The sequence below is a fragment of the Heterocephalus glaber genome, unplaced genomic scaffold (assembly GCF_053883595.1).
Source record: "Heterocephalus glaber isolate CG9 unplaced genomic scaffold, H.glaber_assembly_v1.0 deba00000621, whole genome shotgun sequence".
In the NCBI taxonomy this organism is placed as follows: Eukaryota; Metazoa; Chordata; class Mammalia; order Rodentia; family Bathyergidae; genus Heterocephalus; species Heterocephalus glaber.
Window position 1 is genome coordinate 31,691,219 of NW_028258153.1, and position 288,358 is coordinate 31,979,576.

Genomic DNA, 288,358 nt, shown 5'->3' on the forward strand with positions numbered 1-288,358 from the left:
GAGTCTGGCCCTTGGTCTGTGGACTCAGAGCTCTGTTGGCTTGTGAGACACAACTTCTTCTATACATCCAGGCAACAGTCCCTCATCATCCAAGTTTGGGTAACAGCAGGAAACAGACATCTCTTAGATTCCAATCTCACCTGTCCAGTGCATGCTTCATCTTACTTCCTAACACTGTAACCTAGCTGCTGTTGTTTGGATCTTAAGTGTTCTTCAAAGACTTGGTGTTGAAGGTTTGGTTCCAAGGTGGTGCTGTTGGGAGATGGTGGCATCTTTAAGAGGTAGGGCCTAGTGGGAAGTCCTATAACACTGGCGGCATGCCCTCAATGCCCTTTGAGGGAGAAGTGAGACCTAGATCCCCTCCTCCACCTCTCTCTTTTGCTTCCTGGCCATGAGGTGAGCAATTTTGTCATGCCCTCCCATCCTGATGTCTCTTTCTCTCTCTCTCTCTCTTCTTTTAAAGTCATCAGGATTAAATTGTAGAGCCTCCACCCAAATGACCTTATCTACTCCTCCTCACCTCCTAAAGGCCCCTCCTCTAAACACCACTGTCAAATTAAATTTTCACCCTTTCCACATCTCATGATGGGAATTAAATTTCACACATAAACCCTTGGGGGACACATTTATATTATATCCCAAATCAGTGTGGGGTAAGGTAAGGGTCCAACTTCACTCTTTTGCATGTGGATATGATGCCCATTTTTTAAAAACACCATCTTTTGTTCTTCACTGAATAGAAATATTTCTGAGCTCCCTATTCTATTTCGTGTGCCTGTGTTTATACCAGGCAACACCATTCTGATTACTGCAGCTTTGAAACGTATTTTGAAATTATATAGTTTGAGATCTACAACTTTCTTTTTTTTTTTTTATCAAGATCATTTTGGCTACTGGGTCCCTTGATATTCCATATGAGTTAAAGAATGGAGTTTTCCATTTGGACCAAACCTAAACCCAAACCAAAACAAAATACTCTCCCAAACCAAAAATAAAATAGGGAATTGAAGGTTTTGATTAATACTGTGCTAAATTTGTAGATCACAGTGGAGAGGATTAAAATCTTAATAGTAAGTCTTCCAGTCAATGCACACAGATGTTTTTCCATTTATTTGTCTTTGTTTCTTTGAGTAACATCTTATACTTTTCAATGTACAATTCTCTTACCTCCTTGGCTAAATGTTTTATTCTTTATGATGCTGTTGTAAATGGAATTGTTTTCTCATTTCTTTTTTGAATTGTTCATTGTTAGTGTACACAGATGCAATAAATTTTTGTATGATTTGGTAACCTGAAACTTCATTGAACTTACTTTGTAAGTTTATCAGGGTGTGTGCATTATTAAAGTTTTCTACATAAAAGACTACGTCATCAGCCAGTAGAGATAATTTACTGTCTTTTCCTATATGTTTGCCTTTTTTTTCTTTTTCTTGCTCAGTTACTCTAGGTAGGACTTCTACTGCTATGTGGAATACAAATGGTGAAAGCGAGCATTCTTGTTTTGTTCCTAATCTTTTTTTAAAATTTTATTTTATTGGTACATTTTAGGTATACAATATAATGACATTCATCAGTGGAAATTTGCACCTTTACATAATCTCTCTTGGTTCTTATTTTTCCCCTTTCCCCTGCCCTCCTTCAACCCCTCCAACTCTCCCTGTCTTCAAAGTATGTTTCCATTTTCTATTTTCTCATATTAATTCCATTCCCTTCTTTCTTTTCCCTTACCCCTCCCACTTCCCCTTCCCCTTTGCCTCTTTTCTTCCTATTTCACATTATCTGTTATACCTTTTAGTCCTTATTTACACTTTCAGTTTATCACACTAGAGAAACTGTTCAGTATTTACACGTGTCCTATTTATTTCACTTAAGAGTACTGCCTCAATGTGCATCCATTTAGCTATATATGTCTCTAATTTCTCATTTTTATGGCTGAGTAGTACTCCATTTTATTAAAAAACTACATTATTTTTATCCAGTCTCCAGTTGATGGGCATTTGGGCTGCTTGCAAGTTTTCACTATTAGAAACTGTGCTGTTATGAACATTGGTGCACATATATGACTGTAGTATGATTCTTTTAATTGATTGGGAAAGATACCCAGCAGGGGAATAGCTGGGTCACATGGGGCTTCCAATCCTATTTCTTTGAGGTATCTCCATACTGATTTCCACAGGGGTTGCACCAGTCTACACTCCCACCAGCAGTGGAGCAGGGTTCCTCTTTCCCCACAGCCCTGCCAGCATTTGATATTGGTTGATTTCATGATAGCAGCCATTCTTTCTGGAATGAGGTGGAATCTCAGCATTGTTTTCATTTGGATCTTTTGAATGACGAGTGATGTTGAACATTTTTTCATATGCTTATTTGCTATTTTTACTTCTTTGTCTGAGACATGTCTGTTCATTTCAGATGCCCATTTTTGGATTGGGTGTTTAAATTTGGGAGGTCTGATTTTTTTTCAGTTCTTTATAGATTTTAGATAGTAGACCTTTGTCTGAGGAAGAGCAGGTGAAGATTTTTTCCCACATTGTGGGTTGCCTCTTCACATTGCTGGTGGTTTCTCTTGCTGTGCAGAAGCTTTTTAATAAGAAGAGATCCCACTTGTTGATTGTTTGTGCTAGTTCACAGGCAAATGAGGTTTGGTACATAAAATCTTTTCCTACACCAATGTCTTTAAGAGTTCTACCTAACCTATCTTCCAGGTGGTTTAGTGTTTCTGTTTTAATATTTAGATTTTTAATCCATTTTGATTTTAGTTTAGTGCATGGTGAGAGATATAGGTCTAGTTTTAATCTTTGACAAGTTGAAACCCAATTTTTCCAGCACCATTTATTAGAGGTTATCTTTCCTCCAGTGAGGGTGTTTGGCTCCTTTATCAAAGATAAAGATGATCTGTTCCACTGGTCCTCAGGTTTGTTTCTTTGCCAGTGTCATGCTTTTCATCGCAGTAAATCATGTTTTTATCACAGTAGCTTTGTAGGAGAGTTTCAAGTTGGGGATTGTGATACCCCATGCCATGTCTCTGTTACCTAGAATTGCTTTTGCTATTCTGGGTCTCTTCTTGTTCCAAATGAATTTTTGGATTGTTTTCTCAGGTCTGAGAAGTATGCTGCTGGGATTTCAATTGGGATTGCATTGTATCTATATAGCAGTTTTGGAAGTATGGCCATTTTCACTATGTTGATTCTTCCTACCCAGGAGTAAGGGATGTCTTTCCATTTTCTGATGTCATCTTCAATATCTCTGTTTTTAGAGTGTTACACGTTTCAGAGAAGAGGTCTTTGATTTCTTTTGTTAGGTTGATTCCTAGGTATTTCAGTTTTTTGGATGCTATTGTGAAAGGACTTTTTTTACCTATTTCTCTCTCAGTGAGTCTGTTGTTCCTGTAGAGGAAAGCTATTGATTTTGTGTATTGACTTTGTATCCAGGTACTCTACTGAATTTTGTTATTAAGTCTAGAAGACTTTTGGTGGAGTTCTTGGTTCTTCTATATAGAGTATCATGTCATCTGCAAATAATGACAATTTGACTTCCTCATTTCCTACTTTTATTCCTTTTATTTCTTTCTCTTTTCTAATTGCCATGGCTAATGTTTCCAAGGCTATATTGAACAGGAGTGGTGATAGTGGACACCCTTGTCTTGTTCCTGATTTTAGTGTGAAGGATTTCAGTTTTTGACCATTTAGTATGATAATGGCTGCTTGTTTTTCATAGATGGTTTTTATCAGATTGAGGTAGAGACCACCTATTCCATTTTTTGTAGTGTTTTTAATCATAAATACATGTTGGATTTTGTTGAATGCTTTTTCTGCATCTATTGAGATGATCATATGGTTTTTTGTCCTTGGCTCTATTGATATAGTGTACTACATTGATTGATTTGCACATGTTGAAACATCCCTGCATCCCTGGGGTGAATCCCACTTGATCAGGGTGTATGATCTTCTTGATGATCTTCTGCATTCTATTTGCCACTATCATAGTAAGGATTTTTACATGTATGTTCTTTGGTGAGATTGGCCTATAGTTCTCTTTTTCAGTTGGGTCTTTCTCTGCTTGGGGATCAAGGTAATGCTTGTTTCCAGGAATGAATTCAGGAGTATTGCTTCCCTTTCAATTTCATTGTAGAGTTTAAACAGCAATGGCCATAGTTCCTCTCTAAATGTCTTGTAGTATTCAGCAGTGAAGCCATCAGGAACTGGGCTTTTCTTAGTTGGTAAGTTTTTAATAATGTTTTCAATTTCATTGATTGATATTGCGTTGTATAGAATTTTTAGGTCTTCTTTGTTCAACTTTGGTAATTCATACTTATCTAGGAATCTAGTCAATTTCTTCTGTGTTTTCCATCGTATTGGCGTATAGATTCTGGAAGTAGGTATTGATGATATTCTGGATTTCTGCTGGGTCCATTGTAATTTCACCCTTTTCATTCCTAATTGCATTGATTTGGACCTTTTCGTTCCTTGTTCTGGTAAGGTTGGCTAAAGGTTTGTCAATTTTGTTTATTCTCTCAAAGAACCAACTCCTGTCTTCATTGATTTTTTGTATTTTTCTCTTAGTCTCCATTGAATTCATTTCTGCTCTGATCTTTATAATTTCCTCCCTTGCATGAGCTGTGGGTTTGTCCTACTCTTCTTTTTCTTGAAGCTTGAGGTTCAGCATCAGGCTGTTTCATCGGGCTCATTCTGTTTTCCTAATATGTGTATTCATTGTTATGTATTTCCTTCATAAGACTGCTTTCATTGTGTCTCATAGATTCTGATATGTTGTATTGCATCATTTAATTGAAAGGACTTTCTGATTTCTTCTTTAATTTCCTCTGTGACCCATTAGTTATTCAGAAGTCTATTGTTCAATTTCCATGTGTTTATGAAATTCTTGCAGTTTATTTTGCTATTGATCTCCAATTTCATCTCACTATGGTCTGATAATACACAGGGGATAACTTCAATTCCTTTGCACTTACTTAAACATGTTCTATGTGTGAGTATGTGGTCTATTTTGGAGAACAACCCATATGGAGCTGAACAGTATGTATATTCTCTTTTTGTGGGGTGGAACATTCTGTAAACATCTGTTAAGTTCCTTCATTCAAGAGTTCGATTGAGTTCTGATATTTCATTACTTATCTTTTGTCTAGTTTATCTATGTATTTGTGACAGTGGGGTATTGAGGCCCCCCACTACTATTGTATTAATGCATATATGACTTTTCATGTCTGCTAGTATTTGTTTTATATAGTTGGGTGGATTAGTGTTTGGTGCATATATATTTATGGTTGTCATCTCTTCCTGTTGGATTGTTCCCTTTACAAGGATGTAGTGCTCTTCTTTGTCTCTCTTAATCAGTGTTGGTTTGAAATCCACTTGATCTGCCAAGAGGATAGCTACTCCTGCTTTTCTTCAGGTTCCCGTTGCGTGGAGTTTTTTTTTCCACCCTTTAACTTTCAGTCTGCGAGTTTCTTTTTGAATTAAGTGTGTTTCTTGTATGCAGTATACCATTGGATTTTGCTTCTTGACCCATTCTGCCAGTCTATTTCTTTTGATTGATGAATTGAGACCATTAACATTGATGGTTATACCTGATATGTATTGAATTATCATTGTCATGACTTTTTCTTTTTGTTGGATTCTCCCCCTTTACATTTAATTTCTTGTTGCACCCGATCACTTCATTCTGCTGTGCTTCCTGGATTGGTGAGACTTATTGTCTGTTCCTAGGATATTATCTAAAATTTTTTTGAGTGCTAGTTTGGTATTCATGAATTTCTTAAGGTGCCCTTTGTCATGAAAGTACCTTATTTCTCCATCAATTTTGAAATATAGTTTTGCAGGGTACATCAATCTGGGTTGGAGGCTGTTTTCCTTTAGGGCTTGAAATACGTCCCTCCAAGCTCTTCTTGCCTTGAGGGTTTGTATTGAGAAGTCTGCTGTGATTCTGATGGGTTTTACTTTGTGTGTGATTTGTTTCTTTTCTCCAACTGCTTGTAGAACTTTGTTTTTCTGTTGCATTTCTGGAATGTTAACAATTATATGCAAATGTGTAGATTTTTTTTTGATCACGGCTAGTTGGAGTCCTATGTGCCTCACTTATCTGTATGTCAAGTTCTTTTCCCCTGCTTGGGAAGTTTTCTGCCATTAATTCTGTGAACAGTTTTTTTTTTTTAATGTTGTCTGCACTCTCTCCTGTTTCTTCCTTGACTCCAATCAGTCTTATGCTATTCTTCTTTGCATCATCTAGCAGCTACTGGATTGATTTCTCGTGGTGCCTTACAATTTTGAAGCAATTTTTCTTTTCCTGGTCACTAATTGCAATCTTATCTTCTATATCTGAGATTCTGTCCTCACATTGGCTCATTCTGCTGTGTAGACTTTCAATGGAGTTTTTAATCTCCTGGAAATCTGTTTGCATCTCTTTTATGGATTCCATTTGTTTCCTCTGTTGGGATTTCATCATTTTTTCTCAACTCCTCTCTAGATTTATTTATCATGTCTTGCACTACTAACATAATCTCTGCTGTTATGTGAAAAATTATTTCTGATTTCATTTTTTCCAGATCCCCTTTTGGTGCCAGTTCAGGGAGTCCAGGTAGTTGACTATCAGAATGCTACATCTCATTTCCCTTTGGGGATGCTGTAGGTGATCTGGAAGTCTGGTTTTGGGACTTGTTTATGTGGCTTCTCATTTCAACGGTGGTAGTGGGGTGCAGTTGGCACCTGCCTGGCTCACCTTCTCTGAACTGGGAGCAGTGGAATGGTGGCTCAGAAGCCCCTACTTCTGCTTTGGGAGCAGTGGAATGGTGGCCTGGAAGCCCATTCCTCTGTGCTGGGAGTGGTGGATCGGTGGCCCAGAAGCTCCTTGTTCTGTGTGGGGAGTGGTGGAATGGTGGCCCTGAAGCCCCTACTTCTGGGCTGGGAGTGGTGGATGGGTGATCCGGAAGCCCCTTCCTCTGTGCTTGGAGCGGTGGAACGGTGGCCCACAAGTCACTTCCTCTGGGCTGGGAGTGGTGGAATGGTGGCCCGGAATCCCCTTCCTCTGCACTGGGAGTGGTGGAATGGCCTTGTTCCTAATCTTAGAAGAGAAGCTTTCAATCATTTATTATTGTATAGGATGCTAGCTGTGGATTATTCATATATGGTCTTTATTATGTTGAGATAATTTCCTCCTATTTCTAATTGACTGGTATTTTTAATTGCAAAAGGGTGTTGAGCTTTGTTAAATGCTTTATTTGCAGCAATTGAGATGACTGTGTGGGCTTATTTTTTCTACATCCTGTCTATATAGTATATCAAGGTGATTTATTTCCATATGTTTAACTATCATTACATTTGAGGAATGAATCCCACTTGCTTACATTCTATGATCCTTTAATGTGCTGCTGAATTGTGTTTGTTAGTATTTTATTGAGGAATTTTGCATCAGTATTCATCAGACATATTTACCTTTTCTTGTAGTGTCTTTAGTTTTGGCCACAGAAAATGAGTTTGTGAGCATTCCCTCCACCTCAACTGCTTGGAAAGAGTTTTAGGATGGTTAGTGCTAATTCTTCTTTAGATGTTTTTCAGAATTCATCAGTGAAACCATCTGGTCCTTGACTTTTTCTGGTTGGCAGGATTTTTTAGTACTGATTCAATCTCCTTCCTAGTTATGGTTCTGCTCAGATTTTTCTATTTATTTATGATTCAGTGTAGGTAGGTTGTGTGTTTCTAGGAATTTACCAGATTCATTTAACTTCTTCAATTTGTTAGTGTATAACTGTACATAGTATTTTCTTATAATCTATTTTATTTCCGTAACATTGATTAAAATGTCTTTTCATTTCTGATTTTAGGTCTTTTAGTCTTCTTTCTCTCTTTTTCAGTATATGTGGCTAAAAGTTTGTCTGATTTTTTGATTAAAAAAACCTTTTGAGCCAGGCATGCCTGTAAATTCAGCCTATTATCCTGTAATCCCAACTACTTTGGAGATTGAAGCAAGAGGATCACAAATATGAGGACAACCGAATGAGACCCTGTCTCAAAAAATGAAGTAAAAAGGGTTGTGGGTACAGCTCAGTAGTAGAGTGCTTGTCTGGAATATGTGAGGGCCAGAGTTCAATCCCCAGTACTCCAAAAACAAAACCAAACAAAAACAAACATAAAACAAAACCTCCACCTCTTGTTTAAAATATTTTCTATTATTTTTCCAGTATCTATTTTGTTTAATCTCTGTTCTAATATTTATTGTTCCCTCCTTCTTGCTAGTTTTAGGTATAGTTTCTTCTGTTTCTCATGCCTTACAGTTTAAATTTAGTTTGCTGGTTTGTGGTCTTTCTTCTTTTGTAATGTAACTTTAACCAGCACTGCAAAATGGAGCTTTAAAAGTTAAGGTTTTTTTCTTTACAGGCAAGTGGCTTCTCCAAACTTCTTCAGCCCTAGGGGAATAATGGTTCCCCCATTTCTCCTCAGCCCAAATGAATGGACAGAATATGCAGATGTTGGCCCCAGAAGTCAGGAGCCTACTTTCCTCTCCACAAGAAAGAAGACAATGAGTTGTAGATGACTGGAAGTGATAAACCAAGTGTGGAGGCCTGCATTATCTCTCTGTGCTCTCCTTACCCTCTGTTCTTCATTGCAGAAGACCCTTGTCCATCTGTACATAGTGAGATGGTGATTTGAGGCAAATGGATCCCTCCATCTCCTTGGAGGTAGCTTTGAATCAATCCTTTATCCTTTTTACTAAAATAAATAGTCTCTCTTGATATGATCAATAAGTGAGCAAAAGAACCTGGGCATATGAACCTAAGTGGCCAGTAACATAATCTTTTACAATTATGTATTTTCCTCTTAGTACTGTTCTTGCCATATCCTATAAATCTTGGTATATTGTGTTTTCATTTTAATTTGTTTCAAAGAGCTTTCTTATTTCCCTTATGAATTTTTCCTTGATCCATTGGTTGATCAACACTGCCTTGTTTAATTTGTGGAAACTACATATTTGTGGATTTTCCAGTTTTCTTTCTGTGATTGATTTCTACTTTCATCTTATTATAATTGGAAAAATATTTTAAATTATTCCAGGCTTGTAAAATTCATTTAGGCTTGTTTTGTGGCCTTATGTAATGTCCATCCTGGAGCATGTTCCACGTATACTTGAGAAAAGTGTGCATTTTCCTGTTTATGGGTGGGATGTTCTGTTAGATCCAGTTTGTCTATAGTGTTGTTCAAATCTCTCTTTCCTTTTGGATCCTCTACCTGGTTCAATCCATTGCTGAAATGGGGTACTGACATTTCCTTCTCTTACTGTAGAGCTGTCCATTTCTCTCTTCAAGTCTGTCAACATGTGCTGCATTATTTAGGAGGCCTTATGTTTGGTGTATATATGTTTATAATTTTTGTACTTTTCTGGTGAATGGACTCTTTTATCACTGTATGTTTTTCTTTGTCTCATATCAGGTTTTTAACTTAAGGTGCATTTTGTCTGACAATAGTATAACCTTTCTTTTATTTTCTATTGGGATGAAATATCTTTTTCTTCGTTTCACTTTCTTTTCCATTTATTTATTTAATTTTTCCCTTTCTTTCACTTTCAACCTATCCCTGCCCTTACACTGAAAGTGAATCTCTTTAAACAGGATATATTTGAACATCATAATGTTTTTAAATGCATAAAATAAAACTCTCAGAATAACAAAGGCAACTAATTATATCAAAACGCACCATGTCCTAATATTGATACTTGTTCATTAATTCACAAAATATCTACATGTAATGGTGATGGCTATTACTACTGTAATTTTTTTTTTTTGTACCGGGGATCGAACTCGGGTCCTTGTGCTTGGACAGCAGACAGCAAAACCACTGAACTAAATCCCCGGCCCACTACTGTAATTTTGAGGTAGTGAGAAGTATTAATGATTTTTAAACTGTACTGTGATAATTAACTTTGTGGCTGTTGTTTGTATTCATAATTTAGTGAAGTGCTTATGCAAGTCAACAAGGACCCATTTCACCCCATTGGAGTTATCTGGGCTCTGGGGTATGAATTCTATTTTGTTAGAAGAATATCCATTGATAAGAAGAGTTGATTGCAATATCATTAAGTAAAAGAATTAGGAGATGAAGCAACATAATTTTATTTATGTGGAAAATATAGACTGAGAAAAAAAGGATGGTAATAGTGGTTTAGTTTTCTTTATGCAAGTCTGAATTTTAAATATCTATTTGAATGACTCTGGGAACTCCATCCTTCCTTATGATTACTTCTTTACATTTACCTTCTCAGTAACTCAGAGGGCCATGTGTGCAGGTTCTTTCTTTTCAGTGTAGTAGATGGTGCTCCTTTATAATGAAATCTTTGTGCCTTTCTCTAGTCAGTCCCAGCTATGTGACTTTAGTGTTAAGACCCAAACTGAGCCACCATGGGTGTATGGAGAGGCCAGGAAATGAGCCATACTGATGCTGTAGTCTTTTTTTATTACATACTTTAACCTAGTCTATCTTGACAATACCAAGTCAGTCAAGTGGACCTAGGAGGTGTGATCAAAATATATGGTGAATGTTTAAATAAAAAATGTATTACAGTAAAGGACACATTCCTATTAATCCCACTCAAAACACTCACCCTTGCATCAAATACACTTATCCCATCATTTATGCCTCTTTCTGAAGCAGTTCTGGAAGTCGTCTTTGTAAGTATCATTGTGAGGTGATGAAAATGAGGTGAATGTTGTTGCCAAGTGCCATCCAATGGAAAAGCAGGCTCATAAAAATATCATGATGTGTCCTCATTCACATTATTCATCAGATCTACACTCTGCAACTTCTGGATCTTCCCCAAAGTGAAAATGACCACAAAAGGTAAACATTTTATTCAGGACACTGAGGCAGCCATTAAATTCACTTCATTATAGTTTTTGATCACACTGCATATATATTCTATTCTTTATCAGTTAGTATCACTGGTAGTGTGAAAGCTAGGTAGTGTCAAGTAATGATTGTTTCCTCCCAAACCACAACTCTAGAACAAGTGTCTGATTTAGTAAGGGAAATACAGCAAACAGCTAACCTGTAATCAAGACTAAATATTATTTAATGGCAGCCTGTGGGCTGTGGGTAGGGAAATGTTCATGCAGAGCATTACAGATTATTTATACATTATGTACTTATAGTATTGCAGATTATTTCATATTAGTCATGTATTATTCACATATAAAATTACAGATTTTTATCATTCAGTCTTCTGATAACCTTTGTGCTTGAAAAGGAGACTGTGGGTGAAGTTAAGGGGAACCATACTCCTCCTAAATCTATTCTAGGTCTTCGAACATGCCATTCATTGATGGTTTGATAAAATCTGCTAGTAAAGTCCTACCAACCCAGCGAAACCTGTAATTCTGAGAAGGTCGTACAAAAAGCATTCAACTTTTTGAACAAAAAATTTAAAATAACTTTTTAATAGATAATAGATTATTATTTGGTACTAGTTTTTATTATTTACTGTGTAAATTAGTTTTCTCAACTTTGCACTCATCATTCCGTGTGTGTAGACTAATACTCTCCCCAGGTGGGAGCTAGTGAGCCCACCTTTGACTAAGAGATGGAGAGGTACCCTAAACCAGCGTCTTTCACTGCAAAATTTAATGTCATGGACATAGCTCCTTCAGAGAGACTGCAAACACATAGAACACTTTAGTTTTAAAGCTGAAAATAATTTTCTCTCATTTTCTAAAACTGTAGATTTTTAATTTTACTAAATCTTTTCCACCCTATCTCACCCCATCCAACCTCAAACAGCTGGGCTGTGAGCAGGGTCCAGGGATCTGGCTAGTGGGAACATCTTGTATGAGGAATGAATGATTTCAAGGGCAAACCCATAACAGTGCTGGGAATGTAAGAATGCAAATGACTTTATACAAAGGGGTGTCTTTCTATTTTCTATTAAAATAGGATTTCCAAGTACTGTTTCTTAAAACACATTTTAAAAGCATGATTTACATCCGATTCAATAATTTCTAGGGCAACCCAGGCCTAAAATGTTTCTACCACCTCCAAGTTCCCAATCAGTCTTTTCTTTGATTCCCTAGGCATCACACCCGAGCATATACTGATATGCTTTCTGTTTCCATAGATTTCTTTCATGAACATCTCAAATAGATAGAATCATGCTGTTGTGTCTGGCTTTATTTCAGCATAATGGTTTTGGGGGTTCATCTGTGTTGTAGCTAGTACCAATGGCTGGTTCCTTTTAATTGCAAAGCAGTATCCCATCAATGGAATTTGAATAGTTCTCACTTTTAAGTAGTTCCCACTTTTGGGATATTATGAATAATGATACTATGAACATTTGGGCACAGATTTTATGGGTATAATTTTCATTTATGTGAGCAAAATCCCAGGAATGGAGTTGTTGGGTGGGTAAGCAATTTTATGCATAACTTTTTAAAAATTTGTTTTGTCATGCTAGAGATCAAACCCAGACCCTCCCACATTCTAGGCAAGCTTTCTACTGCTGAGCTATATCCGCCAGCCTTGTGTTTAACCTGTTAAGAAGCAACCAGACTGTTTTCCAAAGTCTCTGCATTCCAAAATCTTTTTGATTCCCACTGGTTTAAGTTTTCCAATGGGTAAGCAGCATGCTCTGTTGCTCTAGTGTGACTGAGGGGATGGGGGCTGCCAGCAGAAGTGCCCCAAATATCCAATCACCATCAGCAGAGCTACAAGTATGCACTCCTACTGAACCGCCCATCAGTGTTTTATCCAAGAGTTCAATTCACTTAGATATCTGGAAATCTGGTTTGTGACCAGATCCTGCTGGTTGGATCACAAAATACAGAACTGTCAAAATCAGAGCCTTAAGGAAGAATTTATTTTTCCCTGGTGGGATTCCTCTAACAACACCTGATCTACAAACATCCAGGCTAGCGTTATGTGTGCACATGGTCTAAAAAGTTGGTCGGCTCTATGAGGAGCCCTGGTACTTTCCTTTCTTTACCTATTTATGTCAAAGATTGACTTTTTTTGAATTTTTGCATGAAATTCATATATATTATCTAGAAAAAGTTAAGGAACAAGAATTTGAAGAGAACACATTTCGTTATGTTCCATTGTTATAAGTGCTCCAAAATGGAACACCAGGCACTGAAGGGTTAATGCTCATGACACAGCTGCAGTGAGTTCAGTTATTCCTTGGAATCAGCTGATTCCTTGGAATTTACAATATATTGTCACCACACCTGCACCCCTCAACTCCCTGTTCTCCCCATATATTACAGTTATCTTTTGCTATCCAAGGAAGATTGGTTCCAGGACCCCCTTGGATACCAACACCCATGGGTGCTCAAATCCCCTATATAAAAGGTTTGTGGTATTGGGATATAACACAGACATATAGTGCCATATACTTTGAATCCTCTCTGGATTACTTATGACATCAAATAGAAAACCTACATATCACTTCTTTCATGGAGACTCAATGTAGGCACGAAGCAAATTCAAGTTTTTCTTTTTAGAACTTCATGAAATTGTTTTAGAAAAATAATTTCATTCCAATTGTTCAATCTGTGGATGCAAAAAATCCATGGACAGGGAGGGTCACCTGTAGGCTATGTTTTGGCTAGATTAACATTCAGTGTTTATGTTATTCTGATCATGCAAATGTTACTTAGAACTCTGCAGACTAAGATTATTTTCCCTTTCTTGCCCAATTCTGCATATTCCTTCTAGTTTAAAGGTTGCTTTCCTTTATTTGGTGAGTATTCTTTGTACCTATCATTATTATAACCCCAGACCCTTGCCAGGAGTCTACACCTCTCACCATGGTCAGGTTCACACTTCTGAGAAAAGCACTGTGGTCATTGGCCTGCCTGCAGCAGCCAGCTCAGCACCCCTTGGACCATCACCCACTGAACACGTCCCTCCCCTGTCTTAGGTGGCACGGTAGCTAGGATCCCATGCCTTTCTCTTTTGGGAATATGTCCTGTAGGATGTGGGGGAGCACATTCTACAGTAGCTGTCTGAAAAGGGGGCACACTTTCCTGAGACTTTGAATGTCTAAAACTGTCTTTATCCTTCATCCTACATTGACTCTGGCTGGATATGATGTGAGGGTCAGAGCTCACCTCCCTCCTGATCCTGAGAGTATGGTCCCTGAGGCTGTAGATTCTAGCTAGCTTGAGTTTCTTCCTCCCTTCCTCCCTTCCTTCCTCCCTTCCTCCCTTCCTTCCTTCCTTCTCCTCTTCCTTCTCTTCCCCCTCTTCCTTCTCCTCCTCTTACTTCCTCCTCCTCCTCCTCCTTCTTCTTACCCCCGCCCCTCCTCATTTTTTTTCTTGAAACAGAATCTATCTCACTAAGTTGCCCAGGCTGGGCTCGAATTTATTAACCTCCTGCTTCAGCCTCAGAAGTTTCCAGCCATTCTGATTCCTACTCCTTTATCAGTTAGCTGCTTCTCATTGCCTCTCTGTGTTCTGCCACCTGCTTCCCCCACACAGAATGTTCTTGTTGTCCACAGGTCCTTAAGCCCTTGGCATTATGTGTGGTGGCCATGAGATGAGCACTGCAGGGTGAACATGAAAGCATTTCTGCTCAGGAAAATCCTCCTGTTATTTCACTGATTATTTCCTCTTCTTCCTTTCTACTTTCTTTTTTCTACTGCAACTCCTGTACTTTGAATGATGGCCCATTTTGTCTGTCATCTAATTTCTTACCCCTTTTCTCTAATTTCCTACCAATTTATATATTTACTTTGCTTTTTCCTCAAATTTTCCCTCCAAGCCCTGTATGAAATTAATTTTTTATTTTGGTTAATTTTAATTTTGCAAAGGTTTCTTTTTGTCTTTTTACTGCTCTTTTCTTTTTTTGCCCTACCATTTCCATCTCTTCCTTTATAAGCAGGCTTGCCTTATTTCACAGGTGTAGACTTTACCTCTGAGAATGTTTTTTTCAAACAGGTCTCACTGTGTTGCCAAGGCTGATCTCAAACTCCTGGGTTCACATCCTCCTCTTGCCTCTGCTGCCTGAGTAGTTGGATCTACAGCATGTGCCATCTCACCCGGCTTCAAGTAGCTTTTTCCTTTTTCCTTTGGTCCCTGGTTTCATCTTGGAAGTTTCCCTAGACAGCTCCCTCTCCTGCTGGGGGCACTACTTGGGGTAGTGGGTGGGGGACACTTGCCAGTGACTGGTTCCTTACATGGTGACCTGTTAGGTCTTGCCAGCTCCCTAGACAAGCACAACACTGCCCTGCCCCAGCAATGTGGCCTGGGAGGGAGCAGGACATCTCCACTACGTGCTCATTGTAAATACTTTTGCTGAGTCTGATCTCCTTATCTATAGCTGGTCTCTGGGTACAGACGCCGCATCCTCCCATCTCCAGGGTGAGAGCATCTTGCCTCCTCTTCATCCACTTTTTCCAGGTATCTGGCATGGCTAAGCCATAAAGCTGTGAAAGTCACAGCTCATCCTGGAACCAGAGCAGCCAAAGCTGAGTCCTGGCTCTCCTTCTCCTTCCAACTGGCCCGTGACCTTGGGTGAGTTACTTAATCTCATCAGGCCTTGGTTTCCCAGCCTGAAACACAGAAGTGTGGATAGCACCTGTACCCTGAGGATGACAACATATTTAAAGTACTTATGAGAGCACTTGGCACATATTTTTAGCCATTGTTACTTTGGGAATTTGGGGTTAAAGTGCTACTTCCTTGATTAGAAAGCTCTCAGGATGGCTCTGACAGGCAGCTAGAGCTGGGAAGTCCATGCAGATTTACATTGGAGGACCCTCCTGTCCTCCAGGATGACACCACATCACAGCTTTGCCTAGGTCTTGTCTTGCTAAGCCTCTTCTGACCACCCCAGATTCTGGGAAGGCAGATCATGTGCAGGGTGTTTTATGCTTTTGAGATGACAGTGTTCTTGGAAAGTGTCAGAAATTTAGTTTTCTGTTTGGGATTGCAGCTTGCATCATGGCTGAATGGTCAGTGGGCATTGTTTTTATGGGCATCAGCTGAGTCAAAAACCTTGGAGAGGCTGGGTGTGGTGGCACACACCTGTAATCTCAGGACTCTGGGAGGCTGAAGCAGGAGGATTTGAGCCCAAACTAGGCAACAACTCAACAACTTAGTGAGACCCTGTGTCAAAATAAAAATTTAAAAAGAGGGTGGAGATGTGGCTCTGTATGAAGGTACTGGGTTCAGTCTCTAGTAAAACACACACACACACACACACACACACACACACACACACACAAATAAAACCCAAGAGACCCTGGAATGAGGCAGCAGCCTGTGTTACAAGGTCACATGGGACTTGGAAGCTCACTTGGGTTTGAGAATCATGTGACATGGAATGGCTGCTAGTGGCAAGAGGTGGGACATGCACAGGCATGACAGTGTCAACCTTTCCATGCCCCTTGGAGACAGTAAAGGCCTTTCAGGGGGTCAGCTGTCTGCTGACTGATGACCCTGTGTGGCTGTCACCAACTTTCCATCTGAAGGGCAGATAACATTGCATATAGGTACTGCGTCGACAGGGGTCTTACATGAATACATGTTATATATAAATCACAACACATAATATATCCACATGAAAGAGAAATAATACATATAATTAATATAATAAATACATATAAATAAAACATAGTTAATGTAGTACAAATATAGGTTGAATAAATATACTGGTTTATAAAATTGTCTATAAATAACACATTATATAATATACAGTGAAAGTTCCAAAAATTTGTTACAGTAAAAGATATATTGCCATTAATCCCTCTCAAAATCCTCCCCCTCACTTTGAACATGTTTATCCCATCATTCTTGCCACTTTCTGAAGCACTCTGGAATTCCTCTTTTGTGAGTGTCTTTATGAGGTGTGATGAAAAAATATGGTGAACACTGCTGCCAAATGCCATCCAACAGAAAGGCAGGCTTGTTAAAATATTACAGTGTGTCCTCACCCACCTTATTCACCTGGTCTGGCATTATGTGACTTCTGGCTCTTCCCTGAAGTCAAAATGACTGTGAAAGGTAAAAATTTCAAATCAATTCAGGACCTTGAGGCAGCCATAATAGCACAAATAAAGACATTCATGAAAGAGAACTTCCAGAACTGCTTCAGAAAGTGGCAAGAAAAATGGGATAAGTGTGTTTAAAGAGAAGGGGAATATTTTGAGAGGACTAATGACAATGTGTCTTTTACTGCAGTAACTTAAAAAAATTTCAACGTTCACCATATATTTTTGATTATACCACAAGCATCCTTATGAAAGAAAAACCATATATATAATTTATGTAAGTAGTATACAAATGTAGTCTATGTGAACATATTAATATCCATAATTATCAGAGACTGATCTATCCTCTGATCTGCCTAGAAAGGGGGGCTGCAAGAACCAAAGAAGGAAAGACAATAAAAACATAATTTCATAATACATGGGGGCTTGGGAAGTCAGTGGCTCAGAGAGGAGAAAGACAAAGACGCTCTGAGCCGGCCACTATTTATTGGGTGCACACAATAATTGGAGGGACTATCAGGTGACTCAGAGGGCTGCAGTCATCTTATATTGATGAGGGTCTTAGGTCAATGAGGATCTTACGTTGATGAGGATGGTGAGATGGGTGAAGCGTTGTTACAATGGTAGGAGGAAGGAGAGAGCAGGCCTGTAAGGAATCTGTCCTTCCCCCAGGTGAAACCTTTCTCATTTTTTATTACTATTCAAAGAACCAAGATGTTTTTAGCTGATGCACTCTTTTTTTTTTCTTTTTTTTTTTGGTACCGGGGATCGAACTTGGGACCTTGTGCTTGCAAGGCAGGCCCCGGAACCACTGAGCTAAATCCCTGGCCCAGCTGATGCACTCTTGCCCTTCAGCATCACAATATTATGGGACCACTGAGGCCTCAACTTGTGACTGGAGGCAAAACAGAGTTGTTTCTGCATGTCATAGCCAACTCAGGGCCAAGGAAACATTGGGCTTTAGACAGCCCTAATCATAATTTAATTATGAAATGATTTTTCCCCAGAATTATGTAGAATGGCTCTTGACATATAATTATATATAAGTCATAACATGTGCATTTGAAAGAGAAGCAGTACATATAATATATAAATATCATACCAGCATTGGTTTAAGACATATAATAGTATATGTAACTGTTATCAATCATAACACATAAGTTATCCATATGAAAGAGAAATGAAACATATATTTAATATATGTATTATACCTAAATATAATTATGTGCAAATTATAATGCATAATATATTTTTAATGTATAAACACTTATATAACAATGTAATACTATACATAATTATATATGCCAAAACTTTTATCCAAAATTAAAATAATAAACATTTGACAGTTATATGGAAGACTCACATGGAATCTGGCAGAAACAATAATCTGATTAGAAGTAAGTAAGGCTTTATACTTGAAGCCAGACCTGTATGTCTGGGGTTCAAAGTGGGCCTTGTCTTGATGGGAAGGTTTATTTGTAGGTTTGCAAGGTCAAGTCCACAGTCAGCCATTCCCACTGGAGTCTGAGAAACCTCCACTCTGGGTTTGGAGCTCTGAGTGTGCAAGGAGAAGTCTGACATTCTCTTCAATGATCAGAATAATAACCATCTTACAACTACTCCATAGGAGGTAGCACTGATGGTTAGGAAGGCAACAAAAATAACAAAAGCCAATCACTGAGGTTGCAGACAAACGAAGAGGCTGCTAATGATTATTGTCCACAGTGAAAACTGATAAAACATTTGGTGACCACTCTAGTTTGGATACTGAACGTCCTCCAAGGGCCCATGTGTTGAGGATTCAGCCCACTAGAGGGGTCATTGGGAGGTGGAGGTGCCTTGTCTGAGTCCTTAGGTCACTGGGCCCTCACCTCCAAATGGGACTGTGAGACCCCATCCAACCTGTTCCTCTTTGCTTTTTGCTTCCTGTCCCTGAGCTGAACAGTTTGCTCTCAGCCATTGCCACATGGCACATCCACCAGAGGCCCAAGCCAAAGATTCACTCAATCTTGAACTGGAATCTTCAAAACTTTGAGCCTAAATAAACCTTTTTTTATAAATTAGTTTTCACAGATATTTTGCTGTAGTGATGGAAAGCTGACTAATGCAGCAACATCAGTAAAGAGTTACAGCTATTTGCATGCCATCGTGATGGTGTTGAGAAATCACTCAGTGGACACAGAAAGAGCTCTATATGTAGAGGCTCTCACTGGGCCAAGTTTTGTGATATGGATGAATTAGACACAACTAAGTGACCTGTGGAGGAAGAGGGCCTCAGGGAATAGAAGTGTCTCAACCCCATGGAATATTGTTCAGTTGAGAAATGTATTTGTGGAGATTGTGTTATAAAATCAGAAACTTCTAAAAATAGATCTTTTAGGGGAAAACTGAGGAACATGAAATTGTTTCTATGTAAACTGCAGTCAAAAGATTATACAGTATGGGGAATACATAATCTCATTAAAATTGTTTTGAATGAATTAATTCTTCAGGAAAAGCTCTAACTTGTAATTTTACAAATGAAGTAAGGCTCTTACATATTTTAATCAAACAACTGTTTTAAGCACATAGTATCTTTGTAGCTATCCTGCAGAATGCAAATTTTAGTTCTCTTTGTTCTAGAAGATTCTTCTAATTGAAACAAGAATTATTTTCTTGGTATTGTTTACTTTACAACATCTCTTTTTCTAAAGTGTATTAAAGCTTCTTCCACTTCCTTATCTTACCTAGCTGGGCCAGCATTTCCGTGGCTCCTCCCCAGAACTTACTTTGTCCCTTTTATCTGTGTAGTAGGCAGTGACCCATTCATCTCTCCCAGGTAATAATAAAATTGTCTTATACTGAGCCCACACACTCTTAGGCTTTGCCTGGTCTCCTTGGCAACGGTATGGGGTGGTGGTAGAATGTGTTCTTATTCTCTCTCCGTGGAAGTGGGAACTGAGCGGTGGCAGACCTGCAATGAAGACCCCTTACCCTTTGTAGGACTATTTTTGTGGGGGTGTGGAGTTGGACTGGCTTTGGTGGGAATCCCTATTTGGCCACCTGATAGCTTCATCACCTTGGGAAATCATTTAGTTACTCCTGGCATCAGTGCCTTCATCCGTAAAGCAGGGCAATAACCAGACCAGCATGATACAGTGGTGAAGGTCAGATGGGCTGACATGAAGGGCTCTGAAAAAGGAGCCCTCACCCTATTTCTTAGTGGGTTGCTTAGAACTGGAGCTGTTTGGGAAGAGTAACAATAGTTTGAATCTGGGAAATAAAGAAACGAAGAACTTGTGGAGAGGCTCTGAGCTGGGCTGAGGCATTCCCTCTGACCCTCCCTGGGAGCTGGCCAAGGTTCAAGGCCTGCCTCAAAAGACAAGTCCGAGGGAACTCTCCTTGGTGCTGAACTGTTGGCAGCCTATCCCAGAGTATTCTTACACCACATCAAGCACCTCCTCCACAAAGTGAGGGGCTCGCCATCACCCATCGGTCCCTGAAGAGAGCAGATCTGCCACATAGGCTTTGGGACCTGCTACAGTTCATACATGGTTGGTGTCCTCCCAGAGGCTCCGGGCTGGTTAAAAACTTGGTCCATGTGATGCTAATTTTGGAAGACAATGGAACCTTTATTAGGTGGGGCATAGGAGGAAGCCCTTAGGTCATGTGGACACTGCTGTCAGAAGGGACTGTGAGACTCCAGTACTTTGCTTTTGGCTTGAATGTATTCACTTGCTTCCTCTTTGCATCCTCCACCAGTTTCCATTCATCATGGGACCTCACCAAAACAGAGCTTAGGCAGGTGCCATGCCCTTGAACCTCCCAAACAGTGAGCTAATACCACCCCCTTCTTTGTGAAGAGTCTGTATGCAAAGCTGATTAATAGAGGGCCCTTTCCTTCACCATCGACTCCAGGTGTGGCTCTTATTTCTTCCCCCTCTAATAACTTCTGCTCTCATTTGCTGTTTCCCCTTCCCACCACTTCCCATAATGCCGTGGGGGAAAGAGGTCCTTTCTGTTACCAGCCTCCTTCCTGATGACCCCATCTTGGCTTTAATGAAACTAGGGTTCCTTATTTACTCAAAAAACTTTCCTGTGAAGTTGTTCCCTCTCTCACCTAAGCCTCAGTAGGCACCATTAGCAACCTTCTGCTCCTGTGTGTCCAACTCTCTGATGTGCATCCCTCAGGACTCAGGCTGCAGCCTCCTGATGCTTCCAGAGATATTGACCTGAGTCCAGTCCTTCAGTCACCATGTCCACTTCTGGCCCCTTCCCTCCTACCCCTCTCCTGACTCCTGCCAGCCTATGTTTTCATAACCTTCTTCCTCTGCCTTCATCCATGATGAACCCTCTATAACAACTCGCCATCTTCCAGCTCATCAATAGGCCAATGAACACTTAGAGAAAACCACATCTCTGCCCTGGGACACATCAAGATCACAGCTGATCCTTGGTGCTAGATAGAGTCCCTTCCTTATCTCAACCTATGGTAGTAACATCCTTCTCCCCCCCCCACCACCAGATTCTAAACATTCAAGTCCTGTACTAAACGGACCTTCTTCATTTTATAGTACAGCTTCCCTTTAATTCACAGAGAAAATCAGGTGTAACATCCAATTCATGCATAAAATCTGAGTTCCTACCATTGGCCACAAATGTATCTACAAACATATTCACTAACAGTGCTGGCTCTACTCTACTTCTCTCAGCCCTTCCCAGCCAGCTCGTGCCAGGGCTGCTTCCCTCCCATGGCCCCCTTGCCAGCTCCCTGGACTCCCGGCATCTTGTAGGTTTGGCCAGTGGGGGCACCTACAGGAGGCCAGAGAGTGAGAAAAGAGAGGCAGAGGGTTTCTTCCCTGTTCCCTTCTCTGTCAGTCACCTTAGGCCTCCATGGCAGCTTCTCTTCCAGAATTCCAGCTGAAATTCCACCAGCTCTAGCATGACTCAGTTTCCTTCCTGTTCTTTTTTTTTTTTAAACAACACTGTATTTTATTTTATTTTATTTATTTATTTATTTACTTACTTACTTATTTTTGGTACCAGGGATTGAACTCAGGTCCTTCCAATTGTGCAGCAGGCAGCGAAACCACTGAGCTAAATCCCCAGCCCTCCTTCCTATTCTTTCAGCCATGATAGTAGTGATGGCTTCTGGCACTTACAAATCCTTAGTGTGTTCCCTTTCCTTTGGATCACCTTAACCCCATCTTTAAAGTGTCTTTTTCATGAAAGTGTCTGCATCTGGAAGGGGAAACTCCTGTCTCCTACCTAGACTCTGAGGATCTGCTTATCAATTCCTCCTCCCTCCCAAGGTCCAGAAGTTCTACCTTCTGCACAAGGGCAATAGCTCCGTCCATGTTCCTCAGTCTCTCTCTTCCCTCTACCTTAATCTCTCTCATTCTTTTGGCTTTCTTCCTCTAAACACTCTCGTACTCTTCCATCGCCTGTTTTGTATTCTCTGTTGTATTCCTATTACATATTATCTTATCTTTTATTTCATTTGATCTTCTGAAAAATACGATCTCATTCATTTTTTTCTCTCAAATTCAGTGTGACCATGCTCCTTGCTAAGGTTATCCAATGATGGATCATCACCAGGTACACAGAAAGGGTCTCTTAGGTATCTTATGCAATCTCTCTGAATTGGGGTGATTCATGGTGGTGAATGTGGCTTTGGAGTCAGATCACTCTGCCAGTTCCTAACCCAGTGTGATCCTGGCATAGTTTGAAACCCCTCTGATGCTTGGCCTCTTTGTGCAAAATGACATGTAAAGTATCTGTTTAAAATAGGCATTGCTGGCACACAGAGGCCTCCATCAAAGTGGTTACAGTGATCATCATTGCTTTTCTCTTGAAACTCATTCTTCCACAGTATCAATCAAACTATCCTCCAAATTCCAACCATTTTTTCCTAGTGCCCATCTAGAAAGTCCGGCAGAGCGTCACCTCCTACCCTGAATGCTCATCAGGATTGGATCTCTCCCTATGGAGGACCCCACTGCTCACATGCATTCCACACCTCACCTTTCCCTCTGATGGATAGGACTCAACTCAGCCTTGTCATCTAGGTCAGAAGTGTGGGCTGTGCTTTGTGCTCCTCTCAGTAGGAGATGCTTGGCTTCAAGTTGCCAGGGGGCAAGAAGCCACCATTATTAGCTCCCTCAGGGGGCTTGGAGGCAGGGTGCTTTCCTTTCTGTTGTCAAACTTAGTTCATTTTCTGTTGTAACACAATCCCCCAGAGTGAGTTATAAAGAAAAGAGGTTTATTTTTAGCTCACAGTTCTGGTCCAAAGTCAGGGGCCTACAGTTGGTGGTAGCCTTGTTAGCAGAGTCCTAAAGTGGTGCAAGGTGGCAAGGTGTGTGTGTGTGTGTGTGTGTGTGTGTGTGTGTGTGTGTGTGTCCTGTGGTCTCTTTCATGCTTATAAATCTACCAGGATTCAATCATAGGGGCTCCACCCTGATGATCCTATCTAATCCAAAGATCCTACCTCTAGACACACAGCTAGATTAACTTTCCATCTTCTTAATACCTTACCTTGAGGATTAGATTCCAACTTATTTTTTCAGGGAGGATAAACCATACTCAAACCATAGCACAGACTGAACATTTCATTTAAGTTTATCATTACCCAACCTAGTGGTCTCCTCTTGCCTGCATCTCTAGGTTATCCAAGGTTGATAAACTAGATACTTGGGTTTTGAAGTTTGGGCCTAAAATAAGCATCCACACTCCCCAGTGCAATCAAAGGATTCTCCCGTGAGGGATTCTGAGTGCCTCTGGAGGGCTTGGGGGCTGCTGTAAATGTGGGCAGCCTTTGGGCTTCTTTGCTTTTCTCCTGTGTTCTGAAATGACCATATTCTAGCTAAGTGGCTTTATTGTATACTGTTGTGTTCTTGGAACTTTAATCACCTTCTTTGAGTATATATCTTTTCACACAAAGTAACTTATTCTGTTATTCATATTTTTAAATGTCCTATTTCCTTGCATTGACCCAATCATAATAAAAGAACTCAAAATCTCCTGTTGGCTAAAGGGTTAACTAATGGATCTTTGAGGTTTTTTTCCACCTTCCTTGGAGACTAATAATGTGCACAAGTGCCCTCTGCTTCTTTATCAAAAAGAATGAAGGGCAAAGAGGGAAAGGGAGGAGGTTCTGAATGTGTGTTCAATGTACATTCATAATAAAAGCCGAGCCGAATGGCACATTCATGGCTGCTCTTTGATGTAACTGAACATGTGAATGAAAGTTTGGGGCATAGCTCACCTCCAAGGGAGTGGTCCTGTTCACACTTAGACCTGACCCGTGGATCATGAATATCCCTGTAAAACTCTTTTTTCCTCTCTCCATAACAGCTGTCCTCTTCCTCCCAGCATCTTTGTAATCTAGCTGGGTGGATATCCCCCCCTTTTTCCCACACTGCCGTTGGAGATCAGATCCCGCCCTTGATTGAAATGGAATCTTCCACTATTGAGCGAGCCTTTGTTGAATGAGTCATCGGCGCGGCCGCTGATTGGCAGAGGCCGCTGGAGCCCAGGGGATTGCCTGGCACCGGCTGCAAGGCCCAGCTTCATTCACAGAAACACTGGCTCGCTCGCTAGCCCTTTCATTCACACAAACAGCATTTCATTCACATTTTGCAGTTTTTGTCTGCTTCTAATGATGATCAGGGTTTGGGAATGACAGGGCTATTTTGCTTCAGATTTGAGGGGCACTCTGATAGCCATCAAAGCCCTCCGTGGGGCCTGCATTTGCTGTTGCTATGCAAGAGAGGGGCAGAAAAAAAAATTGAGTGCCGGGTGGTTTTCTGCTAGGGTTGCGGCGCAGTAGGAGAGCCGAGAAGACGCGTTTTCTGCGCGGGGACAGCGCTGCCCTCTCGCTCCTGACCCTCTCCTGTGTCCTAGCAGCCGGCTCATCCGAGGGCCGCCACGGGCGGCGCTTCTTAAACCCTGCTGCACAGTGCTCCGTGCCAGACCCGGGACCTCAGATGCCACGCGTGTTCAGGCCTGGGCATGAGAAGACTCAGGGCGGCCTGGTAGTGTGTTAGAGGTGAATTCACTCCCTTGCATACAATTTGCCGGGGAAACTTTGGGAGTGTTGCACAGTGGGACAGGTTGTCTTTAACGAAAGAGGCCAAGTGGCAGAACCCATGGGGGAGGAGTGTCCCTGGATCTCAGCCTCGGACAGATCTTCCGGGGCCTGCCCATGGCCTGCTTTCCTGTCGGAGAGGAAGGCGGCCTGTGCAGTTCATTCCAAGCCCGCGCTTGACTCCCCAAGCAGGGCTCCCCCCCCACCCCGATTTGATGTGCTCCCAGAGCAGCTGCGATCTCCCCTCCCTGACCAGGGCTGAAGGCAGCAACTGAAGGGGCTTTGAAATGTACTGGTAGCCTTTTTTAGGCATTTTTCCAGAGCTTAAACACATTCAGTTAGAATAAAGCCCCAAATGCAGCTTTGGAATGGATTTCTGGAGCCTGTTGCCGCTTGTCAAAGAAGCACTCTTCCTTTTTGGAAATAGATTGTCTTCAGTTTAACCCTGGCTGAGAAAGACCGCAGCAGATTAGCAGGAAAGAGCCCACTGATCGGCCCTGTGCAGAAGTTCATACGCAGATTTTTTTTTTTTTTTGAGGAACTGCATTGCCACAAAGACACTTGTCATGGCTGCTGTGTCAATTTGAAAAGAAAAAAGAAAAACCCAAAGAATTGGCATTTTATGTTCACCTCGGGGTAGTGGTGGTGGTAAATAGTCCTTTTTTTTTTTCTGTTTAAAAATTCTTGCTGCTTTCCAAATCAGAATTCAGGAAGACTCGCTGAAGACTTATTCTTAAAAAGCCTTCGTCACATTTTAATGCCTCGCTGTCAGACACTTTTGGGGCTCACACAGATGAGCTGAGCAGGAAAGAGGAAAAATCTAACAGGGAGTCCTGGGGTCTCCGAAAGTTCATTTGATCATTGGAAGGAACTGGATTTACCTTTGGAACCAATGCAGAAGGGGGGGGTGGGTGGGAAAATGAAAAATCAAAGGTTGGAAGGAAAAAAATCTGGGAAGGTAAAAAAAGGAAATTTGAGAATTGATTGGCTCCAGTTGCTGTCAGCGGGTGGATGCCGTTTTTTTCCCCCTTTTTTTCCTTTTTTTTTTTTCCTACAGGAAGTGATTTGCAGTGCTCACCGAGCCTTTGTTGAGAGGGGCTCCTCGCAGAGTGAGTCATGCTTTCGCTGTGAGCAGCCCCGAGCAGCTGGGCTCTCTCTCCACCAGAGGCAACTATGACTTTTGCAAAGCAAACGCTCCACCCCAAGCAGCGGGCTCTGAGGCCGGGGCTGCGGGGCCGCTGCGGGGCTGGCTTTTGATAGTGGAGGGCCGGGTACTCAGACCCCGCTGTCCCTCTGCAGAAGGCTGTCCTGGGACCTCGGCTCTCGGTCTCACTCCGGGGCCCGTGGCTCGCCTGCTATGCGCGGCAGCCCGCGCCGGGGCCGGCACCAGCGGCGCCCCGGCGGATGCGGCGAGCCCACGGAGGGGCATGCTTCCACGCACCAAGTACAACCGCTTCAGGAATGACTCGGTGACCTCGGTCGATGACCTCCTGCACAGCTTGTCTGTGAGCGGCGGCGGCGGCGGCAAGGTCTCGGCGGCGCGCGCGACCCCCGCGGCGGCCCCCTACCTGGTGTCGGGAGAGGTGCTGCGCAAGGCCCCCGACGATGGGCCCGGCAGCCTGGGGCACCTGCTCCACAAGGTGTCCCACCTGAAACTCTCCAGCTCCGGCCTCCGCGGCCTGTCGTCCGCAGCCCGGGAGCGGGCGGGCGCGCGGCTCTCCGGCAGCTGCAGCGCGCCCAGCCTGGCTGCCCCAGACGGCAGCGCGCCCCCCGCGCCCCGCGCCCCGGCCAGCATGAGCGCGGTCAGGAAGGGCCGGCCAGGAGACGAGCCCCTGCCCAGGCCGCCCCGGGGGGCACCGCACGCCAGCGACCAGGTGCTGGGAGCTGGAGTCACCTATGTGGTCAAGGTGGGTACTAGCGCAGGCCGCCCCGGCGGGGGTCCTGAGTCCTGGGGCTGGGCCGGGGGACGGTGGTGCAGGTAGACCCTTCCCTGAAGTCCTGGGGCAAGGGTACCCGCGGCTGTCACGTTGGAGGCAAGGAGATGCGCACTCCTTAGCAATCAGCTGGCTTGGTAGTGGGTGAGCAGTGAACTACAAATGTGCCTTTCCGCATCCATGGGGAATAGGTTGAACAATCGCGCGACCTCGCTCTGTCCTGCTTTTCCCGGTCGCCACCCTTTTGGCATGCCTTTGCCACCTGGCTTCGCCAGATCTCCAGCCAGTGACCCTTCCGCCACCAGCGCCCAGCTGTGGGAGCTGGGGTCCAGCCTACCTTGTGTTTATGAAACACACTTGTTAGATTGGGCAGCCCCCTCCAGTGATGAGCTTGTCACTGCTACTACCCTGTCCTCCCCTGCCAGGGTGGGCTGGCCATTTCTTGGCCCCACAGCAAGAATCCCTAGCTCCTGGTAGGATAGGCCAAAGGATGTCTTGCTTTCTAAAAGATGAGTTCTACTTTTTCCTCACCCAGCAAGCTTTTCTTTGGCGTTTCTTCCATTTCCCACCAGATGCTATTGGTAACAGCAGAGAAAGGAGTATTTGGGACTATTTTCCCAGTGACTGCAGTCTTCCACTTAAATGGGCTCCAAGGACAAGAGAGTGCTGTGTCTGGAGCCTCAGGCTGGAGAGGAATTTTTCTTCTAACACAAAGAGTTTTAAAGTCACGATGTGGTTAATAAAATTCCTCCTTTATGCAAGAGTGTTATGATATTTAAGGAGGAAATACTCAACACAATTCAGTTAACCTGCCAAATACTTAGTTCCTCCTGGCTGTCAGGCTGCAGTCAGTTATAGCTTTTGCAGCTGGACAGACTTCCCCTAGTCAAGGTGGGGGGACCCAAGTGGCATTATCTCAGTCCTGCCACTCCAAGGCATGACTTTTTATGGAAAAAAAAAGGAGACACAAACACTACCCTTCCTGTGTTAATAACATTGAGAAACCTGCAGGGTGTCTGGTCCTGTAAATGCTGGCTGCAGATCCAGTTTGAAAATCCAGCAGAACACATCTTCAGGTAAAATGTAGTGTCTCTGCAATTTTGGAACCAGATTTTGAAAACAAAAACAAAAACAGATAACTTTGTGGGTTATCTTTAACTATATAAAAATACTTATAAATAATGTGAACATTGGTGTTAAAATAAGGCCTTTCCCCCTTCTGAGTCTGCATTTTAAGTTGACCCGTTTCTTACCTTCTGAATATGGATTATTATATTTTAACAAAAGGGACATAAGATACACAAGAAGCTTGAGTTTTATCTTAAAGGAAAATGGATAGTCTCACATTGCTTATTTTTCTTAATTATCTATCTAGGGGCGAAAATCAAAAAATAAAACCAAACAAAAGCCCCAACAACTTTGAGGTTCAATTGTGACACTAAACTATATTAATTATTTCTAGAGTGTTAGTATAATTGCTTTTTTTAAAAGCCTCCTTTAAAATACACAAATCGATCTTGGCAAAATTTTTTTTATGTATGTCACATGAAACACAGAGGGTAGTTTTCAAATTGAGGGACATTTCTCAAACTTATACCTTCAAAGTTTTCCTTAAAACTCAGGGCTTTGCTAAGGGCTTTGCTTTTCCTTCAGCATGAAGGCAGACATCCAATTCTAAAGGTCAAATGTGGCAAAATAATGATGATCATACTAAAACAAGTCTGTTCTGCTCGGCCGTTCTGTGGATACAAGGCTTTGTGAGTTACCCGGTGCTGGCAGAGGTATTCCAGGAGCCAGAGGGCTGGCTGATATGCATGGAGCCTGAGTCCTGGGGGCTGCAGAGACCCAGGGGCCATGGAGCAGGGCTGATTAGTGCATGTACTGGGGTTAGTTTTATCCCGTTCGTGGGCAGCTGTGAACAGTGGTGTCTGTGTACATAAACTCACGCACTGTCCCTGCTTTCCTGGGAATCATGCAGAAGGGAAATCAGATGCTAAATACAATTTCATTTCTCATGTGCACATTTGATTCAAATAATCACATGGCCTTATTTTATTTATTTATTTATTTATTTATTTATTTATTTTGGTACCAGGGATTGAACTCGGGTCCTTGCTCTTGCGCAGCAGACGGCGAAACCACTGAGCCAAATCCCCGGCCCCACATGGCCTTATTTTGTAGAAATATTATGAAGCTATAAAAACCTCCTTTACTTTGGCAATATTTACCAATGCTTGCATAGTTTTCCCTGTATCTTTGAAAGATACCAAGACAGAAATGGGCAATTTTAATCATATGACTCAACATCAATTATAAAACATAAAGGTTTAGAGTTTGGGAAAGGACTAATTATTCTCTTTGATGTAATGTTTTAAAATTAAAGTGCGCCAAGGGCTGGGGATTTAGCTCAGTGGTTCTGGCACCTGCCTCGCAAGTGCAAGGACCCCAGTTTGATCCCTGGTACCAAAAAAAAAAAAAAAAAAAAAAAAAAAAATTAAAGAAGGCCCCAGATGGTTTCCAGTTTTCTGGAAAATTCATGTACTGAATCATTATAGACTTTTCCCCTCTCATAGAAATACCCATGGACAGGTGGTATGAGGCTATTGCACCTATGAATGATAATTCACAAATATTTCAATTTAATCTACTTACATTAGAGGGGGAGTATAAAATGCAAAATCTGGTGGGGTTTGATCATCTAGGAAACATCAAACCATTTCAGCAGCAGCTAGTAACATTCATTAATGAAGGATTGAGAATTTAAAACTGGAAAAAGTTCCCAAGCAACACTAGAATTCAAAGCTCATGGTAGGTTTAAGTGGCCCTTCCTGCCACCACTGGGCTTGCTATTAAATAACAGGAGGTATTTATGCACCCTAAAAGGGCTCACAGTTTATATTTTTGTCATGCAGACCTTGATGATGACACCTTCTTACCCCTCTTAGTACACCTGACACTTGTTGGTAACACAAAAGACAAAGGACAAGAAAATATGCCCTTGATAGAAAAAGAAAAACCCTACAGCAGAGAACAAAGGCTATTTTCATTCAATTTCTGTTGAAATGATATTTTATATTTGGACCTAAAGGATGATAATAATACAAATGGATATTAATTTTAGTACTGTCCATCTTTAAATTCTGTTGTCCTACAGACAAAGCCAGCTGTGACCTGATGGTCTGCAGCTGTTGTTGGTCCTTAGCAAGTTCAAAGGAAACTTGCTGGTCTTCCAACTTCTCCTTCCTCAAGTCTGCCTAGGAGAAATTTCAGGAAAAAAATGTAGATGGCTACTTTAGGGCAGCGAGAGGGCATCTTTGGTTCTCAAAGAGCCACTGGGCTGAAGCATTAAAGATGCCTGGAGACAAACAAGTCTTTGCAGTTCAGCTTTGCAACTGCTGATGGGGGCTGAGGCTAGAGCTGGGGAGATGATACTGTGTACAGTATATGGGCTGCACGGATCAGCCTTTAGCCCCCAGGTGGTCCCCCCCAAAAGGGCTCCTCTTTACCAAACATCACAGACTTAAAATAGGGTAAGAGGGCATGAGCATGAGCTTAGCATGTTCAAGGTCTCGGGTTCCAATCCCAGCACCTAAAAATAAATAAATAAATAAATAAATAAATAAATAAATAAATAAATAAAAAGCAATTACATCTAGGACTGAACCAGGTGCCAATGGTAAAGACCAGGAGACCTAATTAAAAAGCAAGGGTTTAGCCAAGCAAGGTGGTGCACACTTCTAATGGTGGCTTGGGAGGCTGAGGCAGGAGGGTCACTGCGAGTTTGAGTCCAGCTTGGGCCACATAGTGAGTTCAAGGCCAGCCTGAACTACATAATGAAACCCTGTCTCAAGAAAAAGCAATGATTTAAGGGCTGTCTGCTCAGAGGTGTTAATAGAGTGACCAGCACTTAATGCAAGTAGACTATACCATTTATACATTTCGGTGACAGCTCCATCAAACTTGTATAGATTTCAGTTTAGGGCCAGGGATTTAGCTCAGTGGTGCCTCTACCTGTCTCGCAAGCACAAGGTCCTGAGTTCAATCCCTGGTACCAAAAAAAAAAAAAAATCTTTAAACAGATTTCAGTTTGTGGAATATTATCCCTTCACTGATGATGAAAATGACAAGATATTTCTGATTCTGAAAATCAGAAAGGAGTGAATTATTTCCTAGTACGCTGGACTATTTTTCTTTCAGAACAAAGCCTTGGTTTTACAAGAATTCATTAAAAGTTATCTTTCTTGGGCAGGGGATTTAGCTCAGTGGTTTCGCCACCTGCTGTGCAAGCGCAAGGACCTGAGTTCAATCCCTGGTACAAAAAAAAAAAAAAGTTATCATTCTCATTTATGAATCTGATGCTATTTGAGAAGGTATAAATCACTTGTTTTACTTATAAATGTTCTATTGTCCTTTATTAATTGCATTTATTCTAAAATTTATTATTTTTTATTTGATTATAAACATGTTTTATAAATTGTGTTTTTCTTAGAGTTGTATTCTTTCTGTAACTGTGAACAAAGATAGTCTATGATCTCACTATGTAGTGGCTTTGAACTCACTATGTAGCCCAGGTTGGCCTTAAACTCATGGTGGTCCTCCTGCCTCATCCTTCCAAACCCTGAGATTACAGGTGTGCACCACCTTGCCTGCCTAAACCTTTACTTTTTAATTAGCCCTCCTGGTCTTTACCATTGGTACCTGGTTCAGCCATCAGCAAAGTTATTTTAAGAATATCCATGATATATTACTGTAGGAGAATTGATTAAATTTTGTTTTAGTTCTAGTCTAAAAAATTGTTACTTGATGTAAAGTTGAATTTTAAATGTTGACTTTCTTCCAAAGTAGTTTCGAAAATCTAATAAATAATCTAATAAGTGTAACTATTGTCCAAATGGATTGAAAAAATAGTTTAAGAAGCTCTTTTGATGTTAATGATAAAATCACTAATTTGATCTGGAGAGTATGTCATCTCTTTTCATGTGACACAAGCATAGGTGTATTCAATACACATGCACACACTCCATAATATACACATATTTCCCCTGCACACACCATACGTACACACACACACACCACACACATACCACACACACTGCATATACACACACAACATATATATATATATCCCACAAACACAGAACACACCACAACACATATATATGAGATATATACACATAACATACTACACACAGCATACATATGAACACACATACACTTTCTCCTCCCACAAGCTAAAGATAGACAACTTGTGATGGTTTTGGAAGGGGACTGCTTTCTTTCTCATTAGAAAATAGCAAATGTCATGTTTCCAGAAATACTCAATGACCTCATCCAGTTCTTTTATATTCATGTTTAAGAACGAAGTCATTCTGAAAGACGTTATTAGTAAAACTTTGGTCCTATTAATTTCAGACTTGTCTTCCTCTGCCTCCCCATGAAGTTTTACCTTTGAATAGAGGTTGTATTTCTAAAGAATGTCTGACAATACCATTTGAGCCAAGTCCTGGTCACAGGAAGTCTAGGCTGCCAGCATGCAAACCCAGTGGAGAGACGAGCTTTCCAGCCAACAGGCTGGTCATGCAGGTTGTGCCCAGCTTGTGGCCCTGGCTCGGGTGACTGTGCATCAGCACCCTGCTGAGAGGCAGGACACCCAAGCTCCAGTGCAGCCTAGGGCTTGAATGGTCAGCCCACTTCTCTGATTCTTGCTGTCCCCAACCAGCAGGTTTTGGTGGGGGTTGGTCTCTAAGGCTCAAGAACCTTGCCTTGGCAGAAATGTGGTATCCTGACTAGGATAGTTCCTTGCCCCAACACTTAATGTAGCTGGAGTGGATGCAGCATGGACATGCCCTACTAAATCGGAAGTGTGTCTACCTGGGTGGGTGCCTGCTGGACCACTGCAGCCAGCACCAGACCCCACAGTGCCACCTGGCCCAGAGAATGTGGGAGGGCCCAGAGAGAAGCCCAAGGAGGAGCCAGTAAGTTTGTGAAAATACCCAAGGGAAAATGTAGTAGAATCTTTTAACTCAGAAATACGATTGTTACAGATAAAATAGAAATAAATAGCTGGTTGTGCGTAAGAAAACATTCTACATTTTACCATGTAATGTTTACAATGAGAACTGATAAAGAACATCTTTATGGAGGGAGGAATTAAACAAAGGGATAGCCTACTGAGTGAGTGGGTGTTGACCATTCTCTGCATGTGTGTGTATATGTGTGTTTGTGCGTGTGTTTGTGTGTGTGTGTAATTGCACGCTAGGAGGGATGTTGACCATACAGTGTGTGTTATGGAATTGCACACTAGAATGGATGGAGTATGGATATATGTGAGCAGCTGTACAAGAAGATTTACACTGCACTTTTGGTCCGTAAGAACATAATGACTGATTTCCAGTTGAGGTTTAAAAAGAAGGGGAATCATTTTGTTCCCATTGTGATCTCACATCCTCATCTGGCCGCCAACCATGGTCCACTGATGCCTCTGTCCTTCTGTCCTCCAGTACTAGGTAGGACTGGGTACCCTTGCCCTGAATGATCCTTTCAGCATGTCAGAATGGTTGTGAATGGCACTAAACTGGAGTGGGAGGTTAGGCACCTCCATTTGGACTACTTGATCCCCAACAAGACATCAGGGGCCAAAGCAGAGCCATGCTCTGCTTCTTTGTGAGGAGACTCAGTGAAAAGGTGCCGATGCACGTCAATCCTCCTGGCTACCTCACATGTCCTGAAGGAGAGGACGACCTGCTCATGGCAAGTCAGCATCTTCTCAGCTTCTGGATGACGAATCTGGCTGGGATCATTTTGCCAGGGCAGGTGGTGAAAGTGTAGCTAACCATTGGTGCTTTGATCAATGGATTTTGGGCTCCAGAGCTTATCTAGCAAGTCTCACCACTGTTCAGTGAAGATTTGGGTTTCTGGCCATGGCTCCAGGCTGCTAGGTAGGAGCTGCAGCAAATCCTGCCAGCTGGAGAGAAGGAATTTTGAGAGGATAGCTGGAGTGGGTGCCTCCCCTAGTCCCTTAGAACTCACAGTTCCTGATGCCCTGGAAACTATCTGAACACATCTGTAGCCCCTCACAGTCAGGGCTTTCTGAGAAGAAAATGTTCAAAGAACTCATTGTTATAATGCTGCTGACTTTAGATGTGAGGCCACATTAGGGTGTCATCAGAAACATGACGTTTTTCCAAAGTGAAAACCCCTTTCCTCCCTTCCATCTATTGAACAAGAGGAAAAAGAAGCAAAGATTGCATTCCAAATCTTAAGGATTTTAACTTGTACCAACTCTTCATACTCCAGGGAACTTGGCCTCCATCCAGCCTCTATAGGTAGAGCTCTCTGCTGAGGTCATTCTGACAAACTTCATCTGATCTGAGCCCATTAAATTTGATTGTTTGGCAGTGCCAAGGGAGCTACTGAAAACATGTTTAATACGATTGCTTCTTACTTTGCAAATATTAAAAGTCTCTACTGCCAAGAGCCCGAATAGCAGCCTTCTGCTTAAAGAACAAAAATTAAAAATCAAAACTTGGTTCTAGTTCTGTTGGTAAAGAATTAGGCCCTTTGGTGGTTGTAAGCACAGGTGGTAAATAATTTGGGTCTCTTATGACCTCCACAGAAGGAGTAACAGGAAGCTTTTACTTATCTGCATAAAGTGGAAAAACACGATTGTTTTTAGCATTCTTTGCCTGGAAGATCCAGCCCCTCACAATGATTCACTGTCCCTCCTAGAGGGCCAAAGTGTACATTAGTTATGGGGGCCCTGTGCAGACCGTCATTTGCACAATGCTCTCTTTTTTTAGTGACTACAGCAGATAATAGGCGCATCTCCTGGCCTGTAGGGATCTCTCACATTGCCCCATTGCATTGGCCCCTGGCTAGCAAGCACAAAGTATAACTCCTGCTTGGGGCACTGCATCCTACCACATTGGATCCTAAAGGTCCCCTTTGCTGCCCAGGATTTGGAACATCCCTTTTTGCTTCCTCGGTCTAGGAGACTCTGGTCTTTCCCAGCTGAAGCCCCCACAGCCCACCCAGCAAGAGAGGTGCCGAAGAGCTGGTGAGAGCCCTTGACTTTATTGTCCTACTGTCCCTGACCCAGGGGCAGGTGGTGTGAGTGTGTGTGTGTGTGTGTTTGGAGAGGAATAAACATTTGTCATGGAACTCCGAATTATTCCTCTGAGGAGAGGATTTCATATCTGGTATGATGAGGGGACTGGGCAGGAGAAATGTCAACTTCAGGGCACTGGGACCCAGCATCAGATAACCCCGCCTCCAGAGAGGCTGCCTGGGTCCTAAACTCTGTCTTAAACCAGTCCTCACTTTCTCTGGCTCCACCCTGTGAGCCTTGTGAGATCACTTGTAAACCTTGTGACTTACCTTATAAAATATTTTTATGAAATTGAAACATCTATTAGGGGATTTGAAAATACACATGGAATATACAAAACAAATAAATATAACAAATTCAATGGCTTACAGTAGCTCCCCTAATTGTGATTTTGTTTTTTATGTTTTTTGTTACTCAGGATGAACCTTGGTTTGAAAATCTGAATACTTGTCTAGACTCTTTCAAGGCAGAGAAAGACTACATCCACATAACTTTTATTATGGTTTAGTGTTATAATTATTTTATTTTGGTGTTATTGTTGTTAGCGCCTTACTGTGCCTAATTTATAAGTTAAATATTATAGGTTTGTATGTACAAGAAAAAAATATAGTGCACATAAGGTTTAGAGCTACCCTTGGTTTTAGGTGTCCAGAGGGTTCTTGAACATCTCCCTCAGGGGTTCAAGGGGGATGACCACAGTAAGACCCCCGCTACCCATCACCACCACCCAGCTTCAACAGGCAGGGCTCATGACCATCTGTATACCCACTTCCCTCAGTTGTTTGCGAGACTGAGTTGTTTAGGAGCCATTTCCAGATGCCTAGGTTTCACCCGTGGTCCTTATGCTGGCCTGTGTGCACTTATCTTTGCCCTGGAATGGGTTCAGTTGTGGTCTGGGTGCTCCAAGACCTAGAAGGGAGGGGCTTATCCTGTAACCAGGTGACAGCCTCCCACTGGCACGTGGCCGCCTTCTTTTAGAAATGAATGTACAAGCCGTGTTTGTGGCATTTCAAAGTAAGCTGGTCTGGGTGGACCTTTGAATTGGTGCTCAGGAATACTTCAAGTTCTTGACAATCAAGTCGCAACCTTGGACCTAAAAGTGATCTCAAGTATGGCCAAGCATGTTCGGTGTTGCAAGTCTTTAGACATCCCTTCGAGTAAAGGGGCAGGGTGTGAGCCTCCCGGTGACTGAGGTGGGAGTTGTACCACCCACCCTTCTCTGCCCAGTGTCAGGAGGGACCTCATCGAGGAATCAGACAATCCTTCCAGATGGAGATGGGCACTCTCCCAAATTGTTCCTAACAGGATTATATCAGCAAGAGTTCTTCAGAGAAACATAACCAGTAGGTTCTTATAATAACAGGGATTGATTTAAGAAATTGTATCACGTGATTTTGGAGGCAGCTACTCCTGAGGTCTGCAGGGTGATCAGCAAGCTGGAGATTCATGAGAGCTGATGGTGTATGCCCAAGTCCCAGCAGGCTCAGGATGCATGAAGAGCCAATGGTTCAGTTTGAGTCCTAAGGCAGGAAATTGATGTCCTACCTCAGGGAAGCCAGGCAGGAGGAGTTCCCTCCTATTCAGTATAAGTTCAGAGTTTCTGTTCTGTTTTGGCCTTCAACTGATTGGCTGACCCACACTGGGGAGAGTCATGCATTCACTGTGTCTACAGATTCAAGTCTTAGTCTTACCCAAACACACCTCCACAGACACTTAGAATAATGTGTAAGCAATATTGGGGCACCCTGTGGCCCTGTCAAGTTGAAACACACATCCCATGCATTTACATAAATTTTTGGAGTCTTATCTAAGAGTGGCCACTTGCTGATCTAGAGCACCCAGAGGGTTTCATGCTCTCTGACAGGATAGAAATGTAGGGTGGGAAATGACAGCATAAACTCAGTTGGGAGGGTCTCAGATCTTGTTATTTCTTCTGTGGGCATAAACCGAGAAACAGTAAAAAAATTCCTCAGATATTTGTTGAGGATTTACTATGGATGGACACTGGACTGAAAGACTATGATATAAGATACATAAACTAGTTCCTGTGCTCACAAGGTAGTAGACCCTGGATCTTGAATGACCCCCAAAGGCCATGTACAGAAGGCTTGGTGGCAGCCTGGGGTCCTACTGGGAGGAAGTGAAGTCATGAGAGGTGTGCCCTTGAAGAAGATGTGGGGACTTAGCCCCTGCCCTGTCTCTTTTCACTTCCTGGATGCCATGAGGTGAGAAGCTTTGCTCCACCACATGCTCTCCACCATGACCTCCTACCTCACCATAGGCCTAAAACAGTGGGGCCAAGAAACCACGGACTGAAACCTATGAAACCACGAGCCACAGCAAACCTTTTCTCCTTGTAAGATGATTATCTCAGGTATTCTGTCACAGTGATGGAAAATTAGCACATGTAGGAAGTGGTGAATAGATCCCTACAGTACCAATAGTACCAATGGTCACCAGTGCCTGGAGGAAACCGTATGTCCCACTGAGTGCCACCATGGACGAGGAGCAAGCCTAGCAGCAGGAACATGTGGTCATCATATATGTTGATGGGACAGAATCACCCAGAGGTACCCAAGAGGGGAGGCATATTTCTGCATATAGGTGCTTGACTACTAAAATAGAAACATTGTGGTTGTTAAAAAGCTAATTTACAAATAATTATAATGATAATACTTTTTAGATGTGATTTTCTTCATTTAAGATTTTCTCTTTTGGAGTTTTTAAATGTTTAAATATAAATTTATTACAGTACAACATATATTGCCTCTGCGAAACAGTCCTCCTTTCTTTGAACTCACTTCTCTCATCCTTCTTGCCACTTTCTGAGACAGCTCTGGAAGTCTTCTTTTGAATTTTTTAAAAGGTATTTTGATGCTTCAGATGCTAAAATAGTATTTGATGTCTCCAATTGGTCTGGACCAAATTAGAGAGCAAGTATTACCTCAGCACTAGGAGGACATGGGACTAGTCGGGGTGGACCTCTCAGCACACTCAGCTGAGTGTGGGAGGCGGTTGTCAGGTGGGCATGGAGATGGGTGCCCTTGAGCCCTGAATCCTTTCTGCTCCTCTCTGCTGAGAAATTTCAACCTGTCCTCTGACCATCTGTGTCCATAGACTGATGGAAGCTGGCAGCCACTGGCATGTTTTGCCTACCTCACACCTTCCTCAGGGCAAGTGCTTGAGGCGCTCCTCTGGTCCTCATCATGGAGAAACTGCTTTTCAGAGGACTGCTGTTTCTGAGATGGTTCTGGCTGCACTATCTAAAGAACTGAGCCTTGAATTTTTCTACTGGAAGTCACAACACCTTAATAGATAATAACTTTGTTTGCAGAGTGACTTATTAACTGAGATAGGAGAAGAAAATAATCATCAACAAGTGCTTGGAGAATTCTGAAGTCCCTTTGTAGATCACAGATAGCTACTCTCCTTCTCTTTCTGGCTGCTTCTGCTTACTGTCTTGATTAGGAGCCCAGGGCAGGGCTGTGCTGCACAGTGGTTAGCTGCAGGCTCTCTGAACCAAGCAAGCATGCTTTGTACTGTTTCCTGATGTTGGTGGTATGAACAGCTCTGACCCCACAGCCCTGGGAGGTGGGAGGAGATTTACAGTATTTCACACCACACAGACACAGTGGACTCACAAAGAACATCCAGTGTAGAAAATAGTAAAATGTACAATAATCAGGATACACTGAGTGTTGAATCTTTACTATCATTGTTTTTTATAGTATTATATATGTCTATATATGACATCCCCCTCAGATCTCTTCCACCTTAATCAGGCTTTGCTCCTTTTTGGCTCCCTTTTAAGCCTCCATCCTTCCTTTTGATCCTTTCTTCCCCATTGGATTTCTGTTATTCACATACACATGCAGCAGTGGCCTTTCCTGACCTGTGACCAGTGTTCTGAAGGAGGCTCTTTGGGGTCCTCACTGTGGAAGTTGAAGACCCTTTCAGCCCTTTGCCAGCCCCTCTCTCCCTACATCCCTGAGGCTGCTGACTTCCAACCTCCTCTCAGAGACTCCCAGCTTCTCCCTTGAAGTTCCTTCCTTGGTCCTTGGGAAGCCTTCTTTTCTCTTGGTTTTGTTTCTGGATTGTTTTGGAACAGTCTTTTCCCCTCTCCATCTACTCATCACTACATTTCCCCATCAGTTCTTTAAATCAGTGGGTATTTATTGAGCTCCTATTCTGGGGGAGGCTGAGCTAAGTGGTGGATTAGTTATGCTTCCTGCCCTTTTAATGCTAAGGGGAAGACTGAGGAGAGGCAATGTCAGGGACCCTGTGGGCTGTAGTGCTGTGGAAATCAAGGATAGCTCTCCCAGGAAATGATGCTGAAGTGGAGCCCTAAATGTTGGGTGGGACACCATGGAGAGTGAGTGAGGCCCATGTGTGTATGGGGGGGGGGCATTCTAAAGGACAAGACAGAAGCAGAGTGGGCTTGTGACTGGAGTGTAGGGAGCTGGGGAGGGCAGAGAGGGATGGGCCAGGCCTGTAGCTCTCTGGACCTTGGCACGAACAGTGGGAAGCCCCTGGAGGCTTTCCAAAAGCTTATCCCATCTTCTGTGCAGAGAAGGAATTGGAAAGGTTAGAATGAAAGCAGAGGCAATTAGGAGATAAGCAGGAGAGATGCCGGAGTTTGTACCCCCATCATGGGCTGTCTTAGTTACCTTTCTAATTGCTGAAACAAAACACTAAACACTCCCAAGTTAAGGGAGGAAGGTTTATTTAGCTCAGAGTTTGTAGAGGTTTCAGTCCATAATTGACTGGCTCCAAGGCAGGGTGGTGTGGCAGTCAAGCATCCCAGAGGAGAAACAGCTCATGGTGGACAGAAGGTAGCAAAGCAACAAGGGACAAAACAAGCCTCTTTCTGTCCCTTATATTGTATACAGGATACCAGGATTAGGGTGGTGCCAAACCAATCAGTGGATTAATTTAGTAATCACACACTCTTAATCCTAGCATCCTTAATCTTAGGATTGTGGCATGAATCAATCACATACTCTAGATTCAGCCACCCCTGAAAAAGCCCCACCTATGACCACATGAGGCTTTAGGGAGGACATCTAGATACAAGCCATAATGATAAGAACTAGCCTGCAAGTTTATCTCCATCTGAAGAACCAACAAAGACTAAAGACAAAAGACACAAAGATAATCTGGAAGAGGAAGACCAGGGGACTCTTGCTTCTAGTGAACAAAGAGTCACGATTTGACATTGCTCCTCAGTTTTATGAGACTCACACAAACCAGGAGTGAGCAAGCATGTGACCCAGGGTGCAGGGAAAGTTTATCAAGTTCTCATAATTTGTAGACTGCACCCAAATGTATATTTTCTTTTAATCAGACCTCAGCTATAGTTGGTTCTTTCCTTGAAACTGGCTGGTGCCAGCATGCTAACAAACAGACCTGGGGGAGGGACAGCTTGCTATTCCCACCCCTGTGCTTCAAGGAGAGTTCAACCTGGTTTCCTACACATAACAGGCTAAGGGTGAGTGTATGGCCCCAATCTGTGCTGATTGTTGTAGGTGGAGCACACTCAGCCACTGTCCCATGGATCTCTTGAGTGAAACATGACTCAAATTGAACTCGCAGCCTTTCTCTTCTGCCTCTGTTCTCTTTTAATATGTCCCTGTATCTCTGCCCCTCCCCCAAGTCAGAGACCTCTGAGTTATCCTTGACTATCTCTTTTCCCCCAAACCTGTCACATCTATTCAGTCAGGAAATGTTCATCTCTACCTCAAAAGCATTCAGATCTTTCTTCTTTTGTTTCCCTTTGTCCTGATTCATGCCCTCACCAGTCCTTGCCTTGCATATCGCAACAAGGTCTTGCTGGACAATAGGTCTGGGAAAGATTCTTCTTATTAAATTAGAGAAAAACATATGGTAGTGTCCCTGAAATGTCTCAAGCAGTAGAAAAATACTCAGAGTGAAAAGTGAAAGTTTCCAATACTTCCAATTTTATTCCTCTCAGAAACGACCCACAACATCTATTTGCTGATTGTATTTCCAGGGTACATGTACACACATACACACTTTTCCCTCCCTTCCCTTCCCTTCCCTTCCCTCCCTTCTTCCTTCCTTCCTCTCTCCCTCCTTCCCTCCCTCCCACCCTTCTTCCAGCTTTTCTGCTTTTTTTCTGTTACTCAAAGCAAAACATTCTTCATATATTGTTCTGTTACTTATCTTTTCACTTAATATGTGTTAGAGAAATTTCAATATTGGTATCTATAATTCTACTCCATTCTTTTTGGTATTCACTTAATATTCAAATTGTGATTAGATTAAAATTTATTCCAACAGTTCCCTATTGGACATACAGGTAGTTTATAATTTCTGACAATAATAAAGCTGCATATTATTTCATAATCATCTCTCCACTTAGGGCAATGTTTGCCTTGTGTGTGTATAATAGGTTTTAGCCAATACCAGTTCTTTCTGTTCTATCATGGCCTTGGCTGGGCCTCAGGTACAGAGGAATGCTATTGGTGAAAGTTATTTCTTCCTCCTGCCTAAAAAGTGTGTCTTTCTGTGTTCAACCCTAAATGAGGACATTTACTATTATATATACCTTTATAAGTTAGAAACATTTACCTATGACCCATAATTTTTAAAAATTTCTGAAATGGTTGCTGTTTTCTGACGTTTCCACCAATATCCAGTAAGATAAATATGTACTTTTTTACCTTTTTCTGTTAATGTAGTGAATCATTTATTTTTCTAAAGTTCATATCTTCTCATCCTTCCAATTAAAATAAAAGCTTTCTGGTTCTTTTCCTTGCTTGGAGAGTTCAGTCCAAATTCCTTATGCGTAGCATAAAAGCTTAGATTGGGCTCAGTCCCTCAGCTAACCGCTTGTCTCTGCCCCCCAGTACTCTCACGATACCAAGCAGCGTGTTTTTCTCCTAACCAGCTGCACTTCTAGGCTTATCCCACACCCATTCCCTCTGGGACCCCATCTCTCCATCCCATCTTGACCTACAGTAATGCTCTTTAGCCTTCAAGATTCACCCAGATAGGCCCTCTTATGCAGCAGCTGCCGGCTCACTGCTTGGGTCTCCAGAGTTTTGAGTGTGTGTCTTTGTGGTCACCATTTCAACCCATATTGAGAATCTACCAGATGCCTAGTGCCAGGATCCCTAAGAACTTGTGATGGATTAAATGGTCCCTTCTCAGGGAAATGATAATCTAAATGGATTTACACCTACATGAGATACATTGTGATATGTGATATCTTATGCCCTATGTCTGTGTCCCTCACATTTCATGTTAAAACCCCAGCCCTCCAGGTAATGGTGTTAGGAATTGGTATTAGGAGGCATTGGTGTACTATTTCAGAGGCAATCAGGTCACAAGAGCATGTAGGGGATTAGCTCCCTGGCTCTTTCTGTCATATGAGGACACTTCAAAGACAGCCCTCACCAGACATAGGATCTAATGGCATGTTGGCCCAGGACTTCCAGCCTCCACAACTATGAACAAATGTTGTGCAAGACATCAGTCTACAGTATATTGTTATAGCATCCAAAGCTGACTGAGATGGGATATAAGGCCATGGATTGAGGGAAAGGTGGTCAGCCAGTTCTCTTAGTCCATTAGATACCTAAGAATATCTAATTTATAGAAACGTTAGTTTATTTTGGCTCAAGGGTCGGGAGGGTGGAAGATTCAAACTCAGCAGGCACACAGCCAGTGAGGGCCTCTCTCCTTCATCCCACCTTAATTTGAGGTGGCTAATCTAGTCCTGTGACAGAGACAGTTCAGCCACTCTTGCTCAGTGTAATCAATCCAGTCCTAAGAGCTATGTCCCTCTGATCCGCCCACTTCCACCAGTGCAGCACTGGTAATCAAACTCCAACATGAGTTCAGAGGGGACAAAACAAGGCTTCCCTGGGGGAGGGAGCCTGCAACAAACATGTAATATGTTCAAATATGGGATACAGGTGGCTGCAGGTATGGAAAAAATGTGACAGATCAAAGCAATTGGTCAAGAAGTTGATCTAAGGGCTTAATTAGGGACTAATAGTCTTATTTAGGGTTATTAAGAAACTTACTTGAAAGAGCACATTTTGAACTCTCTTCTACTCGCAAATCCTTCGGCTGTTGCTCCTTGTATAGGGAGGCGGCATGTGTGCATGCCACAGCCCGCCCAAAGTCTTTGCAGGCTGTTCCAAAGCTGGAAAGCATTATTAGCAGACCCATAAACTCTGATTCTTTGTTTTTGTTTTTCCTGCCCTTCCTCTTTGCAGCTAACACCAAGAGCATTTCAGTAAGAGATTCAACTTTAATGGGAGCCATGAGAGATTATTATTAAGTTAGAATGCTGTACAGCCACAATGTTTCCAAATGAAAAGCCAAACTCCTCGGTACTTCCATGTGCCCCTACCTCTAATTAAAGCCCATGGATTTATGAAAAAGAAGGGAGGAAATGAATAGATCAACAATGGTTTTTTTTAGGGCTCAATTATGCACCGTGTCCTGCAGAAGGAACTGTAGATGGTAAAAAAGGTACAGGGTGACTTTCTAAAAGGAACTTGTGACCTAGTTGAACAGGAAAGACTGCTCCATTTTAACAAGGAAACAAATCATGTTCCAGAAGGTACTAATTATATGGTAAGAGGTCGGTATTGGGTTGAAGTTATCACAAAAGGCCACCCAGAGAAAGGAAGGAGAAACGATTTAGTATGGGTCTTGAAGGACTATCGAGATCTGATGGCAGGACAGAGGGTGTTGGATAGGAGAATCAAAGTGAGAAGATGTTTGCAGGTGGGAGTGAGTGAAGTGTTTGTCAAGGGAATGGGAAAGATGTTGCGCTGCAGACTTGTGGTCAGAGGGAAGTTTGACACGAAATATCAGTTACCATTTGCCTGTGGCACGGGTGTTAACCTCTTAGAATTGGAACATATCCAGCCAGGGCCAGAATCCTTTGGAAGCTTGGTGCATTGTGCCAGCACTTGATGAACCCCCTCCACCTGGCCTACCAGGCCAAGCTCCTTCCTCCCCAGATGACAGTCCTTGAGGTAGCTGAAGCGCTGCTTTCTCTCACTCCTTCAGCAGTCCTCAATCCCACAAGTTCTGGGATTCTCCTGTGTGTTTACAATCTAGACTATGAATTAAATTTAAGACAGCCTGGTCTCTTAAAATGAAATGTGAAATGTGGTGAAATTGCAGTTTGGGCCAAGGTTCTTATAGCTTTGTCCTATCTTAAGAATGACTCTGTCCTTTGATTGATTATGTCTGCGTGGCTGAGAGATTACTTCATCTATATCTAAGATACTGCTACTCTTTCTTCAAGAAGGGAAGGTAGAGCATTCTTGATGGATTATGATCTGCAGTAAGAGCTATTGGTGATTTCCAAGCTCTTGGTCATTTCTACTTTCTTTTATGAAAAGCTCACTATAGATTCACTTCTGTCACTGCTTCTCACCCCTGAGTGCCTACCATGGGCTACTGCACTACTGTGAGTTTCCAACTTTCAGCCTCTGTCAGCTGCTGAAAAATCCAGTGGAATTTTCTATGGGAATTACATCCCCTATCAAACAAAGCAAGTGACCTCTGTAGCATAATAGAATAAATTCTGGAATATTGACACCATGGAATAATATGGCAACCATTTAACAAGATAATTAAAATGCTGATTAGGAAAGATTGCCACAAGGCAACATTGGCTGGTGCAACAAAGCCTGTATAATATGAACCCATTCTGGTATCACAATGACAAAAAAAATGTATGTATATATTTAGGACTAGGGTTGGAGACTGCAAAGGCCGCTCACAGTAATTGGTGGACAGAAAATCATCAAATATATATACAAACTGAACAACAGAATCAACCAACGGGATCTAATAGACATACATAGAGCATTCCATGAAACTACAGTGCAACAGACATTATTTTTAACTGCCCACAAGACACACCATAAAACAAATCTAACCAAACTTAAAAGAACTGGAATCATATAGCATATGTGTCTAGAGTACACACTGGTCCTATTCTTTTATGACTACAGTGAAATTCAACTTAAAATGATTAAACTAGAAATCAATAATAGACAAGACAAAAATATCTAAACACTTGAGAATTAAGCACCATGTTTGTAAATAATTTATGGGAAAAAGGAGAAATTTCCAAGGAAATAAAAAATGGATAGAATTGAATGAAAACAAAATTACAACATATCAAAATCTATGGGGCCCAGCAAAGACAGTGCTGAGAGGGAAACTGATCATTCCAAGCGCCTCCATCACAAGAGAGCAAAGTTCTCCAACTGGAATCCATCTGTTATCTTTAGAAACTAAAGAAGAACAAGAGCAAGCAGAAGGAAGTAACAAAGATAAAAGCAGAAGAGAATCAATGGGAAAAATTAATGAAATAAAAATCTAGATCTTTAAAGCATCATTAGAATCAATAAACCTAACAAAATTGACAAAGATAAAATGAGACAAGGCACAAATCACCAATAGCAGGGATGAAATAGGGCACATCTCATCCAATCCTTCAGCTATTAAAAAAATACTAAGGAATACTAAAGAGGCTCATAACTCAATAACTTAGATAAAGTGGAACAATTCCTCCAAAATCACAAATTATCCAAATCAACAAAGATGAAAGAGACAACCTTAATGTTTTATAACCAATAAAGACTTTGAATTTGCAGTTAAAAAGCTCTCCAAAAAGAAGTCTCTAGGCCCCGATGGCTTCACTGGAGAATTTTACTAAACATTTAAAAAATTAACATCCATTTAATCTCTTCCAGCAAGTAGAAGAGGAAACACTTCCAGTTTATTTTATGAAAATAATATTACCCTGATACTCAAACCAGACAAACTAGTACCAAGAAGGGTGGTGGGATGGGGTGAAGAAAGAAGAAAACCACAGAGCAATCAATATCTCTTATAAACATAATAGAAAGAATTTCAACAAAGTATTAGCAGGTAAATCTGTATACCTAAAAACAATTCTATACCATGACTAGGCAGGACTTATTCCAGGTATTCAAGATTTGTTCAACATTTGAAAATCATTCGATATAATCAAGTGACTTGAGAAGAAAAATCACACAATTGTATTAATGCAGAAAAAACATTTGCTAAATTCAGTACCCATTCATTGTAGGAGATCCTAGCAAAAAAATAATAGGGAGAACTTGCTCAACTTAAGAACTCACATTTACAAAAAACATACAGCTAACATCATACTCAATAGTGGAAGGTGAATGCTTTCCTCTAAGATTGGGAGGAAGGCAAGCTGTCTGCTCTCACTATTCTTATTTAACGCAGCATGACATTTTAGCCATTACATTAAAGCATGAAAAAGAAATAAAAAATACACAAATTGGACAATAAAGGCATAAATGACATGGTTTTCCAGTAGAAAATTTTAATAATCTATAAAAAATCTTAAGAGCTAATAAATAAATTCAGCGAGGTTATGGGATCAAAGATGCTAATATAGACACTAATCTCATTCTTGAAGACTGAAAATGAATACCCGGAGACTGAAATTAAAATACAACATTGAAAATTACATCAGAAAAGATTTAAAATTAATGAAGCATGTATGGGGTATGTTGGCTGAAAAATTTAAAATGTAATGAAAGAAATCAAAGAAGATGTAAGTAAGTAGAAACGCAAACTGTGTTGTAAGACTAAGACTGAACATAGGAAAGATGTCAATTTTTTCCTCAAATTAATCTATAGTTTGAGTGCAATTCCTATCAAAACCGTCACCAGGAGTTTTGTAGACAGAGACAAATTCATTCTAAAATTTATATGGAAGATTCGACCCCAGAATAACCAAAACATTTTTTAAAAGAAGACTGTGTGATACAGTTAAAGGATAGACCAATCAATGGAAAATGATAACCCCAAAACAGACCCAGGCAAATGTAGCCAGCTGATGGTTAAAAAGACACAAGAGCAAAGGAGGGGCAGTTCCTTCAACAAATTGTTCAGGAGCAATGGAACATCCACAGGCAAAAACTAAATCAACCTAAGCCTCACACGAAAATGAACTAAAAATGAGTTATAGACTTATATGTAAATTATAAAATTAGAAAAAATATAAGACGAACTCTTTGAGGCTGAACAGAGTCCTTTGAATGGACACCAAGAAGCCTCTGTACCATATACTACTCAGCGACAGAAGGAAATGAACTATTGTTACATAGAATAACATGGATGATTCTTTACAGGATTACACAGGAAAAAACCCCAGCCAATCCCAAAGGTTTTCATGCTTAGTCCATGTATTTAACTTTCTTGAAATGACAAAGTTATAGCAATGGATAAGAGATTAATATTTATCAGAGATAAGGCATGGGGGACCCAAGAGGGAGGTAGGTGTGGCTATAAAAGGATAATGTGAGGGATCCTTGTGGTGGTAGAACTGTTGTGTATCATGAATGTGTCCATACAAATATTTTTATTGTAATATTGTGATGTAGTTTTGCAGAATGTTGCCAGTTGGGAGAAACTGGGTAAAGGATGCGTGTGACCTATCTGTATTATTTCTTACAATTTCATGTAAACCTACATTTATTTCAAAACTCAAAGTTTAATTTAGAAAGTATGTGTGTATATGTATGCCTGTGTCTGTGCAGGGTTGTAGAAACATGGAGATAAACAGAGAAACATACCATATTAGATATTTGTTTTTGTAGTATAAATTAACATGTAGCATCTTAAATCTTTCATAACCCCTCACAGTTCCTACTAATTAGGAATTAGGGAGCAGTTTAGTCCCAGCTCAGGGTCTTTTGTAAAGTTTTCAGGGGTCAGCTGCTCCTGAAGGCTTGGCTTGGGTTCTCACTGGGTGGCCTGTGGTGCCAGCAGCATGTAGGAGATCTCAGCTCATTTCTTCTCTGGCCTCTCTGTGGCTGCCTGATTATCCTTATAATGTGGTGGATGGCTTCCCCCAGAGTGAGTAGCAATCAAGGCAAGGATATCTTTGGTGACCTACCCTTGCAAGTCCCACACTGTCACTTCCAGTTTTCTGTTGGTCATGATGGTCACCCTCATCCAGTGGAGAAGGGAATTCATGAAGCCATGAATAGTAGAAAGCCTCAGATGCGTGCATATTGTTGTCTCAGGTGTTGAGTAATTGGATTTTGGCTGGACAAAACCATACAAAGACCCCAGATGAAAATAAAAACCACTGATGAGAAAAGGTGGATTTTAAAAGTTTAATAGAAACAAAGATGTACACGGGATGGGCTTCCTGACCGGGGCATGGATTTCTTGTGCAATTATGAGAGATGAACCTTAGAAACCAAGTCAAATTAAATAGAACTGGGTTAACAATCGGTGGGGGATTAGGAGGGCCAAACCGAAGGCCAGGAAAATATGTGTGAAGGTGACCTAATAGAGGAGCAGGTTGAAGAGATTTGGAAACTCTCTGTGGTCCAGGGGCTGTATTGAGGTCAGTCAGGAGCTGCTATCTCTGTTTCAACATGGCTATTTGTGGTGCCCTGTTGGGCTTAGTGGCATCCCAGAACAAGTCTGGGAGCAGGCTGGTGATAGCAAGACTATGCTGACATTCCTGGAGGAGATTCAGCCTGAAGCTGTGAGGTACAGGTGACAAGCATGCATCTTGTAAGGTGGGATTTTTAAACTATAAAATAGACAGTAGTGGGCTGGAAACAGGGATAATGAAAAATGCCAGACCAGCACCATGGTCCAGGCTTCAGAAAGAGCTGACCCTGTTCCCTGTCACTCTAGTTAGACCCTGGGCTAAACAGTGGTTCCTTGAGAGCAGGGAGAGTCACTAAGGCCTAGAGCTTAAGGCCCAGTGTCTCAGGGTATACTACAAATTAGGCTTCAGATACGATCCAATACAGCTGGATGCAGGGGTGTGCTCTGGCAATCTCAGCTGGATTAGAGGCTGTAGCAGGAGGGCTGCTTCAATCTAGGAATGGGAGGTCGGCCTGGGCAACATAGCAAGACCTCATCTTAGAACAAAACAAAACAAACTTGACCCAGATATGGTTCAGTCCAATCACAAAGGAGTCAGTATTGATGTGGGGCTCCAAGAGTGAGGGGTCCATAGGAAAGATGAAAAATGCCCTTCCTCTGGCCAGAAGCAGGTCTGAGACCCTGGCTGGTAGCCTGAGCTTCAGCTGCACAGAGAGAAGCTACTTTGGGCATACTGGAGCCATCTTGACCAATAATCCTTTGTTGAGGGAGGGTGAAGAAAGCCAGTGTTCAAGGGAAGAAGATGAATTTTCTAAGGCTAAGGAGCCAGGTTCATGGCAAAGTGAGGACAGGAATGGTAAATGGAAAGGCGCTTGAATAAAAGTGGCTGGTTCGCTCTACTTCCTCACACATTAGCTGGAATGTGGCTTTTCCTGGATACCAGGGTGTATTTTTGGAATACTTCTGCGCTCTTGTCCTTTGACTTTGAATAGTGCATGTGGCCTATTGCTTTGCTGTGATTTCAGATGGAATACAGCACAGTGGTTTACTTTTAACCCAACCCCAGTCATACTTCCTTTATGTGACTCATCTTCCTCCTCGTAATGAGACGATGACACATGCCATCAGCCAGCAGTTACAAAGGCTTTCTAGTTCTTCTGACGAACACCTATGTGACATTTATATTAATACAATTTTCTCTGTGAGATAAAAGATTAAAAAAGATTTGTTGCAGTGACTGATGAGACATAAGTATAGGATGAAGAAGTAACCAAATTACTAGTTTCTTCCCAAAACTAACTGTTGGGGTGGGAGTTAGAAAAAGTTTGGCAAAGGAGGTAGGAAAATTGGCAGTCAATGGATTGGCATCTCTTTTGATACCCATATTCTTATTCTCACAAGGCTGTCCTGGGGCATACCCCATGCTGGGGCTGTCTGAACACAGGCACGACTTCACTCAGCTCCAATCTTCCACTGGCAGGAGATGATGGTCTTTATATGGCGAGGCACCTAGTCTCAAGTCCCTCATCTGTAAAATAGGGCTGCCAACAGCATTACCTTTCTAGCATCATCAAGAGAATGAAGGGAACTTAAAGGACTTGGCAGCATGCCTGGCAGGAGGCAGAGGCTTCCTGGATGTTCCCTCTCTGAGCTGTCCTTGGTTGTATTATTCAATTCAGAGCTTGTCTCTTCAAACTCCATGAATCAAGCCAACCTCCGCCTTTAGTCAAAGAGGTCGATTATTCATTTTTTCTTTATTCAAGAGAGAGCACTGTTATGTCACAAGATTATGACTCCAAGCCAGCTTAGCCTCCTAAGTCATGTGAAATCCATTCTGAGTGTTGTGCTGTTGTTGACGCCACTGAGGTGGACAGGAGTTTGAAATCTGATGAGGTTCAAGCTGCAAGTGGCTGAGTGCCCTTTCTGGCCCAGAATATGGGTTCTCCACATCAGAGCTTCTGCAAATAAATTTTGGGCCACAGCAATAACAGTGTAAGCCTGTCACAGAGGACAAAAGAAAGGTGAGACCCCTCTATAGTTTGGAAGCCCTTTGGGTAGGAGAAGTGTGGACATTGGGCAGGAGTTGTGCGGGGGACTATAGTTTCCCGCTTTGGTGTGAATGTTGATGGTGTTGATACTTTGCTTGCCAGTGGCTGCTGCATTAGAAACAGCACTTCAGTCAGCAAATATCACAATATCTAGTTTTTCTGATTGGAAGTGATTTAATGTCCTAATACTTGTTTGTATTTTCCAAAATTTTCTACCATTTTAAGGGCTTTCTTAAAAGAAATGGCCTTTTTTATTTCTTATTGAGTATAACATATATAGTAGACCACATAACTTTAGGCATTCAAGTAATGAGCAGGTGTATACACACAATACACTCACGCAAGCATCAACTAGGATCTAAGGCACATTCCCAGCCCCTCCAAAAGGCTCTTATTGCCTTGCAGATTTCTGACTATTCTTCCATGTTGATTAGCTTATGGCAACAATCTTTTAAACAAAAATACTAACAATGTTAGTCAAATTGATACTCTTAAGTGTGGGGCATTCCTTTAGTGTAGATAGTAACTTTTAGGTGAATTGAAGGCTAATTTTTAGAGGAAATTTTATAATTATATAACTTTCGTGGTACAAAATCCTGTATAAAATAAATTAGACAAATTAAGTGATGAAAGCTAAAGATTTTCTTGTCTCAAATATTTAAGAATACTCATAACAAATAGTCTTAACTTTAGCCTCACTAAATGAAGCCATTGCAGAACTTCAGATTATTCTGATATGAATTTCAGACAAATGCACTATGTTATATAAGCTGGAGTGTGGGCAGTGGTTAACTTCAAAAGTTGTGAGCAAATGCTGTCGGACACAGGCATCTAGGACATTGTGAACTCAGCATGATGGCTGAAAATGAATGTTTAGGGGATCTCCAGTGGACCTGTAATAAGATGGTCAAGCCACAGTTTAGCAATTCCAAAGGATTTTTCAAATCTAAGTATTTGGGAGCAGAATTTCGGTTGAATTTTAAATTGCCACATGTTCTGTAAGTTGATTTCATTTGCTGTCTATTTGACAGAGTGTATGAGAGCAATGACATGTGACCAGGCTCACTGGCCACCAATGTGGGGAGGAAGGGCCCCACTGGGTCTGGATGAAAGATGAAGCTCCTGGGCCCTTGGTTTCTCACATGTTTCCTGAGTATTGAAGCAGTCGTCAAGTTAGAGATAAGAACTTGAGCAGAGTTTTATGGCATTGCTATTTTATACCCCAAATCTTTAGTTCTAATTTCCTAGAGAACACTTCATAACATGTAGTCACTTCCCCTATTAGTATCTGAAGACACTCAAGTCACAAGGGGCTGCTCCACCAACAACAGAACCCTACAAAGAGTCGTCAAACATAACTACAAATCCAGAAATATGTGCATACTCTTAATGAATAGAAATATATTTAGTAATGATCTTTAGCTTTCTTTGTGAAGGAAAAATATGCTTATTGCAGAAAAAGTAGAAAATGAAGAAAAATATAAAAGAAAATTAAAATTATCTGTAGCCACAAACTCTATGATGATTATTAAAATTTCCATGAACTTTTTTGCCCCTATTTTCATTTATGCTATATTGAGTTCAGGCTCAGTGATTTCCCAAATCATTAAATGTTATTGGAAGACAGTTTTTATTGGTCACATGATGTTCTGTTCTACTAATGAATTATAATTTATTTAAATATTTTCCTATTTCTGAATACTTAGACCGTTTCCAATGTTTATTATTTTTAAAAATTGATCATTCTGCCATTCATTCATTTTTTCAGCAAATTAAATTGAATTTGTACTAGTGTCAGGTCTATAAAAGTGTTGGGAATACAACTGGGATTAAGGAACAGGCATGGTTGCTGCTCTTGTGGAGTTTATAGTTTCATAAAAAGCCAGAGCTAATCAAGTAATCAAACTTATCAAACAGAATCTTAAATGATAAATAGCTAATCAAATAATTTTAAAACTGCAGCCATGCCTTGAGTAGCAAAAATAATCTTAAAAAAGAAGTACAGATCAACGTCCTGATTTCAAGACAATGTGAGACTGGCATAAAGGTAGATGATGGATCAGTGAAATAGAAGGGAGAGTCCAGAAATAGACCCACACATTTATGATCAATTGAATTTTGACTCGGGTGCCACGACCATTTAAATGGGGAGTTGTTTTTTCTACAGAGCGGTGACATCTAGATAGTAACATGCAAACAATGAAGCTGGACCCTTTCCCCACATCATATGCAAAAACTAACTCGAAAGTGTCAAACATCTAAATAAGCATGAATCCCATAAAATTCATAGAAGAACACAGAAGGATAAATTTTTGTGACCTGTATTATGCAATAGTTTTTTGGATATGATGTAAAAACCACAAACAATATTCTTTAGATAAACTTGATTTCATCAAATTAAAAACTGCTCTACCTCAAAGACACTACCAAGAAAATGAAAAGACAATCCATAGAATGGGAGAAAATATGTACAAATCACATATATTTAAAAAGACTCATATGCTATTAAAAACTCATAACTCTACGATGAGAAGAAAAATAAGAGATCAAAAAAAGGGCAAAGGATTTGAGAAGACACTTCTCTAAAAAGATGTACAGATGACTAAGAATCACATGAAAATATGCTGAGCATATTTAATCATGAGTGAAATGCTAATCAAAACCACAATGTAAGACTACTTTATACCCTCTAGGATAGCTATAATAATAATAAAAAGATGGGCAATAACAAGAGTTGGTGAGGATATGGAGGAACTAGAACACCAAGACACGGCTGGTGGGAATATAAAATTGTGCAACTTCCTTAAAATAATCTGGTGGTGCTCAAGATGTTAAGTTTAAAGTTATCATGTGACCCAGCAGTTCCACTCTTAGCTATGCAATATGGCCAAAAAAATACAGTGACTGTTTAAATTTAACAAAATTACATTAAAAGACACATTGTCATTAATCGTTCTTAAACTACTTCCCCTCACTTTGAACACACTTATCCTATCATTCTTGCCACTTTCAGAAGCAGTTCTGAAAGTCCTCTTTTGTGAGTGTCTTTGGTTGCATTTTTGTGACTACCAATTGATGTAAATGTTTACCGTTCATGGTCATTTTGACTTTGGGGAAGAGCCAGACGTTGCACTGTGCCAGATCCAATAAATAAGATGGATAATATACAGTGAACAAGGTAGATAAAGCCACTCTGTAATGTTTTTATGAGCCTTAGCAGGAGCATTCATTGTACTAATGTCCTAAAGACATTCACAAAAGAGGACTTCCAGAATTGCAGAATTCCAGTAAGGGGCAAGAGTGATGGTATAACTGTGTTTGAAGTGAGGGGAAGTATTTTGAGGGAGATTAATGGCCATGCCTTTTATGGCAATATATTTTTTAAGTTATACGTTCATCATATATTTCAGTTAGCCCTTGTATTTACCCAAGGGGACTGAAAATGTACGGTTACTTGAAAACATGTACTACACAGCAACATAATTTATAATAGCAAAAACAGGAAGCAACCCAAATGGTCATCAAGTGCTGAATAGATAAACAATGTGGTAAGTCTGTATGATAGAATAGTATTCAGCCACAAAAAGGAGCAAAGTACTGATCTATGTTGCACCATGGATGAACCTTGAAACATTATGGAAGTGAGAGAAGCCAGGCAAAGAAAGATACTTATCCTGCAATTCCACCTCTATTGACTATGTGTTGGAAGCAATGCTACATAATTCTAGGGATAAATCATTTGGTTAGCCTAGTTCTCTTGCCTACAGCCCAGCTACAGAATAACTCCAGTTTGGCCTCCGGTCACAACTGAGACTTCAGTGATCCAGTGATGTTGTGATTCTCCAGGACAAGAAACATCCTGGGAGAACAAACATCTGCTCAGTTCCTCGTTGTTCTTGGACTGTTAACCTCTTGTTTGCCGGAGATGTACTGAACTCTCTGCAAGCCTTCTGTTACACCTTGTTTATCCCAATGTGAACTGTTGAACTCTCTGCAAGTCATCTGTAACATTTGTTTCTCCCGATGTACTGAATAAAAGGTGTGGTAAGCTGGGGGCTTGGTCTTTGCCGCCCAGAGCAGCACTGATCAGACCCAAAGCTCAGCTTCTTCTCAGTCTCATTTTTCTACCTTTCCTGTAATTCGCCATGTACTGCCGTGGCTCGCAGGAGACCAGGACTCACTGCAGAGGTTCTGGTAACGTCCCCTTCCCCTGTCCCCTACAACTATACAGTTGGCAGATGTGTAGAGACTTAGAGTAGACGACGGTTGTCAGGAGCTGGGGTGGGGAGAGGATAGGTAGTGACTGCTAATGCACCTGGGGTTTCTCTTTGGTGTAATAAAAAGGTTCTTGAATTAAAGAGTGGTGATGTTTGTACAACATTGTGAATATACTAAAGATCACTGAATCATACTTTAAAGGTGAATTTTTATGACTTGTGAATTATACTTTGTCTTGTGTTGCTATAACAAAATACCTAAGACTGGGTAATTTATACAGAAAAGAAATTTCTTTCTTACTGTTCTGGAGGTGAGGAAGTCTAAGACTGAGGGGCTTTCTGTTGCTTTTTAACGTGGTGAAGGGCATCACTTGGTGAGGGGGGTGTGCAAACACAGCTTTGTGTTGTTCTTCTTTTATATTATGTATTTATTTTTATTTTACTATTTTCTTTTGTGTGACATTGAAAATGGAACCAGGGCCTTCACAATAAGCTACGTTCCTAGCCCTTTCTATTTTGACACAGGGTCTTGCTAAGTTTTGTGGTATGACTCGAACTTGTGATCCGCCTATCTCAGCCTCTCAAGTGCTGGGATTACAGGCATGCACCACCATGCCTGGCTTCTCTTCCTTTTCTTATGAAGCCACTAATGTCATCATGGGGACCCTGCCTTCATGACTTCACCTAACTCTAATTATCTCTCAAAGGCCTTAACCCTAGACACCTTCATCCTGTGAATTCAGGGATTATGTCTTCAACACACGAGCTTTCAGAGGACACGGTCAGACCATAGCATGTCTTAAAACAATTGCAAAAAATGCAATGGAACTATTGTTAAATAAAATGAACCAGGGCTAAATGGGTACTTGACCTCATCAAGGACCTTAGGTCTGAAGATAAGTAGCAATTAACTAGACAGAGAGGAGAGGAAAAGATGCTGTAGGTATCGCAGACATATTGAAAAGGTCTTGGGTAGAAGGATAGGGAAGGAGCATGTATTTTTTTCCTTGCATCATTCATTATTTTCTTAGATTAGGTGAAGGATGGTGGGCATTAATGTTAAATCCCCTTCCCTTCCCTTCTCTTCCTTTTCCTTTTATTCTCGTTCCTCCTCCTCCTCTTGTTCATCTTTCTTTTTTCCCCATTAAGTTTATTGGTACATTTTCTGTATAAAATGCAGTTACATTCATCATTGGGATCTTGTACCATTACATGAGTCTCTTGGTTCTTATTTTTTTCCCCTTCCCCTGCCCTCCCTTCACTCCCTCCACCCTTCACTATTTGCAAAGACCTTGTTTCCATTTTTTTCCTCTTCTCATATTTTTTCCTTTCCCTTTTTTCCCTTCCCCTACCCCTCCCAATTCCCCTGCTCTTTTAGACCTTTTCTTCCTGTTACACAATATCAATTATACATTTTTAAAATTATAATATTAAGATTTAGGAGACATTACCACAGATTTTACAGAATTTAAAAGGATATAGAAAGCATATTACAAAAATCTTTTTTGAAATTATTTGAAAACTTCTAAGAAGTACCTTGGAAGACAAATTAATGAAACTAACTCTGGAGGAAATATAAAATTGGAACAGCACCTATTAAAGAAAGTATATTCCTAGCTTGAAAACCTACCTGTATGAAAACAGCAGGCTCATAAACATTTTAACTGATAAATTATATCGAACATTTAAAGCAGAAAAAAGAAGGAACATTTCTCCCCTCATTTTAGGAACTCAACATTGTGCTAATCCTAAAACTGGATAAAAATAATAGAAGAAAAAGTATGAACATAGATAGAAATTTGTTTAACAAAACAAACTATTAGAAGTCAGATCTGGCAGGATGTAGAAAGTGGTTTTGTTATAGGGATGGCAGTGTTGGTTCAGCATTGGCAGATCCACCCCCAAAAGTCATCATTTAAACAGAGGAAAGGAAAAAGCCATATAATCCTGTCACTAGTTGGAGAAAAAGTATTGGACTAAATTCTACAGCTGTTCATGGTAAAAGCTATCAGGAGACTAGAAGTAGAACAGAAACTTCTCAAAAGATTAAAGACATGTACTCCATACTTCCAGCGGGAATGCCTTATATAAATGGAGAAGTTAAAATGCTTTCTCCTTAAGGTGGGGAACAAGGGCAGATATGCTTACTCTTTATCTGTCCATTAAACTTTGAAACCTAGTCCCCACCAAAATAGTCTGGCAATAAAATGACACAACTAGGATAGGATTGGCATGGCAGAGGCAAAGTCTTTATATGTAGATGAAATGATCATCTACAGAGAAAATACTAAGAAACCTCTAGGAGCCCCTAGAACTTGTATTTGAATTTAACAGGATTAGAAAACACAAGGTATATATAAAAGTTCAGCTCTGTGTATACTTGCTATAAATGAATTGGATATTGAAACTTAAAAGTTATGTAGGAGTACAAAGGACCTAGAAAAGTTAAGAACAAAACCAAAAACAAAAACAGTGTTGGAAGACGTTTAGTACCTAGTTTTAAGACTTCTTCTAAAGCTACAGTAATCAAGGCAGTGTTGGTGTAAGGAAAGACGTATAGATCATTGGAATAAAACAGAGAACTTAGAAATAGAACCACACATATATGGTCCACTGAGTTTTGAAACATTAGCATTTTATAGAATATAAACTCAATTCAAGAGCCAAGGAAGAGATAGTGTTTTCAGCAAATGGCACTAGAACACCTGGTATCCATATATAAAAAATTAACCTCAACCCTTTTTTTCCATACATGAAAATAACTTGAAGGGATCCATGAACCTAAATAAGAAAGCCTAAAAGTATGAAACTTTAAGAAGAAATTATAAGGGAAAATATTTATGAATTCAGGGTAAGCAAGAACTACCTATGATACAAAAAACCCACAATGTATAAAAGAAAAAAATTGATAAATGGGATTCCATCAAAATTTAGAACTTTAAGTGACATCATTAAAATGAAAAGTAGTCCTTAAACAGACCATATTTACGATACATATAACCTATGACCAGAATATATAAAGAACTCTTACAGCTCATTAGTAGACAACCCAATTAAAATGTAGACATAAGATGATAAATAGCCAGTATAGCACAAGGAATGGTGTGCAACTCTAGAATCAGAAAAATACTAATCCGTACAATAATAAGATTGAATTATACACTCATTAGGGAGATGAAGTCAAAAGTTTTAATAGCCTTGCCATGACTTTTTCTATTTGTTGGATTCTCCCCCTTTGCGTTTAATTTGTCATGCCCAATGGATTCATTCTGCTTTGTTTCCTGGGGTTGTGATCCTCATTGTCTTTTCCTAGGGTATTGTCTAAATTTTTTGCAGTGCTGGTTTGGTATTCATGAAGTTCCTGAGGTGCTCTTTATCATGAAAGTATCTTATTTCTCCATCAATTTTGAAAGATAGTTTTGCAGGGTCCATCAATCTGAGTTGGAGGCTGTTTTCCTTTAGGGCTTGAAATGCATCACTCCAAGCTCTTCTTGCCTTGAGGGTTTGCATGGAGAAGTCTGCTGTGATTCTGATGGACTTTCCTTTGTATGTGATTTGTTTCTTATCTCTCACTTCCTGTAGAATTTTGTTCTTCTGTTGATTTCTGGAATCCTAACTATTATATGCCTATGTGTAGATTTTTTTAAAAATCAAGGCTATTTGGAGTCCTATATGCCTCACTTATCTGTATGTCAAGTTGTTTTCTCCTCCTTGGGAAGTTTTCTGCCATCACTTCTGTAAACAGTTTTTTTTATATCATCTGCACTCTCTCCTCTTTCTACATTGACTCCAATCAGTCTTATGTTATTCTTCTTTGCATCGTCTAGCAGCTGCTGAGTTGATTTCTTGCGTTTCTTTACAATTTTAAAGCAATTTTTCTTTTCCTGGTCACTAATTGCAATCTTTTCTTCTATATCTGTAATTCTATCCTCACATTGGTTCATTCTGCTACGCAGACTTTCAATGGAGTTTTTAATCTCTTGGAAATCTGTTTGTATCTGTTTTATGGATTCCATTTGTTTCCTATGTTGGGATTCCATCATGTTCCTCAGATCCTCTATTTTTTTATCTGTATCCTCTCTAGATTTATTAATCATGTCTTGCACCATGAGCACAATCATTGCTGTTATCTGAGTAATTATGCCTGATTTCATTTTTCCCAGATCCTCTTTTGTTGCCAGTTCAGAGAGTCCAGGTGGTTATCAGACTGTCCCATCTTGTTTCCCTTTCGGGTTGCTGTAGGTGATCCAGAAGTCTGTTTTTGAGGCTTGTTTACATGTCTTCTCATTTCCACGGGAGGGGGTGCTTCTGGCACCGACACAGCTCACCTTCTCTGCCCTAGGAGCTTGGGATGGTGGTGGGGGAGCTTCCTTCCAGGTGCTTGGACCGGCTCACCTTCTTGGCCCTAGGAGCCTGGGATGGCAGCGGGGGAGCTTCCTTCCGGGTGCTGGGACTGGCTGAGCTTCTCTGCCCTAGGAGCCTGGGATGGAGGCAGGGAGCTTCCTTCCGGGTTCTGGGACTGGCTGAGCTTCTCTGCCCTAGGAGCCTGGGATGAAGGTGGGGAGCTTCCTCTCATCTTCTTCGCTTTTCTTTTTATATCTCCTCCTCGCTCTCCCCTTCTTCATCCTCCTCTCCCTCCTCCTCTCATCTCCATACTCCCCTACTCCTCCTCTTTTTCTCCTCTTCCTCCTTTTTTTGCAGTGCTCAGCATCAACTTTAGGGCCTTGCACAAGGTAGGCAGGCGTTCAACCACTGAGCTACACCCTCAGCTCTAAATCTTATTTCTGAAGCAATAAAATATGGATATGGTAAAAATGTGACATTCAATAAATAACAAAATAGAAATGAATATCAAATAATCACATCCCGCAGAGTTTGCAAAGATAGAGGGACAATGAGCTCTCATATCATGAGTGCATATGTAAATTGGTACAAGTTTCATGAAAAGTGTTTCAGCACATTTTGGACTGCTATGATGAGATTCTTGTGATGATGTAATTTAGAAACAATAGAAATTTACTGCCCACAGTTTTGTAAGTCAGGAAGTTCAAGGTTAAGGCAGCAAGAGATTCAGTGTCTTCTTAGGGGCATTCATCACAGATGGCACTTTCTTGCTGTGTTCTCACATGGTAGAAGGGCAAGGGAACTCTTTGGGCTCTTTTCTATGGGCAGTAATCCCATTTGTGAGAGCTCACTCCTAATGACTTCATCACTTCTCAGATGCCCAATCTTCTAATGCCATTAGTATTAATTACACTTTAACATATGGATTTTTTGGGAAGATACAATCATTCAGACCATAGCAAAAAGCAAATTGGAAACATCACAGCAATGTGTTGTGGATAAACAGGCAATGTCGAATACAGTTCTATAGGACTTGCTTTGATTATGCACAGAGCAAGGCCAATTGTCTAAAACACATGTCCTCCTGTGTAAACTTACTATAGCCCATTCTACAGATGAGGAAACAGACTCATCAAGGTCAGGTGACTTGTTAAAGGTTGCACAGATAGCCATGAAGTGAGTCTTAGGGCTCCATGACTCCAGGGTTCACTCTTATATAACTCTAAAGCAGAATACAAGAACATATGCAAATTGGAATGTTGTCATTTGCCAGCTCAGGGGGAATGACATATGCTTTTCATGGAAAGGCTCATACTTAAAAAAGAATAGAAGACAGAAAGAGTGAACTTGAAGTCAGCAGCTTTTTCTTCTTCACTTTTCTCTCTGAGCACTTAGCACTTAGAAGCCTTTAATCAATGTCCATTGCTATCATTGTTGTAGACTACTCAGCTGTAAAGTGCCCATGGCAGCTAATATTTACACTTTGAGATTAAATAATTAGCTCAGAGAATATGCATTCACCTTGATATATAGTTTATCACTGGGAATTGCTAAGCTGTGATTAAATTTGGAAAATGTCAACTTTTACATTTTTTTTTTAAGAATATGTACCAGAACCCCCAAGTGAATGTTACCTGTCTTCATTTTCAGGACACTCTTCTAGACAGGGAAAAATAGGTACATGGATGAACTGAGAGAAAATGTTGAACTTTATAGCATTAATGCTATGGGCTACATTTCTTTTCCTTTTTATTTCTTTTGCAGTGCTTAGGGATTGAACCCAGGGCCTCAAACATGCTATGCAAGTGCTCTAGCACTGAAATATGCCACCAACTCAACATTTGTAACTCTTTACTTTAAAATAATTATAGACGCACAGAAAATTACAAATAGAAAGCACATTTTACCCCCTTTCTTCCTTTGCCAAGATCAGCCCTCCTCTTCTCCTCATTGTTTGGTACTTGCAACATTTACCGTCCAACACTCAGTCGGATGGACATAGCTGAGGGGAAAACCTATTTATTTAACAGTGGTATATCCAAGACCCAGGGTAATTTCAGGGAAACATAGTCAGAGAATGTTCAAGAACTCTACATATCACAAATCAATGCAAATTGCTGTTAATAAGTGTAATAAAAAGTTAATGGAGAATTATGATTCATGAGATCCTTACACAATGAAATGAAGGCTATAAGGTTTCTAACTCTACTTGCTAGGGAGTTTTCAAAACCATCTTTATAATTCCATTAGCCCTTAGAGAATGTGTTTAACAAACATTCACTTTGTATCCATTACATGCACAATCTGAGGAATGAGCAGAGGGATAGAGGCACAGCTCTGCAGCTTCGGAAGGACAGAGTATGTGAGTGGAGACTATGCTGGGGAGAGGGTGCAGGGCCCTGGCTCAGCATTTGGAGCTGAGCTGGGGTGTCAGGGTATGAGCAGGGAGGGAGAAGATGGCAGTGCCAGAGAGACTTAAAGGTTTAAAATTTTCTCTATTTTGAGTCTTGGCAGCATGACTTTCTTACATTTTCTGTGCCAAGCATTATGGCATGATAAAAAAAAATCGAAAAGGCATCGTGCAAATAGGCAAAGGGATCGATGTTAATAGAACCCAGGAAGTTCTCTTGCCTGATGAGGAAGGTTATTACTCAAGGAGTGAGGAGAGCTTTGTTTTCAGTGGGATACTGGATGTGGATCATTAGGAACCATAGAAAGTGATCTGAGACAAATGCAGAATGGAAGAGAAGGAGGGAGGAAAGAAAAGAAGGGATTTCAGGCAGGAGGAATCACATATGCAGAAGCAGTATGTGTGAAGGGACCGAAAGGGGATGACAGATTTGGTTTGGCGGGAGTATGGGCGGGCAGTTGGCACAAGAAATGTAAATGGTAGGTACAGGCTTGGCTGATTACTCATTCCTATCTATGACCTACTTTCCTGACCAGATCGGGTTTTTAGTAAGAGCCTGGCTCATCTTGCTCACTGCCATCCTGCCCAGGGTTAAGATTATGTCTGGCACAGAGTGAGGATCAATCAGCATGTGCGGAACAAATGACGAGTCGTTGAAGGGCCTGCTATTGATTGGCCCTGACCTGTCCCCCAAAGACTCATGTGCTAAAGCCTGGGTCCCCAGATTGACATTATTGGGAGGTGGGGGAACTGTAAGAGGTGGGGACTAGTAGCGGGAAATGAGATCACTGAGGGTGTGTCCTTGAGGGGGACTGTAGGACCCCAGCCCCTTTCTCTTACCCTCTTTTTTTTGGTCCTGGCCATGAGGTGAGTTCTTTTTACACCATGCACTCCCCACCATGCTGTGCTGCCTGGCCACAGGTTCCAAAGCAATGGGCTAACTGACCGTAGACTGGAACTTCCACAATGGTGAGCCAAAGTAAACCTTTTCTCTTTCTGCCTTAATTATTTCAGTGTTTGTTACAGTGATTGAAAGCTGACTTACACAGCTTGTTGCTTCCTTGCTGCTTTCAGAGGTAAGCTGTTGTGTGTTTCTGAGGCTCTTCCAGTCTCGTTGCTGTATTATATTATATTACAGAATATGCCACAATCTGTTTATTAATACCCTGTTGGTGGATATTTGCTTCTTTTCCAGTTTGAGGGTATGATAATTTGGCTGTGAATATTTTTGTAAATTTCTTTTGGTGACCATATGGGTTCATTTATCTTGGAGTGGAGTTACTGGGTCATAAGGAATCCCCATGTTCCACTTTGGAAGAAAATGCCAAACAGGTTTCCGAAGTGTTTCCCCCAACTGATACTCCTCCCTGCAGTGAGTGAGAGTCCATGTTGCTCCACATCCTCACCCACACTTGATGCTGTACTTGCCACTTTACCATCCTGGTGGGCGTATCGTGTGTGCTTAGTGGTTTTTAATGTGTATTGGCCTAATTACTGTGAGGTTGACTACTTTTCATTTGTATATTTGCCACTATAAATTAAAACACAGCCACAACACTGAGACTTAATCAATTTTACTGATTATTCATCCAACCAACCCTCTTTTTCTTCTTCCTTGTCTTCTCTTTCTTTTCCTCCTTATCTCCCCTTCCTCCTTTTTCTTTTTGGATTTATATTAATTCTTGCATGAGTACATCTCCAGTAGTTCTTTCAGAGAAAGTTTCTTGGTGATAAACTTTCCGAAATATGAGTATCTGAAAATGTCCTTTCCCTTTCCCTTACCCCTATAGTATAGTTCAGTTGGATGTTGAAGTGTAGGTTCAAAAGTTATTTTTCCTCAGGTTTTGAAAGATGTTACTCCATGTCTTTGGTGTCTGAATTTGTTGATGAGAAGTCTGTTGTCCATTGGTCATTTCTTACTTTTTAAAATTAATATATGTTTTAAAGATTGTGGTAAATATACATAACATAAAATCTACAATTTCAACTATTTTAAGTACAATTGTGTGGCATTAAGTACATGCAGATAGTCATGTTGCATTCTTTCTTAAACAATCTAATACTCCCTCACATCCCTGAACCTTTTACAGTTTTCTCATTATGACTGTTGTTTTGACATTGTACTAAGACTTGGGAAATTTTTGTTTATTTATTCTTTTAACTTTGTCTACTGTTTGGTGCAACTTTTCTTTTTTTTTTTTTGGTACCAGGGATCGAACTCAGGTCCTTGCGCTTGTGCAGCAGGCAGCGAAACCACTGAGCTAAATCCCTGGCCGTTGGTGCAACTTTTCAAGTGAGGATTTGGGTTTTCAACTCTGGAAGTGTTCCCTCTTTTACCATCCTGTGTATTCTTCCTTCTGCACTTCATATTTGATGGTGTTGAAATGTCTGGATCTACCTTTTATGTCTTTTTGTTTTTCTTTTATCCACCCTGTCTTACCATCCATTTGTGCTGTTGGGAACATTCTCCATGGCTTCTGTCTGCCTTGTGCAGCAGCTGTGTGTTTGGGGGGACAGTCTCAACAATCCCAAGTCATTGTAATTACCCCTTCACTGCCCACAAATGCCAGGTTCAGAATCCAGGATGAAGTTGATCAGCATAGAGCTTTCTCTTGGTAACTTTCTCTTTGGGCTGTCCTGGTATTCTCTGGACCTCTGGGTCAGTCTTCTGCTGCATGCGCAGTCCTGTTCTGATTGGTTTCCTTTCTTTCAGGGATGCTACATGCTCCTTCTTCTGCCTTCCCCTGCAGTTAGAGGTTCACTTAGTCTTTATAACTCTTCTATACTTTCAGGAATTTGAACAGAAAAGGGAGGCTGCTATGTGCATTCAAGTTACCAACATTATGCAAAATCTTTATTCATTTTTTTAAACAGAAAAAATGGTTTTTCAGACATAACACACATGTGTTTCCTTGGGTTCATTAAGTCTACTTGTAAGTTGGGGTGATGCTTGCTCTTAGGGAAAGAAGACAGCCTTGCCAGAGTGGAGGGCATACCATGGCTGCAGAGCTGGATCCTTCTTACCATCATACTTTACTGAGTCAAAGCAGGCTCATTACATACATTTAAAAATTATGAAAGCAATCAGTACTCATAAACTTGGAAAATACAGAAAGTGTAGTTTTAGGGTTTTGGAGATCAATGGGTTGTATATTTAGAAATCCAATAAATGTATTTAAAAATATTTTTGTGAACTGTTCAAGAGACAAAGCTCACTTAATCCTACCACACAAAGATAGCCCTGGTCAGCAGATAGTTTAAGTAAAGAGTTAGAGTCAACTAGCCATAGTGGTGCATGCCTGTAATCCCAGCTAATCAGAAGTTTGAGGCAGGAGGATCACAGGCTCAAGACCAATCTGGGCCATTGAGCAAGAACTTTTCTCAAGATGAAAAATAAATAGGGCTGGGGATGTAGCTCAGTGTGAAGCACTGGGTTTAATTCCTAGTACCAAAAAAAAAGTCTGATATGAGATGGTCTGAGTTGGATTCCTAGCACCTTCAGTAACATTTAAGCTCAGCATTTCACCTCTCAAAGGCACTGGTTCCCAAAGAGAATCCTCTGACCGGATTGTCAGGCCCCCACAGACCTAGTGAGTCAAAAGCTTTGGGGTAGGATAAAAGATACAGAATAGCAAAACAATCCCAAGTGAAAAAGCAATGCTAGAGGCATCACATTACCCAATTTCAAAATATACTACAAAGCCATACTAACAAAACCAGCATGGTACTGACACAAAAACAGATGATAGACCAGTGGGATGGAATAGAATAGAATAGAATAGTGGAATAGAATAGAAGAGAAACAAATCCACATAACCACAGCCATTCTTGACAAAATGGCCAACAACATACACTGGACAAAAACACTTGTATAGTGGTGCAAGGAAAACTAGATAGATATTCATATGCAGAAGATTGAAACTAGATCCTTATTTCTCACCCCATTCTAAGTCAACTCAAAATAGATCAGTGACCTAGATATAAGACCCAAAACTTTGAAACAGCTAAAAGGAAGCATAGAGAAAACACTTGGAGGCATAGCCACAGGCAAATACTTCTTGAATAGGACTCCAATAGCACAGGAAATAATAGGAGGAATCAACAAATGGAACAGATTAAAAATCTCCTGTACAGCAAAGGAAACAATCAACAGAATGAAGCGACAATCTTCAAAATGGGAGAAAATCTATGCAAGCTACTTTTCCAGCAGAGGATTAATATTTAAAATATATAAAGAACCTGACCCTGAAAGAATTAAATAATAGCCTTATTAACAAATGGGCAAATGAATTGAACAGAGACTTCTGAAAAATAAGTACAAATTACAAATAAGTGTACAAAAAAAGTTCAACATCTTTATCCATTAAGGAAATGCCAGTCAAACCTACACTGAGATTCCATTTCACTCCAGTCAGAATGGCTGTTATCAAAAATATAAAAATAATGAGTGGTCATTGGCCAGGATGCTGGTGTGTGGGAATGTAAACAAGTATGACTACTTTGGAAATCAGTATGAATCTTCCCCAAGAAACAAACAAAAGAATAAAACTAAACACAGTGATATGATTTGCTCCAGGTATACTTCTTCTCACTATATTCCTGAAAGAATTAAAGACAGCACACTATAGTGATATCTGCATATCCATGTTTATTGTGGCACAATTTATAATAGCTGAGCTGTGGAAATTGCCGAGGTGTCCTAAGTCCAGGTGTCACAGGATCTTATGTAGTGCTGGCTCCATTGATGTGTTCCCTAATGCTCTGCTCCCTCTGAGACTCCTGGGTAGTAGGATATCTGCTGTCATCAGGCCACTCATGGTTGCAGGTTGTCCACGTCCCTCAGATCCCTGTAGACCTTCAAGATGGAAGCTCATGGCTTTCTAGGGTGCAGTGAGAGACCTCAGATCATGACATGGCTATGACTCATCTTCCCCATCTCTTCCCGCCCCTTCCAAGCATTTGCAGCCTGTTACCACTCACAGTTGCAGAGAGATGTCTGTATGTGGACTCTTTTACAAAATAATGGCTTTTGTCTGGTGCTATTGGCAGTTACCGCTCTTTATTTCTATGTGGGAGGAGCAACATTTTTCATTTATTTTCCTCTTGCCCTGATGAATTGAGTTTTCTTTTAGGGTCTTTATAAATTGCAGCTCTTTTTCTGATGGCTCTTATTTCTTGCCTACACACTTCCATTATTTCTTTGAATTCTTGAGCAAGCTAGTACTTTTTATTCTGTCAGTGACATTCTGCTTTCTGTTGCAGAAACTCTGTCTCCACCCCTACATGTTTTTGGTTTTAATGTTTCCCATTCAGAAAGCTAATTTTATTCTGTACCCTTGAGTTATTATTTTTAATAACAGGACTGTTTCCTCATATCCTGTCTATTTCCCAATGAAAGCTTTCAGAAACTCGATTGGAATCATTATTTTTTAATATCATGAATTTGAGTTTTTACAAAGTCCATCTACCACCACCAGACCATCAGTTTTCTAAGATTTGAGAGTTTTTGATAAGCTAACTGGCAGATGTGTGTTTAGCATTTATTGTAGGAAACAGGAGGAGCCAAAGAGCCATCATGTTCAGGGATCTGAGGAGATTCCCCAAAGAAGAGATGGGGACCTCAATTTGTCACAGAAAAGTACTTCAGGATGTGTCAGGGAAAGGCACAGGCTGATTTAGTAGGCAGAGTTTAAAAGTCAGAGAAAATAAAGAGGGACTTCAGCTTGAGGAGCTGAAGGGACACAGCGTTGATGAAGAGGATCACACCTGCCCATTAACAAAAGAGCAGGACCAGCTTTTAAGGAGTAGGATTGGAGTACGGTCTGGTTGATAATTATCTCTGTTCTGGTTTTTCAACATGGCTCCAAGGGGAAGTCCAAGAGTTGAACTCCTGTAGCCTGAATGTGACACTGATCGCATAGATAAATCTTAGAGTTTTAGATTGGTCTCCAGACAGACAAATCTCCAACTTGAGTGGACATTAGAATCCCCTGGAGACCTTGCAGGATGTTTGAGGTTTGCATCTCCAACAGGTTCCCACGTACTTTGATGTTCCTGGCCCTGGGACCACACTTGGAAATCAGTAGACAGACTTGGGGCTTAACAGGTTTGGTCCTTCGAGTTTCCCCTCTTTGATTTCCCTACAGTTTCTCTTTAAGCTTGGCTTGGCACACCTTTGCTCTTCTACATTACAGCTTCATAGGTATGGCAATAGAATCCTATAGGCATGAGTAGCAAACTCATATAGACATGTGTGGTAGATTTCAAATTCATAGAGAGAAATATGAGGCTTTGATTCCATTCCTCGCTACTTGGACATACATGTTTATTAATCGATGACATGAGGAATGTAAGAGAGTTTTACATGTAATTAGAAAACAAATGCTGATATTATTATTTCAAAGTCATTTAAGAGATACCTTTCCCCCAATAACAGAAGCCTAAAATGCAAATTGCTCAGTATACAAGTGATAAAATATATTCTAGTTATGGTAGATCTTTCTTCACATCAGATATTACCTCTTATGATCCATACTTGCAAATAACAGTCCTGCTGGGCACCTCTTAATTCCAAATGAACATTAGCAGATGTCTCTGATAGAAACAGAGGGTGAAATCCTCAGGGTTAAGTATTTGCAAATTCTCCTGACTTTCTTTTCCCAGGAAGGTTTAGTGGCTAAGGAGCAGGAGGTTGGCATGCCAGATACCATTAACTATGTAGCTCTCAGGAGCTGGGTTTGACCTTGTCCCTCTTAGTAGATGCTCATTCTGTTCCAGCAACACTCCCAAGCTTGTGATTCACTGGCCTAGCTGTGATCGAACATGTATCCCTGACCAGTCACTGGGTCAGCAGAGTGGCACCCAATGATTGAGCTTCGCTGATGATCATCAGCAAACTGGTCCATTCAAAATGTGTCTGAGGAGGAGGGTGGCTGCCCTCCCTGCCTGCACCTTACTCCTCCTTGGCATCATCGGAATGAGATTACCCTTAAGATAACCATTAAGGTGGGAGGTGCTAGATTCCTTCTAATTTGAGTCACCAGTTATCCATGGATCATTGTTTTGAGCATACACAGAGGTGTCATTTTATGAAGCATAGTCTTTTCTTATTGTTGGAAAATATTTCTAGTTTTTCATTATTTTGAAATTGTCCAAGAAATAAATGAATAATTCTTGTTATAAAATATTTAATAAAAAATATTCCAAAGTAAAATCCTCCCTTTTTATTATTTCCCCTTGCCCCCATCCCAGACCTACCAGCATCTGCTCCATCTCTCTCTTTGCCCTCATGTCCCCAGGGGAGAGTGAGTAAAGCAAGTTTCCTCAAGTTTATGCTCTTGCTGGTTCCTCCTGTTGAGTGTGGGCCAACCCTTTGATTTGCTTTTACTGGTAGAATGTGGAGGATTTGATGAAATTTCTTAGAGACTCTAAATGTGGATCATTTAAAAAATGGCTGCATTGGGACTCATAGTTTGTGTTGAAAAATACATTTATCAATAAACATCTGAGGAGGGAGTTCAAAATCTTACTGTATACAGGCCATTAAGTAATGCATACCTTTGCACATACAATCTGACATATATAATTAATTGATGAAAGGGCAAACACAATTTTCATATCAATAGACACTTCCAAATAATCTTTAAAACTTTTTAAATTTTAATGTATTATGAGTAGATATTAATAGAGAAAATATAAAAGCTGTTCTATAAAAAAGCAGTTTTTCATAACAAAAAGAGAAAATGAGGACCAAAAAGAATAATAAATATTGTGAAATAGGAAGAAATTGTTCAAAATTATGCAGAATGTGAGATACTTTCTCAATACTTAAAATGTTATATATCAAAAAAAGGTAGAGTATTAGTAGAAAATGAGCTGATAGATTAGAAAGTGAAAATATATTCTTTTAAGATCATGATACACAATGTATTTGCCATGGTTATTCTCAAATAGTCTTTTAAAAGTTTCTCAGCAGATTGTATTTGCTCCAAGAGTATGTGGTATAGGTGATTTTCCTTTGCCCTCACCAAATCTAGCTGTTCTGCTGGGTGAAAAATTGCATCTCTTTCAGGGTTAATTTTCCTTCCTCTGTCTCTATGAATGTATGTTGGCCAATTGTCTTTATTCTTCTGCAAATTTCCTTTTGCCTTCTTAGACCCTTTTTGTTCCTGTTGAGTTGACAGACTTAATGACTCACACAAACTCTTTGAGTATCCTGGATATTAATTTTTTCTGCTAAATTTATTTCGTTTTCTCAATCATCTGCTTAGTTTTTCATGCTATTTATGTCATTTGTTTGTCCTACAAATCTTAGTGATTTTCATAAGTGCACCCATGGTCTTTGAGTTTTCAGTCTTGTAATAAAAATATTATTCTCTATTTTCTCGTGATGCTTTTACCATTGTGATTTTTAGCTTGAGCTCTTTAATCCTTCTCAGCTCTATTTGTTGATATGAGGTAAGCTGGCCATGTTGGAGAGGGTGACTCTTCTTCATTTGGTGATTCCTGCATAGTGTGCATAACTCATGCCTGTAGCACCATGTGTGGGATCTGGGGCTGAGCTGTCTCCAGATACTCTTTTCCTAATGTATAGCTAATCACATCACCTCATTGATTGATTGGCTCATCTTTCCTTCAGTGATCCCTATTGCTACGTAGGCTTTTATTCTGGGCCCTATTATATCCCATTCCCATGTCACTATCACATAATTTTCACTCATTCTTTTTTTATTTTTATCCTCTTCAGAAATTTGTCTTCTGAAGGATATTTCATTCTGTAGTTTAGCGTTAACTTTCCCAGTGTTGGGGGAAAGTGCTGTTGGGACTTTTTCATCACAGTAAAATTATAGATTAACTAGATGTGGAAGGGGGGGATTGGTGTGTTTTCATATTAAATCTTTCAATCTAGAAAGCATAGTATATCTTTCCATACACACAGGTGCTAGGTCCCAGCGTGGTGTTGTTGAGGTGGTGGAACCTTCAGAAGTAGGGTCCAAATGGGAGTTTAACCAGGTCACTGGGCCAGTGCCTTCAGAAGGAAGGAACTAATGCTGATCTTGCCAAGTGAGTTGTTCAGAGTGAGGCCACCTGCACCTTGGCCCCTCTGCGTGCAGGCGGCTCTTCTTTTGGCTTCTTGCTCATCCTGTGATGCAGCAAGCTCATCAGGACCCTGGTGCCAGGCTGTTTCAATTCTCCAACCACCACAATCATCAGCCAAATAAACCTTTTTCCTCTTTACCTTACCCAGCATTGGGTACTTTGTTACAACAACACAAAACAGAATAAACAGGTTTTCTTGTATTTGTTCATCATTAACATTTTCTTCCAACTGGTCTTACACATTTATTGTTAAATTTATTTCAGCTTTTTCTTTTTTGTTATTATAAATGAACTATTTTCCGCATTGTATCCCTGTATCAGAGTATGTTTTATTTTCTTTGTGACTTTATTTAGCACACATGTATTTTTAACCAGTGTGAAAGGCTTTGATCTTTAATTGGCAGTTTTGACTCACTCATAAGCTTATGATTATTAAGGTGTTTGGATCTGTTAAAGATGATTATATTTCCTTTGCCTTTTCTTTGTGCATTTTCTATTTTTCATGTCTTATTTTTCCTGATAGGGCTATTTTATTTGTTTCTCCCTTTTGTTCTCTAGTGGTTTGGAAGTTGACCATTGTGTTCATATTTTTACAGTGGTTTATCATTTTTTACATATATATATATATATATATATATCATATTTTTCTGCTGCTACCTAGGATTAATCAGCCCAGACTCAACTTCATAAAACACAATAGTCCTTTGAATTGTTTCCTTTTATATTTTTGTATGTTTGTACTGTTCCCTATAATCCATATTGACATCTTCTGTGGTTTTAGTTCCTGATCATGATGAAAAAAAGTATCATTTATGCAGAATTATGAAAGCATAAGGTGTACCTGTAAACTTTGTTGCTTCTTTTCTCATGGCTTCTTATAGCCCACATCCTCCTCTTGGTGGGAGTCATCGTGTTTCTGCAATATTTCTTTCAGAGAGTATCTGTGGGTGGCTAACTTTCCAAGTCCTCGCTTTGCCTCCCACTTGAATGCTAGTTGGGTGGAAATAAGATTCTGGGATCCATAGTTCTCTTCTTCTGATTTTTGATGATGTTTATCTTCATGCATTTGATGCTGAAAGAGACATTTAATGTTACTCTAAGTTTTTTTTGTAATTCTGCTTTTTTCTCTTCCCACTCACAAAATGCTTTAAAAATATTTATTTTGACAAAGAAATTAAATTGATACTGAAACTACATATTAATAAGGTGCTATGCTTTGATACATATGTACATTTTATAATATTCAAATCTCTTCAAACATTTATCATTTCTTTGTGGTAAAAATATTCAAAATTATTTCTTCTAGCTTTTAAAGAATGTAGAATATATTATTCATCATCTACTACTGGCAATAGAACTGCAGAATTTATTTCCGCTTACACAGTACCTATCAGTCAACCATTTTCAATGCTCCCTCCCTATTACTCTCTTCAGCTTCCAGTAACTACTTTTCTAGCCTCTACTTCTACAGCAGTAACATTCTTGGATTCCACCTGAGTGAAATCATGTGGCATTGTCTTTCTGTGCTTGGCTTATTGCACTTAACCTAATGTCCTCCAGTTCCATCCACATTGCTACAATGATAGGATTTCATTGCTTTTACGGCCACATAGTATTCCTTGCGCATATGTGCCATGTTTTCTTATTCATTCATCAGTTGATGGTCACTTAGGTTTTTGATTCCACTTCTTAGCTCTTGTGTATATTGGTGTAATGAACATGGGTGTGCAGATGTCTCTTTGGCATAATGATTTAATTTCCTTTGGACGTATAGCTAGGAGTGAGATCGCTAGATCATGTAGTGGCTTTATTTTAAATTTTCTGAGGACTTGACATACTAATAGCTGTACTCATTTACATTTCCACCAATGGTGTGTGAAGGTCCCCTTCTGTCCATATCCTTGCCAGTTATTTTGCATTATTTTTGATAATAGCTATTCTAAATCAGTTGAAATTATAACTCACTGTGATTTTTATTTGGATTTTCCTGATGGTTGGTGATGTTGAACAGTTTTTCATATACTTGTTGGCTTTTGGTTTTGATAAATTTCTGTCTGTGTCTATTGCCCATTTTAAAAAAAATTTTTTTTTGGCCTCTCATGCTTTAGAGCACAAAAAGTTCTTTATTAACCATTAATCTTAATACACAGATTAACCAGGAGTCAAAAATAGCACATATTAATATATTCTACTAGCCTCCTCCTTTTTTCCCTCAACTTTAAAATGTTCCATGTAGAACGCTAGTTTTCTTTTACAGTAGTAGACATTTTCAGAGAAGACAAATTTTGATCTGTTTTCCCATTGGTGTAATCAGACTAAGACACATCGATGTTACAGGTTAATCACAGGATTGAGAGTAATTTTGACAATGCTAATCATGAGTCGTTTTCACTGATTTCATAGTAAATTTTACCATAAAGACATAATCACTAATTCACTGAAACCCACACAGATATTTCTATCGACGCATTAATCAAAGGATACACAAACCCAGAGTTTCAGCCACAGGCCAGCAAAAACATGCCTTTGCCAGCTTACAACTTGTGAATCATGTTTAAATGCTAATCATACTGGATTTTTGTGCGAACTAATAACACCTGAAGCTTACTAAATGGTCTCTCATTAGAGGCACTTCTCTGTGGTGATACTACAAATGGCCGTTTCCCTGCATTACCTAAAATTGGCTATTTCCCTGAAAGTTAGCTTCTGTTAATCACTCAGACTTGCATTTTACCACTGTCTATGGTAGGGCATCCAGAAAGTAGTTAGTTCCTCCCTGCATGCTAAAAGTGTAACCATGAGGTCAATTTTCCACCTCTCATCTTAGTGAAATTAAAAATAGCACCTTCGTCACATTGTTTCATGAACTTTTGGATCTCCCTCACTATTGACAAGTAAAATGAGAAACAAAATTAAGAATCTTAAAAAAAATGTGTTGTTTCCCTAGCATCACTGCAGGGACACAAGAATGCCAAAGCATGGCTTCCATAAACTTTGAGAGTAAGATTATGAAATTTACAATATAACTGACTAGCTACAAGAGTGAAATTTTAAAAAGGGAAAAAAACTAGACATAGGACAGCCTCATTTTCTTTTCTTTTTTTTTTGGTACCAGAGATCGAACTCAGGACCTTGCACTTGCAAGGCAGGTGCAGTGCCACTGAGCTAAATCCCCAGCCCAACATCCTCATTTTCTAAGAAGCATGTAACTACCAGGTTAGAGATGTTTAAAAAGGTGGGTAGGGTGTGGTAGTATACACCTGTAATCCCAGCTCTCTGGGAGCCTGAGGCAGGAGGACAACAAATTTGAACCCAATCTGGCAGTTTAGAGAGACTTCATCTTAATGTAAACATTTTTTTAAAAAGAAGAGCTAGGGATGTAGCTCAGTGCAAAGGCTCTGGGTTCAATCCCCAGCATTGGCCCCCCCCAAAAGTGGTGGGTGAGCCAAGGCTTCTGGGGCAGACTCTTTGGGCTCCAATCTTAATTCTAACTACTTACAGGCGGGGAGACATTAGACAGATTATTCAATCTCTCTAAACTTGCGTTTCCTGATTTATTTAAAACAAATAATAATTACTCTTATCCATATGATGGAGGAATTAAATGAGAAAAAACATTTCAAAAAATTGCAGTGCCTCCCATGTGTTATGCAATAAACAAGTGCCAGTTATTATAAGAAAATGTGATTAATATTAATGAATTCAATTAATGAATTCAATTGTTAAACAGAGCATCTAACTTTCTACATACTCTGTAAATACATTCCTAAATACCATATGAAAGTGTACAAGTTTTAATTTTCTTTCTCTCTATTTCTATATTAAAGAAGGATAAATTGAGTTAATAAAATTAAAGCAGAAACTCTGCAAGTGTGCACAGTTTTAAGATTTAAAAGTAACTCCGTCATTCCTGTATTTTTCATTTATTCAGTGAATATTTATTCAGAGTGTGGTGCAGGGAGGTCACTGTGCCCTTTAATCAACACTGGAATGCACACCTGGACATATTTCAGACTAAAGTTGAACAACGCTAATTGGAAGCACGTCCCTAATTCTTCGGATAGATTTCTTCAATGATAGAAGATTCATTTTCCTAGGGAGAACTATAGTAGATATTCATTAAATCATGCTGCATAAACCTATTTAAACGCCTCTAAGATGAAGAGCCAGGAATAAGCAGGCAGAAATAAGTTTTTTCTTTTGACAAATTTAATTAAAGATACACTTTCAGTGATCAAAACTAAACAATAAAAATTTTTAATGTTCGTTTCAGATTAAATTTCGAGGGCTGGGGATTTACCTCAGTGGTTCCGGCACCTGCCTCACAAGCACAAGGTCCTGTGTTCGATCCCCAGTACCAGAAAAAAAAAGAAAGAAAGAAAGAGAGAGAGAGAGAAAGATAGATAGATACTATCAGATTAAATTTTGAAGTGGATTCCGAGATATTCTAAGGGGGTGGAGTGGAATGAAAGGTCAACTACTGCCTATTTTTAAAGCAATTATTTATTTAGTTTTCATTACTGAGTTGCTTGAATTTTTATTTATTTATTTATTTGTTTGTTTATTTATTTGGTACTGAGGATGGAACTCGGGTCCTTGCACTTGCAGGGCATGCGGTGGATCCACTGAGCTAAATCTCCAGCCCCCTGCTTGAGTTTTTAATGTTCTGGCTATTAACCCTTTATCAGATTTATAGCTTATAAATATGTATTTACTCTCATTTTGTAGGTAATATCTTCATTCTATTGATTGTTTTGTTTCCTGTGCAGGTTTTTTTGTTTGTTTGTTTTTTGTTTTTTGGTACTGGGGATCAAAGTCAGGACCTCGTGCTTGCCAGGCAGGCACTGTGCCACTGACCTAAATCTCCAGCCTAGAAGCTTTTTAATTTGGTGTAATTCCATTTATCTATTTTTGCTTTTATTTCCTGGACCTAAATGTCATATCCAAAAAATCCTTGCCCAAACTGATGTCACGAAGCATTTTACCTATTGTTTTTTATAGTAGTTTCATAGTTCCAGGCCTTACATGTAATTGATAATCTATTTTGAGTTGATTTTTATATATGGTGGGAAGTGAAACTCTAGTTTACTTCTTTAGCATGTGGATATAGTTTTCCCAGCACCATTCATCAAAGAGACTATCCTTTCCCCAATGTGTGTTCTTAGCACCTGTGTTGAAGATTGATAGGCTATACATGTGTGGGTTTACTTCTGTATACTCTTTTCAATTCCTTTGGTCTATGTGTCTGTTTTTATGTCAATACCATGCTGTTTTGATTGCCGTAGCTTTGTTGAATATTTTGAAGTTGAGTAGTGTGATGCATACAGCCTTGCTTTTTATTTTGTTATTTATTTATTTATTTTTTCTCAAGATTGCTTGGCTATTTCAGGGTTGTTTTGTGGTTCCACATGAATTTTAGGATTCTTTTTCTATTTCTATGAAGAGTGTTGTTGGTATTTTGATGAGAATTGCATTGCATCTGTAGGTCACTGTGAGTGGCATGGACATTTTGACAATACATACTATCCTATTTAATAAACAAAAGACAGCTTTCCATTTTTGTGTCCTTTTCAATTTCTTCCATAAATATACTTTTCATTGTAGAGCTCTTTTTCACTTTTTTGACTAAATTTATTCCTTGGTAAGTTGTTTTATTTTTGTAGCTATTTTAGTATATGTGCTGCCGAAGTGAGCACTTTTTGTAGCTATTTTAAGTGAGATTGCACTATTGATTTTTTTCACACAATTTGTTATTGGTATATTGAAATGCTACTGGTTTTTGCGTGTTGATTTTATATCCTGAAACTTTTCTGAGTTTTGACAATGATATTAGTTCTAATTGTGTGTGTGTGTGTGTGTGTGTGTGTGTGTGTGTGTGTGTAGACTTTGGGATTTTCTATGTATATGATTACATCCTTGATGAACAGTGCCAATTTGATTTCCTCTTTTTCATTTGATGTCCTATATTTCTTTGTCTGGTTCGGTTGCTCTGTCTGACTTCCAGTACTATGTTGAGTAAGAGTCATGAAAGTGAACACTTCTGCCTTGTACCAGATCTTAGAGAGAGAACCTTTGGCTTTTCCTCTATTCAGTAAGATCATAGCTGTGGGATAATGAAATGTGTTTTGAAGTTTCTTTATTGATCCTTTTGTTCTGAAATTAAGCTACCATGTGCTCATAAGTAGATCATATTTTTTCTTTCACTTTTCTTCTTGGAGCTCTGAAAAAAAGCACCAGGACTTTATACTTTCTTTGTGTTTCAGCTTCTGTGGAATGGGGAGTTTTTCTGGGCTTCCTGTCCAGCTTTCAATATTCTTCAGTTTGGTTCAACTTTGGAGCTCACTGTTTGAGTTTTCTATTTATACCCAAAATGAATTATTTACTCTTTGCTAGTATAAATCAGGTACACATCACATTCTAATTCCCAGTAGTGACCAAAATTTTAACAAAATCCCTTTGAGTTCATGGAAGAAAAAATATAGAACATAATATTTCAATTAGAAGCCAAATAGATATTATGGAAAAATGATTTTAAAATGCTTAAGGAATAATGCATACAAGAGACAGGGACTGACCATTGAAGTATAGCAGAATAGAGTTCAGGTTAAGGTCCACACAGAAATAGGAACTTAATTCTACACAGGTGGCTTATTGACTCAGGAGGGAATGGGTGAACTATTAAACAAATGGTGCTGGTGTAAATCATAGTTCACCTGGAGGCTAAGCCTTTTAACTTGTGCCATCTTCTATGGAGACAAATACATTCCAAATAGACTACTAAATGAACAACATCAAATAGAACACTTAAATGGATGTATATGTAAATAAATAATAAATGTTAAAATAAAGCTGGGGTCAAGAAGATTTCTTAAGCAAGATAGGACACTCTGAAGCTGTATAGAAAATGGTCAGAACAGACTATTTTAGTAATTACTACCATAGTAGATTTTATGACATAAAATATAGACACCATTCAAAAAATAATTCAGTGAGAGATTAATATCACATTAATCTATAAGAAAAATTAAGAACTTAGAAGAAAATCATGCAAAGACATGAACAATTGACAGGAAAAGAAATTCAAATAGTTATTAAGAAAGTAATGAAAACAAGTAAGAAAAACACCACATTAAGAAAAATAACCATATTGGATATGAGGGAAAGGCAAATTAAAATGAGATACTGTTGCCCATCACTGGGAAAGATACAGGAGACTGAGGCTACTGGAATGCCCATTAAGAATGGATAAAGAAAATATGGGGTGGACACAGAATTGTAGAGCATAAAAAGCCATAAAAAGATGAAATCTTATCATTTCAACATTAGAGGTGGAACCGGAGGTTATTATGTTAAGTGAAATAAACCAAGCTCAGGAAGGTAGCTACCACATGATCTCAATCATATATGGAATCTCAAAAAATTGCTGATCTTAGCAACTGAAGGTAAAATCATGATTACCAGAGGCTGGGCGTGGTAGGCTGATGGGGAGATGGGAAATTGTTGATCAGTTAGTGGTTACAGTTAGAAATGAGAAGCCCTGGTGTGCTATTGCACAGTAGGGTGACTGTAAGATAATGGCAAGGCTCTACCTATCAAAATGAAGGGATTTTGAAGTTTCCACCCTAAGGAAATGATGCATGTTTGAGGAGATAAGATATGCCTAACCTGATTTAAACATTACACAGTGTATATGTATTGAAACATTACATGTTACCCAATTAATGTGTGCAGTTTTTATGGTCTTCTGTATCCATTAATATGAAGATTGGTGTACGGTGTTGTGAAGGTTGAAGACGGCAACTCTTGCATGTACAGTACGGAGGTTGAGAGGCCAAATTGCTACACATCTTTGAAAGGGTAATTCACCCCTGAGATGATGGTGGTATTCACACACTGTGCAAATGTGTTGGTGGTAATTGTGTAACTCTGAAAAGTTAGTCCTGGTGTGTACGTAATGCTGTAAAAGTAGTGGTGGTATGATTTCCATAATTCTGGGACTGTAGTGGTGGTAACCATGTAACTCCACAGTGTTCATGGTACTCAGATTAAATCTGCAACACTGATTGTGACTTAACACAACCTTGGGAAAGAGGCACAGGACACAAGCCCACAGCTCTGCAGTGCTGATTATGGTCATATTAACATCACTCTGAAATGCTGGTTGCTATTTGCATAATCCTACTGCATTGTACACAGTTCTCCCAGAGCTCTGTGATGCTGGTGCTAGTGTGAGTGTGTCTCCCAAGTGTTCATGTGCTGGAAGCCTGGTCCTCAGTTTGATATGTTGAGATGGAGGGACCTTTAGGAGTTGAGGCCTAGTGGGAGGTTATTAGGTCATTTGGAATTTGGCCTCAGATCATGAACTCTGTCTTTCATACATGTTCCCACAGTGATGCCATCTACCATGTGTTGATCTACCCAAGGGAGCCTTTACAAAAGGCTAAACCAATAGAGCTTCTGGCCTTCATAACTATGTCTCTTCTTTACAAGTTATTCAGCCCCAGGCACTTTATTAGAGCAATAGGAAATGGGCTAAAACAACTGGTGTGAGTGGAACTCATATAAATCTGTCATGGTGGTGGGAACAGCCACCATACAACTCTGGAGTGTTAGTGATGGAATTCAGATAATGCTGTGGTTGTTGCACACATAACTTCACAAAATTGGTGGTAATGTTCATGTAATGCTATGATGATAATAGTGATATTCACATAATTTTGTGTTGAGGCTTGTGGTAAAAAAAATGCTATGGTGTTGGTAGTTGTTATATAATTGTGTTACATATATGATATCCAAATAATCTTACAATATTGATAGTGGTATTCAGATCACTGCATTAGCTTTCTGTTGCTGTGACAAAATACGTGAAAAAATAAACTTAAAGGAAGAGAGGTTTATTTTGGCTCACAGTTTTACAGGTTTCTGTCTGTCGTTGACTGGCTCCAAGGCAGAAACATCATGGTGGAAGGGTTGGTGGAGGAAAGCTGCTCATATCATGCCAGCCAGGACTCAAGAAAGAGAGAGGAAGAGGCTGGAGCAAGATATACTCTTGCAGGATACACCCCCAGTGACTTACTGGCTCCAACCAAGCCCTGTCTCCTAAAATTTCCACCATTTCCCAATAATATCATCAAATTATAAATCCATCAATGGATTAATCCTTCATAACCCAGTCCCCTTCCAATTGTTCCATCTTTGAACATTGCTGCTTCGTGGACCAAGCTTTCAACACATGAGCCTGTGGGGAACATTTCAGATCCAAATGATAACAATTACCTTGTGACACTGGTGGAAGAATTCACATAATTTTTAGATGGTGACACTGGAGGATGTGGTATCCACATAACTCTGTTGTCCATCATGTCCATATACTTTGTAACAGTGGTGACAGTTGTATTCATGTGAGTTTACAATGTTGGTGGCAGTGGTGTTCACATGATTCTATGATGTTGGTTGTATTCACATAACACCATGATGCCTGTGACATCCTCTGTAGTTTTTTATGGTACCCACATAACTCTGGAACACCCATGTGGGATTGACACAATTGTGCAATGTAGTGGCATTAGTCACATAACATGGTGACTTTGTTATTGTTCATTTGATCCTTCACACAAGCTGCTGGTATTCACATACTTCTGTGACAGTAGACATGCATAATTCTATAATTTTGTGGTCAGTGGTACATGAGTCTGCGATAGTTTTGCTGGTGATAGTCACAACTGTGACAATGATTGTGCTATTTACCCTACACTATTACATTGGTAGTGATACTTAAATATTTCTGTGATGCTTATGGTGGTGTTCCTATAACTCTGAGACTGGTCACAGCTAATTGTGTAGTGGTGGCTGTATTCCCATAACTATGACAGTAGCTGTTGTATTTATATAAATCTGTGACGTTGGCATGGGTATTTACATGACACTATAATGTTGTTGGCAGTAGTCATATAATTCAATGACATTATTCGTGGTATACACATAACTGTGAGAGTGATGGAGATGGTATTGAAATAACTTGGAGTCATCAGTCATGGTATGTACGTAACTCTGAGGCACTGGTGTTATTAGTATACACGTTACTTTGTAGCTATGGTGGTTGCTTTAATATACTGTACAGTGCTATTGATGTTATTCACTTAACTCTGTGAGATTCTTCATGATATTGAGTTAAGGCCACAAGAATGTTAGATGTGACTCTGAATTAGCCATGTGACCATAGTCACATAGTTACACAACCCTACAACATTGGTGGAGGTTAATTTGCATATTCTGTGAAATTCACCATTTATTCACATGGCACTACTATATTTTCTCATAGAATCAGCATGATTGTGGAACCTTTGTGGTGCTATTCATGCATGTTGTGATGGTGATGATGCTATTTTTTAGACGCTCTGCAACTTGGTCATGGTATTTCTATAACTCTGTAAGGCTAGTAGCATGACATTAATATTGCAAGGTAGTGGTGGTGGTATTTGTATAAATTTGTAACTTGGTCAAAATACTTGCAGAACTTTGCTATATTGACAGTTGTGGAATTAACAAAACTGCAACAGTAATGTTTGCATAACTGTGGTTCTGGTCATGGTATTAACATATATCTCAATGTTGTTGATAGCTGAATTAGAATAACTGCGTCAGTGGTGTGCTCTCTTAATGATAGCACAGTGACGAAGTCACATAATTCTGTGATGGTGACAGATGACAATCCTGGACAATGTTGGGCATTGTTTTCACTTATCTTAGCGATAGTGGTAGTAATGCTCATGTACTCCTACCATGGTGTTAAGGGTGTCCACACAGCTCTGTAATACTGATGGTGGTATTCTCATGACCCATAACAGTGGTTGTGATATTCACATACATCTCAGAAGTTATAAGTTATTAATGGTATTCTATTCACATAAATCTGTAATATTGCTAGCAGTTGTATTCTTAAAACATTGTGATTTGGGTGGTTATTCACATAAATGTGCATTTATGGTGGGATAGTTTTCATATATTTCTGTGACACTGGTGTGGTTTCCATATGACATTGCAATGCTGGTGTGGTATTTGCGTAACACAGATTTTGGTTGTGCCATTCATGTAAATACAAACTCATGGTGGGGAAGTTATTCATATAACTAGTAACAGTGGTGATGGTGTCTGCCTAACCTTGTGATATTGCTTATAGTTTCCACATAACTCTCTGACATTGTCATGATATTTATGCAATTCCACATTGGCAGGTGGTAATGTTCATGTGATTCAGCAGCATTGTTTTTTTGTGGTAGTCTCACAATTGTGTGATATTGGTCATGGCATTAATATCACTCTACAATGACTGTGGTGGTAGTAATTCTAGGACATTAGTGTGTGTTGCATTCCCATAGCCCCATGTGCTCAACTGTGGTAATCATTTAACTTTGTCATGGGTTTTACACAACTCTGCAACATGGATGTGGTATATGCATAATTCTGTGATTTTGATGGTGGTGATTGTCACATAACTGTACTATTGACCCTGTTTATTCACAGGAACTGGCTGTGTGATTGTTACAGTTATATAACTGCAGGCTCAGTGGTAGTGTGAGTCCGACCCCTCTGTGGCATTGGCCATGGAATCCTCATGGTGGTGTTCAAATAACTCTGGGATACTGGTGGTGGTGCAGTAGTGTGCAACTGAAATGCAATCATTTCTGTGCCATCCCATGGGGTTGGTTCACTAAATCTAAATTTAAACTTGTTCACTAAATCTAATTTTAAATGTAATACTGTATCTAGTTCATTATCCCTAACTGTAGTTACAAGCATACATTCACATATTCACTTTCATGTGTGAAGCTGATCAAAATTTGGCTATACACTGAGATGCATAAACTTAAACTCCTGAAAACTTATGGTAAATAATGCAGAAGAGGGCTTTTTGGTAAACCAAAGTTATCTATAGTTTATTTAAAGACCCCAAAATATATTTATTAAGTAATCATGTTTAATGTTAGTCATGGAGTGTTTCTATTCTTTAGACATTGATAAACCTCTGGAAGTTTTGTAAAGAACTAGAAATATGATGTTGGAATTGGAGTTATGGTGTCAGTATCAATATCTATTTAAATAACATTTGAATTAAATGTTTAAGATTTCTGCTGTATAAAATATACCTTAATAAAAGCTTTGAAAAATGTACAACTAAATAAAATGACAATATTGAGGTTTTAGAAAAGTTAAGTGTGGTGCCAGTCTAAGCACTGTTATTTTCTTCTTTTTACTGTTTTATTATTAGTATCTGTTTGCCATACATGTAGTTTACAATTACCTTTAGGACTGGGTACATGTATATAATACAGCTTGATTCTTTTAGTCCCCTTCCCCTCCCTTCTTCCCCCAGTAAATCCCCTTTCCCCATTTTCATTCTTGTTGATATTATTAATCTTATCTCATGTTTATGACATATAATGTTTACATTTTTTGAGCTTATTAGGTTCCTATATACGACATTTTTGTTTACTTATGGATGTAAGTTATTGCTTTAATAGAAACAGAACAAAGTAGCGCTATAAAATTTAAACTTAAAATGTGATTCTCCCTAAATGCCCTTGTTATAGTCAGGAGCTGTCTCATCTCAGCTCTCAGGTTCACCACGATCTGTGTTTCTTCCCCTTGCAGTACTTGGGGTGCATTGAAGTCCTGCGCTCAATGAGGTCTCTCGACTTCAGTACAAGGACACAAATCACCAGGTAAGTCCTCTTGGAAGAAGACTCCTGATCTCAGAGGCTCACAGCTTAGATATTTCCACCTTCAGGTGTTGGAGGTGGGTGATGTGAATCAGGACTCACTGTGTTTGGAAACATTGGCATGTTCATCCAGATTTGTGACACTTATCACTCAGCGGGCATGGTGAAGGACACTTTACTTTTTATAGTTCAGCTGCAGACATATAGAGCAATCGAGTATGCTTGTTTCATTTACAGAAAAAACTCTAATGTTAGATTGATTATTTCAAAAATTAAATGAACTGTGTTCTTTTTCATAAAGAAAATCAGTTTCTACAGAGGATTTCCCACAGTAAACACAGAGAAGTAGAAATATTCATGGGAGTAGGTCATTTAGAAAGTATGTCCATTTAAGGTGTCAGAATTTTGAATATTTTATATACATTTTCCACCATCAACTAGATTTTAAACTTTTTAGGGCTAGTATTTAAGCACTGTTTCTGTGCAATTTCAAAGCTTGGTACAGTTTGTAGTAGAGTTCAGGCCATTAAAATAATACCAATCTCAAGCCCTCTTACTAAGGAAAGTAGGACCGAGTCTAGGAAATAGTTACACTTTTGTGGCTGAGGAGCTTATGTAGCTTTGGCACCTATGGACTTGCTTCATCGAAATCATGACCTCAGAAAACGCTTCTTGTTTACTTCAAAGTACCGTCTTGTTTATCTTTGAGTGAGCAAGCTGAAGTCTAAAGACTGAAATTTAGAAGAAAATTATTTGCGGTAATTAGCTGATCAGTAATGTACACACCTCAAGGCTATTTTAAGTACCATGGTAGCACCTCTTCTTCCTCACTGAAGTTCATGATCCAGAGTTGATGTTTAGCCAGGTTTACTGACCAATGCCTACAATCCCAGCACTGTGATGGCTAAGGCAGGAGGACTGCAAGTTTGAGCCCAGCCCCTGTTGCATTTTCAAACAGTAGAGAGTGAACAATCCAATCCATTTTAAGTTTTATGCTTCCTTTATTTTAATGTACCCAAAGTCCCCTGCTGAACCTGCACTTAGGCCCATACCCCCCAGCACAGCCTTGGAGTGGATGGTCTCTGCATACAAAGGTGCTCATTGCAGACACGAACAGCGGGATTCTGCTCCAAAAGGGATACATTCTGAAAAGTCTCCAGGCACAGCCAGACTCAAAGCCTGTAAAAGGTCCAGATGTGGTGGTGGGCACCTGTGATTCCAGTGACTCAGGAGGCTGAGGCAGGAAGATCAAAAGCTGTAGGCCAGCCACAGGGCAACTTAATACGCCCTTGTCTCAGAACAGAGTAGGCTGGAGATGCAGCTCAGTGTTGAGCTTGCTCAGCACGCTGGAGGGCCTGGGTTCAATTTGCAGGACCAGAAACCAAAACAGAACAAAAAATAAACAGCAGCAACAACAAAACAACCCCCCCAAAAAACCCGTGGAGTGACACATCTGCATTTTAGGGAAGGTGTTTCCTGTGGACTGGGACTTAGGTGACTTTCCTCACTGGTTTAGTGGTGGGGAAGTTTGCAGGGTGACTGTCCTGAGGCAGGGGCACAGAGGGACCCCAAATCACACAGAATCCGCAGGCTGTGAGCTTGGCATTGCCTCTGACTGCTGTTTCCTGTGGGGGACCTGAGATAAAGCAGGGATGTGGCCATGAAGTGTTGGTCTGAGAGCCCCAAGAGGCTGTAGTGTGGGGCTTTGAATTAAGCAAATAGCGAGGAAGCTCTGGCATAGGAAAGAGAAGTGGCTGTGACCTGTGCCTGTCCAGTGAATCCCAGACAGGGCCAGGGGGGTCCCATCCACTCTGCTGGGTGTGCGGCCTGTTTCACCCTCCCCAGAAGAAGGACCCTTCTGGCCAGACCTCAGCGTGGCGGGGCCTCTCTGTCCACCCTCGCTCATCTTCCAAGATTTCGCCTGGGAAGCTCAACTCCTGGGACCTAGCATGCTATACATGCTCACAGAGAACAGGACTCCGAGGTAAAATCTTTCGCCGTGCCATCCTCCAGCCCTCTCCAGTCCCACTCATGTCTGCAGCCTTCCCAAGACTGCTCATGCACCCTCCTTCTACTGGCTGTGTGCACCCTGCAGCACCTGCTGCCACCCCGCTGCCCTCTGAGTCGCGTGGACACTGTGCCCTTTTAAGAAAGGCCACGATTACTGATGCGAGGTGGGGGCTGTTCACAGAGGCCCTGCGCCCACTGGGCATGCACTGGCTGGGAGTGGAGTAGAGCATGAGAGGCAGCTGGGCAGTCCTGGGGGACCTCAGCAACCTGGTACGTCCAGGCAATGCCCTGGGACACTCACCCACTTCGGTGATGGGAGTACCCGACAGAGTAAGTTTGAATATCTTTTGCTTAAGTTTTGGGGTTCTTTCTCTTGAACAGTGGGTGGCATGAGCTCTACTAAGTGGGCAAGAGTTTGCCATGTCTTCCTTGTGTTTGTGAAGGGATTACTTTAGGGTTAGAGTTACCTGGGGGAGGGCAATGTCCTTACTCTGTAAACAGCGGAAACAAGTAATTCTGCAGAGCCTGGCCTCGGGAACACATCACTAAGGCCTAGTAGGACACACACTTTCACACCCGGTGGGTGGACAATGTGGAAAAGACAGCCAAATGTTGCTACTAGGCTTCTCAGAAGGCCCCTATTGGAAGATCTGATCTTTACAAGTAGGCTATTTGATTATGCTATTTCTAGACTTCCTTTTTCACTGCAAAATAAACAGTTCTTACCTCAAAAGGAATGAGTCTATTTTCATAGCTTCCTTGAAGCTGGTTGAGCCAATGTGGAAAAAGAGTGTTCTGGCCCCACACTCAGACCCACCCCTGAGAATAGATGGCTTTGCGTTTCACCTCATGGGCTCCTTGTAAATGTGCTTCTTCTCAATGTGTTTGGAGCCCGAGCCCCTCACAGACCTCCAGAGGGGCACGACTTAGCAGGGGGAGTTAGTGTTTTCTATTTCATGTTCTTTTTGGAAACTCTCCTGCATGCATATGTATCCTGGTACTCCAGCTGGAATAATCTTGTACCCGCCTGTCTCTTTCTTTGGTATCTCACATAAGCCTGTGCCAAATGCTGGGGTGTGGGGATTACAGGTCCCAAGGGGCCCAGAGCCACACGGTAAGATACCACTGGCATTCATTGCAGAACACTGTTTAGAAACAGGGATGTGGGCTCTCCCAAGCCTGGGTGAGTCTAGGGAGACTTCCTGGAGGAGGAATCACGTAAGCCTGAGCAGAGCCAGCTAGACTCTCGGAGTGTCTGGAAAGTGGGCAGAACCATACCTGGAAGGCCCTTTGCAGGCCTCACAAGGGCTCTGCCAGTCTACTCGGGGCAGAAGTTCTGATGCAAGCCCGGGTGAGAGGCCTGTGCCAGCTCCCAAAGTTGCCACAGGGGTAGTCTGCACTTGGGGAAGTGTTGCCTAAGCCCTGCTGCCATTAGGACACCAGGAGAACTTTGGGCACAGGGACCTTAGGGCTCCGCCTCCTCCAGGGTTACTGTCTTCTCCTTTTATGTTCAGTTGCTTTTCCTTGTAATACCTGCTACTAAATGGTTTTCATCTGTGAACCTAAGCATTCGATTACCATGGAAAGTCTGACTCAGCCATTGAGGAGGGTAGGGACCCAGGAGGCCTTTCCTTGGTCAGACCTTTGTGTGTATGTGCCTCAACTTGGATCCCACCCCACATAGGCTTAGGAGGTGATCAGGGAGGCTGCCTCAAGAGCCCCAGCAAGCAGGAAGTGAGCACAGTCAATGGGCCCTTCTGAGAAAGTTCCCTGTGGGCCACATCCCATATGTATACAAGATAGAAATGCTGGGGTATCTGCCCACCCACTGCCCCCCCTCACCAGTGAAGGCCAGTTCTGCTCTTCATGACCACCCTGAGGCAGCCAAGAAAGCTAGAGAAGCTGCCCTCAGGGAGGTGGAGGCCAGATGTGAGTACTTGAGGAAGTATGGTTTCACGGACAGAGGTCCTGTCCAGAGTAGCCAGGCTGCTGGCTGACAGGGCTGGCTAAACCTATGCAATGACACAGTTCTGGGCTCCTCTGTCTGTCCAAGTGGGGCTTTTTGATTGATTTTCTGGCAGCTGCCCTAGTCTGGTCTGGAACAGCAGGCTCCCAACTGCTCTGAGCAGAGCCTGTTAGAGACATGGGATCGCTGGTGTCCTTATCTCACAGGGAAGGACAGGGACTCTGGGGAATAGCCCAACACTGCCACTTAGAGACACATTATGTCCACCACTGGGACCTTTAGAGCCAGCACCTCATCCAGGGAGTAGCATAGAAATACCACTTGCAGGCTTGTTGGAAGACTTAGAAATGTAGACCTGCCAGGTACCAGTGCTGTTCCTGGCACATGGTAGGTGTTCAAGGAGGCAGATAGACTTATTATCATGAACCTCATTCATGCTTTATAAATTTCTGTATAAGAAAATATCAATTATTAATTACTGACATAATACCTGGTAGCAATTGATATAAATTATCGATTTCAATCAACTTAATCCAGGGTATTAATTTTTCCTAACTAGAAAGGTTGGTTTGATGCAACAAACCAGTTATTGACAAACAATTGGGGATGAGGCATTAATTCTCACATGCACAATATTATCTGGCATTTCACCTATGTTCTTGAGTCTGATTGCCAATAATGAAGATGACAATGACAGTAGTATGGAATGCTGACTGTGTTCCAGCACTTCATTCATTCAGCAAATATTTACTGAGCTCATACTATGGCTAATTACTGTTTAGACATTGAGACTAATGTACAGAATAAGAGCTTAACTTCTATTGTGTGAAAAGAGAAAAAATAAAGATCTACATAAGTAGGAAGTTTAGACAAGCTCTGCCAACTTGCCATTTTTATAGATGGAAATGACCAAATGCCAGCAATTCCATATTGCTCCATGCAGAAATTTCAGACAGTGACAACAGTGCATATGGCATCTTCTTAGTAACCTTGGAGGCAAGCAGTATAAATTCGGGGAATGAGGAAACTGAGAGTCATAATGTTGTCCAAGACCATGTAGCTGGGAAGTGGCAAAGTGGAGGTTTGAACTACAGTAGTCAGTACAGAGCCCAAGGTCATGAGAAGCCTGCTCTGTTGTCACTGGGACGAACCATGGGTCCTGGAAATCCCCACGAGGACACTGGGCAGGTGGGCACTATTTGAGGAATGGAAGTCACCTGTGAATTGTATTTCCTGACTCCCACAGCTGTGTCAATAGGCCTGTGACGGTCCTGTGCCAGTTACAGAGAAGATGAACCTGAAGGTGGGGTCTATGCAGGCACTTATGAAGGGCAAGTCCACGGAAGAATGAAGGTCAGCTCAGGGACAATGATCTCCACGGGGAATGGTCTGTCCCCTTCTCCTGACACTATTCATCCCAGGAATTATACATCCCAGGAATGACAACCACCCTTTTGCTGTGATTCTGCAACTGAGTTGGATTTCCCCCAAATAATATAGGAAATGTAACAAAACATTTATGGTGCATAATTTACAGAAAGGAGGAGCCTCTAGCTACCACAAATAGCCAGAAGATGGGATGGAGTGGGGTTAGGGGGTGTGATGGGCAGAGATTTATGATGCCATCTTTCTCTCCAAGAGGCTCAGGGAGACCATCTTCTACTTGTTACTGTGAGCTTCTGAATTAACCAGTCTGACTCTTGTTTTTGGCTCCAAGTGGGAAGAACAGGATCATTTTGCTTCAATCAAGTATAGCACAGATGTGGGCAGCTCCGTGATATATGGTGTTATGTGTGGAAGGGAGGGTCAAGTGATCAGGGCAAGTTCAGATGGAACCCAAGTGCAGAGAAAGGGAGTTAAGCCCAGCAGAAGCAAGAGCTTAGACATAGTTTTTGAGTTTTTCAGAGCAAGTCGAGAACTTTGCACAGCTTCTCATGCAAAGCCTCAAGATTTAACTTCTATAGCAGCCCATGAAGCTGCCTCCTAGTGGAACTTTCTGGTTAGTAAAGAGGTATTCTTTGAAGGCAGGGGGAAGGGAGGGACATCTTCTTATGGAGATTTTATTTCAGGAGTGTGTTAGGTTTTTGTCATTGTAATGAGATATCTGAGATCATTAACTTATAATGAGAAAAGGTTTATTTGGGCTCACAGTTTAGGAGTTACAGACCATGATAGACTGGCATCAGCACAGCACATCTTGGAGGAAGTGCATGGCAGAGCAGACCACTGACATCACAAGCCAGAGACCGAAAGAGAAGGAAGAGTCTCATAATTCCCTTTGAGGGCAGGTGCCTGATGACCTGAGGACCTCCCACAAGGCCATGCTCCTGAAGATCTGTCACCTCCCAGGAGCACCATCCTGGGACCAAGCCTTTAACACACAGGCTTTTGAGGGACAGTCAAGATCCCAACTATAGCAAAGGATTGGAGTAAGACTTGGCAAGACCCAAGGGGTCCTACTCCATGTACTCAAAGCAAAAAAAGTCTCCATTCTTTCCCTGCCACATGACCCTGGAAGGAAGAGCATTTTCCCTCAACTTGGGAATGAATGAATCCTTTCAAGAATCCTGCAGGCTAGTTGGAGTGAGGCCATAGGATAGTCTATGTTCTACAGGTGTTCTGACCAGGACAGGGTGCCCACAGATTTGATACTCATACATGGATCATCTCATTTCCTAGAACAGGAGTTCTTAAACTTCAGCATCTATCAAAATTCACTGGGAGAGCTTGTTACAGCATAGCTTGCTGAGTCCCTGCCTGCTAAGTCCTGATCCAGTAGTTCTGAGATGGGGCATGAGAATTTGAATGGCTAACAAGTTTTCAATGGATGCCCATCCAGGTACCCAACTTTGAGAATAACTGTTGTAGAGTTCTGTGTTGAACTTCAGAACCATTTGCAATGACCATCTATGAAGCCACAGCTTTGAAAATCAGTCCATTTATGTTTTATCAATTGATCCCACTCATCTAGAAACTTTAAAAATGGAGAATGTAGATGATTTGGTGGCTGAGAATGGTTTAAATAGAATCCATACAGCAAATCTATGGCATTCATTCCCATATTCTTTGTAAGGACCATCTGGCATGGTGCATATTTATAACCCTCATGCCAGAAGCACGGTTGTGTCACAATGCACCTTTTTGACTGCCCCTTTTCTGTCTCTGAGTTCACTTATCCCCAAATATCTCACCCCAAAAGGAACCCTTTGTGCTTATCAGAAACAGCCTTGGGAAGCAGGTTTGGACCCATATTATCTGAGATTTTGTCTGGATCTTGCCGCTTTCTAGCTAGGTGACCTTGTAGATGTATTTTAAGCTTTTTGCCTCTCAGTTTTCCCAACTTTACAGTACAAATCACGATGGTACCTCCATGATTGCATTCATAATTTATTGAGTTGATATCTGAAAAGCACTTAACTTGCTGTTTGCTACATGGAAGGGCTCAAACCTGTTGGCTAAGAGTCACATTTCCATTTTCATTACATCTTCTCCATCTTAGTAATGTCATTGCTTTAAATAGCACTTCCAGGTGGAAAAATTACCAATCTGTCTCCCTCTTCACCTTGGAATTTTCTCCTCCAGTCCTGACCTGGATTCGTAGACGCCTGCTGGCTGTGTTTCCTCTTGGGATGGTTGGTCAGTACCCAGTCCTGAGTCCTGTCACTGCAGGGCCTCCTGCTGTGTTTATTTCCTCCATTCATCAGCGGAGTCAGTTCAGCTTAGATCCCCCACAAATCTGTGTTGTAACCACAACTGACCTGTTTTTCCAAACTCAAAAATGCAGAGTCAGTTTTATTTCTCTTTCTCTCTTGTTCAATTACCAGCGCTCATTTGCTCCACTTGAAAGCCTCCCTAGTAATTTGCCTCCTTCTTTTCTGATTTGTCCCACCATTAATTTCCTTCATTCTTCCTGATAAATTAATCTGCCTGAAATATATTTCTCCCCATCAAATGCCACTGTCCCTTGCCTATAGAATGTAGTGAAAGAATTTTTTGCATTTCCCCCAGCTCTATGTTGTGTTTTGTCCGTACTGGACACCTGCTCCCGTGCTCCTGGTCCTCTGTTCCTGGCCTGAATCCTGAATATTCAGTTGGAAACACACCTTTTCCCTGAGCTACAAGGCCACTTGGTCTAGACCCTCTGGAAACTTTCACCCTCTTGCACGTGATATACATATGCACTTTTAACAACTCAGGCTATTTGTCATCTACCCTAAAATATCATCTACTATAAACAATTAAAAAACTCCACTGTCTATTAAAATATGATGCAATATTAATATTGTTATATAATTAAATATTACTATAACAATATAAATGCAGTAAATATTAATTAATATGAATACTATTAAATTATAATAAATATGACATCACTTAAAATCCATTTTTATATATTGAAAAGGCTATTTTGTATTATTCTACACACAGGTTTATATCATTACAGCACTTTTATATCTCTTAAGAGGAAAAATAAGCACTATAAAAAGATGTTCCTAAAAACGGCTCCAAATTCAGAGTTTGAATATAGTGAATCATTTATTGACTCAGAATCAGTACTATGTTTTCCCTAAATTTTACTGTCTGTTGGACCATTTCAAGAGCATTGGAAATCAATGAACTTGGACCTAGGACAAGAATAGGGAGAAATATTTGAAACCAAGAGTGGTTTTCAGACAAATATCTAAAGCTAGTTGGGTTGACAGAGGGAGAGAGAGGATTAAGTTGAGTATATTGGGAATGAAGGAGCAGCCCTCACATCCTGGCAGATCTACAGACACTGAGAGAATAAACGGCTGTGATGGACAATTCTAAGATGATAGGCTGGACAACTTAGATGAAATGCCCAAATCCCTGGAAAGATACAGCTACTAAAGTTCACCATAGGAAAAACCACAATCTTAAAGGGCAATATGTATTAAATAAGTTAAATTTATAGAGAAATGAAATCTTCCCATAGAGAAAACTAAGACTGAATGGTTCCAAACATTTAATGGGAAAATAATACCAATTGTTTTACCATCTATTCCAGATAATAGGGGCGAACACTTTCTAATTCATTTAATGAGGCTAATATCATCCTGATATCAAGTCCAGACAGAGGCAGTAGTGAACATACATGAGAAATAATAACAATATAATAGCAAATTGGGTCCAGCTATACATCAAAGAACAAGAATACATCACACTCTGGAGGTGTTTTGCAAGGATGGTTCAACATTAAAATAGCCATCAATGTAGTTCTCCGTATTGATAAACTAAAAAAGAAAAATTATATGAAAACCTCAACAGATGTGAAAAATTTGTGACAAAAGTCAACATACATTCCTGATTTAAAAAAAACCATTAGGAGTACTAGGAATCAAAGAAAACTTCAATCTGATAATAGGGAATCCACAAAATCCTATAGCCAATGTCATAGGCAATGGTGAAAGCAATACTTTCCCCTAAGATTGGGAATGAGACAAAAATGCCACTTTTACCATTCTTATTTAACAGTGTGCTAGAGATCCTAGTCAGTTTAGTATGGCAAGAAAAAAAAAAGGAAAGCCATACAAATTAGAAGGAAGAAATAAAGCTGATCTTATTTGTAGGTGACTGATTATCTACAGAGAAAATCCTGAAGAATCTACATAAAAGACATTAGATCTAATAGAGAGTTCAGCAGTATTACAGGATACAAAGTCAATATAAAATACTAATTGCATTTGTGTATGTTAACAAAGATCAATTTAAGAAGGACCACTTACAATAGCATGAAAAAATATGAAAAACTTCATATTAAATTTAACAAGACATGTATAAAATTATATGTTAAATACTACTGATGAGAGAATTAATGGAGAGATATCTTATGCTCATGAGCCAGAAAATTCAATATTGTTACACTGTCAACTCTTTCCAAAGATATCTACAGATTTAACACAATTCCAAAGTTCAATAGGTTTTTTGTAGAAACTAACAATTTGATTCTTAAATCTATATAGAATAATTAAGGACTCAAAATATCCAAAATAAATTTGAAAATGCAATATAAAGAGAATTCATACTCAAACTTAGAATAATTAATAAAGTGTGAGGTCAGCAAAGGCCAAACATAGATGAATGGAACAGAATAGAATCCAGAGACAAACTCATGTGTGACAGTCAATTTGTTTTGGACAAAGGTGCCAAGATAACCCAACAGGAAAAGGGTAGCCTTTCATCACAGTATGCCAAGATACCTGGAATCTATATGTGAAAACCAAAAACAACAATAATGACAACCACAGACTTCCATCTCTACCTCACACCATTTGTATTGGTGAACTTGAACTGACTCATAGACCTAAATGAAAATGCTCAAACTATACAGCTTCTAAAATAAAATATCAGACAATGTCCTTGTGACCTTTGCATTAGACAAACATTCATGAACTTAGAATGAAAACACAAAACCAAAATCGTAAAAGAAAAAAAAATTGACAAATTGACTTCCTCAAAGTTAAAGTTTCTCTTTGAAGTGCACTTACCAGAATGAAAGACAAATAGAGGACTAGGCAAAAATATTTACAAAGCATATAGCTGATAAAAAATTTGTTGCCAGAATATAGAATGAAATCTTATAGTGCTATAATAAAAGAAACAAAAAAAATGGGCCATGGTTAGAGCAGCACTTCACCAAAGAAGAGATATAGGTGGCAGATATATGTCTGAAAAATGCTATCATTAGTCACTAAGGAGATGCAAATTAAAACCGTATCGAGATATAACGACACATCTTCTGGAACAGCAAACCAAACCAAACCCCCTAGCAATGTAGAGGCAATGATGTGGAGCAGCCAGACTCTTAGATATTGCTGCTGGGTATACAGAGTAGCACAGTCCCCTTGCAAAACAATTTGGCTATTTCTTATAAAGTTGTCATGACCTAGCAATCCTATTTCTGGGTACTTTCTTCAAGAGAAATGAAAACATGCATCCACGCAACACACAAAGACCTGTGTTGAATGTGAATTACAACTTTATTCATTATTGTCTCAAACCAGAATATGTCCAATACCCACCTACTGGAGAATAGACAACCAATACAATGGAATATTACACCACAACAAAAAATGAACTATTAATACATGCAACAATATGTATGAATCTCAAAAGCATAATGCTACATGGAAGAAGCTAGATAAAAAGACTGAATATTATATGATTCCATTTATATGACATTCTGGGAAGGGTAAAACTACTAAGGCAAAAGTCAGAGAGTGGTTGCCAGGGTCTGAAGACAGGGGTGGGTAATTAGCTACCAAAGGGAGATGAGGGGGACTTTTCTGGGGATAATGGAAATATTGCTTCTCTTGATTTGGTGATGCTGTCACATATATACCTGCTTTTCAAAACTCCCCAAACTGATCATCTTAAAATGGCGAATTTTACCTTATGTAAATTATATCTTGAAAAATCCAACTTTAAAAAAAGTTCTTCCCTACTGTTTCTGCACTTTCTTTAACACCAATGCTGCCTGTTCTGTGAGCTTTGAGGTACATGTGCAGGAAATGGTGACTACATTGTGACCATGGCCTGGCCCAGAGCAATTTCATAAACTAAATATCAGAAGCAAAAATTTGAAAAAACAAGTGCATCTTGAATTAATTCACCATGGCACCTCTTTCTTTTCCCCCTCAGATTCTAAGACTTTTCATGGTGTTAGCTGAAACTGATTTTTCCTTATTTATTACAGGCCTTTGATTAATATTCATGGGACCAATTAAAGCATTTTTATAGCAGAAAGCCTTATTAGATATAAACTAGTAGCTGGATAATTTTGTGCCTTGAGAAATTTAGATGGGATGACTATATTTTATTGGTCAATGTAGATTCTTTTTTTAACTGCCGAAACAACTTCAAGAAATTAATATATAAATCAGTATGTGCTTACTGGCATAAAATTGGAGTGAACAGAACCAGCATCTGCAAACCAAACAATTAATGGTTTAAAACATTACCTTTCAACTCCAAGATGCATCCTTTTCACATTTGAATACCTTTGAAATATGGAGGCTTCTTAAATGAATCGGTGTGTTCGCATCTCTTTCCACCAGGCAGGTAGCTGTTGTATAGTTGCTGTTATTCCTGAGCATGTGGACATGTACTGATTTCTCACATCAACACACTTAGATTAGTTCAGCCCATGAGTCCTGACTGTTGGCCAGAATCCTTGCCCGGTCCTAGAAAGGACAGGCATTAAAGTTTGCAGAATGAGCATCAGTAGAAGAAAATACTAGAAACCATTATGGAACACACTTCTAGAAAGCTGCTGTATCACCTACAATCTTAATGACTTAAAGTATATTTCATAGAAAAGCACAGATACAAACCATTCTGAGTCCAAAGAGGATTCAGAAGAGTTAAAATCTGAATGTGAAGAAGTTGGAGGAATGCTTTGAACTTTTTATCTTACTCACTGTGTTAGCTTTCTGTCACTGCACCGAATACCTGAAAACATGAATTTAAAGGATAAAGAATTGATTTTGGCTCATGGTTTCAGAGGCATTGATCTATGGTTGCTGGTCCCATTGTATCTAGGACTATGGTGAGACAGAACATCATGGTGGAAAATTGTGGTGGATGAAAGTTGCTTACCTTTTGATGGTGGCCAGAAAGGGGCAGCAGGTAAGGAGATGAGAGAGAGAGAGAGAGAGAGAGAGAGAGAGAGAGAGAGAGAGAGAGAGAGACAAGGGAATTAGATAGACCCTTCCAGGTTACACCCACAGTAACCTACTTCAACCAACTAGACCCTACTTTCTAACAGCTCATTTAGCAATGAACACATCAGTGGATTAACCAATTGTGAGGGTAGGGCCCCTGTGATCCAATCACCTTCCAAAATCCCCACTTTTGAACACGTGAGACTTTTGGTGATGTTTTTGATTCAGACCATAACATTTGTTATTTGTTTTTATGCGTACAGACAGTGATATATAATAAAAACATGTGCATTGATAAGCCTAAGAGAATTCTCTTTAAAAGAAAAATTCTAAGTGATAGGAAAGTATTGTATCATAGTTTTATTTTTGTGCAGCTGGATATGGAACCTAGGGTCTTGAAAAGCTAGGTAAGTGTTTCACCACTGAACTACGCCCAAGCCCCATAGGTATAAATAACTATTTTCCTTTAGTTATGGAACACAAAATTTATAATTTATAATCATCTACATCTTCAATTTGACCAAATAAAGCATTTCCTTCATTGTTCCTCTGCATTTATAAACTTTTTATGTGACTTTAATAGAAAAGATATAAGAAATAGGAAAAAGGAATCCTGCACATCTCTGAAGTTTTTTCAGAACCATTTAAGAATAAGCTGAGACATTGCTAAAGAGTAATCCTAATTAGTTAAGTATGTATTTCCTGAGAACAACGGCATTTCCTTAGCTATCCACAGTACAACCAACCAATCAGGAGCTTTGACATTGAGAGTCCACCTAATCTAACACTGTACATCCAGATCTCATCAATTATGAACTTCATAGCTGTTTTTCTCCCGGAACAGGATGCAATCCAGGGTCACCCATCACATTAGTTGTCACATTTCTTTGGCTTCCCGTAATAGGGAACAGTTCCTCAGGCTTTCTTTTCTTCCCTGATATTGATGTTTATTAAGCTTATTTGCCAGTTATTTTGGAAAATATCTTCTGCTTTTAATTTGCTTGTTGCTTTCTCAAGATTACTTTAAGGTGATATGTTTCTGGCTATGAACAATAGAAATAGTTGTGTTCTTCTCAGAGTGTCATCATCAGAGGTACATAATGTCCTTTTCTCAACATCAAGGATGCCAACCTTGATGATTTGGTTATGAAGGTGTATTTTTCGTGTGTATTTTTTATATAATAGTGTTTAGATTGTATGCAAAGGGTTGAGTTCATCTGTCTTCCCTAAAGGCATTATTATTTTCTCATTAAACTAGTAGCTTAATGCCTATTATTGAAAAAGACCTTAATGCTTATTATTGAAAAAGGACAAAATCTAAGCTGTCTAAATGCATCGAAGGTTGAACCCAGTTAATCTTGGGAAGATAGGGTTTGAGTTTCCTTGATAAGCTCCCCAGGGTGACACATGTTCCCTTGTGATCTGTGGGGATCCCGTGGTGCAGCACATAGTAGGTGCTCAGTCAAACATGTTTTTAGGATTCTAGGGCAAATCGCTCAATGCATAAGTCACAAGACATCATTGAGGGGACAAAATGCATGGGGAAAAAGTGATGTTAAATCATTTTCCTTCCTTTTGCCCTAGGGTCTTTTTATGATTATATATCCACCTCTATCCGCTTAGCAGTATGGAAGTTCTCTATTTTAGAAAACAAAGATACCTCTGTTTCAGTATAATGTCCATTCTCTGTTCATTTTCCTCGACTACTCCTAACCTTGAAAAATGAAGACTCTAGGATAACTTAAAGATTAGGAGCTTAGATCTTCTTTGGAAATAAAGCCTTTGAGCTCTGAAAAATTAAATTCAATGTGCCAATCTGTAGTTTCCTATAATTTAGTTAAATGTGCTTTACTACTTAAAGTATCAGCAAAGAGAGATACATATTGTCAACAACGAACATGAGTTGGCTTGGGAAGATGATTTCTGGCTGATGTTTTTTATAAAAAATGATTTATTTACTTATTTTCGGTGTTGGGGATGGAACCCAGGACCTTATTCGGGCCAGGCAAGTGCTTTACCACCTCCAGCCAGAGCTGCTGTCCCTTTAGGAGAATGAGCACTCAGAACTCACCCTGACACCCAGGGCTGGCTGGTGGCCTCCTGGTGGTGTCACTTGGGCGCCCTCTCTGGGGGAGCTTCTAACACAGGCTGTTCTGCAGCCAGTCCTAGAGGGTTGGGTGCCTGCCCTGAGAAGCAGGTTACACAGGTGGGCTGGAGAGGTGACGAATTCATGTCCATACCTTCCATCCTCTTTGGAACTTTTAAAAACTTTTTTTCCCAGTACTGAGCCAGTACTTGAACTTTGAACTCAGAGCCTTTGGATGGAGCTACATCCCCAACTTCTTTAAAAAAATTTTTATTTTGAGACAGAATCTCACAGAGTTGCCCAGGCTGCATTTGAACTTGTGATCCTCCTGCTTCAGCCCCCCGGAGTGCTGAGCTTGCAAATGTGCTCACCATCCGGCTTCTCCATGGTATTTTGTGGTTGCTCTGCCCATTCCTTGTCCTGCTTGCTTCTGTTTTTACAAAGGAGTCTTCACTTTCTTGAGTGCGTCCGATAGCCAGCTTTTTCTAGATGCCCACGACAGTCAGGAAAACCCATCTTTCCACCTAATAAAAAATAACTAAGAAGGTTCCTTTATGTCTGACCTTAGATATGGTCAGAGGCCCATCCTGTCCCCATGCACATTCTTTCTCACCCCCCTGGGGAGCTGTTAGATAATCAGGTGACTGGAAAGGTGTCCTGGGCCACCCTCTAATCTGGTCCTCCTGTTGCCACCTGGGGAGGGTGGGGACAGGTACCCACTGACTTTGAAGGAAGTCTGACTTCCTGGTACACCTTCCTCTTCATCTGTACAGTGCAGTTCACATTGCAAATTCTGGACTGTCTTGTCTGGTCTGTGTTTGCCTGGGAGCACGGGGACAAGGCCCTGGTGGGAGAGAGGAAGAGCTCCAGCTCTGGAGTTCTCAGCCCTGGCACGGTGCCCTTGGGCTGGCGGTCCTGTGCGTTTTGGGGTGGTCAGCAGGCCCCAGCCCCTCCCCATGAGATGACAGTAGCAGGCCCCATCCAACACTGACGAACAGCGCTGTCTTCAGACTTTGCCATATGTCCCCTGGGAGTTAAACACAGCCCCACACGAAACCTGTATGCTTTAAAAATAAACTTTATTTCATTATAAAAGAAATACAAACATGTCCACTACAGAAATTTTAGAAAGCACAAATGTACCAAAGTGGGGGTAATTTCCTACCGATTTGCAGTCACACATTATACACAATGTTGTGGCCTGCCTTTTGCTCTTTAATATTACGCAGTCTCATTAATGGATTTATTTCATTTTTTGCTATGTTCATACACTGTCACTGTCACCCCATCCAGCCGACTTGCGTGGTGTCAATGCAGATCAATTTCCAGGCCTTGCCACTTAGTGGGACCATGTGTGAGCCCAGAAGCCACTTAGGGTGCCCTGGATCAGATCTTCCTGGTCTCTGGTCTTCTGGAACCACAGAGACCCAGACAGGCAATGGTTGCACAGTGTGGGGCGTCTTAAATCATCTCAAGCTCATTTGTAAGCAGGCAGTGGTTTTTGTCTGTTTGGTCAAGTCCTTGTTTTCATCTGGATGTAACTCCCAACCGCCTGTGCTCGCTCTGTGTGGAGTGGCGCGGAGCAGGCCTTCTGCACGTATGCACCCTATAGATGTTAGGGAGGACTTCCTGGCTCAGGCTTGTTTACATCTGAGGCAGAGCCTCCTGCCATGTGGCCGGACGCCCACACAGCCTTTTAATAGCTTCCAAGGACAGGCTGTGCTGAAGGATGCTGCTGAGGAGATCCTAGGAAGAACCTTATTATTTAGGTTTGAAGGTGCCTGAGCTCCATTGTTTACAGCCGGAGGCAAGCATTCTATCACTAAAGGCATAAAAATGCCTCGAAAAACAATGGTGATTTTGACAGGAAATACTGAAAGTGTGTTTAATTATCCCCAGCAAAAAGGAGGAGAGGAGAATCAATGTGAAACTCAGTTTGACCACAGGTGATGGGTGGGACAGGCTGTAGCTTTACTGTGGGCTGTGGTCCTGAAGTCCCCAGACTGCACACAGTGCCTGGCATCTGCTTTGAATGAGTGCTCGGTCACTTGCTTTCTTTTTCCTTCCTTCTTTTCTGCCTGCCTGCTTCCCTCCCTTCCTCCCTCCCTCTTTCCCTTCTTCCTTTTTTCTCCTTGTTCTTCCTCCTCCTCCTTTTCTATCTCCTCCTCCTCCTTTTCTATCCCCTCCTCCCTCTTCTTGTTTTCTGCCTCCTCCTTCCCCTCTCCCTTCTTTTCCTCCCTTTCTTTCTTCTTCTTCTACAGTCTCTCGGGCTTTTACTTAATTGCTATTAATTTTTAAAGCTATCTGTTACCTATATGTAAGAGATAAATTTTACCATTTTAACCCTTTTTAAGTGTTCAGTTCAGTGGCATTAGATACAGTTGCAGTGGTTGTGTAACAGTCACCACCACCATTTCTATGAGTCAGACTGCTCTAGACACCTCATATAAGTGAAAGCATGCAGTGTTTGCCCTTTGAGGGACTGACATTCCACTCACCATAGTGTCCTCAAGGCTCATCTATGTTATATCAGTTAGGAGAATTCCTCTCCTTTTCCAAGCCAAGAGATATTCCAATGTATATACCACATTTTGTTTGTCCATTCTTCATCTGATGGCTGTGTGTGTTGTTTTCACTTTTCAGCTAGTGTTAATAATGCTGTTGTGAGCACGGACATGGGTATATAAATACCAGTGCCCCTCCCTAAGATATTAGGGATTGAACTCAGGGCCTTTGCACTGAGCTACATTCCAATCCCTTTTTCCTTTTTTAAATTTTGAGATGTAGGGGTTCACTAAGTTGCTAAGTTGCCCAGGCTGGGCTGAAACTTAAGATCCTCTTGTCTCAGTCTCCCAGAGCGCTGGTATTACAGGCATGCACCACCACACTTGGCTTTGTTTTCCATTATTTGGGGCATATACCCACAAGTGGGGTTGCTAGATCCCATGATCATTCTGTTTAATGTTTTAAAGAATTGCCATACTATTTTCTACAGAAACTGTACCATTTTACATTCCCACCAGCAATGTGCAAGTTTCCAATTTCTCCACATTGTCACCAGCTCTTGTCTTTTCTGCTCTTTGATACCATCCTATCAGAGAGGTGTGAGGTGTTGTCTCACAGCAGCTTTAACAGACACAATCTCTTGCAGACTTGTATGCCCCGGCTTCGTCATCCCCCTTGGCATGTGAGTTGGATTCAGTCTCCTCTGGGTGGTGAGAGTTCTTTCATCACTCTGCAGCCAGATGCTCCAAATGGAATGCATCCTCTTTTTCCTAGCAAGCAGGGCTCACACTACAAACTAGGTCCGTTCCACCTCTTCCACTCCCAAACTGTGTGTCTTCAGATGGGTCCCTTATATTCTCTTGTCTCAGGTTCTCAGTGTTACAATGAGGATCACAATGGCCCTAAATATGAAAGATTAGAACCAGGCCAGACACTGAGTAAACACTCTATAAATGTTAGCTGGCGGGTATTACTATTGCTTCCACAATCTTTCTACCTTTAGCAAGATGTTCATGGGTCCCAGACTTAGAGTCATGGCTACCAGTGTACTGGTCTTTGTTTTTCTAAAAATGTTTTTAATTAGTATATGTTTGTGATACATAATGATTGTAGAAGGGCTCCTTTTTCCCTGAAGCCTCTCCAGCATGTGATATTATCTGTTTTCTTGATGACAGCTATTCTTTCTGGAATCTCAATGTTGCTTTAATTTGCTTTTCTCTAATGGTCAAAGATGCTGAGCAGTTTTTCATGTACTTATTGGCCACTTGTACTTCTTCTTTTGAGAAGAGTCTGTGCACTTCAGTTGCCCATGTTTTGATTGGGTCTTTTGATTTGAAAGACTTCTTGGACTCCTGCCTTCCTTGTATCCTCTCTTCCCTGTAGGCACTGATGTACTTGCTCCACCTCCTCCTCCCTCCCCAGGGGCTGGCAGAGCTCAGTGGTAACTGCTGGCCTACCCTGCTGCATCCCTGGGTCCTATCTCTATCCTCAGAAAGGCAAAAATTACAAACAGTGCCACATTCTGTTCTGAAATAATTTCAAGGCAGTTTTCCTTAACTTTCAAAAGTGGCAGTGGTTCCTTGTGACATAGCAAATGATATCCCAATCCTGCTGCCTGGCCGTCTGGTTCATGTTTTGATTTTTCCTTAGATTTCAACATTAATCAGTGAGCAAAGTGTAAGGCTCATTGGAATTTTTCAGAAGCATTCACCAAGTGACTTCCACTCAGAGTAGAGCATTGCCAACCCTAGAATGCCACTGCACCCTCACGTGGCTGGTTGTTTTCCCCATGCTGCCCGCTGACTCCCCCAGACTGGCCCCTTTTAGGACTTCCCAGTGGATCCAGGGTGTCACAAAGCTGCAGTTTCTTTCCTTCACAATCTTGTTTGTGACTTGCCTCCCTGATGTTGCCTGTCTCCTGACTGCTGTTTGTCATCAGAGTGCATTCAGGACTGCTGGGCACACACACACTCATTCCTCCTGGACCTTCCTAGCTCAAGGTACAGTTGGCAGGTCAAAGGGTAGGGCTGTTTCTGGTTTCAGGAAAGGATTATCTTCTGCTTCCACTGAGGGCTGATTTGAATAAATAGAATCTGTGCATTTTAAATGTGCCCTTTGATGCATGTTGGCAACTGCATGCAGTCATTTAATCACGATCACATCATGATGGGGAATGTTTCTGATGCCTCCTCAAAACATTTCCTCATGCCCTTTTGCAGTCAGTAAGCAGCCCCTCCGAATGAGCAATTTTCAGAAGTTTCTGGAATGGTAATTTTATCTTTTCTAGAATTTGAAATAAATGGAATCATTCTACAACAGGTCTTTGGTGTCTGGCTTCTTGCCCTCAGCGTAATGCTTTGAGGGGCAGTGTGTTGTATGTTATAGTTGATAGGAATGCACGTGGGCCAGGCACCTAGGAAGGCAGTTTGGTACAAAGCTGAACATAAGTTTACTAGTATGTCTGTGTTTGTAACTGCATTATGTGCAAAAAACCCAAACTGCAGCCCAGTTGTCATCAAGTAGTGAACAAATAAACACTTTTGGGCATACGTATGCAATAGTTACAACTCAGCAAGGAAAAGGAATGAACAACAAAGAGCCATAGACCCATGGCCACATAGATTAACTTCTCATTCTTTCTTTCTTTCTCTCTGTCTCTCTCTTTTGTTGGAGAGGCTACAGCTAGCATCTACTGAGAGTTTGTTTCATGCTCAAGAACTTCACTTGCACCATGGGTGATCATTACCACAAGGTTACAAGTCAGAGAATTTTTTTTTCTATCTCTATGTTACAGACAAGAAAACAAAACCTTTCACTGACTTGCCAAGACTATGTAGCAAAGAAGTAAGAAAAATGGGATTTGGGATCCAAATGGCCTAACGTCAGAGGCATTTCTTTCTATAAAGGGCCTATGGTTAATGTGTTCAGCTTTGCAGACTGTACAGCTTTGGTTACAACTGCTCAACTCTCTGACTGCAACTTTTTATTTTATTTTTTAAATTTTAATTTTATTGGTACAATTTAAATTCACCTAATCACATTCAGCAGAAAGAATGGGTATTATCAAGAATCAACCAACAACAAAGGCTGCTGGGGCTATGAGGAAAACAAATCCTTCTCCACTGTTGGTGGGAGTGTAGACTGGTGCAACCACTCTGGAAATCAATGTGAAGATTCCTTTAAAAACTAGGATTATGGCTGAGCAGTACTCCATTTTATATAGAAACCACATCTTCTTTATCCAGTTTCCAGTTGATGGGCACTTGGGCTGTTTCCAAGCTTTAGCTATTACAATAGCTAAATGGATGCATATTGAGATCATACTCTTAAGTGAAATAAATAGGACACATGTGTAAATACCAAATAGTTTCTCTAGTATGAGAAACTGAAAGTGTAAATAAAGGTTAAAATGATTAAAATGAATAACTGATAATTTGAAATAGGAAGAAAAGTCCAAAGGGGTAGGGGTGATGGGAGGGGAAGGGTAAAGGAAAGAAGGGAAAGGAAAAATTATGAGAAAAGAAAAGAAAATGGAAATGAAGTCTATGTAAATAGGGAAGGGTGGAGGGGGTGAAGGGTGCACAGGTAATGGGGAAAAAATAAGAACCAAGATACATCATGTACAGGTACAAGCACCCAATGACAAATGTAAATGTATTGTATACCTAAAATGTAACAATAAAAGAATTTAAGAAAAAAGAACTAGGATTAGAGAGGTCTCATTTGACCCAGGATTTTTCTTCTGGGTATCTTTGCAAAAGAAATAAAAGCATCATAGCACAGCAATATATGTGCACCTGTATTTATAACAACACAGTTTGGAATAGCTAAGTCTTGGAAACAACTGATATGCCCATCAACTGAAAAATAGGTAAAGGAAATGTGTTTTCTCTATACAGTGGAGTACTACTCAGCTGTAAAAAAAAATAAACTTGAGACATTTATAAATAAATGTATGCACCTTGAAACTATAGTCTTAAGTGAAATAAATCAGACACATGTGTAAATATCACATTGTCACTCTGGTGTTAGAAACTGAAAATGTAAATAGGACCCAAAATGTATAATAGAGAATGTGAAATAAGGAAAACTTGTTCAAAAGGAAGGGGGAAATAGAGAGGGAGGAGGGGAAAAGGAAGGAAGGAAAAAGGAAAAAAATGAAAAGTAGGAAAAAATGGAAACAGGGCTTTTGTAAATAAGGAGAAGGAAGAAGGATTAAACACACAGGAGGAGAATGGGAAAAAAAAGGAATCAAAATACATCATGTAGCCCAGAGACAAGGAGCAGAGCTGCCCCCAGTGCAGAGGAGGTAAACGTTTTGGGCCACGGTACTACCATCCCCAGAACCAGGGAGGTCAGCTGCGTGGGCACCAGCAGCACACATCCCCCTCCCCAACCCCCTGTTCAAATGAAAAGACATATAAACAAGTCTCAAAACCAGACTTTCACATCACCTAAAGCAATGCCAAAGGGAAACAAGATGGAACAATTTGATACTCAACCACCTGGACTCCCTGAACTGGCAATGAAAGAGGATCTGGAAAAAATGAAATCAGAAATAATTTCTCAGATAACAGCAGAGATTGTGCCCATAGTGCAAGACATGATTAATAAATCTAGAGAGGACACAGATAAAAAATAGAGGACCTGAGAAACATGATGGAATCCCAACAGAGGAAACAAATGGAATCCATAAAACAGATGCAAACAGATTTCCAGATTAAAAACTCCACTGAAAGTTTACACAGCAGAATGAGCCAATGTAAGGACAGAATTTCAGATATAGAAGATAAGATTTCAATTAGTAACCAGGAAAAGAAAATTTTCTTTAAAATAGCAAGGGACCATGAGAAATCAATCCAGCAGCTGCTAGACCATTCAAAGAATAACATAAGACTGATTGGAGTCAATGAAGAAACAGGAGAGTGTGCTGATGGCATAAAAACACTGTTCACAGAAGTGATGGCAGAAAACTTTGCAAGCAGGGGAAAAGAGCTTGACATACAGATAAGTGAGACATATAGGACTCCAACTAGCCTTGATCAAAAAAAATCTACACATAGGCATATAATAGTTAAGATTGCAGAAACCTAACAGAAGAACAAAGTTCTACAAACAGTTAGAGAAAAGAAACAAATCACATACAAAGGAAAGCCCATCAGAATCACAGCAGACTTCTCAACACAAATCCTCAAGGCAAGAAGAGTATGGAGTGATGTATACCAAGCCCTAAAGGAAAACAGTCTCCAACCCAAAATGATGTACCCTGCAAAACTGCCTTTCAAAGTTGATGGAGAAGTAGGATACTTTCATGACAAAGGGCACCTTAGGAACTTCATGAATTCCAAACCAGCACTCCAAAAAATTTTAGACAATATCCTAGGAAAAGGCAATGAGGATCACAACCCCAGGAAGCCCAGCAAAATAAATCCACTGGGCACAACAAGAAATTAAACATAAAGGGGGAGAATCCAACAAAAAGAAAAAGTCATGATAACTCAATACATATCAGTTATAACCATCAATGTTAATGCCTCAATTCACCAATTGAAAGAAATAGACTTTCAGAATGGGTTAAGAAGCAAGATCCAGGGCCGGGGATTTAGCTCAGTGGTTCTGTGCCTACCTCATAAGTGTAAGGTCCTGAGTTCGATCCCTGGTACCAAAAAAAAAAAAATTAAAAAAACAAAAAGAAGCAAGGTCCAACAATATGCTGCATAAGAAACACATTTAATTCAAAAAGAAACTCATAGGCTGAAAGTTAAAGGGTGGAAAACAATACTCCATGCCACAGGAACCTGAAAAAAAGCAGGCATAGCTATCTTCTTTGCAGATCAAGTGGATTTCAAACCAACACTGATTAAGACAGACAAAGAGGGACACTACATTCTTGTAAAGGAGCAATCCAAGAGGAAGAGATGACAATCATAAATATCTATTCACCAAACACTAGTGCACCCAACTATATAAAACAAATACTAACAGATATGAAAAATCAAACAAGTACTAATACAATAGTAGTGGGGGACCTCAACACCCCACTGTCACAAATACATAGATAAACTAGACCAAAGATAAGTAATGAAATATCAGAACTCAATCGAACTCTTGAACAAAGGAACTTAACAGATGTTTACAGAATGTTTCACCCCACAAAATTAGAATATACAAACTGTTCAGCTCCATATGGGTTGTTCTCCAAAATAGACCATGTACTCACTCATAGAATATATTTACATGAGTGCAAAGGAATTGAAGTTATCCCTGTGTATTATCAGACCATAGTGCATTGAAATTGGAGATCAATAGCAAAATAAACTGCAAGAATTTCATAAACACATGGAAATTGAACAATAGACTTCTGAATAACTAATGGGTCACAGAGGAAATTAAAGAAGAAATCAGACAGTTCCTATAATTAAATGGCAAGGACAATACAATATATCAGAATCTATGGGACAAAATGAAAGCAGTGTTATGAGGGAAATTCATAGCAGTGAACACTCATATTAGGAAAACAGAGCGAGCCCCATTAAACAACCTGGTGCTGAACCTCAAACTTCTAGAAAAAGAAGAGCAGGACAAACCCAAAACGCATACAAGGGAGGAAATCATAAAGATCAGAGTAGAAATCAATGCAATGGAGACTAAATGTTACAAAAAATCAATGAAGCAAAGAGTTGGTTCTTTGAAAGAATAAACAAAATCAACAAACCCTTAGCCAACCTTATCAGAAAAAGTAAAGAAAAGGCCCAAATCCATTCAAGTAGGAATTAAAAGGATGAAATTACAACAGACCCAGCAGAAATCCAGAGGATCATCAATACCTACTTCAAGAACCTATAAGCCAATAAGATGGAAAACACAGAAGAAATGGATGGATACCTAGATAAGTATGAATTACCAAAGTTGAACGAAGAAGATCTAAAAATTCTAAACAACCCAATATCAATCCATGAAATTGAAAATGTAATTAAAAACTTACCAAATAAGAAAACTGGGTCCTGATGGCTTCACTGCTGAATTCTACAAGACATTTAGAGAGGAACTGCTGCCACTACTGTTTAAACTCTTCAATGAAATTGAAAGGGAAGCAATATTCCCGAATTCGTTCCTGGAAGCAAGCATCACCTTGATCCCCAAAGCAGAAAAAGACCCAACTGAAAAGGAGAACTATAGGCCAATCTCACTAATGAACACAGATGCCAAAATCCTTAATGAGATACTGGCAAACAGAATGCAGAAGATCATCAAGAAGATCATACACCCTGATCAAGTGGGATTCATCCCAGGGATGCAGGGATGGTTCAACATACACAAATCAATAAATGTAACACACTGTATCAATAGAGCCAAGGACAAAAACCATATGATCATCTCAGTAGATGCAGAAAAAGCATTTGACAAAATCCAACAGGCATTTATCATAAAAACCCTACAAAAATTGGAATAGATGGTCTCTACCTCAATCTGATAAAATCCATCTATGAAAAACCAACAGCCAATATCATACTAAATTCTCAAAAACTGAAGTCCTTCACACTAAATTCAGGAACAAAACAAGGATGTCAACTATCACCACTCCTGTTCAATATAGCCTTAGAAACATTAGCCACAGCAATCAGACAAGAGAAAAAAATACAAGGAATAAAGATAGGAAATGAAGAAATCAAATTGTCATTATTTGAGGATGACACTATATTCTATATAGAAGACCCCAAGAGCTCCACCAAAAGTCTTCTAGCCTTAATAACAAAATTCAGTAAAGTAGCTGGATATAAAGTCAACACACAAAAATCAATAGCTTTCCTCTACACGAACAACAGGCTCACTGAGACAGAAATAGGACAAACAATTCCTTTCACAATAGCATCCAAGAAACTGAAATACCTAGGAATCAACCTAATGAAAGAAATCAAAGACCTCTTCTCTGAAAACTATAGTACTCTGAAAAGAGAGATTGAAGACCATATCGAAAATGGAAAGACATCCCTTGCTCCTGGGTAGGAAGAATCAACACAGTGAAAATGGTCATACTTCCAAAACTCCTATATAGATTCAATGCAATCCCACTTGAAATTCCATCAGCATACTTCATGAACATGGAGAAAAAAATCCAAAAATCCATTTGGGACAAGAAGAGACCTAGAATAGCAAAAGGAATTCTAAGCAACAGAGACATGGCAGGGGGTATCACAGTCCCCAACCTGCAACTATACCACAAAGCTACTGTGATAAAAACAGCATGGCACTGGCAAAGAAACAGACCTGAGGACCAGTGGAACAGATTAGAAGATGCAGAAGCAACTCCGGACATACTCAGCCATCTCATCTTTGACAAAGGAGCCAAAGACCCTCACTGGAGGAAAGATAGCCTCTTTAATAAATGGTGCTGGAAAAATTGGGTTTCAACTTGCCAAAGATTAAAACTAGACTTATATCTCTCACCATGCACTAAACTAAAATCAAAATGGATTAAAGATCTAAATATTAGAACAGAAACACTGAACAGGCTGGAACAGAGGTTAGATAGAACTCTTGAAGACATTGGTATAGGAAAAGATTTTATGAACAAAACCTCAGTTGCCCATGAACTAGCACAAACAATCAACAAGTGGGATCTCTTCTTACTAAAAAGCTTCTGCACAGCAAGAGAAACCACCAACAGTGTGAAGAGACAACCCACAATGTGGGAAAAATTTTCATCTACTGTTCCTCAGACAAAGGTCTACTATCTAGAGTCTATAAAAAACTTTAAAAAATCAGACCTCCCAAATTGAAAGACCCAATCCAAAAATGGGCATCTGAAATGAACAGACATTTCTCAAAGAAGTAGAAATAGTAAAGCAACATATGAAAAAATGTTCAACATCACTGGTCATTCACGAGAAGCAAATAAAAACAACACTGAGATTCCACCTCACCCCAGAAAGAACGGCTGCTATGAAGAAATCAACCAAGAACAAATGTTGGCAGGGCTGTGGGGAAAGAGGAACCCTGCTCCACTGCTGGTGTGAGTGTAGACTGGTGCAAGCACTGTGGAAATCAGTATGGAGATACCTCAAAGAACTAGGACTGGAAGTCCCATTTGACCCAGCTATTCCCCTGCTGGGTATCTTCCCCAAAGAATTAAGAGAATCATACCACAGTGATATATGTGCACCCATGTTCATAGTAGCACAGTTTGTAATAGCTAAAACTTGGAAACAGCCCAAATGCCCATCAACTGGAGACTGGATAAAGGAAGTGGGTTTTCTTTTTATAAAATGGAGTACTACTCAGCCATAAAAAATGAGACATTAAAGACATTTATAGCTAAATGGATGCACATTGAGGTGATACTCTTAAGTGAAATAAATAGGACACACATGTGTAAATACCAAATAGTTTCTCTAGTGTGAGAAAATTAACGTGTATATAAGGACTAAAAGATACAATAGATAATGTGAAATAGGAAGAAAGGGGGCAAAGGGGAAGGGGAAGTGGGAGGGGTAAGGGAAAGGAAAGAAGGGAATGAAATTAAAATGAGAAAATGGAAAAATGGAAACAAAGTCTTTGTAAATAAGGAGGGATGGAGGGGTTGATAGGAGGGCAGGGGAAGGGGTTAAAAATAAGAACCAAGAGAGACTATATAAAGGTGCAAATTTCCAAAGATGAATGTCATTATATTGTATACCTAAAATGTACCAATGAAATAAAGTTTTTAAAAATTAAAAAAACATACATCATGTATAGGTATAAATTCTCATTTCATTTTTAACAGTGTTTCATTAAACCTGTGGAAGCTTGTTGTAAGGAGTGAAACCAGGCAGGCTGGTGGAAGGAAAGGGTGGTCAGCATTAACAGTGGGTGATGCTGTTCCCCATGTGCTTGCATTTGCGCATGCAGGCACACACAGGCCTCCTGCAGTGGGTCAGCACACATGTTGCTGAGGCTATAGGGTAGCATCGTCACCTAGTCCTTGTTTTGCCTGACACAGCCTGGCTGTGAGGGGTTTCTGTGTGCCTGTACCAGATGCCCTGTAGGACACACAGTAAGGGGGGCCTGTGGCCAATCACTTCTGAGGTCCCTGTCATTGCTAGCAATTGAAAGAAGCCACCCTCTTGTCACACCTTTGCCCCACTAACGCTGTCGATTTTTGCTAGCTTTCATTGTTTTTCTGTGGGACTTTTGGTGGAAGAGGACACGTTTTTACGTATGTTTGCTGTCTGGTTTCATTTCCTTTCTTATTAATTACCTAGTTGTAGCATTTACTCATTTATTGGATTTTTCTCTATTTTCTCATCAATTTGTGAACTTTTGGCATAATTTTATATGTACTGGAAATACGTTGCTGATCATTTAAAAATGTTTATTTGAGTGAAGTTCTCAACTATTCCTTATAGTTTTTCAGTCTTAAATATCTCCTTCCTGTAAGAGCTTCCTAATTATATTCTAATACTTTTGATTATTTCACTTTTATATTTGAATTTTTATTTATCTGCAGTAAGATAGTCAATTAGGCCAAAATTTCCCTGGTATATTTAAATGAAACCTTATCATATACTAAATTCCTGCTTAGCTCTATTTGCTTTTCATATGTCAGTAATGTGTGGCTTTGATTCTGGTAGAGTCGAGTCGTGTTTTTTATCTACTGTGTCCTGCCTCAGAGGAGGGGCTGGTGATGTGTGGCCTCCTCGGCCGATGTGTGGATGGGCTGAACCACGAGGTCAGGGGCCCCTCCAGGGTCTGCTCCTGCTCCTGTGCCTGTAAGAAGCCAAGCTCAGTTCTGGACTTTGGAAGATCTCAACCCCATTTTTCACTTCACAGTTATGATGTGATTCTCGAAAGAGTTAGAAATGGTCCCAGAGTTTCACTCTTTTTATTTTGGTTTAGTTTTCTCAGTGGGAACGATCCATCCTGTGTTTTAGGGTTGGTGGCTGAGGGAGATGGGAACACAAACCTGGCTGCAGGCTCTGAGCCTCTGCAGGCCAGGTATCTCTCACCGTGAGGTGCATGAACAGTACTCAGATGGTTTTGGTGTGGATGCTGCTTCCCACAGAGTCCCAACACCCCACATCCCATCCCCATACTCTCTGGCCCTGACTTCAAAATCACCTCTACTAGGAGCTCCCCTGAAGTTGCTGGAGTGGCTAGACAAAATATACACATTCAAGCTTCCCCTTTACATCCACATAGAAACACAAATAGGGACAGAGCACGGTCAAAGATCAGGAAAGGCTGTTAGCTCTGCAGCGTCTGCCCATGGAACATCCCTGGAATGACAGACAGGCACTGTGAAGCGGCTACAAAAGGCAACTAACTCACAGAGGCGGGTTGTGCTGTGGAACAGGGCCCAGGGTTTGAAGCAGGGTCTAAATAAATGCTACCAGGCATGGGCTTGCCTCAGGAAGGTTTTGGGACCATGTGTGAATGATGGACAAACCACCCTCTTCTCTCTTGCATTGCAGGTGTGTTGGTCCTGTGAGGGGCCTTTGCTCCCCCTCCCCCCAGGATCTGTGAACTCCTGGTGCACTCCAAATTTTCTTTGTGTTTTTTCCCCCACACCTCAGCTGTAATATTGTCCCTGCACATCCCCAGGTGTTTGCAGGTCAGCATGTCCTGCCCCTTAATGTGATGTCATTCTTGTCATTTCTGGTGGTACCCATTGCACAACCTTTTAACTGCATTATATCTCTTTAAAACTTTTTTTGAAAAACAATAGATCTGTTGTGTCCATAGAGTATTTATGTCTAGGAGTTTATGATTTGATCTCCTGTATTCATTGGTTGTCTTGTAGAGCTAGCGTCTCATGATGATTTGTAATTGTGGATTAGACGCTGGCAAAGGAGCACATTTTGGATAAGCCTAGTGGACTACGGAAAGAGCAGTTGTGTGGGAGCCCAAGACCTCTCTCCATCTGACTGCTGGACCCAGACACGGCTTTAGTCACTCCACAGCAGCGTTGAAAGCATTGGAGGAGATCCCAAGGTCAGCCCCAACTTGCTGTGGCCAGTGTGAGATCAAGCACAGCTTGTTTGGGGAGAAATCTAGCTGTTGTCAGAGAGTCACATTGAGGCCACTAAGGAGGAGGCCTGCTGGGCCATGGCTGCTTTTCATTTTAGGACTCAGGGAGGAGTGGTTTGGGCTCCTCTGGATGAAAGGCATTTGCTTACTGACAATCATGTGGCTATCATGCATTTGACTTTGTTGCATTCTTCTTGGTGGAGAAACAGGAAAATTAGTTTTGGTTCTGCTTTTACTGTGTGATGGAGACCAGCCCCGAGGACCCAGGATGCGGTCAGCACCCTGGACAGTCTCCCCAGGGACACTGCAGCAGCCTCCTTCCAGCTTCCTGGAGCCTGCTGTCCCGCTGCGTCCCTCTCATACTGCCTTTGAACTCCGGGCTTCCTGACCACCATGTCCTCACCACACAGGGCCACATGCCTCAGCCCGGACCCTGGATACCCCGTGCTCTAGCTCTGACCCTCTCCAGCCTGACTTTCTTTCCTGGCTCTCACTCTTCACCACCCCTCTCTACCCACAAACTCTTCCTACCGCCCACCTGGGGATCTTCCTTATTCCACAGTCATCTTGTTTTGGGTCAGAACTGGTGAAGATTTAGGTTTAGGATGGCGGCTGCCCACTTCCTGAGTTAATTCCTCCCCTCAGCCCCTGATTGTTAAGCTCCTCCAGCTTGCTGAAACCTCCATGGCAACACTACAGGTGTCAGTTCTTCTTACCATCATCTCCTCCGTCTGTTGGGACAGACGCACACCTCTGTGCTGTATCTTTTGCTCCTCAGTCCTTGGTCTTCATGCAGATGTCTCCATTTCCCTCTCTGTTCAGGGCACTGTGGTTCACTCAGGCCCCTAATTTATATCTTCCACTCAAGGCCTGACCAGTTGGGACGTGGGTTTGGGGGAGTGTGCTAACTTCTGTAATGTGGTAACTACTTTCTGTTCTCCATTTGCATTGCATACATTGATACCTGACATCTGTGGCCAGGCATTTTTATATCAGTTCTTCTTTCTCAATTATTTTTTTTCTGGCAGCTTTTCTCATCATAAGGTCTAGTGGATCAGTGGTTTCATTAGGCTACACCACAGGACCCGATTCTAAGCCTTGGTGTGATCGACTGTTTTCAGGGAGGGTTGGGCAATGCTGATAAAATTGGCAACTGATGAAGAGGTGGGGAATCTATGAGATGCTAGATAATGGATAAAGCCCCAAAGGCTGGAAAAATCAGGGTTTCTAACATGAAGAAACTGAACCCATATGTTTCTGAACCAGATCCATTTTGCTGGGCACTGAGTATGACAATTACTGAAAAAAAAATGAGTTTTGTAAAAAAGAAAATGTTGGGTTGGAAATGTAGCTTAGTGGTAGAACACTTGCCCAGCATGTGTGAAGCCGGGGCGGGGGGGGGCTGGATTATTCATATGATGGGATGGTCATGTGTCAAAATGAGAAAGCAAGTCTCAAAGCTGCTTTGTGAGAATAGGGTTTGAGAGTGTTTCAGAGCTGAGGTGTGGGGAAAGGTGATTGGATCAAACTTGATCAAATGGCACTGGCTATAGCCAACTAAGAGCAAGTAACTAAGAACAGGTGAATTATTATAAAGGATTTACTTAGGAACCAAGACCAGGTGAGTTGCTCAGATTTTCCCCCAGTTCACATAGGAATGTAAACTCCTGCCCTGCTGTCTACAAAGAACCCCACACATGCTCAGTGTGAGAGATACCAGCTGAGCCAGGGGGCTGGAGCTCCTGGGTGGATCGTCTCTAAATTCTTTGAGTGGAAGGAAGTATAGTTACCCCACAGTGCTCACCAATGCAGAAGTGCCTTTATCCCTGCACAGTATTGTCTTTGGCTATAAAAATGGAATTTCTGTATACATGCTTTAATTTGTTTTCCTATTATGGGTAAAGTTAAGAATCTTTTCCTATTTCCAAGAGCCATTTATGTTTTCTTACCTGTGAATACTTTGCCCCTCACCTTTGCCTAATTTTCCATTGGGCCTTTGATATTTTTCTAAAACAAATCCTTTCTTTTGACTGTGCAATGTTACCACGGTTTTTCTTGGGCCTAAATTTTTATTTTTACAATATTGAGTATGTCAGTATTTTCTTCTGTGGTTTCTGATTTTTCTAACACTCTTCCACTCAAAGATGATGAGAAATAAATCTTTCCCAGTTTTAGTTTTGTTATGAATAAATTCAGCTTTCAATCCCTAGCATTGATTTGCATTTAAGGTATTAGATAGGAACTCGGTTTACTTTTCTCCTGGGTAGCTGCCTACTCACCCAGATGCCCCTTACTGGGGAACTCTTCCCTCCTGATGTACTTTAATACCTGTATCACATAGACCACTCCTTTTTAATTTGCTGTTATTGGTGCTTGTTTGTTGCTCCTCTCCCTACTAGGATATAAACCAAAGAGGGCAGAAAGTACCCAACTATTCTACTGTGCTTCCTTTTTTATTGCTTCATTCGGTTCTTTTCTTCTTTTACTTTGTGTGGCACTGGGAATTGAACCCATGCCTTGGCACTGAGCTATAGCCTAACCATTTTTATAATTAAAATTTTTTGTTTTGTTTTGAAAGAAGTTCCCACTAAGTTGCCCTGGCTGAACTCAAACTTGCCATCCTCCTGTCAGAGTGCTGGAATTACAGGCACATACTGGCATATCCAGCTTCTGTCCTGTTTTTTATTGTGCGCTCTATTTTCTACTTTTTGTTGTGTGTGTGTATGTGGGGAGGGGCAGCCTTGGTATGGATGAGCAGAGAGATGGATGGGTGCTACATGACTTCAAAAGCTCCACATTTCAAAGAAAAAGCTACTAGTCATGCAAGGTACTGGCTCTAACGATGAGAATTTTATCCTGAATCAGGGATGATGATAAAATCGTGACACTGAGGGTTAGCATTGTGGCAGGGCTGGCTTCTGTTACTTTCGGATGACCACAGAGTTTGCCAAATGTTGCATTTTCATTTTGGCTGAGCTCTGAGGTCAGGATTTAGCCTGCTGAAATGGGGCCCATCCTGAACAGAACATTAAGAAACAATCTATATTATTAAAAACAGGGCAAAATTGGTACCTGGGACTCAAAGAGGGATTAAATGGAATTACACAAAGCTAAATACTCATTGCTAAATGAACACATTGAACAGTATTGCTCACTAAAATGCACTGAGCTTAAACAGCAAGGAAGAAAACTGAGAATAACCACATTTAAAATTAGACTTTGGAGTTAAAGTAACTAATTTCAGGCATCTAAATATTGCAGTTTATAATAGTTGTGTCACATTTCTATTTCAAACAGAAATAGACACCATCAGCCGGGTTGAAATGAGGATTCGCACGCGCGCACACACACACACACACACACACTCACACACACGTATTAGCACATGAACATTAGAGACAAATTTATGCCAATTATGAAGGCAGAACATTTTTTCCGAAAGGCAGCTTGATTTGAAAACCTCTGGGATTCCAAAGGCTCAGGGGGATCCTTAGGACTTTTCTTGACTGCAGAAGCTCTGAGGAACTTCTTATATTTGCACATTTTAGGGACAAAAGATTGATTCCTGAATGGAAGGTTTGTTGTCCGCAGTCTCTTCCCAGTACTCTCGTGTCCTTCCCTCCCCGCTTTCCCAGAAGCAGCACACAGGAGCTGGAGTTTGACTTTTACTAGCCTGTGTTCATTTGGAAAACTGTTGCTCAGACTGAATTTTTTTTTCCTTTTTGTTCCCGTGTTGGTGGATGGGAGAAGTTTGATGGAGTCAGGGATGTTTAAGGAGTGACTTGAGGGAGACACTCCATATACAGCATTTTTCTAGTTTGCTGAGATTTGGCTGCTTTGCAGAGCTAAATGTATCATTTAATTTAATAACTACAGTGTCTAGATTCACGAAGTTACTTTTAAAAATTAAACATAAAATACAGATTGTGGAGTTTATAAAGTTCTATGAAGAGACAATGTGTTCTTTTCTTCTAAATTAAATGAGGAATTTACTTTTTGACAGTACTTTGAAGCCTGCATATTTGATAATTTTGATAGAAGCACAGTTAGAATATTATAAAATAAACAGGAACAACCCTAAGCGTCAAAAAACATTTGCTTTTCACTTTACTTTTTGCCACTCATGATGACTCAGTCTACAGTTTTCCTGGCATCTGAACTTTTAGAAAAATATTTTTTCCTACTTCCAATAAGTGAAATAAATGCCAAATGCAAAGCTTGTTTCAAAAGTCTCTTGTCTAATTTGACAAGGACATATCTCTCCTAAAAGCATTGTATCATGGCCATGATTTTTTTTCAGATGGTAGAAATTAATTGCAAGAAGTATTCATTTTGGAAAATAAGTGGACATTTCTGAGGACCAATTATTTTCTGTTCTATTCACTGTTTCTCCAAAGAGAAAGATGTTTATTTTTCTCTATGCTCTTGTAATATTTTCTCCTCTTTATGTAGCAGTAGAGAAGTCTGCCACTTTGAAGCTACTTTCCTTCAGCTCATCTCCCTGTTATTTCCCACCTGGGCTGAGTCGTGGTGGAGCTGCATTTGCTTCCAAGTGTTCCCTTCCTGTCACCATCTGTGTGGTCTTCTATCACCTGGATTTGGATCTCAGCAGCCCCCTCTCTTGTCTTAATGCCTCACTCTCCCTATCCTCCTGGCTACCTCGGGTCAGCCCCATGTGTGAGGCCCCTCTAGTCCCTGTCAGTGTCCCTCAACACTGGGGACACTCTTGTCCTCAACTGGTGACACTGCTCCATGTACCTGCTCTGCCCCTAACCTCATTTTAGGCCCATTTATATGCCATGGAGCTCCTCTCCTCTATTAAACCCTCTTGATTTCATAATATAGCTGCTCCTTGACTTAGAAACCTACCATAAGTTGAAAATCTATTAAATAAATGCATGAGTACACCTGACCTGTGGATCATGCTGGCTAGGGACACAGCACACTGAAGAGTGTGGGATATTCACTTTATGATCTCCAGGCTGACTGGGAGCCTGGACTCACTGCCACAGCCCAGCATCATAGGACAAGATGGAATGGATGGACCTGGAGGTCATCACGTTAAGTGATATAAGCGAGACTCACAGACAAGTACTGCATGGTCTCCCTTATACGTGGAAGCCAAAATAATTGACCTAAGACCTGAAAGTAGAATAATGATTACTACAGGTTGGGAAGTACTGAATTTTGTGGATAAAGGGAGGCTAGATTTGAGCAGTGTGCACTGTATGCATATGTTGAAATATCACACTGAACCCCATTTATATGTACAATTAATGTATGTTAATCAGAAATAAAATAAAATATTTAAAAGAAAACTTTCTACTGGACACAGAACACTTTAACATCCTTTGTAAAGTTGGAAAATCCAAAGTGGAATCATCATGAGTTGGGGGCTGTCTGTATTTGCAACTGCAGAAGCTGGGAATCAAGTTCAGCATCATAATTCTTTTAACCAAGTTCTAACTCAATTGAGAAGGATCTTGATCAATAATAGTGATTGAGTGGGTTTGGCCCCAGCACCGTACCCACAGAAATGAAGATAAAATTGGGAAGAGTGCATTCTGGGGTGCTGATTTTAAAAACTGGAGTGTTAACTGATTAGGAAAGAGAGAAAGACGTGGCATTAATCATCTTGCATTTTATCATGCAGGCACCACAATGAAAAGAGCTAGAATATAGCCAGAGAGAGGTTTTAAGATGCCTCATTTGTGTTTAGTTTTACTTTGTGCGGGAGGGATGGGTACCTCCCCTCTTGACAGCTCTGTTTTCTATGCTGAAATAAGCAGGTAGTTGTTTCTTCAGTATGTTTGGAGAGTCCCTGCGTTATATAATCCCGATTGGCACATGGTAAATGGATCTCTCTTCCTGTCCTCCCAAGGGAAGCCATCAGCCGTGTTTGTGAAGCTGTGCCTGGTGCCAAAGGAGCCCTCAAGAAGAGAAAGGTACAGCTCCTGACATTGTGGGTCTGGTTTGTCTTCCTTGCTTCTTCTCTCCTGTTACTCCTCCTCAAACACACAAATGTTCATTGTCTTCTCTCCAGGGCCTGATTCTCCTCCTCTCTGAAAGCAAAGAGGCTGAGATTATACTCTTTCACATGGCTGAAAGCAGTGAGCTGTCACTGCTGACCAATAGCAGATACCCTGGTCACTTATTGTGGCTTAAAGACACCAATGACAGCAAGCACTCGGCCAGGCTGTCCTTTAAGTACTTACATTAAATCACATAATCATAACAACTCATTGGGGTAGATCTCCAGCAAGTGCTGATAAATGTGTATCAAACAGCTCTTGGGATTGGGCACTTGTAGCATTTGCCAATTTCTGTGGTGTATATATTTCCAAATGGGTAGTGGACTGCAATCTTCCAACATGATGTCCCTGGAACCAGAGTCCATAAGACTTGTAGTAAGTAGCTCATCATTAGATAGTGTTCCCACTACGCAGGCTTAGCAGATATTCATAATGTAGCAAAAACCATTAGAATTAGAAGAGTATTGAATATTTATTGTTTTTAAAATATAATCTAATTAGGAGTTTGCATAAATCAATTTTTAATGACAGCTGTGTTTAATGGCTAGCTTGTACAGTTCCTAAAACTTTTAATAGTTGGCTCTCATTAGCTGATACAAACCACTGGAGCTCCTGGTATTACAGATAATAAAGACTGAGGCATAGAGATGAGAAGCCGCAGTTTGAGTAGGAGAGGAGCTGAGATCAAGCTCAATCAACTGTCCCAGAGGCTGAGTTAAACTTCTCATCTTGAATATGGTTGGACTAGAAGAAAAAAATCTGAATTAAGAGAAATCACAGGAAAACCCTTTTTAGTTAAGTGTTTAGTAAATACATAATTTCAATACCCACAATCATGGGCTTTCCTATGCCAAGATGGAATTGTGGGGAAGGATACATTGGTGAATCCCGAAACTGCCCTGAAGACAATCCTTTTGGATTCCAGACCATTTGGACAGTTGCTGGCTTGGCTGTGTTATTCCCAGGGCTCCAGGTCACACCTGTTTTCAGAGCTAGGGGACATTCATGAATGCACAGGGCAAATGAATGTCAGGCAGAGAACTATGGGAGACAGCTCAGGTGTGCCAAGCCTGCATTCCAGCCACTCTCCGGAGATATTGAGGACGAAGAAGAGCTCCAGAATCTTGAAAGCAGGAGCTAGGCAGGCATCAGGGAACCTCATCTCCAACAGTTAGGTGGTACTAACAAGTTTTGGGGTACAATCATGGTCCTCATGGTGGGAGGAGGTGGAAAGAGTGCCGATTTCTGGGCTTCTCCTCAGGTGTGCTTGACCTGAATCTCAGGGCCATGTCTAATTTGGAAGAGCTCTTTCAGCAGAGTTAACTAAAAATAAGATTGGCACAGAGATCAAAGGAAATAGCTTTTATCTGGGAACTAAAGTGCTCCAATTCTGGCACACTGAATCAGGGCAGCCCTGATGGTCCCCTAAGGCAAGTGCAGGCAGGAGTTTTTCATAGGTGATTTCCATAAAAAGTTGTTCAGGGAGGCACCTTATTGGCTGGGAAGAAACCCTAAATGGCAAACCATTTCTGACTGGTTACTTAATTAGGGTACCCCTGATGGAGAGACACAAAAGTTTGCTGGAGGGATACTGATTTTGGTGGCTTCTCCCAGTCTGCTGCAACATTCTGGGTTTGACCTTCAGCAGGTGGAGTGCAACCCTCAGAGTCTCCCAAGTTTGCTTTAGAAAGCTTTAGTCTTAGTTACGTCATTTTCTTTCCCAGGAGTTTGAAAAAGTGTATGTCTAGTTAGGAAGTAATTGGCATTTTGAAAGAGGATGTTTTAATCCAAATTGAAAGGATGGGTTAATCCCAAAGGACAGAGACATGAAGGTTGGCAGTACTCACCCAGGGACCTGTGGAGAAGACACCTGGCTAGCAAATGTGTCCCCTTGATTCCTGGGATGAAATACCTTTCGGGCAGGGTGATGGGCACACCACTTACAGCCAGCCTGTGTCTGTCATCTGTGCTGGCTCCAGGCTATTGGTTCTAACTGGACAGTGTCTGTGCTCCCTGACCAGGAAGCTGTTTGTGAAAAGGATTTGTGGCCCATTCCCTTTAGCCATGAGCATGGTCACAGCCTGCTGAGATTGCTTGTCTCCTTCAGTTTTCCCTGAGAGGTAGTCTTCCCTTCGTTTGCTGAAGCCAGTTTCTGAGTCTGCAAAGCTGTTCTCTCCCTGGTTTGTGGCATTTCTCCCAGGTTTACACCTAAAGGGCCCCCATGAGATTTCCCCATGTAGGCAGAGGTGGCCAGGAAGAATGAGATCTCTGCTCTCAAAAGCCTTCATTTTGGTATTTGCATATTATATCTTTTGTAGTTTGTACAGTGCATATTATAGAATGTGAATATGAGCATTGGATCTGCCCTCCCAGCACATTAATTTCACTTTTGTCTTCCTGTGCCTGAGCAGGGGAGGAGCAGTCAGGGTGGTTTGAAAGTGTAGTCCACATCCAGGCTTCACCTGTTTAGATGAGAACAACACATTTTATTTATTGGAGGCCCTGTCACTGAGGCCTCCATAAGCAAAAAAAAAAAAAGCTAAAATGCTCTCAATTTCACAGCCTCCAAGCAAAATGCTGTCCAGCATCCTGGGAAAGAGTAATCTCCAGTTTGCAGGGATGAGCATCTCTCTGACCATCTCCACTGCCAGCCTGAACCTGCGAACGCCTGACTCCAAACAGGTGTGTGCTCACTCCAACCTCCCGAGAGCTTTACAGAGAATGTGTTTTATCAGTTTTTGACTACTCTATGTACTTTAGCCACTTTGATGGGTTACCAATAAAATGATGGATGAGATTAGTTGTCTTTAATTCTGCTATAAGTTACCTTTTGAGGGAGAATAATGCATCAAATTGTTGGTTTACTTGCAATGTAAGAAAAGGTGATATATGTGCAAATGTCTTCTCTTAATGTCCTTACCCTTTTGTAAGCACGGTTTTATTGGTTTTCCTAGACCACATTTTTATTTTATCACTTTTTAAATGGATGGCATGTCATGGTCTCATGACAGGAGCATTTCTTCCTTGGAGGTTTGTCATGTTGAAGGAGCCTACAGTTTACAGTGTTGTAGGGTTCATGAGATGTGTTATATCTATAGCATAGACAGGCTGGAATGAGTTCTGAGCTGAGCAAGGCAGCACAACCATGTTTATTATGGCTAATTCCATTTAGGAGGATTGTGCTCCCATGCAGAGTCTGTCTTTTGGGTTCCTCTGATCTATCTATTGGTTTCTCCAGCAGGAAAAACGGTATGTAAATAACTGCCCTGTCTACCAGCACAACAGTTCTGAAGGTCAAAGGAAGCAGAGGAGGTGAACATGTTTGTGCAATATAAAGGGGGGCATGGAGTGTGGACATCTTCCAGCTCTGCCCAGACTCAGCCTCAACCGCTGGCAGTGAGAGCTAGAAATTGTGGAAATCATGTGACTTCATCTGTTCTTTTGTGCTGGGGATCCCTCCCTAATCCGTTATCTTGTCACATAAACTCTTCTACTGATCGATTTAATGAGCCCTTGAGGCTGTGGGTAAGGTCAGCCACTCTCCGCCGAGGATAGTCCCCACCCCCGTGCACTGCTGCTTACCAGTCCAGTCATCTGCCACATGGCACGTGGGCCTTCTGGGTCTAGGAGCCCTGGGACTAAAGCCCTTCATTCTATGGGATCCTAACCCCAAATACTCCTCATCCCCAACCTCTGTAAAAGAGAAAGGCAGTGAGGATGATGCCAGGAGGGTGGGCCTGCCCCATCCTGGGACAGGGGGCTGGCTGGGTGTGTCCAGCTTGGGTTTTCTGGCCCATGAGCTGTGTGGGCCTGAGGCATGGACACCCAGTGGCTGCTGGCCCCTTGACAAGGGCACAGTCTGGGGCTAGTTGGGCAGAGGGCAAGTGCAAAGTTCTACTCTCCAGTCTGCTGACTTTCTGTTCAGAATGTAGTAAAGTGGGAATGGTCTGGGGAGACATTCCCTTCTCTCTCCAGAGAGCAGACAGGCAGCGCCCACTCCACTCTACAGTGCTAAGGAGGAGAACGGTGATGAATCCCTCAGAGCAAAAGCATATGTTATAGATCAGAGTCAATTAGCTCTCATTTTCTTATTGCCCTTTGCAATTTCTCTGTTGCATGAAGGGATTGGATGCAATCACACAATAATGGTCCTGCATCGTATTGACCAAATATCCCTTCCACTTTTTCCTCTAAATTGTAGCTTCTGTTCATAGTTAATTTCTAAACCACAGTTTTGGAGCTGCCTTATAAGCAGAAATGAGATAAGTAAAAAATTAATTATGCAAAAATTACAAACTAGTTTGTCATTCTTTAGGAATTCTATTTCCTCACTGTTCTCTTAGGAGCTGTTTGCCTGTGGTCCAAAGGCAACTATTATTGGTTTAAGTCCCTAAGGGCCTGGCTAAGACTGTCCTGTGAGCTCTGTTGCTTTGGATTTACTTATATATTCAGGTTTTCCTAGATCCTGAAATTCTGCAAATGCCAACAACTGAAGTAGGCAGTTAAACATATTTCATTTTATCTTATAATTCAATTAAATTTTATTTCAAAGTTTTGCAGAAGCACATTTGGAAAAATCCCTTGGTTGTTGTGATGATGGCTATGTAAATTCCAGCCATCTGCTCAGGGACAAGGGCCTGGGTACTGTGCAGAAATAAACCTAGTTGTGTTGGGATGGAGACAAGAGCTATTCTCCCACCCCTGGAAATTTACTTCAATGTCATTACATTATCTTTAAAGAGATAAAAATAGCTTAGAAGACTCATGTAGCTTTTTAAATTTAGGGCAGGTTCTAATTTACTCAGTGTCTACTAAATTCCACTGTGTGCTGCAGTTTATAAAGCTAATGGAAATTTCCCATTTTAAAAATTAACTTGGAATGTCCTCTCTGGTTTTTAAGTTGATAAATTGCAAAATGCTTCAGATGGCAGTGACTTTGAATCTTGGCTTTCTGATTTATATGTGCGGGTACAAATGGGATGAAGAGAGAGAATGAACCACACTCTCCCTCATCTTGCTATAGCTATGGGATCTGTAGTGCTGTGCAAAACAGAAGCCATAAGTGGCAATATTTTGGTGGGTGGGTGAGACATTTTCCTTCTGGGAGAGGTACAGTTGGTTGCCAAGACCCTGGCTGGAGACTGTGTTGGAGTACAGGTCTGTGACTATGATATGAGCCCTCTCACACCCAGCAAACCTCCTCGATCCTCCCCAGTCAAATGGGTTTCTGATGGTTTCTGCTTCACGACTGGTGGCTAGAAGGATTAAAGGAGGTTGTTCTAGCCAGCTAGCTACATGGCAGCCATTGGGCTGTGAAGGATCGTGAAACGTGATCTATTGTCATGCATTTCCAATTGTTACTTTCATATGTGTACCATATATCAGGAAAACTTGCCAATTTGTATTGCTTGCCAACAAACAGTTGGTTTTGCAAGGTGTAGAAAAGGGTACTGATTACACATTTTGTTTCTTGTTTTGGGCCTGCCAGATCATTGCCAACCATCACATGCAATCCATCTCCTTCGCCTCTGGGGGAGACCCGGTAAGTCCCTTAGACTCCTTTATCTTGCTCTTGTTGGGGATTTCTGAGAAGGGGACCCAGCTTCAAAAACCCTTAAGACATTATCAAAAGTTAATTGTGATGTCAACTATTTCCTTCTCTTGATTTCAGAAACTCTTCTTGACTATCGTTTGGAAGGGGGACCTGAGAAAAGGACCTACCATTAGTTTTCATTTCATTAGCCAAAAGCTGTTAGAAAACTTTTTAAAAATTGGCCTTCTTTAAACACTGCCAGTTTTCAGAGTTGCTGGGGTCTTCTCACATAGGCATTCTACACTTGCCTTGCTTGCCTTTTCTTTTTCCTTTTGGACCTCCAAGCCCAGGCCCTGCTCACCATGTGCTCACTGTGGACATCCGGCCCTGCAGAGAAGTCTGTCAAGAAGTCACCAGAGTGGGGTGTACAGGGGGAGGGGAAAAAACAAGGTCACCCCTTCCCAGCAGTGAAGGCTCATCACTTACTTCCTTTCCTGCCCAAATGTTGTTATGCTTGCTTTTGCTGGTCTGGGTGAAAGTTTTCATCTGTCCAGAAAAAATGTTTTAAAATTAAGAAGATAAAGTGAAAAGTTGGAGTTAAATTTATTCAATTGAAAAAGATTGTGCTGTATTCTATTAATCAGCTTTCCCATTGCTGACACCCGCAATTTAAAAGAGAAGAGGTTTAATTGGCTCACAGTCTAGGGGATTCAGTCCATGGTTGACCAGCTCCAAGACAGGGATATCATGTAAGGATGAAAGAAAGCAAAGCTGCTTGGTTCATGTCAGCTGGGAAGCAAAGCAGGGGAACAGGAGTGGACAAGGGATCTGATGTGGTACCCAAGGCCACCCACCTGTGACTTACGTAGATGCACCAGGGTTTGCTTTACTAACCTGCTAGGTGTTTTTTAATCCAATGAAGTTGACTTGTCAGAATTAACAGTCCCATGTATCTTGAGATGTCTTCTTTACTTTTTTTTTTTGGTGTTAAGTAGCTTTTTGGTAATAAAATGATGGTGGCTTATAGGTTGTTGCTTTATATTATTTGGCCAAACTCTCAGTAGGAAGTCCTCAGATTTCATGCAAAAGTGTATTGGTCCAAGATAGCCAATGTAATTGGCAAGTTCTATTCCTCCTTATCTCAAGGCTAGGGACCCTGTCTATTTCTAGTCCCAGGAAGGGGATTTTCTTCATGACCTTCCCACCTCTTCTCTGGACTCCTTCTACTCAGGTACTCAATCATAGAACTGCTGTTTATATACATTCCAGAGCCTCACCATTCCTACTGGACAGTACAAAAGGGTTGCACACAGGTGCTTCTCCTTTTGAAGCTGTGGCAGCTACCAGGGGCGGACACAGATGGTGCTGCAGGGTCCTTCCAGGACTGATGCAAGAGCTGAGAGAGACTTGGGCCTCCCTTCTCCTTCCTTCCCTCCCCTCTCTCCCCCCCCCTTTGTCTCTCTCTCTCGATGGGATCATAGTTTCTTAAATGTTGAAGGTAACCCAGTTTGAAAAAATAAAGAAAGATGCCTTTTCATCTGTATCAACAGCTCCTTTCAGTAATTCTCTTGAACCTTAATGATATTATGAATGCAGATACAAATATCTTAATAGTGGGAAGACAAATACTTGACTTGGGTTGAAATTACTTTATTCTCCAGGATGTACACAGGACTAGGTATTTGTAAAAATTTCCTCATTAACAATCTGTAATCTGTTACATTTCTGTGACTTTTTTTCTGATATAGAAAAGGTCATGATCCGGGGGACAGCAAATTTCATTGTTTTCCTTTTTTTAAAAAAAGATTTTATTTTATGAAGAAAACCCAAAATTTTATAAATAAATAATATGAGAATAACAGTAGTTATTACACTGTTTATTGTTATCTTCAGAGTAGTTACTCAGAATACAAGATGTAAACCAAAAAGATTTTTACAAAAAAGAAACAAATAAGATAATAACACAAATATTTCTTTTCAACAAACTAAGATAAACTAGTAGTATAAATGAAACCAATTAGGGTCTGTATTGAAATACCTTTACAATGGGAATTTGTAATTTGGGGAGGTATTTGAACTTCTCCTTATTTCCTATTTATCTATTTTACTCTTTTTTGTGTTTCTCACATAAGAGAAATACATACAAGACTGTGCATGAGATCCCATTCCAAATTGGTTTGTACCCAGGATTTTAACACGGTTGATAGGTGTTCTCGATAAAACCAACAATCCTCGATTCTGGGCCTTATTCTCTGCTAAGTGTATGTGTCACTATGACTTTGTTCCTTAGCCTACCCAGTAGGAAAATGGTAGATATAAATGGCAGGTAACACAGACTGAAAAACATCATTACTGTTCTCCAAAATAGGGCACATGACAGCTACCATATGCTGTTATCAGAAACGTTGAAAGACCATCAAAAGATGAAATATCAGGAATGTCAGAAGTTCAAGCCTAGCCTGAGCAACTTAGTAGCTTATCAAGAACCTGTCTCAAAACAAACAAACAAACAAAACAGGCTAATTGGGCATGTGGCTCTGTGCAAAGCCCCTGGTTTCAATCCCCAGTACCACAAAACATAAACAAAAACAAAAAAATGCAAGACCACTAACAGAATGCTCAAACAAGATCAAGCACAAAGGGTCCTGAGAAGTGAGAACAGGGATCGAAGAAATAAGAATAGGCATTTTTCGGCACCCGTTTTGAATTTAGCGCATTCACCGTGTATCTGGGTGATGTCAGGAGCACTGTTTTCAGCCTGCACTCCCCTCCCGTGCTGGAGAAGGCTCAAGAAGGGCATGGGAAGCATATCTTGACCTGGCGATTGGCCATCTCAGGGACATGTCTTGATCTTCTTTCCCCAACTGTGAGCCACAGTGGAGTTTCTCAAGTTAGAGTAAGAGTTTTTAAAAATCCTGTATATACCAGCAGTGCTGATTCAAATTAATTACCTTAATGCGTACAAAATTAATGAATTGACTCTTTGTGTTTATACTTTTTATTGGACCCTAAAACTCAATCAAATTTAGATGGTAAATACAAAGAAACACTGTGAAACCAATAACATTTAAAGTGACATGAGCTCGCCATGGATTAAGTTGGCTGAGCCTGAATCTCTGCTCCCGGACGCCACTGGATAGGCCTCCGGGGTGCAAAGCCTTCGAGTTCAGCATTTCATGGGCATCTGATAAATTAATTCTTCCACTGATTTCTACTACTCAAGATAAACTTCAATTGTGCATCATTATGTACGAATCTCACAGCAACTGGCTTCAAATAGGACAAAGGCACCTGAACTCTCTTCTTTTCTTTCTAGTTTTTTAAAAAACCTAGCACTTATAATAATGTGAGATCAAGTGTAAATTTTGGCCCTGAAATTGCATGCAGAACATGGCAATACTGTGGCCATCTAAATGATCCCAGATTTTCTCATATTGTTTAAGATCACTATGGAGAGGAAAGCATGAAATAGAAAAACAAATTTTGCCAACATCTCATACACTGGAGAATATACTCCAGTCTTCCTTGATTCTCAGTTTGAGAAATCCTGGGACTCTCTAGGATGCTTACAGAGGCTCCTAAAGACCCTTCCAACCCACATCACATGAAGCCAGAAAGAATCTATGATTAAAGCTACACTCTGTGTTTTGGGCAGTAGTTTCAGATCCTTACCAGATCCTCCTGGATGGAAATGCTCACAATTCAGTTTGATGGTTTCACTGCCTCCTTTTCCCTTCCCTACTCAGTTTGAGACAATATTAGTGAACAGGAAAGGAAACTGCTCGGATGAGCCTCACCCTGGGGAATGTCTTGGGGTAACCATGCTGGAAGAGTTCTCCTCCCCCAGGGAGACCTGGGGGTGTGGAAAGCACCCTGCAGCACCCCCATCCTGCACTGGGTGCTCCGCAGTGCGGCACTCCTCATACCACTCTCCTCCAGCCCTCTCTTTTGCAGCATGTTTTAGAGCACTGTTGAGAGCAAAGGGACTGTGGCCTCTGCTCACAGGCATCAAACAATGGAGGGAGTCTCCACAGAGAACACGCGCAGGTGCTGCTGACAAGGGAGCTATTCACTCACCGTGAAGCCACTGCATCCGCTTGAAGCCCTGTGAGACAATAATATATTTGGAAGTAGCTGCAAAAATAGGGCAGTGTTACCAGTTACCCCTCTGAGATTGTTTTTGAATGTTGAAAATGTCAACCCAGCAGAAAAGTCTTTCTGGCTTTCAAGGATTAAGAGAATGATTGGCTTTTCTGATTATTTGTTTAGAAATTAGTATTCACATGGCTGCCTTAGTATAACTTTGTCATCTTATTTTCCACTATGCACTGGGTCAATAAAAAGGCAGACCAAGAAACTCTCATATCCCCTGTACTAGGGACTGAACCCAGGGCTTTGGCAATGAGCTACATCCCTAGCCCTTTTTGATTTTTTTCTGTTTTGATACAGGGTCTCCCTAAGTCACTAAGTCATTTAGGCTGAACTTGAATTTGCAATCTTTCTGCCTCAGACTCCCAAAATGCTGGGATCATAGGGATGAACTACTTGTAATCTTAAAAGATTAAAGTCATTGTTTATGTCCAAGAAGAAAAGAACCATCTTTTCTCATCCATGCATGAGGAAGTGTTTGCGATCAACTTTTGAACATCTGCTTTGGTTTTCTTATAGACCAGTGGTTCTTGGAGCATTGTCCCCAAGCCCAGCAGCAGTTCTAACTTGTCAGAAACCCACTTTTGGGGTTGTAGTCCAGACCCACTGGATAGGAAATTCTGGAGTGTGGTCCAGCAATCTTTTAATAAGCTCTGTAGGGGATTTTGACACTAACTCAAATTTGAGGGTCCCTCATGCAGATATTGCAGGCAGCAGTGGTTCTCAACTTTGGTTCACATTAGTATTACTAGGAGCTTTAAAAAATTCCTGATACCGATGGCTCATGTCCAAACCAATAAGATCAGATTACCTGGGCAATGGGAGTCAGGCGGGCGTCTGTGATTTTAAAGCTCCCCAGGAAATGCAACATGCAGAGAACAGGCCATCCTTGGTGCTCCCAGTGATGCCATGGGCTGGCAGCATCAGTACCAGGGGGACTGGCTGGAAATGCAGAACCTCCCCTGGCCCAGGCATGCTGAGGCAAAAGGTACCCCACAAGATCCCTGAGTGCCCAGGTCAGGTTGGGAAGCTGCCGTAATGGGCTGTTCTGTTGCATTTGACCCCTTAGCTATGTGATGGATTTGTCCTTCTAGGTTTGTGGTTTGTGTGCTGTACCTGTGTGGTACTGCCTCTCACTGTGATGAGTGATACAAATGTCTCATTTTTCCTAAACAGGACACAACAGACTATGTTGCCTATGTAGCCAAGGACCCTGTTAATCGCAGAGGTAAGCAAAGCTTGACCCACATAATTGCTCATTCGTGTATGGCGAGGTTTAATACTGTGAACCAGATATTCCTTGTCACCTCAGCTGCCTTCACCAAAGTGAGCATGTGCCATATCGTGAAGAATAATTAGGGTTTGCAAGGTATGCACATTGCCTGACAGTGGTAGGAGACTCTGGATGTCACTGGGTATCAAGTCCAGATCTGTAACCAGATGGCTACAGTTTGTTACACCTGACTTACACATTAGCAATTCCTATCCATGCTCTGAGTAGCCTCCATTACACCTGGAAGGCTCTACACCTGCCCATCTTCCTGCCTGCCTTCAGCTCCTGGTGTGTGCCCAGTGCCAACTAAACTACCTAAGCCACCTCACATTGCCCTGCTCAGGTCTGGATCCCAGCATCTGAGCTCAGTGTGCTGTCTCCTTGTACTCTGTTGAGCTTCTAGGAGGGCCTCAGAAATAGGCTGGATGGACAGGGCGGGGTGTGTGGGGGGTCATTACAGAGCCAAAGTCTGCTGTATGATAATGACCACAGCTGCCATTGAACCCCATTGATGAAAAGCACCAATGGAATTTAGAACAATTCTAAACAGCACTTCCACTACCAGCTGGCCCTTCCACCATCAACCAACTGCTGATATTCCAGTTTGCTTGCATAATTTTCAAATCCACGCACACATATTTCCTCCTTCTTTTTTAAATTTCAGTACTAATGAGATCTTAGCATTCTGTTTTGCCACCTTCCCCCAACAGTGTATCTTGAATGTATTTTCAAGACAACCCATACAGACAGATGAATTGATTCTCAATGTGGCTCTGCAGGGACCTGCTCAGCACAGACTCCTGCAAACTCCTTTCTCATCCTTACAAATCATGTTTTGTGACTTGACCTAAACAGGCATTTTCAGAGCTACTGGACTGGATAGTCAAGATGTCAATGACCCTTGCATATTGCTCCCCAACCTGGTTGTAAAATTTTGCATTCCCATGTAAGTTCATGAAGGTTATTTTCCTCCTAGGTCTTTACCAAACTTGGATGGTAAAGGCTCAGGTAGAATGTCTGATCCCAGAGATGCCTTGCTAACATAAGCTCTAGCCCACCACTTCTTAAATGGGAGGCAGCTTTTATGTAATGACTGCAGATAGTAGTATTCACCTTGGATGAACAGAGGCAGTCAGGACTGTCACTGGGACCAGCTGAATAAAAGCCCATTTGCCAATTTGGAGACTGGCCTAGAGCATCCAAGTTGGCTTCTCTTCCATGCTGGTGCTTGCCAGAGTTGACTACAAGGCAATATCAGCTGGTCATTCTCCACTCCATGGAGTCCCAGGGCTTCTCTATGGGATGCCCCCATCCTCAGGGCACTACAACTTCCTATACAGCCACTCTGGCCTCCATAAGAGCAAAAGTGGAGGATTCCAGTGTCTTTACAACCAGTTTTCTAATATTTCTATGAAAAAATACTACAAGCAAAGATTCCTGAAACAACAGAATTTACTGCCTCAGAATTCTGGAAGCTGGAGGTCTCAGCAGGATCCTGAGACCCATAGGAGATCTCGCCTTGCCTCTTCCTGGCTTCTTGGAGTTGCGGGTGACTTCAGCACTATGTGGCTTGCAGATGCATTCTGTAATCTTTGATCATGGCACAGCATTTTTCCTGTGTCTTTGTGACTTCACATGGGCATCTTTTTATCAGGATGTTGGTCACATTGGGTGAGGGTCCACTCTACTCCAGAATAACCTTGTCTTAACTATTTATAACCACAATTACCCTATTTCCAAATAAAGTCACATTCTGAGGTCCTGGGGGTTAACATTAAAACGTATCTTTTTGGGAGGGACATAAGAGAATCCCTAATAGAAGCCAACTCCTTTAAACTCTTCTTGGCACCCACCAAGTCAGGGCAGATGGTAGGGAAGGAGAGGTGGCAAGTTACACTTCCCCGGGCACTGGATTCCTAATTTCAGCCTGGGCTTAGCAGCCATTGAAATTCTTTCTCTATATTAGTTTGTTTAAAAATTAATGTCAAGGGATCCTAGCCCTTCTCCCCTTTTGGCAAACCTTTAATTACTCTTAAGTCAATGGTTCTCAAAATGAGCTACATTTGAGAGACACCAAAGGGAGCTTTAAAAACAAATCTCACTGCTCAGGCCTCTGAGAGTGAGGCTCAGATAATGATATTTTTAAAGAGCTGTTGGAGTGATTCCAGTGTACAACTGTGCTGGGAAATAGGGCTTAGGCTTGTGTCTCGAAAGGGTTTGGCCCCCCAGGCATTGGCTTGGCGTCACATAAGGGTATAGCTTCTATTTTGTTTCACAGGGTTGAACCCCATACCCCCTCCTCTCTTTCTCCAGAGTCCTGGGGGCCCTGTGCTCCTGCACCCATGTCAGGCTCAGCATGCAGGAAAGGTGTGCACTATTCTTGGTGCTTTGAGTCACTACCAACCAGTACAGCAGCCCTGTGAAGGTCTGCATGTTTGTGTCTCCCTAAAATTCATGCTGAAATCCAAATCCTCAGTGTGGTAGTATTAGGAGGTGCAGCCTTTGGGAGGTGATTAGGCCACAAGCAGGGAGCTCATGAAGGAGCTTGGGGCCCCATAGAAGAAGCTGCAGAAAGCTCTCTTTCTCCTACATGGGGACACAGCAAGGGAAGCCATCTGCAGACCAGGAAGACAGCCTTTGCAAGATACCAAATCTGCTGGGACCTTGACCTTAGACTGCCAGCCCCCAAAACTCTGAGAAATAAAAGTCTGTTGCTGAAATCACCCACGCCATGAATGGTATTCTGTTAGGGCAATCTGAGCTAAGACAGGCCTTCGGGTGAGATTGCAAATGAGAGACGTTCACTCTTTCAGCTAGTATATTATCTTATGATCTTATGAGAGAATATGGGTCAGTTAGGGTATTCAGGGGTCAGTCAGCCAATTCATCTGCCCATTTGCCTTTACCTGAGGTCACTGAGTAGTCTTTGGCTGGAATCTGAGCTGGTCTAGGGGGTCCAACTTTGCTTCATTTCTCTTTTTTTGTTTGTACTGAGGAACGAACTTGGGACTTTGCACTTGTGAGGCAGGCGGCGGTTCATTTCTACACCTGTTACTTGGCAGAGATGACTAGGAGGCAGTGTCAGCAGGTCCTTCTCCACTCCATTGAGTCCCAGGGCCTCTCCAGGGGACCCTTTCGCCCATCAGAGTAGGAGAACTTCCTACATGGCAGCTCTGAGCTCTATGAGACCAAACTTGAATCCTCCAATGCTCTGAAAGTCAGTTTATTGTTCAAAGGCTTCACAGCCAGCTCAGGTTCAGGGGCACCATGTTCAGGCTCTGAGGACAATGTCAAGGAATTTCAGCCATTATTATCCATTATGTCTTTGTTTTCCACAACGGAGAGGCCCAGGCTCTGAAAGGCAGCAAGACAGGGAGGGGAGTCCAGTGGCAGCCCTGCAGCAGCCTTAATGGGCACCATTGCAGAACAGCTGCCACCACCCCACCCATGTCTACCAGCCTTATCTCCCAGGAGGGATCCAGTGGAAGGAATTCTTGCAGTTACTTCTCTCCTTCCTCCTCCTCTTGGCCAAGATGAAGAGGGTTACTTAATAGGGATGGCCTTTGCCACTGGGCAGACAAATTAGTGAGATCTTCTGGATGCAAAGGTTCTTGTTTGGGCTCTCCAGTCTCTAATCCATCATGCAGAGGCCATGGATCTGAGTCTCCAGCAGGCTCGGGACATTGTGGTGTCTCAGGCTGTGAGCACAGCTCCTCAGGATGGTCAGGGTCAGGACCCAGTGCTATAGGCCAAGTCCTATAGAAGTAGGTCATGTTGCTCGTTGTTGTTGTTCCTTGTCTTTCCGTCTGGATTCCTATATTGTTTTCATGTGGATGTGTCTCATCTAGAAGAATTTCTAATGGGAATCTACATCTGTCAAGAACCCACACTTCTACAGTTAATCCAGTGGGAAGGGAGAGTGTCTTTCACCCTACTCATTACTATGGAACCATTGCCCCCATCTTAACAAGGTGAGGGTTGCACACAAGGGAAGTTTCAGGAGGTCGATGAGTTAGAGTTGAAAAGCAGAGCCAATAGGAGGGCTAGACATTGCTACTGATACTTGCAGAGATGAAACTCCCAACACAGGGGGCTTGGCTGAATACTAATATGCCATTTTAAAAAAAATTAAATTAAAAAATTTTTATTTAATTTTAGTTGACATCATTGTGTATGTTTATGAGGCACGGCATGATATTTTGATACCTATTTACAATGTGTAATGATCAAATTAGAGTAATTAATATTTTGTCCTCTAAAATATTTATCATTTCTTTGTGGTTTAGAGTATCTGAAATTCTCTTACAGTTTTTTGAAATATATAACCATTATTGACTCTAGTAGCTCTAGGTGGCAATAGAATGCCAGAATTTATTCCCCCTAAGTCACTAATTCTGTGCCTGTTGATCGGTCTCCCTTTGTCTCCCCCTGATCACTTTCCCCCAGCCTATGGCAGCCACTATTCTACTCTATGAAATTAGCTTATTCTGATTTCACAAGTGAGTGGAAATGTACAGTATTTGTCTTTCTGTGGCTGGTTTAATTTGTTTAACATTGTGTCTTCCAGGTTCATCCATGTTGCCACAAATGACAAGATTTCCTTCTTTTTATGATACATAATATTCTATTATATGTATACATACAATATTTTCTTTCTCCATTCATCTGTTGGTGGACACTTAGGTTGATTCCATTTCTTGGCTATTGTGAATGATGCTGTGATAAGCATGCAAATGCAGGCATTTCCTCAACATATTGATTTCAATTTCTTTGGATAAGTGCCTCTCAGGAATTCTCATTACTGCCCACTGACTCCTATGCCCTGCAAAATTACATATGTACGAGACAGGTCCAAGTGCTCTGGCTGACAAAAGCAACTACAAAATGAGGTTCAAATTAGACAGATGTCATGGGATTTATATACCTTGTAGTCAGAATAGCGCCCTAGGAGGTCATCCCTGGTACTCCCTAGACTGAGGCATGCAAGTCATATCCGGTCCTTAGGAGAGAACCAGATGCATCTAGCCTGACCTGCTCCTTGGATATCCCATACTCTTTTCCTGAGGTCTTCTGAACAATGGAGGATCTGATGAATGGGCATGAATAGGAGCCCCACAAATAGGAAACACTGCCGCAACCAGCTTTGCTTACTCGGGACTCTTTATGACAGATGGCTGTTCCAATAGAGAAATCTGGTTCCTTTGGCCCTGGACAGCACTAGGCCCCAAGAGGTGACTTTCTGGGAAAGCCTTAGATACTAAGAACTCATCAGTGGAAAATGACACAGCAACACCTGCAACTTTTCTTTCCCATGGAAGCAAAGCTTCAACTGTATAATTGATGAATGCAATGATTTGTTAATTATTTTTTAAAAGTAGGAGATTAAATATTCCCTGTTTTCTGTGTCCTGACCCTCTGTGACCTGGTCAACTGCAGGTTTTCCAGACAGGCTTGAGTTGAAGCCAGGGAATTGAACATTTATTCCCAAGCACTGACAGAGGTGTTTATTGTCATCCAAAACATTCAAAAGACCTGGCCCGAATCTTTAAGCTGTGGTAGGAGCTCCACACCCTGGGCCCTCCCATGGACAGACAGGGATGGCAGACCTTTTAGAGACTGAGTGCCCAAACTGCAACACAAAACCCACTTATTTATTGCAAAGTGCCAACACTGCAATTAAACCTGAATACTGAGGTTTTAGTTTAGAAAAAAACAACTGTTATCTGACACTTGGCTGCTGGAGCGACTTGGCTCGTGTCAACAGAGAGGGCTCTGTGCACCTGCTGTGGCACACATGCCTTAAGTTCGCCACCACTGGACCAGGCAGAAAAGGCCTGTTCTCTTCATGCTTTGCCCCCATCTCATGGGCCTTCGGAACTCCTCTCTTGATGCCCCAATCTGCCCCATCTTGCCCCACTCGGGCAGTCTGGGGCACTCCCTTTGGGGCTTCCCCTGCAGTTGTGGGTTTTGTGGAACAAAACAACCTCCAAAGAGCACCTGCTGCCTTGCTTTCCCGGCTTCCGACCCCTTTCAGGGAGACCTCAGGCTCTGCAGTCCTCCCCACCTCCCACTGCCCCCACCAGGCCCCGCACCCACACATGGCCCCCCATGTCCCACTCAACCCTAAGGCCTTTCTCCACATGACTGCTCGGGGGATCCTTTGAAAATGGTGCAGTTGCGCCCCTCCTCTGCTGAACCCAAGTACATTGTCACATCCTTCCCATGCCCGTGGAACCTTCTGTGAGCGCAATTCTGTTTCATTTCTTACCCTCTCCTGCTCCATACCCCTCTAGCTACTCCAATTTCCAGAAGTTCCTTGACTAGGCCTTGCAAGCTTCTGCCCTGGGACCTTCACACTTGTTGGCCCTGAGCCTGGGACCTTCTTACACCAACCTTCTCAGGCCCTGCCACAGAAGGTGTGGGGAAGAGTGGGCTCAGTGTAACTGTAGGGTGTGGAGCATACGCATTCTGTCTGCTCCCAGCTTGTTGTGCTAAAGATCTGGAGTCCAATTAAGTAGTTCTTAAATTTTCTTTTTGTTTTTCTTTTTTAATTGACAGATAATATTGTGTGGTTTTGTCATATACAACAGGATGTTTTGAAGTACATTTGAGCCTCTAAGTCCACAGGCGCTAGATCCTCAGATTCAACCAACTGCAGATCAAAAATATTTGAAAAAACCCTCAACAATAAAAAATAACACCGAGATAAAAATGATAAAAATAAAAATTGCAATATAACAAGTATTTACGTAGCATGTACATTGTAATTAGGTATTACTAGTAATCTAGGTTTGAAGTATACCAGAGGATGTGTACAGGTTCTGTGCAAATACTCTGTCTTTTCACATAAGGAGCTTGAGGATCATGGATTTTGCTGTCCTAGGGTGGGGTGAGTTCTAGAACCAATGGATTCAGAGAGGCAGTGTATATTTTCACTGTGAATGCTTTAAATCTAACAATGCATTGCCTCGCATCATTATAATTTTTATGGTGAGAACACATGATCTTCTTCTCACATTTTTAAGAATACAAAATTATGTCATAACTTTAGTCACCTTGCTGTACACAGAATCCTTTGAAGTTGATTCTTCTTAACTGTAATCATCTATCCTTGAACCAACACTTCCCTTTCTCTCTTCCCTCCTTCTCATCCCAGGCTGTGATAACCACCATTCTACTCTCTACTTCTAGGAGATCAAGTTTTTAGATTCAGTCTGCAGATTCAATGCAATCCCTATCAAAATACCAATAATATTGTTCACAGGAATAGGAAAAAATCCTAAAATATGTATGGAACCAGAAAAGATTGCAAATAAGCAAAATAACCTTGAACAACAACAACAACTAAAAATACACAGCTGGAGGCACCATAGTACTTGACTTCAAAATATACTACAAAGCTAGAGTAATCAAAAAAGCATTATTTTGGCATAAAAACAGACACATAGACGAAGGGAACAGAATAGAGCCCAGAGATAAATCAACACATTCACAGCCAACTGATTTCCCATAGAGATGCTAAGAATTCGCACTGTGGAGAGGAGAATCTCTTCACTAACTGGGGCTGGAAGACATGTATATTCACATGCAGAAGGATACAAGGAGATCCTGTCTCCCATCATCTGTAAAAATCAATTCTTAATAGATAAAAGATCTGATTGCAAGACCCCCATACAATGAAACTTTTAGAAGAAAACTACTGGAGGAAAACACACGGGAAATGTTTTATGGCATTGGTCTGGGCAAGAATTTTTGTGGCTAAGGGCTCAAAAGCACAGGTAATAAAACAAAACAGACCAATGGAGTTATATTAATCTATGAACTCATACTAACTGAACTAAACCTTCCAGACAGAACCGTAAGTTAGGGATTACACTAATTATAAAGTAGGAATTATACTCCCTTACCCATGGGAGACAGGTCCCGAGACCTCGTGGATGCTGAAACCTGAGGATAGTATCCAGCCTATAATTTAGTGCCCTTTCCACCTTAACTCAGCACTTAGCACGCTCTGTGGCTGTGACTTTCACAGTGTGAGGTGGGACAGAAAACCCAGCATGAGTTTCTTTTTCATTCTTTACAATTTTAGACTTTGCAGGTAGCAAACTCGTTCTTACAGTGGACCTTCCTTAAGTCAGGAACTTTCATGTTTTCAGTTAACACCTACAGCTTCTCTTTGGCTCCTGTGACTGCCCAGCGTAACTACTCCTGTGCTTCAGGGCTTTTATTAAGTAGTCAGGGTTACCTGAACAGAAGCCCTTAGACAGAACTAATCTGCCAACTAAGATATCATTCATTCTCAGAACAATGCACAGTTTCAAACTTATGAATTTTTTTAAAGTTTAAATTTTAAAAGTTTATAACAGTAAAAGACATATTGCTATTAATCCCCCTCAAAATATTCCCCCTCACTTTGAACACACTTAACTCATTGTTCTTGCCACTTTCCTTTTTTCTGGTTTTCATTTTTCTATATGTTTTCTATACATAATAATTTCATGCATCTTGGGGAGCTGGTACACATGTATGTGGTATCTAATCCTTTTTACTTCCCCTCTCCACCCTCCCATCTCCCTCTTCCCCAGAATTTTCTATGTAATGTTTTTATGCTGCAGTTAACCATAGGAAACAAACCACTGAAAGCAAAATCAAAAACAAGAGGAGGCCACTGTGTTTCACACTCCTCCCTCTCAAACTCAGTAGACAGTGACTGCTTGGGAGGACCAAGTGACAATTCTGTGCAGGAAGCTGAGTGCAGGATGAATGGAGCATACAGTCTTGGGGTGAGGCCCTGCTGGCTCTTTCCTCCCCAGGCTTTCAAGGAGGCCCCATGTAAGGACCCAAGATAAGAAGTTCAGAGCTGGTTGGAAGAGGACAGGACAGCAGTGCATGAGCAAGAATGAAAGGGTTGTTACCCTGACATAATTTGCCCATCCTGACCAACATAGGAGGTATCCCGGGCAGGGTGTTGAGAACACACTCAGGTGAACAAGCCACACACCAGGAACTGCAGGTTCTCAGTTGGTCCACAGTTGGTTGAGTGAGCAGATGACCAGGGGCAGCCTTGAGCACCAAAGGTCAGCTGCAGCCACTGGCCTCTACATGCATTTGGAGAAACAGATACCGTGAACTGTCATTTGATGGATGAGGCGACAGCCGGGCCTTACCTTCTGCTGTCCTGATGATCACCATTCTTCAGCAAATGGAAGGCATTTGCATTTACCTTTTCAGAGATAAAGTAGCCCTCGGTGTGGCCATCAGGTCCCCTTACTAATATCAAGGACCAAGCCAGTCAGTTGGGGTAACCTTGGGCCAACTCTAGAGAGCGACTTCAGCTATCAAGTATCCACAGCAATACTTAATAAATCATCATATCTATGATAAAATAATATCAATGATCCATAATAAAAACACAGCCAGGAAACTTGTACCTTTTAAAATAAATCTCCTAGCCGTTGCTAATATACAATTGCTGTATCCTAAAATAGGACTGCTGAATCAGCAAGGTGCTCACACATGCTTTTCTAAGGAAATACTTTTCCTTGTGTCCACCTGGAGTCTAGGTGAGAAAAACCCTGAGGCTTCAGGGCCTGGGTGACTGCCTTCTGGGTGAGATCACAGTCCCTGACTGGCTTGGTACATTGAGAAGGCTGAGCTTTGTTGAGAACTGCCTCCCTTTGTAGAGGAGGTAGAGTCTCTGGCCCTTTCCTGAAAGTTGCTGGCTTTTCCTGCAGGGAGAGCACAATTCCATGTCTCGCCATTGTGACTAGTGGCAAGAGAAGAATGGAGTGTGATCCACATCAGTCCCTTTCTTCGGGGAAAATTCCTTTATCCTACCCAATAACAAGACCACATTAAGCTTGTCAAAAGACGTTGCAACAAACTTAGTCATTGATCTCTCCGGCTTTTATTTTGACTCATGAATCAAGGCAGCCTTATTCTACAAAACAGATAAAACCTCCCACAGGATAATGGCAGAACAGTGGGTCTTGTAAGGTGGGAACAGGGAAAAGTAATGATAGACAAAAAAATCCTGATTGTAACATCCGGTTATTATTTCGGGTAAGGGCTAAAGTAGAGGGCCTTCCTTATTATGTTAGCTCAGGAAGACTAGAATGTTCTGTTTTCTGGAAAAACTGTTCTGTTCTGGGGTCTGCCTGCTTCCTTAAAGTTTTAGTTTGATGGTGGGGTATTTGGCATGAGTGGCTCTATTTTGGTCTGGTCTGGTCAAACAACAGACTCCCATCATTTTGTTCAACATGTTGCTCATGACAACAGGCCAATAGCACCTGAGGAGGGACAGGTGGAGGGGCTATGACTCTTTTGCAATGGATGTGTTCCTCGACAGTACACATAATTTCTGACTCCAGAGAAGTACTCTTTCCTAGGAAAAGTCCCTCTCTTCCTTCTTAAATTTGGCTTGCTTTTGTCTGCCATGCATTATTCCAGGACGGTGTGCTTGTGTGACCTCTGGTGCCTGTCCTGAGTAATTAATCCCAAGCCTTTCCCTCTGTCTCTGAGTGCTCTCATTCTGACCTACAGAGGTCTCTGACTTTTATCTGCTTTTTCTCACAGGTTGCATGAAAATTCAATCTCACTTTTATGTAAATGCAGGAGGCCCATTTCTGGGATGGTCATACTTGTGAATTAATACCCTTTATATTCACGTTAAAAGGCTGCTCTTCTTAATGCTTCCAGTGGCCACATGGGGTGGTGGCCACACTGGGTGGCCTTCAAGGGACTTGGTTTGTGCAGGATTTGTCTCTTTGCCATGGTGAGACCTGTTTCCCTATACAGATCAGAATTGATGATTTGCAGGCTCTAAAGATACTGAAGGACTGTCAGTTTGAATTTGAAAAAGAAAATTTTTTTAGAAGTAGAAATCGTCATTTTACAGACAGTAGGCTCTTAAGAACACACACCTACCATGATAGCTGTGGGTTATCCCCAGGGTGAAGCCAAAGGACCTAAGTGGGGACATACTATGAAGGAGGAATGTGCCTCTTTGTTCTCTGTTCCTCTCTCTGAGGAAGCTCCAGCATCCATCCCTTAATGGGCCTGTGTTCCCTTCTCTCTCAGCCTGTCACATTCTGGAATGCTGCGATGGGCTGGCCCAAGATGTCATTGGCTCCATCGGACAAGCCTTTGAACTCCGGTTTAAGCAATATTTGCAGTGTCCTTCCAAGATTCCGGCTCTCCAGGATCGGTGAGTAGTGCTGTGACACCATTTGCAGTGGCCTCTGTATTTTATGACCTTTTCTTTATAAACCACCTCCTCAAGCTGTGCAATGGATGGACCCAACTCATCACAGAGCTTCCTGAGCTGACAGACACCTGCCTGGTGCTGGGATCCGCTCAGGAAACCACAGATGGAAGCCAACATCTTCTCTGAATGTGTAGAAAACAGTTTCTTGAAACTATAGTGACGGTAGCCAAGGTTACCAAAAAGCAACTTCATTGTACGACTTTGTCATTCTGTTTCTTCTGCACCAATGTAATTTTTCCATATGGCATCCCCTTGGGCCTATCTTCACAGGTTCTGTGTGTCCCACGGTCCTTGTCATCACAATTAGCTGAAGTGCTGCTGCTCCCACTGGTGCCAGTATTGTTTCTGCTTCATTGGCCTCAGTAGCCTCACAGCTTCGGAGCTTGTTTGCTGTGTGACCCTGGGAAAGCTCCTTAATCTCTCCGAGTCTCAGAAGCTTCATCTGTAGAATAGGAATAATAGTGGATTGACAATTGTTTTAAGTGATAAGTAAAATAGTAAATGTTAAAAGCAATTGTACAATATTTAGTCTTTCATAAAAATTGTTCAGAGTCTACTGTAGAGTTTCCTGAGGACATAAGCATATGTCCTCAGCATAGGTCACTTGGTGTTCTGTCGTTGAACCTGGATGCACTCTGTCCTGGAGGAACTTCCACAATGAAACCTATTATGTCTATAAACAAAACTTTATTTCTCCTAGACTTCTGTTTTACTTTTTTTCTCAGTAGTGGGAATGGAACCCAGGGTCTTTCATGTGCTGGGAAAAGCGCTCTACCACTGAGCTACATTCCCAGCTCCTTTTTACTCTTTTCAAACTTGTAAAGCCACAGTCTGTGATATCGTCATGAAATCCCCTTTGACTCTAGTATTAAGAAGGCTCCTTTCATTTCTCTTCTCCTCTTCAAAACAGACTTTTAATTTCTTTCTCTCATCTTCTGGAAAATGCCTTTTAAGACATTCATTTGGAAGGTGCCCGAGAAGGACTCACTTTTCCCAACAGATAGAAAGTTCAGCAAGCGAGGGCAGGGGGAGGTGTGCAAAGAGGGTTTGTGGTAGGAAGCGGGCTCGAGACCTCTGATGTGAGAATGACTTAAGAGATAACCTTCAGTGTGACTATGATGGACATGGTGGTTAAAAGAATTCACTAGTATGCATTCATTACCAGGACAAATCTCAGAATTTACAGTGGAGTGGATAGGAGTAAGTTGCAAAAGGGTGTAAGTTGTTTATGAACCTTTTGAGAAACTTTTATACAGTTTATGGATAAATAGATGTGTAGAAAGAATATAAAAACAGAAGAATTCTGCATATCGACTCCAGAACAACTGTGCACATGGCAGGGGTGGCAGGCAATGGGTTGGGTTTGAAATGTATTTATCAACAGCTGTATATGCTCCTGATATTTTGTAATGAAAGTGTTCCAATATCCACAAAGAATTCTACCAGTGAACACATATCCAGCATGTAGAGTCTACCACTAACATTTTATTATTAATATCATATATTTATTTGTCCATCCAAAATAAATGTGCTGTGATGTATTGTGTGTTGTTTTGTTTTTGCCGTGTAGAGAAACTATTTCTTTAAAAAGAAAGGAAGCAAAAAAATAGGAAATTGTTAATACTTGTTTAATCTCAGTGAAGGATGCTTAAATATTTTAAAGATTATTTATGATTTTCTGTATTTTTGAAATGTATTAAAGGGAAAACATCTATTGAAATAATAGGTACATTAATTCCAGAAAATTTTCATCTCCCCAGAAAGAGCCATAGTAGTCATTAGCAATTCTTCTGAATCCCTCACCTCCCTCACTGACTTACTTTCTCCATGGACTTGCCAATTCTGGAAAATTCATATACATGATGCATACTGTGTCATCTGGTTTCTTTCACTCAGAAGAATGTTTTCCTTGGGATTATCTAGCTAGTAGGATCTTTCAGCATTTTATTCTTTTTAGAAGCCTTAATAATATAATGTGCAGGTGCATCGTCTTTTGTGCATCCAATCATTAGTTTATGGACATTTGTGTTGTCCCTAGCTTTTAGCTCATATGACTAATGCTGCTGTGAATATATATATAATACATATATATGCTTTTGTGTGGCTATGTTTCAGTATTCTTATGTATATATCTACGAGTGAAATTGATAAAATATATGCTGGGTTCCCAAGGTATAGATTCCAGATTCTTGTGTACACAGAGAAAAGAACAAGTACACACCCCATGGTGAAAGAAAAAGCATCTACATTTATTGAAGTTAATGGGGCAAGTATGCTCAGATTGAGTGGATTTGTGCCAGCAGAAACAAAATGGTGCCACGAAGTGGGAAAGAAGTAGTGCTGGGGTAGCAGGGAGAATAAGAAGTTGAAGGATAAGTCAGGATGAAGGATAAGTTAGGATTTCAAAGATGTGACCCCACCCAGGGAGCCTCTCAGTGGATCTCTCTGGATATGATTGACAAAGTGATGGACAGGGTGCTGAGTCATCTCAAGGGTATCTAGTATGCATGACTCCCCCACAATTCACTCTGTCATCATCACATGCATGACATGCAGTCCCTATGCATGAACCTTTAACGAATTTCGGGTGGGAAAAGTTACTGTAGGCTAAGCCACTGTATCTACCATGCATGTGCTCTGGCTAGAGCTTTAGAAATGTCCTGGATCTTTGCTATTCTTATTTCTACTTCCCCTAGGATCATGGAAGGAGGATGGGCTCTGGGGTGTTGCCCATGTTCTAGTGGGTGGAGGGGAAACAGTTCCACAGCCCCAGTGCTAACTGCACTAAAATGCTCATGCTGTGCTAAGCTCTTTTTTGGTTTGTTTTTTGCTTAAATTCTTTTATTGGTACATTTTAGGTATACAATACATTTCCATTTATCATTGGGTGCTTGTACCTGTACATGATGTATCTTGGTTCTTATTTTTTCCCCATTACCTGTGTGCCCTTCACCCCCTCCACCCTTCCCTATTTACATAGACATTGTTTCCATTTTTTTCTTTTCTCATAAATTTTCCTTTCCCTTCCCCTCCAACTTCCCCTACCTCTTTGGACCTTTTCTTCCTATTTCAAATTATCAAATATTCATTTTAATAATTTTAATTCTTATTTACACTTTCAGTTTCTCACACTAGAGATACTATTCGGTATTTACACATGTGTCCTATATATTTCACTTAAGAGGATAGCCTCAATATGCATCCATTTAGCTATAAATGTCTCTAGTTTCTCATTCTTTATGGCTAAGTAGTAATCCATTTTATTAAAAAACCCACATCTTTATGCAGTTTCCAGTTGATGGGCACTTGGGCTGTTTCCAAGCTTTAGCTATTTTGAACTGTGCCACTATAAACATGGGTGCACATATATCGCTGTGGTATGATTCTTTTAATTCTTTTGGGAAGATACCCAGCAGGGGAATAGCTGGGTCAAATGGGACCTCTAGCCTAGTTCTTTGAGGTATCTCCATACTGATTTCCACAGTGGTTGCACCAGGCTGCATTCCCACCAAGAAAGGAGAAGGGTTTCTTTTTCCCCACACCCCTGCCAGCATTTGTTATTAGTTGATTTCTTGATAGCAGCCATTCTTTCTGGGGTGAGGTGGAATCTCAGTGTTGTTTTCATCTGCACCTCTCCAGTGACCAGTAATGTTGAACATTTTTTCATATGCTTATTTGCTGCTTTTATTTCTTTGTCTGAGATATGTCCGTTAATTTCAGATCCCCATTTTTGAATTGGGTCTTTAAATTTGGGGGGTCTGATTTTTTTCAGTTCTTTATATATTCTAGATAGTAATCCTTTGTCTGAGGTACAGCTGCTAACAATTTTTTCCCACATTGTATGTTGTCTCAGCTATGTTGGTGGTTTCTCTTGCAGTGCAGAAGCTTTTTAATAAGATGAGATCCCAGTTGTTGATTCTTTGTGTTAGTTCCCATGCTACTGAGGATTTATTCATGAAGTCTTTTCCTATGCCAATATCTTCAAGAGTTCTGCCTAACTTATCTTCCAGCAAGTTTAGAGTTTCTGTCTTAATATTCAGATCTTTAATCCACTTCGATCTTAATTTAGTGCACGGTGATAGATATGGATCTAGTTTTAATCTTGGCAGATTGAAATCCAGTTTTTCCAACACCATTTATTAAATAGGCTATCTTTTCTGCAGTGAAAGTGGTTGGCTCCTTTGTCAAAGATGAGGTGGCTGAGTATGTCTGGAGTTGTTTCTGCATCTTCTAATGGATTCCACTGATCCTCGGGTCTGTTTCTTTGCCAATACCATGCTGTTTTTATCACAGTAGCTTTGTAGTATAGTTTCAAGTTGGGGATTGTGATACTTCCAACCATGTCTCTGTTGCCTAGAATTGATTTTGCTCTTTTAGGTCTCTTCTGGTTCCAAATGAATTTTTGGATTGTTTTCTCTAGTTCTGTGAAGTATATTGTTGGAATTTCAATTGGCATTGCATTAAATCTATATAGCAGTTTTAGAAGTAAGGCCATTTCACCATATTGGTTCTTCCTACCCAGGAATAAGGAATGTCTTTCATTTTCCTATATCCTCCTCGATCTCCTTTTTCAGAGTGCTGTAGTTTTCAATGTAGAGGTCTTTTGCTTCCTTTGTTAGATTGATTCCTAGATATTTTTTTTTGTATTCTATTGTAAAAGGAATTGTTTCCCTAATTTCTCCCTCAGTGAGTCTGTTATTTTTGTATATGAAGGCGATTGTTTTTGGTGTGTTGACCTTATATCCAGCTACTCTACTGAATCTGTCAGTTAAGTCTAGAAGTCTTTTGGCCGAGTTTTTTGGGTCTTCTATGTAAAATATCATATCATCAGAAAATAATGACAGTTTCACTTCTTCCTTTCCTATCTTTATTCCTTTTATTTCTTTCTCTTTTCTAATTACTGTGGCTAATGTTTACAAAACTATATTGAACAGGAGTGATGATAGTGGGCATCCTTGTCTTGTTCCTGATTTTAGCATGAAAGTTTTCAGTTTTTGACCATTTAGTATGATGTTGGCTGTTGGTTTTTCATAGATAGCCTTAATCAGGTTGAGATAAAGACCTTCTATTCCAAATTTCTGTAGGGTTTTTATCATGAATGGGTGTTAGATTTTGTTGAATGCCTTTTCTGCATCTATTGAGATGATCATATGATTTTCATCCTTGATTCTGTTAATATAGGGTATTACATTTATTGATTTATGAATATTGAACCATCCTTGCATCCCTGGGATAAATCCTACTTGATAAGGGTGTCTGATCTTCTTGATGACCCTCTGTATTCTGTTTGCCAGTATCTCGTTGAGGATTTTTTCATCTATGTTCATTAGGGAGATTGGCCTGTAGTTCTCTTTTTGGCTTGGGTCTTTCCCTGGTTTTGGAATCAAAGTGAGAGTTGCTTCCAGGAATGAATTTGGAAGCCTTGCTTCCCTTTCAATTTCCTTGATGAGTTTAAAGAGTAATGGCGATAGTTCCTCTTTAAATATCTTGTAGAATTCAGCAGTGAAGCAATCATTTTCAATTTCATTCATTGTAACTTGAGTGTTTAGAATTTCTGTATCTTCTTAATTTAACTTGGCAATTCGTATGTATCTAGGAATCTGTCCATTTCTTCTGTGTTTTCCATTTTCTTAGAGTACAGGTTCCCAAAGTAGGTATTGATGATCCTCTAGATTTCTGCTGAGTCTGTTGTGACTTCACTTTTTCCTTCTTAATTGCATAAATTTGAGCCTTTTCTTTCCTTTTGTTGATAATGTTGGCTAAAGGTTTATTAATTTTATTTATTCTTTCAAAGAACCAATTCTTTGATTCATTGATTTTTTGTATCATTCTCTTAGTCTCCATTGCATTGATTTCTGCTCTGATCTTTATAATTTCCTCTCTTGTATGAGCTTTGGATTTGTTATGCTCTTCTTTTTCTAGGAGCTTGAGGTTTTGCATTAGGTTATTTATTTGAGTTCTCTCTGTTTTCCTAATATGGGCATTCACTGCTATGAATTTCCTTTGTAGAACTGCTTTCATTGTGTCCCATAGATTCCTGTATGTTGTACTGTCATTATCATTTACTTCTAGAAACTGTCTAATTTCTTCTTTAATTTCCTCTGTGACCCATTGGTTGTTCAAGAGGGTGTTATTCAATTTCCATGTGTTTGTGGGGGTTTTGTGTTTTCTTGTGTTATTGATCTCCAATTTTATTACACTGTGGTCTGATAATATACAGTGGTTAATTTCAATTCTTTTACATTTACTTAGACATGTCCTATGAGCTAGCATATGGTCTATTTTGGAGAATGACCCATGCACAGCTGAAAAGAATGTGTATTCTGATTTTGTGGGGAGGAAAGCTCTGTAAACATCTATTAAGTCCATTTGTTCAATAGCTTGGTTCAGTTCTACAATTTCATTGTTAATTTTTTGTCTAGATGATCTGTCTATTTGTGATAGTGGGATATTGAAGTTCCCCCACTACAACTGTTTTAGTACTTATTTGGTTTTTCATTTCCATTAATATTTGTTTTGTATAGTTGAGGGCATTAGTATTTATTTGGTGCATATATGTTTATGACTGTCATCTCTTCCTCTTGGATTGTTCCCTTCACAAGCATGTAGTGACCATCTTTGTCTCTCTTAATTAGTTTTGGTTTGAAATCTACTTTGTCTGCAAATAAGATTGCTACCCCTGCTTTTTTCTGGGTTCCTGTGGCATGGACAACTGTTTTCCATCCTTTTACTTTTAGTCTATGAATTTCTTTTTGAGTTAGGTGTGTTTCTTGTATACAGCATATTGTTGCATTTTGCTTCTTAATCCATTCTGCCAGTCTGTTTCTTTTGACTGGTAAATTGAGGTCATTAACATTGATGGCTGTAATTGATACATATTGACTCATCCTTGTCATGATGTTTTACTGTTGTTGGCTCTTTTCTTATTTTTTTCCCCTTTCCCTTTCATGTCTTACCTTGCCTGGTGGCTTCCCTCTGTTGGGTCTCATGGAGTTGTGACCTTCATTGTCTTTTTCTAGGATATTGCTTAGAATTGTTTGGAGTGCTGGTTTGGTGTTCATGAAATTTCTCATGTGTTCTTTGTCATGAAAGTATCTAATTTCCCCATCGATTTTGAAAGATAATTTTGCAGGATACAACAGTCTAGGTTGGAAATTATTTTCTTTTAGGGCTTGAAATACTTTGCTCTAGGCTCTCCTTGATTTGAGGGTTTGTATTGAGAAGTCTGCTGTGATTCTGATGGGCTTTCCTTTGTAGGTGATTTGTTTCTTTTCTCTGCCTGTAGGATTTTGTTTTTCTGTTGGGTTTCTGGGATCTTGACTATTATATGTCTAGGTGTAGATTTTTTTTTATTGTGGTTTGTTGAAGTTCTATGTGCTTCACTTATCTGTATGTCCAGTTCTCCCCCTCTGTCTGGGAAACTTTCTACTATTACTTCTGTGAACAGCTTTTTTATGTCAATTATACTTTCTCCTGTTTTTTTTTGAGGACTCCTATCAGTCTTATGTTATTCTTCTTTTCATTGTCTAGCAGCTACTGGATTGATTTCTCGTGGTTCCTTACTATTTTTAAGAAATTTCTGTTTTCATGGTCCTTAACTAAAATCCTGTCTTCTATATCTGATATTCTATCTTCAGATTCCCTTAATCTGCTGTGCATACTTTCATTGGAGTTTTTAATCTCCTGAATGTCTGTTTGAATCTGTTTCATGGATTCCATTTCTTTCTTATGTTGGGCAATCATGAGTTCCATTTCTTTCTTATGCTGGGCATGCATGGCTTCCAGCATGTTTCTGAGCTCATCTATTTTTTTTTATCAGTTTCTGTTCTAGAGCCTCTAATCATGTCTTTCACTCTGCTCACCATCTCTATAGTTATCTGGGAGATTATTTCTGGTTTGAATTTTTCTAGAGCCTCATTCATCAGTTTTGTTACTTTCTGTGCTATCAGTTCAGGGTGTCCAGGTGGTTATCAGACTTTTCCACCTCATTTCCCCCAGAATTTGCCTTTTGTGGGGTGGAAGTCTGAGTTTGTGCCTTGCTTAAATGTCTTCTCATTGTTTTTTGGTACTGTCCTTAGTTTAATTCCTGGGTTGATCCTTTGAAGTTGCTTATTGTAATTGTCTTTATTGATGTATTTAGAACCCTGATGGAATGATTGCTTCTCAGAGGTGTCTTCCAGATATAGCTGGTCTTTAGGTTTTGAGTCTCTAGTGGCTCTGAGGCTCTTTTTCATTATACCAGGAAGGACCACTGATTAGATCAATCACAGCACCTTAGCCCAAGTGATACAATCAGCAACACAGTAGCATCAAGTACCTCGTAGAAAATGACAATTTGTGGTAGTTATTAATCTATCACCTTTAACTGTGTGAGTTAAATCAAAATCAAGGACCAACTCAACATACGTTTATAGTGAATAAACTCTTCAATATAGAAAGTTTACCCTTCAGGATGGGGAATTAGAAGGAGTTGGGGAGGGAAGGATAGGTAGGTAGAAGCATAGGGGAAGGTTAGCAGTGAGGCCAGAGGACACAGGTGAGAGAAGGAAAGAGATAAGAAAAGAAAAATAAAGAAGAAGTATGAATTAGGGCCAGAACAGGAATACAAAGGGAGATGAAGAACAATGTGGGACAGCAAGGGAGCAAGGGAGAGAGAGAGAGAGAGAGAAAGAGAGAAAAGAAAGAAAAAAGAGAAAAATAAAAATTTCAAAAGAGTAGAAAAAGAAAAAATTAAAAATAAGAGCGAAAAAATAGTGATAATTTTGAAAATAACAAATAAAAGATAAAAATGAAGGACCTGCTATCACAATAGACAATGTGGGCAGCAGTGTGCAGGTATAAGTCAATGAGTGTCAGCAAGCCAGCCGCAGACCAGTGAGATTCAGGCAGATTTCTGGCTGGAAGTCCCAAGTTGAGCTCCCTGTCCTCCTGCAGGGTTGAACTCTGCAAGGTTCTACTGCAAGTTCCAGCTGCCTTTCCCCTGAAGACAGTCATGTTCTGATGGGAGCTGATGATCCCTCCAACTTACCAAGTACGGTGATCTGGTGTGCCTTTATTGTAGAGATTCTCTTCACTTTTCCAGTGCGCTTCAGTTTTCATCAGGGAGCCCGAGAGAGGCCCTCTCTCTGTTGTTCCCTTCTGGAGCTCAGGACAATGACCTTTATGTCCCCCTGTGACTCTGTAGTGTGGAACCAGGTAGCTGCACAGCCAAGAGGCCAGAGGCGGGGGTGGGGTGGTGGGGGTGTGTTGCAGGCACCCATGTGGCTATGCTGGCGGCTGGTGGGCGTGCCCAGGGGTCCTCACCATCTCGCTGGTCGCAGGTGGGCATGGCGAGCCGGACCTGTGCTAAGCTTTTTGACAAACTGCCATGCTATTTTCCAGTTGGCTGCACCATTTTATATTCTCATAACCTACGTAAGAGGATTCCAATTTTTTCATGTTCTCACCAACATTTGTAGTTGTCCATCTTTTTGATGATTACTACTCTATAGAGGGGATGAAATGGTCTCTAGTTACGATTTTGATTTGTGTCTTCCTTATGATTAATGATGTAAAATATCTTTTCATGTGCTTATTAGCCATTTGAATGTCTTTTTTGAAAAAATAGCTGCTCAAATCCTTACCCTAGTTTTAAAGACTAGGTTGTCTTTTGTTGTTGAGTTGTAGGAGTTATTTTTATATTCTGGATACATCTTTCCTTTTAGATATATGATTACCAACTATTTTCTCCCATTTTGTGGGCTGTATTCTTTCAACATGGTTTATAATTTTAGGTGTACAAACAAGCCTTACACTTGTTTTGGTAAATTTTTTCTTAAATATTTTATTCTTCTTTGATGCTACAACAAATGGAATTCTTCATTAATTATATTTTTCATTGTTAATATATGAAATAAAAATTATTTTTGTGTTGATTTATAAATTTATTTTTACATATTAATCTTGTATCCATCAGCTTTTTCAATTCACTTATTAGCTCTAACAGCTTCTTTGTGGATCCTTTAAGATATTTTTCATCTTCCATTCTCATATGGATGTCTTTATTTCTTTTTATTATCTCATCTCTTGGGCCAGAACCTCCAATAGAGACAAGAAGGAACTTCTTTGATATGTCCCTAATCTTAACAGGAAAGAATTTAGTTTTTGCCATTAGCTATGATATTAGCTTTGGGCTTTTCACAGATGCTTTTACCAGAAGTGCCTCTGAATCTCCAGTTGGTTGAATATTTTATCATGTAAAAATGGTGGATTTTTTTCAAATGATTTGTCTGTATATATTGAAGTAATTATGTGGTATTACTTTTTTATCATACTGACATCATATAGTACTTTGATTTTTCTGTGGTACCTAGGATTGAACGCAGGGACCTTTGTACTCAGCTAAATCCCCAGCACTTCTTATAAATTTTTATTTTGAGACACAATCTTGCTAGATTGCTTAGTTACCTATGCAGGTCACAAACTGGTGATTCTTGCATCTCAGCCTCCCAGAGTGCTGAGTGAACAGGCATGCACCACCGCACTCAGGTTACATTAGTTGATTTTTCATGTTGGACCAACTTTGCATTCCTAAGGTAAATCCCACTTTGTCATCATGTATAATTCTTTATATGTTTCCAAATTTGGTTGACCAGGATTTTATTGAGAATTTTTTCATCCATATTCATAAGAGATATTGATGTGCAGTTTTCTTTTCTTTTGGTGTCTTTGTCTAGTTTTGCTATCAGGGTATTACTGGTTTCTAGATTGAGTTTGGAGGTATTGCTTTCTCTACGATTTTTCAGAAGAGTTTGTGAAGAACTGCTGTTTATTTTCCTATAAATGTTAGAACCTAGTAGGAAGCCATATGATCCTGAGCTTTTCTTGGAGGGTAAGTTTTTTTTTATTTCAAACTCTTGACTTGTTACAGTCCTAATCAGATTTTCTACTTTTTCTTGAATCAGTTTTGGTAGTTTGAGTCTTTCTAGGATTGTTTCCATACTACCTAATATTTAATTTGTTGGCATACAATTGTTCATAGTTTCTCATATACTTGCTTTTTATTTTTGTGTGGTTGGTAGTAATGCTTTTTGTAATTTGAGATTTCTTATTTCTTGGTCAGTCTAGCCAGAGATTTGACAATTTTGTTGATCTTTGCAAGAATCAATGCGTGGTTTCATTAATTTTCCCTATTATTTTTCTATTGCCAATTTTATATATTTCCACTTTAATTATATTTTCTCTCTTTTGCTTCCTTTAGGCATAGTTTACTCTTCTTTTTCTAATTTCTTGTGGTAGATGATTGGTTTTGATTTGAGATCTTTCTTTTTTCATTGGGTATTTTATTGGATAAGTGTTTCTCTCTAAGCATTTTTTCTTACTTTATTCCACAAGTTTTGGTATGTTGTTTTAAATTTCATTCATCTCAAAGAAATTTCTAATTTCCTTCATGATCTCTTTATTGATCTATATTTAGCAATAGGTTAATTTCTACATTTTGTGAATCCTGAAAAATTCCTTCTGGTATTGATTTCATTATTATCTGAAAATATACTTTGTATAATTTCAGTCTTTTAAAATTTTTGAGTCCTATATCATGGGTTAACATATATGTGTGATCTATCCTGGAGAACGTTCCGTTTGTACTCAGAAGAATTTTTATTAGGCTATTTTTTAGGTGGAGTGTTCGGTAGATGTTCCTTAGGTCTAGTTGGTTCATTGTTTTGTTAAAACTTCTGTTTCCAGTTCTGATGTCTAGTTGTTTTAGCTATTGTTGAAAGCGGCATTCGTGTCTCAAAGTATTATTGTTGACTTGTCTATTATCGTTTTTTTTTTCTAAAGTATATCCCTTATAGAAAACATTGTCTATCATTTTGTCCATTCTGTCAACCCCTGGCATTCATTGGAAGTGTTTAAAGCTTTATATTTAATGCAAGTACTGTTAAGTTAGGATTTTCTCCTGCCATTGGGTAATTTTTTTCTTCAAATGTTTGAATTTTCTTCATTATTGTGTCTTCAAATACTTTTTTTTGCCCTTCTCTGTCTCTCTTTTCCTTTGGGGACCCAATTATGTATATGTTCCTGTGTCTTACAAGTCTCTGAGGCTCTGTTCATCTTTCTTAGTTATTTTCTCTTTCTGTTCCTCTGACTAGTTAATCTCAATTGACCTGTCTTTAAGTTCTGTCATTATTTCTTCTGCCAGTGCAAACTTACTATTAAGATTCTTAAATAAATTTTTAAACAACTCAGTTATTAGAATTTTCAACTCTAAAATTTTTATTTGGCTCTAAAATTATTTCTATGTCTATATTGATATTCTCTATTTTATGAGGCATCATTCTCATGTTTAGTTTTTTAGACCTTGTTTCTTTAGTTCTTTGAACATACTTAGAGTAGTTAATTTAGAGATTTTGTTTACTAACTTCAAATTCTGAGTTTTCTCAGCGACATTGTCCATTGATTGATTATCCTTTCTTGTTTATATATTTCATTTTTTTTTCTGAAACTGGAAATTCTATTTATTTATTTATTTATTTTGGTACTGAGGATGGAACTCGGGACCTTGCACTTGCACGGGAGGCTCCAGAACCACTGAGCTGAATCCCTGGCCCCTGAAACTGGAAATTTAAATAATATAATGTGGTAACTTTGAACAAGAATTCTCCCCTCTTTCATAATTTGTTGTGGTTGTATATTTTAGTGATTTTTCTGAACCAAGATCATAAAATCTATATTCTTTGTCATATATATCTACAGATGGCTCTTCTTGGTTACTCATATTACTTTGCTAATAGTTAGATAAATCGTCCCTTAAATGTCTGGAACTACTAAGTCCCCTGTCATTCCTGAAGGTGGTGGTAGTGTGTGTGTGTGTGTGTGTGTGTGTGTGTGTGTGTGTGTGTGTGTGCTGGGGCACTCTCTCAACATGCAGCCAGTTGACAGCTCTGTGTTGGCCTTCACTTTCTGCTGGTTCAGGATTTCAGGATCATCCAGAGGTGAAAACTTGGGGTCCTCTCATATCTGTCCTGAACAGACACACAACTCAGCATGAACACAGCCCTAGACATTCATGGTGTATGTAGCCTTCCAGCTTCCCGAGAACAGTTTGGAGCTTATTAAAATCTCCACAGAAAACCCATTTCCAGTTTTTTTCTTTTAGGCATCTCCATTAGCCTACTGCATGACCCAAATGTTACCCATTGCTTCAGTGAGCTATAATGTTAAACAATTGCCTCTAATTGTTTTTGACAAATACCTGTAGGGAAGGAAATTTTTTTGTCTCAAAAAAAGCTCAGAGTCAGGTCAAATAAAGATAGCCTTGCCAAACACAAAGAAATGATAAATGTTTAAGGAAAAAGAAATGCTAATTACTCTGATTTTATCATTACATATTGTAGAAATGTATCTGATTATCATACTCTACCCCATAAATATACAGCATTATTATGTATTACTTAAAATAAATTTAATAAGTTGAGTCTTTCAAGGATGGATCAAAAAAGTGAAATGATGACAGCTCTCTGGGAATGAGGCTTTGAAGTCACCTCAGAGCTGTTCTACTTGCTTCTGTGGACTGTGCACTGATTTTCACTGTGATTGAAGGTTGTCAGTTTCAAGGCTACCATAGGATGGAAAAAAGGCAATTGAAAATGCCACAAAGATACTGTCCTCACACGTTGTTTTAAAATAAACATTTCTGGGTTGCTGTAAGCTTTTGGTTAATTTTCAGGATTCTGAAAAACTTGATTCTGGTCAATGCTTTGCTTTTGTTGCTTTCATGGGAGATAATTTTCAAAGGTCCTTACTCTGCCATTTCCCCTGAGGTCACTCAGTCTTCATTTGAAGTTGATTTTATTTTACATAAATTTCAATACTTGCTGACATGTGTATCTGTACCTTGAGGACTTGGTTTATTTTTAGGCAAAAATTTGTTTTTGTCAGTTAAAATGTGCTTTACAAAAAGGGCTTGTCTTGCATCTGACTGGAATTTCCCACTGGGTAGAACACTGAGTAGGGCAGAGATTTTGGTGAAACCACTCCTCTGATTTTCATGTGCTCAAGAGATAAAATGGCAGAGTGGCAGAGCCTAAACTCTCTTTTCTTGGTAATCAGTACTATGTTATTTCATTTTTCATTACCATAACAATATACCTGAGGCAAGCTAACTTTATAAAGAAAGGATGTTTGTTTAGCCCACCGTTTTGAGGTGCCAGGGCATAGTGTTGGCATGCACTCAGCTCTGATGAGGATCCTTCTGGCCACATCACAGCATTGGTGGGAACATGTAAAAGTGAGATAACCTCTTGAAAGAGGAAACCAGAGAAGACTTGGGTCCCTTAGTGCCTTCTAAGGATATGCCATCAACTACCTATGAACTCCTACTAGGCTTCATCTCTCAAAGTCCCCCCCCCCCCCGCAACACTGCCACCCTAGGGACCAAGCTGACAACAGAGGAATCTTTGGTGGGTATGGGGAGTGCCACACTTAAGCATATCTGAACCATAACAGTTACTGATGTTAGATTTTCTGGGTTTGCCTGCAAGCTCAACTTTTGCTAAAAGCCCTTGAAAATCTTTTAACAGAATGCAGAGTCTGGATGAGCCCTGGACTGAAGAGGAGGGAGAAGGCCCAGACCACCCATACTACAACAGCATTCCCAGCAAGATGCCTCCTCCAGGGGGGTTTCTTGATGCTCGACTGAAAACCAGACCCCATCCTCCTGATTCAGCCCAAGTAAGTCTCATGCCTTTCTCCCTGGATGGAGGCTCTCTGAACTTCATTGCATTTTCTTCAGTTTTATTTCAGGCTGACATTCCATTTAATTTTTGACACAACCACACAAACTTTCTTTCATTGGAATTCACAAAGCACACAAATAAGAGAGGCTTTTGTTTAATATCACAATGCATCAGCCAAGTGCCTTAGGGTTATATTGTAAATCTTAAAATACAAGTCTGAGGAGTCCTCTCAACCCTAGTACATATCCCATAATATTGTACTCTTAATGAGAAGACGAGGAATTTCAAGATTTTTTAAAGCCCTCTGAAAAGGGCTTTTAAATTATGAGAATGCATTTCTCTATTTTCTTCATTCCCTTCCAGCTAAAAAATTTCCCTTTAACTCAAAATTTCTATCTAACTTTATGATATCTCTATCTTGTTATATGATTAATTTTTTCCTTTTTTGTGATGCTGGGAATTGAACCCAGAGCCTCATGCATGCTAGACAAGCACTTTACCCCAGCCCTAGAAACTTTTTAACAGTGCCTTCTTATGCAAATATTAATTGCATCAATAAAAATGACAAAATAACATTGAAATAAGAGATCTGACAGAGGGAATTTCCTGGCTTCGTGGGGTGGACTCCCTTGAGTGTAAATGACTGTGGGTGTGTGTTGGTGGGAAAAGGGTGATGGTTCACAGATACTATAGTTGAAGGTCACTTTAGGGTATTTTGAGTGAAGTGACTACTTATGGAAGGACTCACTTTATGGTCACAGATAGGTCATGGGCATCATGTAAAACAGGAGCAGCATATGGGATTTGATGAGAAAGCTGCTTTTCCCTTGCACCCACACAAACTTATTTGTTAAATTTTAATGTGAACTGTGAGGCATGAGGAGAAAAGTGGGTATAATAGGATGCAATCAGCCCATCAGTATCACATCTAATTTTGGGGGGGGGGTACTGGGGATTGAACCGAGGGTCTTTGTATTGAGCTACATCCCCAGCCCTTTTAAAATTTTTATTTTTGAGACAGAGTCTCCCTAAGTTGCTAAATTGCCCAGGCTGGGCTCCAACCTGTGATCTTCCTGTCTCAGCCTTCCAGAGTGCTGGGATTACAGGTGTGCATCACTGGGCCTGGTTTACACTATGCCTTTTAAAGACGGGGAATGAAAAGAGGATAATTCTCTTTTGTTTCTTTGTATTTATACCTATCTGTAGTTTGCAGGAAAAGAGCAAACTTATTACCAAGGAAGACATCTGGGAGATGCGTTTGGTGAAGACTGGCCGAAAGCACCCAGCAGGCAAGGTGAGACTCACAAAACACATCTGGAACAAGGGAGGTGCTCACCAGTGGGTTACCTCTTCCTGTGAGCAACACCTTGGGCGCCTGGGAATATGTGCTGTGGAACCCTGATGAGACCATGGAGACACAGCAATGTGGCTCCTGTGCTTCCCAAGGCACCAGTCAGTTCACACCAGTCAGCATTAAAGTCCTTCTGCACCCTGGAGGCTGACCTCCTACAGCCTCCTCTGCCCTGGTGCAGGGTTGCTGAGGAACTGATAATCCCCCGCACCTGCACTCATTTCAAAGTGGAGTTGGAAAGGCAGCTCTCAAGTGTGTTTTATCCCAAAGAGCTCTGAGCTCCGCCGGCAGGCGAGCCCCAGTGCCTCCACAGGAAATTGTTACCTTTCCTTCCTTGTCTCGCCCCTCTTCCTTCCCTCCACCCCCAGCTCAGGGGTAGCATTAGGAGGAGTTTAGACACCTTCCTCAGCTGGGGTGATAGCAGAAGCGGTGCCAGGGATGGGAGTCCCTCCTAGGCCCTGAGCATGTTAGCACGACACATCCATGTCTTAGCAAATTGAACAACACACTTATCACAGGCTAAAAATAACTTAGATTGAAGTATCTAATTAGGTGGAACTATATCTAGTTTAGATATAGATATCTAAAAGTTATTTAGATATATTCACATATAACTATAAAGTTTACTTACAATTATCTAAAACTATTAACTGTTCACATAAGCCTTCATTTTCTAGTTATTAATATACAAATAAGTGTATGCCTTCATTTCTCTTTCCTCCCTCATTTCTTCCCTCCTTCTCTCCTTCCTTTTTCTCCTTCCTCCCTTCCATTGATTGATCAATCAATTAATGGAGCCATCCATCCATCTATCCGTCTGTCTAATCTATCCTTTAAAAATTTCTTCTAATTTAAAAATTTCCCCCTTCTCTGAGGGCCTGCTACTAAGTCTGTAAGGTCTGAATGAGGTGGATCCAATGATTCCTCTATGAATATAAATTCAGCCATTTATTGGTTGAACTTTAAGTTTTATCCCTTCATTATAGAGCATTTGTGCCAATGAGCGTATAACAGTAAGTTTCTCAAATTTTCTCCGTGTGAAAGAATGTCATGTCTTGTTTTTCCCAGCTGAAGAAAGACCCCAATACTAGTCCAGGAAATGAAATGTAAGGCCTGACTAAAGCCATGTGGCTTTGCCTCAAAATTGGCTAGAAAGAGCAAATCAAAGATTTATTTTTACTGCAGGTATTTTTTTTCACCCTGAGCTATTCACCTCTGTCCTGCATACATTTAAATGAATTCATATAACATATGCATGCATAGATATAATTGTTAGAGACTAACGAGGGCACATTATTTCTGCTAGATATTTACTTTATTATAAATTATGTCAGGCTTATTTAAAAAGTTCTTTTTTTGGTATATTTTCAAGTTACTGCACCCAGGTCTAGGACACAGAACTCAGCAGACTCACCAGAACAAATGACCCCTGGCCAGAATGTGAGACTCATAACTCTCAATAGGTTTCAAATCCTTATTGGAAAACAGTAAATGTTTTTCCATAGAACAAATATTAGCAACACTCATTAATTTGCTAGTAGCCCTTCCTCAGACAAACACGAACTCAAAGTGCCACTGGGACATATACCAATCTGTCTGGCCCAGCACCTGCTGTCATTTGCAGTTGGAAAGACTGGCAAGAAGGTCATTTATGGGCTTTTGATCTTATCCTTTTTGAAATTAGTTTGTGAAATTCTTTTTGAAACATAGGTTTGTTTGCAATATATAGAAACCTGTAAACTGCAAATAGCAGTTGATAAAAAAGGACAGGTGATCGAGAAACAGCCTCTTAAATGTAAATACTGCATGTAAGAAGAAGAGTCAAAACACAGTTCCTGATTCTGCAGGATACGTCCCCAGTGAGAGGGACTAGAACAATACCTCACTGTCTCATAAACTGGCTGGGAGTTGGTGGCATGCTGGCAGACATCCAGCAACAGGCTCTTGGGGAAGATTTTTAAAAAGCTGCAAACTGACTCTTGCCAGCTCTGCTGTGACATATCACCACCCCTGGGGTATGAAATGCACTCTCTTTCCAGAAATGTACATGTCCTGGGGCATTCTCCTGGAGATGCTTATGTAAGTGGCTTGGAGACAGAGCTCAAATAGAATGAATGATCCAAGCAGGCATTCTTGGGCAACACCTTTTGTTCCACGTCTGGGGGACAGAACAGTCAGTACCCTAAGTCTGGCCTTAGAACCCCTTCAGCCAGCTAAGAAGTCCCACGGGGAAGCTCACTGCCTCAGAGGAGAGACTTCTCCACCCTGAGCCTACCCTAGACTCCCGTCAGGGCAGCAGCTGTGCTCTGTGGGGAAGGTGTCTCCGTGCTTAGGAGATGGTCCGGAATTCATAAAGCATTCATTAACATGTAACAAAAGAGCCGGGAAACTAAGGCTTATGGGTCCTCTGCTCAGTCATTGGATCCTGGAGTATTTGGAAAGGAAGAGAAGAACGGACCATCTTCTGCCTGCTAGCAAGGTCCTGGGGCATTGTGGCCCAGAATCTTTGGCAAGGCTTCTAACCAGCATGGTGTCCACCCTGACATTGGCTGGGAGGTTCCATTTTGACAGGAAGAACTGGGAAGCATCCTCATCAGGTATCATGTTTAGATAGAAAATGGCCCAGAAAGGCTCAGCTCTTTGGAAGATGATTGGGCAATGCGGGGTATGACTGACCTACTGCTAGTAGGTGGGGTCCAGTCAGAAGAGGTTGTTCACTATGGGTGTGACCTGGAGGGCGTATCTCCCTCCTGGCTTCTCCCTTCCTTTCTGCTTCCTGGTGAGATGTGAACAGCTTTCTCTCTACTCTGCCCCTCTGCCACGCCATCTTGCCTTGGAGCCAGCCAACTATGAACTAAAAACATGAGCCAAAATAAAGCTCTCCTCCTTTAAATTGTGGGTTTGGGGCATTTTGCCCCAGCGACTTGGACAGTGACTAAGACACCAGGACATAGCAGGTATGGGATTAGAAGAGGAAAATGTAACTGATGGGTTTTTCTTGGCAAGAAGAATTTTCTGAGGAGGTTTGCTGGGTTGCCCAATCACAGAAGCCTGAGGGATGTGACCATTCTAAGAATAAAAGGTCATTTTCTTGTTGCAGGGTCCTTGGACATCTACAGCACACCGGAAGGGAAAGCACCTGTGCCCACCCTGGGAGAAGGGCCCACCTATGTCAACACCCAGCACATGCCCCCGCAGGCCCCACCAGCCATGGCCAGCAGCGTGGAGAGCAGCCCACGGAAAGACCTCTTTGACATGAGTAGGCCTCCACCTGTCTCTCATTTTCTTTTCTTCCGAAGTTGCTTTTTACACTTGCAATTACTGAGTTTTCTGCTAGCAGGGTTTTGACTCACAGTGATGATTAGCTGCACTGTTCTGGGCTACAATGGGGATTACACATCCTTTTTTGCAGTCAAGAGGTAGAGCCAACTTCCCTCTCTTTTTGAAGTTGATTTTCCTCTTAAAGACCTGCAAAGATGTATTGAGACAAACAGTCTATACAAACGAGTGTATTCATTTATCTATTTACTTAAATATCAGCATGCTGTCACACAACAACTAATGCACTATTTGCTAAGGATACTAAGATGAAATGACCCATATTCACGCAGCTCCCCACCTACTAAATAAGACCAACATAAATATAAACAAGAAATTGCAACACACTTCTCTTTTATACATGTTCTTTCCCTTCCTCTTTGCTCTCTCATTTTTCTCTCATTCTCTCTTTTCCTCTTCCTGCTCACCAGAATGTATTAACCATTTATCATGTGTCAAATGCTTTTCTGTTTACTGAAGATATACAGGAAAACAAAACAATCCCTACTGTACCGGAATTAAATAAACAACTAACTATTATCAGCTAGTGAGAAGTGCTTTCCCAAGTGATGAAACAGGACAAGGAAAGTGATGGGAATCTACTATAGAAGGCAATACAGTGGCATATGGACCACAGACTTTTGTTTGCCCTGCAGACTGGGAAAATTAAATCATTTGCAAGCTGAAATGGAATGAAAGTGTAAATTGTTTTTTAAAGAATTGGAAGAGCTTCAAAGCTAATGAAATTTTTAATCCCTTGAGAACATGACAGGATGAGGAGGGTGCGAAAGGAGATGAGTACTGAATAAGTTTCTGCTATGTTAGGCACTTGTTATTTTATTAAATTTCCTCAACCACCCTACAGGTAAACATTATAATTATTCTTGCTGTCTTTATTTTATGAAAGTGGAAACAGAATCCTAGAGGTTAAGTGACTTTACCATAAGGCAGCCTTTCTGGTCCAGCACTTGCTCTTCTTATGTGGGTGAAGACAAGGGCATGACACTTGCAGGCAGCATTGTGACAACTGCACTCTGCTCTTCACAGACACTAAGGACTCCCATTTTAACAAAAAGTGCCTGAGCCAGAAGAGCTGTTGAAACTCAATATTTGATGTACATTACAGATCACTTAATCCAATCCCTTCAATTTAAAAAATGTGAAAACAGCTCAAGAACTATGAAGCCATTTTCCCAAGTTGCAGATTGAAGTGGTGGAACTTCAAAGCCTCCACTTCAGTTGTCACGTTATCTTCCAGCTGCAGCCATTTTTCATATATAATTTTGTCATTTTACCAGGCTCCTGAGGAGAGTTGTACAGTACTTGGCTGGGATTTGAGAAAAACAATAGCCAGAGCTACCTTCTGCCCACCAATTAATTTCTACTCCTTCTCTTGAAACCAAAGGAAAGGAGACAGAAAGCAGAAGGGGCCTTAGAGATGCTGGTACCTTTTGAAAATTATGGAAATAGAGCCAGCGCTTTGTTTATCTTGAACCACCAGGACTAAATAATAGCAGTGGTGGTGACAGTGGTGATGATGTAACAAAGAAAATGAGGATGGTGATGGTGGTGGTGATAATGGTGATGACAATGCTGATAGAGATGCTACTGGTGGTGGTAATTGTTGGCTCTGATAATGTTGATGACAAGGGTGATTGGAATATGATGACGATAGTGGTAATGGTACTGCTGGTTCTGATGGAGAGGCTGTCAGGGAAGTGAATGTATGGATGATGGTGTTGGTAGCAAAGATGACGATGGTATAGAAACAGTATTATACAAATTTTCAGTCACTCCAGATAATCAGACAAAAAGAAGGATAAAAGAAATTCTACAAATATAATTTTAGTCAATATTTTTTCACTGGGAAGGGTCTCTTCCCAAGCTTAGCCATCTCTACTGTATCAGAATCACTAACCCTCTTTGGAGAAAAAGAATTTTAAGGGAACTGGGGATTTAGCTCAGTGGCATCACACCTGCCTAGCAAGTGCAAGGTCCTGAGTTCGATCCCTGGTACCAAAAAAAAAAAGAAAAAGAAAAAAGAAAAGAAAAGGAATTTTCAGGATGCACCAGAAAGAAACATGAGTAGGATTTATTAGGTAAAGACAGAGCAAAAGAGCTTATTATGGAGCAAAAGCAAAAATCAGCCCACCAGCAAATGAACCTGGGGAGAGGTTCAAAAAGGGACTCTTTTGTCTAGGGGTCTTTACACCTAAAAATGACTATATCTCAGCCAAGTTGAGCTCAGACTGTGGGGTTACAATCAGGAAAATTTGATGTAGAAGTGGACCTATAGGAGCTTGGGGTATGTAGCAGGTGTACTTTTGCAAGCACCATTAATTGTAACTTTAAGCAGAACAAAGACATTCATTAGAAGGGTATGAATATGTTATATCTGGGCAAGAAAATATCTCCAGGCCAATGAGGCCTTTGTTTGCTGAGCCTCCAGGTGCCTGGCCTTGATCATTGATGGGTCCTTCATCGAATCTTTTTGACTCCCTCTTTGATTTGGCCTTCTCCTGGCTGCCTGTAACTTCCTTGGCCAAGATCCTGCTGGCAGCCTCCGCACATACACAAACTGCCAGACTCCTATGTCTTACTTTCTTAATTGAGTCAATTTATGGCCTTCAGCTGTGTCCTGGAAGTTACAGTCTTCTTATGAAGTATAGTTGTTAGTTATGATTTCTTCATCTCCTTTCTACCTTTTATTTCTTCCATCCAACCAACCGCATTTCTAACCTCTTTTTATCCCCACATCTGTAAAAGATTTAGCAGTTGCCAAAAAGGTCCAAGATGGGTTTCACATGCTCTCTTTTCATCTTCTGCTAACATATACCAAACTGGGATTGTTTTACAGCACTCACTGAATACTTATGGAGTCCAAACTGCATCCTAGGAACAATGTGGGGCTCTAGAGCAGTGGCTCTGCCTGGGGAGAATTTCTGTCTTTGTGGTGCTTGCATCGCAGTAGGTGGGCAGTATAATCCCAAATCATCATCATAATGCCCTATAGTTGCATAGCACTGTGTGTGTTTTTCAGAGTGCTTTGCATATGCTACCTTACTGGAAAACTGAACTTTGAAATTTAATTAAATGTGCTTGGCTACTTCTTCTGCCACTGGTATTCCTTGCTGTTAGAAGAGCAGCCTTGACCATTCACAGATAGCCAACTGTAGGAAGTGTGTTCCAAAGGGGATAAAGCCAAGTTCCATGTCAGGTATTCAAATGAAATCGTGTTGCTATAGGGAAATGGATAAAGTTAAGAGGTGATGGAGCTTCTGGCCTCCAGAAAATCACACAGGAGACACTCAAAAGATTTTAAAATAAACATTCAGTGGGCTGGATTTAGGTTTGGATTAAATCTAAGCTTTGTAGCTTTGTTTTTTCCTCTGGACTTTGTGAGATTTTATTCAGAATTTCCTAAGGAAGCTGGTTGGTGTTCCAAGCATGGGCGATGCTGTGAAATACTCATGGCCTCTTGTGGGTACAATAATGACGTCATTCCCCATAGCTAGGCCATGGGCGTGGCTGAATGCTTGGCACAAATCAGAACTCCCAGCTATTGGGGGGAAAGCAGAATCACTGGAGAGAGACATGCCAAAATTTGGGCAGTGATTTTAAACCTTATTATGCTGACTCTTGTAATCTTACCAGCCAGTCAACATTCTCTAGTTTTACCCCCTCTGGCGGAGGTGCATTTGCAGTTTGCATCTCGTGTATTATATTTTTATGATTTGCTCTTTCTGGGATTGACTTATTGCTGGCCAATGTTGTTGTTGACAGAGCCTTTTGAAGATGCTCTCAAGAACCAGGCCCTGGGGCCCATATTGAGCAAGGCCGCCTCGGTGGAGTGCATCAGCCCTGTCTCACCCAGAGCCCCAGATGCCAAGATACTGGAGGACCTGCAAGCTGAGCCTTGGTACCAGGGGGAAATGAGCAGGAAGGAGGCAGAGGGGCTGCTGGAGAAAGATGGAGACTTCCTGGTCAGAAAGAGCACCACCAACCCCGGCTCCTTCGTTCTCACGGGCATGCACAATGGCCAGGCTAAGCACCTGCTGCTGGTGGACCCTGAAGGAACGGTGAGGCATGGAATGGGGCCTTCTAATCGGCTCCTACCTACCTTGAACCATCTCTATTTACCCTGTGTGCCTGCCAGGGACAGGGCATTTATGCCTTCAGACCAGAGCTAGGCAGCTGTTGTCAGTGGCCAGGGCCACATATGACTCATAAAACTTGGAAAATTATAATGGCCCAGGCTAAAAGTGTTGACTTTCGTGTCCTTTAAGATAAATAAATACAGAAATTTTTACTATATGGAGATTTAAAAACAGTTGGGCCCCTCTCACATATCATATTCAGAAGTACATGTGGTTGGAATTAAAACCTAAATGTGAAAGACAGAACTATAAAGCCATAAAGAGAATTATTAAGACAAAAATCTCTAAAGAGAGAATTTTCTTCCAGATACATTTCCAGTAGACAGGGAAGTACTGGTTCCTGGATTTTTAGAATATATATCAAATTTGTACAAGTTGAATCACTGAGATATTTGTGTCATTTGTAAAATATGATGACCAGTAAGTGAAACCCCCATTAATTAGTCAATTATTTTCCCACTCAGAGAAGTTTTGAGTTTAGCCCTCCCTGGCTGTACAGTTGCATCTGAATAATTCTATGACTGGGGCTGAATGGTCCACCTTCCAGTCCACATATATGCTTTACTTCACCCTGGGAATAGTCCAATAAGTGCTCAGTTTAATAAATGCAATTACATCAATTTAACCATTGAGTAGATCCCATAATTGTTTAAATCTTATCCAGTGAAAACAAAAAAGCAGGGTAGAATTATTTAAACGACTGATAGGAGAAATGAAGCTCGAGTTCCCAGTTGGACTGGAACACAGTTTCTCTGGGTGTGAGTAACAGCACTGTTACCTAGGGGTCTAGACTGAGATGCCCACACACTTCTGCTTGAAATATCAGTGTTGGTCCAGTTTCTTTCTCCTTTCCACTGAAGCAACCACTTCCACATGGGTGGAACCTAATGAACGTGACAACTTCCTTCCAATCTGCCTGCAGTCTATGTATTTCTTTGTTTTAACCCCATCAGGTGCTTTGAGATATGTCAATGGTGCTTTCTGGATATCAGCTCATTACTCCAGAAGGCTGTGTCTTAGATATATTCCCTTGCTCCGCTCTCTGGGGGAGGGTGTCTAAGCTGCTGCAAACCTCATGCATGTTTCTTTCTGTACCCGGGACAGCCTCATAGGGACAGGTGCCAGTAGGGTTTTTTGGCCCCTGGAATTGCACACATTTAGTTTAACAAGGGTTTGCAGTTGCTTCCATGGTAGCTGGACCACGGAGGCCCACGCTAGGAGACCTTGAGGAACCTCACAGCCTTGTTCTTCCTCCACGGTGTTGCTCTAATTTTGCTAATGAGTGGGAGTAAGGAGTGAAGGGAGGTCTGGTGGTCTGATTTCCAACTGTTTGATTGCATGTCATTAGCAGATTAGCAGGTTATATTGGGTAGCTCCTGGAAATTTTATACTCTTATCTTTTCCCCATATTTTTCTTTTGACTTTCTTACTGAGTTTTCTCGTTGAATTTTTTTAGGGGGGTTGTTCTTTTTTGTTGTTGTTATTGTCTTGTTTAGTTATTTGGTAATTTTGTCTGTGATGTTCTTCATCAAATAGCAGTCTTTCTTTGGAGTATAGGCAAATGCATCAGTGTTTCCTTTTCTGGTTTCTGGTTTTGAGTTCTAAATTTTCCTTTATCCATAAATTGCAAATATACTGTATTCTAATATTTTTGTCTATTAATTTATATAGTTTGATCTTTTACAATTAGTTTTTAATTACAGCTGCTGATACTTTTGAATACAATGTGACTTTTTTGTCTCCATATAGTAAGCTCATTTTGGTTTTGTCACTATTTACCAAATTATTCCTTTTTCCTCTGTTCTCAGTGCCCCTTCTATAACATACTGAGTTCTCTGGTCTAGGGTCTGCCTCTGGACTTCTAGTTCTATTCTGTTGGTCTGACTGCTTGTTCCTCATGTGTTCTGTTTTAATCATTAGAGATCTGGAGCTGTCTTAACGTATGGTGATGTGAGTCCTTCCTGTTAATTCTCCTCTACCTAAGTGGTCTTAGCTTTTCTTAACCTTTTATTCTTTCTTTAGTCAGTTTTTCAAGTTACCAAAAACATGCTAAGATTTTGATGGGCTCTGCATTGATTGTATAGATCAGGCTACAGGAAGAGCAGACATTTTTCAATGTTAGATCATCACATTCTTGAACATGGTCCAAGCCTCCACTTGCTTTGTTTTTAAAGTATCTTTTACAGAGTTTTAAAATTTCCTCCAGAAATTTCTTCTGTTTCTTCCTTTAGGCTGTTTCCTAGAGTGTCTGATTTTAGTTCCTGTTGTAAACAGAAAATTATTTAAGTTACTTTTTTTCAACAATGATTGCTGTGGGAAGAGAAATGTGGTGCCTTCATGACCACTGGTGGCCCGCCAAACTATCCTTACACCTGTCCTGGGCCCGCTGTGTGGGGCATCTTCAAACACTGACCAGGAGGGGGTACTCTTATCTGCCCCCTCCTGAAAGGGAAGGTTTCAAGACTCTGTTCCATTAAGAAGGAGGTTTGATCTGGGCATGGTGGTGCATGCTTGTAACCCCAGCACTCAGAAGGTGGAGGCAGGAAGACTGACATGAGTTTGAGGCCAGGCAGGGCTACATAGTGATACCCTGTTTCAAAGAACCAGAAGAAGAAGAGGAAGAGGAAGAGGAAGGAGAAGGAGGAGGAGGAGGAAGAGGAGGAGGAGGAGGAGAAGAGGAGAAGGAAGAGGGAGAAGAGGAGGAAAGGAGGAAGAAAATTGTCCTTTTCAGCTTAAAGGAATTCATTCATTCGTTCATTCATTCAACAAATATATACTGAATGCCAACCAAATCCAGGTATCATTTTTAGCACCTGGTATGTAGGTATGAACCATTTAAAAAGAAAAATTCTGCTCTAGTGGAACTTATATATACATTATTACCTAACTACTTTTATCATATATAGCTATTGAAGTACGTCAAATACCACTGGAGCATCTTTTGAGATAATAATGTGGTTTTTTCTTAAATCTGTTAAAATACAGAGTCACAACAGCAGATTTTTTCTGATGTCACGATCCTATCACAAATGCTACTTTGTATTGACATGTAGTAACTGTGAAATACGTTGTTGGATTTTCTTAAGGATTTTTCGGAGTCTATGTTGCTTTTGCGTGTGTGCCTAGCTGGTCTGGGTATCAAGGTGATGTTCTCATAGTTACTGCTTAGAGTGAGCTAGGCTTACTGCACACCAGAGAGGGCTTATCGGGGGAACTCTGATCTAACTGCTTTATCTCAGATTACCCTAGATACTTTCCATATCTTTATCCTGATTTATTTTTGCTTCAATGCACTTATCACAAACAAGCATTTGTGTTTTTTATGTGTAAAATATCTTAATTTTTTATAATTAATTTTATTGGTACATTTTAGGTATACAACATAAAGATGTTCATCATTGGAAATTTGCACTCTTACATAATCTCTCTTGGTTCTTAGTTTTTCCCCTTCCCCTGCCCTCCCTTCAACCCCTCCATCCCTCCCTATGTACAGAGACTTTGTTTCTATTTTTTCATTTTTTCATATTTTTTCCATTCTCTTTTTTCCTTTTCCCTACCCCTCCCATTCCCCTTCCCCTTTGCCCCTTTTCTTCCTATTTCACATTATCTATTATACCTTTTAGTCCTTATTTACACTTTTAGTTTCTCACACTAGAGAAACTATTCAGTATTTACACATGTGTGTCCTCTTTATTTCACTTAAGAGTATTGCCTCAATGTGCATCCATTTAGCTATAAATGTCTCTAATTTCTCATTTTTTATGGCCGAGTAGTACTCCATTTTATAAAAAAACCTACATTTTCTTTATCCAATCTCCAGTTGATGGGCATTTGGGCTGCTTCCAAGTTTTAGCTATTATAAATTGTGCTGCTATGAACATGGGTGCACATATATCACTGTCGTATGATTCTTTTTTTTTAACTGTATATCCTTTTATTGGCACATTTTAGATATACAATGTAATGACATTCATCATTGGAAATTTGCACCTTTACATACTCTCTTGGTTCTTATTTTTTCCCCATTCCCCTTCCCTCCCTTCAACCCCTCCATCCCTCCCTGTTTACAAAGACTTTGTTTCCATTTTTCCATTTTCTCATATTAATTCAATTCCTTTCCCCTACCCCTCCCACTTCCCCTTCCCCTTTGCCCCTTTTCTTCCTACTTCACATTATCTATTATACCTTTTAGTCCTTATTTACACTTTCAGTTTGCCACACTAGGGAAACTATTTGGTATTTACACGTGTGTTCTGTTTATTTCACTTAAGAGTATCACCTCAATGTACACCCATTTAGCAATAAATCTCTCTAATTTCTCATTTTTTATGGCTGAGTAGTACTCCATTTCATTTTTAAAAAACACCACATTTTCTTTATCCAGTCTCCAGTTGATGGGTAATTGGGCTGTTTCCAAGTTTTAGCTATTACAAATTGTGCTGCTATGAACATGGGTGCACATATATCACTGTGGTATGATTCTTTTAATTCTTTGGGAAAGATATCCAGCAGGGGAATAGCTGGGTCAAATGGGACTTCCAGTCCTAGTTCTTTGAGGTATCTCCAGACTGATTTCCACAGTGGTTACACAAGTCTACACTCCCATCAGCAGTGGAGCAGGGTTCCTCTTTCCCCACAGCCCCACCAGCATTTGTTATTGGTTGATTTCATGATAGCAGCCATTCTTTCTGGAGTGAGATGGAATCTCAGCATTGTTTTCATTTGCATCTCTCGAATGGCCAGTGATGTTGAACATTTTTTCATATGTTTATTTATATTTCTACTTTGTGTGAGAAATGTCTGTTCATTTCAGGTGCCCAGTTTTGGATTGGGTCTTTAAATTTGGGAGGTCTAATTTTTTAAAGTTTTTTATAGATTCGAGATAGTAGACCTTTGTCTGTGGAACAGCAGGTGAAAATTTTTCCCACATTGTGGGTTGTTTCTTCACACTGTTGGTGGTTTCTCTTGCTGTGCAGAAGCTTTTTAATATGAAGCGATCCCATTTGTTGATTGTTTGTGCTGGTTCACAGGCAACTGAGGTTTTGTTCATAAAATCTTTTCCTATACCAATGTCTTCAAGAGTTCTACCTAACCTCTTTTCCAGCCTGTTCAGTGTTTCTGTTTTAATAGTTAGATCTTTAATCCATTTGATTTTAGTTTAGAGCACGGTGAGAGATATAGGTCTAGGTTTAATTTGCTTATTTTTTGCTCCCCCTTCCACTAGACCAGGGGAGCCCATGATAGCTTCACCCCAGGAGATGAGTGGCGGGCTGGTGGGTGAGTGAAGTTTTGTCTGTTTATAGCTGCTCTCATTGCTGGCATCACCACCTGAGCTCTGCTCCTGTCAGATCAGCCTGACACTAGAATCGCATAGGAGTGAGAACCCTACTGTGAACTGTGCATGTGAGGGCTCTAGGTCACATCCTCCTTTGCATTATTCCGAAACCAATCCCCTCTCTCCTCATCCATAGAAAAATTCTCTTCCACTCAGCTAGTCCCTGGTGCTGCAAAGGTTGGGGACTGCAGCACTAGACCATAATCTCTATAAAGGTAGAAAATTGTTTATTGCAGCATCCCTCTACTCCTGGAGTAGCACCTGGTATGCAGTCGGTTTTCAGCAAGTATTGGATGAATGCTTGATCAACTCAGGCTCTTACAGTCTAGGAACTGAGTCTAAATCGCCAAGGAGGCTCCTGGGGGATGGAGATAGAGCAGGCATTGCACCTCCTAGCAGATGTAGAATCACAAACAACGTTTTTCAATACCATTAGCCCAGGGTTCCTTCTGCTTGCATGGGCTGTGTAGCATTCAGTCATGATCGCCTAAAAGAAAATAGGAGAGAAAATACGCAAGCAATTCTGTGGAAATACAAATATTTCAGTTAAAAATATTTGGTATTTAAAAACATGAAATGCTAAAAAATCTACTTAAGTATGTCATGATATAGAACAAAGCTTATTACATTTTTCAATTCACTCAGCCTTTCTGGACCAAAGAATGATTTTTTAAAAAGATGTGCACTACTAACAATATATTCATTATACACTGACAAATTGGATGCAGAAAGTGTAGAACATGAAGGGCGGCATTGTAATAACAGAGTTAAAGCAGGTGTCCGTGCAAGCAGTACCCAAAGTGCTGCTATTCATGACATCTTAATTTTGGCGGAGAAACTTGTAGTACCGTTGAGACTATTTGTCAAGTCATACCTAGTAATGACTGTTCTTTTAAGGGGCTTTTAGCTGGATCTGATTATCTAGTTTAATTGATCCTATAGAGGATCGCTGTAGCTGAAAAGAAAATGGAAATGGGAGACTTAATTAAAAACGTAACGCTGCTTCCTTGCTCTGAGGACACCAAAATAGACGCTGAACACATTCTCTTCAATATTTATTCATCTGATTTTCATGGTAATTGGTTGGTCCCTGACTATAAAGGAGGAAACTTGGCAGAACAGATTACTCAGAGAAAGAAGGATGCAAAATGGGTCTGCATCTAAATTTACTCCACAGTCTACCAACCCGCAAGCCCTCCCACTGTGCTCCGAGTCACTGGGTTCCTGGGTGATAAGGGCCACCTTTGGCTGCTTCTGAGCCTCCTTGCTAAAGTGTTGAAAACACCCTGAAATAGCAGTTGGAAAGAGCTGGTGATTAGGAGATGCAGTCCAGACCCCCTTTTTCACCCCTTGTCAACATCTTCTGAATCAGTCAGCCTGCCTATGTCTAAAATTGTCCCCTGAGTCACTCACTCATCACTGATTCATGCTGTTGGCCTCACAGGGCCAGCACGTGGGTTGGGCACTGTGCTTGCATTTGGAGGAGCTGCTACCCCACAGGTGACCGACTTCATTCACATGGTCTCAGCTTACTGCACATTTCAGAGCACAAGTTTATTCCCCATTAAACCACAAAACAGCAACAAAAGCCCCACCCTTCTTCATTTTCCAAGTTTTTCTTTTATCTTGAGAGTAATTTTAAAAACAGAGAGGATTTTTTGGATAAGGATCCAAAAATCCAGGCAAAAAAGGCAAAATAGATAAATGGCTTTGCATTGAATTAAAAGGCCTCTGCACAGCAAAGGAACCACTTAGCAGAGTAAAGAAACAGCCTAAGAATGGGAGAGCATATTCAGAAACTACTCATCTTATAAAGGATTAATATCTAGACTATGTAAAGAACTAAACTCAATAGAAAATCCAATTAAAAATTAAAAGCCCTAAATAGACATTTTTCAAAAGAAGAAATACAAAGGAGCAACAGGTGTGTGGAGAAATACTCACATCACCAATCATCACACTAAAATATCCTCTCAGCCCAGTTCAAATGACTATTTTTGTTTGTTTACTTTGTTTTTTGGTTTTTTTTGGTACCTGGGATTGAACTCGAGACCTTGCGCTTGTGAGGCTGGCGCCGGAACCACTGAACTAAATCCCTGGTCCTCAAATTACTATTATCAAAAAGACAAAAAATACCAAATGTGATAAAGATTCGGACAGAACCATTCCACCCCATTGGTGGGAATGTAAATTGTATAATCACTATGGAAAACAGTATAGAGGTTCCTCAAAAAAATTTTTTTTGATACCAGAGATTGAACTCGGGTCTTTGCGCTTGCAAAGCAGGTGATGGAACCACTGAGCTAAATCCCTGGTCCTCAAAATATTGGCAATAGAACTACTATATGATCCAGCAGTCTCACTACCCAACAAAAACGAGCTTTTCAGATCCATCTGCACACCCGTGTTCACTGCAGCATTGTTCACAACAGCCAAGATGTGGAAGCAAGCTAACAGACAGATGGGTAAAGAAAACATGGTACACACACGCAATGAAATACTGCTAAGCCCTAAAAAGAGTGAAATCCTGTGATTCACAACATACTGGATGAACCTAGAGGACATTAAAGCTCCTTAACCCTTCCGCAGAACAATGCCTCGCTCTTTTAAAATTCTCCTCGTCTCAAGCAGTCTAGGCAGTACTGGAGGAATAAAAACAATCTGCCCTCACATTGGTGTCACCTGGCAGAGCCAGGTCCTCTGTGTGTCCTTGGGTGACTCAGGACCCAGGTGGTGTCCATCTCATGGGTTTGTCTTCTCCACACGGAGTCTCAGAGGAGCAAGGGGCCACAGGAAGCTCACTGGCTCCCCATGGCCTCCCTGGGGAAGCAACACTGTCACCTCCACTAATCTCAACATGAGGACAGGAGGCTGAGCAATGCCTGGAGGGATATGGAGTCTTTGCCCAGCAAGATTAGCTCAGCAACATTCCTTTCACATTTTTATCCATGTGACTCCAAATAAAATACAACAGAAAAACACGTAAAGAAAAGCACTAGTCCCACAAGCCCCTGCACCTCTTCCTCGTTTCTGAGACATAACATCACTAGCCGTTTCTCTGAAGTTCCTTTGATGGAGACTCCATATCCCCATTCCAAAGCAATGTGCTTAAAGTGCTATTCATTGATTTAAACATTCAAGTATTATTTCTTGATGTTGCAAAGGGAAAACTAACATTTAGGTCATATTTGCTACTTCTTTCCATTTTGATGAGTTTTTAGTTTGTCTGCTGGTGGTTTGGTGCCTTTAGATTCCTAGAAATTTTCTCTCCTGTGCTGTTACCGATGGACAGCAGCATCTGGTGACGTCCTCCCTACCCTGGGGGGACAGGGTGGCCCTGCTAGCCCTTTGGAGTCACCTGTTTCACATCCCATCAAACTTTCTTGGCATTTTATGAGAGTATATGCTGAGAAGTTGTTTCCTTTGGAATCATTAAAGAAACACTTGAATTCTTGAAATGCAAAATGTCTGCCAATGAAGTCATCCTCCTGCATAGCTGTGATGCAGCCTCAAACCAAGGCTTGGACTTGACATGTCACTACCCTCTAACTCCAGAGCCTATTGGTGTTTCCCCAGTTGTCCCCAGTGATGTCCTTTGTTGGAGAAGGGTCCTGTCCAGAGTCACAGACTTGTGTGCCGAAGCTGCTTAGCCTCCTTCAGTCTGCAGCATTTCTCAGTTTAGGCTTGCCTGGTGCATCCTCCCTGTGACAGTTTGGACCCTAAGTGTCCCAAAGGCCCATATGGCTTGGTCTTCAGTTTGGTGCTGTTGGGGGGGGGCGGGGACTTGCAGGAATCAGGTCACTGGGGACATCTGGGCGCAGCCTCTCTGTCCCTTTGCCTCTTGCTCTCCATCAGGCCTCGTCTGCCATGTGCTGTTACCATAATGCACTGCACCACCACCGGCTCAAGTCAACAGGGCCCTGAACAGGGACCGGGAACAGAAATCTCTGAAACCATAGAGTAAAATAAATCTTTCCTACCTTAATTTTTTTTCCAGCTCTTTGGTTATGGCACTGAAAAGCTCGCTAATACAATAACCAATTTAAAAGGAATAAAGGTTTATTTTTGACTCACAGTTTTGGTGGTTTCAGGTGATGTTCCCTTGTCTCTGTTGTTTCTGGGCTGTGGTGAGGCAGAGCGTCATTGTAGGGAGGGTGTGCAAGAGGAAAGGTGCTCCCATATGGCAGCCGGGAAGGAGAGAGACAGAGCCAGAGAAGAAGGAGCTGGGGATCAAGATAAGTCCCCAGGTCACGCTTCCATGACCCACTCCCTTCAACGAGCCCCTCCTGTTTCCAGCACCTGCTGATAATGCTGTCAATTATGATCTCGTCCATGGATTAATCCATGGATGAAGTTAAAGTCTGCACCATCCAGTCACTTCTCCAGGCCCCACTCTGAAGGTTGCTGCATTGTCTCCAATGTCAATATCTCATTACCTGATTCTTTGGGGGACACTTCCCACTTAAACCATAACAGTTGTCGTGGCAGTGGAAAGTTGACCAACACTCTCTGTGGTTTGGGTCATATATTGTGCTGCTCTGTTGCAGAAATAATGTGGTGTCTCTCAGGGCATCCTGCCGGGCAGAAATGAAAGAGTTTGCTTTGGTCGCTTCATTAAAGAGATCTTTGCAAGGCTTCCCTATTGGACATTTATTCCTCTTCTCTGTGAAAATAAGACATATTTGGTGGGAGGATTTGGAAAATATCTAAATATTCTAGTTTTTAAACTTTAATCCTATCCATTTATTTATTTTTGTTGCGCGGATTGATTCATTGTTTCCTACCTCACTTGGTGGGTTTTAATTTCTTACTGTATTTATGTTGATGCCCCTTCAGACTGACTTCTGTGCCTGTTTGACACGTCTTCAGCATCATATAACATCTCCTTCCTTATGAAACAAAAGCATACAATGGGCTCACCTCCTCTGCCCTGGTCCTGCCAACAGCTATTTCTGCCCAGGGCTCCTGGTTCCTTTACTAGGGAATCGGTCATTAGAATCCAAAACCTGGGCACTGTCTGTATTTTTGTGGGGTTGTATAAGCAGTTTCCACCACTGTAATAAAATTTCTGAGAAATCAACTTAGAGGTACAAGATCCCAATGATGAATGTAACTGTATTTCATACCTAAAATGTACCAATAAAGTTAATGGGGAAAAAAAGAAAAGAAATCAACTGAGAAAAGGGAGAATGTTGATTTTAGCACATGATTTCAGAGGTTCTAGTCCATGGTTGTTTAACTCTATTGCTTTAGGCCTGAGGTAAAGCAGCACATCATGGCAGGAGTGTGTGGTGGAGGAATCAAAGAAGATAGAGCAAAAAATGGGCGGGGGTCCCAATATCGCCTTTATGGACACACCCCCAAAGACCTAACTTCCTCTCAGTACACTGCACCTCTTAAAGGTTCCACCACCTCCCTCCCAGTAGTGCCACAGGCTGGTGACCAAGGCTTTAACACATGGCCTTTAGAAACACTTATCCAAATTATAGGAGGGATGTTGCTGGCGCCAGACCACTTAATACAGAGTTAGTATACACACACACACACACACACTTGCATACACATTCACACACATACACACATATATCCTCCAACACACACCCATGTACACCTCTACATGTACACATACATATGTTAATATCTATATTTGTTTCTAAATGTATCTGTATATATTTGAAACCATGAATTCACAAGTTTTCCAATTCTGATCCAGTAACACAGAGTTCATTGTAAATTTTTTCTTTTCCATGTCTATAACTCCCTTCTCCAACAGTGAGTTACTTGATTCCCATTATCCATATCTTTACTTATTTGTCCAGCTCTTCACATGTAATCCTTCTTTCATCCTGGCTGTGGTCCCTCTTCTTCAGGGACTCCTTCCTCACCCTGTCATCCCCAGGTGGGCTCTCTCTAATTATACTCCACACCAGACTCCACCCTTTCCCTGGTGCCCTGTCCCCTGGGCTGTGCCACCTTCTCTCTGGTCTGGGTGCCCCCTCACCTGGCCTTTCCCACACCCTGCTGCTCTGCCATCCTGTGACCACCCTCTCCTCATGCTGCCTACACTCTGGGACCCACGTATGCCATTGTGGCTTCCCCCACTATTCATGCCAAGGGCACATATATGGCTTATTTGCCTTTTAGACTGATTATTAAGGAAGAAAAAAGGAATGGAAAGAAAAGGGAAGGAGGAAATTTTAAAGGTATTTTGTAACATATGCCAGGACTATCTCTTGTTATTTATCCTATAAATAACTTCATGCATCTCAACCAATAGGGACATTTAAGACAACACATAACATCTTTGTTCATCCAGCAAAACTAAAAACAATTAACATTAACTGAGCCTATATCCAGACTTTTTCTCTTTATCTCAAAAATGTTTATTTTATTATAAATTTGTTAGAATCAGAATCCAAGTGTGGTACACGTTTCATTTAGTTCCTCTTAACAGACTTTTATTCTATTCACAGCTTCTATTCTATTCTATTCTATTCTATTCCTTATTTTTCCTTCATACTAGTGATTTTTTGAAAAAAGTAAATTTGGCTGTGATTTCACTGTGCCTTCCTTGTGACATTGTTAATTCCTTTGTCTCCTGTAGTTTTTATAAACTGGCAAATGAAGAGTTGTTTTACACAGCTCTATTGAGATATAATCTACACAGCATACCCATTAAAAGTATATGATTCAATGGTTTTTATTATAGTCTTTGATATTTGTATCCGTTATTATTATTGATTTTAGAACATTTTCATCACCATGAAAAGAAAAGTCAGCTGGACATGGTGTTGCATGCCCATATTCTGCCTTAGGGCAGGAGAGTGGCAAGTTTGAGGCTGGTATGGGCCACATAACAAGACCATGTCTCAAAAAACAGAGACAAACAAACTCTGCTGTTCCATTTTTCACTGTCACTTATTTTCTGTCCTTAAGATTTTCCCATTCTGGACTTTAATATGGATAGACTAATATAATATGTGAGCTTTTGTGAGTAGCTTCTTCCACTCAGTATGTTTTCAGAGTTCATCTGAGTTGTAGCATGTGTTAGCCTTTCATTCTCTGTATGGCTGAATAACACTCTGTTGTATGAGTAGAGTACATTTTATTTTATTTGTTGGTGGACACTTTGGTTGTCTCCCGCATTCTGACTGTTACGTACGATGCTGCTATAAATGTTCATGTACTTTATGTGGACTTATGTTTTTGTTTCTCTTTGATAGCACCTAAGTTACCTGGTAAGCACAGTATTTTTTGAAAAACTGTCTAATTCTTTGAGACACTCTGTCTTTTCTCTATTATTTGAGAAACTGCCAGCCTGTTTTCCAGAGTGACTGCACTATTCTCCATTCCCACAGCAGCATGAGGGTCTGCTTCCTCCTCAGCCTCCTCAACATTCATTCTGATCTCAGTTTTTGGTGCTCACCATCCTACGGGATGCAAAGTGGTATCTCACTGTGGGTTTTATTTGCATTTTCCTGATGACTAAAAATGCAGAGTATCTCTTCATTTTTTTAATAAACCATTTGTATAACATTCTTAGAGAAAAGCCTATTTCAATTTTTTGTCCACTGGTTTTAATGGGATTTTTCTGTCTTTATCATTGAGATGTAAGAATTCTTTGTATATTCTAGATACAAGTCCCTTATCAGGTTGTCCTTCTACTTCCTTAGTGATATCCTTTGAAGCATAGAATTTTTTAATTTTAATGCTCTTCAATTTATCTTTACTTTTGTGCTTAGGCTTTTAGTGCCACATTTGAGAGAATTTTGTTTTTGTATTTTGCCAAATCCAAGATTGTTTAGATTTACCCCATGGTAAATGGTTTTCCTAATGGTTTTATTGGCTTAGCCCCTCATTTAGAACTTTGATCCACTGTGTGTGTGGCATATTAATATATTTTGCATATGGGTATCTAGTTATCTCAGCATCATTTGTTGAAAAGGCTGTTCTTTTTCCAGGAATGTTCCTGGCACTACTGCTGAATATCAGTTGATCTGGATACATAGTTGTATTTTAGAGTCTCAAGTCTATTCCATAGATCACTAAGTCTGTCCTTATGGAAGTACCTATGGCACTGAGTATTATTGCTAAATAATCTTTATTAGGTTGAGGAAATTCTTTTTATTCCTTGTTTGTTGAGTGTTTTTAACATTAAAGTGTTAGATTTGTCAAATACTTTTCTGTGTCTGTTGAGATGACTTGTGATTTTTGTTTTTTATACTATTGTGAGGTATTGTATTGACTGATTTTCAGATGCTAAAGCAACCTTGCATTCCTGGGATAAATTCCATTTGGTCATGCCTATATTATTTCTTATGCTAGAGATTTGGTTTGATAATATTTTCTTTGAGGTTTCTTTCTTTTTAAAATTCTTTTATTGATACACTTTAGGTATATAATACGTTTGCATTTATCATCGGGTGCTTGTACCTGTACATGATGTATCTTGGTTCTTATTTTTTTCCCATTACCTGTGCGCCCTTCACCCCCTCTACCCTTCCCTATTTACATAGACTTCATTTCCATTTTTTTCTCATAGTTTTTCCTTTCCCTTCTTTCTTTTCCCCTTCCCCTCCCACCACCCCTACACCTTTGGACCTTTTCCTATTTCATAGTATCAATTATTCGTTTTAATCATTTTAATCCTTATTTACGCTTTCAGTTTCTCATACTAGAGAAACTATTCGGTATTTACACGTGTGTCCTATTTATTTCACTTAATAATATGGCCTCAATATGCATCCATTTAGCTATAAACATCTCTAGTTTCTCGTTCTTTATGGATGAGTAGTACTCCATTTAATAAAAAAACCCGCATCTTCTTTATCCAGTTTCCAGTTGATAGGCACTTGGGCTCTTTCCAAGTTTTAGCTATTACAAACTGTGCCACTATAAACATGGGTGCACATATATCTCTGTGGTATGCTTTGAGGTTTCTTTCTATCAATATTCATAAGAGATATTAATCTTTAGTTGTTTTTTCTTTGTGACAGTTTCGTGTGGTTTTCATTAACAGGGTATGATGAACTCATAGAATGACTTTAGAAGTGCTCTCTCATCTCGTAGAAGAGTTAGTGAAGAATTGGTATGAATTCATTAGCTAGTAGGCAGAATCAGCAGTGAAACCATTTGGTCTGACCTTTTCTTTGTGGGTAGTTTATTGACCACTAATTCTCTTCGCTGTCATAGATTTATTCACATTTTCTATTTCTTCATGAATTGGTTTGGAAAGTTTGTGTTTTTCTAGGAATTTGTCCATCTCATCTAAATATCAGACTGGTTAGGATGTGTGAAGAATTTATATTCTGTTGTTGAAAGGAGTGTTTTATAGATATCTGTTAGGTCTAGTTGGTTTCTGATGTTGTTCAAGTCTTCTATTTCCTTGTTTGCCTTCTGTCTAGTTGTTCTGTCTATTATTAAAAGTGGAGCTGGGGATTTAGCTCAGTGGTGCCACTGCCTGCCTCGCAAGTGCAAGGTCCCGAGTTCAATCCCCGGTACCAAAAAAAAAACCAAAGTGGAACATGAAGTCTCTATTATTGTTGAATTGTCTACTTGTCCTTTCCTTTGTATCAGTTTTACTTCATGTATTTTGGTGCTCTGTTATGAAGTGTATATACATTTACAGTTGTTATACCTCCTAATGGTGTATCCTTCTGTATCTCTAGCAATATTTTTTGTTTTGAAGTCTGTTTTGGTCAGTATGAGGATATTCACTCTAGCTTTCTCATGGCTGCTATTTGCATGATACATCTTTTGCCATCCTTTTACTTTCAATCTGTCTGTATTTTTGATGCTAAAGGATGTCTCCTCCCTACAGCATATAGGGAGCATGTTTTTTATGTTCCCTGACACTCTGCCTTTGGATTGTAATGTTTTATCCATTCACTAACAATACTACCATTGATATAATTGAATTTATATCTTCTACTTAACTTTCTATTTTTAGTTGTCTCATGACTTTTTGTTTCTCTATTCCTTTTTTATTTTTGCCTTGAATGAATACTTTCTAAGGTAGCATTTTAATTTTTAGTGATTTTTTTTCCACTATGCTTTTTGAGATTTTTTTAAAGTAGTTTATCCAGAGTTTATCATATACATTTAAACTTGTCAAAATAAGCTTAAATAACCACAGTTCTTGTGATGTATAAGAATACTGCATTTATAGAGCTCTGTTCACTTTCCTCCTTTTGTGTGACGTCATAGTCACCTTCTCCATCCCTAAGGCAATACCTGCTAGCCACAACTGACAGGAGGAAAGGTTTATGTTAGCTCACAGTTTAGTCCATAGTCTGCTGCCTCCAGGACAGAAATAGCATGGGGAAGAACTTGGGGAAGGAAAGCTGCTCACATCATGGTGGCCAGGAAACAGAGGGAGAGAGGAGGATCTGGGGAGGGAGACGCACACTTCCAGATCACACCGGCCGTGACCTGCCTTTTTGACCAGTGCTCACCTCCCAACAGCATATTCAGCTGCTGAACTCACTGGTGCAATCCACCAGTGAGTATAGCACCCCAGTGATCCAACAACAACCCTCCAAAGGCCTCACCTCTGAGAACACGGGAGTCTGGAGGACATTCCAGATCCATACCACAGCATGTAATATTTATTGCCATATACCCACCTCCTCTGTGATGTTATTGGCCAATATATTATATGTCTATTACATTTCAATATGGTAGGTCCACTGTTTGAGAACTTTTTGTGCTATTGCCATTTTAATCAGTTAATTTTGACATTTCTAAATATGCTCTCCTTAAGAGAGGAAAGCTATGTTTTCCTTACATGTCATTACTGTATGTCACCACTATGGTGATTCCAGCTACTGTTTAGAACACAGTTAAAGTTTCATGGACTTTTCTAAAATGGACTCATAGGTTTCTAGGGCAAATCTATCATTGTAGGGATGAATTTCCATTAGACTCTTGGGTGAGTTTCAGCATAGTGTGTATCTTAAGTCTTCCTCTTTCTTGGCTTTCACTCACATTTTAGTGAACTGCTTACTTAAGTGCCTTTCTCAGAACAGGTAGATAAATATGAACTTTCTCATCCTTACATGTGTGAAAATGTATTTTGAAGTCACTTTTGATTCCCAGTAGGGGTGGTTGTGGCATGGCTTCTCTGATTTTTTATCCACTGTGATCCCTTTCTTCTGAAAATCTTTAGCTTTGTTTTCTGTCTGTTGTGCAATGATATTGTCATGAATCTACATATGTACCTTTTTCCATTCATTTTTCCAGGGGCTTGATAGCTCTTTCAATCTGAAGACCTGTTTATTTTTTTTCTTTAAATCAGAGCAGTTTTAATTATTATTCCTTTGATAATGTTCTTCCTTCTGCATTGTTCCTCTTGGAATGCCTAGGGACATGGTAAACCTAGACTGACTTGTCTCTTGTCTTTCATTCAAGTTTCCAGTTCTTTGAATATTTGCTCTATGATCTTAGAGGTTTTCTTAACTACTTTACAAACTTCTGTTTTCTCTCTATATATATGTTGTGTGTATAATATATATTTATGCAACTTTACAAATTATATATTCAATTTTAAAAGGATTTTTTTCCATACTGATAAACAAGCCCAGGACATTTGCACTGAGTTACAGCCCCAGAACTTCCTTTAATTTTTTATTTTGAGACACACACTGGCTAAGTCACTAAGTTGCCCAGACTAGATTCAATCTTGTGGTCTTCCTGCTTCAGCCCCCAGAATACTACAATTACAGGTGTATAATATCACACCCAGGTAATGTTTAAAATATTTTTGTTGTGCCCTGATTTTTTATGCATTTGTTACCTTTTTGACTTTTTGATGTTACTAATATGAGTTTATTATTTTTTCTATTTTCTAAGTCCTCTACTGAGGCAGGTTTGCTTGTCAGGATCTTTCTCTTGGTGCTGGTGTTTTTATATGTGTTCATTTTTGATGTATTCATTTTAGATAGATGCATATTTGGGAATAAGAGGCTGGGTTCACTAGTTTTCCTGACGTTGTTCTGTCTGTTGTGACACACACAACAGTCCCTCTAGTCTGTCCCCTCATCAGAAGCCTGGGTGAGATTATGTGCAGGGTGTGACAGGATGGGAGGAAGGATGGAGGGCTTGAATGCCAGTGCTGGGGTGCCAGATAGGTTAGACTTTAGGCTGAGAAGGTGCAAGGCAAAGAAACAGACCTGAGGACCAGTGGAACAGATTAGAAGATGCAGAAACAACTCCAGACACACTCAGCCACCTCATTTTTCACAAAGGAGCCAACCACCCTCACTGGAGGAAGGACAGCCTCTTTAATAAACAGTGCTGGAAAAACTGGGTTTCAACTTGCCAAAGATTAAAACTAGACCTATATCTCTCACCATGCACTAAACTAAAATCAAAATGGATTAAGGATCTAAATATTAAAACAGAAATGCTGAATCACTTGAAACAGAGGTTAGGTAGAACTCTTGAACATTGGTGTAGAAAAAGATTTTATGAACAAAACCTCAGTTGCCAGTGAACTAGCAGAAACAATCAACAACTGGGATCTCTTCTTATTAAAAGGCTTCTGCACAGCAAGCGAAACCACCAGCAGTGTGAAAAGACAACCCACAATGTGGGAAAAAATCTTCACCTGCTCTTCCTCAGACAAAGGTCTACTATCTAGAATCTATAAAGAATTTAAAAAATCAGACCTCCCAAATTTAAAGACCCAATACAAAAATGGGCATCTGAAATGAACAGACATTGCTCACACAAAAGAAGTAGAAATAGCAAATAAATGCATGAAAAAATGTTCAACATCACTGGCCATTCGAGAGATGCAAATGAAAACAATGCTAAGATTCCATCTCACTCCAGAAAGAATGGCTGCTATCAGGAAATCAACCAATAACAAATGCTGGCGGGGCTGTGGGGAAAGAGGAACCCTGCTCCACTTCTAGGGGGAGTGTAGACTGGTGCAACCACTGTGGAAATCAGTATGGAGATACCTCAAAGAACTAGGACTGGAAGTCCCATTTGACCCCTCTATTCCACTGCTGGGTATCTTCCCCAAAGAATTAAAAGAATCATACCACAGCGATATATGTGCACCCATGTTCATAGCAGCACAATTTGTAATAGCTAAAACTTGGAAATAGCCCAAATGCCCATCAACTGGAGACTGGATAAAGAAAATGTGGTTTTTTAAAATAAAATGGAGTACTACTCAGTCATAACAATGAGAAATTAGAGACATTTATAGCTAAGTGGATGCACATTGAGGTGATACTCTTAAGTGAAATAAATAGGACACACATGTGTAAATACCGAATAGTTTCTCTGGTGTGAGAAACTGAAAGTGTAAATAAGTACTAAAAATTATAATAGATAATGTGAAGTAGAAAGAAAAGGGGCAAAGGGGAAGGGGAAGTGGGAGGGCTAGGGGAAAGGAAAGAAGGGAATGGGATTAATATGAGAAAATGAAAAAATGGAAACAAAGTCTTTGTAAATAGGGAGGGATTGAGGGGTTGAAGGGAGGGCAGAGGAAGGGGAAAAAATAAGAACCAAGAGAGATTATGTACAGGTGCAAATTTCCCATGATGAATGTCATTATATTGTATACCTAATATGTACCAATAAAATAAAATTAAAAATAAAAGAAGGTGCAAGGGGCCTAGACTTTTAAGCTGAGTACATTATTTGGGTTCACCATGTTTCTCCCATGCCTTAATTCTCCCTAGACAGCATGTTCGGTGTCTTTGGGTGAATATTGCCTTATCTCTTCCCTGAAGGTAAAGGGCTGGTCTGACTAGAAGAAACAGGGGCAGAGGGGGCAGCAGCTCAGTATCTGCAGCCTATTCCCTTCCTGCTGGGGTGTGGATTAGCTCCAAGCTCCTGCTGCATGGCCTGATCTTGCTCTTCCAACATGCTCCCATCTCTGTTAGCCACCACTGCATCTTTCTCCTCCTTCTGTTTTATAAGTTTGTTCCCCCACCCTCTTTTTCCTAGGTTTAGGACGGTGGTGTATGGCAAGTGCCTATGTTCCTAACTGATAAGAAACATCAGTGCCTTACTCATCACTCATGAAGGATTTGAAAATCAAGCACAGTAAAAGAAATTAAAACATGTTAGTATCTTCCTCTCTCAGTGATCAGTAAGGAATTTTCCTTGCTCCTTTCTAATACTGCAAGTGGTCAGGACTGATGCGTCTTGTCCCACAGAACTTGGCGCTTGTGCATCCCTAGCTTCTCTGATGTGGCTCTGGAGAGGTTCTGATCGGTCACTGTTTCTTAGGAATTTCCTTTTTGGTCACTACAATCAGCTCTCTTTCCCTTTTCATTCTTTATTGTCAGAAACAGACTTGGTGAGTCGTGCATGTTTGGGTATGATGAGGTGAGGACATCTTGGTACCTTGATACTAGGAAAGGAAGGGCAGCTATGATCTGAAGGAAGGGCCTGGAGGTTGAACAAAAGGGAGCCGAAGGGATTTCTCCTCTGGTCAGGAAACCAAGGAAGTAGGTAGTGAGGACCCATCCAGGGTGGAGATTCAGGGTCCAGCTCACCATCCGGGTGGGTAACAAGTGTTCATGTGGGGTGAGGAATGACTGGGAGTGTGTGAGCAATAGACATGCGAAGTCCTGGGCATCGTAGCTGGGGGAACAGCACTGTGGCCCAACCAGTACAACTGGAAGGACCTTGCAGAGCATGGTGGTGCACACCTGTGATCCCAGGACTCAGGAGGCGGAGGCAGGAGGGTCGCTGTGAGTTTGAGGCCAGCCTGTACTACTCAAAAACAAAAACACCACCAACAACAAAAGTCAAAGGACCTTGATTTTTAACTCCAAACCTGGGGAGGCATGGGCAGTGTCTGGGTTTCGTCTACATCCCACCTCATTTCAGTTGGATGCAGACAGAAGCCCGTGGGTGTGCCTGAGTCTCTCAGTGCACCCCGCTGAAGCTGGGAAAGCAGACAAAGGGCAGCAGCTCTGTGCACACATGCTGTCCCCACAAAGTGCGAGTTTAAATCAGGACACGTTTCCATCTGCTGGCTTTGCCTGTCCTAGTGTGACCCTGTGGAAGAGGCCAGATAGCATCACCTTGTCACTGATCAAGTGAACAATCTTTACAGTGTTTCTGGCTGCCTTCAAGGCCATACCACTTGTGCTTCTAAGGCAACACAAGTCCCGCAGTCTGCAGCCTAGGACGCTGTTTCCTTCCCACCCCCTGCCCAGCCAGCACATCTCCCTTCTCTTTTTCCTTCTGTAAATACCCACTGAATGGCTCAGAAGAACTCCCAAAGCTTCCCCACCTACACATTTCTTGGTGGTGCCCCTCCTCCTGCACTGCCAGCCGGAGACTCTGCTAATGTCACCCCCTGCTGTAAATCTTTCTGCAATGCTGTAGCCTCTAGGGTGTGGTGAAATTGCCCAGGATTCTAAGAAAAAGCTATCACACCAGCAATGACCGGAGCACTTCTCAGGCATGGGCTGTGCTCACGCCAGGTATGAATTAATCACTGAATTTCAACCATGGGCCTGCACCATGGGACGCCTGATAGCTGCTATGCTGAGAGGTTGGCTACTTGCCCCTGAGCACTGTCAGGAGGGGGGACTTGTTACTTATTACTTGTTACTGGGCCAGGCTGCTTCTCTTTGGGGTCACAGGAAAGACAGTCGGTACTAGCAAGGTGCTCCCGGGCATCCCAGAGAGGAAGAGCTGGGCATCCAGACTGTTTATATGTCAGTGTCCTGAGTCTCTTTGAGTGGTGAGAGAGGCTGAGTGAACCAAGAAGGTCTTGGTGTTAATTCTGTTAACACAGGGAAGATCTATTAGGAAGTTTACCGGATGAGCACAGCACATAAGCAATAGAAGCAGGGCTTGAACCCAAGACCTGTGATTTCTTATGCAGTGGTCCTTCCCCTGCACAGCAGTATCATCTGACCTGTCCTATGCAAGGCTACTGAAACAGAGTAGATAATGTGGGGATGAATGCAGTTTGAAAGATTAATTTTCACCTCATTTCTGAGTGGTACATGAAGATGGGAAGTGCTATAGTTTGGCTCTGGGATGCCCCTCCAACTCTAGTTATACAGGCCTGTCCTTGCCTTGGAGCCCTTATTAAGTGGGTCCTAGTGGAGGGAAGTAAGGTCACTGGGGATGTGTTGTAGGGAACAGGGAAAGGGGACATTACCAGAACCTCTGCAGTTAGTCCTGGTCTCCTGCAAGCCACAGCAGCACACGGCGAATTACAGGAAAGGTAGAAAAATGAGACTGAGAAGAAGCTGAGCTTAGGGTCTGATCAGTGCTGCTCTGAAAAGACAAAAGCCCCCAGCTTACCGCACCTTTTATTCAGTACTCAGTACATCAGGAGAAACAAATGTAACAAATGACTTGCAGAGAGTTCAGTACATCCTGCGTAAATAAGATGTAACAATCCAAGATCAAGGAGGAACTGAGTAGATGTTTGTTCCTCCCAGGATGTTCTCAGGTCCCAGGATGTTTCTTGTCCTGGAGAATCACAGACAGCATCACCGGATCATTGAGGTCTCAGTTGTGACCGGAGGCCAAAATGCAATTATGTCTCGGAATTCTATAGCTGGGTTGTAGGCAGGAGAACTCGGCTAACCAAATGATTTTTCCCTAAAATTATGTAACATTGCTCCTGACAATGTGTCACTGAGGGGGTATTGGAACCCAGATGTCTTCCTTTTTCTCTCTTCCTGGCTGTGTGGGAGCCGCTTTGTTCCACCACACACTGCTACTGTGATGTGCTGCCCCCTACAGGCCCCCAAGTAAGGGAGCCCAGCAGCCATGAACTGAAACCTCCGCAGCTCTGAGCCAAAGTAAACACTTTATACAGTGATGGTCGTAGGTGTTTTGTTACAGTGATCGAAAGCTGATGAACACAGGAAGTGAAAGAAAAATAATCATAAAGGATTTCCTCCTCTCCCAAGCCAAACCAATTTCTGGAGGTCTGGAGAATAGAAATAGTGAGATGGTTATAGCCTCAAACATGGATTTGGAAAATCAGAACAAATTTTATATTTGTTAAGTTTTAAATCTTGTGTTTGTTTGATTGCTTGCTTATTTACCTTTTCATTTATAAAGATTGAAACCAGGCCCTTTGCACTGAGCTACGTACATCTTTAGTTTTTTGTTTTGAGTCTCTAAGTTGTTAAGTTGCCCAGGGTGGGCTCAAACTTGTGAGCTTCTCACCCCAGTCTCCTGGAGCTCATAGAGCACAGGTGTGCATTACCATGCCTGGATTTGTTAATTATTTGATCACTACTTTTACATTATTTCTCAGTTTCTAAGGCAGCCTTGTTCCCAAAAAACTCAGCCCTTCTGCATGCCTGTGCTCAATTCCTTTCCATTGAGCTTATCTCTTTTGTCTGTGGGATTTGAGTTTCCTCTATTTTCAGACTTTTAAAAAATGATTAAAAATATTGTAAGCAGCTCTGAGACCATGCTGATAAGCCTCATCGAACTGGCTGTTCCTGATAGCTATCCAATCTCGGGAACAGATCAGAGTCGGATTTATCCAAGGCCCCAGTCTGATCTTTGTCTGATAGTTTGCATCACACGGAGAAAGCCTGTAGCTGCCCTCTCCCTCTGCGAGGCCAGGAGTGTCTGCCATACGCAGGCCTATCACAGGCCAAGCCACCCCCCGTGATACAACAGGCATGGAGAATGGTGTGGCGCCTTGGCACCCACGCCATGTGTCTCTGGCTGGGCACTGCAGCAGGAGCAGCCCTATCCCTGCATCCTTGTCTCCTTGCATCTCCTTCCGAGTATCTGGAGCCCTGGGTGATAGAGAGGGTTCAAGGGCTGTTCAGGCTGCTGCCTGGAGCCTTTCTGGGACCAATTCTGGCTTAGTCATGGTCCGTCCCTGCAGGGAGTGGCACCCGGGGAGAAATCTCTGCTCAGGAGAATGAACTAAGGCTTCTGCTCACTGGGTAACCTGCCGACTTCCATTGTTGGTGTTGTGCTTTGATCACTACAAAAGGATATGGAGATCCTGGTGCCACCATGACTATTCAGTCATCTCCAGCTACAGGCAAGTCGTGTGACTTGCCTCGGGTACAAAGGACCATCTCCCAGTCCTGTTTTGGTAAGTCCCCTGGACAGAGTAGAGTTCCTACAAGTACTCTGGGGCCTGCCCCCTCCTGCCTTATTGTAGGATGCATATAGGGTTCTGTGAGATAGAGTTGTTTGGTGACTATGAAGAAAATATTTGCAGATACTAATGTTGAAGGCACCTCCTATTTCGAAAACCTCCAAGTCCCCACCATTGTGTTCTTTGGCCACAAGGGGGTGCTGGACGCGCACAGTGAACACCTTGTGGGGCTGTAAGGGCCTCACCTGGGAGAGCTCTAGGCAAGGAGTGCAGACCTCTGCTCTCTTCCTAGATCCAAGCAGCCTGCTGCAAGTGCCCACTGCTCACTTCCCCTCCTGGGATTCCTCTTCTCCAGCTTCGCTCTGGGTTCTTGGAGTTTCATAAAGGTTTGGGTTCACATGCGCAGTGGCTGTGTCCTCCCTGGGCCAGTTTGCTGGGCCTGGGCCCCTCCCATCTGTGGGTGCACTTGGTGCTATCTCTGGTCACTGAAGGCAGGCGATAGGGGGTGGCATGCATGGGTTAGGGATGCAGACAGCTTTGGGTCCACTGAGTGTAGAGGTCCCAGCCTCCCCCCACATAGCAGTGGAATGAAGACTTCCTTTGTGGTTTCCTCTGTGACCCATAAGGGGGTGTTGTAGAGGCCTTGTGGTGGCAGGACATCTCCCAAGGTAGCCTGAGCTTCCACAGTGGGACCAGGATCATGGCTGAGCTTTGGGGGACAGGGAGAGCCCCAAAGATGAGAGATTATTCTACCCAGCTGCAGGGATCCTGAGATACGGTTCCAAGGTGGAGCTGGTGGTGATGCTCCATAGGAAGTAATCGGTGTGCAGTCTTCCCTGTGGGTTCCACATCTGCAATTCAACCAACTGCACGTCTCTGGGCAAAAACTTGTGAGTGTACTAAACATGTGTGGAGTTTTTCTTTATTTCTTTCTTGTATTATTCCCTAAACTATTTAATAGTATTTACAGGGTCAGGGATTTAGCTCAGTGGTTCTGCCGCCTACCTCGCAAGTGTAAGGTCCCGAGTTTGATCCCCGGTACCAAAAAAAAAAAAAAATAGTACTTACATTGTCTTAGGTATTCATAGCCTAAAAATGATTTAAAGCTTACAGAAGCATTGTGTCATTTTATAGGAGGGACATGAGCCTCCTTGGACTTTGGTGTCTGTGGGGATCTTGCTTTAATGCCTCCTGGATCCTGGCCCCGGAAGCTGTCAGGACCCGGGCATAGGCCATGGGCAGAGGAAGAGCCTTTAAGATCCCACCAGCCTTTTGCAGACCCATGGGAGTGTACAGAAATGATAAGTCGCTGTGATTATCCAAAAGCATGGGGGCCCACACCCCCAGGCGTGGTGGGAACGTTCCCCTCCACCGTGCCAGCTCCCATCGTCTAGCCTCACCTCTGCCCTCCCGCTTGCATCACTCTGGGGGTAATGGCTGCTGACCACAGCCCCACAAAGCCAAGTGCACCTGTCTGTCCCCTCCAGGGATGAGGGCTCACTCCACTAACCTGCTGCAGAGCTTGCCTGGAGACTGTATGAAAAGAAGGAACTCCTTGTTGGCAATAGTGGTCTACCAAAATACAGCCAAAGAGACACCCCTTACCATGAGCAGCTCTAGAAGCTCTGAAGTAGCCTTGTTAGAAGAGGTGAGATGCTGCTTTCTCTCTTCTGCAGAATCCTACCTCACCTCCTCTACCTGCTCCCCCCAGAAGCCTCCTCTCAGCACTGTCAGGTTGGATATTCAATCCGGTCTTTTTTTAAGTAGGCTTTTTTTGTATTAAATTCTTTTATTGGTACATTGTAGGTATACAACACAATTACATTTCTCATTGGGAATTGTACCTTTACATAATGCACCTTGGTTCCTCTTTTTTCCCCATTCCTAGTCCTCCCTTCACGCCCTCCACCCTTCCCTATTTAGGAAGACTTTATTTCCATTTTTTCCATTTCTCATTATTTTTCCATTCCCTTCTTTCCTTTCCCCTGCCCCTCCCACTACCCCTACCCCTTTGGACCTTTTCTGCCTATTTTGCATTATCGATTATTCATTCTAATCATTGGTACATTTTAGGTATACAGTATAATGACATTCATCATTGGAAATTTGCACCTTTACATAGTCTCTCTTGGTTCTTATTTTTCACCCTTCACCAGCCTCCCTTCAACCCCTCCAGTCCTCCCTATTTACAAAGATTTTGTTCCTATTTTTCCATTTTCTCATATTAATCCCATTCCCTTCTTTCCTTTCCCCTAGCCCTCCCACTTCCTTCCCCTTTGTCCCTTTTCTTCCTATTTCACATGACCTATTATACATTTAGTCCTTATTTACACTTTCAGTTTCTCACACCAGAGAAACTATTCGGTATTTACACATGTGTGTCCTATTTATTTCACTTAAGAGTATCGCCTCAATGTGCATCCACTTAACTATAAATGTCTCTAATTTCTCATTTTTTATGGCTGAGTAGTACTCCATTTTATAAAAGAACCACATTTTCTTTATCCAGTCTCCAGTTCATGGGCATTTGGGCTATTTCCAAGTTTTAGTTATCACAAACTGTGCTGCTATGAACATGGGTGCACATATATCACTGTGGTATGATTCTTTAATTCTTTGGGGAAGATCCCCAGCAGGGGAATAGCTGGGTCAAATGGGACTTCTAGTCCTAGTTCTTTGAGGTATCTCCATACTGATTTCCACAGTGCTTGCACCAGTCTACACTCCCACCAGCAGTGGAGCAGGGTTCCTCTTTCCCCACAGCCCTGCCAGTATTTGTTATTGGTTGATTTCATGATAGCAGCCATTCTTTCTGGAGTGAGGTGGAATCTTAGCATTGTTTTCATTTGCATCTCTCGAATGACCAGTGATGTTGAACATTTTTTCATGCATTTATTTGCTATTTCTACTTCTTTGTGTGAGCAATGTCTGTTCATTTCAGATGCCCATTTTCAGATTGGGTCTTTAAATTTGGGAGGTCTGATCTTTTTAAGTTCTTTATAGATTCGAGATAGTAGACCTTTGTCTGAGGAAAAGCAGATGAAGATTTTTTCCCACATTGTGGGTTGTCTTTTCACACTGCTGGTGGTTTCTCTTTCTGTGCAGAAGCCTTTTAATAAGAAGAGATCCCACTTGTTGATTGTTTGTGCTAGTTCATGGGCAACTGAGGTTTAGTTCATAAAATGTTTTCCTACACCGATGTCTTCAAGAATTCTACCTAACCTCTGTTCCAACTGGTTCAGAGTTTCTATTTTAATATTTAGATCTTTAATCCATTTTGATTTTAGTTTAGTTCATGGTGAGAGATATAGGTCTAGTTTTAATCTTTGGCAAGTTGAAGCCCAATTTTTCCAGCACCATTTATTAAAGAGGCTATCTTTCCTCCAGTGAGGGTGTTTGACTCCTTTATCAAAGATGAGATGGCTGAGTGTGTCTGGCGTTGTTTCTGCATCTTCTAATCTGTTTCACTGGTCCTCAAGCCTGTTTTTTTGCCAGTACCATTTTAAAAATTCATTATTGAGGATTAAACCCAGGGCATTTGCACTGAGTTACATTCACAATCCTTTCTTAATTTTTTTCCTTTTTTTCTTTTGAGACAGGGTCTTACTAAGTTGTTATATTGTTCAGACTTGGCTGGCACTTGTAATCATCCTGCCTCAACTTCCCAGAGTGTTGGGATTGCAAGCCCTGCTTAGATTTGATTTTTCAGAGAAATTTCAGGTTCATGCACTGAGTGCATGAGTTACAGATTTTCTGTGTAAACCCTGTCCTCCTCCGTGTGAGCTTCTCCCCATCAGCATCCTCACTAGAGTGGCCCAACTGTTACAGCTGATCAACTAATAGTGAAACATCATTGCCCAGAGTTCCTAGCTTCCATTAGGGCTCATTCATTCTTGGAGTTGTATAATGACCCATGTCTCCCCGTTAGAGCATCTTAGAGAGTATTTTCACTCCCCTACACATGCCCTTGCCTATTTATCCTTCCCTCCCCCCCCACTGGCCCTAGCAGCCACTGATCATTTTGTTGTCTCCATAGTTCTGCATTTTCCAGAATGTGACAGTTAAAATCATATCGAGCATCAGACCATCGTCTTCTCAGATCAGCATCTTTCACTTTGTAATAGGTATTTACGTTTCCTCCATGTCTTTTCAGGGCTTGGTGGCTCCTTTCTTTTCAGTGCCCTATCGATTGCATTCCGCTGCATGAGTGTCCTGTGGTTTATCTGTCACCCTACCGAGGAGCATCTTGGTTGCCTCTAAGTTTTGTCAACTATGAACAGAGCTGGAGTACAAATCTGAGTGCACAAAAGCTGGCTGCCCTGTGGGAGGAGGGAGTCCTGGTAACTCATGGGGACTTGGGGAAAGGGGTCTCTTAAGCTGGGCATGCATGACCTGTGAAGGGTTCAGGTCCAGCCAGGCTGTCCACTTCCAGTCTTGTCTCCCACTTTTCAAAGGAGCACATCCCAGGAGACTCAGAGACTGCTGTCCCTCTCTGCACCTTCTTCAGCGGCAGGCTACACCAGTGAATGTGCCTGCTCAGGCTGGAGACCATGATGGTCTCAGGGGTGCCATGCAGGCCAGCTAACAGGGTAATGTGTTAAACCTCCTGGTCCCTGTGCTTTTATTCAGGAACAGTTCACAGGGCATGTGCTGCACTAGGCTCTACTACTGCAACCCTGGGAACATGTGTCCTCCTTACCCTCCTGGGGAGACTCGCAGCTTCTCTGGTGGGAGATCCACAGAATACTGGGGTTGTACAGGGCAGGTGAGGGAAAGGGGCTCCCTGGAGGGACTGAGCCAGGTCCCAGGTGGAAGAAGCAAATTTCAGGTCAGGGGTTAGCTATGCAAAACCCAGAAGTGAAAGGGGCCTGTGGTCTTCATGGGTAGATGTGGGCTGGCCAGACTGAGGGTTCTGGGAGCGTTCCCGAGAGCCACAGAGGGGGCAGAGAACAGGTGTGGTGGCCCCTGGTTGCTGAAGTTGGAGAAGGCTTCACCTCCAAGGCCTTGCCCAGTGCTGTCAGAGAGAAAAGGGATAAGACAGGAAGGTCCCATGGGGCAGTGGGCTGCACATTCTAGGGCTCAGTCTTGGAGGCATGGACAGACGAAGTGGACTGAATAGACTGGCTGTTGTCAGAGACCAGGCACTGGGAAGCCCTCTGTTCAACACCGATGGTTCAGCTGACTCTAAGCACGAGGTCCTCTCTTTCTTCTGCTTGCGGTATGTGCTCAGCCTGCTCTTTGCTTTCTTCACAGATCCGGACGAAAGACAGAGTCTTCGACAGCATCGGCCACCTCATCAACCACCACCTGGAGAGCAGCCTGCCCATCTTCTCAGCGGGGAGCGAGCTCTGTCTCCAGCAGCCGGCGGAGAGGAGACAGTGAGCTGATGCAGCCCATCCTGACACTGGGCACCAGGTCAGGGGGACCTGGAGTCCATTGGTCTCGGGCTGCAGGGCCTGGGGGAGCTGCTCGGGGGTGCCTCACCTTCTCCAGAAGCCCCCAGAGGAAGGCTTCCTTCAAGTTCAAATTTCATAAACTTGTTCCAGATTCCTCATATGCATATTAAAGGTGTACATACCTATACATCCTGTACAAATTATCCCTCTATATTTATATTTTTTAAGACTAAGAAAGATGTAAGACTAATGTTCTGTGCCGTATGTATTTAATGGAAACAAGTTTGACTGTAGTTGTCCAGGCAAAAATTTAACTCAACTGACCTATCCCACTGGGACGTTTTATTAGGAAGGTGTAACCCACAGCTTTACCTAATAAGCACAACACGCAGGGAATAGAGACAAGTAAGAGGTGGGGGGGCGGGGGTGGTAAACAGGATTGTGACAGACAGAGCCAGGAAGCCCGATGCCCAGGTGCTTCCCGCTGCACTGGGCGTACTCTACTTGATCTTAGCCAAAAGGCTGAGAAGCGATGGAAGCACGTGTAAGAGCTGGTTCTGAGACTTGGCTCCGGGGGCTGATGGGTGGTACCCCCAGTGCCCCTACCAGTGCCACCCCGCCCCCCACATGTGGGGCTCCCACTGCAGCTTCATGACAGGCAAGTGGCACTGCAGCTCCTCTGGGTCCTGCTGAGCATGGGCGCCTGCCGCTCAGCAGGATGTCAGTCACTTGGGAGTCACGGAGGATTCTTTTGAGGGCAAATATGGCACAGAGTAAGCCTTGCCAATCAAGACCCTGATGACAAATGCTGCCCTAGTTCTCAACCATATGAGGATGAGATGGGCATCCGAGGAAGGCAATCAAGGCAAGTCCTCAGTGTGTGTATCTGTCTAGCCAGTGAGCTGATCACAGGCAGCTTGTGGTGGCTGCCAGTCAAATTGTCGCCATTCCAGTCCACCCTTCATATTCAATAGAGAAAAAGCCTGTGTAAGTGCCATGGGAAGGCGGGGCCAAGCACACTTCAGACTCATTCCTGGCCTGGCTCAGGTGTGTGTGTGTGTGTGTGTGTGTGTGTGTGTATGTGTGTGTACATGTGTGCGCATGCTCAGGATGAGGCCCTGGAGTTTTAGGCACTAGTTAGAGGTTTGCCCCAGAGTGAGGGATGGTGAGCCCCTTACTGTCCCTGCAGAGTTTCCTGGTGGCCCTATGGACAGGTGTGTGTCCCATACTGCTCTTATTTCTACATCAACACTGACATTTCCTGATGGCCATTTGGTGTTGGGAACTTGGCAGTGTCTATGACTTTAAAAATATTTAGGCTGAGATTACCTTTACAGATGCTGCAATTATACAATAGCTGGAGGGTGCATTCACCGGTTGGCATCTCTTCTAGTTTCTGTGAGGTCCTGTAGCACAGGGCTGTAGCCAGTGGAATGGAGACACTCTGCACACACTTAGAATTGCAGAGTGATAAGTTGGATGCTTTTTAAAAAATCTGGTGAGTCATGATTCTGCGAGGTTCTAATGCCAAGTGTGGGAACTCGGTTTCTGCTTTGGGAGTATGCGGCCAAATGGGAGGACACAGTACAGCTAATGAATGAGGATAGGTCAGGCAGATCCTAGGCTTTTTTGGAGTTTTTGCCCTTTGGGATTCCAATGAATCCAAGCTGATGGTGGAGTTGAGTCTTCTGGAATGTTCTGTGGGAGGTGTAGACCTCCTATGCTTCCTGAATGATGCTGGTTTCAGGCACAGCATGGATGCCTGAGCAGGGAGGCAGGTAGCAGCTGGTCCAGGCACCCATCTGTGACCACACAGTCTCTGGGCTGGCTATGAGAATCACACTGCACTCCTGAGCCCTGGGGGACTGCACCTTGCACATACACGCACAGGTCTGAGCCTCTTGTGTGCAAACACATACTACATGTAAAGTGCCCGCAGTTGCCTTCTGTCAACATTCTGGCATTCCCTGTGTGTGTGAAGCCAAATGCTAATATTCAGGGACACCAGGAAAGCAGAAAACAAAAATTAACAACACTGAACAGTGGAAAGTTTGCTCTGGCCTATTTTCCTTGTAGGAAGAATTAAGAAGTGGTGATCCACAGTTATGGTAGCTCCCTTCTCTGAAGTTAGTGTTGATTTCCAGGATGATAGGCAATATGTGTATTATATACCTTGCATGAGAATCAATTTAGAAAATTAAAGGTATTGGAGTCATTTTTTCTTTTCAATGTTGATTCAAAATACGTAATTTTGATCTCAGATTCTAAGGTTGGTTATGCTACAATAATGCCAAGTGAAAAAAACTGGTATTCCTTTTTAACTATCAGAGATTTCAGATGTAGTGGTTGGCAGTAATCTTATAGTTTTTGTTCCCTTCAATTTTTTTTCCTGGTACTTAGATTGAACCCAGGGCCTTCTCACTGAGCTACATCTCCAGATCTTTTTATTTTTTAATTTTGTGACAGGGTCTTCCTAAGACTCTCAGTTGCCTGGGCAGAGCTCAGACTTGTGATCCTTCTGCCTCAGCCTCTCAGAGTGCTGGGATTACAGGTACGTGTACAATGCCCAGTTTCCCTTCTATTTTTAAAGTGTGCTAAAGCACACATGAGTTATCTCATCTCTTACTTCAAGCACCATGTGATGGGGCATTCCTGTGAGCCTTGCTCACAGTGGGGAAACTGAGGCTGACTGCAGGTCCTGCAGTCAGCTGGCAGCAGAGCTCTTCTGCTCACTTGGCACTTCCTGAGCTCTTCCTGCTGTGTGCCAGTCAGGGTTTGGAGATAAGCCCAATAGGGGGCCTCCGCCCTACCCAGCCTGAGACCCTGCTGCCCTTGGCTGTCAAACTGCACCCCTGCCCGGCAGGGGCAAAGCTGTTGATTAGCACCCCCAGGCAGAGCAGCACTGTGTGTTGCATTTGGGTACAATAGCAGTGTGCTGTACTGGGCCATCCTGGGCCCATGGAGTTGCCTCGCCCCTGCCACCTCTCTCCTGGGCACCACCACTGCACCCTGCTAGGATGCAAGGAGGGTCTAGCAGTCTTAATGCAGTGGCAGTCTTTCCCAGTGGCCCTGGACACCCTGCTCCCCCTTCTCCACCTTCCTGCATGAATGAGCTGTGCTTCAAATGCACCTCTGTCCTGTGAGCCCAGATGGGTCTCCCATGGGGTCCTCACTGTGGTCCACGATTGCTTGACCACCAGGATCCCCTAAATGGCTCCCTGTAGAGTCAGGTGGGCAGTCTGATAAGCTACAGGTCAAAGACTCAGTCTTAAATCCTATACCTACATTACCATGGGCCTTTTTACTTTGGAAGGACCAAAGGGTTGGGTGCTGTTTAGGCTTGGTGAGCAATCATTCTGTTTAAAGCCATCTCATGTTGAGGTAGATGACCAAGGACCAACTGAGCTATGCACAGCTCCCCATGGCTGGAGGACAGACTCAGGACAAGTAGACCCAAAAGAGCCCAGGGACTGAGGGTCACAGCTGACGTGTGTCCAGCTGCCCTGCCCATCTGGGTGACTAAAGATGTCCTCAGCTCCTGAGATGAAACTTCTTCCTGTTTCATCAGGCACTTGGCTAGCTCCTGTCCTCATTTCCTCTGAGCCATTTGCCTCATGAAGGCCAGTCCCACATTCCCTCCCTGTTGGGCTGAGCTGAGCAGAAGCTGGACCACAGGCACCCCCAGATAGTGCCAGTGGCACAGGACACCTCTGTCTGGCCTCAGCTCCAGCACACTCAGAATGACAGCCTCAGGCTGGTGGCTGGGTCTCTCTGAGCTTTGGCTTACTTCTTGCCACACAGTGGCTGCACGTAGCTCCCACCGCAAGGGAAGTGTAACTTCCTGGAGTTCTTCATTCACAAAAGCATATGTCATTTCTCTTTCTGTCTGGCCAAGGCTGCTTGCCATCCAAATCCGCTTTTGTAGATGGAGACAGCTAGATTGAAAGTGGGTAGGAGGATTGTGAAAAGATTGCGAACTAGATCACTGCACCCGGACAAAGTCTTAGCAGTGGGATTCAGAATAACACTCTGGTTTGTGGAAACTCTGTTTCTTCTAAGAAAGATAAAACCGATAACTCCCATTCCTGGAATATCTTGAAAACAGAACTGTCAGCTTCATACAAGATAACAAGGAATGGAGTGTTGCACCATGTGATCCCCTTTTTCAGATAAGGAAACCAGAGCCAGCTGGCTTGCCAGGATGGCTGACACTAGGAAAGAACGTGATCTTAGGTCCTTCAGGGATTAAACAGGAAGCTCACCCCCGTGAAAGCGTCTGTAGTGTTTTTCCTCTGGTTTTACCTTTACGCCCCACTTCAAAATGCAGCTGGGAGAGACAGTGCTTCCATTCTCTCTTTTAGTTGGGGTTCTTGTGGAAGCAGACCATGAAGAAGGTCTGAGTGTGAGTAGTTTGTGTGGGTAATGATCCCAGGAATGGGGGGGAAGGAAGTGATATAGAAGGGGTACGTTGTCAAGTGGTTTTGCATGATATGGAGATGCCCAGGAGACAGGGCGGGACGCACCTCAGTGGCAGCCCAGCAGAGGAGACAGAAAGTTTATCCTAGGTGTGATATCCTGGTGGGATGCTTTTTCAGGGATACCCTGGCCATCCCTGTGTGCACTGAGCCCACTTGGCAAGCTGGGAAACCCTTGGACATCAACAGAAGTTCATGATAAACAGACCTAGGGTAGATGGGGGCCTGAGAACTGGCTGGCTTGCCAGCTCACGCTTAGATTGCAGGACTCTGCTTCTCTGAATTCCTGACCAGTGAGTCTGGAGTGAGGCCCAAGAATTTGCCTTTCAAATACATTGCTAGGGGGTACTTGTGCTGCTGGCTACAAGTCTTGACTTTGAGAAGCATTGGCTGAGGAGAGTTTTCAGCCCTTACCTATCTCTTATTGATGGCCTCACCCCTCTATTTGATGATTAAGTATTCATACCACTTCATGTCATAGCTCCCGGGCTCCATGCTGTGAATGTACAAATGGAGGATTAATAAGCACTTATAACTCCATGCAACTGTTGCTGGCAAATAAAATGCCATCTGCCAGCCACAATTTATTTATAATGGGGTTTATACATATTTATAAATTTGCAAGCAACAAATGCACAGTTTTAAAACTGGCACATTTTATATCGCAATCAGAAAAATTGCAACTTTATACCAGGATTGTGAATGTGCACTGCATATGTATATACACACATACATGTACCCACACTAACTTTAGTGGATCTGTACGTCTGGGCTGCCCACCAGATGACTCTTTCCTGGATCTTGTAACTAAGAAGGATAACTAGATAGTCAAACAGTCGGTAAGAGTTTGGGATTGATGGGCACTGGCCCTGGCTTACACAGAGCAGGAAACTGGAGGTTGTAGGACCTGGGGCTTCAACAGGAACAGGACACAGGAACAGCACACACAGGGGACATCCACTAGGGACCCTGACAGAGAAATGAGAGGGAAGAGAGACTAGCAGGGAAAGACAAGGAAAAGAGAAGGCAAAGACAGGAGAAAGGTAAAAAGGAGAGGGAAGACAAAACAAGTTCAGACTTGCATTTTACCTATCCACAAGGGCATGTCGAAGGAGGCTGTGATTTGGCCAGTGTGGTTCCCCGGATGCAGCTGTGTTGGTGGCACAGCCCCTTGGCTTTCTAACCAGCCTTCTTGGCCTCGTTTGTGCATTTGTCCCTACAGAGCATGTTCTGCACTGGGTTCACGGGCTAGAGAAATAAATGAATGTACCAGGTTTTTGCCTGAGTTTGTAATCCAGTAGGAGGTCAGTACACACACACACACACACACACACACACACACTCACAACTAGTTGGCATGTGACAAGCCTCACAGTGCTAGTGTGTCCCAGTTCAACAGAACCAGGGAGGGCTGGAAACACAGGTCTGTCCAGGGCCTCTGGGAGGGCTTTGTGCAGCAGGCATTGGTGTAGGTCAGAAGAGGCAGATGAGAGCATAGAAAGCTCAGGACTTACCTGATGCAGGTGAGCCCCCAGCAGTAGAAGATGCTGAGCAGAGCAGAGGGGCTCCCAGCCTCCCTTCTTCCTCCTACCTGCCAGCTCAGATGCCCAGAACAGGTGAGTTCCAAGTACCTAAAATGCACAGGCTTCCTTCCCAGGGCTGGAAGAAACATGCTTGCAGAAGAAAGCATAAGAAATAAAAATCATACAGTTTTAAGTATCTGAGATTTTATTGTCCCACCTTGAACTGCTGTAGATATGGAAATGTGCACTGGGGAGTGACCCTACTGCGCTGAGCTGCTGAGGGGATGAATTCACACCAAGCAGACATTTTCCCCCTGGCCAAACTCTCTAACCATTGAAATCAAGCAACAATTAACGAAGCAGAAATGAATGGACAAATCCAACTTTTAATACTGAGGGTTTTGGGTAACAATTATGTGTGAGTTGCAAGTGGAATGTCCTCTGCTCATTTGACTTTTGAATAGAACTTGTTCCAGAAGACTGTGAAATTAAGTATGGGAATATTTCTTTGTATTCAAAATTGAACATCTGGTTTTGAAATCCCCTGATTAGGAGATAACTCCATGTAAATTTAGTGTGTGATAATAAGATATTTATTACTTTTAAAAAGCATTTGGATGGCAAATTATATTTACTGATAAATGAATATTATTTGAAAATTTTGTTTTATTTCCATTAACTTTTGTGAAATGAAAACAATTATTGTAATGGTCTGTGTCTGGGTGTACGACCAAGTTACTCCTTTCTCCTTTGATACTGGAATGGAATTGGCTTTTGGACACCCCTGGGAGTGGAAATACAAAACTCACATCAAGTTTTCTAATGTTTGTTCTATGAGGAATGATAAATCCTGAGGTATTTTCCCAACATCTTGGAGATCAGACAATACAACCTATCAAGACATTGGGCTTAAATTCCCTAGACACCTTCAGCGAATCCATTTCCCTCCTTCAGGAAATGACATGATTTCACTTACAAGCCTTTCACCAAGCATCCAGGGCATCCTGTGCTACAGGGTTCTCCAGGTGGAGGTGTCACACAGCATCCCCAAGCATCATCACTCTGATTCAGAAGTGCAAGATGACACACCTAATTTAGGTAATGCTGAACTTCTCATGAAAACTGGTTATGGGACAATGTGCCTTTATTATCAGAGTAGTGGTATGTGCATTTCTGACTATGTAGCAACCTCTTTGGATGTTTGACTTAGATACTAAAAACATTTGGGTGTTGAGGTTTTGCATTGTAGATAAAATTTACAAGCATGGAACTGGCAATGTGATTAGACATTTTCTATAAAATACACCTTGTTACATTTCTGTGAAAGGCTCTGTAACAACACAGAATAACTGTGACTCAAGAGTTGAAAGGAACAACCATTTTTCAAAACAGTTAATTGTTTCGATGGCTATAAATGTAAGTCTGCTGGCAATAAAGGTTATTGTGAAAAGTCTCTTTCATTTGGATGACGGGTCTCGTAATGCCTCACAAAAAGAAGCAGAGCAATTTGAAACTTTTCTCTAGGAAATAGATGTTCTTAGTTATTTCCCAGGAGCATGAAAACTGGTGGGTGGGGAAAGCAGTCTTAGGGTCTCATGTTAATGTCATGATCTTGCACCCACTCAGCCAATCGAGGTTGGAGAGATGGGGGTGAAGGCTGCCGACCATTACCCCGTGGGGCAGTGGCATCACTAGCAGGACATATGAGGATCAAATGTATCATTTTTAAGGGAAAAAGCTAATGCAAAGGGCTGATGTATCCTCCTCTTGCATAAATAGTAGCAGATGAAGCAGGGCCAAACACCCCATCTCCTTGGGTGTACTTTCTCACAATTTCCTATCAAAAGAGCTCTTATCCTTCCTAGAAAGAGCAGGATCTACCAGCACTGATGTATGTGGCACCAATGAGCAAAACTTCATTAAAACACTATCAATGAGAGTGGGAAGTATAAGGTGAAAGAAGGACTTGGGTTTTAAATGTGATTTATTCCCAAAATGCTGAGAAACACAGATACTGGCTAAGAAGCAAGTTTGCCAAGGGATAGTCCCAGGAAAACACACTGAAGCAATCCCAGCCTACTCCGGAGACTCTCAAAAACTGGCTTATATAAAGGGTTTTGATTTTATTTTTTAAACAAACATATATTGGAATTGGTTTTATTTTTTTAAATATACATTGGAAAGAGTAAAGGCTACCAACTGCAATGAGATCAAACACATAGATTCTCTGTGGCTTACAAGATCACCTGTCTCCAGCCTTCCTGCTGCGAGCTCTTTCAGCTCTGCTCCTAGGTGACCTCCAGCCGGCTACTTGGGAATGTGAGAATGATGTCGGGGGATTGGTTTTGTGTATATCAGTGATCACACTCACTTTCCTCATGCATCTTAAATTCAAATCGCTTAAAAGCTTTGTGTGAACTCCCAAGAAGCCTTGTTGGCAAGCTACAAGCATGGTATTTCCCAGCAGGAGCAGTGCAAGTAGCTTCTAGAAAAGTTAATGAGTGAAAACTGACACACAAAGGCACTGTGGAAGTCAGGGTAAGGGAACAAGGTGGTATTAGTATTAGTGACAAAGAGAGCTAAGGCTCCCAAAGCAACTCAGCATGGGACAGGTGAACTTTTAAAATCACTTCATTTCCTAGGTGAAAATGCATGCGGCCTCTCATCCATTTTTTTCCTAGAAATGCTTTAGGTTTTCTTATGCTATCAGCTGAGAGAATGCACAGCTTTTCCATGATGTACAGAATCCAACAACACATGTCCCTGAGGAACCTCACCAATAGGTTCTATCTCATCAGGAACAAAAATAAGGAAAGTCTTTGGTCAGTACTTGGAGGATACCCAGGACTCATGGAACAGCAGCTTACATCAGATACATTGAGGAATCACTTTCTCTTAGAAAAGGTCATTCATGTTTTAAGACTGCTCTTTTAGGTATTAATAAGGCAAAATTCTCACTGAACCTAAAAGCTTTAGGGAGCTCTGGTTCGAGGTTCACCCTTTTGAAGGCTGTTTTTGTTGTGACAAAACTCAGCACAGCAATGGTGTGCACATGCTAACTCCACACTCGTATTCACTTTCCATCCCTATGTGCTGCATGTGGAACCCTTGGGAGGAATATGGGCAGAGACGTCTTTGGAGTGATTCCTCATAGGATCAACAGAGTGAGACAGGTTCAGCTTATGTTGGAAAGTAAACTCACAATGCCATGTGGACATTATCACAGCACATCTCCGGGAAGAGCTCATAAACTGCCAGGCCACAATCCCTAACCTGACAGTTCAACCACTGCCACTAATAGTCACGATCGGTGTTTGCTTTCAAGATGCTTGAGACTTTACTGATGCTCCCAGGCATTGGGTGGTGACAGTATGAGTGGTTACTGACTCTGTGCTTTTCTGGTAAGAACAAAACTTGACAAAGAACCAAAAGTGCTGTCTTATAAACCCTTGTTTCAGTGGAAACTATTACATTAAGCAGATCATAACTCCCAATGACTTGGAAAGGTGAATCCTTGCCTCCTACTTGCAGGCTCGCTCTTTGGTTGGTGGGGGGGACACACAGGCCCCTGGGAGATCTTGGCTGGGTTTCATAATCACATGATCTGGCTCTTGGATGTGCTTAAAATTATGTAGAGACACATGACAGAAGAAACATAGGGCTTTACAAATGTGCTTACCAGAAGGCCTCCTATCAGTCTGAGCAGACTGAGGACAGCATGTCTTCAGACCAGTTACATAACTGCACGGGGTGCTAGGCTGTAGGCACCTCATGGCAAATCCATGGAGCACAAATTCCATGTGACACAGAAACTGATGAATATATAATTGCTATATAATCAGTGTACTGTGAAGTATTAAAACATCACCCAAAGGCCCACGGAGAGGCACACTATACACTGTGTGGCCTGTGACCTTCCCCCACTGGGAACCACAGAAAGTCGTATCCAGGACTCAAAGGAAGGTGGTAGATGATGAGCAGCTTAGTACATTCGGAGGACTCTGGAAACGGACAAGGCACAATGTCTACATTGAAATGGGTTGATGTTTTCTTGGGTCCTCTCCTCAGGAGATATTCATACCAGGCAGGCTGTCAGGCAATGTCAAGTAGATCTCCTGAGTCACAGCTCCGTAAAGGCCCACATGGAAGCGAGACATGCAAGCAATAAATAAGAGCGTGGCTGCAGGGCTGGCCGCCTGGAGGGGCTCACTTGCAGAGGATCCCGTTCTGAAGGGTTCTGTTTCTGTCAATGATGCAAGATGAGGTGGCCATGGGGCCCTGGTCTTCCTTGATCTTCGGGGAGTGGCTGCTGTTGCTGCTGCTAGATTTGCTCCTGCTTGGGTCTAGAGCAGGCTGCATGGGTGAGGCATGGGCCCCCTTGCCCCTGACCAGGCAGTTGCAGACCAGTCGGAAGAAGGCACGCCGCATCTCCTTGCTGGCCAGAGTGTAGATGACAGGGTTCATGGCAGAGTTGAGGACGGCCAGCATGATGAACCACCGGTCCTGGAAGAGGACAGGGCACTGCTTCACCCTGCAGGCCACGTCGATGAGGAAGAGGATGAAGAGGGGGGACCAGCAGGCGATGAACACACTCACCACAATCACCACTGTCCGCAGCAGGGCCATGGAGCGCTCTGAGTTGTGGCTGGCCACCTTGCGACTGCTCGACTTCACCAGGAAGTAGATGCGCACGTACAGGATCACGATGGTCACCAGGATGGCTATGAAGATGCTGATGCAGAAGGCGATGTACTTCTTGGAGTACAGGGGCAAGATGGTGGAGCAGTCGGTCAGGTTCTGCAGGCAGTTCCAGCCCAGAATGGGCAAGGCACCCAGTGAGAAGGCAATGAGCCAGCACATGCCAATCAGGAGGAAGACCCGGTGCTTCTTGTTGGCGTCATAGGGCCGCATCTTGATCATGGTCAGGTGGCGCTCGATGGCGATGGCCAGCAAACTGCAGGTGGACGCCCCCAGAGCCACAAACATACTTCCCTCCCTAACGAACCAGACGGTCAGGGACAGGCTGAACGTCTTCTCACCGGACATCAGAATGTTGACCTTGTACAGCACCCCTGCCAGCAGGTCGCACAGAGCCAGATTGCCGATGAAAAAGTACATGCGGTTGTGAAATTTGTTGTTCTTCCAGATAGCGATCAAAACCATCAGATTCTCCAAGATGATGAAGCTGCACAATACCAAGAAGAGGGCAGTGGTGAGCGTGCTGCCCTCAGAGGAGTTCTTCAGCCTGCCCTCCAGCTTCCCCACGTAGTTGTAATGTTTCTGCAGAGTCTCATTGGCTGAGGTAGGCTGGGTGGGAGGAATCGGCGGAATCGTGGCTGCCATCGATGCCGACAGTTAGGTGCACAATCCACCAGAGGGCACCCAGGGAACGTTCATTTCAAGGCCAGAGCAGGACTGTGGCTGTGGCTCTGGCTCCAGGAATGCGCAGGCCAGACTCCAGCAGGGTGTGGGAAACCGGCTCCTGTAACAAGATGGAAGAAAGGGCAACCGTGGGTTCCATCGCAGCACGGGAAACGCTGAAGAATTTGGACAGCTGGTGAGGTCAGGGCTGCAAAGGGGTACTTTAAACACGGGCACGTTTCTAAGCAGTTGGAGACCAGGGGAAGCTATTTGGGGCCTAGAGTTCCCAGGGGAGGGAAATTCAACACGTGAGTCATGTAATGTAACCAAGACACACAGACCCAAATAATGCCTCCATTTGAAAATCTCCAGGCACCGGGAAGTGCTAACCAGTTAGTCCTCAACTACTGCACAGAAGCTGGTAAATCATTATCCCCTGTTACTCAGACAAAAACATGGTTTTCTCATGAAAAAAACCAAAAACCCCGAATGGAATCAGGAATAATGTTTGCTAGACTTCTGTGACCTCCCCCACTTTGTTTGGGGTGCATCGTGGTGGGAAGTGGCCACACTTCCTAGATGGCTTCCCCTGGACTCACCTGTGCCTGGCAGGAAGAACAGCCTACAGCTAACCACGGCCTGCAGTGCTGCTCCCCTGTGCATAGCTGAGCTCAGAGCTCAGTGAGAAAGGGCCAAAAACGGGCAAGACCGAAGCAGCTGCTGCTGAGTTTAGAAGAAAGGAATGAGGGCTGGGGATTTAGCTCAGTGGTTCAGGCGACTGCCTCACAAGTGCAAGGTCCTGAGTTCGATCCCCGGTACCCCCCCAAAAAAATTAAAATAAAAAGAAGGGAATGAACACAATGAAAAATCACACAGCTTTTGAGCATGGTTTAAAATGCAGAGGCCGGGCTGGGGTGTAGCTCAGTGGTACAGCATGCTTAAAGCCCTAGGTTCTATTCCTAGCACCACCAAAGAAAGAGGCCCAGATATTTTGCATAACTAAACCAATGCATGCGAAGAACAGCATATCTGAAAGCCCAGCATGATAGGAAGGTAATGGTCCCAGCACCAGGCCTTCAATGGGTTCTGAACTTGAACTCTTCCTCCCCTGCAGCCAGGGTGGGTCCACCTGAGCCACTGGTAATCCTGACTGGGCTCCTGCGATCCTGATAATGCTCCAGACTCAGACAACCACGGCAGAAATCACTTTCAGTGCACTCACTTTATTTTATTTGAAACTGATATATAATTGTACCTATTGATGGGGTTACAGTGTGATAACTTGATACATGTATACAATGTGTAATATTCAAATCATGGTAGTTAGCATTTAAACATTTATCATTTCTTTGTGTTGGGAAGTTTTGAATTCCTTTCTTATAGCTCTTCATAAGCTCTAGTCATCTGAATGTGCTACAGACCGCTAGAACTTACTCTTCTATTTAACTGGAACTTTGTACCTGTTATCCAATGTTATCCTTTTCCTCCACCCCTTTTCCACTAGTAATCACAATGATATCCTTTCTACTTCTGTGAAGTCAAATTTTTACCCTCTACATATGAGTGAGATTTTGTGGTATCATGTATTTTAAATTAAAATTATTTGAGTATTTAAATATCTAATGAAGACTAAATAAGGTTAACTTAAAATAGTCCGCTTTGTGTGTCTACTGAAAATATTTTTTCACTGTTAAGCTACTGCTGTAAATTAGGTTCAGAGATGCAAGGGCCACTCTGAGACACTATAGGACTCTGCATTTTAGGGCTCAAGAGAATCTGAAGGCCTCGCCTGCCTATGAGTTCCTGCCCATTTAGCACCCCAGGCCCAGTGAAGGCCTCAGTCCCTTGCAGGAGGACACTGTACTATGGCGCTGAGAAGGGGAGGTGGCTGTCATGAGTTTCCAAACCCTCATGACCCTCCAGAGACAGCAGATGTTGACCCTTCCCTCCCCACATCACTTGGATTTTCCAAGATAGGGAGGAGACAATCTGTGGCTTCTCTGAAGAGATTTCTCCCAGAGTCCTGGAGTGTGGAGGGCTCAGTTGTTCCGGAAGCTCTGGGCACCGTGGAGCTGACGTCTGTGCTCTGCCTGGAACTACCTCAGCCCCAGCCTGGCACCCTCCATGAGAGCTGTCTGGGATCCTTGCGGTCAGTTTGAGTATCACATACAGTCAGAAACCTTCCCATGTTGGCCTCGGGCCTCTCCTGCTTTCGGCACAGGAGGCTGCCCTGGGAAGCTAGACTGGTGGTGATGAGCTGGGTCACTATTCAGGCCTTCCCTGTCACTCATGAACCCATCCTGCAACAGCACTGCCTCACCTGGCCAGCTCCCCACCCAGCCAGGACCTGGGGCAAGTTCCCCTAAGAGGCAGACTGGACAGCCCTGCGGGCAGCTTTCCCCAGCGCCTTCCACTCCCTTCCATCCTTTTGTTGAAACCTTGACTGTCCTTCAAGTTCAAGTCACATTCCACTTGTTCTGTAGTATCTTCTGGTATCAGCCCAGTCCCCAGTGACTTTTCCCCGAGGCTGCTTCCCTGCCTGCATGCTTTCTTTTGAAGGGCAGAAATAATAATAAGCAGTTGAAATTTTCTGAGCAAGGACTACAAACCCATTAACACACAGATGCTTTGCCTGGAGGTCTTATCTCCTTCTCTCACCAACACACTGCAGTGTGCGCTGTTTTCCCGGCACTTTGCATACTTGCAATGCTCAATAGATGCACATGTCCTTCTTATCTAGCTTTTTTTTTTCATCTGTGGACAGTGACTGGAGAATTACTATATCCATGCCCTCTCTCTGCTCAGTTTTCGTCCTGATTGGGGCATCCTGTGGGTGCATCTGAGCTGAGGCAAGAAAGGTTGTCGTCAGTGACCAGTGTCTAGTGCCACCTCCTGTGGGTATTCTTCCCTTCTGAAGCAGCTGGCCTAAAACCATCACCATGATGCTGAATGGACCTGCCAGGCTCACACAGTGGCAGGAGGGGCCTTCCCGGGTCCCACCTGTGGGCTCCCAGCTGTCCTGAGCGTGATACACTCTGCCCAGGCCAGCTAGGCACTCCACCACAGGGACTGGGGTGCCAGAAACTCACCAGCTCAAACAGGCTGGTCCCAGGGCCAATGCCCAAAGCTCTGTCTCCCAGATCAGATGAGGTGCCAGGTGCTTCTCTATAATCCTTGTCTCCTGGCGGTATGGGGGTATGTTTATAATTCAGACTGTCCTTGTGCTATCTCAGCCTGTCTTCTATGTCTCACTCCCCCACAGTAACCCCAAACCCCATTTTCTATACCTCGGCCCTCTCTTGAATGTTCTGTACACCTTGGATTTTGCCACACAGGGTAGGTAAAAGGGAATGAACCCCTTCAAATGTCAAAATCTGGAGCTGCTCTTAAGAGAAAGCGCAGAGGGTTAATAGATACATGGCTCTGCAGACTCACATCTTTTAATATTTCCCCTCTTTTTTATAAGATTGAGCAGAGCATAAGAAAAACAAGCAAACAATAAGAGTGATTAACCACGGTAAAAATGGCAGAACATGCTCCAGAGACTCAAGATCATGGCTCTTGAAGGTGAACATACTTTCCCATGAATGCTTGATTTACCATTGCCCTTCATCTACTACTCATCCCTCAAGGAGCATATTTTTGCAGAATATTTTTTGTTAAATATGATTCTCTGCATCTGCATAATTGGAAGACATCTACCTCTCTCTAGACCCTAAAGGCTTATTTTCTCTGGATTACCAACATTTATAAAGCTGGCTCCATCCTGAGGGCTAAGTGCTGGGCTGGAGGCCAGATTGATTTTGGATACGTCTAAACATTATTGTGCACCGTCAAGAGCACATCATGGGTGAGCTCTCCCCTCCACTCCCAAGGGGAGCCAGCCACAGACCTCAAGTCTGCAGGAAGAAAACTCCATCTCCAATGATACCAGTGCTGCTGGGTCACTGCAGGAGTGCTGGGTGCTATGGGCACTGGGGTCCTAGGACTCCAGACTGCCCCACTGAGCACATCCAAAATACCCATGAGACCAATACCCAGACCTGTATCAGGATGGGCTCCACCTCCATGCACCACCCTGCGCTGCTCCTCATCATTACAGACCCCAAGTGTGGTCCTATCTGGGGTTCTCCTCCCCCAGAGGACCTTAGCCTGTTTCTACCCTTCACCATACATGAAACCCACAGGATGTGATGTGCCTGGTGCATTTCTGTCACCAGGATGCGTGCAAGACAGGCCTGTGAGGGGGTTCTCTTGGTGAATACCTGCCTGTGCTCTGTGCCCCACTCTGAATTTCTGAGAGACATGCTGGTATCTAAGACTGGTTTTAACTATGATCAGAAGTCCCAGGCATCCTGAGGATGGGGTTCTGGGGGTGGCTGGGTCAGGCTGCTCAACATAGTAGGAAACTTAAGGTTTTACTTTGATCACTAATTTCCATCTGGATACTTAAAGCCTGATGCTGGTAAAAAATGGCTCTCAGCACACTAGTTCTGTACATATTCAGAAAGCTGGGCCTGTTGCCGAAGGAGGATGAGCTCCAGGGTAGAGATGCTCTCCCTCATCAGCAGTGATCTGCTACCCAATACAGATTCCTTCCAAGTTCCTTAGCACCAAGCACTCTGTTCCCAGTCCTGCACTGACAAGGCCCCTGACAATCCAGGCAGGCCCTCCCTCCCTCTTCTCCTAGGTCAGGGAGAGACTCAAGCATTGCACTGTCTGCATCACTGTCTGAACCATCTATCTGAGCTTCCCTCGTGGTCCTGGTGTCTAAGAGTCTACCCTGTGGCCTTGTTATGCTGGGAGCACCCAGTCTGCCTTAAACATTTCAACACCAGCATGCTTTCTTTTTGCCAAAAGAAGGACTCTATGGTGGATGAGCCTAAGTTAGGCCCTGGCTGTGGAGGGTGCCTACCTTCCCCCACTCTGAAAGGACTGCTGACAAGGGGAGGGGAACCGGGGAGAGGGGGCCTGATGGATTCCAGATGTGCTTTCTATGCTAGAGACTCACTTTCTCCACACATGTTGCCTTGAAAAATAAACAAACTATAAAAAGGAAAGGAAAAATATATTTCTACAGTCTAGCTTCCCCCACCCCCCAAAAGAAAGGCATAGTAAGAACTTTCCTTTGGTCGGAAACAAGATGCTGTATTTATGAAAGGTATGTCCTCCCATGCCTCTTCATCCTCCACACTGAATTAAAAGACCAAATATTTTCCAACAACCAAACTTTCTTGGAAAGCAACAGCTTTTCCTGTTCTCTTTCCTTTTTTCACTTACAAGAACTTAGAAAGGAAGTAATGAGCTGGCTCATTTTAAGGCTCCAGCAAAATTCCTTTGCTAATGAGTCTTTTCCCTTGTTCTGGTTTCCTTGAGTGACCTCACGCTGCCTTCAGAGATAGTTCCCAGAAAATGTGGGCTTCACACACAGAGCCTCATGCGCCTGGCACTTTGATCTCAGCCCGTGAATGGAGCCCTGAATGAAATAGCAAGCTTTACATGCACACCAGGGATGGGCTGGCATCCTCTTCACTTTTCTTCTTCAGAGGATGGAAATGCATTTGCTTGCCAGCTTGTTGGTGACCTTTTCGTGAGTACTTTAGCAGACAAGGCTCAATGCCATGGCAGAGCCAGGCGCAGTCCAGGGAACCCCAGACATGGAGGTTGTGCCCCAGGTACTGTCCCCAAGCATCTGCCCTGTGAACAGCCTCCTGGGCTTCCAGACTTGTCCACGGGAAGGAAACTGAATTTGGTGTGAGTTTGTATTGCCCACTTTGCTTTCCAATCAGTATGACTCTATCTACCCTGCTTGTTCTCAGTAAGGGCACAAGATTGATGTACTACCAAAATTTCTACAAAACAAATGCAGGAGTGTGCAGGCTCCAAGGAACAGCTAAAGGCAGATGCAAATAAGCAGGGCCCTGCCCAAGAAGGTGATCTGTGGTCACATGAGTCGCCACAGTAACTTGCACCTTCTGAATATACACAAGGGGAAACTGAGGCAGGGGAAGGGGCTCTCTGTCCATTGTGCAGTGCCTGGTTAGGCTGGATGTCTGTGTTGTCTGGTTCCAGGGTAGCCTACAGCCCAGTAGTGACAATTTCTTTGGGACACTGTCACCTTGCCAGTTGTCCGTTAATGAGGAGGTCATAAAAGCTCCAATATGCTTTGCAGCTGAATTGCTTGTAGCTACTTTGCTAGCAAAATGTAGAAATGCCATCCTGGGGGCTTTACTGAAAGATCTGGGAAACTCTGAAGCCAGGGAAATGGATCAGAACCTCCCAGGCCAAGGAGCATGGTCAACTGAGTACCCTGCCTGGAGCTCCCTGGGCCCATGGGCCCATGGATGCCAGCACAGCTTGTTGATGGGGAAGACTGCCCCTGGATGCCCACTCTCTGCTGAACAATCTTTTTCACTGATTTGACCTACCTGGCTTATTCCCTTGTTGAACTGACACAGCTTTGATTCCTCAGAAAACAGAATGCAAAGAATAAAACACAATGAAAGAGAGCAAAGGAGGAAGGAGAAAAGAGAGAGACTTTCTGTTTATGGTGAGTATATGTAATAAAAACAACTGAAGTGCAGTACTAACTGAAACTAGGCAGAATTCCACTCAGTATATTGGCTTTAAAAAAAAATCATATAACCAAAAGCATATGGAAAATCTCTTAATGCAATTCACTCAGTAGAAAATGCAGGGAAAAGGAATAAAATAAAATAGCTCTAACATTGACAAGGAAGGAATTGTGAGGCCAGGTGTGAAGGCACAGGTCTGGACAACCCACAGCACCCTCCCAGCTAAATGAAATAGCTTGCTTAAGAGCGGCCCCACACTCTGGCAGGAAAAAGGGATTCTACCTCAGGGCAACCCTGAGTTTCTCCAGAGTATGAGAAGCTGAAATTCTCACTGTTTTTGTAATAAAAATATATACATACAGTGTAGGTATTGAGGAAGATGGAAGAGACAAGGAAATAAACATCATGATTTCTGTTGAATTTTTCTGATGTCATAATTTCTGTTGAATTTTTCTGATGTTTGGGAAAAACAGAAAGAGGAAAATCCCTGAATTGTGAGAAATTAGGTCATTAGGCCAATATGTAAAGTTTAATCTACAGGAAATAGGAATTTCTATTATCCAAATGTGGCAGAAAATTAGCAGACTCCTGTGCTTTAAAAAATTCACAAGTGTGAGGAGGAAAAGTGCATTTCAAGATGGAAACTGGTTGTGACTTCATTCCTTCTGTGTCTTAAGGGAAGGCTCCTAAGGGCTGGCTTTGCAGGTTAGATCTCTGGTGTCAGGGATTAGGAATGACTTAGACCCAATGTGAATGTTTGCTTGTTTGATGATTGAAAGAACAATGTGGGATTCTTCTGTGGCAACAAAATTATGCATCGTAGCATTGAGCTCTACATCAATTAAGAAACTGTGCAGGTTTGGACACTTCCATGGTTCCTCCAGCATGCCACACCTACCCACCACCACCACCACCTGCACAAAATCGGCCCTGGCCACAGCCATCCTTGTTACTCATTTACCTGTAGGACACAACCCTTCCCTGCACTCTCTAGGAATTAGCTTTCTTATTGTGCTTGCAAGATTTTCATCTATGAGGAAAAGAATATTGAAAAGATAAATTATGCATATGTGACTATGTACAGCATCCAAGACTTCTAATGTCCAGATTTTAGACACAATTCTGGAGATCTCAGAGCTCTGGGTGCAGGAGGGGACCAGGTACAAAACAGAAGAGCCCTCTGTCCAAGTTGCTACCCTTCTTAGTGTAATGTTCAGAACAAACTGTGTCTCTTTAAAACTCCAACAAGAAACCTCTTTCTTATATCTAAATATAAAATACCACAAAGAAATAGGCATTGGGAGTGCCCAAAGCCAGAAAGGGAGACAGAGAGAGACACCACTTGGAGACTGGGCAGTTAAGAGGTCCAAGGCCCCTCCTAGGCAGTGTCTCAGTTATGAGACCCAATTTGCCACAGGACCCTCACTTACTGCATTGTGAGGGCATTTGTCTTCCAGCACCCGTACTGACCGTTCTGATTGCCTTGTTGGAGACATGTTAGGAAAAATGGAATTTTGTGGGTAATGAAACCAGAAGAATGATTTTTCCAGGCAAAAGACCACAGCTCTCCCCTCCCCTCCGCTCCCTGGCCCTCGTCCTGGGAGGGCACCTAACTTTCTAACTGTCCAAGGGAAACGACTGGTGGAGCTGCTCCACGGAGAGCCACCTTCGTTCATTCAGAGTTTTCAGACGTCCCTGGTTTTCAACTCCCCAGCAGCAGCTGAAAAGGAGCCGGGTCTTTGGGCCTCGCGGAGGACTGCCTGGGGGAGGGGTGCTGATGTGGGCCGGCGCCCCGGGGATCCGTTGGACTTCTGTCAGAAAAGTGGGTCCCACAGCCCCGCAGTCCCCGGCCCAGGCTCGGAGCTGTGCGCCCAGGCGCAAACCCCGTGGCTCACCTCCGTCCGCAGAGGATATCGGGTCGCCGGCATCCTGAGGGACACGCGGCTGTACAGGGCGCTTCTGCCTCCGCTCGGACCACGGTCTCAGAATGTCGCTGTGGCCTGGGGTCTTCTTCGGGCTCGGCTGGCCCGTCGCTCTCACCGGGTCTTCATCGCCTGTCCCTCAACCGGCTCGCTCAGCCTCTGTCCCGCGAAGTCGGAGAGCAAACTTTTGCTGCGGCCGCCGGGGCGGGGCCCGAAAAGGCCCGCCCTGCCCCAACTCCTCACCCCGCCCATCTCCCCACCCAGTGCCGGCCCCGGCCCCGCCCCGTGTCCTGCGCCCACCTCCACAGCCACCTGAGCCCCTTACCTCGCGCTCCAGCCCCGGCTCTGTGCAGGATTCGTTCCCTTGTGTGGATAATGGGGTAATCCATGCGAAGTCTTCGAACAGAGGAATCCCGGGGAGAGAACTGCCACACTGTCAATTAGAAAAGCGCAGGCCTTGACTGCCTGAACACAGAAACGATCCTAGCAGCTTTGTGGATGAAGGGACAAAAAGAAAGAAAAAGAAAGAGGAGGTAGAAAAAGAGAACCAGAAGAAGAAGAGACTGTCCTACTCCTAGAGCATCAAGTCAAGAAAAGGACAGCAGGGACCTGCGGCTTTGTCCACTTCCCATGACGAGGGTGACAGTCCGCTCCCGGCCACTGTTCCACACCTTACCAACACTGTCAAGTGGTTCATCCAGTGTATCCGGTTAGCTGCTGCCCACTCTGCAATGCTCTGCTGGAGTTGGGGCTGAAGTTTGTTTGGCCGGCACCCTCAGTTCCACTCTCAGAGAAAGCCTTTGACCTAATGCAACAGGGGGTTCATGGCTCCTGGCAATGCCCACAAACTGACTTGGGAAATTCTGAGAACTACTGGGGCTCTTCATCTTCCCTGAAGGTTTCCCTAAGAGACACGGGAATTGGACCTATGGCATCACAGAGGTGTCCTTGAGGGTGATTCCTCTTTCGATGAGGTTTCTTTTCCCCAAAGATCCTGGCCACACAACAGCTCTCCCACACACAGGCCTCCCACTGGCCTGGTGCCCCAGCCCTGTCTGCTGTCCTGTGTCTAAGACAGCTGGGTGCCTCTCTAAAGCCTGGAGAGACAGACTTCCCTCAATGCTTCTCTAGGGAGAATTGGCCCTCCCTACCATTCTGTTGAATAAAATCTCCCCTCCTCAATCCCTGGTTCATGAGGAAAAGCAACTTAGCACAGGTGTGCCAGTTCAGGAGCACAGGAGGAACAGGAATTGGGAAGTGCCCTTTCTGCAGCCCTCAGTGACATAACTGAGGCAAGGTGCATCAGCAGGTGAAGGTGCAGATGAGCTGTTCATCGCCCGGTGCCAAATGGGAAGGGATAAAGGCTTTCTCTCTTCTCCAAGTAGATCTGGTGGGTGTGATGGTCGATTTTGTCAGCCGGCCTGCATCATAGCTGCCCAGACGTTTGTCCAGCATTCTACTGAACATGTCTGTGCTTTTAGATGAGACAAACATTTGAATCCATAGACTGAGTGCAGCTCATGGTCCTTCCCAGCAGAGTGCGTGGACCTCACTCTATCAGGTGAAGGCCTGGATAGATCTTTTTGGAAGGGAAGAGGCCAGATCTCTCTCTACCAGTTAGGAGGACTTTCCTGCTGTTTATCCTGCTTCTACAGTAGCATAGATGGCTTTTACAGTAGCACAGAGCTGAGGCACCTGCTCTACAAATTTTAGGTTTGTCAATTTCCATAATTGTGTATCTCCTGTAGTAACTCTGTGTATGTGTTTGTAAATATATATTTCCTTGCTTCTGCTTCTCTGGGGAACACTGATGGATGATACGGTGGCCCCAGGGAAAGAGCAGGACTTTTCACAGGGTGGCTGTGATGCCAACGAGCCCTGGGCAGTGTTGAGGACTCGGGCCTTGTGGTATTCTGTTTGCAACTCGACAGACAACCACAAGCTACTTCCTCTGTGTGGCTTGCTCTACATAAGACTTGAGAGAAATAGCTTTAAAATATTGATCTACATGTAGATTTGCAGAGTGAAACTTGGCTTTTTGTGTGATGACTTTGTCTGGACCCAAAGGAAACCTTTGACTCACAGCCATAATCCCTCAAGGAAGAGTATCATTGATGACAGAGATATGTCCCAGAGCTGAGAGACCACATCGCTTTGTCCCTACATCACATGCCTACTCTGTCCCCTGTCTCTGTGCTCAACGTGAGCCAGGGACCATTGGAAGTTCTAGGAATTGTTCTTCTCACATTTCATATATTAGAAGGATGTTTCCACTATTCAGAAACATAACTAGTGAATGGTATGTGTTTGTGTGTGTGGTATATGTGTGGATGTATGGTATATGTAGTTTGTATTTGTGTGGCATTGTGTCATATGTGTATGTGTCAGGTGTGTACGATGTGGTATGTGTGTGATTTATATGTGTGGTGTGTGTATATGCATGATGTATGTGGTTTGTGACGTGTGTGTATGTATGTATGTGTGTGATGTGTATGTGTGATATTGTGTAATGTGTGTGATATGTGATGTGTCTGGAGTGTATTGTAGGTGTGTGTGTGTGTGGTGTGTGTCTGTGTGTGTGCTGCAGAGGGTGGGAATGTGTCTAATTCCTCCAGAAAGATGTACACTAGGACTCTGAGGTCTCATAAGAAATGAATAGTTGGCCTTTGGGATTCCTGGGCTGGGGCTCCTAAGCCTTGGGATGTGCTCTCCTGTGTGCCAGGGAGATGACAGGTGTCTGTGGCCCTGGGAGCTTTAGAATAGAGTCTGGTGACCAGAGAAACAAACTGTGGGACTAGAGAGTTGGAACTTTCAGCCGCACCCCACGTCCCGGAGAGGGAAGAGACCAATCTCCAGTGATGTCATCACTCATGACTGTGTGACGACACCCCAGGAAAACCCCCTGCCTCCGAGTTTGCAGAGCCGTGGGTGGGTGAGTGTGCAGAGGTGCCTGGGGCACCGTGGGAGGCCTGCACTCTTCTCCTACACGTTGCCATGTGCTTCTCTTCACTGGGCCAGTCCAGAGCTGCATCCTTTGTCATAAACCATTATTCTAATACATAAAAGTTCTCTTGAGGGGCCGGGGATTTAGCTCAGTGGTTCTGGCGCCTGCCTCCCAAGCACAAGGTCCTGAGTTTGATCCCTGGGACCCCCCCCAAAAAGTTCTCTTGAGTTCTGTGATTATTCAGGCAAATTATTGAACTTCCAGGGTGGGGGATGCTGTGGATTCATGGCTGTGCATCAGTGGCTGCCTGTGCAGAAGTGTGAACCATTGCCTGTAGTGGGGGCAATTTCATAGGTCTGACCATTGACCTATGGGATCCTTGCTAACTCTGGGTAGTTAGAGTCAGAATAGGATTGAATGACAGGACATCCACTTGGTGCTGGGTAATTGAAGAATTGGTTGGTGTTGGAATGACACATTTGTTGTTGGGAACAAGGACCAGACCCTGACCAGGAAGACCCAGAGGGTGCCCCCTGGTCCCAGGGTTTGCTGCCAAAGGTGAGGAGTTCCGCTAAAGGAGGAGGCCATGTCCCAGGAAGGCAGTGAGCAGCCTTCCCTCTTCTGGTTGTCTGCTCCCCACCCCAACCCTCATCTCCACTGTCTTGCTCTCTACCATGCTGCAGCAGCTCTGTTGGGTTAGTCACCCCAAACCCTAAAGGGGATTGGCAGGGCACAGCACCCAAAAATCCTTCCCTACATTAATTTTTCTGTGCTTCGGTGACTCTTCCTTTCCACCTATTCTCTTGGTCTTCTCTGCCTTTGTGTCTTTGGTTCCTGAGGAGACTTCAATATGTGTTGACCTTCGGTGTGGTGATTCTGGGATATCACAGCTGTAACTGTACATGCTCTTCCACTGGCTGTTTCACTGTGAGAATTTACCGTGTTTATATCTGAAAAAGTTCAGTAAAACACATTTAGTTACAACACTGCCCATGAGGCCAGGAGAGGGAATAATCTGACCATGTGTCAAGCAGAATCTGAGTATTTTGGTAGGAATTAAAATCCATGAGATAGACATGTATGTGCTCACATGGTAAGATCACTATGACATTTTTTTCAAGTGACATACACAAGTAAGGTATAACTGCTATTGGTGTTAACATGTGTGTAAAACTATCACAGAGGATGATTGCATTTATAGCTGTCCCCCGATACCCACAGCAGACTTAGTTCCAGGGCCTCCTTCTGATCCTCAAATCCGCAAATGATCGAGTTCCTTATATAAATTATATAAAATGGCTGCACCACTCTGTGTATACATCTGACACCACTGAGTAGTAAATTTTAAATGGTGAACTGTTTAGTATGAATTGTATTTCATTGAAGTTGCTAAAAATTATTCTATAGGCCTGGGAAACAGATTTCTGGAAGATTACATTTGGGGGAGTATAGTTAGGTGGCGTATGTAGGGTGCTTTTCATTTTATTCCTTGTTTTATGATGTGTACCTATTATCATTATTTAATGAAAGACTGAATTAGAAAAGAGGTTACCCTACAATGACAAATACACACAGTAGTGTGGAGGGCAGAGCTGTTTTTATTTGAAGGTTTGTATTGCAGAATCTTCACAGTTAAGCTTTCTCTGTTCTTGACTGTGCTGTGCTTATTTCTGCTCTTTTGCCCAATAGGTCTGCTCCACCCAGAAGCTCTGCTCAGTGGCTTTGTAGGCACTGAAGACAGAGTGGTGCAGAGACAAGTGAGCTACCCTATGTGGACCCTTCCCCTGCTGCAGGGTCCCATCCAGGTTCCTGGAGGTCACAGACCAGAAAGGGAGCCTGGCCAGGCTGAGTGCTGGGCAGCCACAGGTGGAGGGGTCACGTGGATGGCTATGTCAAAGTAAAGCCACCTTCAAAGGTGAGCAGCCACAGCCTGGACTGTCGCCCTGCCTCACCTTTCTCATGGTCTTTTCCCACTTCTACCAGCCACAGGAGAGGGAGAGGCGAGGCCTCTGTGGTCTCCAGCTGCTTTCTGCTTGCCTTGATGCCCTCTCCTCCTTCCTTTCCTGGCTACGTGTTGCCCAGAAAACATTGGGGTTACAGCTACATACAAGTGCAGCAGCACACCTGGGCGGGCAGTGCATATCCACACCAGGTACATGAACTTCTGGGGGCTCTGTGTTCTTGTGGTGAAGAATATATTAAGAGTTTTAATACCAAAAGGTAAATTCAGCCAAGGTCAGCTCTTATCTAGGTGAAATCTTCACCCCTCTTCCCCTGAGGACAGAATAGGAATTAAACACCCCTTGGGCAAGTGCTCACTCTTTGCTTTTTCAACCTTTGTGTAGCAGGTGAAATAGTTTCCCACCATCTGAAAGTGAAACAAAATCCCCTCTAAAGAACTCACATTGGGCAGCAAGTTTAAATTGAAAACAAAATATCACAACAGTCTATCTTCAGCACATACACTATCACTCTATCATCTGAATTGTGACAATTCCTTGTAAAGATAACCTCCAAAAAGAAAGCCTCAATAAATAGAACAAATGAGTGGGGTTAGCTCCTTATTATTACTTCATTACTATGTAGTAATTGTACGTATTCGTAGGGTTCAGTGCAGTATTCCCGTGCATACACACGGGATGCACTGATAAACTCAATCACACTTCCCTATCCTTAGTGATCACTTCTTTCAGAGTCAGGTTGATTCCTAGTTTCCACATGAGACAGAACACACAGTATTTGTCAATGTTTGCTTTATTTTCACTGAACATGTCCTCCAGTTCTGTCCATTTTGCTGCAGATAACAGGATTTCATTCTTTTTTTATGGCTGAATGATACCTCATTGTGTTCATATGCTACGTTTTCTTTGTCCATTCATCTGTCGATGGGCACTTTAGGCTAACTGCATGTCTTAGCTGTTTGGAATAGTGCTTCAATAAACAAAGTCATGCAAGTATCTCTTTGATATGTCAACCATTTTCTTTGGATATACACCTGGAAGTGGGAAAGCTGAATCATATGCTACATCTATTTTTAGTTTTTTGAAGAAACTCAGTTCTGTTCTCCATAGTGGGTGTACTAATTCACATTCCCACCCACACTGTTCAAGAGTTCCTTTTTTCTCCATATCCTTGTCTATCAGACTGCAATTCCATCTTGACTGGATGTAATGATAACTCCTTGTAGTTTCAGTTTGCATTTCCCTGTGGGCCAATGACATTGAGCATGGGGGAAGCTCTTCAAGACTTTGGTACAGACAATGATTTTCTGGATAGAATCCCTTAGATCTCTCCAAAGACAGAATATGGTAGCTGTTGTTTAAACATAGAAACTCACTGGGGGAAAGGCCCAGATTTGTTGGGGACAAAAGAGGAACACCACCTGCGCCTGCTACGTTGTGGGGCACAGCACTGGCTCTTCGCTGGCTCTTTGGTGAAGCAGAAAGGCTCTGCTGTGGCTTGCAAACGAGAAAAGCAGGCCTAGAAAGGGGAACTCGGAGCCCACACAGCCACCGAGGTGACCATGATACAGCCTCTTCTCCCTGCCCTGCACCCAGCCCCTTCCCAGCGATACCGCTGGGGAACAGGCTGTTTAGCCACCACATTAAAGGGGTAGAGCAAATGTCTAAATTATTGTCGAAAGCAGCTAGCTGGGGACACTTACTCAGGAATGCTGCGTCACAGCAAATTGGGCATTGTTATCTGTACTGCATCCTAGGACGACACAGGTCAGTTAGGGTTTGCTAAATGCAGCGTCGCTTTAGGACTGGGACTAGGAGTCTGCTTTACAGTGGACGGGGGTTGCGGTTTTCTGATGCAGTGGGAGAGACAGAAAGAAAGTACTCAGCTGAGAAGGAGGCGGAGGCGGAGACAGGGGTTTGCGCATGTGCCTGTGTTTCCTGTGAGATCCTGCTTAGGAAAGCAAGGGCAGAAAGGCTGGAGGACACAGGGCTGGGTGGAGGCGATCCTGATTCACTCTACTGTTTCGACAAAGGAAAGTCGCCCGGAGGGCTTGCATCTGAATCCCACAAACGCGCCATGCTTTATATCAAATTAATCAAAAAGATTAACTCGTCTTTGTTGACCCCACACCTGGGAAATTGTGGTGGGAGCTGGCTTATTGGAGCAGCGCTGTCCATTTACAGACGGTTCACAGGCAAGGTATACTGTGTAGCGCTAGAGAAAGGTAAATTCATTCGCTCAACAGCAGGCAGCGGAGAGAGTGGTTGAGCGCGAACCTGTCTGCGCTCTCCTTAGACGGTTTTAGTGTCGTCCTGTTGTGCATGCCGGGTCTTTGAACACGTGTCTGCAGCGTTTCTGAGTCACTTTGCTTTTTCTTGGCTACCAAATGATTTGTTTTGTGGTGGGGGTGGGAGAGAGGGTGGAGATGGATGTAAATACCAATTGCCTATTTCCTCATTCTTCCAACATCAAAGGCTATTGATGGCAAGAAGAATGCTGAAGTTTTGGTCGGGGATAAGAGCATTTACCAGCAAATGGTGACCTGGTGCTCACCGCCCCAGGACTGTTCCAGGAGCTTTAAAACCATGCCTTCCTCCTCAGAATGACCCCAAGGAGAGCAATGCCAATGGTGTACCATTCTTTGGAGGAAGACCTGTGATTTGACCCCGGCTACCTAAAAATCTGCCAGGATGCTTTGTTCCATTGGAGTTTGTTGTTCTCTTTGAAGGCTTTGGAGGTTGAAACTACTTTGGAAGACAGTGGCTGACCTTCCTGCACACATGATGGATGACTGGGGCACCTGCAGAGAGGTGAGGGGGCCAGGAGGGGAGGAGGAGGGGCTCATCACAGATGCTCATCTCATCACAGACTTTGCCATTCTCTCAGCTTGGGTCATCTTGGGCTGATTTGGGGAAAACTGAATGAAACCCACCGGCTCTCTTTTGGATGGCCCCTGTTCCCAAGGATCACTGGTGCAGGCTGGCATCCTGCCCTGTGGATAACAGTGTGGTCTTGCCTTCTTAGCACTCTTGATTAACACAGAAATGGTTTTAACCTCGATGGATCAGTGTCCTCCTCCGGAGAGTGTTGCCCTCTCCTGGGTGGAGTGTTAAAGATTTGAGTATTCACACCACCAGGAAAGTCCTGAACTTCGTACTTGAAGAGTTTTTCTTTCCATATTAGTGAAGTGAAGGAATCTTACTTCTTGATTTAAAAAAATTTTTTTTAAGCTGAGGTTAATGAGGAAGCCTCAAATTAATAATCTAAGGCCTTACTTCAAGACACTAGAAAGAGAAGAGAGCAAAATAAAGCAAGCAAAAAGAACAACACAATAAAAAGAACAGAAATTCGTTAAATTAAAACAAGAAAAAAACAATGGAGCAAAATGTCTTTTAAAAGACTGATGAATTGGATGGGAGGTTTAGCTCAGTGGTTCTGCCACCTGCCTTACAAGCACAAGGACCCAAGTTCGATCCCTGGTACCAAAAAAAAAAAAAAAAGACTGATAAATTGACAAAATTTTAGCAAAATGGGGGATAAGGATCACTACTATCAGGAATGAAAAGAATGAGACTATATCATTACACACCCTGCAGATATGGAAAGGAGACTAAAAGGCTGAGAACAACCCTGTTCACATACATTTGACAATTTAGGTGAAATGGACCAATTCAATGAAAAGCAAAAACTACCACTTTTCTCCTAAAATGATATAAGCAAAGTGGAAATGCCTTATACCTATTAGGGAAATAGAATTAATAATTTATAAACTTTTAAAAAGATAAGTAGAAAAGAAATCTCAAGGCCTAGAGTATTCACAAAATAGTACCAAATATATAAATAATTACCCTCAATTCTATAAATCTGTTCCATAAAACAAAAGAGTACATTTCCTAGTGCTTTCTTTTTCCCCTTTCTGTACTGAGAATTAAACTCAGAGCGTTCCCCATAAGCTATATCCCCAGCCCTTTTTTATTTATAGACAAGGTCTCCCTATGTCACCAAGTTCCCCAAGCTGGGCTTGAACTTGCCATTCTTCTGCCTCAGCCTCCTAGAATGCTAGGAATATATCAAAACCACAGAAGTACAACATACACACACACACAGACTACAGATCAATATCCCTCATAAATATAGACATAAATATTCTTAAGAAAATTTTAGCAAATAGAATCCAACAATATATAAAAATAATTACATACCATATGACCAAGTTGGGTATACTCTAGGAGTGGAAAACTGATCTAATATATTTTAAAAACTCAATATAACAACATTATAGCAATATAACAGCATTAATAGGCTAAAAAAGAAAATCACAGAATCATATCAGTTTATGCAGAAAAAGCGCTTGAAAAATTTCAACATCCTGCAAAACAACGGCAAAAATCCAACAGCTGACATTGTACTTCATGGTGAAAGACTGACTGTGTTCCTGTAAGATCTAGAAAAAGAAAAATATGCGCTCTGCCACAGTACTGAAAATTCTGGTAGCAAAATAAGGAAAGAAAAGGAAATGAAAGACATATAAATCAGAAAAGAAATAAAATGGCTCCTGTTTATAGATGATATGATGGTGATAGTCTATAAAGAAAATGCCAAGGTATTCACAAAAAAGAAGATAAAGCAAAGTACTCCTAGAACTAATAAATAAGGTTTCAGGATACAAGATCAACATATAAAAAACAATTGTATTTTTATATACTAGCAATAAATACATGGAAGCTGAAATTCAAAATATAACCACATAAAAATCTAACAAAAATTTGCATAGAACATGTATGCTGAAGAGTACAAAGTGCTGAACAGAAAAATCAAAGATCTGAATAGACAGAGAAGTATAACATGTTCATAGATTGGAGGACTCAACATAATAAAGGGATTCTTTCAAACTGATACAAACGTTAAAAGTTATAAAAATGTCAGCAAGATTCTTCTGTAGACATAGACAAGATTATTCTGAAATCTATACTAGAAAACAAAGGAACCAGAGTAGTCTAAAATAATTCAGAAAATGAGTAAAATGAGAGAAATCATTTTACCAGATTTCAGCACAAAACATATTGCTACATTAATCAAAACTCTGTGATATTGGCAGGAGAAGAGACACATAGATCACTGGAACAGAATAAAGAACCCAGAGGGCCCCCACAGATGGACTCCACAGGTTTGGACATGTTTTTGGATTACACTTCTTGATTTTTTTGAATATTAAACCACCTTTCCCTTCCTGCAATAAACTCAACTTGGTCATGGTGTATAGTTATCTTTATATATCTCTGAGTTTTATTTGCTAATATTTTAAGAATACTTGTATCTACAGTTATGAGGAATATTGTTCTGCAGTCCTTTTTTGTATGATAAGAACAGTTCAATGAAAGAATGATCATCTCATAAACCAACAATGCTGGAGCAGTTTTACCTCAGTACATCTGATATCTAAGTAAAAACTAACTCAAAGTAGACCATGGATCTAAATATAGGCTATAAAACTGTAAAACTTTTACAAGAGAACATAGGAGACCATCTTTAAAACCTAAGGGTGATGACAAGTGATTAGATATAACATTAAGGTGTGATCCACCAGAGAAAAATATCGAGAAGCCAAACCTCATCAAAATGGAAATGTTTGGCAGGAAAAAAAAAATCCTTTTAAGAAAGTGAACAGACAAGCTGGAGACCAGAAGAAAATACTTGCAAACCACAGATCTAACAGAGGGCTCATATCTAGAATTTAAATCTCAAAATGTAACATAAAAAATTAAAAACCCCAAACAATTAAATTAGAACATAGACCAAAGACATAATGAGATCATATGCATGGAAAATCAGGCACATGACCAGCCATTAGAAAAGTACAAATAAGGCCACAATGAACTTTTGCTACAGACCTAGGAGAAGAGCAAAAACAATAAATACTGCCAAAACCTACTACTTATGAGGATGTGGAGAAACTGGATTGCTCTAATGGGAATATAAAATGGTACAGTCCTTCTAGAAAATACTTTGGCAGTTTCCTGAGCAATTATACTTATAATACCAACCAGCCTAGTAATTGCACTGTTGGACATCTATCCCAGTGGAATTAAAATTAAACTCAACCCAGTGGAATTTGGTGGAATGTCCACAGAAGTCTTCTACAAGAGGATCACGGCAGCTTTGCTATAATAGCCTCAAACTGGAAACAACCAAAACATTGTCAGTAGGTGAATCATTAAACAAATGTGGCGCATCTACCACAGATAATCCACGTTGATACTCACAACAACTTGGGTGAATCTCAGGCATTATGCTGAGTGAAAATGCCACTCTCTAAAGGTCACATGCTGCATCCTTTTTTTTTTTTGGTTGTACTGGGAATTGCACTCAGGGCCTTCACACCAAGCTACATCCCCACCAGCTCTTTCTTTTTTATTTTGAGATAGGATCTCCTAAGTCACTAAATTGTCCAGATTGGACTTGAACTTGAGATCTTCCTGCCTCAGTCTCCCATAGTGCTAGAATTATAGGCATGAGCCACCCTGTATAATCTATTTTATAATGTAAATGGAAGTGAAGAACAGACTAGTAGTTGCCAGGGGATTGGACTGGGTACCAATAGTGAGAGGGGATTGGTGTGAACATAAAGAGGTTAGCATGCGGAAGACTGTTATACACATAAAGTGGCTCTGTGCCTTGACTGCAGAGGTGGTGATGTGAATCCACACATAATAAATGGCATGGAATATGTACATGCAGGCGCGCACACACACACACACACACACACACGCGCACACACAGTGTAATGTCAGCTTCCTGGTTTTGACATAATAAAGTTATGTAAGCTGTAACCACTGCAGTAATGGGGCAAAAGGTACCTGAGTCTTCTCTGTACTATCATTGTCCTTATTGATTCCTGTGAATTTATAATTACTTCAAAATAGAAAGTTAACATTTGAAATAATTACAAATCAGAAAATCCATTTTTTTCCCTAGTGAAGGATTTTACAAGTGATGTCCCTCCATTCCATCGGCAGCTTGAAGGGACAGTGTATCCTAACAACCACACAAAATACTGGAGTGTGGACACCCCCACCCCCAGTGAGAAAGAACCAAATTACTTTCTCTCATGGGGGCAGGGGCAGGAAACTTCATGGAACAATTCTCTGCACTTGGCTCCCCATCACTGCTGCTCTGGCTCCTGTGGTCCCAGTGAGGAATATTGTTTTCCCTAAACACCTCTTCCCAGACAATGCAGTAAAACTCAGAGACCTAAAAATCCTTGAGCCAGCAACTCCTAACATGCAAGGGCCACTGGAGAGCTGGAGGAAAGCCCTGAAGCTGCAGGCTGTCTGTGCCCAGAGAGCAGGAGTCAGCTGGGGCAGCCTGGCCACTTCCTGCTCTGAGGAACAAGCTTGGCTCCTGTGGTTCAGTTTTTGCTGGTTCTCAAGTTGCCTCTGATTCTGCCTCTTAGATAACTGCATAGTCCCCAGCTGGCCTGTTTTGCCTGGGTTTGTCCACTCATCTCCTCTTGGTTAGCTGAACATCCAAATTTAAAATCATAAGGTTCCACAGAACTGATCTTATGTTTATCTTTCAGCATCTATGTGTGCCGTTATAGTCTATGAGGCCATGGTACATTCCTGCCTTCTCCTCTTTCTCTAGGAATTGAAGTTGATTGGGAACCTTTTCTCAGAGCATTGGAGCGGATTCTCAACTACCTAGGAGGCTCCAGACAGCAGGTTACACACTACTGGCGGGAGTTACTTTCCAGTTTATGATTTACCTCTGCTTCTCTCTGACCTTGCAAGATTCTAAGGGTACAGTGGCCTAAAGAACTGGGTATCTGAGGTCTTCCAGGTGGCTTTACTAAAACTAGAGACTTTCATCTCTCAAACAGGGATGAGAAGCCACCAAAGATTCCTGGGACTGAAAGGCTCAGTTCACTTTCTTTCTTTGGAAATAGTTCGGGGTGGTTGAGGAAGCAGGAGAGCAGGAAGAAAGAGACTAGGGAATGGGTGCTGGTGGGTCTGTACTAGGTTTATGGAGACTGCGGGGACTTACACAGAATAGCTTTTGGCTTTATAGCAATATTCTTTTTTTTCTTTCTTTTTTTTTTTTGGTATCAGAAATTAAACTCGGGACCTTGCACTTGCAAGGCAAGTGGCGGCACCAATGAGCTAAATCCCCAGCAATATTCTTATTAGCATGAACCCTCTAAAAGTCAGTTTTAAGGAGTACTACTCAGCCATAAAAAATGAGAAACTAGAGACATTTATAGCTAAATGGATGCACATTGAGGCGATACTCAAGTGAAATAAATACGACACACATGTGTAAATACTGAATAGTTTCTCTAGTGTGAGAAATTGAAAGTGTAAATAAGGACGAAAAGGTATAATAGATAATGTGAAATAGGAAGAAAAGGGGCAAAGGGGAAGGGGGAGTGGAAGGGGTAGGGGAAAGGAAAGAAGGGAATGGAATTAATATGAGAAAATGAAAAAATGGAAACAAAGTCTTTGTAAATAGGGAGGGATGGAGGGGTTGAAGGGAGGGCAGGGGGAGGGGGAAAAATTAAGAACCAAGAGAGACTATGTAAAGGTGCAAATTTCAAATGATGAATGTCATTATATTGTATACCTAAAATGTACCAATAAAATTAAATTTTTTTATATTAAATTCTTTTATTGGTACATTGTAGGTATACAACACAATTACATTTCTCATTGGGAATTGTACCTTTACATAATGCATCTTGGTTCTTATTTTTTCCCCATTCCTAGCCCTCCCTTCATGCCCTCCACCCTTCCCTATTTACAAAGACTTTATTTCCATTTTTTCCATTTCTCAGCATTTTTCCTTTCCCTTCTTTCCTTTCCCCTGCCCCTCCCACTACCCATACCCCTTTGGACCTTTTCTTCCTATTTTACACTATCGATTATTCATTCTAATCATTGGTACATTTTAGGTATACAATATAATGACATTCATCATTGGAAATTTGCACCTTTACATGGTCTCTCTTGGTTCTTATTTTTCCCCCTTGCCCAGCCCTCCCTTCAACCCCTCCAGCCCTCCCTATTTACAAAGATTTTGTTCCTATTTTTCCATTTTCTCATATTAATCCCATTCCCTTCTATCCTTTCCCCTAGCCCTCCCACTTCCTTCCCCTTTGCCCCTTTTCTTCCTATTTCACATGACCTATTATACATTTAGTCCTTATTTACACTTTCAATTTCTCACACCAGAGAAACTATTCGGTATTTACACATGTATGTCCTGTTTATTTCACTTGAGTATTGCCTCAATGTGCATCCACTTAGCTATAAATGTCTCTAATTTCTCATTTTTTGAGGCTGAGTAGTACTCCATTTTATTAAAGAACCACATTTTCTTTATCCAGTCTCCAGTTCATGGGCATTTGGACTGTTTCCAAGTTTTAGCTGTTACAAACTGCACTGCTGTGAACATGGGTGCACATATATCACTGTGGTATGATTCTTTTAATTCTTTGGGGGAGATCCCCAGCAGTGGAATAGCAGGGTCAAATGGGATTTCCAGTCCTAGTTCTTTGAGTTATCTCCATACTGATTTCCACAGTGCTTGCACCAGTCTACACTCCCACCAGCAGTGGAGCAGGGTTCCTCTTTCCCCACAGCCCCACCAGCATTTGTTATTAGTTGATTTCCTGATAGCAGCCATTCTTTCTGGAGTGAAGTGGAATCTCAGTGTTGTTTTCATTTGCATCTCTCAAATGACCAGTGATGTTGAACATTTTTTCATGTATTTATTTGCTATTTCTACTTCTTTGTCTGAGAAATGTCTGTTCATTTCAGATGCCCATTTTCGGACTGGATCTTTAAATTTGGGAGGTCTGGTCTTTTTAAGTTCTTTATAGATACTAGATAGTAGACCTTCGTCTGAGGAAAAGCAGGTGAAGATTTTTTCCCACATGTGGGTTGTCTCTTCACACTGCTGGTGGTTTCTCTTGCTGTGCAGAAGCTTTTTAATAAGAAGAGATCCCATTTGTTGATTGTTTGTGCTAGTTCACGGGCAACTGAGGTTTTGTTCATAAAATCTTTTCCTACACCGAAGTCTTCAAGGGTTCTACCTAACCTCTGTTCCAACTGGTTCAGAGTTTCTATTTTAATATTTAGATCTTTAATCCATTTTGATTTTAGTTTAGTGCATGGTGAGAAATATAGGTCTAGTTTTAATCTTTGGCAAGTTGAAGCCCAATTTTTCCAGCACCATTTATTAAAGAGGCTATCTTTCCTCCAGTGAGGATGTTTGGCTCCTTTTTCGAAGATGAGATGGCTGAGTGTGTCTGGCATTGTTTCTGCATCTTCTAATCTGTTCCACTGGTCCTCAAGTCTGTTTCTTTGCCAGTACCATGCTGTTGTTATCACAGTAGCTTTGTAGTATAGTTGCAGGTTCAGGATTGTGATAATCCCAGCCATGTTTCTGTTACCTAGAATTGCTTTTGCTATTCTGGGTCTCTTCTTGCTCCAAACGAATTTTTGGATTGTTTTCTTGAGGTCTATGAAGTATGCTGCTGGGATCTCAATTGGAATTGCATTAAATCTATATAGCAGTTTTGGAAGTATGGCCATTTTCACTCTATTAATCCTTCCTACCCAGGAGCAGGGGATGTCTGTCCATTTTCTGATATCATCTTCAATCTCTCTTTTCAGAGTGCCATAGTTTTCAGAGAAGAGGTCTTTGATTTCTTTCTTTAGGTTGATTCCTAGGTATTTCAGTTTTTTGGATGCTATTGTGAAAGGAATTCTTTGCCCTATTTCTCTCTCAGTGAGTCTGTCATTTGTGTAGAGGAAAGCTATTGATTTTTGTGTGTTGACCTTGTAACCAGCTACTTGACTGAATTTGGTGATTAAGTCTAGAAGACTTTTGGTGGAGTTCTTGGGGTCTTCTATATAGAGTATCATGTCATCTGCAAATAATGACAATTTGACTTCTTCATTTCCTATCTTTATTCATTTTATTTCTTTCTCTTGTCTAATTGCCGTGGCTAATGTTTCCAAAACTATATTGAACAAGAGTGGCGATAGTGGACATCCTTGTCTTGTTCCTGGTTTTAGTGTGAAGGATTTCAGTTTTTGACCATTTAGTATGATATTGGCTGTTGGTTTTTCATAGATGGCTTTTATCAGTTTGAGGTAGAGACCATCTATTCCAATTTTTGGTAGGGTTTTTATCATAAATGCATGTTGGATTTTGTCAAATGCTTTTTCTGCATCTATGGAGATAATCATATGGCTTTTGTCCTTGGCTCTATTGATATAGTGTATTACATTGATTGATTTTCATATATTGAACCATCCCTGCATCCCTGGGATGAATCCCACTTGATCAGGGTGTATGATCTTCTTGATGATCTTCTGCATTCTGTTTGCCAGTATCTTATTAAGGATTTTTGCATCTATGTTCATTTGTGAGATTGGCCTATAGTTCTCTTTTTCGGTTGGGTCTTTCTCTGCTTTGGGGATCAAGGTGATGCTTGCTTCCAGGAATGAATTTGGGAGTATTGCTCCCCTTTCAATTTCATTGAAGAATTTAAACAGGAGGGGCAGTAGTTCCTCTCTAAATGTCTTGTAGAATTCAGCAGTGAAGCCATCAGGGCCCAGGATTTTCTTAGTTGATAAGTTTTTAATTACATTTTCAATTTCATGGATTAATATTGGATTGTTTAGAATTTTTAGGTCTTCTTCGTTCAACTTTGGTAATTCATACGTATGTAGGAATCTGTCCATTTCTTCTGTGTTGTCCATCTTATTGGTGTATAGGTTCTGAAAGTAGGTATTGATGATCCTGTGGATTTCTGCTGGGTCTGTTGTCGTTTCACCCTTTTCATTCCTAATTGCATGGATTTGGGCCTTTTCTTTCCTTTTTCTGACAAGGTTGGCTAAAGGTTTGTCAATTTTGTTGATTCTTTCGAAGAACCAACTCTTGGCTTCATTGATTTTTTTGTACTGTTCTCTTAGTCTCCATTGCATTGATTTCTCCTCTGATCTTTATAATTTCCTCCCTTGTATGAGCTTTGGGGTTGTCCTGCTCTTCTTTTTCTAGAAGCTTGAGGTTCAGCATCAGGGTGTTTAATTGGGCTTATTCTGTTTTCCTAATATGAGTATTCACTGCTATGAATTTCCCTCGTAAGACTGCTTTCATAGATTCCGATATGTTGAACTGTCATTGTCATTTAATTGAAGGAACTGTCTGATTTCTTCTTTAATTCCTCTGTGACCCATTGGTTATTCAGAAGTGTGTTGTTCAATTTCCACGTGTTTATGAAATTTTTTGAGTTTCTTTTGCTATGGATCTCCAATTTCATCGCCCTATGGTCTGATAATATACAGGGGATAACTTCAATTCCTTTGCACTTACTTAAACATGTTCTGTGTGTGAGTATGTGGTCTATTTTGGAGAATGACCCATGTGCAGCTGAGAAGAATGTGTATTCTGATTTTGTGGGGTGGAAGACTCTGTAAACATCTGTTAAGTTCATTTGTTCAAGAGTTCAATTGAGCTCTAGTGTTTCATTCCTTATTTTTAGTCTAGTTGATCTATCTATTTGTGACAGTGGGGTGTTGAGGTCCCCCATTATAATTGTATTAGTGCATATATGACTTTTCATGTCTGTTAGTATTTGTTTTATATAGTTGGGTGCACTAGTGTTTGGTGCATAGATATTTATGATTGTCATCTCTTCCTCTTGGATTCTTCCCTTTACAAGGATGTAGTGTCCTTCATCTCTCTTAATCAGTGTTGGTTTGAAATCTACTTGATCTGCAAAGAGGATAGCTACTCCTGCTTTTTTTCGGGTTTCTGTCGCATGCAGTATTGTTTTCCACCCTTTAACTTTCAGTCTATGAGTTTCCTTTTGAGTTAAGTGTGTTTCTTGTATGCAGCATCTTGTTGGATTTTGCTTCTTGATCATTCTGCCAGCCTATTTCTTTTGATTGGTGAATTGAGACCATTAACGTTGATGTTTATAACTGAAATGTATTGACTTGTCATTGCCATGACTTTTTCTTTTTGTTGAGTTCTTCCCCTTTATATTTAATTTCTTGTCATGCCAGATGGGTTCATTCTGCTTTGCTTCCTGGGGTTGTGATCGTCAAGTCTGTTCCTAGGATATTGTGCAAAATTCTTTGGAGTGCTGGTTTGATATTCATGAAGTTCCTAAGGTGTTCTTTGTCATGAAAGTATCTTATTTCTCCATCCATTTTGAAAGATAGTTTTGCAGGGTACAACAACCTGGGTTGGAGGCTGTTTTCTTTTAGGGCTTGGAATATGTCACTCCAAGCTCTTCTTGCCTTGATGGTTTGTGTTGAGAAGTCTGCTGTGATTCTGATGGGCTTTCCTTTGTATGTGATTTGTTTCTTTTCTCTAACTGCTTGGAGAACTTTGTTCTTCTGTTGTGTTTCTGGAATGTTAACAATTATATGCCTATGTGTAGATTTTTTTTTTTTTGATCAAGGCTATTTAGAGTCCTATATGCCTCACTTATCTGTATGTCACGTTCATTTCCCATCCTTGGGAAGTTTTCTACCATCATTTCTGTGAAGAGTTTTTTATGTCATCTGCACTCTCTCCTCTTTCTTCATTGACTCCAATCAGTCTTATGTTATTCTTCTTTGCATTGTCTAGCAGCTGCTGGATTGATTTCTCATGTTCCCTTACAATTTTAAAGCAATTTTTCTTTTCCTCCTCACTAATTGCAATCTTATCTTCTATATGTGAAATTCTATCCTCACTTTGGTTCATTCTGCTGCACAGACTTTCGATGGAGTTTTTAATCTCTTGGAAATCTGTTTGTATCTGTTTTATGGATTCCATTTGTTTCCTGTGTTGGGATTCCATCATGTTCCTCAGATTCTCTATGTTTTTATCTGTGTCCTCTCTAGATTTATTAATCATGTCTTGCACCATGAGCAAAATCTTTGCTGTTATGTGAGTAATTATTTCTGATTTCATTTTTCCCAGATCCTCTTTTGTTGCTAATTCAGAGTCCAGGTGGTTGAGTATCAGATTGTTCCATCTTGTTTCCCTTTGGGGTTGCTGTAGGTGATCTGGAAGTCTGTTTTTGAGGCTTGTTTATGTGTCTTCTCATTTCCATGGTTGGGGCGGGGGGTGTGCTTCTGGCACCCACACAGCTCACCTTCTCTGCCCTAGGAGCTTGGGATGGCAGCAGGGGAGCTTCCTTCCAGCTGTTGGGACCGGCTCACCTTCTTGGCCCTAGGAGCCTGGGATGGCAACAGGGGAACTTCCTTCTGGGTGCTGGAACCAGCTGAGCTTCTCTCACTCCTACATAACTTTTAAATTTCAATATCCAATTCTTCATTTATAGCACGTATACACAGACCTGAATTTTTATATATGCCTTGTGGTTTCTAATCCTGCTAAATTCAAATACAAGTTCTAGGGGCTCCTAGAGATTTCTTAGTATTTTCTCTATAGATGATCATTTCATCTACATAGAAAGATTTTGCTTCTGCCATGCCAATCCTATCCTAGTTGTGACATTATATTGCCAGACTATTTTGGTGGGGACTAGGTTTCAAAGTTTAATGGACAGATAAAGAGTAAGCATATCTGCCCTTGTTCCCCACCTTAAGGAGAAAGCATTGTATCTTCTCCATTCATGTAAGGTGTTCTCGCTGGAAGTGTGGAGTACATGTCTTTAATCTGTTGAGAAGTTTCTTTTCTACTTCTAGGCTCCTGATAGCTTTTACCATGAACAGCTGTAGAATTTAGTCCAATACTTTTTCTCCAACTAGTGACAGGATCATATGGCTTTTTCCTTTCCTCTGTTAAAATGATGACTTTTGGGGGTGGATCTGCCAATGCTGAACCAACACTGCCATCCCTATAATAAAACCACTTTCTACATCCTGCCAGATCTGACTTCCAATAGTTTGTTTTGTTAAACAAATTTCTATCTATGTTCATACTTTTTTCTTCTATTATCTTTATCCAGTTTTAGGATTACCACAATGTTGATTTCCTAAAATGAAGAGAGAAGTGTTCCTTCTTTTTTCTGCTTATAATGTTTGATATTATTTATCAGTTAAAATGTATATGAGCCTGCTGTTGTCATATAGGTAGGTTTTCAAGCTAGGAATATACTTTCTTTAATAGGTGCTATTCAAATTTTATATTTCCTCCAGAGTTAGTTTCATTAATTTATCTTCCAAGGTACTTCTTAGAAGTTGTCAAATTTATTTCAAAACAGATTTTTGAAATATGCTTTCTATATCCTTTTAAATTCTGTAAAATCTGTGGTAATTTCTCCTAGATCTTGATATTGTAATTTAAAAATGTATAATTGATATTGTGTAACAAGAAGAAAAGGTCTAAAGGAGCAGGGGAAGTGGGAGGGGTAGGGGAAAGGAAAAAAGGGAAAAGAAAAAATATGAGAAAAGGAAAAAAATGGAAACAAGGTCTTTGCAAATAGGGAAGGGTGGAGGGGGTGAAGGGAGGGCAAGGGAAGGGGAAAAAATAAGAACCAAGAGACTCGTGTAATGGTACAAGATCCCAATGATGAATGTAACTGTATTTTATACCTAAAATATACCAATAAACTTAATGGGAAAAAAAAGAATCACCGTACACTTCTCAACACAAACCCTCAATCAAGGAGAGCTTAAGGTGAAATATTTCAATCACTAAAAGAAAACAACCTTCAACCCAGATTGAGGTCAATTGCAAAATTTTCTTTCAAAATTGATGGGGAAATAAGATACTTTCATGACAAAGAACACCTGAGGAATATCATGAATACCAAAGCAGCACTCCAAAAATTTCTAAACAATATAATAGGAAAAGACAATGAGGGTCACAACTGGATGAAGCCCAACAGAATGAATCCATCAGGCAAGGCAAGTTATTAAATATGAAAAGGGAAAAATTATCCAACAACAGGAAAAGATCATAACAAGGATAAATCAATACATATCAGTTATAACCACCAATGTTAATGATCTCAATTAACCAATCAAAAGAAATAGACTAGCAAAATGAATCAAGAAGCAAGATCCAACAATATGCTGCATACAAGAGACACATTGAATTCAAAAAGAAATTCCTCGACTAAAAGTCAAAGAATGGAAAACAACTCAAAAAAAAAGCAGGAGTAGCTATCCTATTTGCTGACAAAGTGGATTTCAAACCAAGAGAGACAAAGAAGGACATTATATCCTTGTAAAGGGAACAATCCAAGAGGAAGAGATGACAATCATAAATATATATGCACCAAACACTAGTGCACCCAACTATATAAAACAAATATTAACAGACATGAAAAATGAAATAAGCACTAATACAATAGTAGTGGGGGACCTCAATATCCCACTGTCACAAATAGATAGATCAACTAGACAAAAAATAAGTAATGAAATAATAGAACTCAATTGAACTCTTGAACAAACGGATTTAAAGGTGTTTACAGAGTGTTTCACCCTACAAAACCAGAATACACATTCTTTTCAGCTGCACATGGATCGTTTTCCTAAATAAACTACATATGAGCTCATAAAACATGTTTAAGTAAAAAAAAATGTTTAAGTAAATGCAAAGGAATTGAATTTAACCCCTATGTATTATCAGATCATAGTACAATGAAATTGGAAATCAATAGCAAAAGAAATCACAAGAATTTCATGAACACATGGAAATTAAATAACACCCTGTAAAACAACCAATGGGTCACAGAGAAAATTAAAAAAGAAATTAGACAGTTTATACAATTAAATGACCATGCCAATGCAACATACTAGAATTTATGGGACACAATGAAAACAGTCTTATAAGGGAAATTTATAGCAGTGAATACCCATATTAGAAAAACAGAGCAAGCTCAAATAAACAATCTAATGCTGAACCTCAAGCTTCTAGAAAAAGAAGAGCAAAACAATCATAAAGCTCATACAAGGGAGGAAATTATAAAGATCAGAGCAGAAATCATTGCAATGGAGACTAAGAGAACGATACAAAAAAATCAATGAAGCAAAAAGTTGGTTCTTGGAAAGAATAAACAAAATGACAAACTCTTAGCCAAACTTATCAAAAAAGGAAAAGCCCAAATCCATGCAATTAGGAATGAAAAGGGTGAAATTACAACAGACCCAGCAGAAATCGAGAGGATAATGAATACTTCCTTTGAGAACCTGTACTCCAGTAAGATGGAAAACACAGAAGAAATAGACAGATTTCTAGATACATATGAATTACCAAAGTTGAACAAAGAGGATATAAAAATTCTAAACAACCCAATATCAATCAATGCAATTGAAAATGTAATTAAAAACTTACCAACAAAGAAAAGCTTAGGTCTTGACAGCTTCACTGCTGAATTATACAAGACATTCAGAGAACAGCTATTGCTACTACTGTTTAAACTCCCAAATTCATTACTGGAAGCAAGAATCACTTTGATCTCAAAAGCAGAGAAAGACCTAACCAAAAAAAGAGAACTACAGGACAATCTCACTAATGAACATAGATGCAAAAATCCTTAATAAGACACTGGCAAACAGAATGCAGAAGATCATCAAGATCAACAACCTGACCAAGTAGGATTTATCCCAGGGATGCAGAGATGATTCAACATACACAAATCAATTAATGTAATACACTATATTAACAGAGCCAAGGATAAAAAACATATGATCATCTCAATAGATGCAGAAAGTTTTTGACAAAATCCAACACCTATTCATGATAAAAACCCTACAGATTATTGGAATAGATGGTCTTTATCTCAATCTGATAAAAGCCATTTATGAAAAACCAATAGCCAACATTATTCTAAATGGTCAAAAACTAAAATCTTTTATGCTAAAATCGGGAACATGACAAGGATGTCCACTATCACCACTCCTGTTCAATATAGTTCTGGAAACATTAACCACAGCAATTAGACAAGTGAAAGAAATAAAAGGAATAAAGATAGGGCATGAAGAAATTAAATTGTCATTATTTGCAGGTGACATGATACTCTATATAGAAGACCCCAAGAACTCCACCAAAAATCTGTTAGACCTAATAACCAAATTCAGTAGAGTAGTTGGATACAAGGTCAACACTCAAAAATCAATAGCCTTCCTGTACATGAACCACAGACCCATTGAGAGAGGAACTGAAGAAACAACTTTCACAACAGCATCCAAAAAACTGAAATACCTAGGAATCAACCTAATGAAAGAAATCAAAGACCTCCACTCTGAAAACTATAGCACTCTGAAAAAAGAGATCAAAGAGGATATCAGATAATGGAAAGACATCCCTTCCTCCTGGGTAGGAAGAACCAATATAGTGAAAATGGTCATACTTCCAAAACTGCTATACAGATTCAATGCAATCCCAACTGAAATCCCAACAGTATATTTCACAGAACTAGAGAAAACAATCAAAAAGTCATTTGGAACAAGAAGAGACCTAGAATAGCAAAAGCAATTCTAGGTAACAGAGACATGGCAGGGGGTATCACAACCCCCAACTTGAAACTATACTACAAAGCTACTGTGATAAAAACAGCCTGGTACTGGCAAAGAAACAGACCTGAGGATCAATGGAACAGATTAGAAGACACAGAAACAACTCCAGACAAACTCAGCCACCTCATCTTTGACAAAGGATCCAATTAGCCTCACTGGAGGAAAGATAGCCTCTTTAATAAATGGTGCTGGAAAAACTGGGTTTCAACTTGCCAAAGATTAAAACTAGACCCATATCTCTCACCATGCACTAAACTAAAATTGAAATGGATCAAAAATTGAAAACAGAAACACTAAACCTGCTAAAAGATAGGTTAGGTAGAACTGTTGAAGATATTGGTGTAGGAAAAGATTTCATGAACAAAACCTCAGTTGCCCGTGAACTAGCACAAGGAATCAACAACTGGGATCTCATCTTATTAAAAAGCTTCCACACAGCAAGAGAAACCACCAACAGAGCTAAGAGACAACCTACATTGTGGAAATAAATTTCAACCAACTGTTCCTCAGACAAAGGTTTACTATCTAGAACATATGAAGAACTTAAAAATATCAGACCCCCCAAATTTAAAGACCCAATCCAAAAATGGGCATCTGAAATGAATGGACATTTCTCAGACAAAAAATTAGAAACAGCACATAAACATATGAAAAAATGTCCAACATCACTGGTCATTTGAGAGATGCAAATGAAAACAGTGCTGAGATTCCACCTCACTCCAGAAAGGATGGCTGCTATCAATAAATCAACCATTAACAAATGCTGGAGGGGCTGGAGGGAAAAAAGGAACCTTTCTCCACTGTTGGTGGAAGTGTAGACTGGTGCAACCGCTGTGGAAATCAGTATGGAGATTCCTCAAAAAATTAGGATTAGAGGTCTCATTTTACCCAGCTATTCCCCTGCTGGGTATCTTCCCCCCCAAAATAATACCATAATACCAGTGATATACGTGCACCCATGTTTATGGCAGCAGTTTGTAATAGCTAAATCTTAGAAACAGCCCAAATCTCCATCAACTGGTGACCTGATAAAGAAGATGTATTTTTTTTATAAAATGGAGTACTACTCAGCCATAAAGAATAATAAATTAGAGACATTTATGTCTAAATGGATGCACGTTGAGGTGATACTCTTAAGTGAAATAAATAGGACACACGTGTAAATACCAAAGAGATTCTATGGTGTGAGAAACTAAAAGTGTAAATGAGGACTAAAATGTGTCAATGTGAAAGAGGAAGAAAAGGTCCAAAAGGGAAGGGGAAGTAGGGGTGGAGGAGGATAAAATGGAAAGAAAAAATATGAGAAAAGAAGAAAAAATGGAAACAAAGGTTTTGTAGAAGGAAGGGGTAGAGGGGTGTAAGGGAGGAAAGGGGAATGGGGGAAAAACAAGAACCAAGATATATCATGTACAGATACAAATTCCCAATGATGAATGTGATCATAATGTTCACCTAAAATGAACCAATAAATTTAATGAATAAAAAGAAAAAAGGAAAATTCATCAGCCAAGGGAAAAAAATCAAAGTCTTGATTTATGACCTGAATGCCAGCTGCTTGTACTTCCAGATGGTTTCAGATGGAGATTTAACCCTTAAAGAGTTCTGGAAGGAACATTTCAACATCCTTTCCTGTTTGCGGTTAATTGAGAAATCCTGGCCCAATGTCTCTCTAAGGACACTGAGGTCTGCCTTTGTACAGGAGAAGGACTTTGAAGGCTGTGTAGAGTGGAGCCTGAGCACTCAATTGACCAACTTGCATTACAACCAGCCCTCAGGAAAAAATTGAGTTTGTAAGTCAAGTGTCCACTGTTTCTAATTTGCTCTAGATTCTCCTGGCCATTCAAGAGATAAATGCTTCCCTAATCCTCCCTCGTTCCCACCTGGATTTTGCATCTGCCTGGAGACCCTGAGCTCCTTAATGCAGAAGGCTTGATCTCTGATACACTTGAGGAACACATCTCTGGGGTTTTTACATTATTCAAACCAGTGCCAATACAGAGCAGAGAACATTTCTGTTCTCCCACGGGTGGAAACACAATTTACATTCACTTTCCAGGCCTACTTCAAAATGATGCACTTCCTAATCTTTTGAGAGGTAGGAGGATTTGTATATTTCTCAATGATTTACATGAAATGATATTTTTGTTTTTCAAATTAACATGTACATGTAACAGCAGTGAGAGTCAGGATGTGGAAATTATTTTGGGTCTCACTCTAGCATGCCATAGGCATCCACCCCCATGCTGGGACGTGTCACTTGGGAGCCCTGGGGAATCACCTGGGGAGTCCCCAGGCCACAGCCAGTCCTGGGAGATCAGCTCAGATGAACCTCCAGGTCGGGTGTGGAGCCCACACAGTTGGCCAGATGGGCAGCTGGGTGACAACTAGGTTTCATTTAATTTACAGTCTTCCAGACTCAAGAGAATTTTACTCATCAAGTTACAAAGTTTGACAATTAATTAGTAAAGTAGGCAAAAGGGAAACCTGCACTTAAAACCAGAGCTGGGAAAAGAGATAGTTACCTTGGGTGGATTCCAAAATCTGGAGGTGGGAGACACGTGGTTTTCACAATTCCATGGTCCTGAAGCTCAACAGGGTCCCAAGAAAAGGGTGGAGTGAATGTGTGCACACGTGTGTATGCTTGTGTGTATGAGTATGTGTGCATGTGTGTATAAACATACATGCATGGGTGCTTGCCAATGTGTGTGTATATTCACCTGTATGTGCATGCCTATGTGTATGTGCATGCTTGTGAGTGTGTGTATGCATGTTACATGTGGGCAGAAGAGTGTGTGGTGTGTGCATGTGCTTCCAGGTGTGCATGTTGTGTGGATATGAGTGTGCAAATGTGTGTACAGGCTATGAGCACATAAGCATGTGTGTGCATGTAGCAGGGATCTCAAAACTGGGCAAAGCCTCTGCCTCTGTCCATGGCTGGCACAGGCTGAGCTTTTGCAGTGCTCTGCTGACTCTGGGGTCCTTGGTTTGCAGTTGTTTCTGATACTCACAGTGAGTTTTGAAAGGCTTATGGCAAATATCAGTTTGATTTCTAGAATTTTTAACTCATTTTCTATTAACTGTGTCAGAAGACAGTTTACAATGAAGACTTTTATTTTCTTTCCTTCAGGCCACTGATTTGATCTGAACCACAAAAAGGCAAAGTTTATTTTGTGCGTGTACCCTAGAATTCATCACCACTGCTGCTGGTACTAAGTTATGCTCACTCCAAGAGCCTCTCTGGGTGGGCCCATGTAGGTGCAGGTCACATCCACTTATGGCTCATGTTCATGTTCTTGTCACTTTTAACTAAATCTTAAGTGTGAACCTGCCACATTCACCAATGTCCCTCTTGTCACATGCTCTGTAACATAAAGACTAAATTACAGGCCCTTAAAAAAAGGAGAGCCTGTGGCCTACCACCCTGCACAATAGTGTAGCTCAGGAATGGAGAACTTGCCTAACTTCCACAGGGTCCTGGGTTTGATCTCCAGCACAGAAAGTGGGGGAAAAAAGTAAAGAACAGGCTTTGGGCAACTAAATGCTTTCCCTCTTCATATCCTTTTTCCTCTACTACTCCTATCATTCATTTATTTCCTTAATTAATTTTCTGCTGTTTGCAGTGTCCAGCTCAGAACTGGTACCAGGGACATAGTGATTGTGTTAGTCAGCTTTTTTTTTTTTTACTGTAACAAATTACCTGAGGTAATCAACTTAAAGAGAGAGAAGGTTTATTTGCACTTAGGGTTTCAGAGATGATGAATCAGCCCAGTTGCTTTTGGCCTGTGATGAGGCAGCACAACATGGCAAGAGGACTTCATAGAGCTCAGCTTCTTACCTCATGGCCAGGAAGTGAAGGAAAGGAAAAGGAAGGTTACTGGAGCCCCACAGCCATTTTGAGTGCACAGCCCCAGCGACCTGCAGACTTCCCACTGGGCCCCACCTCTCCAAGGTTCCTCATTTCCCAGTATTGCCAGGCTAGAGACAAAACCTTTGAGGGGCACCAGATCCAAACTACAGCAGAGATGGACAGAACCCGAAATTCTGTCCTCAAAAGGCTCATCATCTACTGGGGTTGAGGGAGGTTCAGAGCACCCAGGCACAACAAGTGTAAAACCTGCTCTCAGAGAGCAGAATGACCCCACCCCCCAGCGGGAGGGAGAAGGCTCCCAAGGCCCGACCTTCAACTGCAGAAAGCAAATAGGCAGAGCCCAGCTGGCGAGGAGCCTGGCTGTGGCACCAGGCATGGAGACTATGAGCTGAACGGACATTGCTCACAGTTGAAATGGCTCAAGATGGTGTGGTATGTGTTTGAGTGTGTGCTGCAGGGTTAGATACTCGGGATTTCTAACTCTTCAGACAGCACCCAGCCCTTGCAGGCCTCATGCAGGGGTGGGGATGTGTGTGTGAGGTCACGTGTGGGCAGGAGGGCAGCCAGAGGATATGGAGGAGGATGGCAGGCCTGGCTGTGAGTATCAGCTGGGCTGAGGCTGCAGGAATGAGGAGAGAGACAGGAAACTGGACTGGGAAGTTGGGAACAGCTCAAGTTCATGATGGATCACTGTGAGACTCTGTGCAGCCTGCCCTGAGCAGTGGCACCTAGAAGAAGAGGCAGAAGCACCCCAAGAGGATGTATTTCTTTGAGGTTAGTGGCTAAGGTGCCTAGAACAGCACAAGGGACTTTCTCACTGTGTAAGGGACAGTGGAGAGTGTCCATGCTTGACATGCAGTCCAGGGTGGAAATGCTTCCCATTGGTGGTCCTGGTGCTGGGGCATTGGGCTGGTGTCTTCCCAGAGTAGTGATGTCTAAAAACTTGAAGGATGAATCACTGGTCAGAATTCTCAGCTGTGGACAATCCCGTTCAGTGAGATTCAAGCTGAAGAGGTCTTGTTGAATTATATTAGGTAGCTTCCAGATGTTCTTAGATGATCAGAAATTCACACCGGGACACTACCATTATGTAGTTACGTGTTATGTTTTGGATCAAAAATGCCCCCCCGCCAAATATCCTGTGTTCAGAGTTGGGGCTTTTGGGAGGTGATGAATCATGGGGGCACTAAACTCATCTGTGGGTTTATCAGTCCGCTGAGTTTATAGCTGAATGTGCTGTCGGAGGTGGGGCCTGGTTGGAGGAGGTGGGTCACTGGGAGTGTAACCTGGAAGGGTATCTTCTCCTCCCCGGCCCCTTTCTCTCTTTCTGGTTCTCTCTCTCTCCTTCCTGACAGCTGTAAAGCGGGAAGCTTTCTTTCTTCTACCGTGATGTTTCTGCCTTGGAGCCAGCCTACTGAAACCTCTGAAGCCATGAGCCCAAATAAACCTGCCCTCCTTTAAGTTGCAAGTGTCAGATATTTTGTTCATAGCAACAAAAACCTGGCAAATTCACCCTGAAAACATCAAGAGAGAGATGCTCTGGGGAAAAGATGCTGCTGATACTCTTGGCCCTTAGTGGCCTCAATCCTGCAGCCTGGTCCCCACCACAACTTCACCAAAGCAAATGGGTATCCCAGGAGCTGACCCCAGGAGCTTGGGGGCTGAGGAACTCTAAGAGATGCTTTGACCTCCCAGGAGTCAGAACAGGCTGAAAGGTGGGTCCCAGTCAGCTCTGGGATTTGTCTTCCTTTCCTTGGGGAATTTGGTCAAGTGTTAGGCTCTAGTGTGATTCAGTGTACCCATGGGGAAGAGGTGCTTCTTCTGCACCCTCCAAAGGGAAGGAAGGGAAGCCTGGCCTGAACTGACTGCTGGGGGCTCTGAGAACTTTGCCCTCAGAGCCCTGATATGGCAGGTGGTAGGTGGACAATACTGTGCTTACTCATGTAAACATGTTGCTTACACATATTTTAGCGATTGTGATTTATTTGTCTTCTTGCTTTCTAGAGGCATCTACCTATCTTATCTATTGACATCAAGTGTTCTTGAAGGCACATTTGTTGGTGGCACAAGAAATTCAGCAGAAATGAGCCTTGGTAAAGAATAATGTCCCTAAGAACTTGCTCCTCCAATAACCATGGCAGAAAGCACCTGGGAAGTTTCTTACAATGCAGTCCTCAGCTCCTGCCTGCCTAGAAGTCCTGCTCCAGTGCTGCCTAGAGTCCATGTTTTAACAGAAACAGTGTTAGTTTCCTGGGCACTTTGGGTGGGAATGAGCTCTGAGCTGGAGAATGTTCAGGCTCTCTGCATACAGATCTACCTAGGGAATTTTTCATAGCCCTGGGTCCAGACCACACCCCAGATGCACGGATCCAGAATGCCTGGAGGAGCAGGGAGGCTGGCTGCAGTATAGTTCCCCAGGATACCAGGGCCTAGGAACTCTTCTAGGCTTACCTGCCAGGTTTGGCTCCCCCGACCCTACATCTCCATCTCCCTGCATACCTGCTAATCATGATCTTTACCTGGTTTCCGTCTCTGCTGTGCATCGAGAAGCTTTCACCTGCCTTCTACACTCTGTGTCCTCACCCTCTGCTCTGCAGCTTCCCCTTGCTCTCCTGCTCGTCCTCTGTGGCTTTCAGCAGGGCTGTATCTCAGTATCCTGGCCAGTGGCTGGGCTATCATCTCCTCCTGTCTGGATCCTACCCTCCTCAGTGTGCTGTGGACTGCCTTTCAACACATGCTGGCAGCAGGCATCTCCAGAGTTGACACTTTACCATCCCTGTCACTTCTTCCATCCTTCCTCTGACTTCCTGGGGTCAGGCTTTGGGCCCTGTTATACTACCAAACTCTTCTGACCCATCAGTGGGTTGACCGCCGGTGGAAACACTCCTTGTTTTGGGCACTGCACCTCTCTGGTCCCCCTGCCTGGCTGCTGCACCTCCCAGACCCTCTGGTAAGATTCTACCCATTGCCTGTGGCCCAAGCCCACCAGCTCTGAGGAGTCATTTTCAACCTCCTCTCTCATCTGTCTAGGTACCTGTATTTAGACTGCATCTTTGTTGCCAGTGTGGCTCTGTCCAGCCCAAATCTGAGCCCTGACTCTCTGGGTCCCTTGACCTGCCAGCCACTAAGAGTACAAGGAGACACTCTCTCAATGGAAAAATGGTTTTTTTTTAATAATTTGGCCAGATGGAGAGAGAAGCTAGTCTGCTTCACCCTGGAGTGCGTGAAAGTAGTTCAATTTGTAGATAAGGCAGAACCCAGAAAACATACATGTGTAAATTTGGCCAAGGCCCCAGCCACAGGGACTCAGGGAATGTGGTCTTCCTCAGCTGTCAGGAGTTACAGCTGGTGACAGAGCCTCCAGGAAGCCACCCCAGTGCAGGTTTCTGAGCACACTCAAGGGTACTGTAATCCAGAAAGGAAAAATGGCAGACATGAACTGTGCTATGGGGCACAGCAGGCACAGGGGACCAGGGACAATGAGCAATAGCCTCAAGCACCCTCAGAGGCCCCATGTGCAATGCAGGGATGTAATAGGTCAGTGCTTACCGTCTCAGCCAGAGTACAGAGGCTGACTTCAATGTGGGCTGTGGGAAAGGGTGTCACAACGCACCATCCCATCCAAGGCAAAAGGGAGGCTTTCAGAGGCAAGAGAGATAGAGAATCTGCCCTGGGATTTCCTGGCTAAGTGGGATTTGATGACAGGACTTGGAGTGGCTCCTAGGAAAGCATAGGGGACTCTTGGTTCTAACCAGTGCCCAACCAAAGGCAGAGGGAGCCTTCTCTTCCCTCTCATAGTGGACTGGTTGCCAAGAACTGAGATCAAAGACTGCAGAATGCCCAGCCAGGGCAGGATGTGGTCAGCTGCAGTGACAGGGCTGCATAGTCACACCCCTTCCCAGAAGGAGTTTCCTCTCTGCAAAGACTGCCCAAGCATGCATGGGAGGGAAGAGATCAAGGCAGAGGTTGACCCCAAAGTCACACTCAGAGTCCAGCCCCACAGGGAGGGTGGGACCCTGTGTGTCTTGCTGGCTAGGAAATGTCTTATTCATCTTAAAGATTATGACAAAGGAGAGGTCCAAACTGTTCCCTGACACCATGACTAGAGCTCTTGTTTTTGAAGTTTAAATTTCAAGGTACTTCAATATGACAGCCAAAGACAATACTCAGGAGCAACAAGCAACAGGAGAGGGAATTACATCAAGAAGCCAGGAAGGTTCTGATGCCGAGCACTTCCCAAGGATGAGCCTCAAAGCAACGATGTTTGCAATGCCTGGCAGGTTCATTAAATAAAAGATTGATATTCACCTTAATCTTTGAATTTGCTTATGGGGTTCTCTGCTTGCTTCAGTGCACACATTCTAAGAAACTCTGACATATTTTTCATTAGAAGAATTTCTAGTAGCCTTCTCTTCTGAATCCAACTGTAGAAGGTTGACTACAAAGGGGATTCATCAAGGGAAGAACTTGACAATGAGGAAGCCTCCTCAAGGTCACTCAATACCATGTAGTATTGACAATCTGTACTCCAGCTTGGAGGTGGAGAACAGAGACCTGGAAATGCACTTAGAGGAAACACTGGCATCTCAGGGAAGTCTAGGGAGAGACTTACCCACTCAGCATACAGAGGCTCAAGTCAAGGGACCAGTGCTGTGGAAGGCCCAAGTGCCTACCTTTTCAAGTGGCCCATTGAGGAGAGTCTGACAGAAGAGAATATCACCTTGCAGAATCTGTGTTTGTCACCAAGAGGCATAGAGTTTCTTAGACCTAGACAGGGTGTGCACAGCATTTGGTACAAGAGCACTTTTTATACTGAATTCCTGAACTTTTCCCACCGGAAGGAGCTTCCAAGGAAGTTTGGAGACATTTCCCTCCATACCCTCAGAGGTCCGATCTAAAGGTAAAGCACATTGTTCTAATTTGATCTGATTTGTCTGGCTGAAAGACTCCTGCCAGAGCTACAGTATATTACTTGTTATTTATGGAAGTCCATTCCAATGTCTCCCTTGTATAGCAGATACTCAACTTATAGGTATAATCCCTTTTGATTGTGGGAGATACTAGTCATTGTCATGTCTTGACTGCCAAGAGGCTGTACCTTGGTTTGATGTTGTTATATTGCCCTTTGCTTAGACTGATTCTTCTTTCGATTAATAAGGACGTGAGTTCCAAATGCTTCAGAAGGTCTGGTGGGGAAGCCTGATGCTCATTTGCCTGAATTGAAACTGGGCCTCTGCCCTCTGAGGCCTGGATGGGGAGAGAATGACACAGCAGATAGATGTCACTAAGCCTGGCAGACAGGCCACCCAACCAGGATTAGTAGTAACTTCAAAGCATATTTCTCCCCCCACATCATTAAGGTTTAATGACAAATATAAGTTCTATACACTTATAGTGTACAACCTGATGTTTTGATATATGTGTACACTGTGAAATGATTAAGCCAGAGTAATTAATGTGTCCATCACCTCAGATCTTAATTTTCATGGCAAGAACATTTAAGATCTAATTTCTTGGCCATTTTTAAGAATACAATGCCTTAACCATACTCACCCTGCTATATAATAGAGCTCCAGAGTTTATTCTTCCTTTCTAACTGACTGTGATCTCTGACCTACATCTTCCTGTTCTCCATACATCCAACCCCTGGTGTCCTGCATTCAACTCTCTGCTTCTATGAATTCAACTCTTTTAGATTCCACATGTAAGTAAAAACATGCAGTATTTGTCTCCTGTGGGGGCTTAATTCACCTAGCACCACATCCTCCAGGTCCATATATGTTTTTTAAATAACAAAACTTCATTCCTTTTAAAGGCTGAATAGTATTCCATTCTATGTATATTTCACATTTTAAACCCAGTCATCTGTTGATAGACAGTCTGGCCAATTCCATATCTTGGCTATGTGAATAGTGCTGCCATGAACACAGGAGAGCAGATGTCTCTTTGAGGTACTGATTTCATTTCTGTTGGATATGTGCTCAGCCGTAGGATTGCTGTTTTATATGGTAGTTCTATTTTTAATTTTTGAGGAACTTTCCTATTGTTTTCCATAACATTTGTATTAATTTACATTCCCATCAATACTGTATACTCCCTTTTCTCCGCATCCTCAACAACACTGCTATCTTTTGTCTTTTCGATAATAGCCATTCTAACAGATGTGAGGTGATTTCTCATGGTGGTTTTGATTTGCATTTCCCTGATGATTAATGATGTTGAACATTTCTTAAAAATACACCCGTTGGCCACTTGGAAGTCTTTCTTGAGAATTATATATTTAGGTCTTGATCTATTCTTAAATTGGGTTATTTGTTTTCTTGCTATTAAGTTATTTGAGTTCCCTATATATTTGGACACTACTCATTATCAAATGTATGATTTGCAAAATTTTCTCCCATTACATAGGCTATCTCCTCACTCTGTTGACTGTTCCCTTTTACCATACAGGAACTTTTTAGTTTGATGAAATCCCATTTGTCTATTTTTGTTTTTGTTACCTATGCTTTGGGGGACACATTTTAAAAACTCACTGCCCAGACTAATGTCAAAAAACCTTTTCTCTATACTTTCTTCTAAGAGTTTTACAGTTTCGGGTCTTAAATTTAAGTCTTTAATTCAATCCATTTTGAGCTTATTTTGGTATATAGTGTGAGAAAATGATCCAGTTTTCTTCTGCTGCTTGTAAATATTCGGTTATCCCAACACCGCTTATTGAAGATACTGTCTTCTTTCCATTGTGTATCCTTGCTACCCTTGTTGAAGACCGATTGACTGTAAATGTGTAGATTTATTTCTGGGCTCTCTAATCTGCTTCATTGGACTATATGTTTGCTTTAAAATCAGTACCATAGAGTTTTGATTATTGTAATGTAGGAGAGACAAAAACATTATCTCTTTCCTTTTGGAGTTTTTTCTCTTCCCTGGGCCTAAGAAATAAATCAACATATGACAGATTAATAGGAGAAAAGCATACAGATGGATTCAATGTTTTTCATGATACAGGAGCTCTCATGAGGAAGTGAAGATACAAAGAAGCAGAGTCAAGTGCTTATATATTGAATTGGACAAAAACCAGTAAACTGTAATAATGTGAAATGCCAAAGGAGCTTGGAGTAGGGTAGCTGGTTACAGTGATGGGAAGACAAGGGTTAGTGTAACAGGTTTTGTTTGTGCAGATTTCCTTCAGCTACATCTTTCTACTTCAGATGATGAGAATCTTATTTTCTTTTTGGTGCAGGAAGAGCATCCTTCACCAGGAAATTTTATGTCCTGCTTTTAAGAAATAGAATACAGGTTAGAGTGATCTTGTACCTGTTGCTTTTTAAAGTTTCTTTGACTCAAAATAGTCAATAAACCAGAACAGCTTATTTTGTGGGTAATATATTCTTTACTTCCTCAAAATCTTCGTAGTATATTTTGAAGTCAAGCAGTGGGATACTTCCAACTTCGTTTTTATTCAAGTTTCCTTTAACCAATATGAGGTGTTTTGTAGTTCCCTACAAATTTTAAGGTTGCTTTTTCTATTTCTGTGAAAAAAGTTATAGGAATTTTGCTAGGAACAAGGAAGTCCACTGTTACCATTTGTATTCAATATGCAAGTCCTAGCCAGAACAGTTACACAACAAAAAGAAATAAAACATGTCTAAATTAGAAAGAATGACATGATTTTATACACAGAAATCCTTAATGATGTCACCCAAACACTTAGAACTAAAACAAATTCAGTAAAGTTTCAGGACACAAAGTCAACACACAAAAATCAGTAGTATTTCTATACACTAACAGCAAATTAGTAAAAAAATAAATTTAAAATCAATCCCACTTACAATGGCATAAAAATACTTGGGAGTAAATTTAATGAAGGAAATGAAAGACTTATACACAGAAAAATATTAATGAAAGTAAAGAAGGCAGGAACAAATGGAAAGATATCCCACATTCATTGATTCAAATAATTATTTTTGTGGTACTGGGGATTGAATTTAGGGAAGACTGCGCTATATTTCCAGCATATATATATATATATATATATATATATTTTTTTTTTTTTTTTTTTTCTAGACAGGGTCTCACTAAATTGCATAGGCTGGCCTCAAACTCCTCCTGCCTTAGAGTCCTGAGGGTCTTGGCATTTTTAAAGTTAGGTATTAATTTCACATATGGTTGTTACTAGAGTAATCATTTATAGAAATAAAACTTCTGTAATTCTAAAACTATACCCTTGAGATTTTCTTCACCCTACTTGTGCCCCTGGGAAATAAGACTGGAGAGACCACCAAGGACTCATCTGCTCCTGACAGCCCATCTTCAGCCCACTCTGCAGCCAGACCAGATACTTCTGACGTTAGGGTGAAGGAGTCTCTCTCTACCAGGCTCTGGTTTTGGGGAGCCTGTGCAAATGTCCTTACATTTGGGTTACTCACCACCAGAGGAAAAGGAAAACGTTGTGAAGAAGAAAAGGTGACTATGGGAAGAAGGGAGCTAGGCAGAAATACAAATGACCACAGTGGTCCTGTTGAGGTCAATGTCCACAAGCATCTGTGTGATGTACAGGGATGGCTGTGCTATGGGCAGGTGCCTTTAGCCAACGTGCATTGGAACAGAGGCTCTATGAACTGCAGTTCCTTGATCCAGATTGGTCCTCACCCCTCCACAGGGAATGATGTTCTATTGAACCACTGATTCCCAAGAGAGACATGATGCGGAATCCTGGTCATATAGAGCCAAGGTCTCCCTGAGTCTATGCTTCCTTCCCCTCGATTCTGGCAGGACAATCCATTTGTTCCATAATCATTTATTACTGAGCACTTCTTCCTTGATGCTTCTATCAGATAATAGAGGTTCTGTACAGCTCACCAGGGAGGAACAGACAAAATAGAAATCAAACAAATGATAGAATAAATCAGAGAATATCTATTGGAAAGATGACAGCGTTCACACCTGAGATATACTGACAGCTAATTCCAAACCTGAGTCAAGTCTATTGCACTCCACCTGACACTCATCAACACTATAAGGGACACATCTCTGTGACAGGAGCTTAGGAACTGGTGGCAGCTTAGCTGGGTGACCAAAGAAGACCTTTCTGAGGATGTGCTTACCATGACCAATTGCAGGGAGGTCAAGGCATGGGCGGAGGGGATTAGCAAGTGGTGCAAGCAGAAAAGTCAGCCAATGCAAAGTCCTGAGGTAGAAATCATGTTGGAGGACAGGGAAAGTTTGTCTGTTCCCAGGGTATGAAGCCAGGTTGAGAAGGGTGTAAGCCAAGGTTAGGATCAAGTACCAGTTTCCTAAGGCTGCTGTAACAAATGACCACAAATCTAGTGATAAAAACTCCATAAATTTAATACCCTATAGTTTTGTAGATAAAAGGTTCGACTTGGGACTCACTGGGCTAAAATCAAGAGATCTGCAGGGCTGAATCCTTTCTAGAGGCCCAGGGCAGAATCTGTTTCCCTGCCCTGTCTGGGTTTTAGGGAATGGTGCAGCCCAAAACTCACAGTCCCTTCCGCCTCCTTCCAAGCCAGTAAGATCAACACTGGCTAAAAACAAACCTTAGAAAAACCCGAAAGAACAATAATTAAATGTTAGGGTGTACCCTCACCCACCTCATTCCCTGGATCTGGCACCATACAACTTCTGACTTCTCCTCAAAATAAAAATGACCATGAAAAGTAAATGTTTTCAATCAATTCAGGATAACTGGCTACCCACTCAGCTACAGGAAAACCAGAGAAAGTTTCTGGCAGAAGAAAGCCAACTTGGACAGTGACAGGAATGGAATGGAAAAATGATGTCAGAATTATTAATGAATCAGGCCTGTTTTGCCCACCTCACAGTGTGCCAATCACTAAGGCAAGTTTTGCAAGAGAGAAAGGAGTTCATTCGAAAGGTAGCTAAATGGGGAGCTGGGAGATCTAAGTCTCAAATGGGCCTCCGCAGGGATAGGGTTTTGGAATATTTTGGGGACAAAGCAGCAGAGTGAAAGGTGACTGGAGGTGAAGTCATCAGTTATCTGTGCACATGTAATTAATCTTCATAGCTCCTCATGGAACTCAGTCAGAATACGGCATTAATATGACCTGAGTTTTGGGCCTCTTGACATCAAAGGTCACCCAGGGGACACCTGCACAGGCCAAAGTGAACAGTCAGTGGTTTTGACAACAACAGCCTTCAGGTCACTGAAAAGTAACCTTGACAACCTTTATAATCATGATGCACACGTCAGAGGTGTTACCTACAGCAAAGCTAGTGGGCGACGAATACTCTAAAATATCGCTCGTAGATGGCCCATAAGCCATGGGCCCTCCAGAATTAGTGATTTTTAAAGCCAACTAAAAGCAAGTGAAGCCAGAGGTTTGGCTTTGGTTTCAGAATGACAATGGAAAGCAATTACCCTGTGTTGGTGACCTTGGGCTGCATTCTACCTCTGCTGATCTGTATTGGTGCCAGGCTTATTATTCCTCATTACAGTGGTGGTTATGGATCAGAATCTCCTGGAGGAATTTTAAAGATGCAGATCGTTATGTCCTGCCCCAGAGTCTGGGTTGGGGCTTGAGAACCTTCTTGTGTGCATTTTTTGTGTGGTGCTGACCTGAGAGTTGGTCTTTGAGAACTTGTCTTGTGGGAGAGATTTTTACAGCTTCATGGTCCCCCTAGGTTGACGGCTGAGTGAACCATCACAGGCTATTAGAGGGCCAGACCATGCCTGAGACAGTCATTTCATTCTGAACTTTACCCAGAACCCAAAATTTCCACCCAGGTAAGGTCAGGCCACTGGTGCTAGCCGTTCGCAGAAATGAGCAGGAAGCCACAAATGAGGCCTCTTCACACCACACTGTCATCATTGTCACAGAAGGGTGAACGGAGGATTGGACAAGCCCCATCCACATTACAGAGGATAATGTGTTTTATGAGGTGGGATTGAAAAGTGCAGTGAATGTTTACATTTTTAAAAAATTTATTAGAGTGAAATACACATCACAATTAATTCCCCCTCAAAATAGTCCCCCTCCTTTGAAAATCTATTCCACTGTTCTTGCCAGTTTTTGAATCAGTTATGGAATTTTTTTTCATTAGTGCCTTTATTTGTGTTGTTGCGGGTACTTCGAGGTCCTGCACTGATTGGAAACATTTATCTTTCTTGGTCATTTTTATTTTGGGGAATAGCCAGAACTTGCATGGTGCCAGATCCAGTGAACAAGGTGAACACAGGGACACTATAGGTTTAATTACTGTTCTTTGGGGTTTTTCTAATTTTTATTTTTATAAGTACATGTTTGTAGTACATGATGTTTATGCTTTTTATGTGGAGTTGGTACATGTACATAAAACATCTTAATTCATTTTTCATCCCCTTCTCCTCTCTCCTTCCCATGGTTTTTTTTTTTTTTTTTGTACCAGGGATAGAACTCGGGTCCTTGCACTTGCGCAGCAAGCTTCCCATGTTTTTATAAACCTGCCTTTCCACTGAATGACATTTGGCAGAGGCAGTCACTGTAGTTTTTTTAAGCACACCTGATAAAGACACTTATGAAAGAATACTTCCAGAATTGCTTCAGAGGGTGGCAAGGACAAATGGATAAGTGTGTTTGAAGCAGGAGAATATTTTGAGAGGATTAAAGATAATGTGTCTTTTAACATAATTTTTAAAAAATTAAACATTCACTCAGAGTGAATCACACCCCATACTCAAAGTTCATTAATTTAAAGATTAATCACATCTGAACATAACACCTCCACAGATATTTTATTTATTTATTTTTATTTTTTTATTTTTTTGTATTAAATTCTTTTATTGGTACATTGTAGGTATACAACACAATTACATTTCTCATTGGGAATTGTACCTTTACATGATGCATCTTGGTTCTTATTTTTTCCCCATTCCTAGCCCTCCCTTCACCCCCTCCACCCTTCCCTATTTACAAAGACTTTGTTTCCATTTTTTCCATTTCTCATCATTTTTCCTTTCCCTTCTTTCCTTTCCCCTGCCCCTCCCACTACCCCTACCCCTTTGGACCTTTTCTTCCTATTTTACATTATTGATTATTCATTCTAATAATTAGTACATTTTAGGTATACAATATAATGACATTCATCATTGGAAATTTGCATCTTTACATAGTCTCTCTTGGTTCTTATTTTTCACCCTTGCCCAGCCCTCCCTTCAACCCCTCCAGTCCTCCCTATTTACAAAGATTTTGTTCCTATTTTTCCATTTTCTCATATTAATTCCATTCCCTTCTATTCTTTCCCCTAGCCCTCCCACTTCCTTCCCCTTTGCCCCTTTTCTTCCTATTTCACATTACCTATTATACATTTAGTCCTTATATACACTTTCAGTTTCTCACACCAGAGAAACTATTAGGTATTTATTCATGTGTGTCCTATTTATTTCACTTAAGAGTATCACCGCAGTGTGCATCCACTTAGCTATAAATGTCTCTAATTTATCATTTTTTATGGTTGAGTAGTACTCCATTTTATAAAAGAACCACATTTTCTTTATCCAGTCTCCAGTTGATGGGCATTTGGGCTGTTTCCAAGTTTTAGCTATTACAAACTGTGCTGCTGTGAACATAGACGCACATATATCACTGTGGTATGATTCTTTTAATTCTTTGGGGAAGACCCCCAGCAGTGGAATAGCGGGCTCAAATGGGACTTCCAGTCCTAGTTCTTTGAGGTGTCTCCAGACTGATTTCCACAGTGCTTGCACCAGTCTACACTCCCAGCAGCAGTGGAGCAGGGTTCCTCTTTCCCCACAGCCCCACCAGCATTTGTTATTGGTTGATTTCATGATAGCAGCCATTCTTTCTGGAGTGAAGTGGAATCTCAACATTGTTTTCATCTGCATCTCTTGAATGACCAGTGATGTTGAACATTTTTTCATGTATTTATTTGCTATTTCTACTTCTTTGTCTGAGAAATGTCTGTTCATTTCAGCTGCCCATTTTTCAATTGGGTCTTTAAATTTGGGAGGTCTGATCTTTTTAAGTTCTTTATAGATTCAAGATAGTAGACCTTTGTCTGAGGAAGAGCAGGTGAAGATTTTTTCCCACACTGTGGGTTGTCTCTTCACACCACAGCAGATATTTTAACCAAACATCTGAGTACCACAGCCTAGCCAAGTTGACACATAAAAGTTAACCATCACACTAGTAGTACCAAGGAAGCAATGCAACTTAATGAAACCAAAAGGAGAACAGCAGACAGCAGGTACTATTAAGCTGGTTTGGATGCAGGCATGTCTGTCCAGGGCCAACCATATGAACACAAATGCACACACATGGGTGCACACTCATACACATATTTCAGTGTGTGCACATACATGCACACACACGTATATGCATGCACAAACAATGCCAATGTATCAACCACAGAGTGTGGCAGTGATCATGCAGGAGTGTTCCTGAGGCAAGATTGTTGAATAAAGGTCCAAGTTTGATCCATTGCCTGAACATACATTTTTCCCTGTAACACAAAAGCAGGTTAAAAGTCACTCTGTTTATCAAATACCTAGAAGACACCATCAAGAACCCAAAGGTCAGGTCACAAAATTCATAAGGAATGGATTTTGCCCGTGTTTTTTTGGAACTTCTTAATCAGCTAAGGACTATCTAGGAAAATCACCCTTAATTTATGAGGAATTAAATTTTCAGTACCTGTAGTGAATCAATGCCTGCCGTGTCTTTCTAGAATTACTCATTCTTTTTTTCTCCTCGTGGTCTTTACCTTATAAAAAAATTCTAAATAATCTATGGCCTCCATAAATTACTTGAATTAAGAATTTCTTTTTGGGGGGTGAGGGATACTGGAAATAGAACCCAGAGCCTTCACAGTGGGCTCCACCCCATCCCTTTTTGTAGTTTTTATTTTCAGACAACCTTCTGAGAACTTAGGCTTTCCTTTTTGCCAGGTCTTTTCTTCAGACCTCAACCCAGCTTTGTCCATTCTTAGGGAAAAAATAAAAATGATCAAAGACTTAGAGCATTAAATGCTTTTATTTCACATTGGACAGCTCTCACTGGTATGTTCTTTCCCGCAGGTAAACAATAGAAAAAGTTTCATTTTCCTAGGCTTTACATTCATGAAGATTTGGATAATTTAAAAGTGAGAATGAAAGAACACTTAAGTGAAATTTTTTAGAAAATGATTTTGTCTTGTTTGCTCTCATCTGTGAAGTGTTTGTACAAGGAATCTGTCTCACAAGCTTGTTTTTGTAAAAGACACAATTAGCAGCCGCGTGGGCAGCTCCTGGAGCCAGGCTGATCACATGTGCTGACAGCAGTGAGTGTGGGAGGGAGCCAGCTGTCCAGGTGGGGACCTAGGAGCCCTGTGGACTTGGTTGGGAGATGTTTGGAGACATGGTGTCTGCTGAGCAGAATTGATGTCATGTGAGGATTTGGGGGGATGAGGAGGAGGACCCCAGCTGCTGAGATGTCTGAGGAGGTGCCACCAGCAACTTCAGCACCCACATGCAAAATGCTTCTGGGAGCAATGCTTTTGTTCTGTGCTGCTCTCATCAAAGTTCAAAAGGGTGGATGACCCTAGAAGTTGAATTCTCAGTTTTGGTGTGTGGTTGAATGTACTGGAAGTTAGGCTGTGGGCCCTTGTAGTAGACATAGGAGTGTGGGAACAGCCCTGGTGCATGCCAAAACAGGAGAAAGTGCTGTGCTCCCAGCCAGCTACCAGGTTGGCACCAGGAAGGGACCGCCTCAGAAACTGCCAGGCTGGATAATGAGACGCATCCCAGGGTTCGTGGGCCTAATGAGCCAGCAGTAATTTAGACAAGCCACCTCACACTCCAGTTTGCAAATCTGTAAAATCAAGCCTCTATTTCCTTTTTGAAAATTTTCTGAAGGCAGATTAGATATATCCTAAAAGGAATGTAAGATTTTAAAATTTCCTAGTATTAGGGATTGAACCAGGGTCTTTGCACTGAGCTCCGTCCCCAGCCCCCTTTTTATTTAAAGACAAGGTTTTTCTGAGTTTCTGAGTTACCCACGTTGAACTTGAATTTACTATCTTCCTGCCTTACGCTCCCAGAATACTGGGATCTTAGGTGTGCGCCACCGTGCCCAGCTAGAAGTGTGAGCTCTTTAGGCAGGTAGCTTAAGTTTGAAAAGTATTCTAAGGCATGGTAACATTTTTGAGGGAGAGCCGCCCCCCCAAAATAAGTGTTAATAGTAACCATTTCAGCATGTGAAAACTCCAACTCATCGAGTGCCAATATGTTAGCCAGGCATGCTTGAAATACGAAAGCTTCAACTAGATTTGTCTTGGGGAATTTGTACATATATTTTAAAAGCTATGGTGCGTTTTAATGACCTTTCTCTGTATCACAAATAGCTAAAACCATGGCTCCAGGCATCTCTGGAACATAGGGAAAGGAGGGGCACTTTTTTGTGTGGGGGTGGAGCTAGTGAAGGGCTCCACAACCTCCTGGGGCACAGTCAGCATTGTCACGACTGGCACAAAGCAGAAAGTACCAGAAGTAAAAGTTCTATCCCAGGATGAGTCTCTTCTCATCTTTAAACTTTCTCTATCAGGCAAGTATGGGCATTGTTCATTAACTGGGTCTTAAAATAAACTCTGAGTCTCCGGGGTCAGACTCCAGATGCTGAACAATAACCTACCAGGCAGGGGACAAAAGCCCCCAAACTCCCGGCATCTTTGGAGTGCTCTGTCCTGGCTGCTGAGCCATCATATTTGCGGAAGTGACATGCTTTGGCTGTTCAGAAACTGAGCGCTTTGTGCCCGCTGCCACTACAGAATGTGACACTCAGAACAGCACTAATAGGGAGTTAGCATCCTTTGAGAGCATTAAAACCTTCATGATAATTATTTTTGATGAACTGAGATGGGTAGCATTAGCCAAAACCAGAGGGAATCAGCCAACATGTCTCTCTGGTTACAAAGGGAAAAAGCTAAGTAAAAAATGCTGGAAGAGGTAGATAGAATCCATTCTGCCAAATGAAGGGGAGGTTTGATAGGAAGAGACGTGGGAAGTGACTCCTGCCTCTACCCCGCCTTCATGTGCACATATGTGCACTCAGGCACACATGCGTCCAGTCATACTCACATGCACAAATGCAGGGACACACCCAGGCACACAAACACCTAACAGCAAAACCTCCACCGGCCTCTTCGTGCATCTTTCGTTTTTTGCACACAGGCCCACAGTGATGAAGCTGGTGCCTGCCTCTCCAGAGCGATTTCACAGCCAGAAGAAACCACTCACTCTTGACTTCCTACCCGCTTTGTTTCTCTCCGATGACCAGTGTATGAATTAGATGCTTAGATCATCTGAAAGTATGACTTTCAGCCTTTCACAAGAAGCCCTTGGAATCTCTGAGCCTAATAGTCCTTGTATCTTGGTATGGTGCTGTTTTTCCAATCCACCCTCAAGATCATCAGGTGAACTTCAGGGAGCTTCAGGTGCAGGTGAGCTTGAGAGCTGAGAAGGTACCTTGGGCTCCTTGTCCATGATACAGAGGGAGTCTTGTTAAAAACCGACCTGGGGAAGCAATACTTAATATGCTACCCACCCCCATGGCTGGCCACTCTCCTCTTGGGTCTGTGTCCTAGAGAAAGACCATAATTAGGCAGAAGATATGCACACTGGGATTCATAGAGATAATTTTTAACTGTAAAAACATTAGAACTAAGTCAAATGTTAATCAGCGGGAGATTAGGTAAATAAATGGTAATATATTCACAAAAGAATAAAAATAGGCTTAGGTTTGTCTGTATTCGTGTGGGTAAATCTTCCCCTCAAAATGCTCAAGAACAAAAGCAAACAGCAAAGCAATGCATGTGGGAATGTACAAGTAGCCGGGCATGGAAGCATAGCCTTAATACCAGTACTCTGAGAGGCTGAGACAAGATGATCACAAGTTTGAGCCTAACCTGGGCAACTTAGTGACTTAGGGAGATCTTGTAAAAAAAAAAAAAAAAAAAAAAAAGGAAAAGTAATAAAAAGGCTGGGGTGTAGTTCAGTACAAAGGTCCTGGGTTCAATTCCCAGCACCACAAACCCCATGGAAAGATTTTGTTTCCTACACAGCATAAGAAATGGGCAGAATGAAAGAGAGGGCCTGCAGACACCATCAGCCTGTGCACAGGAGTGTGGGAGATTGTGATGGAGAGGATGGGATGTACGTGTATGTTTATTATCGCTTATTTCATTTTTGTTTTTCTGGAATACTTGTTACTGGTAAGTATGTATAATTCTTTTGTTATACAGATATAAATGCTAAATAGAATGTATAAAACATAATTAAAAGTCCAAAGAGGCAAGCTGTGATATAATGTATAATAATTTTCCTATGCAATCTCAAATGTTAAATCAATAAAATGTTTTTATTCTGAAAAATAACAAAGACTCTGTGGCCACACTGTTGGAGTGGCGGGTGACTGCAGGCATTGTGACAATGTTTGTTCCACCATTGTTTTTGTTGCTGGGGGAGTGAATTCCAGGTTGGAGCCTTTTTCCTCCCTACATCACCCCTGATGTCACAATCTCTAGTTAAGGGGAAATCAGCTGGGGTAGAAGAGGGCTCTGCTAACCTGTCCTCACCTGTGTCCTGAACATTCCAGAGGAGCCTGGCAGAGTCACAGTGCCTGGGACACATGGGTGTCTCCTCTCCCAGCAGGGTCACCATACTCTCAGGAGCCCTGTGCACAGCTGCCTGTACATTTCTCACAGGGAAAGGAACAGGCCTATTTGCTGAGCTCAGTAGGGCTGGTCCAGAGCATCCCAGGGAAGCTATGTTTGAGTCTTAGGGAATAATAGAACTCTTTTTAGAATAAGAATTTTCTTTTTCAAGTAAAATTTTGTTTTCCTCTCATTCTTTCCTGCTGTAGATAAAATTCTCATGCCCTCTGCCCTGCTTTATTCTCCACTAAACAATCAAAAGTTTACACAGAGGGTTCTTTTGGGGGGAATATACTATTTATCAGCAGTTGTGGGGAGGGCTTGCAGGCTTCTATTCATGACTGCACTCTGCCGTCAAACATAATTTTGTTTCAGTTCTGCATATTTTTACAGGCATAAACATCAAGATATCAAAATAAAGAATCCAGGGAATAATGTATTATTGTCATAGGGCTCAGTAGCGCTCTGTGCCACTGAGTAAACTCTAAACTGGAGCCTCTGGGGCCAGACACTGAGCAATTGCCCCAGCCTCAGCCCCTACAGGTAGGAGTGCTGGGGTGGGGCTGGGATGGGTGTGTTGGGCTTGGGGTGAGAGGCCACTCAGTGAAAAATGATTTTAGTTGACCAACAAAATATGTAGCAGCCAACAAGATGTGTTGGCTTCTTTTTCTCAGTGACTCAAAGTACAAGTCCTTTATTATTGTCCACAGCATTTCTACCTAGTTCTCTTGCTCTACAACTTTCCCGCCTTGACTTCCGTGGTTATCAAGTGGGTTTAATTACTTGTGGGAAGAACTGTGGGCTAATTTGTCCAGTTACTTTGTGTGGCATAGTGGAACAATTCAGTGCTATAGCCAAGGGTTACAGCTCAGTGCCACAGCCAAGTGCCACAGCTCTGAGGCACAGCCGAGTGCCACAGCTCAGGGCTACAGCTCTGGGTCGCACCCAGCTCAATTTGAAGACTTGAGAATCTGATGGTCACTTAAAGAGATGGAGAAAACCTGTTATTACACCGGTAGGCTCAGTGGAGTTCATACTCTGAAGTCTGAGCACTTGACTAGAAACAGGAGCCTCTTTATGTGGGAGTCTACCTGGTAGGTGAGCATACTCACTGAAGCAGAGGGATGGAGTTACAGAACGTTCCTGAGAGATCATGAAATTCAAACAGTTACAAAACATTTTGATACATTAGACAGGAGCTGCCCAGCAGCACGAACTGTTACATTTCTGGAACAAAACATTCTGTGGGAAGAAAACATGGAGGCAAGGGTCTGTCTTATTGTATATAATTGCTCTATCAACTTATTTTAGAAAGCACTTACTGTTTGCTTTGTGCCAAGATCTGAAGTCTATGGGAGATGCATCTGGTACTCATCACTAGGATTAGGGTCAGAGTCAAGGTAAGAATTCAGGGAAGAAAATAAGGGAAAAGAAAGTCTACTGGGAAAGAACTAGAATGAGCAGCCTTCCTTAGGTGGGGGCAATAAATGTAACTGACTGAAGAACAGGGGAATGAAAGTGGCATGGGTCCCCAAACTGGATGAGGATTCCAGAATTTATGTGGCAGAAGGAGCTTTGATCTCTTTCAGTTGGCCAGGGGATCCCTATCTATTTTTATCCCGTACCTCATCAGGAGACTATTGAATGTGCCTTCTCAGTATATGCCATTGATGTGATAAAATAATCACAAAAATAGGAATAACCAATTATGAGATGGAAAATAAAATAAGTAGAAGTTCTAAGATTTTATTTGCATGCAGAGGGCTCCTCCTTGGGAGATAGTTTTTGTTTTTTTGTTTTGTTTTTTTTAAAAAAGCTTTGGCAACAGGTGAAGATTAAATCTTCACACCAGCCTGTCCCTAGACTGAAGTCCTAAGGTTGAGCATCCTTGAAGGAGGGTTGTCTTAGTCCATGCTCTAGTGCTGAATCAGAACACCTGAGCCTCGTAATTTGTAATAAACAGAAATGTGTTTGGTTTGTGGTTCTGGAAGCTGGGAATTTCAAGAGCATGGTACCTGCAATCTGGCACTTAGGGTTTAGTTTTCAACACATGAAATTTGGGGGACACATTCAGAATATAGCAGTGTACAATTAGAAGCTCTTATAAGGTCAGTTAAAAATTAAGGAAGTGGGAGGAGAATGTCCTGGAAGGTTCACAGGAAATGAAGTCACAAAGAAGAAGAAAATTCCTGGAGGCCCTGCATTTTTGATGGCCTTCACCATCCATGCTCTAAGCATGCCCTCCTTAGACTGCTGTGGCCTCTAGAGTCTCCCTAGGATTCCTCTTGGCTGCACACAGGACCTGCCCTAGGGAGGGTGAACTCCTTCTGCAGGTCCCTCACCACACACCTCCCTGCTCCCCATTCCCAGGACCTCCTGGAAGCTCAGCTCAGCTTAGAGGAAACCCCACATTGCTCTCATGGACAGATCAGAATCTGTGATTTTTGTACTTCCAGAATACTAAGTTCCTAGAAGTTTTTCAAAATATGGATAAACAAAAAGATACCAATAACAATCATTTTTGTATCCATTACCAAGAGCTATGGGTACTTTGACATCTTTTTTTCCAAACATTTTTCTCAGACCTGATTGCATCTTCAAGGATTCTAAATCAGGTCATTGCCAGGGCTTGACTGTGGTTCATCCCCCAAAGGTTCATGTGCTGGAAGCCAAGTCCCAGTGTGGTGATGTTGGGGTGGTGGAGCCTACAGGAGGAAGTGATTAGGTCACAGGGGCTTAATTCTCATGAGTGGATTGATGTCTTCTCACAGCAGTGGTCTTCTTGGAGTGGATTAGTGCTCACAAAAACCAGATGTAATGAAGCAAGGATGGCCCGAGGACCTGGCCCCTCCTGTATCCTGCTGTCTCCCCTTCTGCTTCTCTGCTGTATGGTGACGCAGCTAGGGAGTCTTGGCTGAGATGCTAGCACCATGCTGTTTAGACTTCTCACCCACCAGAACTGAGCCAAATAAACCTTGTTGCTTTATACACGAACTAGTGCCATGTACTGTGCTACAGCAACACAATACAGACTAAAATAATCATGTTCACAGGTTCTAGGTGGATGTGAATTTGGGGGGAAATTGTTCAACCTAGTACATGGCTCCATCAGAGGGGCGAGGCAAGAAACCAGTGAGGTGCAGTTTCCACAACACTTAGTATTGGGTGTGGTGGAAATGGCAGTTTGTATTAGTATTCCAGTCTTCCTCAACTAGGATATTTTTTCTTATGCCATTGAAATGTGACATAAACATCAAACACATAGCTGTCTATGGCTTTTGTTTTCAATTGTATGGAAGCATGATTGCATACCTAACCACTCCCCTGGTATCTGACTCTTCTAGCTGTCCACACTTATCTCAGGAACTTGTAGTGTTAAGCTCCACACATGTCCTGTCTGGGAGGCACATTTCTGTCCTGGGCCTTCCACAAGGGCAGCAACAATTCATGAGCTTCTGTGCCTTGCCTGTGGCTCTGGTTCTATTAGGTTTCACTTTCTTGTTTGTTTGTTTTTTTCTGGCTCTGGACTCTAACCCAAGGCCTCACGCATGCTAGGCAAGTTCTCTACCTCTGAGCTACACCAGCTTTTCTGATTCTGATAGTTTCTACCCTCTGTGACTCTGCTTGACACTAGTGTTTAGGCTCAAGCAGTTTCTGCACTGTAGGTTGAAGGTTTCTAACTAGGCCAGATGGCTATAGTTCATGGACCTGCCAGGTGGCCAGCAATTTCCTAGAAGTGGGCATGCATGGATCTTCCCCAGGGATTGGGCTACTAGGAGGGGCCGATCTCTCCTCTGTAAATGTGTGGTTTTTCCTAAAATAAAACAAGAATTTACTGACTCTAATCATAACAGCATAACTTACCAATATCCACAAATAGTGTGACTTAAAGAGAAACTCCCAGTCTCTGGCTATGAAATTTTCATCATATTTAGCTATTGTCTTAGCTTCTGTTCAAGTTGCAGCTGGGTTCAGTTTCTCAAATGAAGGTTTCTCACCACTGTTATGTTTTGTTGTGGATGATTTTTCTTGCTCATAAGTGGAGGATAAGTTGTTCTATTGTTCTGGACTCTCAGAAGTTGGGCCCTGGCATTCCGCAGTGCTCCTGGGCTGCTGAACAGGAGCAAGGAGAGCACTGGCCCCTCCGGGGAGCCCACACTGTGCTGTGCACCAGGCCAGGCTAAGGCAGGACTCCAGGGCACACACCTTCAGCCGCCTGCACTAGGCAGTGCCACACTCTTGGGAATCTTCAGGAGTGGCAACTTCTGCAGCTCTTTTCTAACTCTCAATAGAGCAGCAAGCGGAGTACAAAGCATACGTGTGTTAATTTTCTATTGCCATGAAGCAAATTACCATACACCTAACAACTTTAAGAAAAATCTAAATGGTGAGATTTCAAGAACGATGAAGCAAGGAGTTCTACAGACCATCTCTCCAACAAAACAGCACTTAAACTGGCGACATTCCTTTAAAAAGCACTTAAAAGATCTAGAAATTGTTCTAAGGCCACAGAGCACATGGATGAACATTCATTTAAACAAATATATACTAATTTTTGGTAAGAGCAGTAAGAATGTGTGGGCAGAATGTGGCCCTTGTGGCTCTAGGATTGAGGCACTCAGCTTTCAGGGGCCTTTTGTATTTCCTGCCATGTGGCCCTACCCCGCTCAAGACTGCATTGGCTTCCTCAAGAACAGCTGCAGAGTCTCTCTGTGAGCACAGCAGACAAAGCCTTAAACACATTATTGTCACCTCACCATGAGGGACAATCCATCACCTGGCTGTGTCTCACTGGTCAGAAGAAAGTCACAGGCACTGCCCACATTCCAGGGAATGGGACCTCACAGGACATGACATCAAAGGGGACTCCCAGGAGCCACCTTATGATTCTGTTTGTCTTGACACCCACCTGCCTTCACCCCTTCCGGATGTCCACTCCACAATACACCCCCCAACAATTGAGCAACTTAATTTTAAACCTGATTTTCTGCCAGAAATTTCTTAAAGAAGCCAACTTCTTTTTCTGTCTCTTTACCCATTAACTTCTTTCAACATTTTAAGCCCTTCACAATACGGTAGACCAGTTTGAAAAACCTATATCACAATCCCTCTGTAAGTGTTCATCGAAAATTTATAGAATTGTAAGCATTTTCGAGTGAACATCTCTCATCGTTAAGAGAGCAGTGCACTAAAAATACTAATAGTTGTGAGGGAAATAAGCTGCGCTCACCATATTTCCCATGATGAATACTAATAAAAACCTCCCCCACGGCCTCTTAAATACTCTTTGTGGTTAATTTGGAAATGTTTTCATGTGAATTGTTTCAAGTTTATAAAGGCCTGAAATGATTGTGTGAGTTTCAGGGAGTCGGAGAGAATTTTCATCCTGTGGCCTTTCTCACCTCAGCTGCGGACACACAGCAGGTATCCCCAACCCTACAGGTCCTGTCTGGGCTCCGGGAGGCTGCTCTACACACATCTGGACTCCCAGAGACACTCCCAAGTCAGATCCACCTGAGCCAGAAGTTTCTATCTTCTCAAACATCTGGTGTTTCTGAGAATGAGCTTTGGCAATGGTCAGTTTTAGTCGTCTGCAGGTGCCATGGATTCATGCTTGTCCATTGGATCAGCCTTTGGTGGGGAAAGAATGATGACAAAGATGCCCCTCTGGACCTTGCCCAGTGCTGCCTCCTTGACAGGAAATAGACTCGGGGCCCTGGAAGGCTGCCTGGAACAGGGGCACTGCTGGTGGGAATCTTGTTCCTAGAGATCTGGGCCAGTTTGTACTGTTCCCGGCACAGCTCCTTCATCCGTGGAGTGGGCACCCTGGAAAAAGGCTTGGAATTGATTCCAGACATTTCCAGGAAGCAACTCTTGCTTGGAGATCACGAGTGTTTGGCAGAGTGGCCCAGCAGGCAGGTTCATGAAGCTGGTGAGTTTCTGCTGAGGGAACAGCTTCTCCTGACTCTCAGGGCAGTCCACCTGCTCTAGCCAAGAGAGCTAATCTGTCAGGATGCAGGAGGAACGGGGTTGGTGGATGTGTGTGATGTACAGATGCTTCTCAACTTACAATGGAGTTATGTCCTGGTAAAGGCTTCACAAGTTGAAAATATCCCAAATTGAAAATAAATTTAATTCACCTAATTTTCCTGGCTAGGATCACAGGAGACTGCAGAGGACAGGACTAGTGGTTCACCCTCGAGATTCCAGAGCTGCAGTCCACTGCCACTGCCCAGCCTCTCAAGATAGCATCAGACCTCATAATACTAGCCTGGGAAAAGATCAAAATTCCAAATTTGAGGTATGATTTCTGCTGAATGTGTACTGCTATGGCACCACAGTAAAGGTGAAAAATTGTGAGTCAAGTTATGATAAATCAGGGACCATCTGTGAACCATACATCAGGACAACTGTTAGAATCAGAGGGGAATTGAAGACTGGGGTATGCTATAAATCATGCTGTATTCACAGAAAAGGTATGAGATGAGGATTGTTGAAGTTTGGGTCTTGAATGTCCTCTAAAACCTTAGCTGTTGAAGGCTTGGTCCCCAGCTCATTGCACTATTGGAAGCAGTGAAACCTTCAGGAGAGAGGGCCCAGTGGAAGGAAATTAGGTTACTAGAGGCATGTGTGTCCTAGAAGGAAATATTTCTTTTTGCTTCCTGGCCACCATAAAGTGAGCAGTTTTGTCTGCCATGTCCTCCTGCCATGGTCCTCCACAGGACCAAAGCAATGGGGTCAAGTGACCCTGAACTGAAATCTCTGAAACCATGAGCCAAAAACTTTCCTCCTTATAAGTTTATTATCTCAAGTATCTTATCATAATGACAAGAAGTAAACTAACATAGGAACTGAGCAATTAGTTGGCTTGACTTTTGCCGTTCCAACAGAAGAATGAGGTTATTAGGTTTGAGGCAGGAATGGAGAAAGGGTGAGAGGGTGTTTGCAGTCTGCTGAGAATGAGTCCGCCTACCCAATTCACTGAATGGTTGAATTGCCTTTCTGGGGAGAGTAATGGCCCTCCCTCAGACCATGTGACTCAACTGTCCCAGCCAATGCCACGGAAAATCCATCTAAAGAGTGTGCTTCCATGGTACTTGAGGTTATATGAATTAAATGTTTTAAAGAATTCTGTTGACCAAGATGTTGCTCTTGATAAGAATTGGATTAAAACTGAAATAAAAATAAAAGCTTGTGTGTTGGATACCTGAATAAGGATTTCTCCACAGTAAGAAGGCAGATATTGGAGCTGTGAACTAGAAAGGGGTGGCAGTAGGCTGTGGGTCCTGGTCACTCCTGACCTCACTGGTAGAACTGCATTCCCTGGGGAGCTGTGAGATCCTGATGCCGGACCTACAGCTGCCTGATGTTTACTGGCTCTGTGGCCTAAGTGTTTGCATTCTTCCACAAATGAGCTGATAACATATGGATATGCTTATCAACTAAAATCAGTCTGGGTTCTCAGGCTGAAGACACCTGTGGAGCACCCCCAAACTGACCATCAGTCATGGAAGGAATAAGCAAGAGCCCTTTCTTTTCTCAGAATGTTTCTCACCACGTTTTCTTGGAGTGGTGGGAAGCTGTGTCAGCAGAGGAGTTTTTCAGAAACACAAGCAGCTACTTCACAACTCACAACTCACAACTTTTCTCGAAGCCCCAGGAGATGCCCTCTGTGGGTCCTCATATGATCAGTAATAGGATATCCTAGTCCATTTCCTGTTCCCATGCATACCTGAGACTGTGATTTGTAGAGAAAAGAGGGTTATTTTGGCTCACAGTTCTGGATTTTTGAAGCTGAACACTGGATGGCTGCATCTGGTGGAGGTTCTGCGCTCCCTCATAACATGGTAGATGCTAAAAGGGGAAGAGAGGGCATGTGGAAGAAACAGGCTGGGCAGCCTTGATTGATGGCAACCCAATCACACAATAACTGATCCAATCCCGGGAACACCAACCCAGTCCTGCAAGGAAGGCATAAATCCCTCTTACTAACCTCATCACCTCTTACCGGCCCACCTGTCAACCCCACCATGTGGCGATCAAATTTCATGATGAGTGTCAGAGGGGTAGGCTATATCCAAACCTCAGGGTCCACAGGGCTGCCGGCTTTTCCAGCTGTGATGGTGGCTTGACCACAGTTGAGGGGAGGTAGAGTTTCTCACTGTCCTACAGCCTCCCACCACGTTTCAGATTTTCTGTGACTGGTTCTTTTTTTCTGACTGAAGTGAGGCCCATATCCACTATGCAGGCAACCTCAGTCCTTTAAATGCATCCCAAGGTGTCAACATGAGAGACACCCCTCAAGGGTCTGTGGGAGGTCAGGATTACAGGTCCCCAAGACCAGGTGCCTGCCCAAGGTACCACCTTTGGGACCTCCTCAGCCCCACAGTGCCCCCTGGCCTGCCCTGGGCAGTCCTCAAAGGCTTGGTACTGTCTACAATGAGTGTGTGCTCTGCCTATTCCTAGTCTTTCTGAAAGCCAGTTTTTCATGGTGAGTAGGTCAAGCAGCTTCTGACTTTGACTTGGCTTCCTGTGTAGCATAGCAAGTGGCCCCTGTGGAACTAGACAAGTGGAGCTCTGAGCCTGTGCTTCTGACCACAAGCGCTGCACACATGGGACTTGATATTTCAGAGACTGACTGAGTCTGGATTCCAGCCAGTATGGTGAAGACACAGCTGGCTTTTCAGCACAGCCATGTTGTGTCCTGTCCAATTGTCAAATGCACTGAAGATAACAGAGCCACCCAGCCCTCAGCTCCTCCTTGGCACTGGAAGTACAGTGAGCCACTGAGCCTGAATCTGCAGCTCTAGGACCAGTGTTCCACACTAGTGCCAAGCCAGGACACACACACATACACACACAAGGGAAATCACGTGATATTTCTCTGTTTCTGGCTTATTTCACTGAACAGAATGACCCCCAGTTCATCTGTGTTGCTGCAAATGACAAGATTTCCTTCTGTGGTAATTAAATAGGGTTCCATTGCATATATTACCACATTTTCTGTACCCATTCATCTGTTAATGGCACTCAGGCTGATTCCATGTCTTGGTTATTGTAAATAGTTCAGCAAGGAACATGGGAGTCCAGATAACTCGGCACACTGATTTCCTTACACGTGGAGGCTCAATAAGTCGATCTTATAGAAATAGAGTATAACAGTGGTTACCAGAGGCTGGGAAGAGTGGGGATTAGGAGGGACAGAGAGAGGCTGGTGAATGGGTAAAAGGGCACAGGTAGAGAGGAGGGCTAAGTTCTAGCGTTCTGCAGCACTATAGGGTGACTACTGCTAGCAGTACTTTATTGTGTATTCCAAAGTAGCTAACAGAAAGGATAGTTAATGTTCCCAGAGCAAGAAAGAATCAGTATTTTAGGTGATGGAAATACTAAGCACCTTGATCTGGTCATGACGTAATTCTTCTGTGCCAATTAAAAGAAGAAGAAAAAGAAGCATATGAAGAAGAGAAGGAGAGAGAGTAAGGAGGACCTAGAAGAAGAGAAGAAAGGGGAGAAGGAGAAGGCTATAGGACTCCCAGAACCAGAAGGAAAACATGAGAGTGAGGCCCAGCCTGGCATCTGTCCCTGATGAATGGAAATGTCCAGTCCAGAGCCTCAGGGTCATGCTGAGATTACAAAGCATGAAGAAATTTGTTCTCTGAAAACAATAAAGGGGAGAAAAATAGGAATTGGGAAATGGCTGAAGGGAGAGTGAGAAGGAACACACCTGCCTGAGCCTCTGTAAATGAGGAGATGAGTGATGACGAGCAGTCATGCCTTCAGAAAACACCTGCAGGGTCACGGAGTCCTTCCTCGGCCAGCACTCTTTGTTATCCCGCACACTGTGAAGGTGTGGTGGCCCAAATGCATATGAAAGCCATGGCTGGAGTTGAAGGCAGAACTCAAAACCAGCCAAACCCAAGAATAGTAAGTAACTCTGGTCAGGAGTAAGTAATGTCTCAGGGACATCTGAGTCACAAAACTGTGCCCAGACTAGGGACTCCGCACTTTCTGACATCCTAAAGTTTCATCACTGCACAGATAATGTGTATACATTTATAAAATAAATGTATTAAAAATCATGTATATATTTATAAAATAATGAGGGCAGAAAAGACAAAAGAGGAAAAGGAAAAACTTGCCTTGCTCTGATTTTTAATAGTAAGTGTTGTTGGAACAAGTGAATATTGAACATAAAAATCCAGAATAAAGGAATAGATATGAAACTACCAGGGCAAAGAAAGAAGAATGTGGAATTTGAAGAAATTAGCAACATGAAGCAAAATCACACAGGAGAGAAGACATGGAGAACCACAAAAAAAGTGGAAATGTTCTAAGAGACAGGGAAATCCTTTTAGCATAGCTTTAAAAAATGGAAAAAATAGTTCTTCTTATACATCTTCATGCATTCACTGATCCTTCTTTCTCCATTACTCATGACTTCATCCACTCCCAGCCCTGGTTGCCTGATGATCAATGACGCAAAGAAGCATACCTTCCATGGAGCTTATGGTTAGGAGAACAACCCTGATGGAAATGTTTGGGCTTTTCAAACTGCACCATCACTACGTTGGAATTTCCCAGAGATCCAGGCAGATGCCAGGACGTGTGCTAGTTATCAGCGCAGCGTCACACGGGATGTTCGGTAGCATGAGAACAGAGAGAGTGAGATTGGGGAAGAGGAAGAAGGGCGAAATAAGGCTTGGAATCCTATTCACTGTTAAAGTAAATTTAAAATCATACTCGACTTCAGATGCAAAAAGGCATTATTATTTGTTTTGTTTTGGCGATCGATTCCCTTAGGTATCAACTGTCTTTTTTCATAATTCAGAAACCTTGTTGGCAACAGTTAGGTTTGAATAAATCAAAAGCAAGCACTTGCATTGGCACAGAATGAAACAGCTTTTTCCAAAGAAAAAAGTCACAAACATAGAGCAAATTACAACAGAAAAAGATTTTTCATAATTTTGTCTTTACAGAGGAAGATGATATGGTGATTTGCTTCTGTTAGGGGCTTAGTTTTGTGTTGCTATAGAAAAAGACTTGAGGCTGGGTCCCTTATAAATAAAAGTTTATGATTCTGCTGACTGGGGGACCCCCGGGCATGGGACTCCTGAGTGTATTACAACCTGGTAAAGAAACAGGAAGGGAACCAGGTGTTTGCAGAGGGGGCCAAGCTGTGGGGTGGCCTCTCTCTTTGTAACAATCCTTTCTCCTGAATGAATTCGCTCCACTATACCAGCGTTACTCCCTCCAGGGGTGATACCTCCATGACCTCGTGACCTCCCACTGGGAACCGCCACTAGATTCTACCACTGCTATACTCGCATACTGGGGACCAAACACCCTGCACACAGATCTCGGGGGCACACACTCAAAACTTATCCAGATCACATCAGTGGCTCAGTCTACGTTGTTTAGAGAAATAGAATAGCCTAGAATGAGAGAGCCAATTGTTGGGTGCATCTTTATAACTCATCAGGTTGAAGAAATCCCAAACCCAGGCACTCATCAGAGCCTATGATCTGGGGAATCTGTGCTGTTTTTTAAAGCTCTTGATATAATATTTTTCTTACCCTAATATAATACCTGATATAATATCTTATCTAATAATCAGCAAGATTAGAGACCTCTGGTATGGATCACCTCTACCTCTGTAAAGAAAACTCAACAGTTACAATCATGGATGTCCATCTGCTTAGCTAAGGTATTTGTGATGGCTGTTTTGTATACCTTTTTCATATCCATTTCTAACACGTTTTTCCTCTAATGGGCACAGTTCCCTGTGCTGTAGTTATGTCATCTGATTTGGTTATATTCCATCTGAACATGCAACATGGGATCCCTGCTTTGTCTATGAAGGCAGGATCCTGCCAAAGTTGAGAGCAGCCCTGCACAACGAACCCATTGGACAGGCCAGAAGTTTCCGGATGGGGTGGGGAAGCTATGAAGGTGAGGATCCTCAGCTGCTCACTCAGGTGGCCAGAGGTAGGGATGGAAACTGAGCCTGAGGCCTCAGCTCAGCTAGTGAGTGGTCTTGCTGGTCCAGCCAGGTTGCTATTGGGCTGTGTCTCTCCTCTCCCTGCTGCCCAGGCTGCTCCCTCTTCCTGAAGCTTGTCCTCTTTTCTCCCCAGGATGTCCTGGAGGCCAGTCACACATTTTACAAGGTGGAGCAGAGTGTCCAGGAGCACAGGGTTTGGGCTGTCAGGTCTTCCTACAGTTGACCTCAGAAACAGGATCACATCGCTTCTACCGCATTGCTCTGCTGAATGCAGGTGGTGCACTCAAGTCTGGATTCAAGGGGAAGGCATAACCTGAGGGCAAAGATCCTGGGAAGGGAGGTCACTGGGGCCACCAGTCCACCAGGCCCTCATGCTCATCTCTGTTCCCATCTTTGAACCCTGTTGGAGCAGACACAGAACAGGAATGCCCGTTCCTCCAGGAGGTGGGTAGGGGACACATGAATATCCAAACTAACAGTTTTGTGTGTTTCAGTCCCAGACTCTGCTTTCCTTCCGATATGTTGGTTTCAAAGGTTTGTTTCCACATTAATTGTTTGGAACTTGAGCCCCATTTCATTCAAGTTACAGTTATAGTGTGGCTAGTTTCCTAGGCTGGCCCACACAAATGGTCATTTTGCAGGTCCACCACTATCCTTTCCACGTATATGGCATGACTGAGAAAAAGTTGGCAGCTGGTCTGGCTCTGCCTGCCTCAGTCACTGTATTCTTCTGAGAAGCGACTGTTCAGCTCTTTGCTGGGGGGGCCCTCCCTACCTTCACCACTCACTGGCTGCAGTGTGGGCCTACAGGTGAGCAGTCTGTGTCTGCCCTTCAATCCCCTGGCAGCTTTTCCCTGTGTACAGAGGGGAAGAAGAAAAGACAGTTGGTGCTTCAGGTGCCCCCAGAGCCTTTCTCAGTCACCCTTCCTGCCACCGCGGGCAGGGCCAAGCACCCACAGACTTCCATCACGCTGAGCTTTGCTTTGCAGAAATGCCTCCAGACGGTGTGTTACCACTGCGCATCGCTTTGAACTTTAATTGTCCAATACAGTCAAAGTTCGAATGCCCAAAACTTTGTCTCTTGAACTTCAGTTATTTTAAGGCTTTCTTTAAGGTGTGGACATTGTTGACTACGGAAGGTTAGCTTCAGCCTTTTATGTTAAATCAGCTCTACCTTATGGAAAAAGCAGGATGCACCTCATAATATGTACATTGTGACACACATGCCTCGTTAGCAAAGCTTATGTGGAAATAGATGGTCATTTTTTTCTTATCTACATTTTGCAACTTTTCTGTAAAGAATGTGTATTAAATATATTGTCTTATTTTAAATATGCAGATCCCTATGGCCTTGAGACCAAATTCTGCTTACAAATGGCCTTAGGATAGGGGCAACTTCTCTCTGTTTTTACCATCCACTCCCCCCACCCCCCATGCATCTCAGAACTTTGCCATCGGCATGATACTCTTCCCAACTCTCCTATGCCGGAGATCACATGTCTGCTGTGTTAATGCCAAAGGATTGTGGTGGGTTTCAAAAGAGATTTTATCTACTGGAGTCTAAGCTACTCTTAGGTAAGTAGAAGAGCACACAGTAGGTTATACTGAATCATTTGGGCCTAAACACATTGTAAACTATTTGTTTTTCCTGCAGATTGTTAGTCAATTTTCCATTATTGTTACAAAATACCTGAGGTAGTTGACTTAAAAAGAGGAAAGGTTTATTTTGGCTAACAGTTCCATAGGTTTCAGTCCACTCTGGTTGACTTCATTGCTACTGGGCCTGGGGCCAAGGAGCACATTGTATTGGGAAAATGTGGTGGAGCAAAGCTGCAACCTCCTAGTGGCCGAGAAGGAAAAAGAGGAAGAGGAAGCCCCAAGGGTCTTGAGATCCCCTTCCCAGCATGGCCCCAGTAACCCAGCTTCCTTTCACAGAGCCCCACCTCCTGAAGGTTATGGTACTTCTGCTGAGGGTGAGCAGCAGCTGCTCCTTGTTCTGTGAACACTGAGTCTGAAAGGGCTCTGGGTGCTTTGCCTTTCTTCTTCAGCAGGATTCCTGTGTTTGATGTTTGTTTCACAATAGTGTCTTGTTTTTCAGGTTGTAGTGAACAGAAATAAAATGCAAAATAATAGGTATAAGAAAGGTCTTTAGATCTTCAGAAGAAAGCCACCCTATAAATCCAAGGCATTATTACTACTAATAAAATGAGTCAGGACATCTATCTCCTATTGGTTCATTTTATCCAATAAAAAGTAATCCCAAGACTTTCCCTTAGTGACTCTTCCCAACAGCTCTCTCCTCCTACCTTCACTAAAGAAAGTAAGTGTCTGGTTTCAATGATTAATGGTACATCAAACTTATATTTGTTTCCAAAGGAGTCTCAGGGCTTTCTCTTGTTTTGAGGTGGATACGTCTCCCACTCACCACATTGCAACGGGTAAAGAAAAACAAATTAAATCACCTTTATCTATGGCTATGAATTTTTTCAGTTCCATTTATTGAAAAGTCTACTCTATTCATCAAGTTCCCTTTGAAACTAGGTTAAAAATCAGTTGATAATGTAATAGGGCTATAATTCTAGACTCTATTCTTTCCACTGATCTTATAAATCTATATTTTCATTGAAATGACACTGTCTTGACTACTGTAGTTTCATTATAAATCTGGAAACAAATCTGGCTCTCCAACTTTGTTCTTACCTTTAAGAGTTGTTTTGACTGTTAATAGATTCTTGGCATTTCTGTTTAAATTTTACATTTAGTTATCAAATTAGAGGGAAAATGCCTGTTGGAATTTCAACTATAATTGCATTGATTCTATAGATCAACTTGAGAATTGATCTCAACAATATTGAGGCTTCCAACTTTTAAACACAGTATTATATTTCTTCATGTATTTAGACTTTTAATTTTAACCAACAATATTTGTACAGGGATTTCACTTCTTTTGATATTAATTCTCAAATATCTCATTTTAATGATATTAATTTTTAGTTTCCAATAGTTTGTTGTGAGTGCATAGAAATATATCATTTCTGATCAATGGGATGAAAGCATTCCACTTTTTACCAGTAAGTATGATGTCATCTGTAGGTTTTTAGTAGATGTCCTGGTCCTTGTTTGCTGAGGGCTTTTGTCCCAAACAGATGAAGAATTTTGTCAAATGCATTTCCTGTGTTCATTGAGGTGATGATATGATTTTTCATTATAAGTTTGTTAATACAGTTGAATTACATTGATTAATTTCTAAATGTTAAACTATCCTTATATTTTTGAAATAAATCCACTTGGTCATAATATAGCTCTCACTTTTGACATATTGTCAGCTACCTTAGTAAAAATTCTGCTTAGAATTTTTGTATCTCTGTTGGTGAGGATATCAGTCTGTACTTTCTTTTCTCTGATATCTTTGCTTTTGGGGTTAGTGTAGTACTGATTTGAGATGTGTTGAGAAATGTTTGTTCCTTTTTATCTGAAAGAATTTTTGTAGACTTAAATTCCTTCTTCCATGAATTTTCAGTAGAATTCACCAGGGAGGCTTCCTGGGAATGGAGGTTGTAGTACAAAAATACTTCAAATTTCATATTTAATTTCAGGTCTCATGTGATATAACTTCCTTGAATGAACACTGGCTGTTTGTGTCTTTCAAAGACTTTGTTCATTTCATCTACATTATCAAATTAATCGACATGAAACTTTATAATATCCCGTTGATTGTCTTATTTCTTTTGATTCTAATGTGATGTCACTTTTCCCCTTGATTTTGGTAATGTGTGACTTTCTTGATACATCTTTCTAAATATCTATCAACCTTATGGATCTTGAAGAACTAGACTCCCAGTGTGTTGGCCTTACAGGTGTAGACCATCAACCCTGGTTCTATTTAGCATTTCTGTGGGTGAAATTTTTTAGCTTTTGTATGTCTGAAATGCCTTTATTTTACCTTAATTTTTGAAATAGCTTAATAGAGTATAGAGTTTGAATAGATTGTTTCTTTCAATACTTTAAGGATATTGCCATATGGATTCCTTATTTGCGTCATTGCTGACAAGCACTCTGATATCATTCTTATCTCAGTTCCTCTGTGTATTGTATGCCATTTCCCCCCCTCTGGCCAACTTTAATATTTTCCTTTAAATCACTGGTTTTGAGCAATTTGATAATAATTCACTTACTGCTTTATGTTTATAGTGATTAGGGTTAAATGAGATTCTTAGAATCTGTAAGTTTATACTTTTCAGCAAATTTGATAAATGACCATTTTGTCACAGGATATTTTTCTTGCCTATACCCTTTTCTTCTTAGGCCACTTGAAATTGTTCTACATCTCGGTGATGATCTCTTCATCTGAAAAAAATTTTCTTTTACATATCACTGTTCATGTAAAGTAAGATTATTATAGGAATGGACACTTTCCTGAGCATGTATGCAGTTCAGGAACTTCTTCTTCAAATCCTTTCTAGTGGTTCTCCCCTCAGCCTCAAGTAGTTTCTTCACATATATATGCTAATCAATAGTACTCTGGTGAATTCTGGAGGAAAACTCTGCAGAACTCTGTTTCTCTCTCTCTCTCTCTCTCTCTCTCTCTCTCTGTGAATTTTTCCTCTCCAGTACTTTGCCCAGTGAACTCTAGTCACCTTAGACACTCAGTTCCATATTGTCAGTTCACACTATAAGTTGAAGTAGTTGTTAGCTCATTTCATTTATTTGCTGACTTTTACCTGATGTCTAGTGTCTGGAAAACAACTGTTTCATATATATTTTAGGAATGCTGTTGTTGTATATGTGTGCGTGTGTAAATCAGGTGCCAGTTACTTTATTTGGCTAGTGCTTATGCCTTTCCAGTACTTTTATTTGAAAACTTAAATAAAGTAGGTAATTTTCTTTGAATAATTTACTTACACTGACTTGAGAAATATAGAAAGACTGATTTTTAGAGAGGAAACAGAAGCCTGCCTCGAAAGCACGAGGTCCTGAGTTCGATCCCCAGTACCGCAAAAATAAAAACACAGAGAGGAAACAGAAAATTTTACCAGTTAAATCCCCCAAATCGCTAGGCGCTCTTGTTTTCTTAAGAGAATTTTATATAACCTTTTTACAGTAACAATCCCAATGCTATTGAATAGTTCTATTCTAGAATTTAAAAGAGGAGACTCCAAATCAATTTTATGAATGAGCATAGAAATTAAACTTAACAAGATGGCACAAAAGAAAATTATAAACCAGAGCCAGGTATGAGTATTGATTTAAAATTTGTGAATAAAATATTACTAAATAGAACCTAACATCAACTTAAAATAGTAATTCATCATTGCCAAGAGTGTTATTCCATACATGTAAGAGTGATTCAGTGTTAGGAAATATTAATATGCTTGCTATGTTAATACAGCTAAATTCAAAAAGTCTGTTCTTACTTCCATCAATGCCAAAAGACATTCAATAAAATTCAGCATCCACTCATGATAAAATCTACTTCATAAAATAAAACTTCATCACATTAGTAATAGAAAATATACTTTATTTCAGTGTCACAACAATCACATTTTTCTTACACATTAAATACTTATATGAAATTAAGTAATAAGTCAAAGATGCCCACTTTTATCATTATTTGTATTTGATTTAGAAGTACTAGTGAAATGTCAGACATACATGCTTAAATATGGTTTCTCTTATATGAAAAACTCAAAGTATATATGCAAATGAGTAACAAAATTGATAGATAAATAGGAAGCGAGAAGAGGTTCAAATGTTTCCCCAAATTACCTATTCTGTTCTTTCAAAAATATTTTAATATATATGATAATTGGTTTCCTTTATACTACTAGATTCTCCTAGTTCATGGAAAAGAAAGTTTTGTGCTAATACCTGTTTCTTCTTTGTAAGAGAGAATCTTTTTTGTCAATGTCTTGTACTTTGAATAACTACTTTGAAAATAATGATACATAGTATAAAAAGTGCTAGATAATATAATGAAAATTATTAAGAAACTAGATAGAAGTATAAAAAGTAGAAAGGCAGAAATATTAGTTTTACATTATATAGACTTTATACTTTAGGTATTCATTACACACTTGGAAAATCAGAGTATCTTCTAGAGAAAATAATTGCAAACAATAGATTTCAAAGTCAATCCTCTCATACCTCCAGCATAGAAAAGAGTAAAGTAGCTATTTTAAAATACTACCAGAACATTCTGTCTCCTTAAAACAAAATCCATCCTTAAATTATTTCAACAGAGCCTGGCCACCTTGGATTTTACAACAAAGTCACAATACATGTACAACATGGATCAAACTATAATCAACATATAGGATGACAAGTATGGCTGCTTAGCTAATATTGATCCAATGAGAAAGCAGGTCATGTAGCGAGGGTACATGGAAAGAACAAAGACATTTTGGGAAAGAGATGGGTCGGGATGCTCTGGTCACCCACCTGGGTGATTAATGTCTATCTGGACCAGGTGATGCTAATTACAGTATAACTCCATTATCCCTTAGGAGGGCATATAGGCCTGGCCATTGCATCTTTATTTTGAAGCCTGCTCTTCTTCAGATGTGCCTCCAGCCACAATTCTGATGTCTTTACTTTTTTACTGATTTCCTTGAGAGCCCAGTCCCTCTCTGACTGTATATTAATTTCTAACTTAGCTTCCTATAATGTCAATGGTCTAAATGCATCAATTAAAAGATAGATACTGAATGGATCAAGATAGGACAAAACAAGATACCCACATTAAAAATAAAGACATATGTTGATAAAAAGTAAAGGGATGAGGAGAATTATACCATACTAACAGTAATAAAAAGAAAGCCAGCTGGATCTCCAAGGATTCCTCCAGCCCCTGATGAGGCCACTCCGGGATTGCTGGGGATTGCTTTGGCCTGCTCTTTGCAGCTGCTTTCTCAAGGACCAAGACACAGCAGCTCCCTGGGGACTTCAGACCATACCTGTGCCTTCTCCAGGAAGCAGGAATGCCAGGGTGCAAGGTGCCAGAGCACAGAGGATTCTGGGTAGAGCCTGGGCTGCAGAAGAGGCTGCATATCCATCCTCAGGTCTCTGGAAGTTGAGACCATGGCCATCCTGAAGGAGTGGCTTCTTATCTGTCTCTGCTGAAGCTTGGCCCCTACCTGAGCTCAAAGAGTCCACTTGCATGGTCAGCTGCTCCTGGCTGTAAGGGAGGATGTGGGTAGCCCTCAGCCAGGCCACTTCTAGCTGGTCCTCTCCCGCAGGAGGTTGGTACTAGGGCCTCCTCCCAGGATGAGGCCAAGGCCTGGCTGGGCCAGGTGTGCGAGGCCCTGTAGAAGAAGATCAGGCCTCAGTAGAAGGAAGAGTGGCTGAATGTTCAGTGCCCAGACCAGCCTGAAGACCTTCACCCCAGATCCCCCCTTTTCCTCCCAGGGATCCTACCATCCCTCAGGGATGCCATTTGGCCAGACAGTTCTTCAGGTTCTAGAGCCAGACACTATCAGAGTCCCTTCCTGCCAGGCATCGAGTACTGTAAACCCAGTACTGTGGGAAGATGAGATGGGAGAATCACAAGGTCAAGCAATCCTGGGCAGCTTAATGATTTAGCAAGATGCTGTCTCAGATTAAGGATGGAAATAGAACTGAGTGCAGATGCCCTGGGTTCAGTCCCCAGTACCACCACCACCAAAAAAAAAAAAAAAAAAAAAAGTCCCTTTTGCCCCTGTGTGCAGAGAAGACCAAAACACCCTATTTTTCTCTGCCCTTGAAGTCTCTGAAATGCTTCCTACTGAGAAACAAGAAGATTCTAAGTAACAGCCATGGAGTGGAAACCATCCAGAATATTTTGCCCAACAGGACCCTTGGGAGCCTGGCCTTTTTCAAAATCACACAGCTAAGGGGTGAGGTGCCACAAGCCCATAATCCCAGCACTTTGTATTTGGGGAGGCTGATGCAGAAAGATGGTCAGTTTGAGCCCAGCCTGAGCAATCTAGCAACTCAGTGGAATCCTGTCTCAAAATTTAAAAAGGGCTGAGGACTTAGCTCAGTGTGAAGGCCTGAGTTCAATCCCAGGCACTGAAGGGGGTATCATCCCAGCTAAAGCTGTCCTGAAGCTGGAGACCGCCCAGTGCACACGAGATCCTGGCATCCAACTTGGAGATGGCTGAGGAGGCTGTGATGCTCAGTGGGGATCTAGACTAAATCTGCCTGGAGGTGCTGAAGGTCACCACTGGGAGAAGAGCTTCCTGCTGCAGCACCTGGTAGCTGACCCCATGGAGAAGGTCCTCAACACCCAGGGCTGCTCCAGACAAATCAGCTTCTCCTTTGTACAATCCAAACCCTGTCCCTCCTCTGGCTGTTATTACTGGGACATCTGCCACCAAGACAATACCTCAGTGATTCCAGCTGGGACATCACCAGGCAGCAGTCTTCTAGCAGGCCCTGAACTTTCTGCTGCAGATCTGGGAAAGCTCCTCATCAGCCTGCAGCTGGTGAAAAGCTGGCTACATGGGCAGGAGCCAGGAATAGCTGAAGCTTTGGGATTCGCTGGGCCTTTGCCGAAGTTGCACCCTCAGGATCTGAGCAAGAGGCTCAACCACAGGACTTATCTGGAGTCTCCCAACAAGTACAGGGTCACCGATCTCCAGCAGATCGCAGACGGGGTATACAGAGGGTTCCTCAAGGCTCTGATCAAATTCTCCTCCCATCACATCTATCCCTCCCTTGGCTACCCAGCAGGGCTTCATTTGCCAAATCCACCACCATCATCTTCTCTGGGTTTGACATCAGTCACATGTGCCCAGCACAAGGCTGTCTTCCACCAGAGCTGCCAGGCTGTGGTGAAGAAGGACTGCCCCATTGTGCCCTCTGGGATAAGTACCAGGAACAGAGCAGTCTCACTGAACCCCACCTCCTGAGCTACTGTGAAGCCAATGGAGAGGCGACTCAGACCTCCCAGCTGGGTTTGCTATCAGCTTGGACTCCTCTGTGTTACCAGAATTACAGGAGTCTCCATATCAGGAAGAACCTCAAGTGTGACCAGAGCACAAGAAACCCAGAGAAAGCCCAGGAGGAAGCCCCAGTGAGGTCCCATGGCCTCCCACCACTGCTCTTCTGGGGGAAGCACAACTAGGTGCCCCCTGCCGGGGATGGAAGGGACCTTACACCTCCATTAGGATTGTTCAAATGCTGTGGAAAGGGGACTTGGGGACAGTTTTAATTCATTGTTGATTAAAAAGATAGGGCTAGAGATAAATAAAGGTAGACAGAGGCAGAAACAGAGAGACAGAGAAATGGAACAAGGAAAGGAGCTGGAATAGCTACATTAATTTCAAACAATATAGGCTCTAAGTGGCTTCAAATCAGTCTTCCAAACAAAGAAAAGGAGAGAATCTTACATAATGATAAAGGAGTCAGTTCTTTAAGAAGATATAACAATCCTCAGAGTCTATACTCCTAAACAGAGTGTCAAAATACATGAGGAAAAAATAGTAAAACATCAAGAAGAAACAGAAAAATCCACTATTATAGCAGTAGACTTTGATATCTATCAGTAACCGACAATTCTATTGGGGAGAAAATTGGTAGGTATGATAGTTAATTGACTAATTGTCACTGGAGTGGGAATGCCCAGCTGATTTGAGTCAGCAAGGTTGCTGCAATGGTGTAAGAGGAGAATGGGCGGGAAGGATTTCAGCTGATCTTCCTTGAGTGGGCTTTGTTATGGCTGCTTTTCTTCAGGAGAGTTTTGGCAGTTCTTTGAAGGAGCTTTGGCTGCTTTCTGTGGGGGCACTTCAGTCCTCATCTTCATCTTGGATACTGTCCCCTGGCTTCCAGTGCAGATCCCTCAGCCTTCTGAGTCAGATCCTTCAGTCTTTTTGCACAGACACTTCAGCTTCTGGCACTGGCCCGTGGGTCTTTCCAGAGAAAATCCTTTGGGCTCCCAGTGTGGAGCCTTCAGCCTCCTGATACAGACTTTAATGGGACATTGCCGTGGGCTCCAAGCCCTTGACCAGATCCTTTTGATCTCCAGTGTGCAGACAGACGTCTTGCACTCATCTACATCTGACTCTAGTAAGCACTGACTAAAACAGTAGGATATGGTGAAACTCAACAACACTATTAATTAGCAGGGTCAAATCAATCCTTATAGAATACTTCTTCCAGCAACAGAGAAAGTTCATTTTTCTCATGCTCCCATGGAACTTTCACCAAGATAGTTGATGTTTTAGCAATAAAACAACACCTTAAAAAGTTTGAAAGGAAATAATCGGAATCATATAATGCCTGGTTTCAGATCCCAATGAAATTAGAAAATTCAATAACAGAAATGTAGCTGAAAAATCTCTCAAATAGTTGGAAATTAAACAACACACAAAATAACACATTTTAAAGAAGCATATAAAAATGTTTTGAATTGAATTAAAATACAACTTATCAAAATTTGTGGGAAGCACAAAAACAGTGCTTATAGAAAAATTTATAGCATTAAATGCATAATATTAAAAAGGAAAAACATTAGGTGGAAACGTATGCTTTTGGCTGGATGTGGTGGCACACACCTGTAGTCCCAGCACTTGGTAGATTGAGACATGTGGATCACCATGAGTTCGAGGTCAACCTGGGATACAGAGTGAGTTCAAGACCAACCTGAACTACCCTGTCTCAAAAAAAAGGAAGAAATATAAAAAAAAATTAATCTAATTTTCTACTTTAGAAAACTAAAAACTGATGAGCAAATTAAAACCAAAATAAGCAGACAAAATAAAATTTAAAGCAGAAAACAATGAAATTGACAAAAAGGAATCAGGTGAAAATCAACAAACCCAAAAGATTATTCTTTGATAAGATTCATACAATTGATAAACCTCTAGCCAGGCTAACCATGAGAAAGAGAGATGTCACAAGTAATGTAACTAATATCAGAAATGAAAGAGGGGCCATCACTACTTATCCCATTACAAGATAACCTTTAAGGACAGTAAAGGATAATCAAAGAATACTGTAAACTATACCTGTGAATTTGATAAGCTAGATGAAATAAGCCAATTCTTTAAATAATATAATCTTCCTGCTGTGGTGTGACTGTGCCCCCTCTAAACTTCAGGTGTGGTCATTGCAATAGTATAAGGACTTTAAGAAGTGATTAGGCTATGAAGGATTTTTCCTAATGAATGGTATTAGATGCCATTATAAAGGGATGTTATGGAAAAAACTCCATCTCATTTTGCCTTTCTGCCTCCTGCCACGTGAAGACATGGTGTTTCTCCCATCTGTAGGATAATATTCCAGGTGCAAGGAACAGCATTCACCACACATTGAACTGCTGGTGCATTGACCTTGTGCTTCCTAACCTACACAACTGTGAGAAATAATTTCTGTTCCTTATAAAGTCTGCAGTATTCTGTTAGAGCACCACGAGACACTTACAAGATCCTACAAAAGAAGAAATAGATGCTCTGAATAGGTCTGTGTCTATTCAAGAATGAATAGCTGATAACCTCTAAGACGTACAGTATCAAGCCCAGATGAATTCACTGATGAATTCTGCAATATACTTAAGGAACATATTATACCAGTCCACTCACTACAATCTCTTCCAGATAATAGAAGTGGGATACTTTCGAATCCAGTCCATGAAGGCAGAATTAACAAATACCAAAATCAGATAAAGATGTCAAAAGAAAGGAAAACTACAAAACAAAATCTCTCATGAACATAAATGCAAAAATCCTTAGCAAAATATTAGAAAATTGAACACAAGAACATATAAAAATGATTATACGCCATGATCTAGTAAGATTTACTCCAGTTATGTAAGGCTTTTTCAATATTCAGAAATCAATTAGTGCAATCTATCACATCCCATCCACAAGTTAAGAAGAAAAATCACATGATTATATCAATAGACACAGGAAAGTATTTGACAAAATCCAACACATACCAGTAGTTATGATGAAAACCCTTGGCAAACTAGGAATAGAGAGGAACCATCTTCAAGTTGATAAAGAATATTCACAAGCAAAACAAAACAGGCACTACCACCACTAAGAACACAGAATACAGCTATTGTTTGCTGTGAATCTAAAACTACTCTATTTGAAGATGACGTGAATATTTATGTAGAAAATCTCAAATATTTGACAAAAATCTCCTGGAACTAGTAATTGTTCACAGTAGCTTGAAGGATAAAGGGTTAATACATGAGTCAACTGCTTTCCTATACATCAGCAATAGATATTAGAATTTGAAATAACACAGCTAAAAATTACATTAAAAATACATTAACCAAACAATGCTTAGGCATAAATTTAACAAAATATGTATAAATCTATATAACAGAAACTGTAAAACTCCAATATAAGAAATCAATGATTTAGATAGAAGTATTCCATGTTGATGAATGGGGAGACTCAATATTGTTACAATGTCAGTCTGTCCCAATTTGATCTACAGATTCAATGCAATCACAATGAAAATCCCGGCATTTAACTTTTTGGATAACAACTTATTCTATAATTTTTATGGACAGACAACAGATCTAAAATAGTAAGCACAATATTGATGAAGAAAAACAAATACAGAGAACTAACACTGCCGACTTTAAGCCTTACTAGGAAGCTACAGAAATCAAGGCAATGTAGCATTCATGAAAGCACAGGCAAACAGATGAATCAAGCAGAAGAGAGGGCCCAAAAATTGGCACTCCCACAAGTGTGTTCAACTTATCTAAGAGAAAACAAGACAATCCAATGAAGAAAGGAAAGGTTTTTCAACACATGGTGCTGGAACACCAGGACATCTATGTGCAAAACTTATTCTAGACACAAACTTTAACATATTTTGTAAAAATTATTTCAAAATGTATTACAGACCTAAATGTAAGATGAAAAACTATAAAACTTCTAGCAGATAACATAGGAGAAAATCTACACAGCCTTTGGTATGTTGATGACTTTTCAGACACAATACTAAAAGGCACAATTTATGAAAGAATTGATATGCTGGACTTCATTATCAGCATATCAATTCTTTCTTTAATAAATTGCTCTATGAAGGCAATGCCAAGAAAATGAAAATTCAAGTCACAGACCAAAGGAAAATATTTACAAAAGAATCTGATAAAGAACTCTTACCAAATATAAAGAAAACTCTTAAAATTCAACAATATAAAAATGAACAATTGAATTAAAAATAGGACTAAGATGTGAACACTTTACCAAAAAAAACAAAGATGACAAGTTAGTATATGCAAAATGCTCTCTATCATGTGTCAGTAGGGAATTACAAATTAAAACAATGCTGCATCACTACTCACCTGTTATAGTGGCCAAAATGCAAAACATTAATAATAGCAAATAGTAACAAGGATATGGAGCGACGGGAAGGCTCATTAATAGCTGGTAGGAAAGAAAAATGGTGAATCCCTTTGAAAGACTTGGTAGCTTCTTATACAACTAAACACACTCATACCATGTGATCTAGCAATCACTTTCTTGAAATTTACCCAAAGGAATTGGAAGCTTATATTCATACAAAGCATTGCACACAAATGCTTATAGCTTTCTTCTTAGTTTGTCACAAATTTTAAGCAAATACGTCCTTTAGTTCATGAATAAAATGTAATCTAGATAATGTGATATTATTCAGGGATAGAAAGAAAGGAGCTGCCAAGCATGAAAGGATGTAAGGAATCTTAAATGGAGATTATTAAGTGAAATAAACAAATCTGAAAAGTCTACATATTGCATGATTCCAGCTATATTATATCCTAGAAGAGGCAAAGCCATGGAGACAGTAAAAATCAGTGACTGTCAAGTGTTGGGTGGAGAGGGGGATAAATAGGCAGGGAACAGATGATGTTTAGAGCTGTAAACCAGTTTTTTATGATACTATAATGGTGAATACTTTTCAGCATGTGTTTGTCTAAACATCTAGAAGGCACAACACCAAAAGGGGACTTTAATGTAAACTATGGACTTTAAGTGATGACGTGTTTATGGAGGTTCACAAATGGACTGCTGTGGTGAGGGTATCAGGGGAAGTTGTGCACAGAGGTGAAGGGAGCGAGCACATGGGAACTCTCCACACTTTCCACTCAGTTTTTCTGTGAACCAAAAACTATTCTAAAGCACAAAGTACAGTGATTAAACACAACCACTACAATAGCTTATTGGAGAATTTTTGAAAAATCACTTTGGAATACAGAAAGTATAATTAAAGAATCAGAAAACATAATGAATAATCCTGACTATATATAAACAAAATATTACAATTGTGAAAAGAACTAAGCCAAGATTATACACTGCCAAGGGTGAATTAAGACATTAATTAATGGGTATAGTATATACAGTTAACAGAATGGCCTTTAAAAAGAATGAAGAATGTTTTTGCTTACTATGAAGGACTAATCTTGAAGGTGTATTAAAAAGAACAAAAATTGGCTTCTATTTGTGCGGAAAAAAGTATGAGATGGAAAAATGTGTTTTTCACAGATGTGTGTGAACATGCACATACACAGACGTGTGCACACTATTGCCAGATATGTGCACAGCACATAAGATCAGCTGCCTCTGAAGAGAACATTGCAGCTGGTCACAGGTATGGCAGGAGACTCTTCTCTACACATTATTTTTAAATTTTGAACCATAATATATTATCATTCTAAGATATAAACTTTAAAATCACAGCAAAGTGTAAAGCACTTATCGGTAGCCTACAGTTTTGAATGATTATGCCACTTCTATGATGGCTTCTATGTCAAGTTCACCTACACCTGTCTCTCTTGACCCACTCCCTTCAGCCCCACCTGGAACACCCAGCCACTCCCTTCCCAGTGATAGTTACCCATTTAGGATCAGTGAATCAAAGACTGTTGGATTGGCTGGCCATTATTTTAAATTATGTTGGACCAAGATTCTCGATAATACCCAAATGTGAAACCACCTCTACTTTTTCTCTTTTACAAAACTACATATACATTTTAAATTCAAGGATGTATTTTGAAACTTATAAGCTGGACTCCCCTCTAACTAGTATTTAACATCATCCTTTCTAAGATGAAACAGTTATTTTTAATGTTCTGCCACCAGTGAGGAGGATATAGGAAAATGGAAAGACATCCCTTGTTCCTAAGTCAGAAGAACCAATATAGTGAAAATGGTCATACTTCTAAAACTACCATATAGACTTAATACAATGCCAATTGAAATTCCAACAATATATTTCACAGAGCTGGAGAAAACTATCCAAAAATTCGTTTGGAACCAGAAGAGACCTAGAATAACAAAAGCAATTGTAGGTAACAGAGACATGGCTGGGGGTATCACAATCACCAACTTGAAACTATACTACAAAGCTACTGTGATTAAAAACAGCATGGTACTGGCAAAGAAACAGATCTGAGGATCACTGGAATAGATTAGAAGATGCAGAAATAACTTCAGACATACTCAGCCACCTCATCTTTGACAAAGGAGCCAACCACCCTCATTGGAGGAAAGATAGCCTATTTAATGAATGGTGTTGGAAAAACTGGATTTCGATCTGCCAAAGATTAAAATTAAACCCATACCTATCACCATCACCATCCACCAAACTAAGATCGAAGTGGGTTAAAGATATAAATATTAAGACAGACACACTAAACTTGCTGGAAGATAAGTTAGGTAGAACTCTTGAAGACATTGACATAGAAAAAGACTTTATGAACAAAACCTCAGCAGCCTGGGAACTAGAACAAAGAATCAACAACTGGGATCTCATCTTATTAAAAAGATTCTACACTGCAAGAGAAACCACTAACAGAGCTAAGAGACAACCTACAATGTGGGAAAAAATTTTTTACCAGCTGTACCTTAGACAAAGGACTGCTATCTAGAGTATATAAAGAACTGAAAAAAATCAGACCACCCAAATTCAAAGACCCAGTTCAAAAATGGACATCTGAAATTAACAGACATTTCTCAAAAAAAGAAGTAAAAGCAGCAAATAAAGATATGAAAAAATATTCAACATGACTGGTCATTCAAGAGATGCAGATTAAAACAACATTGAGATTCCATCTCACTCCAGAAAGAATGGCTGCTATCAAGAAATCAACCAGTAACAAATGCTGGCGGAGGTGTGGGGAGAAAGGAACCCTTCTCCTTTGTTGGTGGGAGTGCAGACTGGTGCAACCATTGTGGAAATCAGTATGGAGATACCTTAAAGAACTAGGACTAGAGGTCCCATTTGACCCAGCTATTCCCCTGTTGGATATCTTCCCAAAAGAATTAAAAGAATCATACCACAGCTATATATGTGCACCCATGCTTATAGTGGCACAGTTTGTAATAGCTAAAGTTTGGAAACAGCCCAAGTGCCCCTCAGGTGGAAACTGGATAAAGAAGATGTGGTTTTTTTTATAAAATGAAGTACTACTAAGCCATAAAGAATGAGAAACTAGAGACATTTATAGCCAAATGGATGCATATTGAGGCCATACTCTTAAATGACATAAATAGGACACAATGTGTAAATACCAAATAGTTTCTCTAGTGTGAGAAACTGAAAGTGTAAATAAGGGTTAAAATGATTAAAATGAATAATTGATAATTTGAAATAAGAAGAAAAGGTCCAAAAAGGTAGGGATGGTGGGAGGGGAAGGGGAAAGGAAAGAAGGGAAGGGAAAAATTATGAGAAAAGAAAAAAAATGGAAATGAAGTGTATGTAAATAGGGAAGGGTGGAGGGGTGAAGGGCGCACAGGTAATGGGAAAAAATAAGAATCAAGATACAACATGTGCAGGTACAAGCACCCAATGATAAATGCAAACATATTATATACCTAAAATGTACCAATAAAAGAATTTAAGGGCCAGGGATTTAGCCCAGTGGTTCCACTGCCTGCCTTGCAAGAGCAAGGTCACGAATTCAATTCCCGGTACCAAAAAAAAAAAAAAAAAAAGAATTTAAGAAAAAAACCTTCTGCCACCAATGGTGGCTTCATGCAATTACTGTTCATAAATTTTCTCAAATGAAGATATCAATTAAGGTTTAAGATCATTTACAAATAACATAAAAGGCTGAGCAGGTAGCACAGTGGTAGAGCACTTGCCTGGCATGTGTATGGCCCTAGATTCAATTCCCAGTAGTACTGGAAAGAAATAAATACACAGGAGCAGAGTAAGATAAAATATTATTCACTGGCATTTAATAGTAAATTAGAAATTGTGCTCAGGGATAGATGTTCTTTTAAGCTTCTAAATTTGCTAGATCATTTCTTCTAGCAAACATATTACTCTTTTAAATGGTAGACATGATGCTCTGTTCCCTTAATTTGTTGTATGAAGCACATCTTTTTTGAACCTAGGGTCAGTATATAGCAATTCTTCAGATAACTCATACTTTGTACTTACAATGGTTATTTCTAGGCTCATATGTGTATGTCACTAGCAGGAAGGAGATTCATGTTTCCTGGGTGTGTCTTGTGTTGCCTGAATGTGAAGGAATTATGCAAAGATGAGTATTGTAAAGCTGTGTTAACCTTCATAGAGATCAACCCAATGGCTTGTGAAATGTTCATGCAGTAAAAATGGAAACCTGATTTATATCAGTGTTTAGTATTAGCCTGATACCATTACTCTGATAAGGCTAAAGATGACCTGAAGTTACTTTCAGTAAACCTGTAACAAGAATGCACTTGGAGACTTTGGCAGCTCTGACAGGCCCACTAAAGTGCAGGAATTTGTTTGGGGTTTTTCAGTCAATGTCTTCATCCAAAGTAATGAGTGCTATGGAACCTTTTCAGAAATAATAGGATTTGCTACTAGGAAATGACTCAAGAAAAAAAAAATGCTGGAATGTCAACTCTTAAGACATGCACATTGTTTCAGTGAGGAAAGAAAATGCCTCTTTGTGAGTCTGATGTTAGCACCAGAGTGAGATTTTGGGGAGAGGGCTGCTTCCATCTGAGTTTGGCCCCTCACCCTTGCCTTACAAATGGATTCCTCCTTGCAGGCACGTGTGTGTGAACATGAAGTATGATTACAAATAGTGAAATTCACAGGTCTTAATTGAGCAGTTCATTGATATGCCCCATGCACACACACATACATGGGACATTGGCAACACCTTCCAAAGTCTTGCCATGGCCTTCAGGGAGTGTTCTGACTGTAATCCCTATCAGTGAGTTTTGCTTGTTCTCAGTTTTATAAAAATGGGTTGCCAAGGAATTCCGAGTCCTGTGATTTTCCCCTTCTTGCATTTTAATGAATTTGTTTGTCCTTTCCTCTGTTTAATCTTTACCAGTTTATTTCAGAGGAGAGAGGAGAAATTTACCTTTGCCCCTGCGCCATTCTTCAGTCCTATGTCTCCTAGAAATAATTTACTCTTCCTTTAAAATTGCCTACAACCTCTACTTCTTCTCCC

At 41.6% G+C, this 288,358-nt stretch overlaps 2 protein-coding genes, 1 long non-coding RNA gene and 1 pseudogene across 4 annotated transcripts; 3 read left to right on the plus strand and 1 right to left on the minus strand.

The window, feature by feature from the left end:
• The first annotated feature begins 25,334 nt into the window (after positions 1-25,334).
• Shc3 (SHC adaptor protein 3) lies at positions 25,335-200,644 on the plus strand. Of its 2 annotated transcripts, XM_004851323.4 has the most exons (12): positions 25,352-26,955; positions 83,269-83,339; positions 118,475-118,538; positions 121,188-121,307; positions 124,114-124,167; positions 129,484-129,535; positions 140,660-140,786; positions 155,408-155,558; positions 156,770-156,857; positions 160,015-160,173; positions 164,016-164,311; positions 193,051-200,644. In XM_004851323.4, exons 1-12 carry the CDS (start codon positions 26,476-26,478, stop codon positions 193,177-193,179), a joined length of 1,791 nt encoding a protein of 596 aa, XP_004851380.1. In that variant the 5' UTR covers positions 25,352-26,475; the 3' UTR covers positions 193,180-200,644. The 2 variants fall into 2 exon arrangements, with proteins under 2 accessions (XP_021119386.1, XP_004851380.1); XM_021263727.2 differs by lacking the exon at positions 164,016-164,311 and having other exon boundaries at positions 25,335-26,955.
• S1pr3 (sphingosine-1-phosphate receptor 3) lies at positions 199,558-213,271 on the minus strand. The gene is made up of 2 exons (XM_004851324.3): positions 213,023-213,271; positions 199,558-204,673 (listed from the first exon to the last, which is right to left on the minus strand). The coding sequence occupies exon 2, from the start codon at positions 204,532-204,534 to the stop codon at positions 203,398-203,400; it is 1,137 nt and encodes a 378-aa protein (XP_004851381.1). The 5' UTR covers positions 204,535-204,673; positions 213,023-213,271; the 3' UTR covers positions 199,558-203,397.
• Positions 213,272-219,799: 6,528 nt separating this feature from the next.
• Positions 219,800-226,384, plus strand: LOC106009911 (uncharacterized). Its single transcript, XR_001183880.3, has 3 exons — positions 219,800-220,154; positions 220,684-220,765; positions 225,600-226,384. It is a non-coding gene; the product is annotated as an uncharacterized LOC106009911 (long non-coding RNA).
• A 43,524-nt stretch (positions 226,385-269,908) lies between these two features.
• Positions 269,909-278,867, plus strand: LOC110350487 (putative pleckstrin homology domain-containing family M member 1P; annotated as a pseudogene).
• Positions 278,868-288,358: the final 9,491 nt, after the last annotated feature.

Coding starts and splice junctions, on each gene's coding strand:
- Shc3 (XM_004851323.4), top strand. CDS start 26,476: ATGCTTCCACGCACCAAGTACAACCGCTTCAGGAATGACTCGGTGACC. Junction 124,168..129,483: donor TCGCCTCTGGGGGAGACCCG/GTAAGTCCCTTA, acceptor TTTCCTAAACAG/GACACAACAGACTATGTTGC. Junction 160,174..164,015: donor GAAAGACCTCTTTGACATGA/GTAGGCCTCCAC, acceptor TGTTGTTGACAG/AGCCTTTTGAAGATGCTCTC.
- S1pr3 (XM_004851324.3), bottom strand. CDS start 204,534: ATGGCAGCCACGATTCCGCCGATTCCTCCCACCCAGCCTACCTCAGCC.